General features: G+C 38.0%; 15 protein-coding genes across 38 annotated transcripts; 9 read left to right on the top strand and 6 right to left on the bottom strand.

Annotated features, from left to right (window-relative positions):
* Nucleotides 1–11932: 11932 nt before the first annotated feature.
* Nucleotides 11933–22833, bottom strand: cntn1b (contactin 1b). The gene is made up of 24 exons (XM_056244442.1): nt 22674–22833; nt 21222–21305; nt 20771–20812; nt 20495–20621; nt 20170–20351; nt 19963–20058; nt 19598–19804; nt 19380–19479; nt 18919–19100; nt 18063–18187; nt 17830–17947; nt 17531–17681; nt 17283–17410; nt 16602–16774; nt 16408–16531; nt 15461–15628; nt 15039–15188; nt 14806–14876; nt 14476–14707; nt 13902–14014; nt 13632–13821; nt 13413–13528; nt 12701–12857; nt 11933–12440 (listed from the first exon to the last, which is right to left on the bottom strand). The coding sequence occupies exons 2-24, from the start codon at nt 21274–21276 to the stop codon at nt 12358–12360; spliced, it is 3090 nt and encodes a 1029-aa protein (XP_056100417.1). The 5' UTR covers nt 21277–21305; nt 22674–22833; the 3' UTR covers nt 11933–12357.
* Nucleotides 22834–25477: 2644 nt separating this feature from the next.
* Nucleotides 25478–77504, bottom strand: nrcama (neuronal cell adhesion molecule a). 15 transcript variants are annotated; one of them, XM_056244461.1, is made up of 33 exons: nt 77356–77504; nt 60727–60792; nt 44559–44779; nt 42600–42617; nt 42087–42192; nt 41088–41281; nt 40858–40980; nt 40368–40538; nt 39946–40005; nt 38890–39001; nt 38548–38732; nt 38111–38242; nt 37439–37582; nt 37240–37351; nt 36952–37115; nt 36673–36820; nt 36078–36202; nt 35888–35917; nt 35161–35262; nt 34865–35062; nt 34704–34774; nt 34297–34519; nt 33392–33507; nt 33069–33273; nt 32835–32957; nt 32551–32727; nt 31632–31667; nt 30499–30567; nt 29740–29862; nt 28905–29060; nt 28255–28386; nt 27973–28051; nt 25478–26549 (listed from the first exon to the last, which is right to left on the bottom strand). In XM_056244461.1, exons 3-33 carry the CDS (start codon nt 44668–44670, stop codon nt 26315–26317), a joined length of 3981 nt encoding a protein of 1326 aa, XP_056100436.1. In that variant the 5' UTR covers nt 44671–44779; nt 60727–60792; nt 77356–77504; the 3' UTR covers nt 25478–26314. The 15 variants fall into 15 exon arrangements, with proteins under 15 accessions (XP_056100436.1, XP_056100437.1, XP_056100441.1 ...); XM_056244462.1 differs by lacking the exon at nt 77356–77504 and adding an exon at nt 62599–62736; XM_056244471.1 differs by lacking the exon at nt 25478–26549 and adding an exon at nt 27118–27847.
* Nucleotides 77505–79731: 2227 nt separating this feature from the next.
* Nucleotides 79732–92891, bottom strand: pnpla8 (patatin-like phospholipase domain containing 8). The gene is made up of 10 exons (XM_056244422.1): nt 92767–92891; nt 90173–91232; nt 89458–89607; nt 89196–89347; nt 88074–88168; nt 87809–87980; nt 87445–87502; nt 87166–87360; nt 83432–83630; nt 79732–81019 (listed from the first exon to the last, which is right to left on the bottom strand). Exons 2-10 carry the CDS (start codon nt 91049–91051, stop codon nt 80745–80747), a joined length of 2175 nt encoding a protein of 724 aa, XP_056100397.1. The 5' UTR covers nt 91052–91232; nt 92767–92891; the 3' UTR covers nt 79732–80744.
* Nucleotides 91816–92357, top strand: akap14 (A-kinase anchoring protein 14). Its single transcript, XM_056244423.1, has one exon. The coding sequence runs from the start codon at nt 91841–91843 to the stop codon at nt 92321–92323; it is 483 nt and encodes a 160-aa protein (XP_056100398.1). The 5' UTR covers nt 91816–91840; the 3' UTR covers nt 92324–92357.
* An 827-nt stretch (nt 92892–93718) lies between the features above and the next one.
* ccdc87 (coiled-coil domain containing 87) lies at nt 93719–100079 on the bottom strand. 3 transcript variants are annotated; one of them, XM_056244447.1, is made up of 19 exons: nt 99828–100077; nt 99582–99730; nt 98827–99077; nt 98526–98697; nt 98362–98455; nt 97238–97317; nt 96997–97151; nt 96764–96884; nt 96483–96674; nt 96221–96340; nt 95995–96110; nt 95777–95906; nt 95566–95675; nt 95223–95339; nt 95095–95122; nt 94612–94779; nt 94409–94523; nt 94109–94251; nt 93719–94020 (listed from the first exon to the last, which is right to left on the bottom strand). In XM_056244447.1, exons 1-19 carry the CDS (start codon nt 99967–99969, stop codon nt 93781–93783), a joined length of 2643 nt encoding a protein of 880 aa, XP_056100422.1. In that variant the 5' UTR covers nt 99970–100077; the 3' UTR covers nt 93719–93780. The 3 variants fall into 3 exon arrangements, 2 of the variants coding, with proteins under 2 accessions (XP_056100422.1, XP_056100421.1); XM_056244446.1 differs by having other exon boundaries at nt 95223–95342; nt 99828–100076; XR_008805970.1 differs by having other exon boundaries at nt 93919–94020; nt 94109–94270; nt 95223–95342; nt 99828–100079.
* Nucleotides 100080–101316: 1237 nt separating this feature from the next.
* irf5 (interferon regulatory factor 5) lies at nt 101317–109642 on the top strand. The gene is made up of 10 exons (XM_056244460.1): nt 101317–101500; nt 103133–103255; nt 104352–104474; nt 105986–106172; nt 106258–106283; nt 106417–106444; nt 106530–106961; nt 107740–108129; nt 108658–108776; nt 109242–109642. Exons 2-10 carry the CDS (start codon nt 103205–103207, stop codon nt 109428–109430), a joined length of 1545 nt encoding a protein of 514 aa, XP_056100435.1. The 5' UTR covers nt 101317–101500; nt 103133–103204; the 3' UTR covers nt 109431–109642.
* A 932-nt stretch (nt 109643–110574) lies between these two features.
* Nucleotides 110575–124476, bottom strand: tnpo3 (transportin 3). 2 transcript variants are annotated; one of them, XM_056244458.1, is made up of 23 exons: nt 124101–124476; nt 121785–121985; nt 121463–121536; nt 121092–121248; nt 120343–120486; nt 120084–120259; nt 118777–118915; nt 118552–118698; nt 117964–118071; nt 117712–117803; nt 116887–117026; nt 116600–116791; nt 115130–115221; nt 114973–115049; nt 113797–113869; nt 113578–113718; nt 113360–113476; nt 112890–112984; nt 112589–112745; nt 112329–112496; nt 111820–111932; nt 111213–111305; nt 110575–110976 (listed from the first exon to the last, which is right to left on the bottom strand). In XM_056244458.1, the coding sequence occupies exons 1-22, from the start codon at nt 124218–124220 to the stop codon at nt 111245–111247; spliced, it is 2784 nt and encodes a 927-aa protein (XP_056100433.1). In that variant the 5' UTR covers nt 124221–124476; the 3' UTR covers nt 110575–110976; nt 111213–111244. The 2 variants fall into 2 exon arrangements, with proteins under 2 accessions (XP_056100433.1, XP_056100434.1); XM_056244459.1 differs by having other exon boundaries at nt 113809–113869; nt 124101–124473.
* An 8737-nt stretch (nt 124477–133213) lies between these two features.
* On the top strand, nt 133214–135974 carry opn1sw1 (opsin 1 (cone pigments), short-wave-sensitive 1). Its single transcript, XM_056244424.1, has 5 exons — nt 133214–133629; nt 133711–133879; nt 133967–134132; nt 134685–134924; nt 135004–135974. Exons 1-5 carry the CDS (start codon nt 133290–133292, stop codon nt 135097–135099), a joined length of 1011 nt encoding a protein of 336 aa, XP_056100399.1. The 5' UTR covers nt 133214–133289; the 3' UTR covers nt 135100–135974.
* A 1583-nt stretch (nt 135975–137557) lies between these two features.
* On the bottom strand, nt 137558–142773 carry calua (calumenin a). Its single transcript, XM_056244440.1, has 7 exons — nt 142632–142773; nt 140970–141206; nt 140592–140785; nt 140038–140204; nt 139118–139178; nt 138790–138989; nt 137558–138701 (listed from the first exon to the last, which is right to left on the bottom strand). Exons 2-7 carry the CDS (start codon nt 141197–141199, stop codon nt 138597–138599), a joined length of 957 nt encoding a protein of 318 aa, XP_056100415.1. The 5' UTR covers nt 141200–141206; nt 142632–142773; the 3' UTR covers nt 137558–138596.
* A 987-nt stretch (nt 142774–143760) lies between these two features.
* Nucleotides 143761–155346, top strand: mdm1 (Mdm1 nuclear protein). 6 transcript variants are annotated; one of them, XM_056244434.1, is made up of 15 exons: nt 143761–143850; nt 144345–144450; nt 144613–144914; nt 145858–145992; nt 146443–146619; nt 147620–147750; nt 147998–148094; nt 148566–148598; nt 149991–150193; nt 151457–151693; nt 152228–152361; nt 152602–152738; nt 152815–153058; nt 154609–154677; nt 155014–155346. In XM_056244434.1, exons 1-15 carry the CDS (start codon nt 143833–143835, stop codon nt 155121–155123), a joined length of 2133 nt encoding a protein of 710 aa, XP_056100409.1. In that variant the 5' UTR covers nt 143761–143832; the 3' UTR covers nt 155124–155346. The 6 variants fall into 6 exon arrangements, with proteins under 6 accessions (XP_056100409.1, XP_056100410.1, XP_056100412.1 ...); XM_056244436.1 differs by lacking the exon at nt 143761–143850 and adding an exon at nt 143989–144118; XM_056244435.1 differs by lacking the exon at nt 148566–148598.
* An 895-nt stretch (nt 155347–156241) lies between these two features.
* il22 (interleukin 22) lies at nt 156242–158736 on the top strand. Its single transcript, XM_056244433.1, has 5 exons — nt 156242–157075; nt 157231–157296; nt 158018–158173; nt 158259–158324; nt 158411–158736. Exons 1-5 carry the CDS (start codon nt 156941–156943, stop codon nt 158495–158497), a joined length of 510 nt encoding a protein of 169 aa, XP_056100408.1. The 5' UTR covers nt 156242–156940; the 3' UTR covers nt 158498–158736.
* A 6592-nt stretch (nt 158737–165328) lies between these two features.
* il26 (interleukin 26) lies at nt 165329–168088 on the top strand. The gene is made up of 5 exons (XM_056244421.1): nt 165329–165553; nt 165635–165688; nt 166552–166701; nt 166860–166934; nt 167981–168088. Exons 1-5 carry the CDS (start codon nt 165407–165409, stop codon nt 168086–168088), a joined length of 534 nt encoding a protein of 177 aa, XP_056100396.1. The 5' UTR covers nt 165329–165406.
* A 15372-nt stretch (nt 168089–183460) lies between these two features.
* On the top strand, nt 183461–184776 carry ifng1r (interferon gamma related). The gene is made up of 4 exons (XM_056244444.1): nt 183461–183682; nt 183933–183995; nt 184096–184305; nt 184463–184776. The coding sequence occupies exons 1-4, from the start codon at nt 183542–183544 to the stop codon at nt 184544–184546; spliced, it is 498 nt and encodes a 165-aa protein (XP_056100419.1). The 5' UTR covers nt 183461–183541; the 3' UTR covers nt 184547–184776.
* Nucleotides 184777–191130: 6354 nt separating this feature from the next.
* ifng1 (interferon gamma 1) lies at nt 191131–193395 on the top strand. 2 transcript variants are annotated; one of them, XM_056244429.1, is made up of 4 exons: nt 191131–191491; nt 191939–192004; nt 192198–192401; nt 193046–193395. In XM_056244429.1, the coding sequence occupies exons 1-4, from the start codon at nt 191363–191365 to the stop codon at nt 193181–193183; spliced, it is 537 nt and encodes a 178-aa protein (XP_056100404.1). In that variant the 5' UTR covers nt 191131–191362; the 3' UTR covers nt 193184–193395. The 2 variants fall into 2 exon arrangements, with proteins under 2 accessions (XP_056100404.1, XP_056100403.1); XM_056244428.1 differs by having other exon boundaries at nt 191137–191491; nt 191939–192016.
* Nucleotides 193396–199282: 5887 nt separating this feature from the next.
* Nucleotides 199283–201664, top strand: si:ch211-266a5.12 (uncharacterized protein LOC557488 homolog). Its single transcript, XM_056244432.1, has 6 exons — nt 199283–199740; nt 199990–200052; nt 200491–200646; nt 200956–201003; nt 201098–201172; nt 201269–201664. The coding sequence occupies exons 1-6, from the start codon at nt 199582–199584 to the stop codon at nt 201377–201379; spliced, it is 612 nt and encodes a 203-aa protein (XP_056100407.1). The 5' UTR covers nt 199283–199581; the 3' UTR covers nt 201380–201664.
* The last annotated feature ends 30836 nt before the right edge of the window (nt 201665–232500 follow it).

Raw genomic sequence — 232500 nt, 5'->3', positions numbered from 1 at the left:
GAAGTACAGCTTTAACCACAAAAAACATTAACAATTAGGCTAAGGTTAAGGATAGACGGATGGGAAATCCATTCACATGCCTGAGACCACACTGAGCCTAAAGTCCTACAATAACATAAAATGGAAAGGAAACGGCAGGGCTGCTAATGTAATCAGATAATTAGCATAATTAGCATTGATAACAATAAATAGAATTACCCATACCAATACCAATTCATACACTGTATTTTAAATGAAAAGAAGTGAACATGCGCTGTAAACTGTAGACCAATCAGTGTAAGCTCGCGGAAAGGAGGGATTTAGAGAGATTTATCCATAGAGTCGTTTGAGAATCATTGAAAAATGTGGTCTGAGAAAATTAAAGTGTTTAAAAATGTAAACCTGTTGAAGGAGACTCCGATACAAAACCAGGAGCCTTTAAAAAAGCATAATAGGGGCACTTTAAGTTAAAACATACTATATTTAAGGCAAGTCACTGTACAAGCAAAACCTTTTTTTTTTTTTTTTACACTGGTCCATTTTGAGTTATTTGCTTCAATAGCATCTTACAAACCTCTTCCAAAATACACGGGCTTGTGGGTAATATTAAACTAAAGCTATGCTGGGGTATGCAGTACCACAAAGAGTGAACCACACTGGCACCTCTGACATTCTACATAGCCTGCTGTGATTCGAGATGCACCAATTCTTATCTGGTATACTACAGATGCATGTTAGGATACTGATTTAAACATTGAAGCTGTTTATGTGATGCAGACAAACTTATTATGACTATTTAGAATTGGTTTACTGCAGAAACAGCCATCAAATAAAGCATAAATTGCACTGAAATTATGGAAGGCCAGTATGACCTTTCATTCCTCTAGAGATATTTACTGTAATGGAGTGTTATGTTGCCTAAGCCAGAGACATCTGGTTTCATTAAACACACTGGGGCACTCAGCAATATCATTTCATACAAAGCAAACACAATTTCACCAAGACAGTGGAGTGTGTATGATGATTAAAGGTGGATACATGTGAGCAATTCTAATGAGAAAAAGTTCCTGAGGAAAAACTGATGATTCACCTTAAAATGGTATTTTGACCTTGTCATGGTCAGGGCTTCGGAATGCCATGGGTGGGACGGACCAGATGTTGATCGTCCTCTCTGGAACAGATTCAGCTTCACCCCTAAATCCCAACAGGGTTACTCTTGGGCCAGAGGTCATTGGATAATCCACACACAAAATCTGCCTATATTCATAGAGGTATGAGACTTGTAGGATGGGATATAAGGAATGGGACTTAGGCATCTGTTACCTGATATATATATATCTTTTAAAACAAGACCCGATAGCTATAAAACATGTATTTACATGCAATAAAGCTTTTTATTAACAGGCTCCTACCACATCCAAAGCTGAACCTTATGAATAAAATCAATTACATTATACACACACTCTATTACGAACAGTCCCATAGATCTCCAACGACTCACAGATAGGCATTATATTAAAGTGCGGGCACTGTAATGCATCATTGTCTGACATAATTAGCCTGACATGGACCTTGTGACCTCTACACAATGCTCTCAAATATCATGAGGTCACCAGCACCTGGTGTGTCCTATAGTGAAGCGGTAATAAGCAAAACATATTAAGACAAGGTGCAGTTGTACTATTTACATCCAACAGAAATTAACAATGCTTTGATACTTGTGTGAGTTTAAGAGTTGTGTAAAGCTAATTGCTAACACTGGTCCTTCTCACAACTCCCTTCCAAAGCCATAGAAGCAAACGTCGTTAGCATATCTAGCAAAACGACCCAAAGGTGTGGAGCAGCTGAGGGAATATATAATAATAAAAACTATTTGTTATCATTTCAGTTATTAGCACTTGACTAAATCACTCTTGAAATAGAAGAACTTTACACATAATCTCATAAGTGTGTTTATATGAGATTATAAAACATATTTGCTAGCCACCATCTAAAATAATACTGCAAGCTTTATATCGTCATAAAAATAGTTATGGCAGAGATATAGAGATAATACAAACATTATTTTTGAAGTTTAGAGGGGTGATAATTGTCCAGCTGATGCAGCCAGATACGTTTTAACCTGATTTATATATCAAATAAACCCGGACATCTATATGGTGCGTTTGCACTTTATAGAGTCAAGGCTCGCGTTTAATGGAAAGTGCTCGGCTCACATCCATGCACTCGCTCTCGCTCTCATTTTCTCTGAGTGATTAAGCTCAATTAACTCATCTCATTAAGGTTAATGATCTACTCCACCATTTTCCATTTCAAGCTCTTGGATGAAGGGGCAGCATAGACTGAAGTTGACATCCGTTATCTTCCAGTGAAAAGGGAACAAATCATTTTCTTTCAAATGATTACTGTATTGTTTTCCTATAATTATAGAATATAATTATTTGATTCTGCTGTCTCCATTGCTCCTTTATTGCAGAAGCATTGGTGGAAAATGTTGTGTTTTATTCAGCTGTGGCCATTTCAGTTAATGTAGCTTTTAAAAACCCAACGCTCGTTTATAGGCTATGTTTGGTACAGCAAAATTTGCATACCCAGTATAGAAGTATAGTGCTATTTTTGCTACTTGTGCTACGTTTCCAGGCCACAATATGCACATTTTCAGTATGCACAGAATGAGGGATAAGCTACTATATTTGGCACAAGGTGCAGTAATCCTACAGAATTAGAAAAGTGCAATGCGTTTGACTTGACCTTCCATTTCCAGTGTAAGGAATGAACCTGAAATGATTATTACATCTCCTTGACCCATTATTTGATTAGAATGACAAATATTAAGCCATTATATAGGGCTGATAAATGAATGAAGAATAAAGAAAATTGAGATGTACAGTAAAATTTTATATTTATTATATATGAACTTTTCCATTTTACATGGAAATTATACAATAATAATAATGTTATTTCTTATAAATATTATTATTATAGTCATTATAGTTTGTCTATATTATATTATATTAATCATATTGACACATTGTGCAGCCTTACAAACAAGCAGCAAACCTGGGGCTGGAAAAAAAGAAAGAAAAAACATTTTAAATCGCAATCAATTTTCCCCCAAATTCTTGCAGCCCTAGTCTATACTGAATAGTACACAGTAGCACTTCACTAATATTCCTTTCCGAACATAGCATTGCCCTTAGCAGAATCCACATATCCCAGCATGCACTTACGTATTCATCTCTATTCTACTGACGATCCTGAGCTGGAAAAATCACCTATGCAACCATGAATACTTGAAACGAATATCTAATGCTTTCTGCAGCCCGTGGCTAAAAATAAATGTTACAGATTGCAAAAAACATGAGTTATTAAGGAGCAGATTAGATTACTGCGCTTTCAAGGACATCGTTATTCTTCCCACAAGCAGAGCAGGTGTTTCTAAAATGCATCCTGCCTCAGATGCAGGGAGATTTGGGAGTTTTCTTCCTCTTTGTAGTGAAAAACGTGAGAATATTTCATTAATTGCTGGCAGGACCACTGGGAAAACGACATGTTAACGCTCATTAACAGGGCATAATGGTGTAGAGGGCAAGTCCTTTCTGTAGTAACCTGTGAGGTTGCGTATAACACACAGAAGAACCTATGACAGACATGAGCTGGAAAAAGCTCAGTGTTTTATTAGCTAATCCTGAACAACATACATCCTCCTCTATCTCTTCCCCAAGGTACCATCTTTCCACAGGGGTTGATTTCCTGCTATTATTGTGTTCTGTTTGAACCGAGGACATCCTTCATAAAGCTTCGCATTATCTCTGGAGACTCCTCTGGAGCTGTCAGTGAAAAATACACACTTTGTTGCCAGACAAAAGAGTGTTTCAGGGAGCATTTTTTCTCTCTGCTGGGGAGACAGTGAAATGGCGAGGAGATTGTTACCTCCAGCACTGTCATGCTCACTAAAAAGAAAGAGCGAGAAAGAGATAGGGAGAAAGGAAGAGAATGGGGGGGGCTGAATGTGAAACAATAGCTCAGTTCAACTAATACTGCACAATATCAAAGGTTCGATCCCAGAGTTAAGGCTTGAAGCCCCCAGAGAAAGTCAAAACAAAAGGCTGGATATTAAAAGTACACGTAGAAGCATCTATTTATCTTTCAGCTTGGAATTGTAACATTTCAGAACCACAAAAGTTAGTCAGGGCTCATTTTCATCTGCAGGTAAATAGACATTTTAAGGTAACGTAACCATAGCAACTGCAGACATGAGCACTTTTGTTAGGATCATTATCGGACAGTTCATCGACAAAACAAATACTGTCATTGCTTATTGTATTATTTATATATTTATAGATTTACATTTCACTCAATGGTAGTGTTTTGTTTAAAAAAGTTGTGTCCACAATTATACACTATGCACTTATATTATACACTAGGTATATTTGGGATTTTTTTGCATGAACGCACACTACTCACTTTTAATACTACAAAATGGCATAGAATAGTGCATAAGCACGTAAATTGGGATACACCTAAAATCTTTAGTTTTGGTTGATATGTGCTAACTAATTTGTGCCTTGAAAACTTTCCTTTCAAGAAGTAATTCTATAATTTGTTAGAATGTTAAATGTTAGAAATCATATTAGCACTTAAAATGGAGGAAACTCACCACACATACAATTAGCATTTCACATATGAGCAGCAGATTCAACTGACTCCAATACAATTTGATAATGGCATGTTGCTAAGCTAACAACACAATACTTAAGCATAGATACACACTGCTCACAAAAACATCAGGTAAAAATAATCCTTTTTATGAATTAAATTTCTCACATCCTCCTCCTTCGATGAAAACATGTCAATGAGCATATTTTACAAATGCATTTTTGGGATTACATCAGTGTAGGACACGTGCAAATCTGCCTTAGCATGTTGCTAAGATAACAAAGCAATGTTTTAACAAGCATAACGTATAGGCTACAGCTCATATTAAGTGAAATACTATTTCACTCCAAATTTAAATGGAATTTATAAATATTTAAGTATTCAATGGATTTATGAAAGAAATCTCCAACATCGTCCATCATGGATGAAAATTTTCAACAATCTCATTCACGACAATGCATTCTGGGATCTCCTAATCTGCAAAGAACACATGCACCAAAATGAAGAAACTTACAAGGCAGCATAAATAACAATATATATTCCTTAATTTTCAAAAACCTCTGTGACAAGAGCCTGTGATGCCTAAAATGCTAATTTACCTTCGATCTGAAAAGGTCTGGTTGATTAGGAACAAAGTCCTAATTGCAAAAACTGCTAATCGTAAGGCTTTAATCGTCTAATCTACCACATAACCTAATTTAAGCGACTCCAGACTGAGCGAGCAACTGGCGTAAAAGCTCTTAACCATTAGTAACAGAATGGACAAACAATACTGTTTTAATTGAATTTATGTGCTTCAGAGTCACATCACATTCTCCTAATCGAACCCCAGCCAGTCTTCGCCTTCAGAGCGTCTGCTTTTAAGAGACAGACAGCAAAGTCGAGACTAGAGCTAATTATACATCCCTGTATGAGGAATTCCTGCAGAATCAGGCGGGGGAGCATCTTCCCAGATGATTAATTAGGCACTAGTGTGTATGTGTGTGTGCGCGTGCGTGTGTGTGTGTGCGCGTGGATGAAATAGAAACTGATAAGATTCAAATCAAAGTCTGAATCTTTCTGACTGTAAAAGCAGATATGCTCATACATATACTGCATTTAGGTGTCTTGTCTTCAAACAAAGCATACCACAGAGATGACACACCCAGTATCGTTAGAAGGGGCTGATGGGATTGCAGAACGGTGAAGGTGGGTCTCGCCACAGCGGCGCTTATTAGTGCAGTCCACTATGTGGGTACATTTTAATGTCTTCTACAGCAGATGAGGTTCAATAAAGGCTGCATGGCCATTAAAAATGCATTAATCTCAATTAGGTGATGAGTTTGGTGATTTCCCACAGAATATCCATTATCCACTCAATTCACAACAATGGATACTCACACACATGCCTCACAGGTGTTCTGCGTGTGTGTTTTGGTGGGACAAGGTCTTCTCACATTAACTGATACACGTGTGAAAGCAATTCATAGCTAAACAAAGACTAAATACAGTGATGGTTAAAGTTGCAATGTAATTGAACAAGCATTAGAGCTTTTATTTGTCCGTGTCACGCATGTTATATGTACTTAATATAGTAATGCAAGTAAATTATGCATAACTCAATAAACCCTCAACCAAACCCTAACTCTATAGTAAGTAGCCTACATGTTGTTAATTATTACTCAGTACTTAAATATAAAATTACACAGTAACAAAGACACCTTAAAATAAAGTGTAACCGAGTTTTTCTTCCATATTGTGACATACATTCTAGTGCAACAGATTATTAAAAAAGAAAAAATGTAGGGTGGGGACATTGAATTGGTTGTTGATTGAATGGAGGCAGGATGGCTGAATTTGAGTTGGCCGTAAATTGTAAGAAATCGACTGGGTTTAAGCTGACTAAGGCCTGGTTTCAATAAGAGAAAATCATTACTGGAGTGCAGCTTGAGACAAAACAATGGCACTGACATATTTTAAGATATGTCAGTGCAAGTTAAATCAGCTCAAACATTTGAAAAAGTTTGAAAAAGTCTGGCATACGTCATCAAAGTCTGTGTTTTACCGGAAGATGAATCAATCACAATAAGATCAATTAGTTGCATATAGAAAACAGAGTGAATTTCATGCCAACTTTACAACAATTCTAGGTTTATTTCCATGTCCACGGAAGTTAAATTCATTTGACCGCATCGGTTACAGAAAATCATTTTGACTTAATTTTTTTCATCTACATCTATTATTCAAAAATACTAAACACTCAACAATGTGAATACACCTCTTATATAATAGCCATGATTTTCATTTCTGAACTTTGACATTTACGTTATGACCATAGAATGAATGACCCCTGAAGAACCTCATGACTATTCCAAAGTCTTTTAAAATATCAGATAATTTGACCTGACATGGAAGGTTAGTTCAGGTTATAAAATGTCACATGTGACAACCACCCTAAATGTTTTTTGTTTTACCATTTGAGGGAGGAGTGCATGGAAACCAACAGCATAGACTGTAGCTTAATTGTTATAAACCCATATAACTCCAAAGCACCACATAACTATCACTGTAACACACACTTCAGCTCATTTGGTGCGCAGTGATGAACACGAGTGACATCTCCACCGTCGATCTGTCTCCCTCACAAGCTGCTCTCAGATTGTCAGGCCTGTCATTTTGCTTCCTGTCACTGTAGGCGAGTGATGGCAATTCCTGTGCCTTGACTTTACAGTACACCCCCTTCTCGCCTCTCCTTCTCTGTGATGGAGGGGCTTTTAATAAGGTAAAATACTGCTGTAGACAAGACTGCAGGAATTATCTGACAGGAAACGCTCACATCGATCGAACACACAGTTTTGACATATTAGACAAATTCAAGCTCAGTAATTCCATCAGGGTGAGAAAAAAATGTACTTCATGCAAACCTCTCCAAGGAAGTTCACCCAAAAGGTTTGTTTATCTTCATGGAAGCACAAATAAAGGGACAAATGACTAAAATAATTTATATTTATACCTTAATACAATTATTGTGCCATGCTGCTCGTACAAATACATATCTGAGCCTTCTGGAATCAAAATCTGACCACAGAGTAAAAACAGACAGATTCACTTTAATGCTCCTAAGTCTATTCCCTGTCTTCGCAGTCTTCACAGTCTGTATCCATCCTCAAAACAAATTCTAGGGTTGGATTTTTGAGAACATCATTCTGTTCCCAGCATGACATGAACAGACCTGCACTGTGTTAGACCGGCCTCAGAGATGCATCTGAACACACACACGGCATTAGACAGATTGAGAGTGTGAGAGTGTTGGTGAGAGGTTACTAGATAAGAGGACAGTGACTCTCAACAATGACATACTGCACTCTTTCATTGTCTCTCTCTCTCTTTGTCTCTCATATTCACCCTTTCCACTTAATGGTGATGTTGATGCTCATATTAAGCCCAGTACATGAAAAAAGATGGTTGAGCCCAGTACAATAATTCAATTTTTATAATTATGTTCAAATGTTTAAAGTATATATTACTATACTGTATGTGTGTACCATTGTTATAATGAATAAATATGGCATAAATAAATATGAATAAATTCCTAATAATAATTATTTTTTTATTACTTTTTCCAGATGAATCAACCAAATGCCTTAGACAATACTGGTTGACATTTTGAGGGTAGAAGGTTTAAGAGACCGATGCAGAACCAGTTTTCTTCATGGAAATGGGACTGAGACAAATTGGGTTTCCTCAGCACTATGTTTGTGGGAAAAGGATAAAACATAAACATGAATTGAGGCTATCTTTGTCCATAACTATCACTGGCAAGTCAAAATGAAAAAAATTAAAACCAAATGCCATTTTGATGTGCCTTAACAGAGTATTAACTCAATCAAGTACAGCCGGTTATCTGTGCTTGGCTGTTGATGCTTTAGGCTGGATATAATCAGTGGTTCAGAACTCATTTCAGAATTCTGGGTAATCCTTAATTACGCTGGGAGATGATGGTGTTGATTGCCATTCTCCTTGCCAAGCTTCGTGCAGGAGTGGAAAATTGTGATTTGGTAGGAAGAGCCAATGGAGGTAAAGGGTCTCGCAGGAAGCGAATACAGGCAAAGTGCTGACAAGCCAGAGAAAAGATTTGAAGAGCAATATCAGACTGAGCACACAAAAAAAAAACTCAATATTTTCTCTAAAGGAGGTGAGCTTCAATTGTGGGCCGTAAAACGCAATCGATCACCTCTGTAGAGTCACGAGTTAAATGAATTTATACAACACATTTGGTTCACCGAAGGCTTCATTTTCAGATCTGCCTGTTCGTTGCATTAGGGGTGAGAAATGCTGTTAGATGATCCTAAACAAGATGTCACGAACAAGCAGATCAGCATGGGATATGTTGAAGTCGAGGCACAGAGGAACACGTAGCGCTTCTTTACTGTGCAAACAATCCAATAAAAACGTCGGCACAACCAGCAATTACGTACATATATGACACCCCCTGCCAAACCAATAAAACTACAGGGGGTTTGACAAGCGCCGTAACGCTTTGGTGTGTATTATGAATGACAATCCGCATCAAACCGGCCCAGGAGGGTTGTATAAGTCATATATGTCCTCACCGAGACCCCGCTGAACCCTGAGATTCAGCGGCCCACTTCTCGAAAAATGCTTGCCGCTGCACCGCAGGCCCTGCCACACACATATAGTGATTTATGATCGTCTGTCAGAGCTAATACGGCCTATTTTACATGCTCCCAACCAAGCAAAAGGAGAGCCAGACTCATCCGCCAGTGCTCTCATTCTGCTTTTCTGCCACAATGGCGTCCCTAAATAACAGACAATGCGCTGGCTGATGAAACATTGAACGCATGGTGCACAGATGCACACTAGATCTGCATAAAATGCATTTGTAGGCGGACACAGAACTGGAAGAGAAATGCCAGACATGCTTTAAATCACAACTCTTGAGTCTTCCTGGTTTGTGGCATCTCTATAACTCCTCTTTATTGGTGAGGCATGAAGTGTGGTGTTAAACATTCAAATGAGGTGTTTTTGTATAAAGGTAAGTTACAGTGCTGGGAATCTCACTAACTTTGAATTTTGTTCAGTGCAAGAAACTCAATCAAAAGTCTCAATGCTGTCTAGAAAAAACAACTGAGATATGAAAGAGATATATGCACCCAGCCAACACAATCAGCTCATATTAAACATCCACACAACTTACAGGACTTGCATTCTCAGGTAATGCACAAACACCTTACACATAGGCATTATATTCAAAAATGATTTCCACAACCAAAACAACAAAACCTCTGAATGATAAGACAGGATTAAACTAAACACACAGTATCCATCACACCACGGGAATAACATGGCCTTATTGCTGTGGTGTGATGGATACTGTGTGTTTAGTGGTGCTAAGTGTGGTGTTGGAGGAGTTGTGTAAATCTGTGCTCTGGATGTCACTGCCAGTGCTGCTTAATTAAGAGCCCTAATGATGAAGTTGAATTAGTGGTTTATGAAGGAAGATTTTGTATATGGACTATAAAGTGTGTACAGGCCTGCACACACTCATATGCACACAAAAACGAATATATCTCTGCAGATTAACTCTATTCTATACTTACAGACTATTACATGTCACCCTGTAGCCCAAGACTGGTTGCCCACTGAAGCAAAGCAGGGTTGAGCCTGGTTAGTACCTGGATGGGAGACTCCTGGGAAAACCAGGTTGCTGCTAGAAGAGGTGTTAGTGAGGCCAGCAGGGGGTACTCACTCTGGGGTATGTGTGGGTCCCAACACCCCAGTATAGTGACGGGGACACTGTACTGTCAAAGAGCACCGTCCTTCGGATGAGACGTTAAACCGAGGTCCTGACTCTCTGTGGTCATTAAAAATCCCAGGATGTCCTTCGGAAAAAGAGTAGGGGTGTAACCCCGGCAAACTTGCCCATTGGCCTCTGTCCATCATGGCCTCCTAATTATCCCCATACATACTGATTGGCTTCATCACTCTGTCTCCTCTCCACCAGTAAGCTGGTGTGTGGTGGGCGTTCTGGCGCAGTATGGTTGCGTCGCATCATCCAGGTGGATGCTGCACATTGATGGTGGTTGAGGAGATTCCCCCCTTCCATGTGTAGAACGCTTTGAGCACCTAGAAAAACGCTATATAAATGTAACAAATTAATTACAATCATCTCCACAAATATAGGCAAAATATGGCCCATTTTGAAGTACATTTCATATTTACACAATTGGGCTAGTAAGCATGTTTTATCATTCTAGACATTATAATACAATTTAATTGCATAAATAAGATGAATAAAATACCTACTACAGTAATACATGGAATAGGATTCATTGTTCTGGCTCTATTGTTCTACTGGTTATGTTATGCTGACATCTACTGGATGAATCCGAACATCAAGGCAGCGAGCCTTTTGATAAATGGCGGTAGCCTACATTTGAAATTATAAAATGAAAACATTGCAATGTTTCAACATTTAATAGGTGTAAATAAAACTTTTTTCCCAAAAAAGAATGTGAGATGAACAGAAAAACTCACTCGTTTCGCTTCCAATGTTGAGTTGCTTTTATGGACTTAAAAGATGTGATTGTTTGTCGAGTTTCAGTACATTTATATAGGACGAGAAGGTAAATATAGCACGTGAGCATGTGTTCAAGCGTCCTCAAAAATGCGGATGCTGTAGCCTACCACTAATGGCCAGTAGAGGACGTTTGTTAAATTAATTTAGACTGCTTGGATTTATACATAAATTGAAGTCTGTTGTTTTACCTTAAGAGACTAAATACGTTTTATACAAAATAAATTACACACATTTATTCCCAAACGTGAATAATTAAGAACTATCTCGCTAACAAGTTAGCAAGCTAAGGACTAAATAGCTACCACAAGGATGTGTGTTGTTATTTATGTGCTTGACTGTTCAGTTCAGTAGTAGCAATTTGCAATTTAACAAAGTGAAATTGGTTTGGGGTTTAAATGAACGAATAAACTTGAGACATTTGAAGTGTTTAAAACTAAATTCTAATTGTTAGATAGGCCTAATTTATACCGGTACATAATAGTTCTCACAACAAAAGATTTGTGTCTCTGATTTAAAAAAAACGTACCACTGAGAGTATGGTGTTTAGGCCAAAAAACAAACAAAATTGTAAGCATATCAGCATTATTCAAACATTCTTTGTTTTCAGATATAAACTTTAATGGTATGATTTTAACAGGGTTATGAAATATGGTAGTTTCAATCACATTTATGAGTTGAAAACTAGGAAGACAAAAGAAAAGCCATTTGTTTAATGTTTTCAATGTTTACTGACATACAGATGAAAATTGCAGTGTACTAAATGTTTAGCAAAATAGTAGCAAGATACTAAGAAAGTCACTTTAAGATCAAACAGTGACAAATGTAGTGCATGCTGACCTTGAAACAAATGACCAACAAAACATGTTCTGTAATTAATATGTCTTATGAATAACTAATGGAAAGTCATCAAAAAAATGACCATATCCTGATACTATATATTTATTTTACAACACCATTTCATTAGTTGATTGTGGGCATTTTGTAAGGCAAATCAAGAGGGTAAATACAAACATTTTTTTTATATTTTACACTCCCAAACAAACTTTATCTTCACCATGAAAAACATCCCTGTAAGGAAATGCACTCAGACCACATTAGGATTGTTTTTCAGAAGTCGATTTTGTTGTCTTGTTGTTTGCCTACAGGCCTAAATTCATCCAGCCCAGAGCCAACAGCAAGACAGAGGCAACACTGAGAGATTCAGCACCCAGAGCTGCTTTACCTGGACACAATACAAAACAATAATGAGAAAGACATGTATAACAGTTAGATCTGTGGAACTATGTCAGTCTGAAAATACTGAAAAGGATAAGACTACATGAGAGGAATTTCCGATCTTGAAGTGAAATACTTAAAATTATGTTGAACTTTTTGCCATCATCAACATTGGGGTAGGAAAATGATGAATGAGGTGAATCATTTTTTTTTTAATCATCCTTATCAGGACTTTGTCCTTATTGATTAGTGAAAGGAAGTATTCACCTTGTACTCTGATCTGTGATATGGGTCCATCACCTCCCTCACAGCGGGCTCGGACCTCTATGACATAATCGCCGGTCTCTGGCATGGGAAAGTCGATGTAGTGACTGCCAGTGGTGTAAAGCTTCCCATAACGCTCTCCTTCCTTTCGGAACAAAATCTGAAAGAAAGATACAAATGGTATTTACAATATTTTTAAAGTATCAATACACACAACAAAATCAGTGAAAATTAAATCAAATAAAACAAATTTAAAGGATAAACTAAAATTACGGCATTAAAATAAGGTTCCGGTAATAAAAAATGTATTTCAAAATTTTTATAAATGATAAATTGAAATAAGAGTATTAAAATAAGGTTCTAGTAAAAAAATAAATAAAACAAATTGAAATAAAGGCATTCAAATAAGGTTCCAGTAAAAAAGAAAAAAAAAAAGTATAAAGGATGAAATAAAATAAAATACATTAAAATAAAGGCATTAAAATAAGGTTCCAGGAATAAAATAGAACAAATATAAAATAGTATAAATGATGAATTAAAATAAAGGCAATAAAATAAGGTTCCAGGAAAACACAAAATAATGAATAAAATAAATGATGAATTGAAATAAAGGTATTAAAATAAGGTTCTAGTAATAAAATAAAACAAACATTAAGATTAACAAGACATTAATGAATGTGTCAACAGAATACTAGGTAAAATATAACTGACTCACCTTGTAACCCTCCACATAGGACTCATTCCAGTAGTTATAGATGTGATCCCAATACAGATAGAGCCATTTGCGTGTAAAGCTGACATATTTGTATACTCTCAAATTACGACTTGGAGCTGGAAAGACAATACACATATATTATCAGTATTTAAGCTCTCGTTTCAAATGTGAGGCCTGTATAAACCCATGGCCCAGTAATGTGAAGTGCAAATCTCTTACGGGGTCTCCTGGTGAACATTTCACAGTGCTCGCTGGGCGGTCCGAGCCCGGCTCCGTTGAACGCTCGTACCTCTATAAGGTAATGAGAGTCAGGCCGCATGTTCTCTAGGCGCGTTTGGTTAATCATTCTATGCACAATGACTCTCGAGGCAGCAGCCTCATTATCATCGTACTTTCTCCAGTAACGAATCTGGACACCAAATGAAGAGACATGAGGATCAAAAGTTCAAAACTTCATGATTATTTTCTATAAATCCAACTAGGACTCACCTGGTATCCGTCGACCCACTTTGGCGGTGCCTGGTAGACTGGTAACCACCAGACCAAAGCTTCTGTAGAGGTGACCTGGCGGGCGTAGACGTCTAATGGAGCTTCAGTCGGTGCTGAGAGAGATATTACATGTGTTAAAGGTGCAGTGTGTAAAATTTTTGAGGATCTATTGTCAGAAATGCATTATAATATACATAACTATGTTTTGAGTGGTGTATAAAGACCTTACAAAATGAACCGTTATGTTTTTATTACCTTAGAATGAGCCATTTCTATCTACATAAACCACGGGTCCCCTTACACGTTAAGTCGCCATTTTGAGCCGCCATGTTTCTACAGTAGCCCTAAACAGACAAACTTCTCTACAGAGCGCGTTGCTTGACTGGCTACTCTCTGCTGTCCCAGATGACAACATGTTTGTCCTGTTTTAGGCACCGTAGCTTATTCGAAAGGGTGGGGTGAGCGGTGGGCTACCACTAGATGCTGCTAAAATCTACACACTGCACCTTTAAAGCAAGGATACTTCAACTAATTTATGAGCAAATAAGAGGCGGATACCATCAAACCTTCTCACCTAGGCGTGGCGAGAAGACCACTGCTATAAGACTTGGGGGTCCTTCTCCTTTGCTGTTGAAGGTGCTCACTTTGACCTGTATCTCTGTGTCTGGGGTCATGCTCTCTTTGTAGACGTAGCGTCTCGTCTCAGGATCCTCCATGATTGACCATTTCCACTCTTTATCCTCATGCGGCTTGAACGCCACAGCGTAGCCAAATTTTTTACCAAAGAAGAACTGAGGTTTCACAGGCTGCAATGGAATCAAGAACATGAGGGACACATCAGAAATTTGCCACTAAACACTAATCAACATATATAGCATAAATACTGCAGCATATGAAAACGTACAGTCCAGGTCACGATTAGCTCTCCGGTTATTCCCACCTGACCAATGACGTCAGAAGGAGCTACTGTAGGTACTGAGATAAGAGAAAGCCTGGGTGAGTCTATGTGCCTCACAGAACTGATTTTACTAAAACACTTATATATCTATATTATATAAAAAAGTATTTTTTAAATAAATTATTGCAGATCAATTTTTATTAAATATTGAAGGCTGTACTCTTTCTAAATAAACTCACTGGCATCCCATGTCTTGATTTTAATGGACGGACGGCTGTTTTCCCCAGCTCCAAATTCATTGATGGCATAAACACGGAATTCATATTGCATCCAGGGGTAAAGGTCAACAACGGTTGCTGACTCTGTAGATCCATCCAAAAACACAGGAGCTGGGAAAACAACATTTGTTCACTCTTTGTTCTTATCAAGTTTAGAACATGATCACAAGAGCAAAACACACTAAGATCACATTAAGAATACATTACGGTCTTCACAAGATCTTCTCAAATGTGACAGAAAAAGTCAAATCGAATGAACTATATTGTAAAACAGAATGCAAATACTTACAAAAAACTTCCATTCTGTATTGTTTTACTGTTTTCTAAGAAAATTAGTCGGAAATGTTTATGATATGCGTTTTGTCTTCCTCTAGTGGACTCACAAGTGGATGCAGTTTTCCAGTCCTCTGGATCCAGGGCGTAAAAGTCTCGTGTTTGCACAACATGCTGGATGAGGAGACTGCCGTGGTCTGATCCCAGACACCATCGCAGTTTTACTGACGTGACTCCAATCTCTTCCACACGGATGCCACCCGGAGGACCAGGCAAACCTGAAGCCAAAACGGTCGATATTCGTCATGATGGTCTATTTGATGTAAATAATAATGCAATAATACAAACAGTTATTTGTTAAACAGATAAACATCACCTCATTGTTTTTAAAGAGGCCATATTTTATTCTTTTACAAAGTCTTGATTTTGTTTTTGGGGACTACTAGATTAGGTTTTCATGCTTGAATGTTTCTTCACATATTTGACATTATTGCAGCTCACTTCATGGTCTGCCAGTAATGCTCTGTTCAGTTCCTGTCTCTACGAAGCCCCTCTTTCTGAAAAGTGCAATGTGCTCTGATTGGTCGGCTGGATCAGTGTGTTGTGATTGGTCAAATGCTTCAAGGGTGTTTCAGAAATGTCACGCCCCTTACCATATTAACACTGGATGGGGTGTAAAAAACAACATCTCTTGGACATGGCGACAACACACTACTAACGCAACTCAACCAGGCCTCACCCCTTTTATTGTGCAAACCTTGGGCGGAAATTATTTAAATGAGGAATATTGTGACACGTACATTCCCGGAAAAAATCTCAAGACTACAAATCGAGGTGTTTCAGGGAGTTCAGAAACAGTGCACACATAATATAGAGAATAACTCCCTTTGGAATGGGCTTTGTGCTTTGTAACTTTGCAGACCTTTTCATGCTCAAACAGCAACATTACACACTAAAGAAAGTTGAAAATGTAGAAAAGAATAATAGGTCCTCTTTAACATTAATCTTCAAGTTTTTAATCATATGCACATATCATAAGCTAGTTGAAATCACCAACCTTTGACAATAACTTCAGCTTCCGCGGTGGCGTTGTCCACTATAGTCTGAGCTGTGCAGGTATAGTGTCCTGCATGCCTCACCTGAATATTCTTGATCAGCAGGTCTCCACTGTGCTCATGACCCTGCAAAAACACACACAAACAATGAATGTCCGCCTGCATTTCCCATCAACAGATTCTTGCCTCTACTCACCATGAGCTGCTCGTAGTGTTCAAAGTCTGTGTAGAAGTTGATGACGTAGGAATCGACAGTCCAGATGAAGGTGATGTCCAGGCTGGGGTCATATGATGCGGAGCACTGGAGAACTCTACTGTCACCAACAACTGCCTCAGTGTCTGATGGAGCCTCAGTAATCTTTGTGGCCTCTGAGAAAATTAAATAGACGCAAATGCATACACCTCATATTATGGAATATCGATAAAAGTGAAAAACATATAAAAGGAATATTTACAAAAGTGACCAGTCACAAAATCCTATGATAAATACTCATAGATTTTGAACCTAAAATCTTTATGTTGATAATAGAGTCAATAAAAATGCATCAACTATCTATATGCACTATTCAGCCCATAATAATTATATTTATAAGACAATCTAAATTAATTTCAGCAAATTATGTTAAAATTCTATCATTAATTAATTAATTAATTATGGTAAAAATAAAATTAAATAACTACACTCAAGACTACATTTAGGTGGGCATAGTTTTTCCTTAATTCATAAAATAAAACAATAAAATAAAATAATAAAATAAAATAAAATAGAATAATAAATAAAATAAAATAAAATAAAATAAAATAAAATAAAATAAAATAAAATAAAATAAAATAAAATAAAATAAAATAAAATAAATAAAATAATATTTTGTCTGACCGGTGATAGTGAGGGTCCCTGTGCTGTTGGATTTGCCACGGTCATTCTCAGCGTAACAAGTGTACGAGCCCTCATCACTTTTTGTTGCATTCAGAATCTCCAGACTTCCATCATCCCAAATTAACATCCTGAAAAATAAGGATGACAAGAGATGATGATGATCATAACTGTGGCTAAGCTTCTATCACCACCACAACACTATGATTTACCTGTAAGTAAATGCATGTATTTAACATGGACTGACTAACCTTGAAGAGTTGTTCAGTAACTCTGAGCCTCGTTTCCAGATGAACTTGGGTTTTGGAGCAGCACGGGGGTTGCACTCTATGACCACACGTCCATTTTCAGCCCCTAGCAGAACCTTCTTCACTGGATTATAAATGAATGTTGGTGCACAGGCTGTGAAGAGACCATTGGAGACACTCAACCTTAAGAAATAGTTATGTGCCTTTTTTAAATACACCTTCAGAAAAGTGCAGCTCTTTCTATTTTTCTTTCTATACTACTACTTCAGAAGCATGACAGTAAAGAAGTATTAAAAGCTCACAGACGACCCGAAGCTCTGCGCTGGCATAGATGGTCCCCCATTCATTCTCAGCAATGCACTGATACATGCCTGAATCCTCAAACGTGAGGCTGGAGAACTTCAGCTCCCCTTTGCCGTACTGGAGATTAGGGGAAAAAAATTAGCAGACCACACACGGATACCTGATATAAAACAAACTGAACAACTCGAAGTTCTCATATAGGTTTCCACAGCAAATAAAACAGGCTATTAACCGAATAGCCATCCTTCAGCCAGCGTATCCATGGTTGGGGCTTCCCCACAGCAACACATCTGAGAGTGAGCTCACTACCAACATCTTTCTCTGTGTCATTGATGTGCTCAGCCCACTCTGGAGCACCTGAGGAAACAAGATAATATAATATAATATAATATAATATAATATAATATAATATAATATAATATAATATAATATAATATAATATAATATAATATAATATAATATAATTAATTTAATTTAATATGTGTGTGTATATATATATATATATATATATATATATACTATATATATATATATATATATATACACACACACACACACACATACATATATATATTTATAGTTATATATTTACAAACTTGTAATTGCGATTAATCATTTTGACAGCACTAATATAATATAATATAATTTATAATTAGTGCTGTCAAATCAATTAATCACGATTAATCACATCTAACAAAAGTATATAACATATATAATATGTGTATATATATATATATATATATATATATATACACTTTACCTTTGTTAGATGCAATTAATCACAATTAATTGTTTAGACAGCACTTATATGATATAATATAAAATAATACAATATAATATACAAATCTATCTAATATAATGTGCGTTTGTTTATACTATATATACATACACACACACACACACACACACACACAAACACAACATATATAGTATATACAAATTTTTGTTAGATGCGATTAATCGATGTGACAGCACTTAATATATAATATAATTAAATGCTTTCTGTAATTCTATATAAAAAATGTTTATCCACCAAATACATACAACAGAACTAAACCAGAGTCTGATGAATTTTGAGTTTGTGTTACCCTCCACATAGAGCCACTGTCGATACCAGTCCATTCCCTTAACGTTGAGCGTCTCACACTCGTAGCTGCCCTCGTCCTCGTACTGAACATTAAGCAGGTGCAGTAACGCTCCATTCATGCTGACCTCATAGTTGGGCGGGAGATCAGCGTCTAACTTCCTCCAGCGGATATGTGGGAGAGGACTGAAACGTATAAAGATTGAGTTTATATGGTTAGAAACAACCCTAAAACGAGCGAAGAAACAAATCTAATGCTATTGTGCGAGTAACAATGCTTCATTAACAAAAAAGTACTATGGTATTACAATGTTTTTAGGACACGTACCATGATTATATAATGATTTTCTTTGAAATACTGTTAATACTATGGTGTATTCCTTCAGAACCATTGCAATGTAATATGAAAGTACCATGGTATCACCGTTCAGACTATATGAAGAGCATCCACATTTGTTGACTCACTTTCCAAGGGCAAAGCACTCCAGAGTGATGTTCTGTGCCACCAAAGCATAAGTCTTGGGAAATTTCACACGGATATCAGCAGGATATCGCTTCACCTCCTCTGTGTAAAGGGCAGAGATGAAAAGCTAGGTCATAATTGACCTTTAGAAACAACAGTGCTCTCAGTAAGGCAATTATGAGTCAAATCTTGGAATTGTGGGTAATGGGAAAGCACTCACTCTCTATTTGTGGAATCAGAGGAATCGGCATGCTGAAAACACTCTTGCCGATGGTGGGACTTGAAACAAAACAAGAATAATTCCCGACGTCTGATGCCTCGACTTTAGCGATGTACAGATTCCCAGTGGTCTGAGACACGAAACGCCTCTGGTCTGGGAGGATGAAGTTGGGGAAGTCGTTATAGATCCAGCGGAACATCACTTCACCTGGGAGACAAACAAAACAATTGACAGAAATGAGATTTGAGTTGCTGGTAGATTCACAAATATTTGTTGTTGTTGTTGTTGTTTTTACTGTATCATGGTGGTTGTATAAATCTACTAGGGAACTACTAAGAAGGGATCTGTATGGGATCAGGTCTTACTTGGATATCGAGAGGGAGGAGAACACAGCAGGACGGCCCCCTGTCCCTCCTTAACATTCACCGGCTCTCTCTCATCTGTAGGGAACTGGTTCAGGTCTGCGGCCCGAAAAATAAAAATAAATGAACTGAGGAGAGGATATGACAAAAGAGACATCTGGTAACAGTTCACAGCCTTTACAAACATAACAAGTCCAGTCCGTCACATACATCCAAATTTGACGGAGGCCTCTTTGCTGATGACGGTGCCGTAGACGTTCTTGGCCACACACACATATTTCCCAGCATGCTTGCTCTTTTCTGGGTTGGTGATGAGCAGGTTTCCTCCCACCAGGCTAAAGTGCTCATCAGGCTGTTCCATTAGTTTAATTTCCCAGTTGTTTAACCACCATCTGTGAAATACAGGCTTTCATTAATGACCTTTTTCCTCAAAGATTCTTCTTGCAAGTGATAAACACCTCTCTGCAATAGGGATTTTCCCATACAGACAGAGGTCATGACACACAAAGCTCGGGATCAGGAAAGAAAACATTACTTGATGATGGCCGGTGGGTTGGCCCGCACTCTGCAATTCATGGAGATTTTGCTCTCTGGTGAATCCTCTGCGTACACGGTGTCTAGAGGCTCCTCCTCAAATATAGGGCCAAAGCCTGTGGCCTCCTCTGATGGACATGACACGAGCAGGCATTATACTCAATCTACAAAAACCTAACCTAAACATAACTAACAACAATGTGGTAAAAACATCAAGACTTCATGCTATGTTTTTTCTAATGTTTGGCGGACTTGTAAGTGAAAGTTAAAGACTTACTGTCGAAAATTCTGGGTTCAAATATCCTGGGTTTAATTGCAGCTGGAGTGGGAAGAAAACAAATCAAACTGATTTTAATTCCACTTCATTTACTTGGACAGCAAGGGAGACTATCCATAGATGTAATTTTTACATAATTAATTTTGTACAAATTCAGGTGAATCACACAAACATACACACATAATTTATCATTTGGTATGTTTATTAATAAAAAAAACCTTGTTGATTTTACATAAAGATCATTCTCATGACTACGGACTAATCCTAACCGAAACTCTATAAGAAAACTTATTTTCTTTTAGATTTTCAGAGATAAGAATACACTTTATATCTTGTTTAATGTCATTTTCTACGTTTGAAGACATTCCTATAAATACATTTGGATCAATTATTGGGATAATTCTGTTGCTAAAAGTTTGCCAAGTAAACACGCACAAACAAAGTTCCTCACCGGCCATTAAGAAGAAGTAAGAGAGAACACACACAAACATGGCTGGGGTCACCATCTTGTCGATCTGACAGTTAAAAACCAGGCCTGATGAAGAGAAAGAGAAAAAGAGAGAGTGTGTGAGGAGGGTGAAGTGCTCTGTCTTGCTCTGATGTAGGCTATAGCAGATTGTGTCCAAAATGGAAATATACCCAATTTATCACAGCCTACCAACATAACAGTGAATCAGCAAACTGCCTCATCTATTTCACACATATGAACACATGAAGCAAAGGTAAGTCTGAGTCTTAGTATACAGACATGTTGTAATGCAGTTCTAAGAATGATAATGCAATCTCCTTGATAACACATGCAAGCATCCCTTTATCTGATGTTGCTGCACTTTTACACATTAGCCCTAGCAGAAGGTTAGAAAGGACATTTTTTGTCTGCCTTGTAAGACGTGTCCATATGCATCTCAAGAGCCAGAAACTCTCACACACATGCAATTTCATCCTTGAGCATGTTCTTCTCTGTCTGCATGTTTGGCCATCCAGCTCTCAAAATACTCGTAAAAGACTGTCCTTGTAGCAAGTTATGCACATGTTGTCTACTTCTATCCATGGTATTTTCACCAATCTCTTCTAATCTCATTGCATCCTCTGATCTGCTGTCTGCTCTTGTCCTGCACACTGGGATTTAGGTCAATGCACGCCTGTAAGCTCATTCTAAGGGAGTGGCAGTAAAAAAACTAGCAGCTGCCTGATTCCAAAATATCTTTAAACACAATTAAATACTTTACATTTTAATTTAACAGAGCAATACAAATCATGCATGATGTCACTGCCCCTTCCCTCACTATTTTCAGCAAAACTATTATGCAGTGAATTATGGATGAATGATAATGCCAACGTATTATTACATGTATATTCAAGCCCTAATAAATCTAATTCTGCGTCATGGATGATAACTGATGAGATATAATAAGCGCCGCCCTCCGACATAACACTGTCATTACAATCTATCTTTATTGTTACCAGGAAACCGAGGACTAACTTCTGTCCCGTTTAAACTTTACACAAGTAAATAATATGTAATTAACTCGCATCACAGCTTGTTTCAGCAGAACAATTAGAAAATGTATCAGTATTTTAAAAATACATTATTTTACAATAATGTGTATGAACCCGCACAATTTATTTATGAATTTAGTTTGTTTTCATTGGTAATTTAATTTTAATATTCTATTCTTATTTTATTATGTATTCTGTTTATTTATTTTATGTATTTTTAATGTTAAACGGATGACATCAACCGGACTCATCCACCCTGTTCTTCTGCATTGCGGTATTCCCAAACTGCGCGGAACACCTCCATCCAGACTTTAGCATGCAGAATAAACTCCTGAAGGTCACAGACAGATCATATTTTCACCAGAATTCCCTATACATATCATTATATCAGCAGCAAACTTACCGGAAGAATGTGTTAAATCCTTCGTCAAACCCACAGAGATGGATCAGAACCACCGCATCGTCCCGCAGCCCAGCGGGGAGACAGACAGACACATGGCCCGCGCGCGCCAGCCTGCTATTGGATGAGAGCGGAAACTGCGCATGCGCATGCCAGGACTGATGCTCTCGGAGTCCATGTGGTGCTGCAGTTAGTCTCAAACTGATGGTCAAGGTGATTTTAAGGCATTTGCAAATGATTCAGAATGTATGGACTAAGATATTTGGTGATTTAAGGTAATGAGAGGCTTATCCACACACATCTGTTCAAATCCACTGGATTAAATTCTTACACACAGGGGGAGGGAGAGAAATAGATTTTTGTAGTTTATAACAAACGCAGGGAGGAACGTTATGCCACTATACACACACACACACACACACACACACACACACACACACACACACACAGTATAAATTCAAATCCAAGAGAATCAATCCAATCGGATAAAGAGGCCAAAAGGCTTGAGGCTATTTTACTCTCCAGGGCAGACACATAAAACCTGAATGTGTACTGTAACATTTAGGGGACAGTGGGGTAAGTTGAGCTACTGTTTGCTTAAGTTGTCCTACTTACTAATGTACCTAATTATATATTGCAGCATTTTCTACTATATTGTTAGGCCATAGAAACATGAATGTTTTTCTCAGTCAGGTAATTGCGTTAGGTGGTAAGTTGGGTCATTAGAGGTTAATTTTCATTTTAAATAAAAATATGAACACAAATTAGCTTATACAAAAATGCATTATCCACATTTTGATGCACAATATTAAAACGGTAAAAAAACAAATATATATATATATATATATATATATATATATGAATAACATCTAATGAATAAATTAATAATAAAACACCCATGAGAAAGTTTAATATTATTTAAATTAAAAAATGTAAAAAATAATTGTTAAAAAAGTAAAGAATGTTTACAAACAAAATACAAAAAGAGAAAAGGCTTTAGCTTTGACTTTAAAAATCACTTCGCATGCAAAAAAACTTTTAGCGATTTTTTTTCTTTCTTATTTGTGAAGTCACTGTGAATAAATGTTCTTTGATTAAGATAATTATTGTGTACAAGGAATAAAATCATAAACAGACAGATGGTAGTGAAATCCGGAAACCAACATTTATTTTAATTCTTTTATATACAAAATATTTTTTTTGTTTTGCGATTATATTATAGAGTAAACCATATCACAGCCTTTCATGCTTTAATTTCATGTAGCTTTAACATTAACCAGAATATTATTTCACACTCTACGTTTCATCCGTCTTTGCCCCCTCCGACATAAACACATCAAAAGATTCTGCACCCACAGCAGTGCAATCCGGCCTCCTTCTTTGGGGATGCGTCCATTTCTTCTCTAATTTTTCCTACAGAAAAATGTCATAAGCTAGCTGGCCAAATAGAAAAGAAAACAACAGTGCCATTAAAAGAATAAGAGCTGATGCGTGTGTGTGAATTCAGGTGGAACACTGTGCGGTTTACTCCAGTGCTACCTTACAGTACATACACTCAATCATCGGTTGATCCCTGTTTTTCTGACTCATGGGGTTCAGGAAATGGGGGTGTCGTCACTTTTCAACTGGGTTCCTTTCTTCACCCAAAGTGGCTTACAGTACATACATTGCTGGGACAGTCCCTTTAGAGCATCCTGGGATTTTGCGTGATGGGCGTGATAGGATTTCTCAGCAGCTTTCCCCTGCATCCTTTTATGTGTCTAAAATCATTTTTGCTGGATATTTACAAAGCAAATGTCATATCTATACATTAAAAAGCAGACAATTCCAAACTAAAAAACTTGATGCAAGTTATGACAAGCTAAATCATGAAAATCTAGGGCCTTGCCAAAAAACAGAGGCTCGCCCCATATATACAGTGCACAGACATCCTCAAACACACATTCACAACCATCACACACACTCAAACGCACACATGTACATATGCATGCCTGCATAAACCGCACATACTCCAGCCATATTTGACGGCAGCACCACTGCTGACCGTGTGTTCAGTGAAGCCCTGATTTCACTACACTCGACAGCTTGTAATACTTCATAACATGCTATAACATGGTTTAAAAAACAGTTACATGTGAGAATGTGTATATTTCTGCCTACTGGTGTCGCATATGTTGAGATTTTTCCAAGGACAGGCTGCTGTAAATACCACAGTCGGATGTTTCCATCGCCTTTATGAGTTGCCGTCAATGTGTCAGATCTGACCAATCAACAGCAGTTCACTCATTACAGAAAAGTGGCAGTATTTTTAGCTGTCAATAAGGGGAATGAGATGCCCCTCACCCCAATTTGAGGTGATTTCTGTGGCAGCTGAGTATGTGACATAATTTCCTGTGGTCTTCAGTCAGCCCTGGACTTCGGTATCCCTTGCAGTACTGATATAAAAGGACTCAAAGCGATAAGAGGGACTCGTTTTTTGATTACAGAACAATGTTTTCTACCAAGGCACTAAGGAACCGTGCTGAGGGGCCTTCGTTGCATCCCATACTGTAAAACCACACCAAGGGCGGTGTGAATTACGGGTGGCTACATGGCTGACTGGGGGGCTTTCCTTCACAAAAACCGTCCTGGGTGAAGTGAACCGTAACTCCTTAAGTCGGTCACTGACTTTTCTTCAGGGATAAAACACCGAAAGAGGTTCGCTGTGAATAAATAAGGGTGCAAAATGAACCACAAAAGAACTGAAAAAGGACAAAACCACGTCTGCGTGCTTGTGTGTCAAAAACATGCTACCTCATCCCTGATAACCAGTTTTTAAATTCTGTGATTTTTTCGTTTATTCGAAACATCTGTCTGCCAAAAAGACGCCTAAGAACAGCTTTTACACGTATTACATACTTCACAACAATGCCCACAAAGACATTGGTGCCTGAAATGTGCATTATACCGATTTTAACACTGACGACAGAACGTAACAGGCATTAGCTGTGAAGCAAAAGTGGTATCAATACAGTCAGACGAGGTTCACTGTCTCCACAAAGCTGGCTAAAGGTGCGGTCACATTAGCGAAATTTTGGCGAAATTTCACATGCAAAAAGGTCCATTGAATATTGTTAGTGGCATGTGGCGAAATCCTCCTCCCTTGCGCAAAATTCCCAAATTCCTAGTGAAATGACTGGTTTTCACCTGTGAAAATTCAGTGAACAACAGTAAATGTGACCACACCTTAATGCTAATGATGTCAATAGCTGATTCCATGCGTGTCCAGGGTACAAGATGGTGTGATATAATGCCATCTGACAGTAAATAGGGCCTTGTTAATAAAATAGTTTCTTATATATATGTCAATTTATATATTCCTATACACATATATTAATATATATATGTATGCTTGCCATAAGATAATATGCTTATTACGTCTTAAAGTCATGTGATGTTCACTCTGACCAATCGCTGTGAAGCTAGGACTGGCCCTCTGCTTGCATTTAGCATAATTTCTCACTGTCTTACATTAGGGGAGTTTTATTTCTTTTTCTGTGTGATGTCAGGGGGTCACAGTGCAATAGAGAATGTTCTCCATAAGATGGTGTGACAAGGGGGAGGGGCTTTGCATGGGTCAAAGGTCACGAGGCATATCCAGGTAGTCACACAAAGGAGTTCATGGCATTGACCGGGGAAGGAGCCTCCGAACTCTCGTTGCCCTCCGCCGTGTCTTTTTCCTTCTTCCCGCTGTACTGTCCGATGAATGAGCCGTCCTCGTTGAACTGACCGTCTCCTCCCTCGCCGTAATCTACCAGGCTGTCGTCACTGTCGTCCTTCTTGACCGTGCCATTGGATGGGGTCCGGCTGCCCTTCAGGGGCTTGTGATCCTCCGTATCACTGATGTAAAGAGTAGAGACAAGGGGGAGGGGAGGATATTATAAACAGCACAATTTAAAACTAGATATTGGAGATTGTCCATTTCCAACATGCTGTTTAGTGCAGGTATTTTCACGACAGTCCATAAATGCGTCTCTCCTACATCCGGGAGGTAGTAGATGGTAATAACTGGTCATAACGTGCATTTGAAAGGGTAAGTTAGGGCACATTCATCATAATGCATAAACCACTTCTCTCAAAACAGAGAAAAAAAAAAAAAATGACCATTGAGGATTTCTAAACAAATGCAGTAAAATAATAATAGAAATAAAGTAAACAATCAAAAAGGCAATCAAAAAATACAAATAACTATGCACTTTTTTTTTTCAGACTTAACATTTTTGTAAAGGTTCAATTTGGCTTGTCCATGAGATTTACAGCTATTCGTTTAATGATCTACTGTAACTAAGAGATGAATAATGGGGGAATTTATGCATGCGAGATTTGCAAAGCCCCTCTTACCTTTCTAAAGACCTGAACTCCCCCCAATATCAAAACACACAAGAGGAACAAATGAGACAGACTGACATGTTTGACAATGAGGTTATTACTTTGCAATAAAGACAAACGTATGCAGTGACATTATACACAACAAATGATGGACTTCATGAAAAGGACATGGAATGTTAATACAAAGACAAAAAACAAACATGACTGATGACTTCAATTGCAATTCTGATTTGGCATATTCAGAAGCTGAAATTGAATTTTAATGATTTAAGGGTCAATTATATATCATTTAATTATTTAATATTTATTCATTAACATTTAATATATAATATTTATTTCAAATATTTGAATTCATGTCCTGAATTAGCTACTGTAAGCTGAGACCAATTCATCAGTCAGTTCCAATCATATCTACTGCATTGCAAAAGCAATACGACAATATGACCAGACATATTACTAAGAAATCCACACAAGTACAATATAATAAATAAAAAAGAATAATAAATATCATCAATGACAATACATATTAATGATGACATAAAACAAAATCACAGCAATAAATCCAGCATTAATGTAAATCAGGAAGGCAATTGATTTGACATTTAAAATGAGCTAAATAAATAAAAATGTAAAATGAAGAATTTAAATAAAAATGTGTAAAATAATTACAGTCATATAGTACACAGCTTTGGTTAAGGATTGTTATAACGTATAAAAAGGGTTGCTCCTGCTTTCCTCAAGCTGTTTGTGGAGGGGCCACAGATGTTTACATTCATCTCAGAGGAATGAAAAAATTACAGTCTGAATCCCTGAGCAAGAGAAGTAAGTTTGCTTTCAATGAGTCGTGAAACCACAACAAAATCACCAGTGCAATTTAAACATTTAGTTCTTATGATTTCTGTCTGATATAAATAACTGTAGTAGTTCTCCTCACCTATACTCCCCAAATGTCCCATCATCCTCTTTCATGGGCTGGATCTCTGGGTCTTGATGTGCATCTTCTTTTTCTTTCACTATGTGATTGGAAAATCAACAAGTTGCATGGCATTAAAGTTTGGATTTTCGTTCAAAATACTTCACGTTGTCAAAGCCACACATTTGCTTATTTGTCACTAGAATCTTGTCGCGTATTAGTGGTCTTAGAGGTTTTAGATTCAGCATTTGTACCACATGGATGCGCTTAAATATCTCACATCAATTTTGTACATTCACTTACCCGGATATTTGCCTCCTTTGTTCCTCTTTATGAAGCAAACGATGAGGAGCACCAGGATCAGTAAAGCAATGGCACACATCAGCCCGATAAACCAGCCCTGCGTGGCAATGTCAACCTGCTTGCTGGTCATGGCTGCATATGCACACACAAAAGAGACAGGAAGCAGATACAAAATGAACCAATTCTCAGTTTTCTTTCATTTGAAATGGTATGGTTAATTTATCTCTGAAATGTCATCCCTCCCCCCCCCAAAAAAATAGTGTTATCAACAGTAAAACAGAAATGAACATGGGTTGAACATCTAAATCACAGCAACAAAATCAGAAGTCTCATTTGTATGACGCTAACAAGAAATGACCACCATGGATTTGAGGAAGTGCATTGTGCATTTAAAATCCTCTGAAGACCTCTGTAGGATGTAAAAAAAAAAGGAAGGAAAGAAAGAAAGAAAGAAGGAAGGAAGAAAAGATGGACAATTCTGGCATGCATCTACATTTCCATAATCCTGCCTGGACTTAAATTAGCATGTGTAATTTGTTAATATTCAAACCAAAACTACAGGTGATGTCTGGAACTGAGACTGGGCGGGGCTTCACGGGTGAGTGACAGGTGAGGTGGATTCTGGCGGTCTACAGACATGCTCTCCTCACCTGGAACTGTAATCACCAGAGCCTCTGTACTGTGGACCGTTGCGTCTGAGTGGTCTTTGGCTACCAAGCGAACACTATAAGACATCCCCGCCTTTAGTCCTCTAATCTGATATGTCCGAGTGCCATTTACAAACTCTGTTTTCCAGGGTTCATTACCTGGAGAGAAGGACCGACGGCAGGGGAGACATTATTGCAAAACCAATTACTCCAAAAAAAGTGTATTTAATTAATTGAATGTTACAGTAGAATTTGTTCTTTAAAGGAATTGTTTAAAATCATGTTCTGTCATCATTTACTCACCCAAGTTGTTCCAAACCTATATGAATTTCTTTCTTCTGCTGAACACAAAAGAAGATATTTTGAAGAATATCGGTAACCAAACAGTTGATGGACCTCATTGACTTCCATAGTATAGAAAGAATTACTATGGAAGTCAACAGGGCCCATCAACTGCTTAGTTTCCGGCATTCTCCAAAATATCTTCTTTTGTGTTCAGCAGAAGACAGAAATTCAGACAGGTTTGGAACAACTTGAGGGTGAGTAAATAATGACAGAATTTTAATTTTTGGGTCAACTACTCTAAGTCACTTGTAATTTTAATCAGAAAAAGAAAATATGTTTCTTTATTTCTTTATTTTTATGTATTTATGTTGTTTTAAAGCATGATAAAATGTTGAGTTAATAAAAGTACAGGAATCTATCAAAACAATGTTTATTCTGATATTAGACAATAAATAGTAGAAAATAACTCGATCTATGAGCTTTGACTATGAATTATACTAAGGCTATATAGAAACGCACTGCAGTAGTGAAATTTTAAGGAGGAAAGTCTTACTGTTAGCAACAACATATTCCACATAAACATTTCTATCCGGCAAAGAGTTTTCCCAGCTTATTACAGCATGGCCCTCCTCCACCGAGGAGTTCACGCTCCCAAACATCCGAGCAGCAGGTGGCACTGATCAAACAAGGAAAAGTACAATTGATGTAAGAATTTAGAGATTATGAAGAAGTTGCCACAAAATTCCTATATATTTCGTTGTCTTGCGGCCCCAAAAAAGTGTGTGGACTTAATATAGAAGGTAGTTCTGATCTAATCTTTAGCATAATTTGCTTATATGCCACTAGTTTTGATATTTGATATCTAATACAATACAATTCACATTTTAAGTGTTCTTTTTGGGGCTACTAGACATAATTTCTTTCAATTACTCATTACTCGCACAATCGTTCAAAAGTTTGGGGTTGGTGAGATTTTTTATTTTTTATATAAGTAATGTTGTGAAATATGATTACAATTTAAAATAACTTTTCCATTTTAATGTTTTAATAAATGCCACTTTTGATTAATATAATATGTCCTTGATAGACTAAATAAATAAATAAACTGCAGACCCCAAACTTTTGAATCTACACTAGTCAAAGGGATAACTGTCATCACTTTCCTTTTTATTATAGATCATGAGTGAAACTGTATCCGACACCTTGTGAGGTATCAAACAGTATATTGTCAACAGTTTCCTGTTCAACACAGTATCATACAAGCATAACAATCGAGGAACGGGAGAAGGTGACGGGACAGGAGTGTTTGTACCCTTGTGAAACGGGGGCTGCAAAGATTGAGTGACAGAGGGGGTTGGTGGTGGAGAAGGGGGGGCTGATCCTGGAAGAATACAGAGAATAGTGAAACACACAACATGAAACAAAACATTAGAGAGAGAGAGAGAAAACAAGGCAGCGAAAGAGAAATGCAGATCTGAGTTAACAGCATGCAGGAGCGTGCAGTTTACTGGTGCAATGAGAGCTGCAGAGAGGACCCTGAGATCAAGGCAGCCAGATTTGGGTTTGTCTCCTCATCATACATTCAAACATTACTCTATACTGAAAAACATCTAAAGTCCTTGTCTAAACTAGTTAAAGGGATAGTTCAGCCAAAATGAGACTTATGGCATTTTTTCCTCAGCCTTTGATTTTAAAACGATTTTCTATTATGGAAATTGTGAAAAGTGATACGATACTGTAGATTTACTGTGACGAAAGGACCCAAAATTACATCAGTATTCACTGACAATCATCCCATACAGTGAGTTGTTAACAACCGAGTCAATAAGATGATTCAGTTCAATTTATGAATCATTTCAATTCATGAACTAATCATTTAGTCCAATTTGTGAACTTCATCATCATCATTGAAAAGGAGTGACTCAGAAGAACGATTGATTCACTGATCCGGTTCTCGAGTTCACCGGACTCACTGACTGATTCAGTCACAACAGTTCACTGGGCGGAAAGATGAATGAGTGAATAACAATTTAAATGTTTTTTGTTTGTTTTTTGGAGCTTAACAGACTTCCACAATTCTGTACAACTGTTGTCATATGGAAAAGAGCTTCATGAAGATTCATCAAAAATTATCCTTTTGTGTTCCACAGGAAGAAAAACAGGTGTTCAAGTATTAAAACTACAGCATTTATTTTTGAGTGAACTATTCCTTTAACAACAGATGTTCTAGCTAAGCCCTAATGAAAGCAGTGGGATGGAATTTGCATTTCTTGGTAACATGACTCTCCATGACATATGGAGCAGGCCAGGTCAGGTGTAAAGCTTTTTGGCCTGAGGAGGATCATGCATATGTATCTATCTCCTTTCAGTGCTACAGTGGCTTTCTAAGTCTCATAGCTGATGCTTGACCAGCATGCATTCTCATCAGCCTGATACTGGTGTTACCTTTACCCGCCTTTACTGCGGGATGCCGAATTAACGCTTCAAAGAAAAGAGAGAGACAGAGACAAAAGAAGACAAAAGTAGAGTGGATGTAAGTAGTGGCCACCTGACGACCAATCATTTAAAAATAGAATGTTTCCAAAAGTGTAAATCACAAAATATGATGCTGTTGAAGGGTACATTTTTATTCAATTCAAACGAACCCAAAAACAAAGAGGTTTTAATCATGGAACCCAACAGGCAAGATTTTTTGTTCACAGAACAAAATAGAGCAAAAATTGGAGAATTTTATATATATATATATATATATATGTGTGTGTGTGTGTATTAAAAATGTGTTTAATTAATGTTTAAACAGTTTAATAAATTAAACTTAATCTGCATTTTGTCTTCTTTTCCAGTGGTAATCTAAATATTTTTCAAACAAAACAGATATTGGCATAAGATATTGGAAGTAAGAATTAAGTTTGTTTTTCTTATCAAAGTAGCTAAAAAATGAATACAAATATTATATATTTAGCAAAGCTGTATGCTTAAAATAAGGCAAAACATGAAAGAACATGATCACAGACTAAAGTGAATAGCATTTAAAAAGTGGCTAATATTGCCTTGCAAGCAAACAAACAAACAAATAAATAAATAAGGCTAGGTGTTATGTTTGTGTATTAAATCTATTAATATACAACCCTAAAAGCACTGAAAGTGTTAACACTGTAGTCATGGAACATGGAATGACAACAAGATCACTCAGATTCAGGAATCTCAGGACTGGATTCCTCAGTTGAAACAAACCTTTGTATACGTTTTATTCTGCTTGCAATTTATACGAAGCCACTGATGAGAATAAAATACTGCCTCAGGATCCTTGCATCAAATGCTAAAAATATTATATTGTAAAATCAGTCACAAAGCTAGTCCTCACCTTCGTCCATGATCGTGACAGCCTCTTCTGTGACAGTGGGGCCAGAGCCCTTGACAGTCATGGCATTCAGATAGAACTTGTAGCGCGTGCTGTACTTGAGGTTGTCCAGAGTGATGCTGGTCTCGTTTGCTAGTAGAAGCAACTCGTTGAGAGGCCCAAGTTCATCAGTCGTATTGACTACAAGCAGAGAGTTAAAACAGAAAGGGTGAAAAATATAAGCAATCTGTATCTTTTCATAAATCAGCAACAGATTCCCATCCAACATGCTGTGATTTTAGACCTACTAGACTGGTATTTGAGCAAGTATCCAGTCAGGTGGCCGTTATCTTCCAGAGGTGGTGCCCATTCCACAATCAGTGAGTCCAGGTTCAGATTTTGGACTTTTAAATGTTTAGGAGGCCCGGGAACTAAAAAAAAAAACACAATTTATATAATTTACACTAATTTAAATGACAATAATATTCCATACTTTGACAAATGAGTACATATAGTATAAAAGTAAGTACACACTACTGTACCTCCCTCTGGTGTTTCAAATTGCTGTTCGGAGCTGGTGGGTCCGTCTCCTTTCCCATTGAAGGCTCTAATGTTGAGGGCGTACTGGCTGTATGGATTAAGGCCGGGCAGACGAACCTCTGTCTCGTTCCCGTTGAAGATGAGCACCTGTGGCCTTTCATGCTCAAAGTCTTGCTTATGTAAGCTTCTCATCTTCCAATAACTCACCTACAAAATGTACGACACATTAGACTGTTTGCAGCTCAAATGTCAACATATTTAGGTAGATGACCATAACTGGTATAGAATATTTAACGTAAATGTATTTTAAGTGTTCAGTAAGTACCTTATACCCCTTCAGTCGACCTTGGACTGTTGAAAGAGGAACAGCGTCCCAGCGAACTTCAGCAACTGTCCCATTCTGAACTGAAACTTGTACATTCTCTGGGGCCACAGTTGGTGCTGAGATGACAAAAGACATGTTGTACATACAAATATTGAATGCGGTTTTTTAAATTAAAATTTGGAATGGAACTACTTCTCAGTAATCAACATTTTCCAGACTCTGTCCGCCATCTCTGATGTAAACTTTCAGTGATTTTGTCGCAGTGCATTCTGGGACTGTATACATGTCATACTGTCATTGATTTTGGCCCACATTAGAATAACATTGCACAATAATATAATATAATATAATATAATATATCAAATAAATGCCAAGTTTGGGCATGAAACTCTAGATGGCGCAGGCTGATAGGTCCTTAACTCATTTGGTAGCGATCGCATCGTCATCTACATAGCGCAGCTGATTGGTTGCTGTTGCAAATACCAGTAGTGTTGCCATTAAGAGTCTGCAGCTCGCTTTCAGAAACCCTCCACCTTCCCCAGCTCCACCTATAGATCTGCTACGGGGGTTATTTCATGTATGTTACATGTGCAGCAGCAGCATGTCTTACATGCTCACAGCAATGTCTGTGAATGTATTGGCAGTATTAAGTCTCGGTACTTGCTCTGCAGCAGTGTAGCAGATCTATTCTGCCAAGACCAAATACAGTAATATTGGCATATCCATCACCATTACCATGCCAATCTCTCCGAGAGTTGTCATGACAGAACGTTATATATTTACATTTTGTAAATAGAAATGTTATACAAAATATTGTGTCATTACATTTATATAATAATATATTACATAATAATTAAAACAATATGAATGGAAATAAATTTGAGTGCTTTCTGCAGCTCACTCACAGTCCTCTCCTGAGTATCCAAGCACCACCTCTGGGCTGGGGCCAGACCCGTAGTCATTGACCGCCTGTACGGTGACTTCATAGAGTGCAAAAGTGGGCGTTCCTGTCACTATGTATTGCGAGACATTGGCCAGATCGAATGAAGTCCAGCGATCCGCATCTTTCATACTCCAGCTAACCTTGTATTTTAGGCCTGGACCGTTCGACTCCAGCCCGGTCAGCTCCTGCTCACCAGACATTAAAAAGAAAAACAGGTTTACCAAACGCTTTGACATTTCATCATCTATTCAACTACATCTTTAATATTGTCCAAATAGTTTTAGGAGTCATTATAAACTAGAAACTATATTAAAAAAAGATAAATTAGTAGGTACTGTATTAATTCAAATCACATCAAAAGAGTTTTACCGTCCAAGTTATTGTCATACTGTCAGGTGACGTTCCAATGACTTCAACGTCTGATGGATTCATGTCAGGCTCTGTGAGGATCATAATCAGACTTTGAGCCATACAAATATAAGGAAGTTTAAATATTTTAAAGCAATCTACTTCCTAATAAGGTCACTCACGTGCAGGGTTGGTCCGGTACTGACTGGACGGCGCGCTGGGTTCACTCAGATTCACGCCATTGAGTGCCAGAACCCTGAAAGAGTAATAAACATATGGGGACAGATCCAGTTGGGCTGTGGTGATGGTTCCAGGGACGCTGGTCATATTGTGCCATACTCCAGGCTTGTGGAGCGAATCTTCATATTGGATCAGGAACACTAACCAGGGAAAAATGGATCAGAAGCTGTGTATGTAATATATGCATCTCTATTTGATTTGACACAAGGAATCAAACAAAGTTCAGTTTTTAACTCACATTTAATAGGGCTATTGTGTTCATCGCCAGGGGTCCATGTAAGCCGAACACTGCGCTCTCGCTGGTCCGTCAGCTCCAGGTCTGTGGGCGGGTCCGGTTTCTCTGAAAAAACAGATATTATGAGACACAAAACTCGATCCAGCTGAAGTGCACCAGACATTAGAAACATGCAACACAAGCCAAAATAAAATAACAAAAAATGACCACAAAACTTTAAAAAATGCCACAGTCTGAAATCTCACATTCTGTTAAAGGCATGGCACAGGCACAGCCAAACAGATCTCACGAGAACACAAAACTATTTTACATTTTGGCAAATTCATAAGAATTTGTAAGATTTGAGTCATAAGAAATATATCTAATCATGATGGTCCACCCCTAAACCAAACCCTCAGTGGGACACAGTGGGAATGTATACAAATTCAGCACTAATTTGTGAAAATGTAAAATAGTCATGAATTGCCATGAGAGTTTGTAGGTAAAGCTGAAACCATGAAAGTTTTTTATTTTAAGTTTAGTGAGCTGCCTCATTTGTAAACAAGAAATCAAAAATCAAATTTGTCTTTAACAGTTTATTTATTAATGGGCAAAATCCACACAACACATTCATAAGCACATATTAGGGAGATGAAGAGGGATAAACAAACAAACCAAAAAAATAATAATAATACAAATGCGTAAAATGGGTTTGGGACCTGTTTGGAAACTTAAAAGAAGTTAGCTTTACCCAGTACTATAGATGGTGTTGGTGTGGCCTCTGACAAGGAAAGCAGTTTTGAGGAAGTCAAAAGTTAATTATAATTATACAAAAAAATACAATTTCAACTCTTCAACAGCACCCATATAATCTGTATTAACAAAAGGAAGCCAATTGTATATTGTACAGTTTTTAAAAGTGATGTATAAACTGAGCGTACCGACAACTGTGAGTGTGGCTCTGGCTGAATCTTGGTCCAAGGTGGTGTTTCTGATGCAGGTGTAGGTGCCCTCATCCTCCTCTGTCACGTCACGTATAGTCAGACTATCAGAGCCCACCTCAAATCTACACACATACACACCTTTTAGTCAAAAACTAGCAGATGCATGCCACCTTTCAAGGCATTTAAACACAACTTTCAGAACGTATAAGGTGTTCACTTTTCTCAAACTAAATTATGCTTTACATTATAGGTACATTACATTATATTATCATGTCAATATGGGCCAGAATCTCAGAGGAATGTTTCCAGCATCTTGATAAATCTATGCCATGAAGAATTAAGGTAGTTCTGAAGGCAAAATGGAGTCCAACCAAGGTGTGCTAGCAAGGAGTACCAAATAAACTGGCCAGAAAGTGTAAACTGTTAATGCTATAGAAACTGAAGTGGCAAAAAAGATATAAGATATAATAATAAAATATTTATAAAAATAAATCTCCCTTGCTCTTATCATGTGCAGTGCTTAAGATGCTGACCTCGGCTTTATTTGGTGCTTATATTAAACATCATTTGCAGCACTGATTGCAGGTCATACCGAGAATCGTCAGGAAGCTCTTTGTTGTCTTTAAGCCATATCATGGAGGGAAAGAGAGTGGGGTCATGTTTGACCTTACACTCAAACACAGCCATGCTGTTTCTTTGGACAACTTTATACCCAGGCTGTTTGAGGATCTGTGTAGGCTCTGTGGAAAGAGAGAAACAACATTTCACATCTTACTACTTCCTTTAGTCTAGTCTAGTATTCCTTCCTTCATTCAACATATTACAAATACGCTGATTTAAGCTGGACAAATTAAATTTAGCTTCCACTCACCTTTCACTTCCAGGTAAATGTGATTCTCTTTGTTTCCAAGATTGTTTGAGGCCATGCAGGTGTATTTGCCGCCGTTTAGTGACTGAGCCACACTGATCTCTAAGGTACCGTTTTTATGAATGATGTACGAGTCGCCATCCAGTATGCTCTGACTGTCTTTAAACCTGGGGATCACAGACACATAATCAGCATGCAGCATTAACTCACAGTAAACACTTTTCTGGACATTAAAGACAAGCCTAAAAAGAATGAAAATGAATGCTAAATAAAAAATAAAAAAAAACTCACCATGTGATCTTTGGGAGGGGCGAGCCAAACGAAGCACAGTCTAATAGAGCCCTTCTGTTAGTGATGACTGAGTACACATGATTTGGAGGAGTCAGCACCCTTGGAGGTTCAGCTGAAACATAATAGAATATATTCAACAAAACATTGAAAAATATAGAATAGAATAGAATAGGATAGAATAGAATAGACTTAAACTAACCCAGGACACTGACAAAGGCATTGGCCAGTAGGTAACCGTACTCATTGGAGGCGTTGCACTGGTAAACAGCACTTGAGCCTGTCTGAACATCACTGAGGATGATTTCGTCATCTTTGATTTTCCGACTGGGGTCCTTATGTGAGTCTATCAAGAAATAACATCATAATTTATAATCATAGTAAAACTATAATCAAGCCATTCTTTTCAAAAAAGCTATGCTACAAGCTACTAACAAAAAGTAGCTGACTACATCTGAAGGGAGAAATACCTTTTTGTCTGTATATTAGATGATTTAATTTATTATTTAATCAGAGCAATATTTTCCATTGGTACAAAAACAATAGAAGGAATTAGGGTGAAAGCATCAAACTTTAACAGATATAATACAAATGAAAATTTTTATTAAAAACGTATGTAAGCGATGGGGGTGAAAAGCAGCATTAAACAAAATATTATGCAAAAAAAAAGAATGCGCAACCGATGAACTTGACCATGTAATGCGCAGGTTCAGTTTTATTGAATGAGTTTATTTACATGTACAGTACTGTACGAACAAACAGATTAACCAGAATAAATCAGAACTTTTTAAATTTTGTTACACGTAGATACTGAAAAAGCTATACATTTTTGACAAAAGCTCACAGAAAGTGGTTATGTGAGTGGGTGACATACTTTCAATGGGAATTCCGTTGACAGACCATGTGACCTTGGGTTGAGGGTTGCCACCCACCCGGCAGGTGAGCATTCCGTTTTCTTTCGGGGCCAGGATGAGGTTCTGAGGGGCACTGATCCAAAAAGGAGCCGCTGTGCCGATGGAAGGAGAGAGTTCAAAATCAAATTGACAAAATTTTTACATTTTAATTTAGAATGTTATTTTCCTGTGCCACAGATTAGAATTAGTCAATCATATGTTACAAAACAAATAGTAACAAATATTTTTGGATATTTGGCAAACCAGGGGTTATTTTCTGAACAACAGGAAACACAAAGGGTCTTTTAAATAAGCTCAAGTCCATGAATGGTTCAGGATGGTGTCCAGGGGTCAGTGAATGATGTGACTAAACAGGATTTTTGAGATGTGACAGATGAAAAGACGTCCTGTGACAGACCTCTGACCACTACAGTGATGGTGTGATGGTTGCTTCCCAGGCGATTCTTGGCTAAACAGCGATAATCTCCCCCATCCGCTTCTGTCACCTCAGTTATCTTCAGAGTTTTCTGGAAACTGTGAAATGAAAAACGACTGCTTGGCAGGTCCCCGACCACCTTAGTCCAGGAGATGTCTGGCGTTGGACTGAAAAACACAAAAAAACTCAAAAACGTTAGGTCACATTTAAGCAAAACCTTTAATACAATCTGACCTCAATCAGAAGAACAAATGGACATGGAAGCAAAACATTAGCTACACTTCGACCCAAGATATACGCATTTATCCACTTCCTGTTACTTACAGGCCATCAGCGAGGCATTCCAGCTCCAGCGTGTCTCCTTTCAGGACCATGGCGGTACTGTGCGCTCCTGGTGGGTGCATGAAAGTGGGCGCTCTCTCCCCAGACGGAGTGTCTAGAATAGGGATTGGTCACAATCAGAAAGACAAGTCTTGTAACCAGCCAGTTATTACCCAGGACTTATGTGAGGGGAAAAGATTCTATTTTGGTATGTAAAACCACACATGAACAAGCCAGCTAAAACTGGAGGTGTACAAATTGCATTTTGCTGATCAAATTTGATGCTATATAATGAAAAAGTTTGAAAATACACTTATTTTGATACTCCGATAAGTTCCCTGAAAGCCTTGTGACTTAATCGCCCTGATGTCTTTGATCAAGTGAACCTCATATTGGAATGACAAGAATTTTATCCTTCCATTGCTTCTTTTGGATGGACATGCATGGCCTTTAAAAGAGAATGGAAGGATCCAAATGAAAATATAATAGGAATGAACAATGTTTTCGTGAGATATTTTTACAGAACTTTATATAGTGTTGTATAGAATGTACTATGCAACACTGATACATTTATTCAGTTCGATTCAAAGAAAGGAGAAAGTTTAGTGAACAACTGACCAGTAGAAGATACTGCAGACACTGCCTAAATGTTAATTAGACAATTAAAAACAAAGAAAAAGGACTGATTACCATTCATATACAGTCATCTTGGAAATGTTTGTTGCAATAAACAATGCAAAATGAACTGTTTCAAATTTCCAGTCATTCCCATGATAGTCAACTCCTGTAGTGTTGGCTTCAGTCCTTTTGTCAGTTAAATCGGACTAAATCAGTTTTCATTAAAAAAGATGAAATGAAATGAATATTAATGCCGGTACAGAGTGAGACCTTCATAGAGATTAGGTTGTTTGAGGTCAGGGTTGAGATTCTACAGAAGTGGGTTATATTTCTGGTTATAAGTGATCTATTAGGTAATGAGCTATTCCTGGTTAGGAACAAACACAAGTGATGGGAGGGATGAAGGCTGGGTTCACTTGGAGAAGTTCTGCTAGCACTCACCACCCCAAAAATCTGAGCCATTCAAAAAAGCTGCCAACACAGTGTCATTCATAGCTTCAACTGGAATACAACAGAAAATAATGAGCATGCAATGTTTTGACATTTATGGGTCTGGAAAAAGTATGAAAAAACTGAGGAGGCATTTAAAAATAAAATAAAATAAAATAAAATATCAAGGAATTATCTTCACTTCAGTGTTTTTCTTAGGGCAGTAGGTGCGAATTGAATTGGCACATTATATAATTAATGACATTTTTTCATAGATTTACAGCCCTAATAATAACAACATTATTGTGATTCTGTATATACAGTATGTAAAATCTGATACGGTGCATAAAAAGGCATAAAAAGGCAGTGTTGCTTCTATTACAAAACCTGATTTACATTGTTTGGAAGAGAAATCGGTGACAAAAAACACTTACTGTCCAGCACGTTGACTGTGATAGGCTGTTTCTGTTGGATAGTCTGAGTGTGTGGGAAGCGGGCATAGCAGATGTAGTCATTTCTGGAGTCTTCCATGAGCACATTGGAGAAATATAGGTCTCCGTTTAAAGCCTGGGACACACGACTGTTTTGGGGAAGTCTTTGGAAATCTGACAAAACGGAGTAGACAAATGTTGTTTGTATTTGATTTTTGGCCTTTTGCCACCCTTATCAAGTAGTATGAGAGCAGATAGAAGCATTTAAAGTAACTTTAAACACCATTTGCGAATAAAAGAATGACCATGAAATAACAACGAGCTAAAACTCCGAAACAGACCAGCGAATTTACATACTTGGGTTGCCATGTAAAGTATATGAAAACATAACCAAATGACATTTCAGTGGCTGCTTACACTAGGATGTGCTAGACAGCCGTGTGTGGTGTGCTATTGTCATAAAAGCATGTGAAAATAAGTGATATTGTCTTACTGTTATCCATCCAGAAGATGATTGGAGGAGGCAGGCCAGCTGGGGGTCTGCACTGCAGTACTAAAGACATTCCCCTCTGTACAATGATTGGTTCATTTTTCTCTTTTGACCACAAGGGGGACCCTAAGAAACAGAATTGGAGGCTCAATTAAAAAAAAGCTGACAGGAGACACTGAAAAATATTTTTTTAAAAAGCATTCCTGTTTCAATTTGATCTGTGCCTGTCTTACTTGACTGACGGATGACGATGTCATTGGACACGGCAGAGCCATGCTCGTTGCGGGCGATGCACTGATACACGCCCTCGTACGCCTCGGCCTTCTCTCCGCTGATGTCAATGACCAGAGTGCCTGAGCTGGGCTTCATAATAACTTTCGAATCCTTTTCCACATCGAAATGAGTGCCGTTACGTGTCCATGAAAAGCTAGAGTGAAAACAGAAAATCCATTAGGAGAACATGCACACAGTGACTTTACAATCAATATTTTTATTTATAACAACATTAATCGTTCCTCACTTTTCAATCAAGTTGTTTGCGTAAAGGAAAAGTTCACCCAAAAATGAAGAATTTTTTTCTAAAAGTTTCCACCCTCACAGATCTTCAGATCTTTATTATTATTATTTTCTATTTTACCGGAAACATAATAGGAGATATTTAGCTGAATGTCCAAGCTGCCTTTTTCCATAAAAAAAAAAACTTCATAGTGATTTACATTGTCAAGCTCAAGGAAAAAATTATAAATAAAGCATTATAAAAGAGGTCTATATGACCTTTGTGCAATATTTCAAGTTTCCTAAAGCCATAAGATAGCTTTGTGTGAGAAAGAGTCCAAAATTTAAGCTGTTATTCACTGATAATTGCAAATAACCAGTTATATTTCTGTCTATTTTTCACATTAAGCTACTGTATGACTTCAAAAGACTTGCACTTTAGCACACAAAAGTCACTGAAAGATAATTGTATGATGCTTTTGTATCCTTTAAGGTGTTTGGCAGTGTAAATCATCATCCACTTTTGGTTGTATGGAAAAGAGCAGCTTGGACTTTCAGTCTAATACTTCCTTAAAATAAATAAAATGACAAATAACTAAATGATGACAAAATGTCCTCCATTTAAAGACCTGCATAATGTTTAAAGAAGAGTTTAGTAGGTGTTAAGTATCAGGCATCAGTCCACAGCAGTGGAATCTGCAGTAGCGGTAACCATGGTGATTCAAAGTGACACCCACCTGGGATGAGGCTTTCCTTTCGCTTCGCAGTGGATAATGATGTTCTCCCGAGGGTCGATGATGTAATCCTTGGGGGACTGATGAGTTATTGTGGGAGGCTGAGGCACTGAAGCACAGAAACCAGTGTGAAGACAAGCATCTCTATTTCCCACACACACAACACACACACACACCTTGACAAACCAGCACAGACGCACCACCTTTGCAGAAACTGATTCTGCAAGAAAATATCTAAAAATATAAATGTGCCCAGCTTTAGTTTATCAATGTAACAGAACCCAGAGAGACAAACAACCAAAGAGCATGCAGCATGCAACACAAACTCTCATGAAAGTTCTTGTTGGCATGGCAGATCATAGCTATAATTTACATATAGCTTTATAGTTGTTTAATAAAAAAATACAAGTTAGTATGCATATTAAAATCATAAACACTTCAAGCGGAAGAAAGCAAAAGACATTTACAGTAGATCTAATTCACAACAAATTTCACAGCAAAAGTGCCCAGACTTACATCCCTCCAGAACTTTAGCTTTTTTGTCCAAAAGAATCAGGAAATACATAAGCAGAGAGTAAAAGAGTTCAAATTAGTGTAAGAGAAGAAGAGAGAAGAGAAGATCAAACAAAATTATGTTCCCTCAGAGAAACTTCCGGAGGTGTGTTGGGCACTCATTACCCATCATGCAACTTTCATGCCATTTCATTCTCCTAATGCAGTTCGGATGGATGCTGATTGTTTGTCGATGATTCATTGGCTTTACCACCCTGACAAGAGTGGTTCATGCATTAAAGACTGTAACGTTCTGTACTGAACAATGTGATGGAGTTGAAATCTGTAACGATAAACTACTTTATCATTAAAAAGATGCTTCACTCTTTACCTATGCAATCTTTTGTAACATTATACGTCTTTACTGTCACTTCTTGATCAATTTAATGCATCTTTGCTGAAAAAAAAAGCTCAAATCGTAGAAAAATCGTACTGACCCCAAACTTTTGAACGGTAGTGTATCTTATGCATTCATGTAGTTGATATCACAGCAACAGAGTGATAGAAATAGAAAGATGTAGGTAGAAAGAGTGACCAATGCTCTCTAAAAGTCCTTGTATATTCTGCTTACACAGTAGTGATGCTGACTTAACACACTGTCAGTATGAAAACGTGAAACGCATCTCTAGAGAGCAGCAGCTGAGAAAAGAGAAACACTGCGAGGACTCACAGTGACACACTCTGCTGCATTTCCATGGTTATAATGAGGGGTATTTTACTATTTTAGTGTGCTTGAATGAATCTGGATTGAAAATCTTTAAAGGGGTCATGACATGGATTTATTTATTATTATTTTAATATGTTCCTTGAGGTTCACTTATAACTTGAAAGTTTTTGGCACACAAAAACAAATGTATATGCAAAAAAAAAAAAGATTTCATTCTGACCCTCTGTCTGAAATGATCAGTTTTTAATGGTCAGCTCCTTAAGGGCTTGTCAGTAAACAGCCACTGTTATGATTGGCTAACGTCATTGCATAGAAAACAGTATCAACGCCCACTCGCTATTGCACGTGTGTAAGTGTTTTGAAAATATTATGCATATAAAACATTCATTTACAGACAAAGCTTTATGAAATCGCATTTCGTTATGCAGCGGCTGTCAGATCCAACAAAGCTAACCGCTTCATCTGTCAAAAAAAAGTTTATTTGCAAACTCTCCAACATTACACTGTACCTCGTTTATAAAACAAAATGCTCCTAACAAACATACGATCTGGGACGCCATTAAAATAAACCATCCACTTGTTTCTGATGTTGCGATCCTTCTGAAGTCTGTACAGAGAATCAGAAGAGCTATTTAAACTGGACATATTCAAACTCTTCCATTTGTCCTGTTGTCGAAAGTTTCAAGTGCATGTCAGAAACTGAATGCACATATGTATACTGTATCCAGTGTTGACAGCGTCAGTGATTATAATGGGTTTGATTTGTTTTTGACGTGACGCGATGCGATGCTCACATACAGTGTAGGCAAATGTCAGCTGTTAAACAACTGAATGCAAGTCTGGTCTATGATGTATAACTTTTCATCAATGTCTTGCTCTGGAGGCAGTCATATGCAAATGCATTTGACCATGTAACATCACACAATATTCAAACAAGCTGTTTTTGGAGCTGTACTTTGTTTATAATGAGTAGGACGTTTTAAGCTATGAAATTTACAGGATCTTTTAATGGTGAATTTGATTTCTCATGTCATGACTCCATTAATCTTATTTCTAATCTTGTCTAAAAATTTCTAAAAAGATCCATGACAGAAGATCTTCATGTCAATGGCACATCTTGACTTAGTGAACTAATTTTAAAATAGGTTAGGCAGCTTTTTTTGTGCACTGCTGTCAAATTAAATCTATATTAGTGGGAATTATTAAATTTTATTACATCACATCAGATTCAATTTTGGTCACTGCGCAATACTCACGATCTAGAGGCACTTCTAATCCAGTGGTCATGTGACCCAGCAGCAGCAGCAGCAGCATAACAGCTCCTTCGCAGAGCATGCAACTCCTCTTCCTATCCATGGCAGGGTGCATTACATGAAAATCCTTCCCCTCCAGGTCAAAGCAACTGGGCCTTGTGATTCGCACTCAATGTGACCATTCAAACATACAGTATAGGGGCATCCAAGACTAGCCAGCGACTCTGAAAGAGAAAATAGATATAAAAACAATGACCTTTTTATGCTACTAAAAGCACAAACAGATGGCAAGATCTTTATTAGGGAATCCGTGCTGGAGACAGACAGCTCGCGTGGACTCCGATCGTCCTGACATACACAGAGACATGTGAGGGCACTCAGCTGGAAGAGACTGGGACGCTGTGATGGCAGCACACCCTCAGCACTGGCATATGGATGTCAATACACATGGCTGAAGCACAAAATTACACAGCCTGCTGTCTGGTTCCTCAGAGGTGGGTAAAGAGACCCCCCAAAAAAGGACAAATACCTTTCCTGCTCCAGAAATCCTTTTGTTTTATCGTTCTGCTTTCTGCATGCACTGAATAGAAATTTATGAAGCACATTCTTTCAGATGGTTAAAAGTAGAATGGGGTTTAAAAGTATAATGCTCTTTAGAAAACAAAACAAAACCAAAAATAAAAAAAATTAAATGTGTGGATAGGAAAATAAAAATTTACATTTACAATCTAAACAAAACAAAATTGATCGAGACACTTACTAGCTATAACATCAATGATGTGTTTCCCAACCCTTTAACGTGGCATAAACATGCGTACACACATGTAAAACACATCATGATTATGGTGGATGAGTGACTGCTATGTTTTTGCGATATAAACCCAAGTAAAAAGTTTTCAGTGAGGATGGAGGAGTATAATGAGTCAGAGAAGTGAACTAGCATTGGTCGATCCTGCCGGTAGTAGTAGAGTGCTATCTGAGTGATTCTGCTGTGTAGCAGGCTGTGTCAGGGAAATGGGCTCTGCTTTGCATAATTCATGAGCTCAGAAACCTTGACGGAGTCATACAGCGAGAGAGAGAGAGAGAGAGAGAGAGAGAGAGAGAGAGAGAGAGAGAGAGAGAGAGAGAAAGAGCGCATGATTCTGTAGAGCAAAAAAATTATCTCAAGGTGAAGGTTTCAGACATTCAAGACAGAGACAGGTTCTTCTGGATATCACATGCACCGTGAGCATCAGTTATGCCACAATCTGGAATCTATCTATATCACATTTCTCTGTGATTCAGGACTGGTTACCTAGATACACTTGTGGTGATAAATCTACAATAGAGGCCAGTTGCTTGGACACGGATTAAAATATGGTTTAAAAATGTAATGCTCTTCAGGTTAAGACAAGTCTTTAGGAGACCCTGATTTAACAGTCTCATTTAGGCTAGTGACATTAGAAAAAAATATATGCATAGGAAAATAAAAAATATTAACTTAATTCATTTATAGTAATTCATGATCTAAAAGGCCTACAAAAACACTTTAAGATGCCATATGAGAAATCGAATTTTATTTACAAATCTATTGTTATTTATTGTTATCAAGTGTGGTGGGTCATGACCCAAAACAAAGCAAAACAAAACAAAAAAGTGTGGATAGGAAAGTATTTAAAAATGCAACCAGTGCTCACTGAATACAGTCAAAAACATAAATGACAGAAGTGAAGAAACTCAAAGGCCTTTAGCACTTTGTTTGGCTGAAAAAAAGGCAAGACTCCCTAGATTTAGCACATTTTCAGTATTTCAGACAATGTGCACAGCATGTCTGATGGCTGCTATGGTGACAGTATGTGCTCAAGCGCCCTTTGGAAAAACCTGAACCGGTCAATTGCAGTGGAGAGAGTGACAATGTCTTAAATGGAAACTGTCAATCACATTTCCTGTTGCCATGCAATCAGCTTGACCTTTAGCTATTCTCAAACATAAGAATCGGTGAAAAAAAAAAAAAAGTAAGCAATGTCATCTGTGCCTTTTAAAATGAGAGTATTATACCGTTTATACCAGGTATTAAGATGTGTCCGTTGATCGGACCACACCGAACGCAGTCAGTGCATGTTAGAAATCAGGAATAGTGAGAAAACATTGCTTGGTATGTTTTTTCGTCTTCAAAACAAACTTGAGTCTTCAGCCGACAAAGTTTAAATCCCGTCTGGCTAGTGCGCTACCCATAATGTTTTTTGTGGTTGCTAGAATGCATTCGACCACATGAGCGTTTATACCAGGGGTCACCAAACTTTTTTCTCTGGGGGCCACATTATGGTTCCTGACTGTGATGGGGGGGCCGGGGCCGGGTCAGCTATATAACATAGAATTGTATAACCCAGACCAAACTGACCACCAGCAGGCCTCATTGTGTAGTAGAGATTACTAGCCTGGCACAGCCATATTTGTTTATCTAGTTGTTTGCAAAAGTAGTAATCGAGTCTTTCCATGGGTACCTAGTAGGTGAGCTACCTTATAGCTAGCTCGGACAGCAGCCTGGTTGACCTGAGTTTGGCGAAGGAATACATTCTGTTGTGCAGCCAGTCCGACTTTCATCCTCCGAATCCTGTCTTCTCTTGCTTGCCCTCGCAAGCTAGCATACTCCTTGTGGCGGGTTTCGTGGTGACGACGCAAATTGTATTCTTTGAAAACTGCCACACTTTCTTTACATATAATACAAACTGCACTTCTTTACACTGAACAAAAAATAATCGTTGGTCCACTGTTCTTTGAAAACTCTGCACTCTCTATCAACTTTTCGTTTAACACTAGCCACACTGACAGTACTCTGTGCGTGCGTTGTTGTCTCTGCGCGATCTCGAGCATGTCGGGTGACGAAAATTCGTCAAATATAGTTAATTTTATAACTAAATATAAATTTTTAACTGAAAAAAATCAACAAAATACCAGATGCAGACATGTTATTATTTTCCAAAAAGCAATAAAAAAAAAAAATAGGCCATGACGTCTTTTGGGTATTGCCGGTTCAAGTATTGGGGGGCAGAGGGGTTGGGGGGCCAGTCAAAGGGGGGTGGCGGGCCTGATTCGGCCCGCGGGCCTTAGTTTGGTGACCCATGGTTTATACTATGAAAGCAGTTTGATCATTTTCGACTACTTCTGGAAGCGGTCGAAAGTGGACAAGCTCAACTCAGACCAATATGATTAGTGAGACTTCATGAAAAGTGAAAGGGTGAAGTTATTCAACATCGCAGACCCCGTTTACACCTGTATTTAGCGTCGTCCACTTGTGATCTGATCGACCAAAATGTATCTTAATACCAACTGTAAACAGGGCCATAGAGACAAAGTCTAGATTCATGTCTGTGTTGTCATATGGTAGAGATGTGCAGTCGTGTATATAGTCTGTCTGAATTACAAATTTGCATAGCACAAACAACATTGTTTCTAATCATTAAATGTTCAACACTTTTTCTCTGGCAATAATTCATGATTTATGTATGAATGAATTAACCAACAGATGTTGTTCCCGAATTCAGGCTATTAACACTCTGGTAAAATTAACTGAATCAAGACAAACTAATGAAAAATTCACTTACATCTCTTCATTTTTACATATATTTTCATAATAGCTCTCAGATTATTTTTAAGGTGGTGTGTGTGTGGGGGGGGGGGGGGGGGGGGGGGGGGATTCATGAGATAGACTGCAGCATATTAATAGTTTTTAATTATTTTAAATGGTGGCTTGTAGCCCTGGCCCTTTGGCATAATAGACTTTAAAATAGCTCAGAGGGATGCTTTGGGTAACATTGGGTCTCACAGAACAGAAAAAAAAACTGATTTAGATACTGTGCTGACTCATGCATTCATTCAGAATCAATAGAGATGGAGGAGAGATACAGCACAGGTAATCTGATCTAATCACTCTCTGATTGGCTGGATGAAGGACTAAAGGCACAGGCATCTGTCCTTCTGTCCTAAATGATGGATCTAAATCTAGGGCAGCAGGGCTTCTGAGGCCCCTTTTCTGGATCAACTTGGCTAATGGCTTCTTTATTGGACGAAGACCACCCTGGATGGGCAAAAAAGATAAACAAACTAAAGGGAATATGTGTCATATATGCTCTAAAAAGCCAGAGTCAATCTTTTTATCAACAATTTTCTATAAATGTCTAAATAAATATCTAAATATTTTATATTGCCATTCACATAACTTGAGTTATTATTATCTATGAGTCATTACGCAAATTCACTTTAAGCAAGAGAAATTTTGCCACAGGCTTTTCCAAAACCAGTCTATTTTAGTATTCATGTCAGCATAATCCCAGCATAAATTAAGAAGAATATATGCAAATGAATGACATAATTTACATATGAATGGCCTTCTACTGTAAAAAAGTGAACAGAGACCATACCGTACAGTCAAAAGGACTTAATTCATATGGGTTTGTTTTGACCACATCCTACTGCTGCCTTTTGTGGGTTTGGCTCACTTGTTGTTTGTGTTGACAAGTGGTTATTCTCTTTCACGAGGAGGGAGGTCAGAAGTCATTGTTGTCAAACTGTCTTTTTCGTATTTGAGTTTGTTTCTAGCTATTTAAACTACCTTTTAAACAAACCTTTGGTCCGTTACCATACCATAGTAAATAATGTTTGCTTTTTCTATTGAAATGTCTAGTTCGAAGTCAGAATACTGTAATTACATGAGTCCCTTTCATGAAACTTTCATCTATCCCGTGTACAAGGCTACAGAAGTGTGAGAACCATCGACAGAATGTCCATCTCATGTTGGGTAGGGTCTTTCAGACTGTTTGTACTGAGAAGGGCTGGCTATTACCATGAGAATGAGACACAAAATAAACTGAGACCAATATGATTAGTGAGACTTTATGAAAAGTGAAACTTATTCAACATTGCAGACATACTGCACATCTTTTAGCCCAATCCACACAAATACCATAAACTCTCTCAAATGTATATATTTTTTAACAATAATATTATTTTATGACCCCTAAAAAGCCTAAAGAAGCACTTTAGAAGACAAAATTAAAATTTGTCAAATTAATTATTTCTTTAACTTTAAAAATATAAAAACTGGATGGACTGACACTCAAAGTCAATGGTTCATCAAAGCAAAACAAAACAACGAAGCAAAGCACAAAAAATGAAAAAAAGAGTAAATACTATATAATATATAATGTTAGCTTTCTTATAATAGTCACTATTCAATTTATCAAATTAATAATTCCTGTTAACTTATAAACAATTTCGGTAATGTGTTGGGTGGTTGGGTCGCAATTTAAAGTATAACTTTGCAGATTTTCAACCCTCTCTGTATTGGTACAATGTCAGTAGTACATGTAAATGAACAATGTTTACTCGTTACCTGGACCGAGAAATTCACGTTTATTGGTCAACGAAAGTCGTGTAGTTTGTTTCCGTGAAAACTACAAATTACACTTCCGCATTTTTGTATCCCCGCCCACAGACAGTCGGATTGACAGAGGGTTAAATAACAAAACAGTTATTGTAAGGGTAGGTTTATCACTGTACATTGTATTGTACTTTGTCTACTCTTTAAACAGGATTATGGTAAACATGGAAGACTATGGCAAAAGCTTTACGCTTACACGACAGTGTTTTGCTTCATGCTGAACTGACAGAGTGGCAGTTTCTTTCAGTTTTCCCCCTCAGTTTGGCCTAAAACACGGTGTTCGTAGTCATCCACTTTGAAATGTTAACTACAAAACACAGGAGGTTTTTCAGATTTTCCATTGCAGCGTTCTCTCCATATTTACGATTATTTGCATCCTTTAGCCTCTGCCTACAGCACGCTGAATCCTTCAATGGAAGCCGAAAGTAATTCACTCCTGCTAAACATTTACTTTATGAATTCTTGCACACGTCGACACTATTATGACTAAAAGTTTCTTATGAAGTATTTCCTACTAAAGCAAGGCAGTCTTTGACTCTGGTCAAGCGTATCCATAGCAAACTGGTGGTGGCCTTGGACGGCAACATGCCCAGTGCATTATGGGTGTTGACGTTTTCCTACAGCCTTTTTTTTTGTTTTCTCTAGTCAGGTAGCACAGAATTTCCTAAATGTTTTTGACTTTCTACTGCATAGACAGCCAAGTTTTTTGAAAACCCATTTTGCCAGTGGTGAAGTAGGCTACCCCTTTAAAACTTTTCAGAACTCATAATTCAACTATCATAATAAGTTGACCTCAGGAAAAACATAAAATTGTATAAAAATTTTTTTTTCAAATCACCCTTTTAAAAGCAATTTAGTTGGCAAGGTTAAGTACTGTATTTGTAAGCTCTCTCTTTTTATTGTTCACAGCCATCCGGAGAATGCACTCTCAGAAAGAGTACATGGGAAAATGATTTCCTCTGATAGTACAAGTTCTTCTCAACAGCTCCTTCATTCTGAAGAAGACCTGAGTCAAGAGACCGAACCGGGCTGCTAATTTAACGATCACTCTGTGTCCACGGCAACACACTTATAACACACACATGCCTATTATAAGACACACAAAACGCAGCCAAACCCATCCATCTTTTTAATGTAAATCCAAGGAGAGGACACTACTGAGAGAAGCCCTCTCAACAGCTCTCCTCTGTCATTGGAGACTGAAAAGAATGAACCGCTCTTTACTTTAGCACAGGATGCCTTCAGGCCAAACGAGAGGGGACATGATTAAATGTCTCTTTTCACACCAGAGTCTGAAGCCCTTAAAGAGGGAATTAGATAAAACAGTGGAAAAACAGATGATACAGCAGCTTTATGCTAAAAGCTTTTGCCGTTTTTAAAGGGTTAAAGTTTGTTTACCAGCTCATGTGTGTTCTCTAGACAATAATTCTGTTTTGTTTTGCATTTTAATTCATAAAGTACCTCTGGGCCAATCAAACCCCTGTTTACTCAAACAGTTTATGAAAAACATTGCTTTGACTCATTTGCAAGAGCACAAATGAAGAAGAATCAATAACATTGTCCAAGAAAATTGATTCAATTATCTGTCTGAACAAACTGAGCTGGTTTCACAGCATGCATTTCATTTCAATGTTAACACTGTATGACACAACAAACAAATTTGTCTTTTAAAAGTCATAATTAGCCGTCAGCCGCACAGTAGGCTATATATAAGCTCACAAACGTTCAACTGGTCTTATTGAACTGCTCTGTTGGCAGTTTGTTTGCCGTTACCTTGTTGCTATGTCCAAAAACCAACAAATGACGTTTTCGGGAGCAATACAATGCTAAACCACAGCGCAGCGCAGCATTGTTTTAGTAGTTCACTGCCAGGGTTAAGCATAGCGTTACTATCTAAATAAATGAGCTAACTTCATTTAACAGTGGTGGTGTGAGGTTATCCACAGCTAAAGGGTCACTCGTTCTTGCAGTGTCAGCAGAACGCTAGAGCTTTCTTTCTCTCCTGAGCTTTGGGAAGTTGCTGATTGTCAGCAAGCTCCTGTCTGGCAACTCACGAACTGCATTGTTGCTTTATGCTGTTTATAGTTCAGTTAGGCTGAAAATACAGTGTGACCCGAACCACTCTGAGCAGAACTATTCACTTCAAATATAAAGAACACACTCTAAAATAACAATGGGAAAACTTGGGAAAATCTACGTAGATCTCAGATGTAAAGGTGCACGGGTTTCACGTTGCTTTTAACTCATACTTGTGATGTGTTACAGAGTAAAATACATAAAAAAGGTGCCTTTAAGTCATATTAATCATTTTGCATAAAATGTAAGCAGTTCTCACATTTTGAAGCCGAATTGACAGTGCATTTCACTCATAATTGTGATGTTTCAGAGTAAAATAATTAAAATGGCTGATTACAGATTTTGAAGTAGGATTCACAATGCATTTACAAAACCACATCTATTAGACCAAGGGCCACTTCAAATCAAAATCACAGGATTTCATGTGGGAAGTACACTGTAAAAAGTGCTACACCCGCAAAGTAGGTTTTATATATTTTAAATATTTGTAATCTAGTTTATTTTATTGGTTTTATACAAAAAGAGTATCAAAATACTTCCTCTTTACTTAAAATATATCAGTTTTTATATAACAATATATTTTAAATAAAACCCATGCAATTTATTTGAGTAGTTATTTGTATGTGGTTGTTGTGTACAATAAATGTTATAAAAGTGAGTTGACAATGCACAATTTATTTGAGCAGCTGTCGATGTGACAGGTGTGTTCATCAAACGTAAATATTTTAAATTTTATAAGTTGGCATTATCCCTTTTTCACTGGCGGGGACTGCAGGCAGATGCAATATCTTCCTCGGTACTTCAACTGTTTGGTCGCTGCAGCAGATCTGAATTTCAGGGTCTGATTAACACGGTAAGTTGAGCAAATTTAGCCGAATGACTGGTGATGTAAACTAAAGTCACGCAAAATCGCTTACTCCACTAGGGAGCTGAGTTTAGGTTTGCAAATTGTATAGCTAGCTATCCTGCACACATGGTAAGCTAAGATGGCTGCACAGTGTGGTCGATCGGCAGACAAACAGCAGCAGTGTTTAAAAACACATACAAGTTACGTATGTAATAATTAGTTGCACAAATGCCCTCGGTTATATTTTTAGATTGCACAGATTAAATTTCGGGATCATATGCGATCGAAACGGTCGCAAATTCGAGCCTTCAGGCAATAGTTGTGCGGGCAAATAAGGGAAAGTAAGATGTGGTGTTTTATGGACAACACTTTGTTTTGTGTGTTGTGTGTCTTTGACAGAACTCAGAGATTATGTTATTATACTTTTGCATTACTAAAGCAGATGCACAGATTAGACTGTAGAGATGTATGTTTAGTAGTCTGTCTGATTTTAGAGATTTGATCCACGATATTTTAATGCTGCATTGTCAATTAATGACAGATTTTTGGTCTAGATTTTTAAACTATTTCTAACCTATTACCTAAAGAAGTTTACAACTGATTTTTTTCTAACATCTAACATTTTCCTGGTCTTTAGATACCCAAGCACTTTTGTTACCTGGGGTCTTCGAGCTTCACATCCAGGTAAGACAAACTTCAGAATAGATTCAATTACAATTTGATCAGATTATACGTGTTCTGTAAGTCCAATAGACGTTCAGGGAACCTCCATACAAGGTTAAAAACTAGTTCAGATGTGGACATATTTTATGTAATTTAATGTCTCATTTAGACAATTTAAACTTTTTCTGGACCAAACACTTTCAGGATGCATTAAATTAAAACTCATGTTTATTTCAACGTAATTTCTAATTGCAAAGCAACTCTCAGACAGTGTGTGTTTGTCCAAAAATCATGAAATCATTACTGTCTACTTAGGGCAGGCAGCTTAAGGTCCCTGGTTCGAATCTGATTTCTCTCACGATCCAAATATGTATAAATGACAGATGCTAAACTGTCTAAAGGTGTCAGTGCGTGTTTGTCCAAAAATCATGAAAAGAAACTTCACTGTCTGTGAATTGCTTTGCAATTACACATGAAAATTACATTGAAATAAATGTGAGTTTTAATTTAATATATCCTGAGAGTGTTTATTTGGTCTAGAATAAGTATAAATTGTCCAAATGAGACCTTAAATGATGTTGAAAATTGTCCAGATTGTCCACATCTGAACTAGTTTTCAACCTTGAATGGAGCTTCCGTGAACGTTCATCACAGAACACCTCAAAAAAAGTCGTAAAAACTTTCATTCTGGCTCCTCAGTGGACGTCTTTTCAATGTACGTCTTTGTGACAAAGACGTTGAAAAGATGTCTTTTGGACATAATTTTGTCTGTAGCTTAATTAACAGTAATGTGATGACCAATCAGGTACAGGCAAGGACAATTGCATTTGTTTTATTGTAATGCATCCTTTGAACCAGAAAAATACAACACTCATGCTAGAGTAGATCATGATATTTTAGTACCCATGGCATTGTCATGGTAGACTTCACTCTGGTCACATGTTCTAGTCACAGTCTCCATCTTGTATCCACCACCTTTAGCAACAAAAGTACAATTTGGACTTTGTCTCTTATCTCTTCTACCTGTCTGCTAATATTCATCTCATTTCCTATGTGTCTGACCAAACTCTTGTTTCTTTTTTGTCTCCACCAATAGAGTCGGGCTGAAAAAGAGGTGCACGCTGAGCTTGGCAGTTGCCCACTGAAAATTTACATGTGCCATCACCCCGACACGATTGGGATTATCATATAAGGACAGCCCGTGGTCAGAGGTGTGCCAAACCTGTCGAAAGCATGCTGCCTCCTGTTGCTCCTCCTTACCTATGCTCTCGACCTCATGTATCCCTCAAAACTGGTGTATACTTGAGATATATCAGAGGCTTTTTGTAGGATTGGACCCTGTGCGTCCTAAACTATCATCATGTAATTTTTGACATTGCAGTTCCAGTGTGATACAATGTGATGTTATGGCTCACTTTACCTTGATCCAAACATTTCAGATTGGGCAGTTTGGATATTTCACTGTACTGTTCAGAACAGGTTGAAAATACACTTCTACAGTGTTTGTTTTATATTAGAGTGTACATGTGCGGCCACATTTATTTGCTGTTTTGTAGTCACTGTTAAAAGTGACACTGGTTGACATTGAATAAATTATATATTGTCTTCAATTTATCTTCTCATCTTTTTATTCTTCAATTGAATTTGTAATTGTTATTGACAATTAAAAAAATATATTAAAATGTTTATTCACATATGATTAAGTTAATTTTACTAAGAAAATAAAGTTCATAAAACCTAATTAAAATGAGTACAGGTTACTTGTAGCAACCCATAAATAAGTTACCTGTACCAAGAAAAGTAGGTTTATCCAACTGAGTAATACTAGTACTATTAGTTAACTCAACTTGATTTTTTTGCGTTTCTATAAAGTAATGTTAAAGTGTTTAATATACTTAAAAAAGGCTGCAAGTTGAATCAACATAAAACATCCAATGCAGCCACTTGCCTCACTTTTTATAAGTTAGATCTAGGTATTACTTTTTACAGTGTATAGTCTAGACTCCAGAGTAATACATGCTTCCTGTGAGGGCCTGTTTTTCAAGTTTCTCCTACAGGTAAACACAAATCACTTGCATTGTTATCACAAAGCTCAGGATAATGTGGAGCACACAACGTCTAAAATTACCTAACTAGGGTTAAATTACTCGCATAGGTTGCAAAAAAAAAAAACTCTCTATAATGTTAAAAAGAATGTCAGACTGAAATATACTGAAGACAGAGTACTTCTTTGTCAATCCTTCAGAAACTACTACAAAGCATTAATTATTTAAAAAGCAGCCGGGAATGTCCAAAAATGACTCAATGGTTCCTAAACGCTATGAGTCATAACTTCAGTCTACTGACTTCATTTCTGCAGTGCTTTTCCCTGAGCACATGTGTGACAGGGGGACGTTATGTTTTATTCAACACTTATTGTAAAGGAGCTCTCAAATGTCCCACAATCTGTTGATCAGACTATATAATCTGCCTCAGTGCTGTCCTCTTGTATAAAATCTATACTCTCTTTCCATCAGTGATGAAACACTGAGATGGTGGGTTGAGCATTTCATAAAAGACCTCTTCTAAGATAGGCCACATACTGTAAACCAGACTTATTTGTATTCTGGAAAAACACAATGGGCCCTATTTTAACGATATGAAACACAAGTATCAAACGCGAAACGGAAGTAACTTTGTGGGCGGATCTCGGGCGCTGTTGCTATTATACCGGCGGGATAAATGCCTCTTGCACCCGACGCAAATCTAAAATGGGTTGGTCTGAAGTAGCTACATTACTCATAGGTGTGGTTTGGGCGTAACGTGAAATAAACCAATCGGAGCGTCATCTCACATTCACTTTAAAAGCAGGTGCGCTTGTTCCATGGCGGATTGCTATTATAATGGCTGATTTGCCAGGCGCACACCAGGAGCGGTTCACAGCCGAGGAGACCGACATTCTCATCAGGGCCGTAAAAGACAGAGAAGTGACACTGTATGGGGATGGGAGAAACCCACCCAAATTAGCTTTGGTTAAACAGGCGTATAATAATTTGGGTAAATGTGTAAACTAGATTTATGTCTATTTATTCAGATCTTCATGGACACCACAATGATTTCCCTCGTGTGGTAATATTTTTCCTTGTATGTATGGTTTGCAAAAATGGGAACTGCTGTGTCTGTGTATGAGAGAAGCAAAGTGTATGCGCGTTGTGCACACGCTACATTATGGCCAAGCATGCGCCCTTAAAATTGCATCTGAATAATGCGCCACTGACTTTAGACTAGGTTTTTCCTGGTCTGTGGCGGAATTGTTTTCTGAAACTGCAAAATAGTACCAGGGAACTTTTGCGCCGGAACACGCCTCCTCTTTTCGCTGAACCATTTTGCTGAATTATTGTTGCTATGGTGGTTCAATTTAGAACTTAGTTTTATAAAATTAATATACTTTAAAAATAAGTTACCAAAATAGTATATTTTCTGTCTCTGTTTAAAATACATCATACCCAGGGGTGCACATAACTGATACGCATGCGTGGTAAAAATAAACAATGCGCAGCAGAAAACGCGGAGGGAAGCGCTTTTGAGCACCAACATTTCTGGGGACAGGGACACGTTTACTTACTGGAGTAGGATTTTTCTATATCTCTCGTAAGATAGCATTCATGATGATAAGTGTGTTCATAATTAGGGGTGCAACGGATCGCGTTTACTTGCACTTGAACGGACACATACACACAAAAATATGTCAAAATACCCATCTCTGCAAGAATTCTCTCTGTTATGTCATAAGTGAAAAGTTGAGAAAGAAAACGGTCAGTATATTAGGTCTGTGCATTCGGTCTTAAAGTGACAGCAGCCTAATATTCCTGCTGTTGTCTGTGTAATATAAAATACAGCGTTAACAAAGATAAACCTATATTTAATTTCTACAGTGATCAAATAGTGTTGTTTTCCATTTAGGCAGCTTGTAGGATATGTGTGCCGCCTAAAAGTGTGAGTAACAAACAGCATCTCCAGGTGCTCCCTTGATAACCAGACCAAAAACGTTATGTGCACACCTGATCATATCTTTATTTAAATAATAGGCCTACATTTATTATGAATGAATTAATGAATGAATTACAATTGTACAGATAAATAATGCATACATGTCTATGTGCTTTAAACTACTAATTTATTCAATGGAATGCATAACTAGGAAAGTTTATTAAATATATTTCCTATTTCAGAATACAGGAGGAAAGGACACAGAATAAGTTGTTATTAATTCATTTGTTTTAAGTACGAATTTAAAAATATGTTACCAATATAGTACCAATTCTGTTTTTGTTTATATTATATCATACTTTATTTTTGAATAATACATATTTATTATTAAAATTCATCCTTTATTTCATTCATTCATTCATTCATTCATTCATTCATTCATTCATTCATTCATTCATTCATTCATTCATTCATTCATTCATTCACTATTCTATTTCTACGCTATGTTCTATGATATCTCTTTTCACAGTTTATTTTAGAGAATACAGAAGGAAAGGATGGGTTGGCACACTGCTCTCTCTGTTCCATCTGTTCGGCGATCAGATAAACTGTGGTCATCTGTCCACATGCTGTATGTGGGTGAACAGGAGCTTTTACAGTGTGTGCCGATATCACTGCCATTACACAGTTCAAAATGTGCTATGATGTAATACTTGTCATGTCATCTAATCCTTTTGTGGAGCAGGAACATAATTCTCAGGCAATACATTTAGCTATAATTATAAAGTCAGAGTTCAAATCTGCATCGCAGGCAAATATTAAAGGGATAGTTCACAAATATATAGGCATATATATATATATATATATATATATATATATATAATACATGGAATATTCTGCACAAGACAAATTGACTCCTTTTATGAAGCTAAAGTTAGTTTTGATTGATTTATTCACTTCCGTTATTAACTTAGGGGACGCTAACAAGACACCGTTCTAACAGAAAACCCTCAACGCGCTCCGGCCGCCCATCGGCACAAAACAGTGCCTGGTGGCTCGAGAACGCAAACCCTGAAATAGGTTTCAAGGTGCAGGCCTTGAAAAAAAAAAAAAAAAAAAAGTTATCACTGTGCAAACCTCAAAAACGCACACCCGCGAAAACGCAGACGCCGTGCACATGCGCATCACTTATCATTTACTGGAAAAGAGCAGCATGCAAATTCTGCAAATTTTGCTTTTGTGTTCCAGTGAAGAAAGTAGGCCTACTGTAAGTCATTCAGGTTTCACATGACTTGAGGGTGCGAAAAATGACAGTATGTTAATTTTTGGGTCAACTATTATTTTTAAGTCAGATTGAAGAATCACCATGCAAATATATCATAAAATGTGTCTCAGTCCACACAAACAAACAAACAAACAAAAAAATGTTGACAGCATTATACGTTATAAAAACAACTGCCCAGCAGCATCATGCTCATGCACATGGCACGAGATCACTGTCTATTTCTATCTGCTCTTTTCTACAAAACACAGCTGAGCTCTAGAGAACACGTCTGTATATCCGCTCTAACGGGGCAAGACGCTCCCGGTAATGTCTAAACACAGCAGGGATCATCATTAGGGAAAGATCACATTCAAGTTCATTCATTTCAAGAAAAAAAACAGTTGTAATCATAGTATCAGTGTCTGGAGCATGTAAAATGCTCCACGTATTCAACCAATCGCAAGCAACTCCTTTGAACCACTATCAACTGCATTCCTAGCAAGAAGTCAAGCAGTGTGTGTTTTTAATACATTGGTCATGGCAGGAATATGAATGATTCTGGATAATTTCAACAGAACTCAATCAAATTATGGCATGTAAAAGTTTGCAATTTACACTGAGGTAAAGATGTGCTCATATTTGATTACAGATTTGTCATTATTTATTCCACAGATTCATCATGTTTCACTGAATTAAATCAGATTAGATTATATAAGGCTTAACTGATCCATTGGTTTTTTTGGCGGAAGTGTCTCACATTGTTGCCTAACACTGCTGACAGCCAGGTTTGTGCCCTCAGAGGCCAAATCGAACATTTGGATGACAGAGCAGCATATGCAGCTTCAGCACATTAATAGATCAGCACTTTCACGTTTTTTTTTTCCTACAATGTGTTTTTGTGTACTTCACACTTTTAGCTACTACCTTGCATCTGAATGTATTTATTATTTTGGTTTCAGATCCTTAAAAATGAAAGTTGAAAATAGTTCACACACACAAAAACAATGTTACCCCAAACGGAATCCATTTGACTTACTTTCTTCTGTGGAATGCAGATTACAACGAACTGGCACTGATACAAAATGACCCATAAACACCATAAAAATATTTTTAAAAGTAATCCATGACTGTGTTAAAACGGAGGAACAGATCAAAATTTATGTTGACTTGGCATCCATGCTAGCTTGGCAAGAAGTGATGCCTGATTCATAAACAAATAGTTATTTTCAGATCTTTTCAATCAACTGATCCAGCTCAAATGCTTGCCTGAATGATTTGTTCAAGAATGATTTGTTCCTTAGTTCAAATAACCGAATGATTTAGTTACAGTGGTTCAAGTTATCATACAGTATGAACTCAGAAGTTCACTTTTATGATACATATATGATTATTTTGTGTCCTTTTGAAGCTTTTAAAGAACCACTGCACATTCTTGTTATTGAGGGAAAACTGGCCAGCACATTCTTTATAACTTCAAATTTTTTGGATCAACATGATGACCGAATGTTCATTTTTGGGTGAACTATCCCTTTAAATAATTCATTTACAAAATCTGTTTTAGTGTAGCATAAAAAAAACATACTAAATGGCCTAAGATCAAGAACAAACAACAGAGTATGAGAGAGATCAGACACATTTCACAGCTTTCAACATGGTAAAAATCTGTCAGCACACAGCAGCGTGTGTAAGCGGTCAAAATATGCTTCTTTTGCTTTCAGTAACAGTTTTTAGTTGGTGAAGAGAGGAGGGATACATGTCATGAATCCAAACTTATCAATTCTTAATAATTCTTTTTCATCTTTTTCTTTTCATGTCTCTACTCTGTTTCTCTCTGTCTGGAAACAGCCACTGAATTACAAACAGTACATCAAAAAGTCAGTGAAAAATTTTATCGCATACAAATTAAAAAAGAATCCAGTGAGCCACATCTTACCCGTTTAGACTGTATAAAGAGTGGATCCTCTCGTTCCAACCAGACGACAACAGAATGGTGAGGACACTGTAAAAAAACAAACAAGAAGAACTGATATGACAAAGCAAATGATTGAGGAACGTGTCAAACGACTGAGGGACATTATGACTAAAGGACAAAAGACTTGCTGGATCACAGATGCACCAAAAAGTGAATAAAACAAACAAACAAAATGTGTTATTTCATGCCCCACTGGGATTTCTACACATTATTGCTTCTGTGCAAACACAAAGCCATGCTGTAGATCAGCAGAAAGACTGACAGAGAGACCTGCTTTCATCGACACCCCCCTTGGCACCTCTACATCACACGTGCTGGTTCATAGTCGTGCATACATTAGAGTTCTCCCTCGAGATGCACGCATTCTCAGCTGCTGTCTCACAGAGACCAGAAAGAGGGAGATTGAGAGAGAGAGAGAGAGAGAGAGAGAGAGAGAGAGAGAGAGAGAGAGAGAGAGAGAGAGAGAGAGAGAGAGAGAGAGAGAGAGAGAGAGAGAGAAAGAGAAACAGGCAATAAAACAACAACAAAAAAATTCACACTAACTACCTCCCACCTCTCAGAGCTGACCTGAGGTGTTGTCATGGAGACAGGCCGCATGCCGGCACGATAGGGCAAGAGAGAGAGAGAGAGAGAGAGAGAGAGAGAGAGAGAGAGAGAGAGAGAGAGAGAGAGAGAGAGAGAGAGAGAGAGAGAGAGAGAGAGAGAGAGAGAGAGAGAGAGAGAGAGAGAGAGAGAGAGAGAAGAGAGAGAGAGAGAGAGAGAGAGAGAGAGAGAGAGAGAGAGAGAGAGAGAGAGAGAGATCGAGAGCGAGAGAGAGAGATCGAGAGCGAGAGCGAGAGAGAGAAAGCAAGAGAGAGAGAGAGAGATGAAAGGGGTTCTGAGAGAATGCAATATCTATCTCATGTTGAGAGACAACTATAAAAATTTATCATTATTTGTATTATCAAAAACCTAGATCTATCGATATCATCTTTTATTTTTCATCCATCCATCCATCCATCCATCCATCCATCTATTTCTTTATTCAAACATCCATTTCTTTTTATCCACCCTTCTATTTATCCATTTCCCAAATTCCCATTCATTCATCCATCAATCCATTTATCCATCCAACCATTTATCAATCATCCATTCCTTTTTTCATCCATACATCTATTCATTCATTCATCCATCCATAAATATCCAATTCTTGATTTATCCATCCATCCATCTGTTTCTTTTTTCATCCATCCATCCGTTCAACCATTTATCCATCCATTTTTTCATCAATTCATCCACTTGTTAAAATATTTATACATCCATTCATCCACACATTTAAATATTTTTTATACTGATTGTTAAATATCTATCTATCTATCTATCTATCTATCTATCTATCTATCTATCTATCTATCTATCTATCTATCTATCTATCTATCATACCACAGACAGGTGCCTCCCATCATAAACATACACGCTGCCATAAAACCTTGCTTTTAGTTGTACATACTGACATCAGCACACACAATGACTTCAGAATAAACAAATCAGCAGCGCACACAGACAAATCTGACTGGTTTTCACAGGAAAGGTGATACCAGGTGTGTACTGTGCAATGGACAAAATGCTGTTTGTTCTAATGACTATAGTCACAGAACCTGAGTCAAAGAGTTGAAAGGAAATAGTTCACCCTGAAGGTATAACTTTGACCCACAGGGTGGGAGAAAATACCCTAATGAAAACTCTATAAAAACACACAATCAAATCACTGAAAACAAACCAAACAACAAACTAAAAAAGGGTTATTCCGGGTAAAAAAAAAAACACAAAACAAAACACTTTTAACAGCCAGACCTTGATACTGCAGCGAGACAACAGAAGTCCTTTCCTGGTAACGGTGTGTATCAAGTGTGTATCTCTCTAACCATTCTCGGTGGCTCGTGTAGCATGTGTGTGGCCGGTGAACGCTCTGACATCTACCTCACACACACACACACACACGGCTGCTCGACTCTCCCTGGCATCCACCCCCATGTGCCTGCCTCCTAACTCGGTGAGATTAACACACCCCTTTGTCACCGTACAAAGGGGGTTAAAGCATTTCCTGGAGCAAACCGAAAGCATCCGTAGGGACTGAGGGATGGAGAGGGGGAAAAAAGAGAGGCAGAGACAGAAAGATATGGAGAAAAAGATTTGTATTGCAGGTAAAGTGATATAAGAGGTCTCAATACACGTTAGGCTCATTCGGTAGGTCTGTTTGTTCTGTCAAGTGTTTGCTTGAACGTTTCCTTTAAAAGGAACAGAATCGCATATGTGCTGAAGATCCCAATTAACCCCTAATGGTGTGAAATGACTGTCAAATACAAAAGCTGTGCAGAGCTTCAACACTTAACCAACAAAAGCCTCGATCACTGACTGAGGAGCCTGTGGGGAAAGATTCAGCACTGATTTCAGATCAGCTTTTCTGAACTAACAGGAAACCAATCTCAATACTGGGATAAGATAAACACATTTAGACTTTATTGTCTACCATAGAAGTCACATTACAAATGCAGACCTCAATGGCAACCAAGACATTCATCCTAATATAGCTAGATATGATTTTACAGCCCTCTGAGCACATGAAACAGTCTTCAATGTTGACATAATGACACATATAATGGTAATTTTAAAGGTTCAGAGCATCGGTTTACATTAAGTCAACATGATTCTCATTCGCAACCCATACTTCTCCGTAATGTGACATATTTTCAAGCAACAGAAGAGAAAGAGCAAAGAGCAAAATTGTATGGCAGGGCTTTATTTTACCCATCAGGAATTGATTGAACAGTGAAAAGTGGCTATTGCAAATCATAATTAAAAATCATTTCAGAGGAAGTTTTGATTAAATAAAATTTTGATTAAATATTTTGAAGACTTTTTAGGTTTAAAATACCATGCACTGATAAATAGTGCACAATATATGAAAAGGAAAATGTACTAAGAAAGTAAATTGGAGTCAAATTCATTTTGATATTAAATTAGTAGCAGTAAACCTTGCTGCGACGGTCAAATATCTCTTTGGACCATATTCTTCAAGCCAGTTTCAGAACAATACCTACTTTGTAACAAAAAAATAAAATATACATCATATTCTGGGGTTAGCAAATGAAGATTTTCTTTAAAAAAAAATAACAATAGCTACAGATAACCTTTTATCATCAATAAGAGTAAATTGCAGTAATGACAAAAAGCAACCACGGTAATAAGATTTTAAAAAATACTTATAATAAACAATTATAATAAACAATTCTGCCAGCAAGGAATATAGTTTATTAGACTATAACTGTAGGCTGATAGTGGTTGCCAAACAACGTATAGCAACTCAAATCAGTTGATATGCAGTCACAAGTGTGTGTGTCTGTGTAGGCATTTAAATAAAGTTCATTCAATTCGATAACTGCATACAATATAGAAAAAAGTTATTATTTTAAACTGAATTAATGTATTTTTAAAAATCATTGGCCCTGAAAATATTTTAAAAATGTAAACTGAAGTGAAAAATACCAGATAGTACCAGTACTGTACCTCTCTGTGCTGTATATTTTTTCTGACAATTATACAATTATATCGCAGTAACCTAAAAGTAAGCTATCTTATCCAATAATGAAGGGTCAATGCTGCCATACTGTGGCTTTTAGAGTATCATATGAGTGAGGACATGTAGATACAGTCTAGAATAAATATGAACAGAGAGAAAAGCTCTGATTACTTTACCCAGCTCTCAGCTTTAATTTACCCTGTCTGAGTGTTAACATCAGTCAGACTGGGGTCCCTCACACACACACGGCCGAATAGACTGAGTGCTAGAGAGCTGCACAAAAGGGCATGGAGAGGCCTTTTCACAAAGCAGATTTAGCACACACCAGCTGGGCTTTCAGCACAGAGACGAGTCGCCACTGAACTCTGTCATTTCCACTTCAGCTCTGAGGACACAGTTATCCACACTAGCGGACAATACATGGACATAATTCCCACCAGACTCCCAACAGGACTAGAAAAGAAACAAAGTTCTAGTTCATAATCCACTTGATCTTGTCTAGGGCCATATATTTGCTTTATCTATTTTTATAATACATTTTATATTTTACATTAAAATAAAATAAAAATATTTATATAATAGTAATAGGAAACATTTATTATTATTATTATTATTATTATCATCATCAATGTTTAAAACAGTTGTGTACAAAAAAATTCTGTATTCTTTGATGAACAGAAAGTTTATCTGAAATATAAAGCATTGCATTGGCATTATGAGGGAGACAGAGAAACGAAAGAGAGATGGAGGAAGTGAACTAGAACTGTTGGCATGATGCCCCCCTGGAGAGGGGGGATCCACACAGTGCAATAAGACAGTGTTATTTGATTTTTATGTTAATGATGTGGTTTGAGCAAAGGCCACATGCCAAGAGAGAGATGGGACGGCGGTAGGGTTCCACTCACGGTCGTACACGGTCGTAAAATCTATTGGAATCATCTATATGCAACAAAAGCAGTGGTGCAACATTTCATTTTAAAGATAGGCTACAGTAATTTCTGAGCAACTAGCATCATTAAACTGATTTGGGAAGAAATAAAGATTTTTCATATACATATATATATATATATATATATACACCCACATAAACTCACACAAAATAATTATATGAATTATTTTTTTATTTCTATTTAATTTATTTTTATATTAATTTACACAAAATAGTATAGAGATTTCGCAATGGCTATTTATAAATTTTCGGCCACAACATTAAACTTATTTGAGCACTTTTTCAAGCCAGATGTCTTCCGTTTTAACCGCTTATTCGTGTGAATGGTGCATGAAAGCTCTCTCAATTCATTTTACCCGCTGATGGCTTATGTGCCTTCCATTTTATTGATCTGCCTGTTTATATAAAAGGCCATAGTTCTCAGTGAAACAGTCATTCAATAAAACGGCATTCAGCCCTCTCTGATAAGGTCAGCATGCATTAGCAATATTTTCCACACAAAGTGCTCATTACCACCCTGATCTTTATTTGTTCTGTAATCTAGATAACCCTTTATAAAACATGCAATGAACAATGATGCCAGGAATCAGCTCTTATCTCAGAACGGCCACATAACTCTTTTTCAAGCTCTTTTTCAAGCCACGCCGATCACACAACATCATCTCCATGGAAACCCACAGCAGCAACGAGGGCCCAGCGATGGCGGGGCAACCACAGCGACCCCGACCCACCAGACATTAAGCCGGCACTCCGGAGAGAAACTAATCTTGTGCAACATACAATGAGCGAGCACGGAAAGAACAAACCAAAGCAAAGAAGCAGACACAGAGGGAGAGTCGGCCGAGAGAAAGCTAATGAGAAACGTATTCTTAGTACGTATTCTTTAAAAGAACACGACAAGCTGGTGGTAATAAAAAAAGAGAGTGGGAGGGATAGGGAACTACGGGGCCGTATTTTACTCTGTGAAGAGCTATACATCTGATGGATGAGAGAGGAGAGGGTCAGGAAAGGCTTGTTTGATGGCTATTATTAGGCACACTAGAGGGAACAGATTTCCCCTTAAGCCAGAAACTCAGCTGATTGAGAAATATCCTCATAGTAACTCCCTGAGGCTCATGAATCACACCGGACACTCTCGCCCTGTGGGCTGCAGACTGAACAGTGGCAAAGTCAAGAGAAGATGTCAGCCGAGTGAAGAATTTGAACATATCCCTGTTCACTGAGCATCCAAAGTGACATTTCTTGTTTTTTAGTCAGCCAATAGTAGAGATTATTCAGTGGTCAAATGCGTTTTTGTAATGACCATTAATGTTTTTACCGATGCCGTTATAAAATAAAAAAAATTTTTAATAAAAATAAAAATCACCACTAAAGTTTATATTTGAACACTGTCCCTTTCAGAATATAAAACACAATATAATCAAATAATATAAATAATTAAAAATAACTACTAAAGCTTTTATTTAAACATTATACATAAAATAATACAATAATAAATAAAATAGAGTTATTTTATTCATAAAATTGAAATAACCCCTAAAGTTTATATTTGAACCTTGTCTCTTTCAGTATACATAATAACATAATACAATAAAATAATATAATATAAATAAATTATTGTATACTACTGTTGATATACATACAAATAAAAAAAAAACATTGAGAAAACCTCATCTTAATGCCAGTTTAACAAGAAACAAGAAACATCCCAAGGATGTATTTCAGAAAAGAAAACACTATAAATTTGCCTACAATTTACAAATGAAAACACATACAGTACTTTCAGAAATCCAATTTCGCCATATTCCCACCTGATTTCAAACTGACCAGTCGCATAACAGATCTTATACATTCCTATCCATCATGAAATAACTCTAATTCTGAAAATGTCATTGCATTTGTAATGTTTTAGCTCGAGTCCTGCAGCAAAATTCCCAAGAAGAGATTTCTCTATGAAGGCTGACAACTGACAATAAACATACCTTGACTCCACACTGTGAGAGTGTGGAGGTCCTGAATAATATGATGCACGCAGCAGAACCCCATTATTGCAGGATCACACATTCACACTGCTACCTGCCAGATAATTGAATAAAATCAAATGACAATGTTTCCTAGAAAAATGAGTTAAAACTGTGTGCTAAGCAGACAAACACATTAAGGTCACAGCATAAGCGCTATTAAAATAATCCTCCATATAGGTTTGCTTATAAAAAAACTATTTGAAACAGTCAGCTATATCTGGCCTCTACCTGACAAAATGACAAAAGCGATTGTCCACAACAGAGCGCATATTAGAGCCCTATTTGGCCTTATTTGTATCCAGTCAGGCTTGAGCAGGCAGAAATGTCATTTCCATGTGCACGTCTATGAATCTGAAGCCTCTGACAGCAACAGATGCATGTATGCAAAATTATTCTTGATTCCCATTTCACAAAGTGGTTTTATTAAACCATGAGTGACCTGCATTTAAATTCAAGTTTGTCATGTGGACAGTGTTATAAATCAAGTGCAGTGCAGTGCATTGTGGAGCAGCTCTAACATGCCTTCACACTGATTTCATGGACACAGACGAATAAGCCAAATAGTAAATATGCAATTTTCCTTCTAACTATGAATATTGGATTATCTTAATCTTTTAAAATGGTTAAAAAAAAAACTTGAAATGCATTCTGAAAGCAACACATTGGTGTATGATAAGGAAAAAAAACGCTAAATAAAACTTTTCATGTCTCCATATTTAGGGAAACTAGGAAAGTCTGTTTTTGTTAATGAGAAAAGTAATTGTGACTTTATTTACCGCAACTGCAACATTATGTCAATTGTGACTTTATTTCTCATAACTGTACCTATATACATAATTTCTCACAAATTCGACTTAATTTCTCATAACACTGTCAACAATTGCGATTAAAAAGTATTTCTTACATTTTCAAAATTCTACATAAAATATATATATATTTTACTCTGAGGCCAACACAGACTTTCATAAAAATAAAGTGAAAATTAAATCTTACAAAATCCTAAAAGTGAATGAAAGTGGTAACAAAAGTAATAGTTTAGCACTTACCCTCTCTAGGGACAGAAATTACATCAAACTAATGCTTCACAGTATTCCGACGAAAGACAAGGACTAGTCTTACTTTGTTAAAAAAAAGTGAATAAACAAACAGCAGACTGTTGACTTCTGCTCTGATGCTCTAGAGCCCTTGAAGGTCGTATGCATAACAGATTACAGGCTTGGCATGTGAAGTAGGAAGTGAAGTGCTATTCAAACTGAGAGCAAGACCAAGCCAAAGACTCAATTCAGGAACTTCAGAGTTGCCTAAAACTAGTTCTAGCACATTCTGTACCTGACTAATGAATTAAAAAGACTATGTAGCTGCCAGACAAAATTAGTAGTCTAAACTGTGATAAATTATTAAATGTTTATGCCACTGGCGTTGAACTGGCCTATTATCATCCAGAGTCACCAACATGGCCGTCTCATTGTGCCTTTTTTATCACTCTCTCTCCCTTTACCTTAATTACATAAATAAAAACAAAATCATAATCTGAGCTCGATGGAAAATATACCTATGATATGCATCAGCTTGACAAAACTTCTTTCAACTCCCCTTCAAGCCATGAAACTGGCTCCATTTATGAACAGACAAACAGCTACAGACAAACTACTTTAATGTTAAGTGTATCTAAATGAAACAGAATATTTAATGAGGGGAAAAGGGCAGAATTGGTCTGATCTGTTGAGAATGTAATGGTTCATGAAAAGTGTACATTTATACCAGAATGGAGCCAAACCGGAATGCAACTTTTTAATATCTTTGCAGTTATTTTTTATTTATTTTTATCCCTAGCTGGCATCTGGGGGAGGACGACCTCGCAACCAGTATGCTGCTGTGGGTGCCGCAGGATTTCGAACTCGTTCGATCACTTGTCTCCATGCTTTTCGTCCGGTGGCGACTACTCTTTCCTGCTGTGGGTCAAGCTGCTGGTTCTTCCGATCTTCTTCGATTTGCTTGATCCATGTTTTCTTGGGTGCAGTGCGCTGGATTCTCCACTGGGTTGGTCGTATCCTCCAGAGGAGTTGGTGTGGTATTCGATTTGTGTCGTTAGTGATGCGGTCGCGAATCGAAATTCCCAGGATCTGGCGTAGGCATCGCATTTGGAAAACTTCAAGTTTGGTCAAATCCACCTTGAGCAAGGTCCATGTTTCAGATCCAAAGAGAATAATTGGTAGGATCAGCGTTCGAAAGAGGCAAAACTCCGCCAAGGACGTTCCTAAGCCCTGATGCAAAAGGATGAAGGTGGCCACCCTGGCGAGGTGACCAGAACCAGGAAACTGGGGAAAGCAGCCAAGAAACCACATGGATTTCAAACCGAATTTGAGTTATAGCTGTTAACTTAAATGATAACCGATATTACATTACTGTATTAAATACTTGGAACATTTTAAAAAGATTGCACTAACAGTAGACTAAAACAATTATTAAATAGCTATTTGTTTGTTGGCTGACATTAACATGTTCATTAAGCCAAGCAGCATGGTGAAGATCCTTTGCTGTTGTGTTACAGTGTCCTGCACTTTGCCAAAAGCACAACATTTTGGAAGGATTCATAAAGATTTGTATGCTTCAAATGTTCCTCACAAACATATCTGAGCCCTAATACTGTCAGACCAAAAACATAAAAGCCAAAGAAATGTTACAGTCTGAAGTCAAATGAATTTTTTTGTCATACTGTACGTAGGAGGGCCCACATGCACGTGTTTTCGATATTTATACCTCATAAATCATATGTCAGGATTGACACTGTTATTCAATATAACTGTACTGCATTGATCGCCCGCACAGCGGTGAGTTCAGTCAATTCAAGCCTCTCTTTCTCCCAGCAAGTCTCCAGTCTTTCACCGCTCTATTCAAACGTTCATTCTGTTCTTCAGTCAGACTGAACACCCGCCAGACCCTGTCAATCTGGATTCAGTGGAAATAACAGGGAGCTCATAAAACACAATGTACACAAGGAACTGCCATTATTTATAGACTATAAACTGCAATTAATTTGGGGACATAAAATAAAAAGCAATTCAGTATTGTTTCAATATAGAAACTAAGCATAGAAGCAGCGTGTCTGTTTCTCAGTATTTAACTATGTACACTCACAGTCCCATCAGTCAGGCTCAATTAAATCTTAATTAATTAAAAATAAATTAGTTAAAGAGGAAAAGAGAAACAGAGAGAGGGAAAAAGGCTGAGTTGAAGGTATATGTATCAGTTTCAGTGTGAATGTGAATGAGGACAGACATGAAAATAAAGTCTGCTAAGAGTGATTTAAGTAAAGTTGTACAAGTTATAAACAAAGATCTTAATTTTTAGTCAAATCTACATTATGGTAGACATGATCAGAAATAATTAAGAATCTATTCATCTCGAATTCTGAATCCTCTAAAAACAAGGCAGTATCAGACACATGATGCAAGTAAGTTAAACTAGAATGTTCTTTCTTAGTCATTGTTGGTGGTTTGGTTTTCTCCAATAAAAGTGGGGCAAAACTGGGAGACACAAAATAATATATTTTTAAAGGTATGTTTTTACAAAATACAAATCCTACTTTCACCCGTTCAGATCATAAACCTTGCACCACTGAAAACACCAAAGACGGCTTATATGTTAAATTTAATCTATCCATATTTCCAAAACTCCAAATATCAATGCACTTACATAACTGGCAGAAAATAATCTCCTTCATTTGATATAACTCATGTGAATGACTTTTCTCAGTTGACAAGGGACTCAGATATGAAGCTCTAAACATCATTAAAGTCTGCAGAAGTCTGTCTGGAGTGAGTCTTGGGTGCACAGGGGAGTTTGAGGTCTTCAAAGCAGGAAGTTGGATTATTTTAGGCCTCCATTGTGATTCACAGACATGCTATAGACAGAAACCAGCTGCCAAGGCTTTTTGGAAAACTTTTAAAGGCAAAAACATGCTTGTGACTCACATTAGATCAACATTAAACCCCCATCAAAGCATACAGGAGTGTTTGGAGTGTGTTTTGGTACAAGGGAGAATACAGGGTTCAAGAAGGAGGCCAGGAGGACAAGAACAGAAACCTGTCCCACAGGAGCGAAATTTCACAGGGCTTGTGGGCGCCATGACCTCCGAGTTATTTACACCAAGTCATAAAATCAACACAGATCTCTCCAAAGCAGCAAGCAAACCGCAGACCACAGCTCTCAAATACCCATAAATCAGCAGGGTTAAAGCACAATGATTCCATGCCAATTTAAATATTTCACATTTCTCCGTGGTTAGGTTGGTCGGACGTTAGACGTTTTGCAACTAAACGCACGTTCTTGAGATGACACTGATCTGTTGATGCTAAAACACAAAGAACCAGTGTCTGAAAAGGTTTGCTACTTCTTACTGAAGTTGATATGACAACTACAACTTCTAAATATTTACATTATATAGTTACAATTTATATCAATGGTTAATTTAATGTATTTTAAAATGTAATTTATTACAGTTGTGGCTTTCAGCAGCCATTAATTCAGTTTTCAGTGTCACATGATCTTTCAGAAATAGTTCTCATATGAAATTATTTTTTTCTTAAGTTAAACTGTTTAAAATAAATACATAAATATTTATAAATATATAAATACATTTGGCCTACTGAGGTTCATAATACAACAAATGGTTGAAGGAAAAATATATTTCAATATATATATTTTTTATAGTTACATTTACAGATTTACACACACATTTACACACACAAATCATACTATTACCATGTGCTGATCAACATAATATTGTATTGCTAGGTCTATTCAGATTCCTACTCCTAATGATTACTACTGTAAAACCAAAGAATTACATCTTGAACTGTTGTGAAAAACTTACTGAGGCATAATTTAATTACCGACAGGCACAGACACTGAGACCCGTGGGAAAATAAGAGGAGTTCACTTCATCATAAATGGACCTGAAAACCATCTCAGGATAAAATGATCCACAATTCATTAGTTTTTTCCAATAACTCTATTATGTAAAGAGACACCCTTGGTGCAAGAGAGGACAGGGCGCTAATCAACCTAATCCTGAAAAATGACCAGCTTCTGCTTTCAGTCACTGCAGATGACATTATCAGCACTTCAGTATAGCCAGGCACAGAGAATAATGCCTCATCCAATCACTGGACTGAGAAAGCACTGCATTATGGGCAGAGAGCACATCAGTCCTCATGATGTAAGTGGGACAATTGTTACTCAACTTGCTAGGGACATTGTTGTCCAATTCATCTGTTCGCAATTTTTTAGCAATTCATAAATTCCTAGCATTTATAAGCAGATATGCCTTTTTTACCCCATAATGCACTTAGGCTGAACTCACTGTGTCCTTCATATCAGCTTCCATAATGGTTACACATAAAAGATAACATTCCTTTCCTATAAACAGTCCTAGATTTGAACTCTATAGCAAACCTCAAACGGAGCACATTTCCTCCTCTGCAAGAGCTTGTATTTGTGGTTAGTGTAAAAGTCAGTGGATTGAAAGAGGACAAATGAATTAAGGGTACGTTTACACGACAACAATGTACTAAAAACAGACAAGTATTCTTTTGCATTTTTTATGTAAAGATGACACCATTGTCAAAACGATCCCTGTTCCCACGGATCTGCGAAAACGGCTAAAACCTTTGTATTCTTCAGCCAGGCCAGTAGTTGGCGGTGTCACTTTGTAAAGAAACACTAAAGACTGAACACACAATATGCATGACGTCACCGTTTTCACAAATTCACGTTTTTGTAGGTTACACGCAGAAGATAACGGTATTGTTTTCAAAAACTTCCAATTTGACATCCGTTTTCAAAAGTTAGCATTTTCAGTTTTTAGTTGAAAACAGTGTTGTGTAAATGGCCCCTCAAATTAAGTTCATGAGATGACATGACATGACAGTTGAAACTGAGGAAAAGATGTAAAAATGTAACATCTTCATCTGATTATAAAAATAAAAAAATACACTTTATTTTAAGGTGTCCTTGTTACAGTGTAATTATACAATTAAGTACTGAGTAATAATAATGAACTATGATTAGGATTAGGTTTGGTTTAGGGTTAGTTGCATGTAATTATGCATAATTTATAGTAATTAAACTACATGTAACATGTGTAACAAGGACAATGTAAAATAAAGTGTTACCAAAAATAGTATAGTCTCACATTACATAAATATAGGTCAAATTTAAACATTTATCCAATGCATTTTTGCACTACATTTTTCTCAGCTCATACGTCATAAGAGATGTATCCAGACAGATGGAGCTGAAAAAGCTTATATTTTAATCAGCACAACATAGAAGTACTCCAATATAGGAGGCAAACGCATGCCACATATTACTTGTAGTTTTCACCATCCAAATTAAAATGCTTTTGCTTTATAATGCAATTCAATCAGAAGCATTCAGCTTCTGCATAGACTAAAATGGCACACATTTATCATACAGCACATGGAATAAATCACTTCTACTAAGAGAAAATAGTCAATAAGCAGTCTGTCATGTAATATTGCTGATCACAGCATTTATTTAGTTAGACCAACGATTCTGAGGGAGCAAAATCAGTCACAACCAATCAGAATCCAATAATTATTCCTTATAGAGAACATATTTAGGAAATAGTATTCATGCTCTGATAGGGTCCCATCAATAAGCTGTGTATTTACTAATTTTCTGCTTAATTTTTCAATCAAATACACTGCTAACAGTATTTTTCGAAGTAGTAAATAAAACAAACAATATAATTCATTTTACAAGAAAATACTATTTCAGTCTTTGCTTAAAAATGTCATGTATAATTCAACGTTTTAAGCCTACTTGTCATTTCTTTGTAATTATTTGCGAATTTCTGAAAATTGATTATTCAACACCTGTAAATCCTATACTAGAAGGTAAAAGATTTTTGCGCAACAGATTCAAGTTGTTCTCACAAATTTGCCGCTTGGTCCAACAGAAAGCTTGACCTCTTTGAGCTGTGCTTCATACATTGCTACACTATTAAACTGCAAAATTTCACCAAAATTTCGCTAATGTAAGCATCTTATAAACACAAATCACCAGCTGGATGAAAGAGAGAGGCACAATCACATGATGCCGAACATGTTGTCCATCTTCGGACATGTTTGACCTTAATCTCCACTAATCGTTTATCAACCACAAGGAAGCAATAGTTCAAAGTCAGTTTATGTTTTTTTTAAAGATAACAAATAAAGACAGGCATGTGAACAGAGATGTTACATGTGGCCATACTAAATAAATCTGTAATCCCAATGCTATATCATGCAAGACTGATCTGAAAGGAAATAGAGGCAAATGATACCTATAGCAAAACACCTGTTATATTTCCGCTGACAATCCCATGTCACAAAGACGATTGTTCACTAATCTACCACACTTAGTACGCAAGATAGAATTACACAAGTTCATTGCGTTTAAATCAGGCTCAGAATCTACAATGCATTAAAATCAGGACACAAGGTACATGTGGCATATTTGCAGAGCAATTATGAGCATGCAAATGTCTAGCCTGCCATGCCAGTGGCAGCTGGTGCAATGTGTCAATGTAAATATCCAGCATCTGAACTTACTGAGTCACAAACAAACACTCCAAAACCACAGCAAAAGCTATTCATTTCCCTCCCCTGTAATCCTCTCTTTGCATTATTGTCCAGTCATTCCATTCCAGATGGTGAGGCAAAGATGAGAGTGCATGAGAAGGCAAAGGTCCATGATGAAGCACAGCTGGCTTGGTGGCACGTACTTGGTGCCTGTTGTGCTTCATTAGCACTATTTATTCCCATCCAAAAAAACGTTTGATGTGGTTCCACCTGGACTCTGTGCAGAATACAATTTCATGGACTGAGCATAATTTAGATGCATCGACCGGACAAAGAAAAGGGCATTAGAATATGAAAGTTCATTTTTTTATAAAACTATCTGTAAAAATCCACCAAATTCAGATTTCCTATCTACTTCCAGAGCATTTCATGGAGCAATGACAAAGAGTGTAAATAATAATGAATTGCACCAAAACAATCAAGTCATGCCAAATTGACAATTTCAGAGCTAGTAAAGAATCATAAATTAAATTCAATTTAAAAATAATAAAAAATAATAATAAACAAAAAGAACCTGTCCTGCTCCACAAATGGCTTTCTGCTCCTGTCTTCAGCTCTGATATCTCTCTCAACTGCATTACCCGGGCATTCGCTCTCAGACAGACTCATTTCTGTCATTACAGTCCTATACAAATGCTAATTAAAAATCACTAAGAGACTCGTGGCTCGGGAGCACACAAAGTAACAGCTGTTATGCACACGTACATACTAATATCCCATTGCCAGGGACATGAAAGCAAATGTCCCATATTTTCTCATTCATTAATCATCATTCAGTTGTATCGATGTTAGACTGCCTGCAGATCACCTATGAAGCCATCAGATTATGTACCCAAACTGCAGAGTGAACGTCAAAAAGAAATAGCACCACAGTGACTTTAGCACACACAATGAAGAGGTTTTCGAAGTGTGAACGTCAAATATAGTCAATGTCCTGAAGAGTTATTTAAAAATAACTCTAAATCTTATCACCAATCCTAATTAAATCACGTTTGACATACAACAGCCTGTAACCTCATAAACACAACACACTACATTCTGGCAGGTTTAGCATAATGCTGCATTAATTTACACCTGAGGCCCAATAAAAACACCGACCAATGCAGTTGCCCTGTGTTTCCTCACTTGACAGAAAAGAACAAGTGTAGCCTTTTGCACTGTCCATTTGTGGGTTTTCAGTCTTTCAGTCTTTCTTCATGCTTAAATATATTTAAATACATTAAATATTCAGTATTTTTACAGCATGATGGGATGCCAAGAAAATATTTTCATTTCATCTTCTCAAAATGCTCAACCATTCGATTCAACCCTGATACCAAAGGTTTTGTAAGATCAGACAATAATATTTATTTAATTTATGGGAAACAGCTACCAACATTTGGTCCCAAACTAGGTGGATAATAGTTTAATTTTAGCTAAATGTTACAGCCATAGTTTATTTATTAATATTTTTTAAAAATATGTTCCTATTAAATTTAGATTTATTTAACTTTAGCTTAATTTATTTAATATAAAATGCACAACATTTTTATTTAGAGGTCCCAGATTTTGGTAACAGGTTTGCAAAAGTTACAAAACCCATATAAATGGAATAGAAATAAACAGCTTAAATAATATTTCGTTTGAAAACATTGAGGCTGACAATCAACATTTCCGTATTTCCGTAAGTATAGCCTTTTACAATTTGCTAAAATAAAAATAATTGTGTAAAATAAAAATAAAAACTATGTACATTTTTATAAGAGTTTAGGCCCCATTTGCTCCCTATTAATGGAAAGTGTCTATAAACGTTTAAAAAGCCTGGATTCTTTTATTTTTTTTAAGAAACAAAGACATGAAAGGAAGGTGCAATAACGAAAGAAAGAGCCTTGTTCCCGTTGTCTTTTGTGGGGTTTCCTATGGCTGTAAACGTTTTTTTTTTTTTTTTTTTTTTTTTTCATGCAATGACAGTCAGCATGACCATCTAGTTCTCAAATGAAAATGAATAAATACCCAATTCAAAGATTTACATTTCAGAAATGCGCCATTATGGACAAATATTGAGGGTGAAGCTTGAGAATGATGGGAACACCTGCTGGTTGCCGAGCAAGATTTCAATGAAACATATACTTTCATAATGGGCCGTTTCTCGTGTCAATACAACACGACACACAATGAAAGCTTCATTTTAAACACCGTTCGGATTAAACGGACAAGTTTCGTGTATTTCAAAGAAACGGGTCCTTTGCGAGCCCTGCCATATTGCCGTGAAAATCCGCATCATCATCGGTTGCCATGGTAGAAGCACGACTGGATGCTCCTCATCGACTCAAATACTGCACCTACTGCGCATTCTCCCAACGAAAAGCGTCTCGACAGAAACTCTGAGAAAATAACGCTGCATTCAAGACAATGAAACGTAAAACTCACCGACTGCAGCGATGAATCCTCGACCCGTCCGGTTTCATGGGATTGATGTAGGTTTGGTGTGTAGTGGGCGCGCGCCGCAGCTTCTCTTTCTCCTCGAGCGCTCCTGCTGCTGTCAAACGCGCAGCGCCGTCACGCGCACGCTCAGTGCAGGCGCAGCTGCAGCGACACGAGAGACTAATCAGCGGATCACACACAGATACACACACAAACACCACTACTAGACTCTGTAATACAGAGAGCACGCTCAGTATATTCTTAACGTAAAAAGAATGGTTCAAAAGTTTGTTTGTTTTTGAAAGAAACGCATAGCTACGTTTATTAATGACTGAGTGAATTGATCGAAATTTACAATAAAGGCTCCACAAACAAATTCATCCATTCACTCACTCACTCACACACACACAGTATGTTTTTTCATGTCATTAAAGGTACAGTCATGGAAAACAACCAATTCACAACCAATCTACACACACACACACACACACACACACACACACACACACACACACACACACCAAACATATGTTTGTGTGTTTTAACACTGTTTTTCCCCCCCATGTCATTAAAGTACAGTCATGGAAAACAACCTCAAATCTACAATTTTCAGTCTACACACAATTACATTACTTTGTCAAAGCCATATTTAAATTTGTGTTTTTGTGCAGATGGATAGAGTTGCTTTGTGATGTTTTTTCCCCTCAGTGCAGGACATCTGATTTATGATAGCTTAGTGGTTTGGCAATGCAAGTGAAAATGAGCATGTTAGTCGTCCCACTGAACAGCATCATGCCTGAAACCCATGCAGGCAGCCACGTCTTAAAACGTGAATAGATGTATCTACTTACTGTACACGAAACCGTTATTGTTCTCAAGAGTCCTGGCACATTTGTAATATCCGGGAACAAGGAATATTAAAGACTACAAAGACACAACAGATGACAAATGGTGACATAAGTGTAAAAAAAATATATGGAAGTAGTATGTTTACTGAACTAAAGAATAACCAAAATAGACTAGCATGTAGTGGGATTGAAAATAAAAGACACGGAAACTAAATTCTAACCAAAATTTTTAACAAGAAAGTATTTTTAAACAAGAACGTCTGTTCTGATAGGCTACCTAAAGAGCACTCTCAATACAATCGTAGCTCAAGTCTCTCTGAGGTAATGCAGACTGGCTTTGTTTATACGTCCCACTTCCTACATTGGTTTGCAGATGGCTTTGAAAACATATATCATCTAGAAATAATTGTACCAGAACCAACCGGTAGTTGCTTATACAGTCTGTTCTTTTTCCAGCAAGGGAATTTTTTGAGAGGCTGATCACTGCATAGCCAATGAGTGGAGCTTGACATCCAGCTCTCTCGCCCTAATCGGACAACACCCAAACCCTAAGCTTATCCCTAAACCTAATTGAGTTAAGCTCCACCTCTTAGATCAACAGAAAATAATAATATTGCACTCGAGTATATCATTGGAATAATTTTAGGGACATCTAGGTTACACTTGAGGTGCCAGAATGCTCTAGTCTGGTCTTCCATTGCCTGGCTGAGGGAATTCTGGGAGGAGTTGATGCAAGAGTTGAATCAGACATGGTCCTATCTGCTCTAAAGCTCCTCGATCGATGAAAGTAACAACCAGTGACATTCTCAGCTCTTGCATCTGTGAGTTTATGGATTACAACAAAAACTGCAGTGGTTGCGTAACAGTAAAAAAACCTGGACTGGAAACAATATAGATTAGAAACTGTTAAATAAAGAAGGCATTTCCAGTGCAGTCCGCTGTCTCACATGTACACGGCAGCTCCCAGTAGCACTGAAATGTGGATTTGAGAATATTTCCATCAAATATAGTCTCTCCTCACACTCACCTGTGGGATTTGACACATCATTGAACATTTCCATGGATAACATTCCTCACTTCAGGTTAGGCTACATAACTGAGGTCTTATGAGGAAATAACCAACCTCACTGACCTTTATTGTATAAAGGTGGCTCATTTTCAGAGGCTCATCAGTCTATAAATGTTCATATTTCTCACTGGGCTGTACAATTTTAAATATATAGAACATCTATGTGTTTGACTTCAGGCTTGACAGGCTGCTAAAATACCAGCTAATGTGCCAACAGTGTGGAACAACAGACAAACAGAAATCAATTTTGCAATTGGAAAAATCAATTAAATACTGCCAGATTAATTACAAATGGAATAAAATGCTTGTGGTTCAGATTTACATAGCTTCCACCTCAAGTATATGTTCGATTCCCAATGATCAGCACTCTTTATCAATATTAAGAGGAACAAAAAATAGTTATCTAAAATAATAAGATAACATAGGCTATCTTATCTGAGAAGGAAAAACTGAAACTGAAATAAATTGAGGTTTAAAAACCTTTATTTCTCTTCATAACCACGACGGAGTAATAGTTTAAAGGTGTTATTAGGAAAAATTGTATTTCTGAATCAAGCTGTTAAAATTGAATCTACAACACTGTCATAATTTTACTCAACACATTCAAGGATTAATGATATTTTCAATATTATACACTCAATCTGAACAGAACCAATAAATTATGTAAAATATTTTCCTGTCAAGTGCACACTGAAGCAAATAGAAATGTATTGTGAAAAGCAGCCGAGGCATTCAAACATAGTACACTAAATCACTGATCACTTCAATAGTGTTTCCACAATAACCAATGGAAGATTAAGAGCCATCTTCAGCAATAATACAACTGCATTGAGTGCTTTCAAAACATTCTGTGCAAACTTTTTAAAACATCAGACTGACAGTGCTGTTGGTTCCTTTTGCGGTCTGACATAAAGGTTGATAATTATGAACATTTCATTTTGAATAAAAAAATGAAAAGGTTTAGCTGAAAATGATTTGCACACACTTGGGTCCGTGCATCAGCAGCTCGCCTCATGCTAACTACAGTACTGTTAGTTCAGTCAACTCTACCTGCATTATTGTGCAGAATAAACAACTAAGGATTTTCTTGAGGAGACACTTAACAGTTTTATCCTATTGTAAATTAATTGAGATCAAAATGGCATTAGTACATCCCAACAAACAACAAGCAGCACATGCAAGTAATAGCTAGTCAGTGTTGCCGCTAACATTTCATGCCTGCAAGGCTCTTTGTTTCAAACAAGACCCACAACAGAGACAATAACTATCCTTACAGTAACTACAAAGACGTCAAATCAGACCTATAATGAACCTATGCATTCTTCTTATGTGCTCGATATGAGACAACATACCTGATTCCCTATTTTAATTTATATGGCAATGTAACACTTAATTCCATTGCAATGTACAATTGTCATTGTTATACATTAGAGAGACAACGGAAAAGGTCAGTGGTTGTGCAAGTTTGGTTTAGAGTTTCAGAGTTTGGAGCGAAAGGGAAATCCATCGTACATGTCAGCTTTGAGTTGTGCCCATTCTGCTAGCTTTTGAACGACGCCCTTTTCTTGAGTGAGAACACTAGCCACTTTCCTTAACTTATTCTCGTTACGCTCCAGGTAGATGCGACCCTCAGCCAGCATGAAGTCCAGCCTGTCCTCCCTGTTCTCATCCAACGGGACATCCTCACTCATGTAAGGGTTCAAGCGAAAGTAGGTGTTCGGGGGAAGGAGGGCGTCCAGCATCGTGTGGACCTCTACAATACAAAAAGAAGAGATCAATAGTAGTTTATGTAGTGAGTGACAAACAACTGTAACAATTGCAATGTTTCATCATTTAAAGAGAACATATTATGCTTTTTGACATTTTCAACTTTCTTTAGTGTGTAATGTTGCTGTTTGAGCATGAAAAGGTCTGCAAAGATACAATGATAAAGTCCACTTCAAAGGGAGTTATTCTCCATTTCAGTGCGCACTGTTTCCAAACTCCCTGAAGCGCCTTGATTGTAGTCAAATGCCAGCCTTTTAAATGACTATAGATCGGTAGCACTCACTTCCATTCCTGCTAAGTGTCTTGAGAGGCTGGTCATCACTCACATTAAAAGTGCAATACCATCATCACTTGATCCACACCAATTTGCATACAGGCGGAATCGGTCGACTGAGGACGCCATCGCCATCGTGCTTCACATGTTACTGGAACATCTTGAGCACAAGAACACCTACGCAAGACTCCTCTTCGTCGACTTTAGCTCTGCCTTTAATACAATCCGGCCGTTTAAACTCCGAGCCAAACTGCACCACCTTGGCTTCAACAACTCGCTGTGCAATTGGATTGTGGATTTTCTGACAGATCGAACACAGAGGGTTAGAGTAGGCAAGCACTTGTCCTCCACCCTATCAATCAACACCGGGGCCCCCCAAGGGTGTGTGCTTAGCCCTTTGCTCTACACTCTTTTTACACATGACTGCTCTGCTTCTCTCTGCTCCAACCTCATTGTTAAATTTGCAGATGATACAACAGTGCTGGGATTTATTAACAACAACAATGAGGCAGATTATCGGACTGAAGTGCAACATCTAGCGTCATGGTGTGTCAAGAATAATCTGTCCTTGAACATTAAAAAAACTAAGGAGATTATCGTGGATTTTCGCAAATGCAGACCCAATCACTCCCCTCTCTACATAGGCAATGAAGTGGTGGAGAGGGTGCCATTTTTCAAATTCCTGGGAGTAACGGTGACTGAGGACCTGTCCTGGGGAACCAACATCATCTCTGTGATAGGGAAGGCTCAGCAACGCCTCTACTATCTGAGGCAACTGAGGAATGCCAGGATTCCTAAACAGCTGATGGTAAACTTTTACAACTGTGCCATCAGCAGTGTTTTGACATATGGATTCTTAGTGTGGTATTCCAGCTGCACTAAGGCCCATCAGCAGGCACTCCAACGAGTGGTAAATACAGCTGGAAAAATCATTGGGACCACTCTCCCGAATATCAGTAACATCTATGATAGCCGTTGTTTGAAGAGAGTAAAGAGCATCTTGCGGGACCGGCATCACCCGGCCCATCATCTGTTCCATCTGCTGCCATCAGGAAGAAGGTACAGGTCTATTGGTGCCAGTAAAACCAGACTGGCTAACAGCCTGTACCCTTACGCAGTAAGGCTGCTTAATGATGCCCTTCCCTCTCTCTCCCTACCCTCCCCACTTCCTTCCAATGGACAGTAAACTATATCTCAGCGTAAAATAACTATGAACTGGACTTTGCATTGCTGCATTAACCATATCCATCCTGCTTAATTGATATTTTCCTCACTGCCCCCATCCCTCTCCCCCTCTCCTCCTCTCATGGACAGTAAATCATACCTCTCTGTGAAATATCTGTGAACTGAACTTTGCATTGCTGCATTACCTCATCCATATCCACCTCTGATCATACTCTCTGTTTTTGGTTGTCTCTTGTTTTGTAAACCTTTTGCTGCTATTATATGCTTTGATGGGTCATGTTTACACGGGGGGATATTTATCTATTTATTATTATTTATTTATTAGTGCACTTTAAGATACCATGTACGGTTGTTATATGCTCCGAACACAATTTCGTTGCTGTCCCTTGGGATAACAATGACAATAAACTGAAATTGAATTGAATTGAATATAGTTTTCTTCCGGGAACATACTCATCACAATATCCCTCATTTAAATAAGTCATAAGGCCTGGTTGAGGTGCGTTAGTAATGTGTTAATGTTAATGAGCGTTAGTAACTCACAGTTATGGTAAGGGACGTAACATTTATGAAACACACTCAAAATGGTTGACCGATCACAACACACTGGTCCAGCCGACCAATCAGACCACATTGTGCTTTTCGGAAAGAAGAGGCTTCATAGAGAAAGGAGCTGAACAGAGCGTTACAGACAGACTGGGAAAAGAGGTGCTGCAATAATGTCAAATAATAACAAAATAAAGACTTTGTAAAAGGGCATAATACAGTCTCTTCAATAAAGTCATATTACAGTTTTCATTACACTGTTGTATAGTTGTATAAACTGTTAAAATCAGACTGAGAGCTGCTAATTTTTTAACTTTGGGATCCTTCAGAGGGATTTACAGAGCCCTAGCACTGACAACAGACAAAATGTATCCCGGATCATGTGACCCTCACCTTCAGTGTCCGTGGCGCTGCTGATGACGTTGGTGAGTTTGGTCTTTAGGCTGGTGTAAGTGCTTGAGCTGGTCTTGGCGAGGGTTTCGTATCGGCCTGTTCCCAGAGACACCACACACTGCACAGGGGTGTTGGGCCACAAACACTTGCTCTCATGGATGGCCAGAGCAGTAGGGTTGTTGATCAAGAGACCACCGTCCTGGATAAAATCAAAAACATTAACCACATTTTATTCTATCACAATCAACTAACCATATTTGAAGCGAGAACTAAAATCTCAACTAAAATTGGAGAAACTAAATATACTATTTAACAGAAATTTTGAGGTTCTGCCAAAATAACTGCATCTATTCTTGTCCAAAAGCAAGGCTTCTTTGTGGAAATCTGGGTTATTCTTTGAAACACTAGAGGTACAACATAAAAGAGGTGAATTTGCATTTCCAGCTGATATGATTATGGGAATCATCACTGTTGAGTATAATGGATGAAGGGTCTCTCCTCTGAAGGAGACGTAGGTAGATGTGTTCATTTTACCTGAGGCATTTGAAATCCATTTACTTGGCATCATCCTTCTCTGTTTCAATGTCTCCTTTAAGGAGCACATCAGAGAAAACAAGATGAACGTCCTTTATTTCTCTAGTATGCCCTACATTTTAGTGACACGGATACTGATGCATATCAGTGAACTACACTCTGCTTTCCGAGTCCAAAGCTAACAAAGGATACATCAACAAATCAATCAATCAAAAGCTAATAAATGGGATATTTCACCCCAAAATGAAAAATGTCATTATTTACTTACCCTCATGTCTTTTAAAGCCTGTAGCCTTATGTGGAACACAAAAGAAGATGCTTGGCAAAATGTCTAAGCTGCTCTTTTCCATACATTGAAAGTGAATGGTGACCATGACTGTCAAGCTTAAGTTTCACTCTATTACTCTCAGAAAACTATCATATTGTTGTAGAAGACTTGGAATATAATGCATGGGTCATATGGACTACTTTTATGGTGCTTTTTGCAGATTGACAGCTGATGGTCACCATCCAGTTTGTTACAGGGTTATTATAGTTAACTAAACTATAACCATAAACTTTTTTGTTACTTGAAATAAAATAAATGTTAAAATATATAAAAAATAAAACTTCTCATTTTGTGTTCCACACGAAAAATAAAATCCTATTTCCTCAATGAGGGTGAGTAAATGATGGCAGAATTGTCATTTTTGGGTGAACTTTTCTTTTAATGAATGAATTGATGAATCAATCAAATGAAAAAGAAAAACAAACAAACAGTTGAGGACTGGCTTCTTGTTTGATGGTTGAAAGCCCTTGAGAAGAGTATGCATAACAGAGAACAGGCCTGGCATGTTGAGAAGAAACTGAAGTGCTATTCAGAGCAAGAGAGAGAGAGAGAGAGAGAGAGAGAGAGAGAGAGAGAGAGAGAGAGAGAGAGAGAGAGAGAGAGAGAGAGAGAGAGAGGCTTTTCCACTGGTGGCATTCGGAGTCCGGGCATCGAGTGCTCTGTTGGCAACAGGTTTTAGAGCCAAGAGCCTCTACTACATTTGCATTTTAATTAGAACACATTCATCCCACACTGCAAAAACATACATCAAAACACATCACGGCGGTTTTGAATGAGAAATCATGGGAAGATTGACATAATGAATGTGCATTAAGTGGGTTTGGTTGGCCCTCAGGCCAAAAATTGGAGTCATCTACACAGACTATTAGATGAAGATCTAAAAATAGTTCATTCTCATCTTGTTCGCCAATAAATTAGGCCTTACCTGAGGGCAATGTCACTCAAAATTTCTCTTCTATTGTTCCCCAAAGAACATTTGACCACAAAATGAGGATTATTTCTGATGGACGCATGAAAGCAACATGTGGGTCAATGGAGTGTAAGAGTGTCCATGATAAAGAAAAGGAAGAATCTTTTTAAATAATGGACAAAGAAAACATTTTAGCATTTCTGGTTGGACTTTGATTTGGTGATTATTTTTTTTTATTTTTTTAAATATTAATAAGAAGTTAAGAATACTTTGTTCAAATAGTATTATCTTTATATAAAATATTAATGATAAAATAGATTATATGAATAAAATGACAAAAGACTATGCCAAATGACTTTAATTTAACTATTTTAATAATGCTTTTTTCTTCCATTTTTAACTTCCCCTAAAAATGATTCAAATGAATATCAATTCAGAAATGAACAGAAATGAATGAATGTATTTTTTTAATAAATAAATAGATTAAAAATATTAAGGTATAAATCAACAGAAAAAATACCTATTAATGCCCATCAACAATATCTTAATTCAGAAATTAACTGTATTTTTGAATAACTAAATAGATTTTTTTTTTTTATGTAAAAGAAAAATCATGTAATTTACTCATGTGACATATCAGGACTTTTTAATATTTAAATGAATTATAATTCAGAAATTGACAATTTTAAATGTAATTTGAATAAATGAATAGATTAAAACCACCATTTCTATATACTAACAGGCTCATCTTCCTATTGACCACAGATCTCATCAGACTCTGAATGAATCTGGGCATTCATTTAGCTCTGTGACCAATAGCTTTACTGGCCTATTCGGGAACACAGGGACATTGTGAAAAGCAGTATGTGAACTTGGTGGGTGTCAATAGGCAGACGGACAGAATGACGCCTTCCTGATGGCGCAACAGGCCACGATTCAACATTAATGTCTGCCGCTTGGCTGAGACACTTTTAGGCTGATGAAACCCAGGCTGTGAGGGTGCGTTCAGTGTGGCAGCCGTGGCACCGTGCCAGTTTGAGCTGGATGAAGACAAGCAGACAGGCAAAAAGACCTGACAGCTCCACCAGTGTAGTGCAGAAACATATTCAGTTCATGAACTATTAAAAATAATACACTTTCCTGAGCAAATCCTACTTGTGCATCCCTTCAGTATTACAGTGTGTATCTTGATGCATATTGTAAATACGCAGCCCCATTCACATCCACATCAAGAACAATAACTTTAAAGATAACTATAACGGTAACTATATTAGTATCCACACCAACGCACGATATCGTTATGTTTATGATAAGTGTGCTGCAGTTTTGTCGCCTGCTGCTTTAAAGGCTCAAGCTCTTTAAAGCAGGACTGATTCTGATTAGATGTCAATGTTTTTATCATTCACTTTTAGAAAGATTTTGTTCCAGCCGATGATTCCAACGGTATCGTTCCTCTGTATCGTTATCTTTTTAGTTGTGGTGTGGACTCTGCTATACTTTTCAGTTTTTAACGATTTTTAAAACTCTATCTTTATTGTTATAGTTATCGTCCTTTGTGTGATGATTCAGAGAGAAGTGGATCAGAGAACTGAGGAGTCTAAACAAACCCTCTGACAGGAATCTCTTCAAACAACAATCTGAGAGCCACTTTAAGGCAGCCGAACTGAAGTGCCCTAAGTGACGGCACTCAAGAACACTAATGAGTCTGAATGTGCGGCACTGATGAGACAGAACAGGAAATAGTCCGAGTCCATGTACTGTATGTGCAGAGTTTGCTTTCACTCCTTCTTCTTGACAACAACCTTAAAAGGGTTTGTAATGATTTTCAATAGTGCAAGATGTCTGACCGAGGATAACGTCAACAGTCAGAGAACATGAACATGAAGATAATATAAGGATAAGTTGATACCAAGAGCAGATAGAGTGTAGTAGATGATGCAGACCAGACTTTGTGTGGTTTACCTGGTGGAGGTCATTTCCTAGCACACATTCCTGGAAGTAGCCTGGAGCAGCGGAGGAAGCTCGAATGGCCTGCCACATTTTATGCTGACAGCCACCCAGGTAGTGTGAGCGAACCCCAGGCAGGAAGTTATAATTCCTGAAGACATGCGCCTTCAGCGGCAGGCCTCTGTTCACTATGGTGCTCACTGCCGACACCTAGTGGAAGCATTGAGTGATTTATCTAAACAGTGAAAAGATGAGAATTGCATTTCTGTTACAAATATATATTTTGAAACCCACCTTGGGGCATTTAGGGTTCTTGGAAGTCTCTATCATTATCCCATGCCCCATTCTCTCTCTGTGGTGAATAAAAGGCAAAAAAAATAATAATAATACATTAAACGTAAACAGCAAATGAGATTGGCATTGTATTGTAATGAATTTAAGGATTTTATTTATTGCTATTTATTTTTGCTTTTATTTCAATGTAAGACAATGTTCAATGTCTCGTCTTTACCTCTATTATTTTGTTATTTCTATTTCAGCTTCAAAATATTGTTGGATAAAAAAATAATAATAAAAAATAATAATAATAAAAATAAAATAAATAAAATAAAAAATAAAATAAAATAAACAAACAGGCTTGTTCACTTCGTTGTCTTACTTGAGGATCTCCTCCCAAATCTGGCTGTCATAGTACGCGTGACTCCAGCCCATTTTCATTGTGCCCACAATCAGGTTTTGTTTAAAGACATCAGATCCCAACTTCCGATAGAGTTCCTCACACTCATCCAGAGGGATCTGAAACACACCCAGCATAAAGGCCAGAATGGCCCCTAAGAAAAATCATAGAAGATTTAGAAGACATAGAAGAAGATTGTTCACTCCTATACCTTGTAGACATTTTGCAAGTAATTTTAATAATATACCTGTACTAACTCCACATATGTAGTCAAAGAGCTGATAGATGGGCTTCCCTGTCAAACTCTCCAGCCGGTACAAAGCCTGTAATGCAACCAAACCCCTACAAAACAATGACATAAAATTACAGGCCAGCACTCGTCGCTGTAAATACAATATAAAAATGTTCATAAATCTTATAACATGAAACTAAAGGATCGATTCACCGAAGCAAATTAAAAGTTGATGAGTAGTTGACGGATAAAATCATGCACAATACATTTTTGTTTTTTACACTTTAGGATAAACATTTATAGGGAAATGTATGCAAATGTGTCCAGTGTTCAGTTATAGTTCAAAGTTGTATCACTACTTAATAATCAATTTAAATATTTCATAAGGTCTTTAATTGACAATTATATTGGTAACACTTTACATTAAGGTCTCATTTGTTAACATTAGTTATGTATGGGTCTCATTTGTTAACATTAGTTATGTATTAACTAATATGAACTAACAATGAGTAAATATATATTTTACAGCATTTATTAACCTTTATGTTACTTAAGAATGTTCATATTCCGGTTAGTTCACAGTGTTGACTAATGTTAAAATAAACAACTTATGATCTTAAAAATGTATTCATACATTTTTAGATTAACATTAGCTAAGATTAAACAAATGCTGTAGAATTAATAATTATAATAATAATTTGTTACATTTATATAACGCTTTTCTGGGTACTGCGCTTTACATGAATTGTTACGCAGTACATGTTAATTCATGAATGCAGAATTGTTAGTTCATGTAAACTAATGTATTTAACTAATGTTAACAATTACTGTAAAGTGTTACTATTATTAATTTATGTCTAGATCTATAATTATTTTTTATTTTTTTTACTTATTTTAGTTTTATTTATATTGTTTGTTTTATTTTTTTATTCTAGGTAAAATTGTGACAAATTTAAAACATGAAAATTAGCCTGGGATGACAGACAACATCTAAAGGGATTGTGTCAGTTCTATTTTTGGATGACCTGCTTTTAGGTACATTTGGGCTGACCTACTTTTATCTTAAAAGTCCTTTCACAATCTGTTAACTTTAAGTTAATCATTTCCCCTCCCCCCCAACTATCATCTGTCTGTCACCTGGTGCCTCCTCCGTCAATGGAGAGAACACGTATCCCTCTGCCTTTCACCGGGTCATTGTAGCCCACCAGGGCCAGAGCCTGTCTCACTGCAGCCTGCAGCTTGACATCTCGTGCCTGCCTCAAACGCAACAGACAAGGGATGATCTTCTCCTGAACACAGCGAGAGAAAGGAAGAAATGAAAAACAGAACGTTATTGATTGAGATTACAATGTCGAAAAATTAAGTAGTCCTCCTCACAGACGTGTTTGGACACACTTACAGAGACTGCCACTCCTCTGGTCTCAGGAAACTCCAGCAGGTGGAAGCTCAGTTCCTCCACCCTGCTGATGGTGATCTTCACATCAGTGACTCGCTGAAGACTCTTGACCAGTCCTCTGGTTCGGTTATCCACACTAACACGTGCTATAATCTACATACAACACACAGAACCAGTCACTTTTGATCTTTAAACATTATAATCAATGGGAAATTGATATATTTTGCATAGGCAACGGGCTTCGTTCATGAAACATGAGCAGAAGGAATTTGCGTGTAAACCAAAAAATCCATTCTTACTAAAACAGCATCCAATGTGACATTTTATAAAAGAATGAATTGCATACAGATACATTCTGCTCCTGTTGCAGGAATGTGGCACACATTTTTTTTTTTTTTTTGCATTTTATTTTACCTTTTTGCAAATTATTATTACCATTTTATGAGGTATATATACACACACTAACTATTTTGATAATATATGCTAATATACAGTATACATATATACATATATATTAGCATATATTACCAAAATTGTTAGTGGTTCTAAAAACAAGCTTAATTTATCTTATTAATATATCTTATTTTAGATAGATAGATTCAACCCCAAAACTATTCTGCTGACCACACTGAAACAAATGTATCAGTTTTTAGAAACTTAAAAAAAAAAAGAACTCAGTTAAGTCTATTGTAATATATTTACAGGGATAGTATTCTACCTTCTCCCTCTGAGACATCAGTTTCTGTTCTTTCTCCTCTGCCTCTTTCTTCTCCTTGCTTTCTGCACTCTTTGCATCCTGAGACACGGTCACTTCGATTCCAGAGGGTTTGTCCTTCTCTGCCGTGCCACCCTTTGAGTCCGCTCTAAACTTTGGAACGAGAGGAGTGATGTAATTACCTACAAAAGCCTGGACGCTTGGCCTAGGGTAGGACAGGTAATGACTGATGCCTTTCCTTGGCGATATGGGGATGGCTGAAACGCCCTCGTCCTGAGCTGGAGCAGAAGGGGCTTGTGGACTTGGGATGGAGCCATCCTTGTCAATGGCAGATGGACAAGAGGGCTTTTCGGGTGTGGATCTATGGGACACAGGTGCTCCCATAAGGATATGATCCTTGCTAACTTTGGGAAGAGCGCTAGGTTGGATCTGAGATGTCGAAGGTGTTGTGTCTCCTCTATCCAGTTGTGATCGTTTGTGATCTCGTGTGTCGCTTCCAAAGTAGGCATTGACATGTTCAGCCAGGTGACTGTACGTTTCATCCATGTTGGTTGTGAACGCAGCGGGCTGGAAGCGTTGCAGCGTTTGCTTTGCAACCCCGCTGGATGCGTTTCCTGTGCTGTTTGACAGATTACTAATAGATTTTGGTGCTTCTTTAGGAGGTTCCATGTCTTTTTTTACTTCAATCTCTCTGGGCGGATCAGGTGCCGCCACAGTCATGACAGCTCCAGCCTCTGGCTCGGCGCATTCCACTTTAACTTCTATAGCTTTGGCCTGGGTGGCACCGGGTTTGAGGCGTGTGATCCTGGAGAAGAGGTCGGTGTTCACCGTTCCGCTCACGGCCTTGGTAACGGTGTCCAGTGTGCTCCTGATGCGCGACATGCGGCGAGGTTACTAGAGGGAATTCTGGAATATTCCTTGAGAAAACACACTTGTGTGGATTTGGCATCAAAGCTACTGAGCCATGCAGAGCTCAATCAAAGCTTTAGCCATTTCACATCTGCTAGATAAGAGCTCCGTGCTTATTTATAAGAGTAGGAGCTTTCCACATTTTAAAGGCGACCTGTAAAGTGAAAGATTGTCATTTGTTATTCTTAAGTTAATAATGTCTAATATCATAAAAAAAAGTATGAAACCACACAGAACATCCTTGCAACTGAATAAAAATGTGCTAAAAAAACACAAACAATGGTTTGACTTGAAAACTAATTTTTGAAGTTTTAAAACTCTTTTAAAACTCATTTATTGTAACTACATGAAAAGAGTATCCAGTTCAATTTTTTTAAGTTACACTTTATTGTAAGGTGACGTAGTTACATTGTACTTACTCAAATTTATTAATTTATTTTTGGCTAGTAGATGTTCTGAATGGCTGGTAACATAAACATTTAGAAGCCAATTTGGCCAGTGAGTGAAAAAGTTAATTTCAAACCCTGCTTGTAAGTAATTATATACATAATTTACTGTTATTGCTATAGTAAGTGAATGTAGTAATGTGTAACTACGTCACCTTCAAATAAAGTGTTACCTTTTTTCCTACAGAAACCATACAGATTTGCAAAGCAAAAAAAAAAAAAAAAAAAAAAAAAAACGGTGAACTATGAAAATCATTTTAAAGCATTAGGCTACGTCGCACAGTTATGCAACACCCGTCCCCTGTCTGTCATCACCATGGAAACCGACGTCAACATGACAGAAACACTGACAGCTATCATGGAGATGGACAGCGAAAATATCGCACAATGTGAGCATAAAATCAAAAATATCGACTGGATCTCATGCAAAGACTTTACAATCGAGATCGGAGAGCAGCAGATCAGGCAATACATGGACACATGGGAGATACAGCAGCCCGGCTGGCTCTACAGCCTGAAGTTTCTGCAGGAAACAGAGCTGGAGTTTAAAAAGCAATACCAGTACGGAGCCAAATGGAGCATCCCGACCCGAAGTACCCCGATCCCCACAGCCACAGCAAGCGTGTATTTCATCATAGAAATCTCCAAAATTAAACCAGATACACTGCCTGTGGACGTTCACTTCCTCGTTGAAACCAACAGGTTCAAACATATTCCAGGACAAACGAGGTTCAGGGAAAAGTGGCTGATGGATGTCATTGAGAGCAATAGACTACTTATAGACACAGTTTACTTTTAAAACATCAAAAACTGTCATTATAACTCCGTAGTGCTGTTTACAAACTATATCTTTCAATTGAAATCAAATAAAATGATTTAACTGTTGTTTTATAAGCTGTAATACTGTATGCAACGTTACAGGTGTTTTGCATTATAGAAATTAGAAACCTCTCTAAAGTGCCTGATTTCAACCTTAATGATGTTTTTGCCAGTTTAGTCCTAATTATCTAAGCGCAAAATGTAATTTACTTTTATCATAGTAGTACATCGTTATCCTTATATGCATTTAATATGTTTATAGAGATAACAATTTATTGTTTACATATGTTTAAGTTACTATTTTTTAAGAGGTTGTTCATTGGACCATTGGTGTTGTTATGATCACCTAATACTGTAAAATAAATAACTCTGCTCTATTAAGAGGGAATTTGACATATTAAGCATACAAATAAAATTACATACCCGGCGAGTGCCTATTATTCGCTGTCATTTCGTTCAGAAATATTTTGAAAACAGAGAGATGTATGAATCCCAAATAGAAAATTCGACAGGAAACGTTTAGAAACAGAACACATGACGTGATGCGCACACAGCCAATCAGAGGGCCGCGAATCTCCTCTTCTTCTCAGGTGACAGGATCAACGCAAACAAAAGGGAAATAGCGCACTGCCAACTACTGGTAATACGTGAAACAACATACCATTCAAAAAAGTGAATATCATCCCCAGTTAATGAGAAACTTTATAAACATGTTTAGTTAGTCAGTTAGAATGTTTAGTTACGTAAAAGTGATTTTTGAATATTAAATAGCAAAATAGCACATGATATCTCTGTTACTATTCTGATGAGTTGCACGATAAAAGCAAGGGCAGCATATTTCCTCTGTCTAATGCATAACATATTCAACCAACAGGTTTGTCTGTTAAAATATGAACAAAATCATAATTAATGTAATGAATACCATCATTTGCCATTTTCTACACTACTTTTAATTATATATGCATGCAGTGTGTAGCAGAGTTATTATATTTAACTAAAATTAAAAAAAAAATTAAAAAAAATGTTTGTTATATGGCAATATATCTTCATTTTCAACTTAATGTACTAAAATAAATAAAAATGAAATCATTTAAAAAACATATTAAACAATTAATAAAAAGACAAAAACACAAACAAAATTACTAATACATTAAAACGAAAATGGAAAATATAAAAATGTTAAATATTAATAAAAACAATAACAGTATCTCAGAGATACTAAAATAACACTGTTGTGTAATTCATATAATATATAAAATAAATAATACATTTTTTAATGTAAAACTCTTAACCACACTCATTTTCAGAGTCTGAAATTTCTTCAGCAACTAACAAGAATATACTAAAAGCAATAATCAAAATAAAAACAGCTCTATAAAAACGAACAGATCTTGCTTTATTTGCCAGTATTTGGCTTACATGAGTATATATATATTTTTAAAATTCACAGTGTTGCAAAAATTGTCCATTTCTCTCGCAGTCTGATGGAGGTTGTTCGTGGAGAGTTTGATGGCTGCCTGAGTGAAGCTCCTGGCATTGGTTTAGAGGAGGAAGCCTAATAGGGAGAGCCGTCCGTCCCTCTACAAACATCTCCAGTGAATGGACCCTTCTCTCCTGCTGCAGCCAGTACAGCATCTCAGTCCGGTCCCAGCGCATCTTCTCCCTGTACGGCCGGCCCTGTGAGAACCAAATCAGCAACAAGGATGAACAACAGGACGGACAGTTTCTGCTGCAGATAACCAAAGGTGTGCCTTGATGCACTCACCTCATAGCTGATGCTGTCATTGAAACGGGTTGTGATGTGCCCTATAGTCTTGGACAGTTCTTGGTCTACAACTGAAATCTGAGAGTTGAGATTCTCCCTTTGACTTGCCTCCTCCATTCTAGCGATAGATGAACCATGATAACCTGTTTATTCGCAATGACTCTGTATTAGATCGGATCTGTATCAGATTAGATCATTCTTTTATAATAATTTCTAGAAATATAAAGCCATGCAGGCAATACACCATCCCAAAAGTAGATTTCAAGGGTCAAAATGTTTTATTCTGTGCCTCTGATGTACCTCGCTGGAAAAATCTGTTGGGGTCTGATGCCTCCCTCTCAAAGTCCTCCAACCTGGAGAGCAAGAGCTCCCTCTTCTGGATCAAACGAGCAGCCGCCTCCCATGCAGCAATTGCCTGATAGCACAAATAAATCCACGTGACAACATAAAAACCTTGATGATCATGATGGAAAGCCAGGAGAGTTTATTCTCATGATCTCTACCTCCTGCAGATGGTCCCTGTACTCATGGGAGCTGTATTTGATGGCCATGTCTAGTCGCTGACCTTCTGGCAGACGCAGGGCGTTCCAGACCCTTTCCAGCCTGACCTGCATCTGTTCTCCATCCAGCAGACCAGCAGCTGGACCTTCATCTTCCTCTCCTCCCACAGACTGAAGAACATCAATCAATCAATCTATCTATCTATCTATCTATCTATCTATCTATCTATCTATCTATCTATCTATCTATCTATCTATCTATCTATCTATCTATCTATCTATCTATCTATCTATCTATCAGCTTGTCTGTCTGTCTGTCTGTCTATCTATCTAACTCATTAAAAAAATGTGATTATTTGAGCTACAACTGTGCGTTTCAAAATTATTTTTGCTATACAGAAATCTGTCCTAAAAATCAACAGAAGTAGAAATCAGTGGAAAACAGAAGTGCAGCATTATATTATGAGGAAGAGAACAGGAACTCACTGCATCTTGTATTTCCTCTTCTGGATGTCTCTCTGAAACACAGATATATCGTCACTCATTCCTTTTTGGACACTAAATAATGCATGTTCATAAATGTACCAATATTTTTTTTTATAGAAAACAATAACATGCCATCCAGTTCTGGTTCCCTCCCCAGTCCTCCCATATTTATGGTGTTGATGTTCCAGAATCCAGGAACAAATTCCTGTTTCCGTCTCCTGAGTAAACTGATCCTTTCCTGCTGCCTCCTGGAAGAGATGACGGTCAGATCTACAGGCTAACTTTGATTTAATTATAGAAATAAAATAAATGGAACAGGCAAAACATTTGTGATTAGCCATTTTGCTGACAGTCACATTCCCAGTATTAGCAGTGTTGTCTCATGGACGAAACAACCGCAAGTCATCATGTGTCATTCTCAGAGAAAATGGAGGATTAACTAGAAATGAATCCCAGCTGTTAGTACAAGACCTTCTCCTCTTGTCTCTCTGCAGCTGAGCCAGCTTGTGTCTCTCTGCCTCTTCATCCTCTTCATCATCACTGTCATACAGGTGAAACAGCACTGACAGATAATCAGAGTCCTTCAAAACAACACAAGCACTGTTCAAGTCCACAATTGAGCCTGCATCCTGAATACATTTAGCATTTATCGCTCATAAACACACTGCTATTATAAACTTACCTGGTTGGAAATGTAGTTAAGATAATCATCCAGTGATAGTTGACACCTCCACCACTGAAACCAAGCTCTGTACGCTCGTGCAGTCGCATCCACAGGCCTCTTTCTGTTCTCAGACCTCTTTATTCTCTCTCTGCATTTATGCCGTTAAATTTAAGATTTGATAGCATTTCGGGGGACCAAATAACCACAAGCACTGATAATAAGGAAGAAGAGAACACCTGTGGGATATGCTGTATGGGCTGGGCTTCCTGAGTGATGGGTTGATTGATTCGCCATCCATTACTCTTTTTGAGCAGCATGTGGCATTGGTCAGAGCAGGCTCAATCCTGGGGTCCTAAGATAGAAAGCTGCTTTTAATATTCTCAACTTCGTGATATGAGGATGTTGTGATATGTCACCAACAAAATATCTACATTTGAGTCCACAAACTCTAACTCGGCTTACCTCATCAAAGTTGAAATACTTTGTTGAAATACTTTTGGATAACTCGTCATAGACTTTGCTTATTTCTATATTTTCTCCAACCAAGTTCCGATCCATCTGAGTAACCGATGCTGAATCGATCTAGAGGTTTAGAATGATTATACAGGTAAGTCCTATATAAGCCAAATTAGATGTCGTAGCTACAATGTAGGAGGGATATGTATACTGTATATATATATATATAAAATAGTAAAATAACACTGCTGTTATATCAGAGTAGCACCTCTTTATTGAGGTCATTGTAGACTGGTGGGTACAGTTTGATGGTCTCTGGGAGAACCCTATCGGACGCTCTGGCTGCTGCTGTGCGCACAATGGTGTGAGGTGAAACCGCCACTATGGCCACGTCTCCTTGTGTGTGTGAAGGTTTCTCCACAAGAACTTTGTGCTTTGTTTCCTCTTCTTCCTCCATTTTCTAGAAAGAAATGCCCATTAAATCACATTTGCAGATGGCTCACAGGTATACTGCACACGATTATGGCCGCAAGGAGTTTATTTCTGTACCTGTAGTCTTTGTTTGAGCCTTTGGAGTCTGCTAGAATTATAACAGATCCTGGCTTCTATAAGTGGGCACAGATCTGTCTCACAAACACTGTCATCCTTGTAATCGCTTTCTTTTAATAATCTAAAAAAAAAAAAAAAACACACATACGCACAAATGCAGTTTCAGTTCCGATTACTCATGCACATGGACACTCTGATTTATATGTTGTATGGGTATTTCGTAACAGCCCAACCTCCTCAGATCCTCCCCAGGACTGATGTGTTTCTCCAAGGTGGAGGGAGGATCTGTGGACAGTAGGGCCAATGGGGATGGAGGCCGATTCGGCAGCTTTATCTCCAGCTCCTCCAGCAGTGTCTCCCTCTGTAGGTCAGGCATGGAATGACATCCCTGAGAGAGTGAAAGGACAAATTGTGAAGCAGGCTACTCTTTGAAAAGTTGCAATATGCAATATGGACTTAAAAAGTCCTGGTCACCTTCATTCTGAACAACCGGTTTTGACTGGAACTCTGATCCTGCTCTTGTGTCGGTATACTGGCCATGCGGGCTGTGGAACCTGGACACATGCAAAGATACAGTGTCCTGATCTAATATCCTGAATTATAACTCTCTCACTCACATTTACCTATCTATCTATCTATCTATCTATCTATCTATCTATCTATCTATCTATCTATCTATCTATCTATCTATCTATCTATCTATCTATCTATCTATCTATCTATCTATCTATCTATATTACTCACTCACCTTTACATTATCTATCTATCTATCTATCTATCTATCTATCTATCTATCTATCTATCTATCTATCTATCTATCTATCTATCTATCTATCTATCTATCTATCTATCTATCTATCTATCTATCTATCTCACATTTACCTATCTATCTATCTATCTATCTATCTATCTATCTATCTATCTATCTATCTATCTATCTATCTATCTATCTATCTATATTACTCACTCACCTTTACATTACCTATCTATCTATCTATCTATCTATCTATCTATCTATCTATCTATCTATCTATCTATCTATCTATATTACTCACTCAAATTATTTTATCTATCTATCTATCTATCTATCTATCTATCTATCTATCTATCTATCTCACTCACTCACTCACTCACTCACTCACTCACTCACTCACTCACTCACTCACTCACTCACTCACTCACTCACTCACTCACTCACATTTATCTATCTATCTATCTATCTATCTATCTATATTACTCACTCACCTTTACATTATCTATCTATCTATCTATCTATCTATCTATCTATCTATCTATCTATCTATCTATCTATCTCACTCACTCACTCACATTTACCTATCTATCTATCTATCTATCTATCTATATTACTCACTCACCTTTACATTATCTATCTATCTATCTATCTATCTATCTATCTATCTATCTATCTATCTATCTATCTATCTATCTATCTATCTATCTATCTATCTATCTATCTATCTATCTATCTATCTATCTATGTCTGTCTGTCTGTCTGTCAACCAAAACAACATTGCAGGTTTGGAACAACATGAGAGTGAGTAAACTATCCCTAAATGTATCGGTGTATCTTGCCGTACACCGTGTGTCTGTCTTATAGAAGATTGGCTTCATGTGGCAGGGCAGGAGATCATACACATGTTGCAGATCCAGCTCCCCGATTTTCTCCTGAATCTGGACACATAGAAACGTATTAATATGACCTTACCGTCTCTCTTTACAACACACATGCACACAAACGCACCTCCTTGAGGTCATCCTCCACAGCTTTTTCCCATGGTGTGCCCATCATGGACCTCTCCATGCTATCAGAGCATGTTTGTAGTGTCTTCTTCTGTGTAACAGCACTTGTTCTGGCCTTCCGTGCAGCCTTGATTCCTGTGACAATCCTGCATCTTACGGATCGAACATTCAAGCTGTAAATAGAAACAGCCACAATCTACAGTGAATAAGCAATGCCACACTATATGGCATCAAATGGGCTATTTTATGGGATCAAAGCCTGTTAAAGTCTCTGTAATTTAGATAAAAAGAGTAGCTCTCACAGTCTGGTACAGTCCACAGCGAGCTGAGCTGCCACCCTTCTGCGATTAGCACAGTCACTGAAAACACCTCGCCTCTGTAGAGTTTTCGTCACCTGCAGGTAGTGAAGAAACAGCTGCTCACAGATGTGCAGCACTTCACTGAAGGTCTGGCAGTTCAGCTGCACTTTCTCTTCCTGGGACAGTGTGGTGTCCACAGATGGGGTTTTCAGGTTCTGCCAGATCAGACCCAGCTCAGAGGTCAACACTGCAGTCTGAAGGTCAAAAGCAAAAAGAAAAGAGATTTATTGTAAACTCATTTTAAAAAGAATTCATACTTCTGGGAGTATTTTAAGATTGAGATTGACTGCATAAACTCTAACTGTACAACTCAACATCTGTTTGTTTTGGCTTTATTTTCTCTATATATTTTATATGCACGAGAAATAATATAATTACAATCATAAAAACATAACATATCATACATCTAATAAAGAATAGCAATAAACATAATGAAAAAAGAGAGAGAGAGAAAAGAGGAATTAAGAGAACACGGAAATCAAATGCATGCACAAATGTATAATTTTGAACTAAACATGAAAAGTCCCTCTAATTCTCTATTTAATTGTCAAAAATAGCATGAGAACTTCTAGGCATATGATGCTTTTGGTGGATTAGGAGAATCCAATCTGATGATAAAATGTAATCTGCAATAGGGCCTACTGTACGGTGCAAAATACTTCATATTATGAATATATGAAAATCTGTTTGAGACTGACCAGAGACTCTCTGTCTTCATGGCAGATGGAGTAATGTTGTGATATCTGGATGATTCTCTCCTCCAGCTGTTCGCACAACTGAGTCAAAGAGGTTGGAATGCGTTTATCCTTCTTATAAGCTGAAGACTCTGATCTGACCTTAAACCTGTCTGAAGATGAATTTGTAAATCAGCAAAATACTGTAATATTGATGTCAAAACTTCAAGAATGAATTAACTAGTGAAAGCTTGTGGAGAAAGATCTAACCTGTCATCCTGTCACCATTGATGTGGCAGAGTAGTGAAAGAGGTCCCAGAAGGTTCTGAACCTCTTGACTGTGTACCATCATTTGGAGATCCAAACTTTTGTTGCTAGCAAACCTGTGTGTGCTTGTTATTTCCCCAGTCATTCTCAAAACAATGAAAAACAAATAAAAGGTCTAATTTAAAAACAAACTTTTCAGCATTCATTAAACAACATTTAGGGTGCAAAAAAAAAAAACTTTTCGGGTTTAAACCTGGTGCACATCAATGAATGTGACCTGATTTCTGTCACAACAACAATAAAAGTTTAAAATGACAATGCACCGGATTAAAAAACAGACGCATTAATTAGGTTATAGTCTACAATCGTTTTAAGATCAAAAGAAAAATTGTTAAAAAAAATATGTAAATATTTATTGAATGTAACAAAGCGACTGAATACTTCCACCGTTCCACCCTTCCACACTGCACGCCAGAGTCCAAACAAGTCACGTTCCCCTGGAAACGCAGGTCACGCACAACGTCATTGCGCAAACTCGGAACCTCCATTATGAATCACTTTTTAACTTTTTAACTTTTTTTTTCTTTCCTTTTTCCTTATTTCGTTTAAATACTCTTGGAATTAATTTAAAACCAGAATATTTGATGCAGTCTTTTCATTAACACGAACTCATGAAACTGCAAGCACATTAATAATAAAAAACGAATTAAAATGCTGTTTAGTCTTAATAAAAACAAAACAAAAAAGTATACCAAGCTCATATGGTACACTTCTATGCTAGTCTAATGCAGGTGTTTTTAATCTTTTCGATGCCACGGACCCATCTAAAAGGGTGTCTTTTGTAAACACCCAATTTATACACTGAAAAAAAATATATAGGCCTATGATTCCAAAATGTGTTTATATTAAGTTATAAAAATGATATACAGTATAATATATGAAATAAATACTGCAAGTAAAAAATTATTAATAAAAATAAATAAATAAATGAATAAATAAATAGCCTAAATAAAACAATAACAACCCTGCTGTCACTCCCTTTCGTTCCCCTTGGGGTCACATGACGTCTCAAAAAAGTCTCAACAGTCACAGAACCCACCTAGTGAACAAATAAACGCATTGCAGTTTAAAGTCTAAACAACACTTAATTTAGCCTTTAGAACAGTCTTATATTAAATTAGCATTTTTATTTTTCTGTAATTTGGCATATTTAGTGAATGTTTACAGTTAATAAAGTATGGACTAATGGGATACCGACTTTAAAAACAGCACTAACAGTCTAATAAAAATAGTATGTACCTCTCGTATTTTGCCTAATGATATGACCTATGGCACTTTCTTGTTGTCAAATGCTAAACACTACAACACAGGGTCACAGGGCATGTATGAAAAATGAAACACACACCACTTCCGTTTACATTAGCCCCTGCCATCCGGAAGGGTGGTACCTGTTCTACTTCTGCAAATACGTTTCTGTCGTCTCATGCTTGTAAAAAAACAACAACATGGATATGAGAGAGTACTGGAGAGCTGTGATCAGTCAGTCCACGGTCATTTGATCTGCTGGAGCCTAGAGGACGAACCGACGCGGATTTGAACCTCACCTGATCTATATGAGCCCGTCAGGTAAACGCTGAACTGAGCCCGATTCAAAGTTTGGATACTTTTCAGTGCAGGTAAGTGATTTTAGGTTTGTTTAACATTTGCAAAATTTACAGAGCATTGATTCTGGATGGTTTTGTCGTATAAAATGTGGTTTAAGAAGCTCTGGGCGCGTTTTTGGACAGGTGGGAATTAAATGGGCGTTTTGGCAACATTGTGGTTTCTTGAGTAATTGGCTATGTGTATCTTTTGTGTGTATTTGCATGTTACTAACTTTAAAAGCATGATATCAGTCAATATCTAACCCTTATATTTTGCTTGTACTTTGAAACCAAAACTATTTAAAGTTTTATTTGCATACATTTGACGTCATTCCTAAAATCTATAAACAGAAAATAGGCTATATAAACAATGATGTGAAAGAAATAAATGAAAAATAAACATATGTTTTAGGAATGAAAGGATGAGACAATAAAATAAAATAATAATGTTACATTTATTTTTAATTCAAATTAAAAAAGAAAGTGGGTGACTGAACATTTAATGTTAGAATTCTAAAAAATAAAATAGCTTTAACTGCTGACAGTGTCTAATAGAATTATCTCAATTTACTTTTAATGGTTTGCCTTAATTTAACTTAAATGTTGAGTAAATACTAAAAAAGGATGATAATAGTAATGGATGTGATACAACATAATCTAAATACAAATATGTCCTGTTTTTCCACTGACACACATTGTTGCTTTTAGCAAATTCTCATTACAAAAACAATTTATTTGACTCTAAATAGTTCCTTAATTTTTTTTATGCATGAAAAATAAATAAAAATAGGTTTTTGAGGGACATTATTAACCCTATTATATGCTCTAAAAGTGGAGAACTGGGTTTGTTACCCATAGAGATAAAGTTAAAGGAACTTAACTGGAGAACACTGAACAGATGAACCTCACCTACTTCTCTATCCTACACCAAATCAAAATTACTCTCTTAGCATTTGGTTAATAATTGTTCCTCAGCAATTCATAATGGATGAACTTAGTAGTATTTTGAACTTCCTTTATGGGAGTGCAATATCAATATCGTTTAACACTCATTGAAAAAGCTCACATGGCCAAGGTGCTGAATGCTGATCAGTTGCCGAACTGTCAGTGTGTTTAATAAGAAATGGCTTTGAAAGTTTCACAGCCTCTTTTTCATTTCTGCATAAGTCAGTTACACAGCTATTACATCAGCACCTTGGCATTTTCCCCCCTTATAAAAGCAGACTGCGCTAATGGTGGCGTTCGATCTTGGCTGTTATTGTGCTCAGTCATGTTGTCGTGTGTTTACAGAGGTAACATGACCTCCCCGCTACTGAGCTTTTAAAAAACTAAATACCACATCCCACATGCTTTCTGTTTTCCCACGAGCACCTGCTTTTATAGCAGCGGTTTGAGTACTTGGCAGAGGCCTGAAGGCTCACGTCTTGTCACATTTGTCATTGTGCAGCTTTTGTGCTAAATATTTATTCGACTTGTTGCCCTAAAATTGCCCTAATTTTGTTGTTATATAAGATTTTTTTCAGCTTGTCCATCTCAGCATCTCTTTGGTTGTGCCAACTTTGCAGATTCAACTTTTAATTATGTTCTTCTCTGATAGTTGCCGACTTCCAGACTAAATCATCTGTCAACAATGTAACTATTCCTTTTTTCTTTTTTTTGCCCCAGTGCTATAATTGCTGACCAAAATAAGTGTTCACATTACCACCACCTCCTCCGACCCCCTTGTTCTCCAGCACCATGAGTGGTCAACCACGGAGGATTCGACTGAAGCCATGGCTGCTGGCACAGGTGAATTGTGATCTATTAATCACATTGTAACCTTTTTGAAGATGGATTTTAAAGAGATTGTTCACCCAAAAATTATAATCCTGGCATCATTTACTTACCCTCGTGTCATTCCAAACCTGTATGACTTTCTTATGTGGAACATAAAAAGCAGATTCTCTTTTAATACAATTAAAGCGAATGATGACCAGGTAAAGCTCTGCACATGAACAAAAAGCACCATGCAAATAGTTGTAATGACTCTTATTATGCCATTTGCATTTATTCTCACGTCAGATGACCAGTCATGACACAGCATTTTTTAAATATATGTGCATACGCAAATGATACGAGTTCTACAGCAGAGGGTACGTTTTTTAAGTGGAAAATGACTTAAATTTCAGTCTTTTCCTCAGATGACATCAGAAACGGAATATAGCGCAAAAGTTGGATAGACTGCTTTTATGACACCTAAAATTTGTTTTGAAAGTGTGCATTTGCAGATTTATGAAATCCAGTAGAGTCAATAGAAATCCATGCAATTGGGATTTTCTCTTGAGGACTAAAGATTTCCCCACGCAGAGTTCGCAACACTCTGAATTCGCCGCATTGAACAACAACAAAAAAACTGCTTGATTTAAAAGTGACTTCTGTGTGAACAGTGCTTCCTGCATCGCTTCACTATTGGTGCTGTTTTTTGGCCTTTGAAAGTTCCTGAAATGTTGACCCCACCTAAATGGTGATTTTTGTCAACTTAAAAGTCTCTGGTCACTGTATGCTTTCCATGATATGCGAATTTGTGAGGTGTGTAAATGAAAATATTGGTCATAGAATAGTTTTAACCATATTTCCAAACCAACAAAGATATTCATAAAACCACACTGGGGATGTAACATACCCCTGTTTCAAACACTTGATATAATCTTTACCTCGTCATCGTCAATGCTTCAAACAGATTGGAAAGGTATCAGTGCCCGGCTACCACCTTGCTTTTTCACCCATCCAGTGCTTCCAGATATCAGCATCTAAAATGGAGGGAATAATAGAAGGAATATCATTTGAAATCTTGCATCCGGAGCAAGTTCTACATTAGAAAAGTAAACATTTCTCACTCCACCAGATTAACAGTGGGAAATACCCAGGACTGCACTGGCTCAATCAAGAGCGCAGACTGTTCCGGATCCCATGGAGACACGCCACCCGTCATATGCCTACCCTGGAAGAGGAGAACACTATTTTTAAGGTGAATCATATGGTTTTGGCATCACCCGTGCTGTTTATAACCCTTTTTGTGGATGTTGCAATAGTATTTACCCATAATATGAGCTCAGTTTCAACACCAACCCAAGATTGTCACCTGGATGCTGAGGTTACATTCTTTGTCACAACCCTTATTCTTTTCTAAAGTTAGGACTCAAATTTTGGGCTGCTTTAGAGTTTCAATATACTGAAATATCTAGTAGTTTCACTTTTCAGAATGTATTACTTGCAATAACAGAAAATGATTGAATTGTGAACCGCTGCCCTCGCATGCTTTTAAAAACAATGTCTATTGCAGAACATTGAACCATTAAATGTCTGTATTTACAAGTTCTAGTGATGTGTTCAAAGATAGGCTTTTCAGTACTTTTGAAACCACTCTTTTCGAGAACTAAAAATGGAGTTTCAATTCCACTTGACTTAACTGCAGCAAGATTTTAAGAGGAAGTCATGAAAAGTTTAGAACCTTGAGGTTAAAGACCTTGTGAAAGCAAAATTAGAGGGGTTTTTTTGGCGGTTTTGTTGCGTCTTTATGCATAGTGTATTAAAAAACTACACAATCAGCAGGGATATGCTTTAAAATCAACAAATTTAGTCTTTCTGGAAACAGACCAAAAATATTGTTGACTCATCCTGCACTATGCAGATTTTGCCCAATCAAAGGCTAGAATAGGAATTACACTCGAAATGGACTGTAACTTAACTTAAGACCCATGTGCCTGGTTTAACAGACAAGGTTTAAGCCTAGTCCCAGACTAAAATACAAGTTTGAGCTGTTTTAACTGAAAGCAGCTTGCCACCCGTGCTGAAGATTAGCCCTTGGTTAAATTAGGATATTTAAGTAGCTTTTATAAATGTGCCTTAAAAAATACATTACTGGTGTGCATCTTGAGACAAAACAGTGGCACTGACATATTTTAAAATAGGTCAGTGCCATTGTTTTGTCTCAAGATGCACACCAGTAATGTATTTAAGGCACATTTATAAAAGCTACTTAAAGGTGCTCTAAGCGATGTCACGCGTTTTTTAGGCCAAAACATTTTTTGTCATATACAGCAAACATCTCCTCACTAACCGCTGGCTGCCTGTCCCCTGAACACACTGTAAAGAAATGCGATCTCTGTAGACAGCCCAGGCTCCACAAACAGCAACAAAAACAAACTGGGCTAACCCGCTCCACGAAACATGACAAACAGTTCCAGCCCATCACCGACAAGAAGGACTTGGGGGCGGGGTTTGGGGGGTTAGTGCGTGGATGAGGAGGAGGGAGGGTCTAGGTCTAGCTAGCCTCCGTTTTGTTTGACAATACTTTAAACGTCAACAAGAAGTGACGTCACATCGCTTAGAGAACCTTTAAATATCCTAATTTAACCAAGGCCTAATCTAAGCCCTGTCTGTGAAACCAGGCCATTGTCTATTTAAAAAAAAAAAGGGACAGGACATGTCTAGACATTTCCCATAAGCATCCCTTCATTCACTCATTTTGCTATGCAGGCTTGGGCTCTGGAAACAGGCAAGTACCAGGAAGGAGTAGATGAGCCAGATCCAGCAAAATGGAAGGCTAACCTCCGCTGTGCACTTAACAAAAGCCGAGAGTTCGGACTCCACTATGATGGCACTAAGGACACCCCCGTCCAGCCTTATAAGATCTATGAGGTGTGCGACCAGTCAGTCAATGGAGGTAAAGACCTGGAACGCATGCCTAGTCAGTGAGGGATTCAAAAATGGATTAGCCAATAAATCATCTCTTCTTTTGTTGATTTTAGATGCTGGAGAGGATGAGGAAGAGGAGGTAAGTGCTGAAGAGCATGGAGCATGGAGGAATAGCTTGAATAACTGTTGAAATAAATAAATGGCAAAATCAACCTGATTTTTGCCACTTTCTTCATAGTAATTAAACGATTTTTTTTTCCATTTCATTTCAGCTGCAAAACTTTGTAAAACTCTCCATTGGTAAGATTTTTTCAAAGTAGATGTCATTTGGAAAAAAAATTGAAATAAGTCTATAACTAAAAAATATAATTATATTTTCCGATAGACCCTTCAAGCTACTCAGCATATCCTCCTAGAGTTGACGTTCCGTTCACATCTTCTATTGGCGATGGCTATAATACTGCCCACCACAACCCTCAAATGAACCTTTTAGGAGAAATTATCCATAATAACCCCAACGGAGGTGCTCCTATGACCACTCATCTTGCCCAGCCCGGCACAGGACCTCCTGAATTTTCCAGTCACAGTGCAATTAAAATTGAGCAGGGATCATATCCCATTCATGGTGGAGGACTCTCGAATGGTATGGAAATGGGGTCTGGAGTTATTCCGCCTCCTGCTCTTCAGGATGTAGTCTCTCATTCTGTTGGCCCTCCAACCATAGTGGACACCCCAATGCAAGAGGTGCCATCTCAAGCGGAGAACCAGGTTCATCCCTGCATCTCAGAGCTGCTGAGCAGTCCACACATGTTGCCCTGTAAGCCTCTAATGCCTTGTTATTCTAGATTAATGTTGCAATTTATGATGAAGACATACGTAAATCTCAGAAAAAGTCTAGTCCCACCCTCTTATATTGAGTAATGCTGATGTTAAATGACTTTGCAAGAGGTGTGCATAGCGGCACAACATATGGTGCACACCTTGGCTGTATTATCAAAATTGAATTTGTTAGACTGAGAATCTTTTATCTAAGAAATACTTCATCCAAAAATGAAAGGTCTGTCATCATACACCATCATGTCGTTCTAAAGACCACAAAAGGAGAATGTTAGTCTGGATGTCCATACTGCTCTTTTCCATACAATGTAAGTTAATGGTGACCAAAATTACAAAAAGTCAATGCTATTTAATTATGTGCATTTTCAATTTTGCCATATCATGATTGGTTACAATGATGTTTGGCATCATTGACATCTGGCATCATTGATGTCAAACCTGGCCTAACACTTGCAAACACCAGATACAAAAAGCCAAAAGGTTTGTTAAATTGGTGAGCTGTTAAGAAAATGATCAGTGATTAATGTAAAGTTTTATTTGTTTCTCACACAAACCTTACATATGGCTCCAGAAGACTTGGAAGTCATACGGACCACTTTCACAATTCCCTTTGTATTTTATTTTCTCTTTATTGCCATTAATTTTTATGTATGGAAAGAGCAGCATCAACATTCTTCTAAACACCTTTTGCATTCCACAAAAGAAAGAAAAACAAGAAGTGGATGCTGATAAAATGGTCTTCTCTTTTTCTCTTCTAGTAACTGATCTGGACATCAAGTTCCAGTACAGGGGTCGGACAGCTGGTTCTTTGACCGTCAGTAACCCTCAGGGTTGTAGACTTTACTACGGTAACCTGGCACCCACACCAGAGCAGGTGGAGCTGTTCGGTCCAGTCACTCTTCAGCAGGTACTGTTTCCAGGATCCGCTGAGATCCCGAACGAAAAGCAGAGGTTCTACACCGATCATCTGCTGGATGTGATGGACCGAGGGCTGATTTTGGAGATCAGGGGACAAGATATCTATGCCATCAGGTTGTGCCAGTGTAAAGTGTTCTGGTCTGGGCCAGGTGTGCCTGAGCAGGGGCCGCCCAATCCAATGGAAAGAGAGATGAAGATAAGGGTCTTCAGTCTGAACAACTTCCTTCAATGTAAGAGGAACCAGTTTTGGATTTCAATGATCATGATGTCAAATGTATTGTGACTGCATTACAGCAATATCAAACAATTGAGCATATATGAATTCCATCCCAATGTTACAATTGGCAACCTCTGGATTTTATTTGAGCCTCAAGTTTCAGAGTTTGGAGGAATCTTAGTGGAAGTAATTTTGATCAGAATAAATTAATAATTTTAAATATTGACACATTGTATGTACGGTTGATGAATAGCTATAAAACTTGATACATGTAACATTGAGGCGACAAAACATTTACATTCATTCTTCTGTGGCAGCACAAGATTGACAAAATATACAAACTGCCAATTCAACACCCTTTTCTCTTCATTTTGTAGCACTTGTGCTACAGAAGCTTCCTGTCTTTGGTGGGAAGTGAAAAAGAGAAAACACGAAATTGCCCAACTCCATTTTATTCACTATATGTAAAAATCACTTCCAAACTCATGCATGAATCATTTTGTTAATTTGATATGTGATAATTGTGTTTTTTTCCCCTCAGGTCTCATTTCTTATCAGAAAGGGGAGGCACCAACTCCACCACCCTTTGAGATCTACTTCTGCTTCGGTGAGGACTGGCCAGACAGAAAGCCCAAGGAGAAAAAGCTCATCATTGTCCAGGTGTGAAGATGAAATCCATGTTTGTTGGTTTCATTTGGAGTTTGAAGACGCTAGTCATTTATTTATGCAGGAAGGTGTACAAGGCCGTGCTGTATTGCCAAATTGAGTTGTTGGCAATGACGTATGGCATTGTATTTACAATATAGCATAGCTATAACTAGATAAACAGGTTGCACATCATATATGTTGTTATATAGTGTGTTGTGTAGTCAATTAGCATCCAGAACCAGAGCTGTTTTAGAATTATGCGTTCAAACCTAGCAAACCATGCTATATTGCTAAATTGTGTTGTATTCACTATTTAGCAAAGCTCTAACTAGGTGAACAGAAGTTTCGCATCATAGGTGTTTGTTTATATATATGCTGCATTTTACCCAATCACCATCCAGGACTGGAGCAGTGTTTTATAATTTAACATTCTTCAAACTTAGCAAACCATGATATATTGGTCATTTTCTTTCCTAGGTTGTTCCAGTTGTTGCAAGAATCCTTACCGAGATGTTTTCAGGCGAGCTTTCGTGGTCTACAGACAGTATTCGGTTGCAGATCTCCAACCCCGACTTGAAAGACCAGACGGTGGAGCAGTTCAAAGAGCTCCATAGACTGTTGCAGAGTCAAAACACACACCCCACCTGGACTCAGAACATCCACTAACTGAAAGAGGAACCCATGTTTCCATTACCTTCACCATCTTGTTCATTGCCTGCTGAAAATTGGAGGTCCTTTCAGCACTGGAGTATATAGGTGCCCTCACCATTGGACCAGACCTCGACATTTTTTTCCCCATATTTTTTGTTTTGTTCTTTTCTATGTCTTGGTTAACTTGTCTTTTAAAATGTTAGATTTCAATAAATACCATTGCAGTATTTTAAATGGTTGCTGGCATGATCAGGTTACCAGTGTATGATTCACCCAATGAACATTTGAGCGTCTACTCGACGTTAGTATAACTTGACTGTTAAACCCTTAAATAAGCTGTCACTCATAGATTTAAGACTCATATTTCATGCAAGTTCCTTGCAAACTTTACGAGAGCAGGCAGATAACATCTGCTGACCTCATCCTATTAGGTCTGTGCCAGTAACATGAACCTGTCGGACTTGAACGGATATGACTACATACGCTCATTCAGCAAATGGGACACAGGAGGAGTGACCTGAGGGTTTACACGTGCAGTTGTGAGCAACGCATGATTGTAGGGCCTTAGACAATAGAAGAGGGTTCAGTTTACTCTGTGACTCAGAAAACAGGACCTAAAGGACCAATGTAACTTTCTTAAAATTAAACCTGGTCAAACTGGTTCCTAGAGCTGCAGAAAGAGTGAAAATCAGTTCTCAAAACACACAAGTGCATCTGAAAAGATACGAGACAAAGATTAGTTTGTTCCTCACAATGTTGGATTTTATTTTGCCCAATCGGCCAGACACGCTCCTAAGATGATCTCAGAGTCTCTTGAGATATGCCAACATATTGAAAGAACAAAAAAAAAAAAAAAGCACCTGCCAGTCAGTCCCCTCCATAATTTACAGCATAACCTGTACGGATAAAATCCCAGCCAACTTTAAAAAGATCAAGGGTGACACCAACTCTCCCAAGATTCTCCCCTTTGCAAATGTCCCACAGGCGCAGGCTGCTGCTGTGACAATCTTTAGTTTGGTAATCATTTGTATGGCACTGGCAGCAAAGCCATGTCTTGATCTCTAAACACACGTCCATGAAAATAAATCTCCATTTTGTTTTTAAAAACGTACAAGTCTTTTTTTTAACGATGCATTATGATTTGCAACCAGGCACATCCTTATTTGTTTTTTTTTTGTTTTATGTTTTTTGATGGATCCCCAAAAATCCGACTGATGCAGACGTTGAAATGGGTGTATACGTTTCAATGTCCATTCGATGGCCCACCCCCTCTCAAGACGACGATGTCCCTTCCGAAACCCCCCTCTCTCGCTGCAGCTGGCATCGGTGTGCTTGGAGGGGAAAAAGGGAGGGATGGGGCTGCGGTCTTGAGACACCCACAAGGCAATTTGCTTTTCCTGAAACCCTGCCACTCCAAAGCTCCAATCCAATTGGTTGGCTTTCCCATGGTGCCAAGTCCCACAAATCCTTCATGCAAGAGTTCCCTTTAGTTTATCAACAGTGGTCATCATGGCTCCCTTTGCCACTTCCTCCAAATGTTAGCAAAACAAAAAAATCTGACCTGCAGAGGAAAAGAGAGAATTTTATAACCATTTTATAATTTACAGGATTCCCACAACTCTAACCAATGAATTTACAAGACTTTTCCAGTCTTTTGTGATGTAAGAGAATTGATTGGATTTGAGAGGAGAAATCCAGGCCTGAGTGTATACATGTTCATTTAAAATGTAAATGTTAAAATGTAAAAAAAACCTGTTGCACAATGGGACAAATTTTGTTTTAATATGATTCTCTCACCTGGTCTTGCAGCATCAGCAGGTAAAAGACAGCTATCGGTACAGCCTTGTAAACTCTCTTATCGCCCAACAAACCTGTTTACATTCCTCTGCACTGGGGTAGAGAGAACAAATTAGCATCAATTTCCAACAAACTACTTGAACAATAAGTTGGTCTATTATTACTAATCACAGTACAAACACCCCGACAGGATGGGCGAGCAACGCAACGACACTGCATCAGTCTGGCGTGGTTTGGACTTTCCATGAAAAGCTGTGACTCATTCTGCACTGTCAGAATATGTATTCGGCATCTGTGCATGACACCACGCTGGGAGGCTCCTCGTTTCTCAGGTCAAGACTTGCTGAAGTATGAGATTATGGGTACTTGTTAAGGCTTGCCATGCCGAGCTAATCGCAAGGAAAACTGAATGTGCACCAGCTTGCAATACCTCAAAAGACAAATGCTGCCTGTAATCTACACTGATGAGCACTATTACTTTTTATTGTGGACAAAAGCACTTTTTAATTAGGGAACAGGCCAATTGCTTTCGGGAGTGTAATGAAATTATCCTAATGGCAGTGCTGTTAACGAAGGCTCAGATGATGGCAGGCACAGACAAACTCACCTTGTGACCTGCTTATGGAAGTCTGTGAGCTGCTTGTGTGTGACTGATACAGCGCCTCCTGCTGTTTCTTTTGGAAGACCCTTCAGTGCGGTTTCCAGCCAGCGACAAAACGTCTAGACACAAATAAACGTTTAAAAAGTCTTTTTAAAAAGTAGAAAAACATCTTGTGGTTATCACAACATAAAATAACAATAAAATTGAAAAGGAAATTAAGGAATTAAAATAAGATGCTATTCAGCCACAAAGTTTATTCTGGGTGATGAGAAAAGCACTGATAAACTTAAAATTAGACTAAATAATAAAATCTAAATACATAAAAAAAGAAGAAGCTTATTTTAATAATAGTAATAATAATAAAAAATAACCATTTAAATACAAGACCTCCTGTCTGCTTGAATGCAATACAAGTCACTTTACATAAACGCATCTGCCAAATTAAATGTAAATATGAATCTGTATTTGAGCAATGTTCAAAAAGCGGTGCGTGTTCAAAAAGGTTGAAAACATACCGGCCGATCAAAGAGCATGATCTCCCAGAGTACCTCCGCCACATCAGGCAGAGTGTAAGGCGGCAGGCAGAAACAGCAGGTGTTGATCAGCTGAGTCACTAGCTGCAGCCCGTGCTGCTCCATCGCCTGGCCAATCAGACGCTTTCGCACCTCAAAGTCATCCTCATGCTGAAGGAGAGGAAAAACAGCTATGTGCAATGAATGAACAGGAACGACAACGTAATAAAAGGTCTTTCGATTGGTTCGACAGTGCCACTTACGTCATTGGAGACCCCTGTGTGAATAAGGTCTCTGATGAACTTCATAACGCTGCAGTTGGCATCTCGATGGTCCAGGGTGGTGGCAGCAATGGCACACTGGATGATGTGGATGATAATATTGCTGCTCAGCAACGTGACCGGACTACGCTGGACAAACCTGAAATAATGAGAGAAAATGGGTGCATATTTTAATGTACGTTATTTTGGTGTGACAAGTCACTTATTTTGGCCTTGCTTGATCATTTCAGGTTGCTTGTTTTTCTAACACTTCAGCAGAAGTACAAAAACACAAAACTGGTACCTTGTGGCGAGTCTAAAAAGATCATCCACTGTGTCCGGGTGATTGCGCAGTCCATTAGGCTGTTCTAACAGCTGGAAAGTCGGCATACAGAGAGCCTGCAAGGGTGAGAGATAGAGCCACTGATCAGTAACACTGAGTTCATCAACATCTCATCGCAGCACAAGACGTAAAATAAGAACAGCATTCTGTCTGTGCCGTCATGACTTCTTTGTCCCTTTCATCACTTTTGCTCTTATTATTGTGCACTGACTTGTTTGCTAAACTGAACAGCCAACCGATGGCGCGACGCTGATTCTACATGTTGAATCAACCAAAAAAAACTCTGACAATGTCCAACTAGAGCCAACGGTGCGGAACACACCGAAAAAACGAAGTCGGTCGACGCTCAGAAACAGCCCGACGGCCAACCGTCGGCTTGGTGTGTCCCTGGCTTATAGGTTGTTAGACTGGAGTATGTTTGTGTGCGTTACCTGTAGCATATCCAAAAGGCCTTGTCTACATCCTTCCTCCATGCCATACTCGTCCACTAGAATACTGCCCAGGTACAGGAAACAGGAGTGAGGGTACACCTGGTACACGCTCACCATCTAAAACAAACAAAAAAACCTCTTTAAGACCTACACCAGCTCTATATTCCAAAAACACAGATACAGATCAGAGGACATACATTTTTAGGGCACAAACACACCTGGGTAACGAGTGGCTGTAATAAAGAAGCAGAGCCTTTCCCAACGCAACGCACTGCAAATCTCAGGCAGCGGCAGCAGCGCTCCACTATCCGGTTATCACCCTGATGGGCGTTCAACGTCTCTGACAACACCGGCCAGATCTACAACAAAGAACAGAGATGAGGATCAGAAAGAAACTACTATAAAGACAGACGTAAATAATGTGTCAGTTAACGCACATGTAAGGGTACCTCTTGAATGACTTTCTGGCAGGGGTGTGTTTGTCCATTCTCTACAATGGGGTTTGTGTGTCTAATGGAAATGAAAAAAAAAAAAAAAAACGGCTTTCAAAACACATTTTACTTGTTTTCAGAGAGAAAAATAACATTTAAAGGGAAATAAAATGGATTTTTATTCATTAATGCTAATTAAAGACACTTTTCTTCACAATAACATCGATGCACGGAAAAATTGTGCAAATTAAGAGGAAGAAAATATTATGTAGAATTCAGATGCCATACCATTTAATATCTTTTGACATGTATACTTTATACATATATACCAATTATCTGCAACAAAGGCTAATTCTACGCTCGATTTTATCATTTTCTGAAGTCTCAAAGCCATGATACTAGGATTATTTTTGTTTGTTTTTAACACCATGCCAGCTTCTATGGCTTAATTTTTCATGGCAAAATCAAGGTTTAAATATTAAAATTAATATTAAAAATAAACTAATAAATAAACAAAAACAAGACAAACCAATCAAACAAATAATCATTCAATAACCAAACAAATAATACAAACAAATCTATGTATACCTAATTCCGTTTTTGTCAAACAGCGACCCCTAGAGTCGCTGTGGTGTACTTGTACTGTCATAAATAACGAGTGGAAATAAGGTGTGGTCCCTTTAAGAGCTGCACACGCTGGGTTATTTCTGTTTGATGATCAATCTTATCCTATTTTAAGTGAAAGCCTGACCGAGTGAGACTCGTCCGGTTCTCACGCGGTCAGTTTCTCGTTTTCTTTTCCTTGACTCTTCCGAGCCTGTGGTCACGTGACGGTCGTAAACCGATACGTTTTCCAGGTCACATGACCTGGCCAAAGACGGTGCGTCTTCTCCAAACGTACATAGGCGGTATTTCAAGAGGGCAGCCCCGCTCGGAGCATTGATAGTGTCAAGCGCTGTATATTGGCCTGAGGAATCGTTTAAAATAACTCGTATGCCTCAACTCTTTTGGCCAAAAGTTACACGGTGTGCCTTTAAAATAATTTTCAAGAGTGTTACATAATAATTTTCAGTAGGAAACAACGATTTTCTCAGAGGACTAGAAATAGTCACAATCCATTAAAACATTTCACAAACAGTGAGCTCTGGCATAAAGTGCATTGGTGGAGAGGTTGAGTCTAACCTGAAGATAACAGCCAGTCTGTCCAGCCACACGGTGGGGTCTGATGACTTCCCACTGCTGGAGTCCTGAGCCAGCAGCTGGACACAAAGACAACACATTACTTTATTGAGTTAAACACAGACAGTAAACATACAGACCAGTGTCACGAGCATCTAACCTTCTTCAGTGCCATGACCTGAACTGCACACAAATCGCTCAGACACTCCGCGATCTTCTCCAGGGGGAGTCGGGCCAACACCAGCGCCGTGCCTGAAGTAAACCAATCACACCACTTAAACAAAACCAGCCATACAACAAGGGCATGACTAAGACCAACAGAAAAGCGTAGAACGCTACTTAAATGTGAACCGTGTAGACCAGTAACCATCTTACAATCCATCAAGGAATAACACATAACTACAATTAACTAGGGGTGTGCAAAAAAATCGATTCACATTTGAATCGCGATTCAATCTTTACCGATTCATAGAATTCCAAAAATCGATTCATATATTTTTTTGCAGGGGCGGAGTGGCAATCGGGTGAGTCGGGACTTTTACCAGTGGTCCGGTAGTGTTTCGAGGCTGCGAGGGCCGGTCTGATAAATAGTTATACTGTTTAGCTAAACAGTATATAATAGCTAAACTGTGCAGCCTCTCTGCTCAACCCGTAAATAAATGCATCGATCCGCAGATCTTATGTTTGAGTTCTGTAGATCTTTTGCCAAGCGTGTCAAGACGTTACGGGTTCTAAACCGCATCTAACTTTTTTTAACCGCATCGTATATTTTTTTTCTCTCTCTCATCAAAACCGAATATGTTCATCACGTTTGTGTGCATTTTATTTTGTGATTTCACCGGAGTCTCCACAACGGCGATAGATTGAAGCGTGCGTCCGAGTGAAGACTGCTCGAGCCACAGAGAACACTGTATTTATGACACATAGCAGCGGACACGAGCGTGCAGCTTGATTTAAAAAACAACAGATCTCTTATTTAATAGCAAACTAAATGAATGCTCTGCTAGTTAACTGGAGATACCCGCAAATTACGCCTATGAACTACTTCACTGGATCTAAACAAATCAATCTAACCATATATGTTACCAGTAGCGGTGGCTTTTTTAAATTTATTTAAAATATTTTCGCAAGGGTTCTATGACATTAGTATATATTTTTAGGAAGTTCAATGTGCCCAGTCGAGTTCACATTTCAACAGTCAACCTGGTAGCTGAAGTAGTCCTTAAACCACATTTAGCATAATTGTTTGTTTGATCTGACTACAGCACTTTAAAGCTAAATGTAAAAGCTTTTTATTTAAGTTTTATTTTAAACTTGAATTAAATGTATTTGAAAGCTGGCCAAAGCTTGGCACTTTTTAGTTGCAAAAGTTTTTATTTTTGTATGAAGACATATAAAGTAATATCAAACTACATTTAATTTGTTGTGTTTTTTTTCTTTTAAATTATGTCTACTGCAATCAATCACATAGGAAAAAGTGAACTACATTTATATACTGCAAATCGTTTTTTGAATCGAAAATTGATTTTGAATCGAATCTTGAGACAAAAAAATCGGTATCGAATCGTGACATTTTCTGAACCGTGCACCCCTACAATTAACATCTTTGAAGTGTAAAAGGGCACCTCACCTTTCAGCAGGCCAACGGCAGCATCCGTCGACAGGGCAAAGGAGTCGAGAGAGCGGGCGATGTCCAGCAGGCCCTGGAAGTGCTGCGCCATGTGGTCTCGACACACCGAGCAGATGTTGTGAATGGCTTTAGCTGCCACAGAGGCCAAAGGCTTCTCCCGCAAACCCTTCATCAGGAAGTTCAAAACAGGATCTGCCAACCCAATACATACATACATGAACACAGAAACAGAGAGAAACAAAACATCCTGCAGGTGAAAATCAACCGGACTCTTTTGTGACAGTCACCTAACATGCAAGGGTTCCGGTCGATCACTTCGCTCATTTCTCCAACCAGCTCAATGCTGGTGTAGCGGACAGCAAGATGGACGGTCTCAGGAAGCAATACTATCTGCTCCAGCACCTCCGTTAGGGTGGGATTGTTTTCACTAGGAACGAGCAGAGGGAGACATTTTAGCGTCTCAAACACTCACATTAAGCGTCATGTACTACAGAATAACCAGTTTGAAAAAGTGTTTAGGACAAATGACTAGGGCTGGGTAAAAATACAGATTTCATGATTAACTGCAATCTTCATTTGAAAAATCCTGCAAATTAATGGCTTTCTAGTTAGTTGTCTTCAAGGGATGCACGCAAAAACAAACATTTAACTTAACAAGATTCACAAAAGATTCTTATGAGCCGGTTGATTGACAAATGATTCATGAACAAATGACTCATAAGGAACTGTTCTTTACAAATTCATCAAAAAAAACAGCACAACCAGTGTAGCCTGATTACTGAAACAAAAGACTGAGCAGATTTCTTTAGAAGAATACCTCAAAAAGACAACTTACTCATCTTCTTATCTTATCAAATAAAAATCAAATGGAGAGCTTGTGAATCAGGATCTAAATGAATCAGAAAATCTGTATCAATTCAATTCCCAGCCCTACAAATGACAAGATATTATTATGTAACTTCACTTATTGTCCTGTGTTTTAAAGCTAAAATGGTACTAAGATATTGAAATATATATAATCTGCCAATATGTTACTCAACGCTTGTGCTTTAAGGACTACACCAGTCGCAGGAAAATGAAGCTGCTGAGTCATGACTGAAAGTGATACTCACGGATCGACACTCTTAGCTATGGAAGCCATGATAAACAGAACAGCCTCGGTTACTTCCCATGGGGGGTTTCCCTCCCTCAGAGTCGAATACAGCTGACGAGAGGACACAAAGTGTTTATAAAAAGAATAGTTAACTTGCATTGAATATTCCCTCGTTTCTCAGGAAACCATGCTAAATTATACAATCACTTTGGGTTCTTTTCCTCAAAACATTTTCACTTCATGTTTCTATTCTTGAAACTATAAATTCTACCTGTGAGAAACACTCCATGGAGCCGACTAGGAAAATCACATCTTTCACAAGATCAGACACTCTCATCCTGAACTCCCCAAAATCATCAGTGTCCTCTGGGACTCCCTCCTGTACAGGAAACACAAAATAAGAAATTAAGTAAAAAAGCTGGAAATCGTGAACCATTCATTTTTTATTGCACATGCTAGAAGCCATCAACAGCCTTAGGTTAGCCTAAGTTTTAATGCGCCGTTGAACTACAAGTTCTTTAGGGGGAGCAACGGCACCAACGCGGATGCTGTATAGGCTAATTCAGTCATGTGAAACCACATTTATTTGCGTTAAAGCCCTTTTTCTCAACAAAAAGTGTTTCCAAATGAGTTTTTCACAACATTTGAAGTATCGACCTAGAATTGATGTGCTAAAGTTAAACGGAAAAAGATTGTCAACATTTGCAATAAATTACCGATAATTAGCATTTCTATCAGCTATATTGGTAAACATTTTGATGCACTAAACCTTTTTTTGGATGGAAACCTGGCTAATGAATGATTTGCGTCTTTCCTGTGAAGAAGCAAGCGAGACATGTGGAAAGAGAAGAATGCTCACATGGTCTGGGTCAAGTTGGCAGTGGCGGGCGAGACTGTGAAGTAGCCTCTGTATGAACGGCCTGAACACTCTGTGCAGTGCTGGATCGTTCATTTTGTAAAGATGCTCTCCCAGACGGTACCAGAAGTTGAACGAGATCTCAACCACCTGTTGAAGGACACATATACATGCTCACCTGTCATTATGGGTGCAGACGATTGAATACTTGTCAGCCTTCACACTCACCTCATACTGGGGATGTCCAGCACAAATAAGCAGCATCTCTAACGTGCGTAGATCTCCCATGCCCTGGCCAGGAGTCCTTACTGTCATCTCCAAAAACGTCTCGCACAATTCAGTAAAGATTCGGCAGTAATTTAGCACCCTGTGGTGGAAAAATGCAAGCAAGATCCAAAACCATCCCAAAATCTAGTGAGCTTCCTACTTCAGGAGCATGAATACGCTGCTTTTAATATTACATTATTTTGACCAAATTATAAGGCTTAGTGGGGTTTCAATCAATGAGAAGGAAAGCTAGTAATGCATTATGTTTAAATAAAAAAACATAGAAGAAGTGAGAGATATGTTTTTTTATTAATAGATTTCCTTAATACCAAATAATATTGATTTAAAAAAGTTGTACTTTTTCATACTAATTCACACAATATTTGTGCGCTATGTATTTTCATGTTTAGAGTATTGCGTAGTTTGAGCTTTTAGCATAGCAACATGCTAACATAAAACTACTGAAATCAACTGAGTTGAATCTCCCATTTAAGGAATTTAGCAATTTGAGATTTTAACGTATCAACCTGCTAACGTCAAACTATATATATATATAAAAATGTTTTTTTAAAATCAATAGTGAGTCAACTCTCCAGTTTAAAGTATTGCACAAATCTGAACTTTTAGCATAGCAACATGTTAATTTCAAACTATGTTCAAATCAATTCAGCAGAGTCCGTTTAGTGCACTGCGCAATTTAAGCTTTTAGCTTAAAGGCATGCCAACACCAAGCTCTACAGAAATGAACTGTTAGTCGAGTTTCCAGTTTAATTTAACACAATTTGAAATTTTAACATAGCAACTAGCAAAATCTATTGGAATCAACTGATTCGAGGCTCGCATCTTACGTATTGCACTATTGGAGCTTTTAGCTTAACATGCTAACATCAAACTATTGAAATCAATTTTGAGTCAACTCTCCAGTTTATTTCCAAGTATTTAGCTCATTTGAATATTTAGCATAGCAACATGTTAATGTCAAACTAAATTCAAATCAATTAAGTAGAGTCCTCCATTTAGTAACATGCTAACATCAACTATTGAAATCAATTGTGAGTCTCCAGTAGGCTTTGTGTGACAAGAGCTATTTGTTTTAGCTATTCATGTACACCGTTCAAATTGTCACTTATGATACCATGTGACTCAAAATGCTGCCTCATAAGACATCCATGTAGGCAGCATGCAGCTCACTGGGTATGGGAACAGTGCCATTGTATTAGAGGTCTGCATGAACTGCATACATGGATCATAAACAATGCCATACGTACTTGTCGAGGTCCTCTCGGGCTACGGCCATGTGGTAGGCCGTTTCTAGGGTAAGGACTCCCTGGAAGAGCTGCATGGCCAGGGGCATGTTTATGGCCACGTTCTCAATCGCGTACAGCGCTGAACACACGCAGTCTGACGCCGCCTCGTGCAGGTTTGTAGACGTCTCATCCCTCTGCTGCAATAAAGAGGGGGGGGATTTTTAAGTATAAGAGAAAGGGAGAAAGGAACTGAATATCGGATTCCATTTGCTGATCTCACCAGCACTTGGAAGAGAATCATCAGCAGTTGATTGTTGGCCATGAAGTTGTTGTCCAGCACTCCTAAATTAAACCAGCTCCCCAAACATCGGAATATCTTGATAAGCATCTTCTCATTATGTCCGGACTTCTCCGCACATGACACCTGATCATGGAAATGCAACAATATTAGCCAAGCTTAGTTTAGAATCAAAAATCATGCATTTAAATCAGGGGTGTCCAATCCTGCTCCTGGAGGGCCACTGTCCGGCAGAGTTTAGCTCCAACCCTAATTTAACACACCTGAACTAGAAAATCAAGGTCTTACTAGACATATTGGAAACTTCCAGGCTAAACTCTGCAGGACAGTGGCCCTCCAGGACCGAGTCTGGAAACCCCTGATTTAAATGCTTATGCAACATCTAAATCGTTAAAATGATTTGCATGGAGGGAATGATAGCACAGAACAACGGTTGGGCATTATTAAAGGATAATAAAGTAAAGGAGACATTAGAAGGGCCTATAGAAGAAGTGTTTGTATTCCCTGCAATTATATCACTGCTAACTTAAAAAAAAAAGTAAATAGTTGAGCCCAGCATTTTGCTAACAGCTAAACTGGAGGGATGATGACATAATATGATGGTGATTCACGTCTCTTGCATCAGCACCATTACCATTTGGCTATGAACAGACAGGTAAGGCATCTTGTTTAGGTTGGGAAGTGGACAATAAATGATAGAAACTGCTTTGTAGATAGAATAATGTCTGCACCAGAAGAGTGACCACTGTGGTAGAGTAGTAGGCCAGATCTTCAATGATCTCTGTCCGTCGATTAGCTCCGATCCTCAGAGAGCGGCTATGCACCTCCTCCGGCAGAACCGTGAGTATCTCAATCAGGAAAGGCATAGAGGACACATCATTATTGTACCTGGAGGGAGTAAAATCAAGCATTGGGTAGATGATAAAATTTCAAGGTGTGACAATGAACAACTATTTTAAACAATTCTTATTACAAGTTTATTGAGCTCATATTAACTGAGAGACCATTTGGATTATTTGTGCTTCAGGTGATTACAATCAGTGCTATTAAGTTACTTTTACAGCCAAGCAAACCTAATTCTGGCTCTGTAGAAGATTCTTACTTTTCTATGAGGGTGTGAACACAGCCTTTCCACGAGGCCATCTGAAGAGCCAGATCTGCGATTGCCAATGCAAGCTGGGAGAGAGAATGACATTAGAGTTCCAGCGTCACTTTCTTAACAGCTCTCAATATGTAACACTGCAGTGTGGTCGCGATCGACGCTCCCCATCAACACCTCACACTGCATGTTCAATATACAATCATTAACAGCAGATGTTTAAGGGCCTCTGCACTGACTTGCATTTTGATTCAGCAATCACAGGACACAAATCATGTATGTTTAGCAGACACGACCCCTGGACCGACAGACGCTGGGACGTTACCTGTGTGACGATGATGGGAGACAGGTCTTTGAGGTTCTGGATGTGAGACAGGAGTGAATCTCTCAGTGCGGTGTGGGTCTCTGGGGGAAGCTCGTAGAACGCCGTCTGGATCTTCATCTTCATCGTCTGGGCTGCGAAGTAACACGATTCCACGTCCTGCTTCAGCTGCAGGAGCTGATCCGAGATCTCCCACGCGTACATCTGAAAGGTTCAGCACAGAAAAACAACTTCAATGAGTAGGTGCCAATAACATCTGATGATTTGTCCATTATGAGACGATCACCACCCTCATCAATGCATAATTTCTGTTTTAGGATTTGTAATGACTAAATAGTGCTTGAAATTATTACTTTACATCAATAGCCTTGAATAACCTGTATTAACTCATTTTATATAATCAGCATTATATCAGCCTCTTGTTAGTAATATGACCACTGAGTATCAAGTCAGACCAGTTGTATTTTGCATAAACAAGTAAAAGCAAAACTTAAACATCAGATGCGTCACAACAAGATACACATTACTAATGCAAATAAATCGAAACATCAGGAACCAGGAACTCATTATGTGTAACCTCAAAATACACAACCTGAAGAGGAGCAGGACAATCAACTTAGTGAAAGTTTACCCAAAAATGTAAATTCTTTCTGTCATTAATTGCTCACCTTCATGTCGTTACAAACCCATAAGACTTTCGTACATCTTCGGAACACAAATTATCCTTTTGATGAAATCTGAGAGCTTTGTCCCTCCATTGACAGCTACTCAACTACCACTTTGACGCTTCAAAAAGTTCATAAAGAGATCATAAAACTAATCCATATCATATGATTTGATCGGTTTAGTCCAAATTTTCTGAAGAGAATGATAACTTTATATGATGAACAGATTGAATTTAGGCCTTTATTCACATATAAACATTCATTAACTTGTGGTCATGCATGTTCGCTTGACGTGCAGGAATCAATGAGGTTCATTCTTGTGTTTCGCAGCACATTTGAGCTTCCGCAAGAACCAATGAGGTTTGTTCTCGTGCATCAAGCAGGTTCGGTTGAGTTTCTGATTGTTCGCTTATCAAAGTGTGAATTAAATCTGTTTATCATATAAGACGATCAAGTCTCTTGAAATAAAATTGACTAACCACTCAATTCATATGAATTAGTTTTACGATCTCTTTATGAACTGTAGCTGTCAATGGAGGGACAGAAATCACTCACATTTCATTAAAAAAAAATCTTCATTTGTGTTCAGGAGATAAAGTCTTACGGGTTTGGAATGATATGAGGGCAAGTAATAATGACATAATTTTTTGGGGGGGTGAACTATCCCTCTAAGTGTCAAGGTGAAGCCATGCCATTCATACTATTGACATCATAATATTGTGCCACATATTGCAGGAGAAGCTGATTCTTACAGAATTAGCCTGTGAGGTAATTTAGTCTTGTGCCACTTTCTTCTGCAAAAAAGGAACATGTGTCTTGCAAAATCTCACTCACTGGTTTGTGGTTTGTAATTTTAACACCTTCCATATCATCGATATCGCAGTTTGCTGAGGCGGAACTAAGTTAAGAACCAGTAACCCAAAGCAGAAAGGGTGAAACGGCAAACTAATGGTGTTTAATGCTGCATAGAGGTGGCATAAATGCATATATAACGGAATTACAATCGCAATATTGATGTTATAACATTAATATTTAAACCAGCCTATGTCTTATGATGCACAGAAATGCTCTAGAATAGATAGCCAATTCAGTTTTAATTCAGCCTACCATGCCAGTAAACCGTGTTTTGGAACATGGTAACGTTAGCTGGTATTTAGCTGGCACAAGATTGTAAAGCATTTTGGACCAGCAAAAAGAAAGAAAAAACAAACTACTTGTTGGTCATTCCTGTTAATGAGGTGGTCAAGCTGGTTTCTAGAACATGGTCAACCAGCTAATGCCCAGCTACAAACTCGCTACCATGTTTCAAAACACAACTACCAGCTTTCTAACAGGGCAGTCTAGGTGATAAACTCGATTTCCGCAAGTTATTATGTTTAAAATAACTATTTCCGCAAAACTTGCTGCTTAAATCCACCCATAACTAGACCATCCAACCACAGACAAGCTAGATGGATTTAGCAATGGATACAAATAAACCCCCACAAGAGCCCAAACACATGTGACCACCTCCACTTCCCAATACAGCAAATGTTGATGTTTTAAAAAGCTTCATTACGGTCTAAATGAACACTGTTTCTAATGGATAGCATATTGTAAATGTTAATTAGTGAGTGAGGGTGCTGTGGCGCAGTAGGCCCGCTAATGAACGCACCGATCTCTGCAGCTCTCCCAGCCAGACCGAGGCGCGCTCCTTGCCGGCAGGGTCCGGGTCGTGATATAGCGCCTGTACGGCCTGGTAAACCAGCGGCAGGGTGGGTTTCCCGCCTTCCATGGCGCTCTTCTGTTTCTAGAGGATGTAGATATGGGATAAATGACACGGCTTGCGCTTCTCGGAAGGTTGTAGACGCGCAGGTTTACTGTTTATTCGGCCCTCGCGTTCTCCGATCTGGCCGCCATCTCAAGCAGACACAGGGCGCTCCTGTCAAACAAGTCCGTGTGGAAACCGAGGCACAGGAACTATTAATTAGTCCAGACCAGAGCGATTTTATAATAACAACACGCTCCTCGGACAGTTTTTTAAAAAATATCCACTTATGACGAATAATACCACAGGTTTGAATGTGTTTTAATGTTTGTGAATTTAGCGTATTACGAGGTATTCTTACTACGGAGATAATTTCATTGTAGACACACCCACTGTGAGTGTGACATTCATTCTCACGAAACAGTGACGGAGCAATAAATGTTCCAAATGGGAATCGTCAGGAATCGATTATGGTTAAATTGTGGGATTATTGTGGGATCGTTTCTGATTCCAACAGAACAGAACTAACACACCAGAATTTATTTCTGAAGATATGTTTAATTAGTATATATTGCATTAAATATAAAAAGGTAAGGTTTATATTTTAATTTATTCAGTAAAATACCAATGATTACCAATGATACCAATGATTACAACAACACCTTTACGGCACTTTATATGAAAAGCAGTCAGTGACTTCTCTGATTTAAGTCGAATAAGTCTTAAAAGGGATTGGACAATGAAACTGAAACAACATAATGTTGAACTTTGCACGCCAATTTATGGGTCATTATCCGAAAACGTGCCATTTCCCACTTTTAATGTTTGATAATCAAAGTACTGTTTTGAAAATCTTTAAGCCCCTTTTTGGATGAAGTAGATCCTTACCTGTCAGGAAAATATGCCGTGCCATCTCAGGCTATCTTATTTTTTTTACTTTTTTCATATAACCAACGTAAATGTGTGTGTTTGGTCAACCCTGTTACCGACATAATAATTACTTTTTGAAAAGGTTTTAAATACATAAATAGAACAAATCTGATATACCGTGAAAGATAAACCCCCCCTTGTTACATTAAGAGTGTTTGTGAATTGAGAATATTGAAAGTTTTATTTTTTTTAGTGGATGAATACGTTCATTTGCAAATGACACTCTCCCAGCATCTTCTGTTTTAAGAAAAATGTATGGAAACAAAAATAAAACACCTCAATTCAACTTTGAGTGGATTATTAGCCTCTCTTACTAAACATATACTATTAGTTGATTACATTTTTATTTTCATTTTTTAAATGAAATTAGAATATTATACAAGTAACAGGGTTGACACATCACTAACAGGGTTGACAAGAGTTACCGTATTGGTTCTACTGCTTGTTTGAGTTACAGTTATGGGTGTAATGGAGTCTTAATTGGACATTCATAAACCTTTAATTCAACATGACTAATCAGCATATTTTGGAGACAAATCTATTGAGAGATTTTAGCATAAAAATTATGCAAAATTATGATGATTCTGGGAATGTAAATGTAAACCAATTGTTTTATTAAAACATTAAAATTACATTGCAATTAAATGATCAATTGAACATGTTTGGCCTTAACAGAATAAGCAAAAACCACTAACGATCACTTACTAAAGGCCACTATAAAAAAGTATAAAAAAACAAAATGCAGATCATATAATGATTATGTAGCCATTTGGTGAGTGTGTTGTAAAATAGAGGAAGTAAACTGGTTAAAAATCTTATGTCTAGAGAAATTGGGTTTAAAGATTAGACACATTTCATAGGGGCCATTTCCTGCTTCTATCCTGAGGGTGAGTGGTGATGCAGCGATTTATTTTGTTAAAAGGTTAGTTCACCCCAAAATGAAAATTCTGTCAGTAATTACTCACCCTCATGTTGTTCCAGACCCGTAAGACTTTCGTTCATCTTCGGAACACAAATTAAGATATTTTTGATTAAATCTGAGAGCTGTCTCACTCCTCCATAGGCTTCTAAGGGATCGAAACTTGCCGGCCCAGAAAAGTTATGAAAGACATCGTTAAAATAGTCCAAGTGACTACAGTGGCTCAATCTTAAGTTTATCAAGCGATAAGAATACTTTTTGTGCGTAAAAAAACAAACAAAAATAAGGAATTTATTTAACTATTCATTTCCTTCTCTGTGGGCCTCGAGTGAGTTTACGTAGTGTAACAGCGCAGCGCTTCTGTGCTGCTGTAGTCACACGTAGGCTCACTATTGGCCGACGCTGGTCATGTGTGTGATGCGTGTGACGTTCAACCAGAAGCGCTGCGCTGTTACACTATGTGAACTGACTCAAGGCCCACAGAGATTTTACGGGGTTGGAACAACATGAGGGTGAGTAATTACTGACAGAATTTTCATTTTGGGGTGAACTAACCCTTTAACCATTCCCGCCCAGAGGACAGTCGTTAGTCCTCAACTACGTCCACAACAACGTTTTAAGTACTGGCGCTTAGGACCGGAGAAAAAGGACTCGGTAAAGGAAAAGCTAACTGTTGAAGATGTTTGGCCTTAACAGAATAAACAAAAGCCAATAATAATCACTTAATTTAACATTCCTGTCTGCCTAGCCAACAAGTTTTGACCAGATGTCTTTCCATATTTCTACGTGCCGTGCTGTCACATTAAGAGGAGCAGGAATCATTCTTAAAATTTCATCACCAGATGCAGTCCTCACGGGCTGGCCAGAAATATCTATTCGGGCTGCTTTTTCCCTGTGTCTCTGTCCTTTCTCCATTTTGCCCTCTCTTTTCCTAAATATGCTTATTGTCTCTCAGGATCAGCATCTCTACGTTGTCTGTATTTGCGCTGTTTCTCCAACCCGATCTCACGGCAATTCGTACGAATTTTACGAGGTGGCTAATTCGTAACAATGCGTACGACCTCACTCGTACGAATTAGTAAGATTTTTGCTAAATCGTACATATTTTACGAGTTGCCAAATTCGTACGAATGACCTACCCCTGACCCCGCCCCTAAACCTACCCATCACGTGAGGTCGTATGAATTCTTAAGAATTAGCCACCTTTTAATCACTCGTACAAATTCGTACGAATTGGTCGTCAGATAGCGTTGGTTTCTCAGCTGCAGAAAGAGGCATCCTAACAAAATCAAATCAAAAACTAAAACACTTTAACAGCAACCTTGTTCATTTATTGACTTCTCATAATAAAAATAATAATGACTTTTGGTTTATAAAGCACATTTATAAAACCCAATGCACTTGTGTGTATCAGTATAGATCAGTAACCTCAACACATTTTAGCCTACCTATCAGTAGAATAAATAAAAAACATGATTTTTAGGGATGAAAACTGTAAAAATATGTATATTATGTAAATACTATTAGTAAGAAAAGTACGTCTGTGAAAATTCTCAGTCATCCAGGTCATAGTTATCCAAGAAGGGTTGGCTCAGGGGTGACAACCCCACAGAGGTTCAAAAACCTGGCACTCCCCATCAGTCATTTAGAACTGAAGAAACCCCTTGGATGAGAGGCAAAATATCTTCAAATATGGAAGTACCCAGTCCAGTTGCCCTTGATTTAACCCGTCTTGGGTATACAACATGGGTAAGACACACAAAGCATATACTTTCGTCAACCCTGTTACCCTGGAATGGTAACAGGGTTGACGGTAACAGGGTTGACGGAAAATGTTATTGGCGGCCATTACTAGCCATGAGGTATAGGTAATAACACTACATTACGTGCCTTAATGAGAGGCTTAAATGTTGTTATATATGTACATTTTTAAATATGTACAAATAACGTTTTAACGTATGCTTTTCTGGTAACAGGGCTGACACAATGAGCGTGTCCCCATCTTTCAGACATTACATAAACTAAAAAAAAATCATTAAAAGAAGAGAACACTTACTTGTCTTCTACCATCAACTTCATGAAAGGCAGATGATGTCATTTCCTGGAACTGATGCAACTTTTGGAATAGTCCATTATCTTTAAAGAGGTGTTTTCATAAAAAAGTAACAGGGTTGACGCGAACCTAGGTACCCAACTAAATTGTGTTTTTTTTCTAAATTTGACACATGTTAAGAATAATATCCATTCATAACTAATGAACTGACACTTAAGGCTTTATATAAGTATGTGTTTTTTTTATAATAGTTTGACTTTTTTGGCCTTGATAGCAAGTAGAAGTAGAAAAATCATACTGAGGGACAGGCCATTTTCAACATTTCTGCAAGATGCTATGCACAAAAATGTGATTAAAATCCTTTAAAAACAAAAGAAACAGAAATTAATTTATTCTTATATTATGAGACATATTAAGGAAACTAAATTATACAATATTTTACCTGTTTTTTGGTTTATTAAGATTTACAGAGCTTTTTTTTCTGAGGGACACAAAATGGCACGTTTTCATATAATGACCCTTATACGTGGCCTCGTGGCCAATCTTCACTGATTTTACATTCCAATAGGAAGAGCAGAGTGTGCAGGTTGAATTAGCAGAGCAATAGCACAACTGTACATAAAATAGGCTACTGCAATCCACACAACATAGCCTAATGGGAGACATTCAAGAGTTCAAAAGTGGACAAATTGCATCTGTGACAGGACAGCAAGTCTTTGTGGTGTATCGAGGGCTATGGTATCCAGGGTAATGTCGACATACCACCACGTAGGAAGAACCATATCCAACAGAAGTACTGTCGAGGTATGAGGAAGCTGTCTGAAAGGGATGTGCAGGTAAACTAACCTGGATTGCATTCAAAAAACATAAAACCACCACTGCCCAACTCACTGCAGAATTAAATGCACACCTCGACTCTCCTGTTTCCACCAATACTGTTCGTCGGGAGCTCCAGTCAATATTCATGGTCGGGCTGCTATAGCCAAACCTTTGGTCACTTGTGCCAAAGCCAAATGTCGTTTCATTGGTGCCAACTGTGCAAATCTTGGGCTGTGGGCAATGTGAAACATGTATTGTTCCACCATGGGAGTTACGGTGTGGAGAAGCCCCAAAGAGGCTTAACACCCACAGACTGTTGCTGCCCAGAGTGAAGTACAGGGTGGATCATTGATGGTTGGCCTGCATCATAACATTCCCTACCTTGTTTGATAGGCGCATCACTGCCAAGGACTGCTGAACCATTCTGGAGGACCATGTGCACCTAATGGTTCAAACATTGTCCTTTTCCCTGAAGGAGGGGCCGTGTATCAGCATGATAATGCACCAATACACACAGCAAGACTTGTGAAAGGATGGTTTGAATAATGTGAAAGTGACGTTGAACATCTTCCATGGCCTGCGCCAGATCTAAATATTTTTGAGTCACTTTTTTTTTTAGAGGAGCAAGTCAGAAAACGTTTTCCTCCAGCAGCATCATATAGTGACCTAGCCACTGTTCTGGAAGAGGAATGGCTCAAAATCCCTCTGGCCATTGTGAAGGACTTGCATCTTTCATTCCCAAGATGTATTGATGCTGGTTGGCTGCAAAATGAGGCCCTAATGTGGTCTAAAACCAGGTGTTTCAGTTTCATTGTCCAACCTAACACCTTAGCAGCTCTTGGTTAATTTCAAGTCTCACATGATGACTAAATGAAATTACTTTCAGTTCAGTAGTTGAGTTGACACTGTTCGCACAGGATGTTGATTCACCAAAAAGAAACAACTTATAAAAGTCACTCATTCGTGTGTTGTATATAGTAATTTACACTTTATTAATTCAATTTGTTAATTGTTAAACAATAGTTTGATATTTTTGTAAGACTGCCTTTATTTACCTTACCGTTAGGCTACTTTTGTGCAAGTTGCACATAGTTTAAGAATCAGTCCTTGTAAAATGTATAGCATTTGCTGAACAAAAATAGGAATATTGGGGAGTAGAGGGGCACATCGCCTTATGGTGGACCTCAACAGCCCTGGCTGGTACTTTGAACCTGATCTCTTCAAAGTGAGCAGTAATCTCTGAATGGTATATGTTAAATTAATAAAAAATATTGAAAAAAAAATTAGGCACAAATTACCCTTTGCTTAAATAATATAATCTATAATTAATAATAATTATACTTTTTTACTGTGTGACGAGAAATCAATGATTTTCTTCTTCTTTTTTTTTGCTCGTTTTGTTCTGTTCTTTAAAGCTTAGGGTCTCTCTATGAGATAATGGAAAAGTTTAGCATTTACAAAAATAATACTCTACAATTAAATTTTACTACATTTATCACAGAGATTTAACATTTTACATTTAACACTTAACACTTTTACATTTCTGACATCATACATGTGTAATTTGACAAAAATAATAATCATAAGAATGTGATCATCTTTGCTTTCCAGACAAGTTTGAACTTCTTCAGCCAGCCAAGTCTTTCAGTCTTATCCTGTCTCTTTCTTCTCTATATTTCTCTTTTTCTCTCATACACATCTATCTCTCACAAGTTGGCGTAACAGACTAAAATGAAAAGATCTTCCAAACAGCACAATTCCATATTACTTCAAATACACATGAATTTATATTTCAGTTTTTAACAAATAAATCTTCCACTTTATTCACACACATCCAATGAATGTAAACATATCATCAGATTCCGTAATCATTTATTGATGCTATTGATAAAGGTGCATAAGTTCATCTCTGTAATGATGTCCATCACCGTCCTGTAACCCAGGTCGTATCATACCCATGCAACTCAGATACATAGCTTGGTTACAATACAACCCCGGGTCACTGGATGGCATCTGACTTTCGTGAATTGGATCATTTAATATTTAAGAGACTACAAAATCAACATACAGTACAAAATATCTAATACAAATCTAATACATGCAGTCTTATTTTGAATTTTAGAGGATATAAAAAGTAGCACAATACAATATAAACTGAATATAATTGTCAAACATGCAGGTTATTGATACTGTTATGTTTGTATGAACAGAATATATAAATATTAAGAATCTACATCTACATATATAAACAGAATACATATTTCTTCCAGACAGTTAAGAAATAAAGACCTGTAAATAATCAATTAAACATTAAAAAAGTAACTGCAAAATTTTGATTTTGATTACATCTGTGCAAGTAAAGAACTCAATTTAAACTAAAAAATCTAAAATAGGCATACTTCAGATTAATAAATTCTCAGGTTACATGCTGCATTTCGTTAGCTATTATGAATAATTAACAAAATTCACATTGTAAAAGGCTCCCAACCTATAAGACAATACTTACCTGCCAAAACCAGAGAAAAGAAATGGCAAAGAGAGGGGAAGAGAAGAGTCTCCAAGGAGAAATGAAGGAACTGAAGTGAGGTGTATAAAAAGAGGCCGGATTTACAGTTTAACTCTCTTTATCTCTCCCCAGATTATCAAAATTTACCCACAATTTAAGTCTCAGCTAATAAGATAAACTGCCAGTTTGGACGTAATCCCTCTGTGACATCAGTGCAGTTTGTGGGGATTTTTAGGGATTGGTTTAGGTAAATCTGGTTTCCAGATTACGGCTCATCCTTGTGATTGGGGACCTTAAGAGTTTGGTTTGCCTTTCGCCTGCTTATGCTGCTGCTCATGAAATAGAAGCCAAGCTAATAAGCTTGTTTGGCCTAAAAAAAAAACTAGGTCAAATACTTTAAGTTACCTGTTATATTACCTTCAATGTGATTTAGTGCCCCCAAATCAATCTATCAGGATCCAGTGATTTAGGACAGTGTTTTTAGTACTGAGAAAATGCTTCAAAACCATTTAGGGAAAGTGTCTTAAAATTAAGGGGCCAGTTAGGAAATATATACAACGCGTATAATCTTCACATTTCTCAACATGCCACAAACATAAAGCAACCTCAAAGTTAGCCAAGGCATATAGTACAGTATTTTATACTGTACCAGGATAATTTCAATTTAATTCAAGTCACACTTATTTGTAAAGCTGCTTTTCACAATACATATTGTTTCAAAGCTTTACAGAAAATGCATGTGTCTACTTTACAATTTAGAGTGATCTGTTATCAGAGGCGACTGTGTCCAAGTTATGTATTTCAGAAATGTACATATACAAATCACGCAGTTAGCTAATGTATTAGACAATGTCTAAATTTAAGGCAGAAACAAAAAGCTCATTGAAGTAATGAATACATGTTGTTAACAAATGATTCCTTTGATTCATTACAAACATGAAACCTCTAAAGATATTGGGAAGCAAAGTGCTTGTCAAATGTGGACCAATATGCGGTTTCATTTGGTTGTTGATGGCATATAGTGTGTTATACAATTTAGATTGTTTCACAGCAGATTAAGTATAATAAACGGAAATAACAGTGTAAATTTAGCAAAATTCATCAATTATGAAACAAATGAAGCAGCTCTAAAGAAGACAACATTATTCAGCTCAACTAAGTTAAATTTAAGTTTTGATTCAATTGAATTCAATAACAGTCAAAGCAAAGTTCATGAATTATGAAACAAACTCAAATCAACAATAAAGCAGCTCTACGGAAGACAATAATGTTCAGTTCAAGTCAGTTCACTGCTGATTCAATTTAGTTTAACAAGTTTAATTCAGCTATAAAGCAGCACTACAGAAGGCATTAGTGTCATTATTCAGCTCAAGCAAGTTCAATGTTGATTCAGTTCAGTTCAATAACAGTGTGGACGTTGTAAAGTTCATCAATTATGAAGCAAATTCAATTAAGCTTAGGCTAAAGCAGCTCTAAGACAACACTGTCATGTTCAGTCCAAGTTTATTGAAAGCTAGAATATTAATTGTCTTTTAGAATGTTCTTTATAGATGTTGAATACACGATACTACTGTTGTTTGTGCTGTAATTTAACCTAAAACATATATAGAACAACATCTGTTGCCTAATCATGTGCTTAGAGATTCCGGGAGAGTGTTGAGTGTAATTAGCATGGACAGGGCGGATTATCCCGGCAACATGTCCGGAAGATCACCCGGAGGATGATCTTCCTTTTCATCCCCAACTTTTCACACCAGGCAAGACTTTGAGGATTTTATAAAAGGCTATCCTGTCCGCATTCGTTCAGTCAGGCTGCTCATTGACTTCACCAGGACACCGTGCTAGAACAAGGCCTCTAACGGCGCAACCATGGACGCGTGGGGCGTTCAGTTCGGGAACCTTTCCAAAGTCAGCCCCTTCGAGGGCCCACAGTACCACCTAGCCCCCAAGTGGGCTTTCTACCTGCAGGCAGCTTTCATGGGCTTCGTGTTTTTCGTGGGCACCCCTCTGAACGCCGTCGTCCTCTTCGTTACAATGAAGTACAAGAAGCTTCGACAGCCTCTCAACTACATCCTGGTGAACATCTCCCTAGCAGGCTTCATTTTCGACACATTCTCTGTAAGCCAAGTATTCGTCTGCGCTCTTAGAGGTTATTACTTCCTCGGTTATACGTTATGCGCGTTGGAAGCAGCAATGGGAGCTATTGCGGGTAAGAGGCAGAGTCTATGAGTTTGAACAGCATAGACATTACGTTCAGATTGGTGTGCTGATGCTTGTCTTGTTCTCGCAGGTCTTGTGACGGGATGGTCCCTTGCTGTTCTGGCTTTCGAGAGATACGTGGTCATCTGCAAACCCTTCGGAGGCTTCAAGTTCGGACAAAGCCAGGCCGTCGGTGCCGTGGTGTTCACCTGGGTCATTGGCACCGCCTGTGCCACTCCTCCATTCTGGGGATGGAGCAGGTGAAGGACATTTTCTTGGTGAAATATTTGGAAACACACACACTCGTAGTTTTAAGGATTGATTTTAATTTACATTTGAATGTACAGATACATTCCCGAGGGTCTCGGCACCGCCTGCGGACCTGACTGGTACACAAAAAGCGAAGAGTTCAATTCAGAGAGCTACACTTACTTCCTCATCATCACCTGCTTCATCATGCCAATGACCATCATCATCTTCTCTTACTCACAGCTCCTGGGAGCCCTGCGTGCTGTGAGTGTTCCAACTCATTGCTTTTTATAAACTCTTGTAAACAGAAATAGATACAAATTTGTAGATTTTTATGATTTTAGTGAATATTAATTTTTTTATTGCATATATTCAGGCAATATTTATGGTTTATGTATGATTAATATATTAATAAGGATCTAATAATTATTTAATTAATTCATTTGCTTCTGATTTCAACTTCTGGCCATGCTTAAATCAGGCTCAATTACGTTCTTGCATGAAAGCAATGCAGAACAAAATAAATGTAATTTTTACAAACTGTCAGATTTTTCTACATGGAAATTTCAGTTCAATTAATTTCTTCAAAGCATTAGAAATTACAATGACCTTCCTATGAGCTATTAGGCATAACACTGAATTTCCCATGACTTTTCCAATCGGATATGGATTAAATATAAGGATATTATTTTGAATAATTTAATATATATATATAAATGTGTGTGTGTGTGTGTGTGTGTACTTCATCAAAATAAACATGGATATTTCAAAAGCTATACAATGAAATGCTGGAAATGTTTCAATATTTATCCACAGGTTGCAGCCCAGCAAGCTGAGTCAGCCTCTACCCAGAAGGCCGAGAAGGAAGTGTCCAGGATGGTTATTGTAATGGTTGGCTCTTTTGTGCTTTGCTATGCCCCCTATGCCGCAACTGCTATGTGGTTTGCCAATGCTGATGAATCAAACAAAGATTACCGTCTGGTAGCCATCCCAGCTTTCTTCTCAAAGAGCTCCTGCGTATACAATCCTCTAATCTACGCCTTCATGAACAAACAGGTGAGATGGACACCACACGTGTGTTGAATAATAACTGTGCACACGCAGACAAACACTAATCTTCCATTTTGTATTCCAGTTCAATGCCTGCATCATGGAGACGGTATTTGGCAAGAAGATTGATGAGGCCTCAGAGGTTTCCAGCAAGACCGAAACCTCTTCTGTGGCTGCATAAATTATTCCATACCCCATTTAAAATTTCTCAGGACCTGTTTTCCTGTTATACTCCCCCCGATTGTTCAAATCCCGTACCTTTACACATTGTCAAGGGCCAAGGGAGCCCCTTTGTCCCGAAGACGCAGCCCACTGGATGGCCAAACCGTGGGCGATGTCCAACTATCCTTTCTATCAGAACTGGTACATCTTCAACTACGTCTTTTCTTTATTTTTTTTGTAATGAAAAACATTGCTATTTCATGTTAAAACAATGCATTATGCATTGATGATGAAGTAGAATATTTAATTTATCAACTTGCAAAAGAAAATCTAAAAAAAAAATGATAATAATTGAGACATCCTCTTGTGTGAATGGACTCAGGCAAACTGAAAATGGAAATTCCTGATTTTGTCTTTAAAATGCTCTTTGACTGACCCATTAGGCACGATGCACTATAATGGCGTTTTTTATTCAATCACAATGAGAGCTGAAGGAAACTAAGCATTGAGAATATTCTAACACCCCATACCAATCAAAAGTGCTTGTTTCGACAAAAGAGCAGAATTTAACTAAGCGGTTTACTCTCCTCTCCTCTAAAGAACCTACTCAGAACCAGCTTTCTGGCTGGCTTAGCCAAGATAAATAAGATCACAAGGAATTATCCAAGTCCATCCGCTTGTTTGCAGCTGAGGAACCTTTCATTGGAAGTTTGCTGGTAACAAATAATGAGCGACAGCTCTTGTCCAATCACTGGCTTCATGACGTCGGATCTGTAATATCTGTATCTATATTACCTCTGTACATGTTCTGTTGTAATTAGACATGCGGTGTGCATGCATTTGTACATGTTCACTGTTTTTTAGAATTAATAAAGATTTATATTGTTTGATGCATTTTTTTCTCTCTACCTGTTGGTTTCTATTAATCAACTGAAATGGCCTTTATCGCATTGCCTGAAAGACTAAAATCAACAAATCAATTAAACAATTAAACATGTCGATATATAACATATTACTTTTATATTCTATTTCATCTATTAACTTACAATAAGTAGGTACAATAGGTTGAAAAAGATAAATGCATGAGCAAAATCCATTTTGCGTTGGAATATACACATATAGTGGCCAAAAGTGATATCCGACCTAGGGAAATGGGCTTCTTTGCACTTTATTCAAACTTTGTGCCTGGTAAAACTAACGTGCGTGTTGTCTGTTTCAATTGTATCATTTGTCATGACGCAATGAAACATACCGAATTGTGCGGACGTGATTTTTGACCAAGTGGTCAAACCAAGCTATATTAATAGCTTGGTATATTATAAGATGTTATTTTGTGGGTTTCAGTGAAAATGGCCGGATGGAAGGAGCTGTCTTCCGGAACCAAGAAAAGCACAGTGAGACCACTACCATGCAGAATGTAAAGTGCTGTGGCTGGTCAAGGAGGACTAGTGAGCATTTTGACTGGAGGATGAAAAATCACCTGAATGTAGGACCACTTTAAAACAGCTTCTAAAGACCTGGATGAGACTTCCAACCTCCAATTTCATCTTGAACTGGAAGCCAACAGCTACATGAGGCTGGAGGTTGTGTACCAGTAAAAAAAAAAAAAAAACATTTATTAGTTTTATCTGCAAAAAAAACACCCTGCATTTGCCAAAGAAAATAAGGACTGGTTTGTGGAAGATTGGAGCAGTGTTCTGCAGTCCAACAAGTCAAAATTTAACAACCTAGCATTGGATGGCGTCAGGTATGTTCGGAGACTATAGTGTTTTAATACCAAATGCATGTGTGGCATCAAGCATGGCAGGGGGAACATAATGGTATTGATGCAGCAGGTGTTGGAAGAATATACAAAGGCACTTTGAAAATGGACCAACACTTAGGAATCCTGCTGAACATGTAGCTTAGTATGGAGGATCTGTTTGGAGAGCAAATCTGTATTTTCCAACATGATATATGATCACGCAATAAGCGTTCATGCTCAGCATTTTGAAGTCTTCAAGTGGGCTACTCAGTCCTCTGACCTTCATGCCATTGAAAACGTTTGGGAAATTATAAAGCTGAATTGTGAGAAGTCATGCAGGTCTTCCAATGAAGCTCAACTTTGGGAAGAACTTAAGGAGGATTGGAAAAGAAGTTAAGCACGACATGCACAAAGTTTAGTGAGTAAATGCCCTGCAGAATGGCTGCTGTAATCAAAAACAAAGGAGATCCCACACAATATTTACTGATTGCATTGTATGTTTTGTTTCCATTATGCTTTTTGTTTTTCTATGCTTTGTCTGCATAATACAATAAAACCCATAAGGTCTTCAACCCAATATAACATACCCCTCATATTTTGCTTGTTTAATAGAATCTGAAGTGTCATTAAAAGTATTATTTTAATTTTCTTCTATTTTAAGATTTTAGATTTCTTCTATTATTTGGAATCTCAAACAAAACAATAGACAGAAAGTAATTACTGAAAAAAGATAATCAGTCATAATTCTTTATTGACAATTTGTTCTTTTCAAGATACAGTCTATTGAGTTAAAACAGCACCATTTGAAGGAAGTCACCTGAAAACCTTAGGTGCTAAAACATTTTATATAGGAAAGAAATGCATTAATGGACCACAAAGGATGCTGCTATGCTTGTCACATAGCAAATTTGTTACAAACATCATATAATTGATAGTGTATTTCAACTGATGAAATTGAAAGCAACTAACTATTCAGCAATGTGTTCGATTGGACCCTATGAACCAAAATTATTTGAAGTTTTAGACATATAGCTCAAACTGAAGATCCAAATCAAATAGAAAATTAGTGACAGGCACAATGAGAGATGAGTGTTGAGAATCTATAGGAGTCTTTAAGAATACACAAATCTAATATTGATAGAAATTCATGGGATGCGTGAATGAAGATTTTTTCCTAAATAAATATAGAAAGAAAACAGTATATTGCCTTTTGAGAGAAACGGAGAGGGTCCACATCAATCAATGTTTGTGCCAATACACACAGGAGAGAAATGTGAGATTATATGTATAAAGCTATAAACATATTCACATAAACGTGTAAATATATACATATATTTTATACCTATTTGTATAAACCCTCGAAAGAAACCAATCTGAGAGCTTTCAGTACAGTATCCTAATGAAAAGGACTGTGAACAGCAAGGGGAGCTGATCATAGATCAGTAACATGTATAAAACTGCCTTGAATTTAGTTCTGAATAAACAGCTTTGCATTATCAAATATAAACAGTATTGAAGTGATAAAAATGATGTACATGGACCACGATTCCAAAGACAGATCAAACAAACACTGATAACACACTTTACAGTAAAAACAAAAAACGAAATAAGAATGCATGTCGTGAATGCATTTCCATGTGCAAAAAGGGAAAACAAGTGAACTAAATCTGAGGATTTAGTGTAGTATTATGATGAAGCAATATAAAATAAATTATATACTTTTACCAAAACAAGTTCAAAAGTAATTTTCTATTATACTAGAAAAAAAAGAATTAAAACTCATCATGTCGAACTAACGCCTCCCCAAAGTCAGTCGCTTGACTTCCTACAAACAAATCGTACTTGTTGAGTACTTCCTCTTTGGTGAGTTTGCCATCCTGAAAAACAGTGTGACCAGCAACTCAGTTTAAATGATTTCAATGATAACTTTACAAAAGCTGACAAAATAAGCTATGGTGGGCTTACCTTGTCTGTGTCAGACTCGTACACCAGATGCTTTGCTTCGGCTTCTGCGTGGTCATAGTCGGCCGGCAAGATCCAGTCCATGGTTTCCTCTTGGTCCATCTTTCCATCCTTGTTCTTGTCTCTAAACTCTGAAAACTGCTCTCGCTCTGTCGCCACCCATTCTGGCTCGTCCATTTCATCCTCATGGTTGTACATGTCGCCTGAAATTCAAACAAATTCAACCGATTTTAAGCTATAACTACACATTTACTTCTTTATGCAATGTATAAAAACATATGAAAACTTTTAAAAAACACTTTCAGAGGAAAGTTTACTGTATTTCACTCACCAATATACTCCTCTAGGTCGATAAAACCATCACCATTCTTATCAATATCCTCCATAGTTTCCTGATGATAAATTTAAGGAGGAAGATCAGTGAAATAGGCTAGAGACAGGAAACATCCTAAGCAGATTCTATTAACTTCCTTCATACATGTGCTGATGGGCAAAATTCGTCAGTGCACATATTTAAAAAGAAAAAAAAAGTTTGTTGTTTTACTTTCTAATCAACATCACCAGTATTTTGATTTTTAAACCCCTACCAAAATACCAAGATCCATTCTGGAATGAAGCACCCACTTTCTATGATCCAATCAATTCCCAATGGATGAAATTATACCACTCTCGTATTTTCTCACTGAATTACACATTTCACTCAGAAATACACTACCATTCAAAGGTTTGGGGTTGGTATTTTTTGTACTTTTTAAAGAAATGGATACTTTTATTCAGCAATGGTGCTTAAAATTGATCAAAAGTGGCAGTGAAGACATTTAAAATGTCACAAAAGATTTCAAATTAAAGCTGTCCTTTTGTACGGATTCCCGGCGCATGAGATAAAATCAACAATTCGTTCCCATGACTTACTAATAAGTCAGCACATTCACAATTGTGTGCACGATATAATCATTTGTTTCCTCATTTTACTAAACCGTGTGCACAATATAATAATCCGTTCCCTCGTTTTACTAAATCATGCGCGCAATATAATACTTGTTCCCTTGTTTTACTAAATCGTGGGCATGTTGTAATAATTTGTTCCCTTGTTTTAGTTAAAGAAGGAAGGAATTTTGTCCGCAAGTGGCGTCAACTACAAACTTTTGAAGGGTAGTGTGTACGTCAAATTACAAAAGTAAAATGGGATGCGAACAGGTTTCACAATAATTTTAGCCTGGGAAAGAACTGACATAATAGAAACAGACCTACCAACACAACAATGTCCTTCATATGTTCATACTCCTCAGGGTGTAGGAAGGCAGTGAACTCCTCTTTGTTAGCGATGTGGTCTCCATTTCCATCAGCCATTTTAAAGCGCCGTTCATCTCTGGCCATCATCTGCTTGTAGTTGTAGCCGTCATCAGGTTCAGGATCATCTAGAAAAACACAGACGGCACAAATTATTATTAAAATACTAATTTGTGCAATTCTGCTTGACAATTCTGTCATTTACTCACTCATGTTGTTCCAAATCTGTATGACTGACTTTCTTCTCTGGAACACAAAATATGACATTTTGAAGAACTGTTTTTGTTCATAAAATGAAAGTCAGTGGGATCTAAAACAACATTGGATGCCACTGACTTTCATTATATGATAAAAAATAAAACACAGACATTTTTAAAAACATCTTTTGTGTTCCACATCAGAAAGAAATTCATTCAAGTTTGGAATTACATGCGGCTGAGTAAATGATGACAGAATTATACTTTTTGTGTGACCAATCCTTTAAGGTTGTTTATAAAAAGAGACTGCATTTTTACCAAGGTAGGTGCCGTATGTGATGTTCTTGTATTCATCCCAAGAGATCGTGCCATCATTATTCATGTCAAAATCCTTCCATTGCCTATCCACATTGTCATAGATGTACTTCTTTTGAGCCTTTTTGATCCATGCTTTCAGCTCAGCCTCTGTGACAAAACCATCCTCGTCTGCATCAATCTTATCCACAATTTTACTGAAAGCAAAAGAAGAAGAACAAAAAGAAAATTCACTATAAGAATGTCCTCTCTTAATTATTTTTTGCGCAGTCACATATGTTGCTGGAAACCACCAACTCTCAAAGAAAATAATGACTTCCACTCATTTTTGTTGCAGCAAATCACTGCTAAATGCCCCTTAACACTCAGCACAATCCTTACCCAAGCCTATTCTTGCTTTCCTCTGGGGTCAGGTCATCAAAAGACTTGGCTTCCTCCTCCCCAAGGAATGCATCGTGGTCATAATCAAAGTTTGCGCCATCGTCGTGCTCTTTGCTGCTGAGCTGCGCATCATGGTGGACACGGTCCTTCTTCTCTGTGGGTTTGCTGGTGGCATAAACCACACACAGAGCAAAGCACATCAACAGAGGCCTAATCTCCATCTTCATCATGTAAGCTCTGAGGAAAGAGAGAGCAAATATTAACATATATCCCAAATCCCTTTTAAACTGAAATAATACTGACCACAAGAATTTCTAGCGTGGCTATGTTTGAATAAACCACCGTGCAAACATAAGTGGATGAGTTAACAAGGTCTGTTTGAATCAGTGTATGTAAACATTGTGTGTGTTTGAGTAAGAATTGTGAAATACATGGCTACATTTATAGGGTCAAAAATACAGTAAACCTGTAAAATTGCTGAATATCATTCAAATTTAAATTGTAATTTATTCCTGTGATGGCAAAGCTGAATTTTCAGCATCATTACTTCAGTCTTCAGTGTCACGTGATCATTCAGAAATATTATGAATAGAAAGTTCAAAAGAACAGAATTGATTTGAAAAAGTAAAGACATTTATAATGCTACAAAGGATTTCTGTTACTTTTGGACAATTTCATTTGTCCTTGTTGAATGAAGGTGTTACATTCTTTCACAAATAAAAAAATACTGACCCTGAACCTTTGAACGGCAGTGTAAATGTGGTTAGCAGGGAAAAGAGAACCACCATGACTGACAAATTATCAGACAGAACCGTTGACAGGAAACTGTCAACATAGACAAAAAGGTGTTTCCAGAGAAAAAAAAAGAAAAGTGTAATGAAAATGATGAAACCGAGAAGTAGCACAGCCAAGACAAGCGTCCAAGACACATCAAGTAAAATTAGCACAAAACTGGTCTAAACTGGTGGGCATGGCACAAATTCTGATGGGACATTTTAGAAACACATTGCTACTTTAAAGTTATAATGCAATAATACATAGTAAAAATGCAATAATAATGTTATCACAGTGACCAGCATGCCTTTAAATAATTTCAGTCTCAATCAGAGATTAGTCACACCAGAAATAAATGACATATGTTGACTGCATTAGCAGTTTCATTGAGACTTTGGTAGGCACTAGGCACAGTAATATGAGAAACAGTTATGATTAGTCTAATACAAAAATAACACAAAAGCTTTTTACTACTGGTTAACATATACGTAAACAAAAACTAAGACAGATATGATCCAAAAGCACAAATAGAGGCCAACATGTTAACGTTACCTTTCGGCACATAAGATATTATGGCAGTCTCGGTCACCATTCACTTTTATTGTATGGAAAGAATGCAATGAACGCAAAAAATGGTGACTGGGGCCGTCTGTCCTCTAACATTCTAGTTTTGTTTTCCACAAATGAAAGAAAGACATTTATAACAACATTAGGGTGAGACAATGATAACAGAATTTTAATTTGGAGGTAAACTAACCCTTTAATTATCAATACTAACTGTCCCTTTAAGTGAGTCGTCATTAACGTTACAACGCACACGGTCAGGCAATGCAACGGTCAAACATATTTCTATAGTACAAACAAACACGTATAAAAATACAAACTTACCTAGATTTAGTACGAGGCCGAAAATCTCAGACACAATACTGGGGGTCTTTAGTTCAATCTGCAAACCCCTGTGCCACACCGTTTTTCGGACGAGAGCAACGATGCGATCCAATCACAGCGCGAATTGTGAAATCCGTCCACTGCCATTGGGCCACTTCAGCACTACAAACTCCGGATGTAACGGAAACCGTTGTTTAATAATGCGCTGACTCCGCGCACTCTCTTTTAATTGGCTACAGTCGAACGGAAAACCAATCAGCACAAGATACTACAAAATCGGTTGATGCGTCGCTCAAGGCCGTTGTTCACCTAGTGAATTGTCTTATTGGGTACGTCTTGCCACGTCCCCAAATTTGAGAGAGACCCGCAAATCCTCGCTGAAAGGTGCTACCATCCTGTGTAACTACATAAACCAAACAGAAATGGCGGTAGATATTTGTAAAAGCGATTAAAGTAGTATCGGCCTCGATTTTGAATGGTTGGGTTACCTAAAACTGATACCAGGGTTAGCAAATAAGTGTTTAGAAAGCAACTTTTGAGTTTAGCAACATGCTAACGTTACTCGTAAGTAAGTAGCAAGTCAAGTTACACATTTGAGTAGTAGTGAAGGAGAAGTTGCATGTATTATTCCTGGATGCTTTTTCTCACCGTTTACTACCATCTGGTGGTAAATAATCGGCGTGACATTTGAAAAACCGTCTATTGATAAATATATTTTTGAAGCAACAAAGGTATATATGAGTTTACATTTTAAGGGTACTTCTTTTATTTTATTTCTGAGCAAGAATTTTTTGCAATAAAGACCACATTTGTTTTACACTTTAGCTTCTCAAACAAATTGTTCCAAAAAGAAATCAAAGTGTAACTGAAATTCTTAAAAAGTTAAGATCTTATTTTATTTGAATGTTTGTTTTGGATTCCGAAAAACAACATTGACCACAAGGAGTATCACAATTAATTACACTACTACTACACAAACACGTGGTGCAGTAAAACGTCATAACCATGGTCATAACAAAGCGGCTTGCGCATGCGCGTTACGCGTATCGTGGGACGCTGCAGCCCTCACCAAGGTAACAGCTCGAGCCTGCAACCGAATCTAATCTCACACCACTAAGCGAGCAACAAAAAAACAAAAATAAAACACTTCTTTTGTTCACGGACCTCTTTGTGCACTAGTCGCCATTACCTCTGACTCAAAATGACTGTGCATTTTAAGGTGAGTTATTTAAATTATCCATTGGAAACGAATTCTGTTTTTAACACAGATTGAAGGTGCACGCGCTTGTGCGACGTCATTTGTTTAAGGAACATAGAGCGCGCGCTGCAGACATGCTTTCAGTTTTGATATTTAGTCTGGTTGTTTACTTTTAGGTAACCAAATATACATTGACATTCATATGAATTCTAGTAAACTATAGTTTACGCTTTGCCGAAAACAAAGATAAACTACGTGACTGTATTAAGAAACGTGTTAAACTTAAAAGGTAAACCCTTTATAACCTATTGTCGGGACTTCCTGTTATTTCTTGAAGTTTGTGCGCGGATTAAAAGGCAATGGCATCAAGATTATCCAATTGTCAGCTAAGAGCTAGTTAATCATGTTTTTTTCTAATAAATCAGATATGTAATTTATTATACCGCCCATTTAAATATACCGATTTATTTGTGCTATAAAGTGTACTTGTTTCTTGTATGCTCTTCTTCTAATAGGGAATCAGCGAGTATCGAAGTAAATACAAGAGTCGAACAACACGACCAAGAACCGATTCTCCACATCGCAGGATGCGACTGGCAGGACTGTCCTCTGACCAGTCAAGTATGTGATAGATAGATAGATAGATAGATAGATAGATAGATAGATAGATAGATAGATAGATAGATAGATACATACATACAAATATTCATAAAAATGAATAAGCTCATCACATTAATAACTTGGTTAATATTGAACTGATTGATCTTTTTCTATCATTTAAAGGAATTACTCGGGAACCCCAATTCATATCCAAAAGGAAATTTTATCCACCTCAGGTATCCAGTTCTTTCCACTGGGAAGGGCATGTTTCATCTCCACAGCGTCAGGAGAAGAGCAGGCCTGTCACACCTCCTGCTGTCACACCTGTGCTCAGAGCCTCTAGTGCAGAAAGAGAAAAGACCCCTCTAGCCCCTAGAGACCCCGTGCCACCAGAGGGCACCACTGCACCATCCCACCAATTAAAAGCAGAGGCTCAAGCAGCTCAGACATCCACCAGTGCTGCAGACCAGCTGAGACTAAATGGAGTGAGTCTGGTTATAAGTCAGTGTTAAAAAAGTATATCGGTGCAAAGTTGGGTTAATGGGGAATAGCAAGTTATTCCTCTTGAGGAGAAGATTCCTTTGTATTTCTATACCACAATTAATTTCACACACACATATATATATATATGTGATAGATAGATAGATAGATAGATAAAATGTATATAATTCATTACATTTCTCACCTATATATAATTCATTACATTTATATAGCGCTTTTCCCGGCACTCAAATCGCTTTACATAGAGGGGGGTATCTCCTCCACCACCATCCACTTGGATGATGCGACGGACGGTAGCCATGGTGCGCCAGAACGCCCACCACACACCAGCTTACTGGTGGAGAGGAGACAGAGTGATGAAGCCAATTGGTATATATGGGGATGATTAGGAGGCCATGATGGATAGAGGCCAATGGGCAAATTTGACCAGGATGCCAGGGTTACACCTCTACTCTTTCGAAAGACATCCTGGGATTTTTTGTAACCACAGAGAGTCAGGGCCTCAGTTTAACGTCTCATCTGAAGGACGGTGCTCTTTGATAGTATAGTGTCCCCATCACTATACTGGGGCGTTAGGACCCACACAGACCACAGGGTGAGCACCCCCTGCTGGCCTCACTAACATCTCTTCCAGCAGCAACCTGGTTTTCCCAGGAGTCTCCCATCCAGGTACTAACCAGGCTCAACCCTGCTTAGCTTCAGTGGGCAACCAATCTTGGGCTACAGGGTGATATGGCTGCTGGCCTATTTTATTTTATGGAAATATTTACACATTCAAAGGCCCAGTCTTAATATTTATTATAATATAGTTTTAAAAAAAAAAAAATTCAGACCAAAATTGGTGTATAACAATTTGAATTGTATTATTAACTAATAATACCACCATCAATGCAGTTAAAGTAATTCAGAGCTTGTATTGTCTATTAGATTAACCATGCACTGCGGAAAAAAGCAGGACTGAGGTCTGAGCAACAGAGAAATGGCCGTTTGAGCTCAGAGTACCAGCGACAGTTCATGTGGAAAACGCCTGTGGCCGATTCGCCCCTGCTTGCTGCACACGAGGTACTTCCTTGCAATTTTATCAGCACTGTCACAATTCAAAATAATTTTTATCATCACACATAGGCTTGCGTTCAGTCCCTGGCCAGATTAACTGTCATATTATTGGACAGAGCACTTTTGCTCACCTGAAGTGTTTTCTTATATTTTAAGATATGAATTATTGATGCGTATTTGAATGCCTTGATTGTTTTTGTGTGCATTTCTCACCTATAAAAACACTCTTCCAGTAGATGGCAGTACAGTTTTGCATGCCGCTATGTTTATTTTATACACACACACACACACACACACACACACATACACATACACACATATATATATATGTGTGTGTGTTATAATAATTATGTTATTATGAATTTTATTTATAATGAATGAAATTTTAATTATTCATCGAAAATACATTTCTCATTGGACCTTTTGGTGTTCTGGATAATTTCATGTCTGTTTTAGATGTTGTACAGTAACAACAGAGCCATCCCACCCTTCAAATCAAACCCTGTAATTATCGAGAGCGAGTACAAGAGAAATTTCAAAGGATCACCTCCTCCCAGACCACCACGCTTGAGGCGAGATGTTGAACAATATGAGATCCCTCTGCTTCATACAGAGAACACAACCCCAGAGAAGGTACATTGAAATATGCACCTTATTTTGAACGTAAGATTGGGTGGGGGCATTTGTAACTTGAAAGGCTTCCAGTGTCATTCGCTTCCAGTTAATTTAACAGTCCGTTATGCTGCTTGATATTGCAAATTGGTATTTGCTGTCATACTATTTTAAAGGTTCTCTAAGCGATCCTGGGTGACGTCACTTCTTGTTGACGTTCGAACTATTGTCAAACAAAACGGAGGCTAGCTAGACCCTCCCTCCTCCTCATCCGCACACTAACCCCCCAAACCACACCCCCAAACCCTTCTTGTCGGTCATTGGCTGGAACAGTTTGTTATGTTTTGGGGAGCGGGTCGCTGCAGTTTGTTTTTGGTGCTGTTTGTGAAGCATGGGCTGTCTACAGAGATCGCGTTTCTTTACAGTGTGTTCAGGGGACAGGCAGCCAGCGGATAGTGAGGAGATGTTTGCTGTATGTGACAAAAAATGTTTTGGCCTAAAAAACACATGACATCGCTTAGAGCACCTTTAATTATCATAATCATAAACAAACTCTTTGTAGTGCAAATAGATTTACCGTTTACTGCCCTTTGTTATTCTTCGAGTTATTTCCCTATAGTTGCTAATAAATGGGAAGTTGCACACATTCAAAGAAAATCGCTTAGTTCTGCGTCACAAATTTTGGTGGATATACATTCAGCTTAGTCACATACATCAAACTTTCCAAGTATGACAGCATAAGTATGGAGCCGGATAAACCAGTTTCACCAACCTATTGTTAGAGCACCTGTATGGGCCATTTGATCAAACCCTGACAGACAGTTGAATGCATGTGAGGGACAGTCACAATGTAAATGCATCCAACTATAGATAACTGAAATTCATATATCTTAATAAATGGTAATTTTCTTTACACATGCATTGCTGACCAATGTATAGTGAGGAAGTATGCATTTTAAAAAATGTTTGTACCTTTGACATGGTATTTCTTGTGCTTTTGCCTAAATGCCCACCATACCAGAGTAAGAGGAAGAAGAAGAAGGAGCGACAACACAGCAGGAAGTCAAGCCCCGAAGAGGAAGTCACCTATCTACAGAAACAGGAAATGAGGTCACCTTGTGCCCTGAGAGACCCTTCACCCAAGGCTATGAGGTGACTGTTGTCTTTTTAAAAATAATTTTATACAGGACTGGAAAAAAAAAACAGAAACAACACAGACAATTAATTTCATATGGCCGTTTCATGCATTTTGCTTAAGCAGCACATAACCACAACATATTTATTTTGACACCTGTATTTTATTCAACAGGTTACAATTATAAATTCTTCAAATTGTGTCTAATTTTTTTTTTAATTCCACAAGAGTATTTACCAGTCTCCCTCTTTTTCTGTTTGGCAGGAAGGTGAAAACTGAGTACAGATCCAACTTCCGTTCTCCCATCCAATACAGCTACAGAGATAAAGCGTGGGTGAAGGTCAGACCTGCAAAGGAGGAGGTGAGCTTCTGGAAAAAGAAAGCAAATCTATGGGAACAAAAGTACAGGCCTAAAATAAAAATAAAATTCAAGATTTAAAGAGTTAGTTCACCCAAAAATGGTCATCATTTACTCACCCTCATGTCGTTCCAAACCCATAAGACTTTGGTTCATCTTCGAAACACAAACGAAGATATTTTAAATGAATGTCTCTCCATTGAAGGTCCAGGCAACTGGACAAATTTCCAGCTTTAAAAAGTACTAATTTATTTTAAATCTTAAAGTATTTCTAGAACTTAGAAGTCACAAGGGTGACTTAAACACAGCAAATAAAAAATTACCAGAGGGTATGACGGCTACTATAGTAATTCAAGAGCAATTCTGACACCACATTACATGAAAGCTTGAGCTGTGGTGGATTAAAGTGGCAGAGCTATTAGGAAACAGATATATAATCTCTCTAATCACTGGTCTGTGTGATTAATCTTGCAGGAGTGTGATGGTTTTCACGAGTGGTATCATGAGGTAACTGTACCGCCTGTTACATCCATTCTCTAGCTGCTGCTGCTGTCTCAACAGATACCTTCATTTGCTTATGTGTATCTGTTCTGCCGCATCAAATGTATGACATCATTCAAACTTCGACTAAATGGTATCATCTCATATAGACCTAGACTCGAAGTTTCTGTGTGTGTGTTCGTTCAATCTGTGTATGTGTGCATGTGGGATCAGTCATCAAGATGTTATCTGTCAGCATACTTGGAACTTTGAAGTTGTCTGTGGTTTTGCTGTTTTTTTTTTTTGCTTTCAGGTGTAACCCTATATTGACTCTTGGCTCACTCGCTGATTATATAAAAGCATAGCTAAACGTTAAGGCACAGTTCATAACACTTAATTGTACTTTTATTTATTTACTTATTTGTTTATTAATTCATTATTCATTACAAATGAGGGTAGGAAGGAACAGAATAGATCTGAATCAATATTAGCATATTAGAGGAGCCAACATTATTGCCCAATTTCAAAAGTAAATCATAACAATACACAGCTGGAGTATAAATGAAATTGACAGAGGGGGACAAAAATAATATTTTTTTGTAAAAAGATGTATATTTAATATTTGTCATATTATATATTTTATCACTATTTCTCAATTTGTATGAGAGTGTCACACTATGACCTTTGCTGTTTGGTAAATTATTTGATCTGATTTCTTTGTTTTTTACATGGTCAGCATCTGTCATGATGATAAATTCAGTGCTTGAATTTTTATGGTTTTCGTATCATGCTGACCCTGTAAAAACAAAGTAACTTTTGTAAGACAGAAGTACTAGATTTTAGGTTATGGTGTCAAGTATGCTTCAATGCATCTCCAGCAAAACTTTTATGCAACTCTTGCCATATGGGACAGGGGTGTCTTTTTGAGTCAGCTCTTTAGGAGCGGAGCATGACTGCCTCCACTTTTACACGCATTCTCCACGGGTTTCGAAGCGGATCTGACAATGTTGCATGATGTGAATTTATAATGATTCATCAAATTTTTGTTAAGCATGTATAATTACAATATCAGGGCTCAACAATACATTTTCCCACCTCAGAAAATGTTGATTTTTACCAACATATTTTTATACATGTTTGAAAGAAATATATTTTCATGACAAAAAAGTTGACTACTTTTAAATTATAATTTTTATTATAATTAAATAATGATTTTTAAAACATTACGTCAACTGGCCCAAAATCTCACTCGGTCAGCTCGACATTCTTATTGTTGAGTCCTGAATATCTAAAGCAGTGTTTTGTCTGTGCTTGCTGTGAATTATCAGTCGTCTTGTCTACACATATTATCTGCAGCGTTGCCCTATTTTTCCAGGCTCTGATTTATGACAATTCTAAAGTTCTGCTGTTTTTCGACAGGTGCGGGAGCTACGTGAGAAGGCAGAGGCCTACAGGAAACGGGCATGGGGAACTCATTTTTCTCGGCAACACTTGAATCAGATCCTGTCAGATCACAACTGGATGTGGGAGCCTTCAAATGGCACCTCCTCATCCTCCATTGAATCTGAGACCTGCAGAAGCACCAGTAGCAGCCCTATCATTGAGGCTCTGGACCTGGCCAGGTGACCAGAGCTCAGGCATCATAGTTCTTATAGTCAGCTCAGAGCTTTCGTTTATTAATGACCTGGGGCCCTATTCACAAAGGCTAAAAGTAGCTCCTAACTGGCGAATTTAGGAGCAACTCCTAAAAATAATGGGCGTGTCACTCCTAACTTTAGGACTCCTAATTTTTTTCACTAAGAGTAATTCACGAAGCATTTTAGCCCTAAAAGTAGCACCTAAGTCTGGGACAGCTTAAAAGAAGTCGAGAGGACTCCTAACTCACTAAGACCTATTCACAAAGGATTGTAGCGCATACCACCGCCTCTCGCAGTCGTCCCATTTAGCACCAACTGAGCCAGCAGCAGTAATGGTGTGTTCACACCGAACGCGAATTTAATTATTTGCGCGAGTAGATTACATACAAAGTCAATGCAAAGACGCGAATAGACGCATCATTCGCGCCAGGCGTTGCGAATGACACGAATTGGGCGACGCGTTTGCCGCGAATGTCTTCCGCGCAAGTTGAAAAATTTGACCTTGAGTGAATGTTGAAGTGTCACTAGACGCGATAGACGCGTATTTGACACTCTATTCGCGTTCGGTGTGAACACACCATAACTGATCCTGCGTCCAGTTGGGCTTTCTTTTCCGTTTTGGCGAGTTCATAATCCACCGTCATTCAACTATTACATTACTACAATAGGAGCAACATTCCCTTGCTTTAAGTAGTCTATTTAGGCTAATAGGATGTCAATCAATGTGTTAATGCAAGTGTCGTTTTTTATTATTAGGCAAGTGGCTGTTTTCATTAGGGTATTAGGATACCTTGATTTAATTTAATTTAATTCACGACTTTTTTTCTCTCTCTCTGTCTTTTTAGAATTACACTTCACTGGGGCATGCACAAACATGATATGCATTTCGATGACATTACTATTATTATTTTGTGTAGGACACAGACATATTTAGATGTCGTAATTCCATGATTTGTTGCGTCTGTGTTATGTTCCGCATGAAGGCCCTGTCATCTAACAACCAATCACCGTGATCATTGCGAGGAAGCTCGTGCATGAGAATTGACGTCATTCATAGCAACGAAGACTCACTCTTAGTTTAGGAGTTGTCATTTTTCCTTACTAAGAGTAGGTCTGAAAGGCGTTGTGAAGAACTTTTAAGAGAAAACTCCTAGCTAAAATATTTTAGTGGGATTTAGGAGTACTCCTAGTGGTAAGATAAAATTCTTTGTGAATACGGACCCTGGTCTCTTTGGCATGTCTATTTAGGGCTGGCAGTACCAGGGCAAGCTCTAGCCCTGGACCTTCTGCTTCTGTGACAGCCAGCAGGAGAAGCTCTCTTGGAGAGGACCCAACCCTTCCTGTGCAGAGGAAGTTGGCCTGGGATGAAGAAGAGGGACATGGAGAGAGAAATGAGTCTGAGATTTCACAGGAAGAGTTCACAGTTGAAAAAAATCAGTGGAATCCAAAAGATGATCGTGGAAACATTAAGGAGAGAAATGACAGGTATGTGCTTGTTGTTTCTCTGAATTGTCACCTCACCTCAGTTGCATTTGAGATAAGAGAACCCGCCAACGCTAGAACCAACATGGACATGACGGTCTCATTGTTGGGCAAAAGTCAGATTTGAAGAATTTGAATTGAGTTGGCTGCAACACAGCAAGTTGAGCTGGAATTTGAAATGAAATGAAGAGGAAGTTAATGAATTACAATTCAAAGAAATGAACGCAGAGATACCAATAATATTAAAAAATGATTATTAATTACAAATGATTTAAAATAGTTTAGTTTAAGAATAATTCAAATGAAAAATAAAAGCTATTATAATTTTTTTATTTTATATTATATATGAATTGTATATATTATATGAAAATTTTATGCAAGAATAGTATTGGAATTTAGAAGTAATTTCCAGTTCAGTTCTGAAAGATGCAAAATGCTGGTTTACAGTGGGATTTTCATAGTTAAGTCCAGCGTGCAAAATGTTTCTGCCTATGCCGTTGCAGTTTTTCATTCAGACGTTTCTCATATCTGTTGTAGGTTGCAGCTATTGGAAACTGAGTCATCATTGGTGGTGGAGGGGTCTGGAGATGCGGGCAGATTACCAACCCCCAAACTGAAGACCATGCAGACTGTACAAAGAACGCATCACGATCGGACAACTCCAGCCACTGGTAACAAACATACTTAACAATACTTTCAAAAGTTTAGGCCACATCGACCTATTGAATAATGTTTTAGTTTACTTAACCTTTACTTTTGGCATCTCGCAACAGTTTCAATTTGATTTAATGGTTTGCAGTCAGAATGACTCCAAGCCTCTAGTTCGTTAGACATACTTTGTAATCAATTAAGGGGAAAAAAGGAGAATTAAAAAAAAAATATATATATATATTATTTATTAATTTTCTTAGGAGGAGCTTTGCTGGTCTCTCCTCCGAAGATCAAACATTCCTCCAGGAAAGTTAGGAGGAGTGAGCCACCTTTAGGAAAACCTCACTCTCCTTATAAACATATCATAGATGGCTCTCCACAGCAGCCACGCAGTAAGGTACATGATTCTTAAGTCAAATGCAATATTATGTCATACATTGTCTTCAGATTTCAATCTCCATTGTATTGCGAAGGCTGAGAATGGAAGCTTGCCACGTTCCCCACCGGCTGCTGGCCTGACCACCGTAGATCTACTTCCCATGCGTGAAGATGCTTGGCCTGAGGATAAGGAAGCGAAAGCGGCAGACTACACCCCCCATCCAAGACAACCCAAGCCAACACAAAAACAACTGACCAGCCACTGTCACAAAGCTGCTGTCTCTCCACTTCCCAACAGAATTCAGGGCATGATGAGAAACCCGGAGTTTCAGCATAATGGTATGCTTCCTTTCAGCATCCACTGATGTAGATCTAGTGTCAGCCATGGGAGTTTTATTATGAGAAGCCTACCGATCGCAGCTTTTATGAATTCACACTGAGCGTTAACAAGCTGTAGAGACATTTATGCACGTTAGAAGTGAACATTTTAGTTTGCGCTACAAAAATATGGCTTTATTTGATTGCGTGATCATCGATCCATACATGGGAAGAAAAACCGCCACTCTATAAGCACGCAATTGAAACGTGACTGAGTCATTTACCAGCAGAAGGAGTAGAGGGAGGTTAGGTTACCGCCAGCAATAGGGGGAGAATAATCTAGGTCAGTCTCCTATTGTCTTTTTTGTGTCTGTTTAGTTTTTTCCACTAACGTCAGTCGTCAGTGCATGATTTTGGTACCACTGTATTGTCCTCATGCTACAGGGTCAGATTTTCCCTGGTCCTCCTGGAGTCATTTATTCCAAAAGATTATTTAACTTCTATCAAGTGTAGTTAATGCACCTATTGATTGATGTATACTTGCGTATCTCCTAATTATGACAATTCAAGAGAACTATCATAATTTGAATTATTGCATTTATACCTCAAAGGCATTTGACATGAATTAGTTCTTTGAAAAGTCTCATTCAAAAAACGTATACACAAGTTTTTTTTAAACAGTCATATAATCACTAAAATGATAAAGATAATTAACTCATAATTAAAAAAAAAAAATAATAATAATAATATATATATATATATATATATATATATACACACACACTACTATTCAAAAGTATTTTTTTAAAGAAATATTTTTTTTCATCAATGACATTAAATTGATTAAAAGTGACTTTAAAGACACCTTCGCAAAAAATTTCTATTTCAAATCAAATTACACAAAAATATTAAGCTATACAACTGTTTAAAACTGTGATAATAATAAGAAAGCACCAAATCAGCATATTAAAATGATTTCTGATTATTAATATGACTGAAGAGTTATGGCTGCTGAAAATGCCTTTGCCATTGCAGGAATAAACTACATCAAATTTATAAAAATAGAAAACTTTTTTTTTTTTTTTTTTTTTTTTTAAATCACAATAAAATTTCACAATGTTAATATGTTTACTGTATTTTTTTTATAAAATAAATGCAGCCTTGGTGAGCATAAGAGACATTTAAAAAATGTACCAACCCCAAACATTTGATCAGTAGTACATTTGTAAAATCATTATAAACTACTGCCAAATTTGACTTTATTTCCCTGCCAGTATTGAGAATTATTCAGTGTTACATATATACAGCATAAGGTAATCAACTTTAAATGAAAAACTGTAAATGTCTGAAATTGTCAGTTGTTATATCTGACCATTGGTCTAACCTAATGTAGTTAAGTTGATTGAATCATATTAAACACGATATTGTTGACTTGTACGTCCAGTCAACCTTACAAAACATGTACAGTGTAGAAAGTGGAAATTACGTGATTAAGTTTCACTGCCTATGATGTTACGTTCATTTATGTAATCCACCCATACATTATTACAATATCCTCTTTGTGTCAATAGGTAACCTGGGAATTTTTCGGCCAGAGCTGTCTCTGTTTCCTGAATCTGATTCTGCTGTGTCAGAGAATGGTAAAATCATCTTCTTAATATTTGCAGATATGAGTAGCCATAAGCAGTTACAGACAGTTACTTCATGCTTTTATGACTGTCTAGCAGTTTTAGTTGGAACAGAAATTAGATCAACGTGTCTTTTGATGTGGTGCGCATATCAAGAACAGCTAATGCATTCATATCACTGGTTTCATTGATTGCATGTCTGCACGGTTTGTGCATATGTTGCCCTTAATTACTCATTTATGGAAACAGTAATATCTTAAAATGTCTTCTATAATTATGTTTAATAATATTATTCTTATATATTTCTCATTGAACATTTTTAAAATCTCTTTTTCATATTAAATCCAGATGATAAGATGTCCCAGATCTCATCTAGATCAGCAGCCTCATGCTCCGTGGCCTCTGAGCTCTTGGGCCGCGCTCAGAGAAGGAAGGAGGAATTCTGGGGAAAGCGCTAATGTGTCAAAGCCCATTCATCAGCTGTGCATTAACTGAAAAATAGCCATTTACTCCTCAGGATGTAAACAGGAAATTTCTTTCTCCCAGTTTTAAAAATCTGATTTGTTTTTGTGATAGTCTGGTATTTAAAAATGAAGAAAAGAGATTTGTTATATTTATTTTATTTACTTACAATTTTAATATGACTAGACTAGTTCAGTACAAATGATTTTGCTAATTAAACGCTATAACTCAGTCTGCAAAAAAGTAATAATTTTTTTTAATGATAGATACAAAGATGATGTATATTTCTCTTTGATACAAAATGAAATATTAATATTTAATAGCTCTAGGTTGAGCAATTCAACACAATAAAACCACAATAGCATTACATTCAGCCTCACCAACTACATCAGGGATTGCACAAAGTGCAAAGTGTGAGAATGGCGTCAGGTGTTCATGCCATGTCATAAACATGAAAAAATGAGTTCAAATTCAATTAACAAATTTGTTGTTGGCCGTATTTATTTACCGGTATTCTGTATTCACATATTTCTGTCAGAATGCATAGCATGTCACAGATCAGTATTTTCTTCACTATATTTTACATGCAGAACACGTGATTCACGAATAAGTAACTCTTATGAACCGGTTCTTGAAATAATCATTCTAAAACTTTAGCAGTTTGAGTTAGTCTAAACCTTTAATGAACTCAACAAATCCAGTGACTATTGAATCAACATATGACTGCTGTGCCACCAAAAAAGCAAAAATATTCTCTTTTTATCTGTCCACCTCACAGACATGCCTTTGTTGATATTAGGACAGAATAAAAAAATAAGAGTTACTTTTAGGGTTACATTTGATATACATATTGTGTCTGTGTGTGTGTGTGTGTGTGTGTGTGTGTGTGTGTACACATGCCTCATAGGGCCTAAATGTTCTTTTTAAATAACTTCAACCATTCACATCTTTTAAGTTTCGTTTTAATATATTTTTTGAATAATGTAATAAATCATAGAACCTTTCCATATAACTTTTATGAATGAAGAAGAGCTATGTAAAAAGAATTTCGCAAAGATAAGATCTTTGAGACTTAACGTCAGTAAATTACCAACCGGTAATAAATTCATAAATACACAGACTTTTTATGTTACTTTCGGCAATATGCATTGCACAGTTTGACGTAATGAATTCAATCAAATGCGCTGGTTCTTTTATTGCAGTGGTCCTTATTGTTCCTGTCACACGTTTGACAGCTTCCCCAAACATCCTGACAGGATTTTTAGCAACATTTGGCTTATGATGTAATACTTTCCCTGTCGCACTTGCATCTTTCAAACTCATAACATACTGATCAGGAAAGGGGTTATTTAAAGGTTACCTAGCAACATTAAGTGGAAATAACTGTATGTACCTACATAATAAAGATTTTATTTTTGTCGCGCACTTATTAATACTATTCGCCAGTGCGGGGAATTCACAGGAACTGTCCACTTCAGAATGCTTCCCCATTCTATGTCCTTATTGCAGCATAATTATTGGAAGATTTATTTCTGTCAGACGAATTTCCGATGCAATCATAACAGTCAGCGAATATGAAGCATGCGAGGTTTCTCAGAGATCCGTTTGACCTGATAAACTTCAGGTGCAGCAGAGGTTGGGGGATTACGCCAAAGGTAAAGAGACAATACCACAGTGACGTATGTGGTAATAACTGGGACAAATCTGGAGAATATAAAAGCTCTAGTCACAACATGCACTCCAAATCTCGTATGCGGGGAACATCAGTCTACACAAGAGGACATATCACTGAATCCACCCGTCTACCTGCAATATGAAGTTCCTAACTCTGCTTGCTGTGATGTGCTGGTGCTTTGTGCGAGGCCAGGCGATGCACCTCATGCGCCCGCGGCCCAAGCCTTTAGACAGCCCCGTCACCTGGAACGACCTCTATGTGATGACTGAACATGTACGTTTGAACGCCTCAGCTGCAATTTATATGCTATATACATCAAATATCTATCATGTTTTAACTAATTGAATTTTTATATAGTTATGTAATTATATAGATTTTTATTTATTTGAAAATACAATGTATAACATTATGCATATTAACCCTTGCAGGCACAAAAGGAAGACAAAGACCACGAAACACGACTGCTTCCAGTTTTCTCCGAGGTTATGCTAAATGTATGTGTGATAATTAACATTAAGTAATAATTGTGGTAATAATTATTTTACTAGTAGGCTAAGCAATCCAATTTTGACTGTTTGCTGCCACTGGATACTTTACTTTTTCTAATTGTGAATAATATCTGTTAGATTCTAAAACATATGATCAATAAGTTATGGCAACATGTTTTTACATTGCTTTAACTCATCAAAGTAAGTTATGCAATTTTCTATTTTTTAAGTTATACAAGATTCCGCTCGTTTTTTAAAGTCAGTTTAATGTAACTTTGCAACTACATGTCAGCTGGCAGTCATTGGAGTTTTAGTTGACTACTTAATATCTGCCAACAGACATTCTACATGCTCCACTAACCCTAACCCAGTCTACTAATCCTCTAATGCGAGTTAGTTGACATGTAGCTGCAAAGTTACTTTTAGTCTAAATTGGTTTAAAGTGTAACTGTATAGTATCTACTCAATTAGTCGTTACATACTAATACTTATTGCTAAAAAACACTATTCACTAGCTATTGTTGAGACTAATACATACTAATTGGAAGTGAATAGTTGAAATAAATTGAACAAAATGTTGCAATTAGTTACCAATAACAATGGAACAGATATTTCTTGCAATGGAATAAGTACTGTTGACTAATCAAATAAATTTCAGTGGATTTCTGTTAGATTTCTTACTAAACTATTATGGCATAACTAAACATTATGATAATATCTGTTCTAGGAAGAGGGCGCTTGTTGCATCAACACCATGATTCTGGATTACTATCTAAACCACATCTTGCATGCAGATGATCATAAGCACGTTGAGAAATACCCACAAATTCGTTTTGTGAGGTCTGATCTGCACAGGGTCGCACACATTTTGAAACCACACTGTGTGAGTGTTTGAAACGGTTTGATATTTTTGACCAGCTGACCAACTGTTATATGTGCTCTGTATCCTAAACATTCTGTTTTTACAGATCGACAGTGCAGAACATGTACAAGTCACGAAATACAAGGAAAGATTTAGTGCCTTTGGACGTAATGTAAGTTGATGTTTTTGTTCAGTGTTAAATCAGTGATAAATGTGGTCTTCTGCATGCCTTTAATATCCATTGTGTTTGTTCTTCAGAGTTTGACACTAGCTCGTAACAAAGCAATCGGAGAGACGATTATTCTCTTCCACTACCTGTTTGAATCCTGCTCTGCAAGAATGTGACTCTGAAACCCTCCTCGGCAGTATTGGAATTTTTATTTATTTTCAGTATTCAAAGAATTATTTATTATGGATGTAGGCTATTTATTTGAGATATTTATTGTATGTTATAAAGTTTTACAAACGGCATGGGAACTGTGCTTTCATGCTTTGGTTGTAAGGTCACATTTGTGGCTGCTGTTGTGACTGACTTGGGCTAAACATCCTAAGACAGTTCACTACAAAGTAAATGCATTGTAAAAGCATTTAAAATAAAAAGATTATTAATAGATTTTTTTTGCAATATATTAATTTATTTTTCTGCATACTGTATGAGATGTGTGTTTGTTTTTTAAATAAAATTTATATATTACTTCTCTTACTTGTTTCTGCTTATTTCACAGCATGCATATCCAAACTTTGTCTTAATATCAAAGTGTTAGTCAGAACAACAACCCCATCATTCTTTCCCATTTGTGTGTTAATTAAGAGGGATGCTGAAACACCCCCTAGTGAGCAAGACTAGATAATCATTTTAAGGAGATCAGCTATTTGATTTTGAAAGTAAATAAAATATTATTCAACAATTTATTGCAGTAACTTAACTTATGTGGGTGGCAAACCGTAATATCCTATACTTCAAAAGTTAGTTCAATGAATGAATAGTTCAAAAGATAACATCCATAATTTTTTTTTTTAAAGGTTTGAAAATGTTTAAATTTAAAGAAAAAAAATTATAGATTCACCATTTGTGATGTGGCAGCGAGCTATAACGCACATGCGTGTTATTTTTATGTGATTATTTATTCATACTTTGCACGTGACGTCACAAGTACTGGCTGGCGGGCAAGAACGTCGTTCTCCACTCCAGCAACGAAACCCAGTAAACTAATCAAGGATCTTGCCAGGACGTCGCCAGTTTTACTATACAAAAGTTGGTGTTTTGAGGTTTGTGATATCTATGGTTTTCAATGAGAACCAGAGATGACCCAACAGTAGAGCTAGATTATTTACGGAGGAATTATTACTGCTCGATTATCTTAAAAAACCTTATCTGCTTTACACAATTTAGCTACCTTGGAGTTAATCCTATTTCTAGTCCATAGTTATGCAGCTAGCTCGCTAACAGACTTGATAGATACTAAAAGACCCATAAGACCTGGAACTACAGGACTCTACGTTGAAAATACCCGTTTGTTGACCGCCAGGTATCCATGGTAGTCACGTGACTGCAAAGTATGAATTGAGGTTGAATTCATATCAAAATATGCCAAACTTCCCTTACTACTTCTGAATAGGATGCCTACTTCATAAATTGTATAAAAATAGTGGAAATAATGGTTCAGATCACTCAAAACATGATGGAGACATCCTTATATGGGCAGTAATGGAGTCTGGTTGTAGTGAAAAAGTTTGGTACTGCGCCCAAGGCAAGGCAAGGCAAGTTTATTTATATAGCACATTTCATACACAATGGTAATTCAAATTGCTTTACATAGAAGAAATAAAAAAAATAAAAAGAAATAACAATAATTAAAACAGTTTAGAATAAAGAAATTAAAATAATCAAAACAAATAAGAATAATTAAAACAGTTTAGAATAAAAAATGAAATAAAGTACAGTAAAAACAGTCGGACGAACAGTGGCACACTGCTCATTCAGTAAATGCACAGCTAAACAGATGTGTTTTGAGTCTGGATTTGAATGTGACTACTGTAGGAGCACATCGTTCCAGCTGCGGCTGGCACAGCTAAAAGCAGACTCTCCGTGCTTAGAGTGAACCCTTGGTATTTCTAGCTGATGTGATCCTAATGATCTGAGTGATCTGTTTGGTTTATATTCAGTGAGCATATCTGCAATGTATTTGGGTCCTAGGCTATTAAATGATTTATATACCAGTAATAATACTTTAAAATCAATCCTAAATGTAACTGGGAGCCAGTGTAAAGATCTGAGGACTGGTGTGATATGTTCATATTTTCTGGTCCTGCTCAGAATCCTGGCAGCAGCGTTCTGTATGAGCTGCAACTGTCTTATGGTCTTTTTAGGAAGGCCAGTGAGGAGTCCATTACAATAATCCACCCTGCTGGTGATGAAAGCATGCACAAGTTTCTCTAAGTCTCGACTTGAAACAAAGCATCTAATTCTTGCAATATTTTTCAGGTGATAGTATGCTGATTTAGTTATTGCTTTGACATGACTACTGAAACTAAGGTCTGACTGGGACACACCAAGATTCCTGACTTGATTTTTAGTTGTTAGACCCCTAGCGTCACGGTATGCATTCACCTTGAGAACTTCCTCTTTGCTTCCAAACGCAATGACTTCAGTTTTGTCTTTGTTTAACTGAAGAAAGTTTTGGCACATCCAACTGTTTACTTCATCAATGCATTGGCACAGGGAGTCAATGGGGCTGTAGTCGTTAGGCGATAGGGCTAAGTAGAGCTGTGTGTCGTCTGCATAGCTGTGGTAAGAGATTCGGTTCTTTCTCATTATTTGGCTCATTGGGACCATATACAGGTTGAACAGGAGTGGTGCAAGAATTGAGCCTTGAGGGACTCCGCATGTCATGGCCGTCCACTCAGACTTATGGTCTCCTATACTCACATAATAACCTCTCCCTTCTAAGTATGATCTGAACCATTTTAGGACTATCCCAGAAAGCCCCACCCAGTTTTCCAGAAGTATGGAGAAGTATGTCGTGATCGACAGTGTCAAATGCAGCACTGAGGTCGAGTAGTGCCAGTACTGATAATTTCCCTGTATCAGTATTTAAGCGAATATCGTTTATTATCTTTATGAGCGCTGTCTCTGTGCTGTGATGCGATCAAAAAAAAAAAAAAAAAAAAAATTAAGTATCTAGGGAGAATTCAGTTAAAGTGGGCCATTTAAGCTTGGTTGTACTTTGCACAATGGGTTTACACTTTCCAAGCATAACAATGGTCTTTAATTAAAGAGATTAAACTGTTTCTTTAAATGATGCAATCTGACACTGGTTGGTGTAGCCACACCTCAAAGGAGGACTTGTGAAAGGTAGAAAACCCTTTGACAAGATTTTAATTTCTAACTTATAAGATTACTCACTAAATATAAACACATATTATTGTAACAGTTCATGTTTTGTTTGTTACTACTGTTAACAGGGAATAAATTGCAAAGCATAACATTTTTAAAAGGTGTTTAGATAAAGTGTAAAGTGGCTGACCTTCAACCTTCAGTACTCAGATCCATTTAATAAATTCATTAATTGACAATTTCACTGTTTATTTTATAGTTCATTTAATTCTACCTCAACTTAGAATAACATTAAAACATTTATTTCTAACAGGCAAAATGCTCTCTCTATAATGTAAAAACAGAACAATGGTAGTTCTGTTGTCTTGACGAATAATGCTACCTATAAGATTCTGCTACCAACCACTATATTTGTATTGTTTTAAGGGTAGGTTTGGATGTTAATAAGGCTTCAAACCATGCATGGTAGCACAATCTGATCAGGTACTGTAGCACAAATCATCAGAACATGGTAAAAGTATACATACATGACAAAGAATGTGCCCAGAAAGCTGCGTCTCAGCTCATGAATACTGAATTGAATTCTCTTTCCCGTCTTCTTGCGCTTGAACTGACAAATTCGCAAAAAAATATTTCAAAATGCCCGTCTTGGTGAGTATCCTTGTAAACATAGTCTGTAATTTCTTAAGTGAAAGTAAACAGTAGAGAAAGACAACACATCAGTATATTGGATCCGAGCATTAGCTTTTAAAGTGACAGCAGCCTAATATTCCTGCTGCCGTCTGTTTTTAATGTTAATCAAACAACAAAAGACAACTCACTGCTCTTGACTGAATATCTTTTGTAACTTAAATACAGATTAATCTACATTTAATATATACAGTGAAGACTATGCAGTGTTTGTTTTACATTTGATTACTTTATTCAATTTATGTACCTGAAAACTAACATTTTCATTTGTATCTTTGTTATAGGCAGAGGGTAAACCAACTTTAGGGTAAGGCCATAAGGAGATGTGCTTCCTATCTGTAACAAGTTTTAATAGAATGTCATGAAATAGTTTCAAGTTACGTGTTGCCAAGCAACAACCACCCAGCACAAACTCTGTTTACTTAAATTTATATTAGTTGGGCTGGTAGTTTTAGCTCAAAATTAGAATAGAGAACTGTGATATTTCACTAGTATCTAAAAATTTGAACCACTGGCCCAAACTCAATCCAACTTTTTGGAGTTATTTTTTTTAACGAACTCAACCCAATATTTAAAAAATGTACAAATGTAAAAAAAAAATGCAGGTGTCGATATCAGCAAGTACGAAAAATCAAAGTCCTCACTGCCTTTGATATCCCACAATCCTGTGCTTTCCATTCCTTGACAGTAAAATAAAGATGGCGTCTGTAAGTTACGGTTGGTCGTCAGTTTGTGTGTTTTTGACCAACTTTTTCCACTTTTGATGTTTTTTCTAACAAGAACTATTATAGTAATTAAATATTTGCTTAATCACCGAAGCTCACTTTATATTGTTCATGATTTTGTATCATTTAACGCTGCCTCAGAATCCTGTCCAAGTGTTTCACAGGATGTGATTGGCTGTTCGCTACTGATGTCAAACTTTCATGTGCACATGCTCCATAGTTATAAACTCAGGATCAAAGCCTGAGTTGACAGAAAATGTTTTTGATCAGTGTCACACCAACAAAGCCTGAATGGATTGGTTTGGTTCTGTCAACTCGAAACTAATCCAGTAACCCATGTGTTGTTCAACTACCAGCCGGTTTGGTTTATCTTCGTTTGTGTTTTTTTATAGGCCTATAAACATTTCTGCAATTGAATCCTTGCGCGTTCTCTTCCATGCTGCTTAACATTGATGTAGATTTTTGGCAATTCTTTTTATAAATAATGTTTTGAGAACATTTTACAGACCAGATAACTTTGAACAATGTTCTATTACTGTAATGTTACTGAAAGGTTTGTTCATAAATTTGAGAGAACTTTGCCAGAAAGGTTTTAAAAATGTTCCCTAGCTGGGTATGCAAACACATTTTAATATTCATTTGTCTGAACAATTCTCTGATGCCCTCTTTGCACATGCACAATGTGTATGTCATAACTGCATCACCCAACAACAAAAAAAGATTTGCATGCATCCTATACGCTCCATTCTATAGGTATGAGGAATTGTGAAATTCCCAGGAAGTGCCTAACTGTTGGATACTTTACAAAACTTTCAAAACCTTTAAAATATTTCAAAACTTTAAAGTGACCAATTTGAAAGGCAAACATACAATAAAATGGCGTAATCCACAGGATAATGAAAGGCTTGGGAATTTACAGGCTCATATTTCCTCGTGTCTATTGTTTGACATGTGTAACATACGCACATTACGCAGACTGACAAAAGTGAAAGTTGTTCAATGAGCTGGGGTATTTTTTAGCTTTCACCTCTGATTTTATCAGATCTTGTGGTTGAAGTAGAGTAGTATTGCCACAGTGATATTGGGAAGCTTTTTTATCCCTTTCATTCATACTGAATCATGATTCAACTCAACTGAGCTGAGCAATTTAACTGAGACGGGCTAGTGGTCCGTCAATAAATGCATGTTTTTAACGTTTAACTTCCTCTTTCCCCCTCTGACTCAAATGTTCATTGTAACTGTTTGACTTTGGATGGTTTGATCGATATTTTTATACTGCGGCAGCTCTTGAGAATGCTTTCTGGGTCAGGTTAAGTTCTTTGCTGAGTCTTGTAGGTGCTGACCTGGTTTGAGAAGGTGGTTAAGCCCTCTGGAAGAGGGGGTTATACTTTGTCATGGTAAAACGTGTTTCGGTAAATGTCGACAATCACATAAGTTGTCACTAACCTCTGCCCCAAATTTGCTGGGGGACCTGAGAAAATACTTTTTTATATTTAGCCTTTTATTTGGGATGAATGCATGTCTGATATCATGGGGCCTAATTACATTGTTTTAAATTAGGAATGATATTTTGTGGCTTAAATCACAAACTTAAGTTTTATATATATATATATATATATTCACAAAAATATTTTAAAGGTTTTGTAAAGTATCCAACAGTTAGGCACTTCCTGGGAATTTCACAATTCCTCATACCTATAGAATGGAGCGTATAGTATGCATGCAAATCTTTTTTTGTTGTTGGGTGATGCAGTTATGACATACACATTGTGCATGTGCAAAGAGGGCATCAGAGAATTGTTCAGACAAATGAATATTAAAATGTGTTTGCATACCCAGCTAGGGAACATTTTTAAAACCTTTCTGGCAAAGTTCTCTCAAATTTATGAACAAACCTTTCAGTAATATATATATATATATATATATATACACACATATAACTTAAGTATAGGGTGAATTCAGGGTGAGTGCGACACTTTTTGCCATTGAGATGACTTGCAAAAAGTGTCGCAATCAACCTTAATTTACCCTATAAGAAACTAAGAATATATTATTCTACAACACTGACATCATAATTTTTGTGTTCTGTATGTTTCAAAAATTTTTCCAATAGCTAAACAGTTTCAAGACACAGTTCACACTATTCACATCAAAGGAAACACTGTAGGTTTGAATGCATCGCAACACATTTAACGCTCTTGCAACCTAGATTTCATCGTCCAGTAATCAATATGCGAGAGGCTTTCGTCACTAGAATACAAAACCACATAAGCCGGCAGGTGACTGAACCCACAAGGAAAAATGAGGGCTAAGCATGCAATCCAAAGCGTTTGAAAAAAATTTACAAAAAAAAATCTGATTTGTGATGAGTGTGGGAATTTTTTTGACAAAGGATGGAGCTATAAAAGCTATGAATGTCACTGGTTGTTGAAAGCACACTGAGCCACTGTACTGTACAGACTGTACAATACAATTTTCAGCCCTCTCTGAAACCGAACCAGAATGCGGATCGTAACCTTGCTCGCCCTCTGTGCTCTCCTGTGCTGCTCTCAAGGCCAGATGCAGGAAGAGTGCCTGAACAAGATTATCCCACTGCATATGATCAAAGAAATGATCAATGCTTCAAAATTCATCCAGGAACCTCTAGATGTAAGTATCCTAATTCATACAGTAACGATATGTGCATTTAAAAGGGTGACATGATTCACAAATGTTCTTTTGTTGTTGCAGAGGGACAATAAACCCTTCCATCGAATATTAGGACAACTTAAAAACTGCTACAAGGTAAGATAATAGTTGTACATTATTTACCTATACACATGAACCACTTCATAGCTATTTAAAAAAAAAAAAAGTATAAATAATAAAAGTATTTGTTTAGCTATTTCAAAATATATAAAAATGTGTGTGTTTATGTTTATATATATATATAAATATATATATATGTGTGTATGTATATACTTTTATATATACATGTTATATGTATATAATTTTATATATATATATATATATATATATGCATATAAATGCACACACATTTTATGTATATTTTTACATTATATATATATAGTGTGTAAATGCATAATTCTATAAATTATTGTACAGTGTATATATATGTGTGAGTGTGTGTGTGAGGGTGTGTGTGTGTGTGTGTGAGAGAGAGAGAGAGAGAGAGAGAGAGAGAGAGAGAGAGAGAGAGAGAGAGAGAGAGAGAGAGTGAGTGTGAGAGAGAGTGTGTGTAAGAGAGAGTGTGTGTGTGTGTGTGTGTGTGTTGTTAGTTTCTGTAAATTTATGCAAAAAGTGCGTCTTTGGGGGGCATGTTGTCACACAATATGAAGAAAGTCACAATAAAAACTCGCTGTTAGAAGTAACATTTAAACTCTTAAACAATTATGAAACAATGAATGAAAGTAAAAAAAATGATAAAGATACATATACATGTTAAAAATTCAAACAACAGCAGTCAATATTAATATTAATAAGTTAACAGTTAATAAATTGTATTACAAATCCACCAATTTGCCCCAACATCACTTTTAACTCTTTGTGCTCCTGTGACAACTAGCCCCGGTCTTCCCTATTCATTTGCCATTCAGAATAACAAAATATGTTGTGTAAAATAAAATAAACTGTTCTGCACACCCCAGAAACGGAAACTGAACGTCGCTGACTTAAAACGCATCCTGGAAATCTATGATGAACATGTGTTCCAAAAGTTGTGGAAGAATAAAACTCATCAGTCGACAAAAATGTTTATGGAATTTTTCAAAAGACTGAAGGGCAAGATTGAGTTCTGTGTAAGTAAGACATCACTAACATTTACCACTTGGTATAGTAAATATACTTGTTGAAAATTATTAAAACTAAAAGGCAATAACAGATGAATTATGTTGCCATAAACAAACAAACATTTTCATTAACATTTTTTTTCTGTTTTTTTCCCCCCTTGACACAGGAGACTGAAGGCAAACAAACTCTGTCATCCTGCGCAAGAGAGAAACTTAAAAAAATTGAGGACACGTTTATGATGGTAAGTGACATTACTTTATAATCTGTTTGCACCCTTCGCCTTATTAGAAGTTAACTTGTGCTTAGTTTATTTAGTGTGCTAAATGATCAAGTTTTTCAGTGGCCAATACCAATAACTTTAGTTGGGTGGCTGGATAATACAATTTAGTTAAAGCGATTAAGATTATAACACATATATTTACTTAAAATTCACATTCAAAATATTTGTAAACCAATTGTGCGTTAAACACAAATCGATTGTTGGTAGATCGGCCAAGTGGGCACAGTAATCAGCCAATGTCATGTATCTCAAAATGATCAAATATAAAATAGATGAAGAATATTGTGAGAGGGGCCAATGACGTAAATAATAATGTATTCAAAAATATTTAAAAAATGCAATTCGCACATTTAGTGACTTGATTACACCTCTTCTACTATGAGCAGGGTAATACAATTATTTTGATATCATAATCAAGAAAAAAAGTTTCATTAGGATGCTTAGCATTATCTTTTAATATTATTTCTTTAAAAAACATAATTTAACAAAACTGCTTCACTACTCATATAGGTTAATATATATGCGTAACCAACATGCAAAAAAATAAAAACATAAAACAGCATATGATATCATAGAGAGGACCCCTGCAGAACCTCATTATATATAATTTATAAGTCTCTTATAAATATCAGATAATTTGTAGTGCTGTCAGATCGATTAATCGCATCTAACATAAAAGTTTGTAAATATATATATGTGTGCGTTTGTGTGTGTATATATACACACAAATATATATATATATATACTTTTATGTTAGATGCAATTAATCGCGATTAATCGATCTGACAGCACTAATAATTTTACTTTTTTTTTGACAAGAAAAGTTTAGTTAAGGTTGTAAAATATCACGTAGAGTGACTCCTGAAAAATATAATATTTACTAATGAATAATTTATGATATTTGTTCACTTTTCTTTATTGTGGATACTCATCTCTGACCCAGGAGCTTATCTCTATGTCCATTGCATTGTGATTTATGAGTTCTCCTCTCTGTTTTTCATACACAGCCTGAGCCAGGAGTTCAGATTAAAGCAATGAGAGAGTTTCACAATGTTTTGGTCTGGATCAGTTTATCCATGGATAGAAGGAGAAGAACGCATAAGAAGATTCAGTAGTTCTCCGCACTGAGGAACTCAGGATGCAGTAGGAGTACGCGCACACTTTCACTATCCATACACACACCCTGCAGTGGAGGAACCAGGCTCAATTAACACACACACACACACACAAAACACAGTGGCTTGAGTCATTAAAAACATCACTCCTTCTATCAATTATCAACAGACGTTGTTTGACATCCCGTGAAAGTTTCACTGTTTCACTGAACAAGCCAAATTTTAGTTGAATCCAATACATCTCAGGGAAGCTATGACATTTTTTTTTACGTAGCAAAAAGACCCGATGCTTACATGCACTGGTTAGACAAGCCAAGGATACGGATATTTTGCATCAACATTTCGGTAACCTGGCATTATGAACAGCAATCTGTATGCTTATTAAAATTAAATGCATTATAGTTTAAAGAATACAGAATGATATAATTTAGAATAATTGAAGGCATATTTATAGTTTTTATGTGATTGTTAATTTTCAAATACATAATTTATTTGTGTGTTTTATTTGTTTGTATTTTTGTTTATTATTTGTAAAGTATTATTTGAGCAGTTTGGAATGTTATAGGGGAAATGAGAGATCTTATATATATCTTATAAAATATCTAATATTTATTTTATTAAGTTATGATCAGGCAGTAGGTGTAGGCCTTACATTCAACTGCCCTCTCAACTGCCAACTCAAATTCTTCTCCCAAAAGAGAAGTGAGTAGGTGTGAGTATTCTGTAAGTGTCATAAATGAACAAGGTTAGCTGTGTTATTCATTAATGTGCATTGCTGTTTGTGATGGGATATTGTTTGTGAACCTTGAAATTCAATAAAGTTTAAATCAGCTTGAGAGGTTCCGATTGTGCTTGTCTTGTTTCCATGACCAAAGCTTTTCAATGGCGCCCCGGCGTAGACTGTAAATTATATAGCTTTCGGACAGGTGGTGTTCGGTTGCCTCTAATTACTGTTCAAAGTGCTAAATGTAACTAACTTTACATGGTCAACACGGTATCAAAGCACTGCACATATAAGAACTGCACACTTGGCACACAAGAAGACAGAATCATACTGACACTGTATTATTCGCCCAGTCACTTTAGATTTTAGACTGCACTATTGGCTCCCTCTCGTGGCTCATATTTAGGTATTGCGCTCTCTGCTGAAGTAGAATATTTGCCAACTTTGGTAAGCATAGAAGGCTATGTGCAAGCAAAGCATTCACCCATAACATTTTAGTTCAATAATAATCAAATAATGATCAAAGGTTTACAATATATTCTTACTAAAAATAGGCTATTGCACAATAACCAAGACTATTTAGTCTGCAATCATGTTTAAAATACTTAAAATATATATATATATATATTACTAACGTTTTTCTTTTTCAAATAAATGCAACCAATCCTAAGGCAAACTCTACCATCACTGTCACTGTACACAGTTGCAGTTCCTGGAAGTTGTAGCACCATGAAGCGCGACCACAAACGTCTCTTTCGCATCGCCACCAAACAACCCAACTTATGCTCAGTTCTGGTGCAACGAAAGGGCGAGGGCATGCATATGCACACACACACAGAGAGAGAGAGAGAGAGAGAGAGAGAGAGAGAGAGAGAGAGAGAGAGAGAGAGAGAGAGAGAGAGAGAGAGAGAGAGAGAGAGAGAGAAAGAGATGCTCAAACATATAAAAATACACCGTTGTCTTTCTTAGACACAAAAGCTCCACTAAGAAACTGCTGCAAATGCTGGTTATCAAAACTGCAAGCTTGGAGTTTCAAGAGGTTGCCTAATGAAGTTTATACTCACAACAACCAGCCAAGTCCTTGTTTAGTTAGACACATTTACCTGTTAGAATCAATAATTAATATGTAGTTAACTTAAAAATTTCAACTTATCACTGTGAAACGAGATAGCGAGATAAAGAGATAGCTGTAAGAATGTCCAAGCTGCATACAAGTATAAAATGACATTACGGTGAGTAAATGACTTTTTTTTTTTCGTTTTTTGGGTGAACTACTGTATCTCTTTAAAGTGAAAATGAAATCATATTTTACTCACCCTGGTGTTGTTCTAATGCCGTAAACTCTTCTTTCTTTAATGGACCACAAAAGAAAAAAAGAAAGAAAAAAACATCTAGTTCGTACTCGTCCATATAATGGCAGTGAATAGCGACCAGCAATAAGATTTTAAAAAACAACGCAAAAGTGTCACAGAATGATCCCATGCGACACGTGCCATGTATACCAGTTTATGGGTGATAGGGTTTGGTAGAAAACAAACTGAGATAATGTATTCTTTAACGAAAATTCTGACCTTGGCCGTTGGCCTTCTATGCACGGCTATGTGACGTGTGCATACAGTACGTGAGACTATTAGCGCAGCAGTTCACTCCATCTCACCAAGAAAAAGCACACATGTTGTCAGAAATCAAGATTAATACAATCCATGTAACATGCACCTTCTTCTCTGAGGTGTTCGTCGTACCTAAGTTATCACGTTCACATCTGTCAACCGCCATCAGACAAACGGAGTTCCGGTCTGAGATATTTAACTCAGTGGAGAAAGTACACGGATACTTTTTTGGGGATTTCTATTCATGTAACGTAAGCTATTTATTAACCTTGATTTCTCACAACTTGTGTGCTTTTTCAGGGCCTCTCGGAGTGAACTGCGGCGAATGAAAAATTCTCCTTTTGTGAACCGAAAAAGGGCATACGGCATTAAAACAACACCAGGGTGAGTAAATGATGACTTCATTTTCATTTTAGGGTGAACTATCCCTTTGAGTTTTGATACATTTTCTTCAATACAATATCCACAAATGAGTCTGTAAGCTTTGTAGTGACTTAATAAAGAAATAAAATAAGTATTAAGAAATAAAGCGAAACAAAAACTATTATAAGACTCGTAAACGTCAAACCATTATCACACATTGATTTGATTAAAACTGCCTTATTTGAATGGGTATATTCTGCTCTCCCAGTAACTTTAGCATAAAACTCATTTCACCATAAATGCTTACTTAAATGTAAATTGTAAAATGCCACCTCAAATCATCCTAACAAAAGAGGAAAAAAGGGGTGAGTGACAGAAGTCGGATGAATTGTGACTCCAGTGCTCAGAAGCAGCAGTGCTAACCTGACCACAGCATGCTCACTGGAAACTCACAGTTAAGCTGCTACGCAGATGGAGAGTCTGCGGAGGAAGCAGTTAGGTCATTGACTCAGTGACTCAGTCTACTATACAGCTAAATCACTCTCTTTTCCAATAAGGAGTGGAGACTGGAGAGTCCTTGACTGCACTTTTTTAGCTCAGTTTCTCTATGGTTGTCCAATACTTAAGTTTTTAAAACGTATACTTTTCAGTCAATATAAATGAGCAGAATCACATCTGATAAAATTACATGGTTTAACCTCGCAGTGACACAGTTTCATTCTATCTTGACATGCGGATGGTAAATGTTGGGGTCGGATGTGTATTGTGTCTCACAGTCACAGAAATGCCCACTTGTTGAGACTATTTGAGGTCTGATTGGCTGGTGGTCTTAGTGATTATTGTTTAAAATTCCATAAAACTTTAGAATATTCTGTCATTAATGAATCATACACACAACAAATGAGTTGTGACGAACAAATGAGTTACACAATATTCATTACTAGTAATCATTACTTGTAGGTTAGCATGATCTTCACTTTAGAATGAATGATCCATTATTCACATTATTTTGAAACTGTATATAGTTTCTTCTCTGGTTAGTTGTTCTCTGGTAGACATGTTTTTTTTTTTAAGTTATTGATTAGCTAATAGTTGATCAAACTACTGCATTCTGCTTTGTGCTATTACTTACTAATTTGTTAATCATATAGTTTATACTTAGTTAATATATTTACTAGAATGTATATTGCATTACTCATTTGTTCATGTGAAGTTATTAATTAATTACTGAACAGTAATTATAAAGTGTTACTGAATTTTTAAACAATTATGATTACAACCACCAGCCAATCAGACCACAAAAAGTTTCCACTATTCCACTTAATAGTAGTTACTAGAATTCAACTCATGTGTTCCTGTGAAGTTGTTTATTAATGACGGAACAGTATTCTAAAGTGTTTCCCTTTTCATTGAACTTACATTACTTTTCTGAGCCATTTTCATACTCACATCCAGCTGCTCCCAAAGTGATTTCTACTAGTGGATGTATGTAAGTTCATTAAGCATAGTTCATCACATTTGCTGTATGAACATGATCCACAAATAGTTGACAATCAAAAAATGTCTTTTTTTGTCATTTTGAACAACTTATAATTTGTTTTATCATTTGAAACCTAAAATATTCCACTTGAACCAAATTCGTTTTTTAAAGGAAAGTCAGTTCATATGGCGGCCATATTTGCAACCCTTCCGGGCAGCTATTTGGGCATCCAAGACCAAGTCCTATCTACTTGAATGGGGGAAACCTGAAATCTCAAAAACTGCTCGCTAACTCACAATTAAATAACATATTTCAAATCAGCAACAAAATCTGCCTTGAACTGACCCAGAAATGTTGTTTCTTATTGTTAAAAAATCTTTTTTTCAGGCTGGACCAGCCAATGCGCATGTACAGTCTTCAGCACGGATCTCAGAAAAGGTATCTCACGTATCTTTATAGCAACTGGAGCTTCTAATGGCAGCTGCAGTGACGCAATAACTTCATCAATAAGGGACTGGAGCAACGTCCAAATTCGCGTACTGTCTGAGTAGGTAGCCCACATTTGAATTTGAATCCACTTTGTGACTGTTAAAAAGTACGCTCTATAATATAGTATATCTATTTATATAGTATGAATATGTGTAGTATGAATGAAATTCAGACCATGTTGTTACTGTCACGTGACCTACAGTTGCGTTGCTTCACTTCCATTCTTAAATCCCCTCCCGTGGCCTCATGGGATAGTAAAGTGTCCATCGAAAACACACTTCAGAATCTCGCCGGAAGTAGTTGGTCATCCGGGTACTTTTCACCTACTGTTTTATGAATACTGTAAATTCGGACATACTACTCTTTTGGCATACTGTTTTTTTGTATACTAAATAAGGGAAGTATTTGATTTCGCACGCAGTGTGGCTCTTTATTTAGAAGGCGGGACTTATTTTTCGCATTTTTTTCCCATTTCTTCAAACTATTTCTTTCAAATAAATGCCACTTGGTTTGATATTTTACGTTTAAAGATTTGCAGCTAAACATGTCTTTTTTTGTCCTCCAAATCTTAGGTTAAATGTTCTGCAGTGTATGTGGGTCTATAAATTATCATGCAAACAGATGAGCACAAAAAAGTTTCTAGTGAGACAACATCTGATCTCACCATCATTGAGTCCATCTGTGATACATGAAAGAAAAAACAGAAAAAAAACTTGAGACAGACTAAATGCAGAAGAACTGCGGAAACGTATCCAAGACGCTTGAATAAGATGGTGAGATGATACCAGATGTTGTCAGACTCCTTTTGCACACAAAAATCTTACTTATTACAGTTAATGGCAAAATTAATGTTTGGAAATGTAAACTGATATTTCCTACTGACACTATAGCAAAAGATAAACAACTGGCTTAGAAATATACTCACTCAAAAGTGGCATTTAGTTCGGAGTCACCCTACACTCTTCTATAAATGAGTTCCCTCTTTCGAGGAATGACTTTGCTACTACTTGCATTTTCAGTCCATCTGACAAATGTAACACATCCTGGACCCTTACATTAGTTTCATCTGCTTTTTAAATCTTAATTAGCCACTTTCACCCAGTGATGCCAATTAGTGATGCCAGATAGCATTTTCATTCTTTCCAATCCATTTATCCCATTTATTCACAGTGGTTTTAAGTGCAGAGACAGGCTCGTCAATGATTTCTGAGCTTCAGATTCAGAGAACTGACGTTGTCACACCACAGTACGTCTGAGGGAATTCCACTGAAAAAAAAAAAACTATGTGGCCACAGGCAGTAAAATGTAAATTAAGAAAATGTACATCACCATGAGATCAACCACCGATTCTCAAATGACAGGATTACATGCAGCACAATGCAATTTTACTTTTGTCAGACTCACACATTGCATTTAAGTTGAATATTTTATCCTTGAATCCTTAACCTTGGCCTTTTGAGTGCCATACATTGTTTGAGCTACAGAAACACCATAACATTTGCAAATGATTTAAAGTAGAAGTTTGAACTGACTTCAGATGGATGGGAAATCATAAAAATGTACCAAATGTGCCCATTGAATGGAAGAACCAGGTTTGAGTGGAAGGGAAAATCATGATTAGGACTTATAATTATGAGATAAAAATAATGAGATACTAAGTCATAATTATAAAAATAATTTTATTTGAATTTCGACTTATATATCATAATTATGACTTATGCATTATTCTGATTTAACAAAGCATTTTTTTTTATATATATGTTGCAGAAATGGGCTTCTTTACATCAATGGTATACTTTTATAACATAACAAACATGTTGGCCATTATTTATTAGATATAAAAACCACACCCACTAACATGTTTAATGTTCTAAAAGGATAAACAGAATGGGCCCTATTTAAACGATCTAAGCGCAAGGTCTAAAGTGCAGGGGACAAGTTCACTTAGGGCGTGTCCAAATCCAATTTTGCTAGTTTAACGACGGAAAAAATGGTCGGCACGCCAGGCGCATGGTCTTAAAGGGTTGTCCCTATTCTCTTAACGAGTAGGCCTAATGGGTGGGTTTTGGGATTTAAGTGCGTTAAACCAATCAGAGCCTCATCTCCCATTCCCTTTAAATGCTAGTTGCACTCACGCAATGGCGGATTCGCTATTTGCATGACGGAATTTGAAATTGGAAAGACCGAACACTTCTCCAGAGCGCAAACAGAACTGCTCGTGCGCGAGGTAAAAGTGCGCAAGCAGACCATCTACGGGACAAGCCGGATTCCACCATATATTTATGTACACAATAGTAATCTTTTACATTGTAATCCTTTTATTTGAAATATTTGGCATGTTTGTGTGCTGCTGTGTGTTTCATAAGCAGAGTGTACGAGCGTTGTGGACCCGCCTATAGGCGCACATTAATGTGCTCTTTAAACAACAAAAAGAAATATTGCTCCATTGACTTTAGACCAGGTTTTAGTTGGTCAATGGCGCAGTCTATTTATGTTGCCTCAAAATAGCAACGCGCCATCAATGTGCCTGAACACACCTCGTTTTCAGACCAGCACGCTCATGGGCACACAAATGGGCACAAATGCATTTCCTATTGCATTTGCAGGACGTGAAAATGATAACTGCGTCGGACTGAAACTAGCAAAAAACACTTGGCGCTGCATTGCGTCGGGTGTAAGATAGGGCCCAATATGTGACAATGATGCAAATTTCAGTTTGCTGAGTCATGGTTCACCTCAACCAGTTTCTAGAAGGTTTGTTGGGTGGCTTGCGACCATGGCAACATTCAATAAACACCATATGAATACCATATCATACATCCTTGTAATGCAAGCTTTATAGAAAATTAGCCAACAACAAACCCAAAAACCAAAAGGGCATCCCCTGCACCTGTCAATTATTTATCCCACTGGACTTAACAAAACTAATAAAATAAAATGTTCCCTTTCGAGAGGTTCCTCCTATTGCGTAATAGCTTTACGCTATGGGAAAACTCCTTTTCTCGAGAAATATTGAAGTCTTTATGTAAAACGCATTGCAGCTGCACAGCATACAGCAATGAGCGAGGCAGCTCGGTCATTGGCTGTGCTGCGGCAACTTGCACGAACCAATGACAGGGCGACTCTGAACCCGCTTCCAATGAGCGTGCTTCGCGCCCACGCGCGTCAGAGCCCGCCAAGATGGGCGTGGCCAAGGGCTATATATTGGGCGCCCCGTCGTCTGAGTTCTTTAGATTTAATCTCCTTTAGCAAAGAACCTTCTCTTCGCTGGATCCTCCGGATTTGTTGGAGTCTTTTCGCCGCCGCCGTCGACAAGCCTACAGCAGGACTGCTTCGAGGACGCCGGCGCCTTCAGCCGCCTTCGATCGCCCTTCTGCTAAGCCATCCGGCGCGCACCATCTATATCCTTTTACAAAGCTATCAGTGTTCGCCCCCGCGACACTTTTTCTAAAAGAGTCAAATTTCCAAGGCGTTGTTTCAAATGCCTTCCTGCGCCTCGTGTCGAGGCCCTCTTCAGGACGGGGATCGTCACATCATCTGCGCCCGCTGCTTGGGACCGGACCACGCAGAGGCTGCCCTTACTCGAGGCGGATGTCCCGAGTGTGACGCCCTGGGCCTCACCGAGCTGCACGCTCGCTTCGCCGTTTTCACCGCGAAAGAGCCCACCTCTTCCGTGCTGCCATCTCCTCTAGTCGAGCCGCGAAAGAAAAAACGCCGCTCACAGAGGCCGCCGGAGCACGCGGTTTGCAGTGATGTCACGCCGGGCCAATCCCCGCGTGCTTCACCACCACCCGAAGACTCCCCGCCGCCAGTCCAGTTCACACAGGCGGACCAGCACCCCTCCAGCGGAGCGATGGGGCTCGTCTCGTTTGGCGCGTCAGGGGATGACGATGATAAGGATGACAGTTTTTCCTGTGATGCTGCATCCGACGATTGGCCGGGCTCGTCCTTCGACCCCGCGCCATCGACATTAGCGGGCACGAGCGCGGGCTCCAGCATGGACTCTGAGATCGGCCGCATTCTCTCTAAGGCCGTGGAAGACCTCGGGCTCGATTGGTCTTCCCCGGAAGAACCCGCCCGCAGCCGACTGGACGAGTGGTTCCTGCAGGGGCGCCGACAGGCCCCTCGACAAAGACCCTCCCCCTTCTTCCCGGAAGTTCACGACGAACTCACGAAGTCGTGGAAAGCCCCGCACTCCGCTCGCCTGAAGCCTTCTTTTTCTTTGTCGCTCTCCTCTGTGGACGGCGCGAAAGAAAGAGGCTATGAGGGGACTCCGCCCCTCGAGGAAGCTGTGGCCAATCATCTGTGTCCACCCTCCAACGCTGGATGGAAAGCTAAAGCTTCTCATCCCTCGAAGCCTTGCCGATCTACTTCAGCTCTCGCCGGTCGCGCATACGCCGCCGCCGGCCAAGCTGCATCAGCGCTTCACTCTATGGCTGTCCTCCAGGTTTTTCAAGCCAAACTTCTCCGCAGTATGGACGAGTCTGGACCCGATCCTGAGGCATTTAAGGACCTACGCAGCGCCACTGACATAGCGCTGCGAGCTACAAAAGCCACCGCCCAATCCATCGGCCGTGCTATGGCTAACCTGACTGTCCTTGAGCGCCATCTGTGGCTGACGCTAACAGAAATGAAGGATGCAGATAAGGCGTCATTTCTCTACGCGCCTATCTCCCAAAGCGGCCTGTTTGGACCAGCGGTGAAGGAGTTCGCCGAGCGCTTCACCGAAGCCCGTAAGGACTCACAGGCTATGCGTCACTTCCTGCCCAAGCGATCTAGCTCGTCGCAGAGCCGCCAACGGCCGCCTCAGCAGCAGCGAGCTAAGACGGCGCCCCCCGTTTCTCAGCCCAAACCTGAAACGGATTTTCGACGCCGCTCGCGCTCCGCCAACAGGAAACAGCCGCCCGAGCGACGGGGACCTCGGCCCAGAATTGTGCTGAACCCAGAGCCTCGTAAGTCCTCCTAGCTACAGGGAGGAAAAGGGAGAGCGGGTGTCTCGCAAGAGCCGGACCGTTCTCTCCAAAACGTTTAAAGCATTACCCAGTCCCCTCACAGGCGGCTGGAAATGTCTATACAGCAGCCAATGTGCCAGCCACACAGCTCGCCCACCTGCAAACAAACGCCGTTTTTACGGCGACACACAGAAATCACATAAAGAGCTATTTTCTGCCTGTGTTATTAAAGGGTCACGTGTCCACACCAAAGTGCGCATTCCCACATATCAAAACTGTAAACTCAGTGCCAAATGTTTTCCCAGCTCAGGCTGGACGCCCCATAAATGTAGATTGTGTGCCAACTGTTACGTATGCACCACTACACACAAGCACTGTTCCCACAGTTATAAACACTTCCCCAGTAAAAGCGGGAAGTTGTATAAGAGTAGCGTGTGTGCCCGCTGTTATGCACGCACCCCAGCTCACAAACACTGTTTATATGGCCAAAAACCTCCCGCCACGAGCGGGAAGTTTTATGAAAGTGGCGCGCGTGCCTACCACAGTCTATGCACCCCCACCCATAAGCACTATACACACAGTGTTAAACATTTCCCCATCTCACTCTGTGAGCATTACAGCGAGCGTGCCTGTAATCTCACACGCACCCCTGCACTCGTCATTCAACAAAGCTGCTCAGCGCGCGCCCGCGCCGCTGACAGCTGTGAACTCGGTATTTACACAGAACGATTCGCTGGCGGGGGCCATACGTCACTGCGACACGCCCCCGGCCAGCATTCAGCCCATATCTGTGCGAGCGAAAGCTTGGGAAAATATCCCCGACATGCCGAAATGGGTTTTGAACATAATAAAACACGGTTACTCGCTCCAATTCGCTCGCAGACCGCCCCGCTTCACAGCAGTGGTAGAGACGAAAGTGAGAAAAGATGTTTCACATGTTCTACGCACCGAGATGCTCAAACTGATAGAGAAAGGCGCTATAGAAACAGTGCCCCCCTCTATGAGCGAGGCAGGTTTTTACAGCCGCTATTTTCTCGTCCCGAAAAAGGATGGCGGTCTCCGCCCCATCCTAGATCTCAGACATCTGAACAAAGCTTTAATGATTCGCTCGTTCAGAATGTTAACAACCAAGCATATCCTCGCGCAAGTTCGCCCGGGGGATTGGTTTCTGTCAGTGGATCTGAAAGACGCTTACTTTCACATTCCAATAGCGCCTCATCACAGGCCATTTCTGAGATTCGCTTTCGAGGGACAGTCATACCAGTACACAGTACTACCATTCGGCCTGTCACTGGCACCCCGTACATTTACGAAATGTATGGATGCAGCACTTTCCCCCCTGAGACAGCGGGGAGTGCGACTACTAAATTATCTCGACGATTGGCTAATACTAGCACAATCAGAGAGCCAGTTAGTGACACACAGGTCTTGGATTATCAGTCATCTAGAGTGCCTAGGTCTAAAAATCAATTTTGCAAAGAGCATGCTATCCCCCAGCCAGAATATTTCTTTTCTGGGAATAGTGCTAGACTCGGTGCAGATGACAGCACGCCTCTCATCAGAGCGCGCGCTCACTATTCGGCGCCTTGCAACATCGTTCAGAGCGGGTGCGCGCGCCCCCGTCAAGCGATTTCAGAGGATGCTCGGTCTCATGGCCTCAGCATCAGCTGTACTCCAGCTAGGATTGTTGCACATGCGTCCTCTCCAACGCTGGCTCAAGAGCCGTGTCCCCACTCACGCATGGCGCTCGGGCCACTTTTTAATCAGAGCAAATCACGGCTGCATAAAAGCCCTGACGCCCTGGAAAGCTGTCGACTGGTATCAGTCCGGCGTGAGTTTGGGCGTGAACACAAGGAGAAAAATGATCACGACAGATGCCTCCAAAATAGGTTGGGGGGCCCTTTACGAGGGCAGGCCTGTCTCCGGCTTGTGGTCAAACCCGGAGAAGCGCCTACATATAAACTGTCTGGAATTGAAAGCGGTCGCTTTGGCTCTCAGAGCCCTGCTCCCGTACCTGAAGGACGAGCACGTCCTAGTCCGAACGGACAACATGACGGTAGTCTCGCATATAAATCGTCAGGGTGGACTCAGATCGAGCTCCCTGCACTCGATGGCCAGGGAGCTCCTACTATGGTCCCAGCGCAACCTGCGCTCGCTGAGAGCGGCGCATGTGCCAGGTGTTCTGAACCAGGGAGCGGACATGCTGTCCAGAGACAAAGTTCTCCCAGGAGAATGGTCTCTCCACCCCCTGACGATTCAGTGGTTATGGCAAACCTTTGGCAGAGCAGAGGTCGACCTCTTTGCCTCCAAGGAAAATGCGCACTGCCCTCTCTTCTTTTCAAAGAGCACAGACGCGCTCGCCCAAGTCTGGCCGAGCCGACCGCTGTATGCCTTCCCTCCGGTCGCGATGCTACCTCAGGTCATCAGTCGGATCAGGGAGGAAAAACGTGCAGTGCTCCTGGTAGCCCCACTCTGGAAGAACCAGACGTGGTTTCCAGAACTGATGCAGATGACGCAATCTGCCCCATGGCCGATTCCACTGAGGCTAGATCTCCTCAGGCAGGCCAACGGGATGATCCTCCATCCCCGCCCCGATCTGTGGGCCCTCCATGCGTGGCCCCTCAACGGATTCCCGGGAACCTCCCCAGTGGAGTGTTGAGAACCATCACTGAGGCGCGAGCGCCCTCTACGAGGCGCTTATATGCCCAGAAATGGAAGGTGTTCAGTGACTGGTGTAAATCCAGGAACCTGAATCCTGAGACATGCGAAGTGCCGAGTGTGCTCGTTTTCTTACAAGAGCTGTTGGAGGCAGGCCGCACCCCCTCCACGCTCAAAGTATATGTGGCTGCCATAGCGGCATCACATGAACCGGTCGAAGGACGCACACTAGGGAAAAACTGCCTAGTTGATCGTTTCCTGAGGGGCGCCAGGAGGATGAATCCCCCACGCCCCCCCTCGGTGCCGATTTGGGACCTGGCCACGGTCCTGGACGCACTTAAGCGTGCCCCGTTCGAACCCCTCCAAACTGTGCACCTTAAACAGCTCTCGCTCAAAACTGCTCTCTTGCTGGCTCTCGCCTCGGTCAAGAGAGTGGGCGACCTGCACGCGCTGTCATCAAGCGCTAACTGCCTGGAGTTTGGACCTAACGACAGCAGGGTTGTCCTCAGGCCAAAACACGGGTATATTCCTAAGGTGCTCTCTACTCCTTTCAGAGCACAGGTGATATCTTTGGCCGCGCTATCGTCCCCAGCAGACGAAAGTGACGCTAATTTACTCTGCCCGGTCAGGGCACTCAGAGTATATTTGGAACGCTCTGCCCTGTTCAGACAGACAGAGCAGTTGTTCGTATGCTTTGGCGGCCGCACTAAAGGTCTGGCTGTGTCAAAGCAAAGAATATCGCGCTGGATAGTTGATGCTATAGCGCTGGCTTATGAAGCCAAGGGCCTTCAGTGCCCCTTGGGCATCAGAGCTCACTCTACGAGAGGCATGGCCTCCTCGTGGGCGTGGTCGAGTGGGATACCCATTCAAGATATTTGTGCGGCTGCAGGCTGGGCCTCACCGTCCACATTTATCAGGTTTTATAACCTACAGGTCCCCTCATTGCATTCTAACATACTGTCGGTCTAGCTATCATAGGCTGGGGTGTGTACATGCTAAGCATTGTCTCCTCCCTCATAGAATCACATCTTTGAAACTGATGTGGAGGATTTTTCATACATGACAGTACATGAAAATGTGCTTGTGTGTGTCTCTGGACGCCCATCGGGCCGTTCCACGTTGTCCTTTATAAAACCCGCCTTCGGCTGGCTCGTTGGATAATTACTTCGCTCAAAGGCTCAGGCTCCGGCCTCCGGCTTAATAGAAGCGAAGTCAGCACGCACGGCGTTTTACATGGCGTTCCCATAGCGTAAAGCTATTACGCAATAGGAGGAACCTCTCGAAAGGGAACGACTCGGTTACTAACGTAACCTCGGTTCCCTGAGAGGAGGGAACGAGTATTGCGTAATCTGCCGTGCTTGTGCTTGGTCAGTTTGCTTCAGTCGATTGAACCTAAAGAACTCAGACGACGGGGCGCCCAATATATAGCCCTTGGCCACGCCCATCTTGGCGGGCTCTGACGCGCGTGGGCGCGAAGCACGCTCATTGGAAGCGGGTTCAGAGTCGCCCCGTCATTGGTTCGTGCAAGTTGCCGCAGCACAGCCAATGACCGAGCTGCCTCGCTCATTGCTGTATGCTGTGCAGCTGCAATGCGTTTTACATAAAGACTTCAATATTTCTCGAGAAAAGGAGTTTTCCCATAGCGTAAAGCTATTACGCAATACTCGTTCCCTCCTCTCAGGGAACCGAGGTTACGTTAGTAACCGAGTCGTTTTCTATTAAATTATGTCTTGTGTAATCATAGTGAATTCAGGTTGATTAGGACACTTTTTGGCAATGGCACTCAATGGCAAAAAGTGTCCCAATCATCATGAATTCACCCCTATAAAAATGCAATGTCATTTAAAAGCTGGCTGGCTAAAATCTTGCATGAACAACTAGTATAAAAAGCATCCATAGAATTGTCAAATTAAATTCAAGCTAGCAATACCCATTAGAGATGAGAAACCTGGACATCAATACATAAAATAACCATTTGGAAGAGTGAGAGATTGGGAAACATCACTTTATAAGTCAGACTCAAACCTATATCACTCACACGGGCACCACGACTTCAATGTGCCAAGCATGTATGCATCTGCTGAACTGCTGAATGCTTTTTGCAGACACTTTTATCCCAAAAATCTACATTGCATTCAAGATATACATTTTATCAGTTTATGTCTTTCTATGGGAATCAAACCCACAACCGTAAAACTGTCAATACTGTCAAAACTTTTTGAGCTACAGGAACTCCCAGACTTAGGAGAAACAGTTCCGGAAACTTTCACTGTACTGCACTGTATGCACAATCCATACCACAGCATATACTATGCACAAATTCATTTCAAATCAACAGATTCAGAGAACTGATGTTTGTTGCTACACCACAGTATGTTTGAAGGGGAATTCAACTGAAAAACTATGTGGCCACAGGCAGTAAGTTGAAGCTTAAGCAACTTTACATTACCACAAATCAACCACCAATGCAAAGTAATGCATATGGGATAAAACATTTTATAGTGATAATTTAGCAATTGATTTATAGAATGTTTTTCAGTATGCATTTGCAGCATATGCACTTTCACACATGTAGACAAGCACTTGTGGTCAAAAATGCATATGCAACATATGCAGACTCATGCAGGTATATATGCACACATGCATTATTAAAAAAACAAACAAGGAGAAAAAAAAACAGATGCTATTGGATATAGTTGTTGGAAATAAACCCAGCTGATAACCACTGATAACAAGTTTCGATTTCACACAAAACAAATTTCTGCAACTTTCAACCTTATCTGATAATTAGCAAACTTTCGGTTTGCTATTGACTCATTGGGAGCGCATGTCAACAAACCCCCAACCTAGTTTCTCACAGTCCGAAAAGCGGTTGGCAACCATTGCTATTCTCAAAGGCCACTGCGACCTTGTGAATTGTTTGAGTTGCTCCTGGGGTACGGGGTTAGTGACGTCACTTGAGAGCATCTCATCTTTGATAGGAAACCTTCATAGAAAAGTAGCCCACAGAAACCCCAAAACCCCAAGCGCATCCACTGCCGCCTTCATACCGTTGCTCTTTTTAGGTTGTGCTCCTATATAAACCCCCCGCCACTTTCCGATCATCAACACTCACCTGCTGACTAGCATCAGTTCACAACCTCTTGTTTAAAGCCGCTTGAAACACGAACACAAAGAATGGATTCTTGGCTCAACATGGTGCTGATGTGTGGACTTCTGTTAATAGCATCTCTTCAGACAACCAACTCGTTCAGATTTAGACGGTCCGAGAAGATCAAATCACTTGAGACAAATATCCACCATCTGCAAAACGATTATGTAAGTGATATCTACTGTCATGAACTTCTGCAGCGGGTTTGAAAGCAATTCAGTCTGTGTATGCAAGATGAATCACTGATAATCCTACTCATATCTGTATGCTATAGTTAGGTCTTGCAGCTAATATTAGCAAGAAGAGACCTATTGCACAATAAACTTTGTGACACTTTGATCTTAGATTAGGGCTTACGATTCACAAGAGATGCACATTCATTCATAACTCTCGCTGTTCTATGCCCACTTTCTTTAGAACACACTTGGCACAGAATGGGTAGCAAAGTCTGTTTTTGCTTCTCATCTGGACCAGCTGAATGTAAGTTTTTACTATGCAAAATGCTAAAATATGAAAATGCTATTGAATGATATATATATGCCTCTGAATATTTCGTGCTAATGCTATTTGTTTCTCTTAGTCCAAGGCTTCCTGCACTTGTCAGGCGCTGTTCCTTGAAAGAATGCTGAACATCTATGAAGATATGTTCAAAGACATGATGAACAAGTCTGAGAAGAAAGAAGTGAAAAACAATCTAACAAATGTAATGAGTGAGGTGAAAAGGCTGAGACACATGTACCTTTCAGAAAATAAAGTATGGAAAGAGCTTCAGAACATTGACTTAGTCAAGGTAAACATAAAGAGAAAGTCTTTATAAGTCCTGTCTTCATTGTGAAATGTGTTCATTTTTAGTTGTTGATTTGCTGTTTATGATATAATATGATATCAGGCCATGTGATATCATATATATGATATGATATCTAATACCTATGTTTGTTCTCCCTCAGGTGAAAAATGGAACAATCCAAGGAGGAGCATTGAATGACTTTCTTATGGTGTTTAATCGGGCCTCTACAGAAAAACACCAATGAAAAGATCTAAAAGTCCTGTCTTTCATTCAGTATACTTGTGCTTTGTTATTGCATTAGCCTATTTATTTATAAATTATGTGGAAATAATTATTTATTTTTTACTTTATAATGTACTTTACTACACCATCCATAAATTAAAATCTAACTTATTCTCATTGCAAGTGTGTTTGCATCATTTACAGTGTACAGAAATGGTGAATCTAACTGGATTTGCTTGAAATATTTTGTGAGCTTCATTGGCTAAATGGTTAATTACAATAAAAATGATTTTGCATTAAATTTCGGCTCAGCTTGTTCAATAACAAACTTTACAATGTACGTTTAAATGACATTACACATGAACGCACACCAAATACAAAAATGTTCAAATAAAGGCTGGAATACACTCCATGGTTTTAGCACAGATTTTTGGCCGATTTGCTGTCTAAAAGAAGTTGAGGCTAGTTGCTGAGTCAGATATAGGATAAGTCAGAGCCAGTCTGTAAATATTGGTTAGTTCAGAGAAAATCATGTAGCGCATGTAGGAGGATATCAAACATGTTTGATATTTTGAGCTGGTTTTAGACCATTTTATTATTATTTTCATTTGTTATGCTACACCTAGCAATGTTTCTACATGTTATTGGGTTTGTAATGACTCAAACGTCTGGTAGTGATCTGATTTGTTTAGTGTATGATGTCCAGTTTTTCTCATTTACAAAGTCAGCAAGTGTATGATGCCTAGTGTTTCAGATTTTAAAAGTCATGTAGTGTATTCCCTCCTCAAGTACTTGACACGTTAAGGGGTGAATGTCATTCAAACAAGCTCTAAAATGTGAAAGAAAAATGTTTTTGATTGTTTGAACCGGAACCACAGACAAGTGTTCCTGTAGCTTAGACAGTAGAGCATGGCCTATAGCACAGGGGCATCAAAACCTGGGCTGTTCCTCAATACCAAGTCCCGGAGGGCCACTATCATGCAGTCCTGAGTTTAGCTCCAACCTTAATTGAACACACCTGAAGCAGCTAATCAAAGTCTTCAGACTCACTAGAAACAGAGATGAGCTGTGTTCGAAATCCCCCTATACCCTCATTCACTCTTCCCTACATTACTCAAAACCTATGTCACATTTTTAATAGGTCTGTTTTGAGTGGCACTTTTCCTGAGCTTTGGAAACAGTCAAAAATGATACCCCTTCTGAAAGATGCAAAAGTGGGCTTTAATGGATCAAATAGTAGACCAATCAGTTTACTTCCAGTGTTAAGCAAAATTTTGGAGAAGATCATCTTTAATCAAATAATGGATTATTTCAGTACAAATGAATTGATGACACATTTCCAACATGCATATAGACAAGGTTTTTCCACAAACACTGCTCTAGCACAAATGACAGAGGAGTGGCTAACATGTTTAGATGAAGGGAAACTAGTAGGAGCTGCGTTTTTGGATTTTACAGCAGCTTTTGATGTAATAGATCATAGTCTTCTCATAGCCAAACTCAAAGCATATGGTTTTTCACACTCAGCATTAACTTGGGTGGACAGTTATCTTTCTAATAGGACGCAACAGGTTTATTTTAATGGAAGTCTATCCAATTGCTTAATTACATCATGCGGCATAGCACAAGGAAGTTGCCTGGGTCCACTTTTTTTTTCAATATTTATAAATGATTTTCCATATGTTTTTAGAAAGGCTCGTGTAGTTATGTATGCTGATGATGTAACTTTATTCAATGCAGCATCAACATTGCCTGAACTCAATGAGAATCTTCAGCATGAGTTAAATAGCATGAGTCCTTCGGATGAGACGTTAAACCGAGGCCCTGACTCTCTGTGGTCATTAAAAATCCCATGGCACTTCTCGTAAAAGAGTAGGGGTGTAACCCCGGTGTCCTGGCCACATTTCCACCCATTGGCCCCTGCCAATCATGGCCTACTAATAATCCCCATCCACTGAATTGGCGCTATCACTCTCTCTCCTCTCCAACTATAGCTGGTGTGTGGTGAGCGCACTGGCACCGTTGTACTGTGGCTGCCGTCACATCATCCAAGTGGATGCTGCACACTGGTGCTGGTTGAGGAGAGAACCCCTGATATGATTGTAAAGCGCTTTGGGTGTACAGTAGTACATATGAAAGCGCTATATAAATGCCTCATTCATTCATTCATTCAAATACAGTAGTGGACTGGGTGAAAAAGAATAAATTAGTACTGAATATTTCTAAAACTAAATGTATGATATTTTGCAATAGATACATGTTACCAAGTATCACCCCACTTAATCTGCATATAGAGAACAATGTGGTCGAGCAGGTTACTAGATTCACACTGCTGGGTGTTAGACTTAGATAATTTATTATCTTGGTCAGACCAGATTGACCACATTGTCAGTAAGATGGGCAGGGGTATCGCTATGTCCAGAAAATGCTCTGTATATTGTCCAACTGCTATATTGAAAAACGTCGTCCAAAGTCTTGTTCTGTCTCACTTATATTATTGTCCAGTATAGTTTGGAGTAGCGCGGCCCAAAAATATCTAAGAAAACTTCAAGTTCAAATTGCACAGAATAGAGCAGCCAGAGTAGTTCTGCACTGTTCTTTTCGCGCTAGTGTGCGTGAGATGCATATTAGATTATCTTGGTTAACAGTAGAGGCAAAAGTAAAATATAATCTTTTGTTGCTTATGCACAAGGTCATGGCTAATGAAGCATATAACTTTATAAAAGAAAAAATATTGTTTAGTGGATATGGTCATGAGCATGTGACACTCTCAGTCAGCAACAGGATAATGATTACTCCCAGTCCAAGGTGTAATTTTATGAAGAAAACTATTGTATACAGAGGGGCTGTAGAGTGGAACTCACTTCCATCCAGTGTTAGGGAACTTAAAAGTAAATTTTATTTTAAGAAAATAATAAAACAGAGATTACAGGTGTGAAAGTATTACCTAGGTTATTTTATTTTCGCATGTTTGTTTTTGTTTTAAATTGTTTTGAATTACATGCTGAATAGATGTTGCTTTTGCATAACTGTATAATTCAAACTCATTTTAAATGTGTGTCATGGTAGCTAATATATTGTAAAGCTCTTATAGATCTTATTGATGTATTGATTAATTGAATTGTATTTTTGTAATGTGATTTCTGTGGACCCCAGGAAGACTAGCGACCACCATGGTGGGAGCTAATGGGGATCCAAATAAAACAATAAAACAACTAATATAGTCCACTTGATGGAGTGAATGAAAACGAGTAAGCGAATTTGGACTCTGAGTGCGCCGGAAGGGCTGCCACTTTTGCATACCGGTAGTTTGTGCTTGATGTTTAATAAATATTTGAAACTTAGCAAACTGGCGGATCCAGTAGTAATGAAAAGATTTTTCCTAAACTCTGTCATGGGAAACTAGCATGCATAAACCTTAATAAACCTTATTTACCTGTATGATATTACACTGTACCCACATTGGACTAGAGGTTTGGAAAATGAATGAATGGATGATTCCACTGCGGGCGCTATCTTCTGGCAAGATGCGGGAATTCATTCGGCACGACCTTCACAGCGCATTATGGGTATTCTCTAGCCGTTGAGTGTACATCCGTTGTACATTCTTTATTGCGGTGCATTATGGGATTGAATGAGTGCAATGGTTTCGGACACCACTATGGCTCTCCTCTCAAATAGGCCTAGTGCCCAATTTATGGGTATAGGGTATTTATTGGAAGATACAAGGGTGTGTGTCTCTACCATAGGAGAAAGAGTAATGGCTAACTTAGATCATGTGTGCCTTGATAACCAGTCACATTACAGCCTTGACGTCATTGAACTTCATTCAGAGTTGTGTGACAATCACTGTTTGTGGAGACCATATAAATGAATGAGAAGTGCCGTAAACATAATCATACCAGTTGTGCAATTGTCTGTGATTTTTTTTATAAAACAGCATTTTTTTCGGTGTAAACTCTGAAAATAGTTCTATCCAAAACTAGTTTAAGAGCAAACATGGTAACACTTTACAATACGGATGCACTGTGCAGTAATTCATGGTTAACTAATGCACAGATAATTACGTTTTAATGTGTGACTTGAATGGGTCAAAGCCATATATTTCAACCTCCAGTTGTCTGCTTTAATTAATCATTAGCTAATGATTTGCAAAGGTATAATTATGTTATGACTACTTGTTGAGGCACATGACTATTAACTAATTGTTAAGTAATATGTTCATTTGGTTTTGACACCCAAACTAAGCCATGGATTTCAATTTACAGCCCTCTACAACCGGGATTCCACTGCCGCATGCAGTAGCTTGTTGTTCATGACACAGGAATATGTCAGTTTAAGTTTGAGGTCTACGATTTAGAGGCGGAGCACTCTTGTGGCTGGGCACTGCTATTTCGTAACTCTAGACCAGACAAAGACAATAGAACCCATTATAATCAGTGATATACACTGGAAGCGGCGCGACACAACACAACAAAACCACAAACTGATGCCAAATTCTATTTCGGACGCACTACAAGCTCTTGTGCTACTTCTGTTGGGGAGGACAAATAGACTTGCAATGGTCTGTCATGTCGCGTAGACAGCTGGTCGCGTTTGTTCAGCGTAGTGAAGCCTCTCCTCCATTCACATCCATTAAAAAAACTGTGGTCTCCTGCGTACTGTAGTGTTAGCAGACAATACACTTGGCTTTAAGTGGCTTTGCTTTCCAGGTAAGTGTGTTGGAGCAGGTTGGAGCTAAACTCAGCAGGATGTTGGCCCTCCATGAGCGGGATTGGACACCCCTACACTAGCATAACTAGGTCATGGGTTTGATCCCCAGGGAATGCATAGTGATAAAGTAATGAAATGTATGTAATGTAATACAACCGGGGAACACTTCTATGGCATCTACGCTAATGTTAGTCTTTCCATTTATTCTGAGGTTTACTGAAGTCAGCCGGATCCGGGCCGTATCCAGATCAGACGGTGAACCTGCGCCTGGACACGACCACAACGCATCCCTGAAGTGCCAGCTTCATCAGCCCTGTGAAGGCCTCATGGACACCTCAACAAACTCGTCTCTATACCGATGTGATGACTCCGACCTCCAACCAGATGGAACTGGATAAATATTGTGAATGTTCTGATCCAATCGGACTTCTGACCTGTAATGTTGCCTGAATCATAATCATACACTGTTCGTTCGTTGGCCAGAGGAGAACTGCCCCCCCGACTGAGCCTGGGTTCTCCCAAGGTTTTTTTCTCCATTCTGTCACCTGATGGAGTTTTGGTTCCTTGCCACTGTTGCCTTGGTTTTTGGCTTGCTGGATTTTTTTTTTAGCTGATGATTAACAACAATGAAACCGTACAAAAATGACAAGTAAACGGTTCTTAGAAGGAATATCCTTTTAGGTTTCCACGTGGTCTGTATGGTGTATGATGAGGAGTCTGGGGTAACACCTCTCTACAACCACAGCCACGGAAAATCAACCACGCCGATGAAGCTGTACTGGAAAATTAGACATACCTCCAACATTGATATCCGGAGTGTCTGAGTGACGGCTGATAGGAGTTCAAGTCACACTTTTCCTACTTGTTATGACGTACACGTGAATGTGGGATTTTCTATCATTCACGTTTTTGGTTTAACCATAACGAAACTGTTTGGAGGAGATTAATTAGGACAAAAATAGCAATCTAAAATTAAGCCAAGTCAAGACACGCTTCTTCAGATTTCAGATGGCCTTCCTAGATACATATTCTTAGCTGTAGCATCACCTCAACTGACCTACTAGGAAAGTAGCTTCCCCTTTACGTAACCATACCTGTCTCGCACTACTCATCACTTTAGTCTGTCTTCCTCTCGTTCTCTTTCTCTGTCACTCTCTCTCTTTCTCTGCGTGTAAAGGCTGAGCTGATGAAGTGTTAAAACCTCAAACGCTGGTTGCATCTCCTTATGAGCAACAGAGGAACTCAGTTCTTCTGACATCAGAAAGCCAAAAAAGTCCTTCTTTATCTATATAATCTCTTCTCAGAGTCTTTGCCCTGTATGTGGCAGGTCACATGTGTGATTCTGAGGAACTTCTAGTGAATGTTTCAGCCCACTTTTGTTAATTTTTCCACCAGCTGCATCTAAGAGAGATAAAGCATCAAGGTTAATCACTATTATACTCAAAACATTGTCTTATTTAACTAAAATAACATAAACTTGTGTGATTAGCTGTCAAACTAGCTGTCAGATTGCACAGAAGAGCTGTGTGAACAGTTTATTGCATTTCAATGCATGTTGAAGAAAATGGAATAAGAGAAGATAATTACGCAAGTGGGTATAAGTTAAAAAGCTGCTAAATTTGGTGCAAGGCCATTATTCGAAACCCTAGGATAAGAAAAATACACTACTTCCTTCCCTATTGTCAGTCATTAATGCACACGCATCATTGGAGTGGCCATACCTGCATTACGTTTAGGCCCAGGAGGCCCGGACACCTTACTGAATCAACAAAAAGATTCCAGACCACAAAACCACCAACAGCCCCGCCCAGTGGCATCCACGGGATTCCAGCCGAGAAGATGAGTGGTGGGCTCAATGGTGCAGAGCAGTATCATGGTGCATTGTGATTTATAGGAAACATCGGCTGTAAAAGCCACACAACTTCACACCTAGATCACAGCTCGCTCGCTTGCTTGCTCTCACACATAACTATAAATACCCCATTCACTTGAACAGATGCATTCAGACCATCACCAGGACACAAGAACAGTCGGGTGTCGCGCAACAGGGTAAAAGGCAACTTCAACTTTTAAAAGAGAGGAATACAAGTCCAACTTCAGCGAACACCTGCAACTAACAAGGACTATGATTGCGCAACACATGATGGCCTTTGTCTGGGGAGTATGTTTGATGACTTTGGGATGGATGACATATGCCGAGGCCAGCGTCCCGGAGAACCTGGACAAGAACATTGATGAGCTGAAAGCGTACTATGTAAGTAGACCAGTTCGAATTTCCTTCAAATGTCACATAATAGGCAGGAAGTAAAAAAAAAAAAGCGTTCAAAAAGTTAACTAATAGGGATAGATAAAGGTGTACTGTTCCAGGATACGGCCTGCAAGATATTCAAAGATGGGCCGCAAACCGTTTTGAATAAGCTGGTTTTACAAACTAGTCAAGTTTTACTTAAATTGGGTGGTTAAGAGGTAGTATTATACAAAACAGGAATTATAGTCTACCATTCATACAGACTAAAACTCCTACATATAGGCCTTTCTTGCATGGTGGAAAATGTCTGGTCTGTAGGTTGAGTTTGGGTTTCAGATGCTAATAATAATAAACACATTCATCTGATTAAGTGAGAAGAGATAAGAGTTCAAAATGACATCTGAAGTCTAAAACAGTAACCAATATAAACGATGACCTTTTCATTTCTTCCAGATAAAAGATGACCGTGAGATACACAACGCACACCCTGTCTTCCTGCGGGTGCTGAAAGATTTAAAGGTGAATCTTGAGGTAAATAGCCTCTTTCAAAAAGGCAGAATGGCTTGCTATTTGCACCTTTGTGATCTAAAATATCGAAAAGATACCAGTGTAGCCTTTCTAAACCAAAGGGCATATTGTTTTGATACATCCTATATGGGATATCCTGTGTTGACTGCACATTGTGCTCATGTGTGTTGTTTTTGTGTGGCAGGAAAGTGAACAGAATCTACTGATGAGCATCATTATGGACACATACAGTAGGATATTCACTCGCATGCAGAACGAGAGCCTGGATGAAGCAACAAAAGACAGATTGGCACATGTTCAAGAGCATCTAAAAAAAATGCAAGAAAACTACTTCCCAGGCAAGAGTGCAGAGCTCAAGACATATGCAGAAACCTTATGGGCGATTAAGGTGAGATGGCAGTTTCAGATTCTGTGAAATCTAACTTGACACCAAGAAGCACTGAACACCAAAACTTCAGAGCTATATGTAGCGGTTGTTCCTCTGCGTTGATATAAAAGTATGTTTTTTTCACACCTGCCAATGGCCAGGTAACTGAGAAATTTTACTGGCCCTAAACGAACTGGTCATAAAACTATAACAAATATAAATTGTTGTATTGTATTATATATTGTTCCTTGAAATCTGGTGGGTAACATTTGATTTACTCACCAAAGCAGATTTTATATGCCTCAAAATATATATGAATATCTGCCTCATATTGCCACTACATTTTATCCATCACATTTGAAACATTTAATTCGAACTGATATTTCACAACATTTTGAATGTGACCTTGATTAAAATACCACCTTTGGTAACCACATGAAATGAGTCTTATTTCTAAAAGTGTGTAATCAAGGTTTGTGGGCCAGGCTTTTTGAAACTACGTTTGCCATTACAATGCACACTATATTTGCTAGATACTATACTTGATAAAATTCAAAAACATACAATTTAGAGTGTAAATTTCACTTTTTTACTTTGCGTCCACTCAGAATCAGTAAGATGCCATTATAAAGACATATCACTGATTAAATGCTTTGCAATTGCAGGAAAATGACCCAATCATCCAGCGCAAAGCCTTGTTTGAGCTCAAGCGTGTCTACAGAGAAGCAACACAGATGAGAAACCTGAAGAATAAAGACCGCAGGAGACGACAGGCCAAAAGCATCAGGAGGCAGAAGTCTTAGTAGATCTTGATCATCATTTAAAGAATGGTGGAAAATCAGTGTTATTTATTCTATTTATAAAGCTTATATTGTGCACACATTGTGCGCAAGAGATAATTGTTCAAACTGACAGTATTTATTTGTTCTTATTTATTTGAAAGAATCACTGTAAACCACTTGCTAGTTACATAGCAAAAGTTGTAAGGTGTATGACTAAATAAAATATTTTTAAAATAAATGCTTGTGCTGATTTATTTGACTTTATAAGATATGCCAGTCTACATGCCAAGACATGTTTCTATTTGACACAGTAATGTCTCGTGTCCTTCCCCAGGATTTGAAACTCTTTGTCATCAGTTTCTTTGATTGAAATTTGACTTAGCCCACACATGTCTCTGAATGTCACATTACAGACTAAAGTGCCACTGAAAGCAAAATAAATCATGACTTCCTCATCATATTACACGTTTGAAATCAGACACCAAAGTCAACACATATAGAGCCCATAAAGTACACTTATGTCGCACTTAAAGATGTAAGAATGTCATCGTATTAGATACAAATATCAAACCAAGTGCCATTTTTAAAGACAGCCGACCATGCACACTTTTCAAGTAAAAAAACAAAAAGAAAACTGATAAGTGAAGTAAATTTCGAGAAAAGAATAATTTGTTTGCAGATGCCATTTGATTTGACATTTTGTTTCTGAATACCTTTTAAGACTACTGTAACCCACTAGTGGTCATGTTAACATAGCACAATCTCTTCCTTCACTTATTTTATTTCTATTTAAAAGACTGTCAAGTGACCTACCTGCATGTGACATATAATACTACTCTTATACAATACTTATGGGAATTCCAGGCAAAAAAGAAACATGTCATTAAACAGGTTTGGGCCCTTCTGTTTATGCAAGCAAAGCTTGTCTTTCACATTGCAACTGCACACCACAAACAATAAATTCATTTAAAAAAAAAAAAGTAAAGTTGGAAATTTATACGTATTGTTTGACTGCCAGGAAAATAGAGGCCTTATTATGTCAAGCGGGTGGGGAAAGCGGCCGGCTTTTGTATATATTTCACAGACACTGTTCAAGTTAACAATTAGCATGTGACACAGTGAATTTCCTTGCTGCTTCAAGCTGGCTTATACTACTAATGGTTTGGTGCTGGTCTAACTGCTGGACCAGCATAGCCATGCACTTCACCAGCAAAACATTAAGCTGGTCAACCAGCATGGTCTTTTTGGTGAAGCTAGTTGACCAGTCTTGCTATTTAAGCTTAAATGCTGGGTGATGACACCAGCACCTTACACTGAGGACCAGCTTTCACTGTAGAAGAAATGATGATGCAAGTGTTATTTCTCAGCAAAGGGTTTTTAACTGTTGATGATGCATTCACCACAAACCAGCAGAATGAGAGTATAGATTACAGTCATACTCACACTTGAACAGCATCCATGATTTACTGCTGTCAAGAGATGTCCTTTGCACTTTGCACAGAAAATCTCATGGATCTAAGCATGATTATTATTATTTTTTTCCTTTTGCTTTAAGAGTCATGAAACTACCCATTTCAACACATGCCAGCTCTCACCACAGTTTCGAAAAACACTGCAGACTGTCTGCGGTCCAGCCAGTTTATTTCATTTTAATGAGGTTAACAGTATCAAAGGTTCTCACAGATGCACAAAACAAAATACATACTAAATATTATACAATGTCATTTTCATTTCCTTTTTAAAGTAATGGATACATACAGACCCATTTGCATGCATCTGTGTTGGAGCAATATATATATATGTTTGTCTGCATATAAAGGTGTTGCATAGCTTCCCCACAGTGCTATATGGCAACAGACTTTCCAGAATTTCTGAGAAATAGGGCAAGTTTCTTGGTTTATGCTGAAGGGTTCTATTTCAAAAGTAACTCATATGCATAATCTTATACTGTATGTATATGTGTATATATATATATATATATATATATATATATATATATATATATACATATACATATACATACAAGATTATATATACTTAAATAATTATATATAAGATTATGCATATGCAAATATATATTAAAAACTGCTATTCTGGGATGTTGATTTAAAAATGTGCACCCCTTAATTTTTTTTCAAATTCAATTGAACGGATATGGTTTAGAATAAGTACACACCACTCAATAAAAGGTCTAACAGCTTCTTCTTTATCTTTAACAGCTGAATATGCATATCAGAGCAAAAACCAAGCCATTATGTCAAAATAACTGCCTGTAGAGCTCATAGACAGGTTTGTGTTAAGACACAGAACTAGGGAAGACTACAAAAAAAATGGATGCATTGAAGGTTCACCGAAGCAAGTACCCTCCATAATCCTTAATGCAAGAAGTTTGGAACAACCAGGACTCTTCCTAGAGCGGGCCTCCTGACCAAATTGAGCAATCAATGGAGAAGACCTTGGTTAGAGAATCAAGAAGCTGATGGTCACTCTAGTTGAGCTCCATGATCATATACGGAGATGGGACAAACTTACAGAAGGACAACCATCACTGCAATACTCCACCGATCCGGACTTAATGGCAGAGTGGCCAGACTCAAGCCTCTCCTCAGTGAAGACACATGACAACCCACTTGGAATTTGCAAAAAAAGCACTCTCTCAGACTGTAAGAAACAATATTCTCTGATGAACCTCAGTTCCAAGCATCATGGAGGAAACCAAGCACTGCTTATCACCTGCACAATACCCTCCCAACAGTAAAGTGTGGTGGTAGCAGCATCATGCTCTGGGGGTGTTTTTCAGCGACAGGGATTGGGGGACTCGTCAGGGTAGAAGGAAAGCTCAACGCAGCAAAATATAGAGATCGTCTTAATAAAAACCTAGTCCACATCACTCAAAACCTTAGACATGGCAGAAGGTTCAACTTCCAACAGGAGAATGACCCTAACCACTTAGATAAGAGTAAAAAATGGAAGAGTGGCTTATGGACAACTCTGTGAATGTCCTTGAGCCAGGACTTGAACCCAATCGAACAGCTGTGGAGAAACTTGAAAATGTCTGTCTTCCAATGGTCCCCATCCAACCTGTTAATAGAAATATGGCAGAAAATGCAGATGTGCAAAGATTGTCACATAGCCTATAGCCTACCCCAAAATACTTGAGGCTGCAAAGTGCTTCAAATAAGTACTAAGTGCTGTAAGAATTATACAAATATTTATGCAATATGCTTATTTCCGTTTTTCTTGATTAATAAATGTACAAAGTTGTCACAGTGTTAACACCGTGTCATAACTACACGCGACGCGAAGCTGCGATACGCGATAAAATGTTTTCCATGCAATCAGAGTTGTTGTCCTAACCAGCCGCGACGCCGACACGCGACGATTCTATTTTAGAAACGGTTTCTATTTTTCTGCGACGTCGCGCTGGAACAACAAACACAAAGTGTGGCAATGCTAATCTCAGGTAGGCCTACTGTTTATGTGTTTTATTTAATGTTAAAAGCATGTAATGTTGAATATCATTTAGTACTCCCAGCTTTGTAGCTGTAAAAGCAATAATGGATAATTCACCTCAGACCTTGAAATTAAACAAATGTAAACGAGAACGTTCAAACTGTGAACAAACAAGTGTAGGCCTATTATTTGACAAAGATTGTTTTAGTAACTCAGTAGCCTATGTATTTGAATAATGTTTAAATGGTGTAATACTTGTGAATTTGATTATGTAGCCTAGTAGCCTATACTTATCCATTTTCTTTTTAAGATTACTCTCTGGTGCTGTGCACTTGACGCTATTGGCTATGGGTTTTGATTGATATTTACGCATCTCGCACTCGCGTCGCGTCTATGTGGACAGACAAATTATTTGTAGCTGGAATTTATCGCATCGCGTCTTGCAACATGACATCATGACTTTGCGTAAACATACACGCCACTTTCAATTCAAGTGGCGTGTTATCTATACGCATTTTGAGCTATCCGCGTGTAAGTCCACGCCGAAATCTTTTGCGTGTATGTCTACGCCATTAAATGTCCGAGTGATTCCGCGTGTATGTACGCCGTTAAATGTCCGAGCGAAACGAAGCAAAATCTATATCTACATCTGTGGAGCGATATTTCTTTTCCTAGGATGGTAGGAGAAGACTCATAAATGGTATTAACCCCAGTGACGGGTAGGTTTAGGGACGGGGTTGGGGTAGGTCATATATTTATATATACATAATACAGTAATATAACGTAAAGTCTGCGTCTGGTTAGGACACGGTGTAAAGTAGTGTGAAGTAATGTGTTAGAAATAGAACCCGTGGTGTCAACAGAATCCTAGAAACTTACTCTTAAAAAAATGTTGCCTGATGCCGTATAGCACAGAATTCGAAGCTATGCAACACCTTTATATTTGTTGCACCATCTAGGCAAACACGTGCAACCCTTGTTTCTGTATATTAATTCATAGTGTCTGCAGCATCTGTAATATGGAAAAGTCATGGTAGCAAGGTATGTTGTTATGGGAAGAAGGAGACGGTAACCGTCGAACGTTCAAAGTTTAATAATAAAATAAACAAATACAAAATGAAAGTAAAGGCGGCAGCCCCTCGCGGACGACTGCCGTGCACACACATAATAAAATATAAACAAACACAAAGTAAAATCCAGGCCTGGTCTTCTCTCGTCCTTCACTTCCGCTCCTCCGTGAGAGATACGAGACCAGTGCACCGTTCTCCCACGGCCCTCAACCTTGTCCTGCTCGCCACAGTCATTTGACAGAGAAGACAGGAAAAAATAGAAATATAATCCTGTCAAGAAGGCTTTTGTGACTTTCAGTCCATGTGTGCTAACTTTGAGGTCATGTATATGCTAGTGTACTTCTAAATGTTGACTAAAGATTGATAAATATACATGTTTATATTCCTTATAAACAGTCTTTCCCTTGTAGAAACTGACCAAAAAATATCGATGACTCATCCTGCACTACTCAGATTTTTGTCCAATCAAATGCTAGAATGAAAATTTCCCACCTGCATCTGACTATCAAATAGCAAATCATGGTTTATGGCTGGGATGTAACTAAAGTGAGCCTTGATTTATGATGTATGTTTACATTTTTAAATGGCCCAGTACATAAAGGAGATGTTGAGATTCCTTTCATTTTTAAGCAGCTCAAACTAATTCCTGTTTACATGTACCTACATTTCAAAGAAACAGGGTAAACGCTGATGAAGTGAGGATAAGACAAACACAATTTCTCTGGAAATCCCCTTCCCCTTCCCTCCCCAACCCTATATTCCTTTGTCTCTTCTCATTTAATATATGCTGAGTGCATGACAACAGAAGTTGGAAAGTCCTTGGGTGTGGGGATTGCACGCCACATTTTACAGTGTGCTGCTTTTTGGAAATTCATTTTTAAGGGCAAGTAGACATAATTGAAAGTTTAGTTGGAATTTGCTGTGTTAACCGAGGAAATAAGACTTAAATACATACAGAAATATTTATTTAATTTGTCCAGTAACATGTGGACCTACTTGCACCACTGGAGAATTAATTTTTCTGAAACATTTCCATAATAATATAATTTGCAAAAACATTTCAAATGATGTATTGTGTTTATTACATTTACGTAGTGGAAATGTTGCTGATTTTTAAAATAAAATAGCTGACGTCTTTGTCTTGCCAAGGCTAATTTCATAGCAATTTTTATAAATAAAATCAGTTATAACATTAAAAAGTAATAACCAAAGCCTCGTTTGACCTCAAAAACAAAAAAGATTGAGATGAGATGTTGGAAAGTGGCCTAGATTTCAATTCCCCCTAAGTTTCCGTTGGTGACCCCTTATCACCTTATCAGATGATCAGTCATCTCATTCCATTTCTGTTCAGAATTTTTTTTAGTCTAGCCTTAGCATCTCAAACCTGCAAATTCAATATTAAATTCTTTCTAATTGTCTTTAAGTATCATTATCATAGTGCCATTTATGTTGCCAATGAACTTTCCTTGACCAAGACTGTGGTTTGTGTAGATATTTAGAATCTGGGACATCCTCGAGCCGCATAAATGTCATGACCTCGTTTTAGAGTTGTATTACAATTTTGTGGTGACTTTCTTTTATTTAAGCTCCCTCGAAAAGCATGAAGCTGCCAGAAAACATTGCATTCTGCATTGACAATCTAAGCCCAGACATGATGCCCACTGGATACATAACCTAAAATGGATTACGTTACGGTTTCACAGCCTGACATCATCGTTTGATCTGAACGGACAAGGTAGAAAAGCAGGAAAGGACCATGCTGACGTCACCAGGAAACTAGAATAAATATAAAGGTGAGGACCAAAGCGAAGGCAAAAGAAGGAAGAAAAGAATGAGACAGGTGTATCAGCAGGACCTCCATTCAGAAACATTACTTTAGTCATTTGGGGACAGAATATGGCTAGTGCTTTGCAATATTTTGTTCTGATCCTAATTCTTGGCATTCCGATACATGAGTGCACGGTGGTTTTCCAAAATGAAAACTGCATCAAAGAGGGTCCTTGTTTTGATCTGAACTTGCTGGCGAATATAGCCGTGCATGTCAGCAAAGATGTGGTGAGTACTCTGATTCTACTATCAGTCTTGTGTTAGAACTCAAATTGCCAAATAACTGCATGCACATAACGAAATCAGTACAAAGCAAGAATGATATGGTCATGGAAATAATCTTGCGTGACAACAAAGGGCTGTAACTAGATAAGAAAAGGTGTTCATGTGAAGAATCAGTTTACTAACACGTTTTTTTGAAAATGCCCTGGAGACATTGAATATTTCAATATATGATGGTTTGAATATTCCTCTTAGGTAGCTGCAGATGGTGAGAAGATCCTCCTGAGGCACAATTCCTTTGACAAAATACGGAAAAGGGTAAGAGGCATTGTCTGAGTTCATATTATAAGTTATCGTATATCATACTCTCATATTCAGTGCATAAATCCAGTTACTGAATGAAAAAATCAAAATAAAAGTAATATGAATGTAATGAAATCAATCTGGGGCCGTGTTATGAGGTGGGGCTCAATCAGGTCCTATATGATACACAATTGTGCCTTAACTCAAGAAGCCCAACCCATACAAATGTTGTCTTGGGCCCCATGAATTTTAGCAATAATCTTGATAAACCTATAAAAAAAACTGATTTCTATGTCATATGTCACATATTTCAGTCTTTTAGCTTGACAATATATGACTTAATTCCAATACGTGGAAACCTTTATCTGCATACTATCATGCCATCTGCAATTCGGATGGCATCCGATTTCACACATTTCATGTAAACTAAACTGTATCTTTTTCATTTATCAGAAAAATCTTCACAGCTGTATCCTGCTGGAAATCATCGACCTATTTCAAAAGGTTCTCATTGAGACAGAGAGGACGTCACCTGTCCCTCACAAAGACATTAACTACCATCGTGAGCTTATACACATTTTGGATCAACTCAGAAACTGTGTTTATAAGGTCAGCACATTCTATTTTCAGAATAGATATTAAACCATGTCATGTTAAATCACTGTGCCTTTGGGCGATTATATCACATAGCTATATCTTAGAGGGAAAATAGAAAGCTGGAAAAAAATGGGTAATGGGTAACAGCATGTACGTAACTAGCAGAACTTCACCAGCTTTGACGTTCATTCTGGCCTCATGGGTTAGCAATATAGCATTTTACCTCATATGTTTTAGCTCTAAACAAAAGTCCAAAAGGGTATTCATTTAGGCCGGACTGAACAACTGACTAATTTCTTTACTCCCTCTTCCTTGTTTCAGATAAAATGTAATAAGCTATATGAAAAGGCTGCAACTTCCCCCATAAACGTAAATATTCTTGTACATGTTTTAAATAAATATATATTATTTATTATTAGTACATTTTACTCAGAAGGAATTCAAACACACTTCTTTTATCCAGATTCCGGAGAAAGAAATGAAACCAAAACAGCTTGCTATCTTACAGCTACAAAAACTGAAGAATGCCAATGAGAGGGTAAGTATTGAACTATTGAAAGACTGATTAAATTTGTCCGTGTGTGTGTGTGTGTGTGTGTGTGTGTGTTATAAACTCTATCTTCACAACTTACAGCTCAGTGATGTGCATATCCAGGAGAGCGTCATGGATGAGCTAAAAACCCTCCATCTCTACATGCGGGGAAAAGGCTTCCGGAAAAATACGAATGACTATGGAGAGGCATAGCGTTCCATGAATTGCAGCCAACAATGTGTTATGTAACATCTCTGCCCGTTCACTTTAAGACGTGACAGTTTAAGCAGGGACAGAATAACAAGCTATCTCTTCTAAATTAGACCACATTTTCCAAACCTTTTGTTTCTAATATGGAATTTTTGTTGTTAATGCTTTTAGTGCAAATACCTTTTTTGCTTTATTTTAAGTAATGAGTATTTAAACAGTATATGCATATTGCTTACGTACTTTCGGTGAAAGATTGAGTGTACTGCAGTAAACGCAGGTGAGAAAATAGACCAAGTATAGATATGTTTTGTTAACGAAAACACAAGATAAATGTTTTCCTTGTTTTCTATTCATTTTTCTATTCCTAAGTGAATATGCTTAAGTGTGTTTGTATCTATATCTATCTATCCATCTATCCATCTATCTATCTATCTATCTATCTATCTATCTATCTATCTATCTATCTATCTATCTATCTATCTATCTATCTATCTATCTATCTATCTATCTATCTATCTATCTATCTATCTATCTATCTATTTCCTTCTTTCTTTCAACTACAAGCTCTAACAGAACTGCAGTTTGTCTCCTGTGCATTTGACACTCATGCTCCTGCGACTGATGGGATGCATGCACAAAACTCATGCAAGTTAAAAGCAGAGCAAGTATGTGACACTCATTATTACTTAGTGATGGTGAGATAGTGGTTCTTTAACACAATGCCAAACCCATAACGCATATCTAATGTAATCTATGACATGCTAATTTTGTGTAATTTTGTAATAAATGTACTTTTTTTTTTTTTGAGAATGAGCATGGCATGCCATGCAACCCTTTTCATGCTGGCATCTGTCTAATTTGTAACTAAGTTTTTCTCAATCGCTTTGGCACATTTTTCTAAACATTCTTAACATTCTCTAAACTGTAAGCTTATTTGTCACAACTGTTTGCTTGAACTCTATTGCATGTCTGCAAAATGTAGTTACTCACCCAAAACATTTAATTCATGCTTCAAAACCTATTGTGTCAGTAAATTGGCCAATGCCACCAAAATAAAAAGTGTTTTTGTCTTCGTGTAAGCCACACTGGTTGAAATGTTTAGATGTTTTGGTAGCACGTTATTTTAGTCCTGTTACCTGTGCATATTATAGTTATTACAATAACTTGGTAATAACTAGGCACTAACTCTAAACTTACCCCTAAACCTAACCTCAACCTATATAGTTATAGTTACCAGTACTTTAGGTACACTGTAAGTACACATGTAAAATAAAGTGCAACCGATGAAAATATTTTTTATATACAAATTTCATGTGTAATACAAAAACGTCAGTTACATTTTGTGTATCACTGAGCTTATTAGATACAGATTTCAGCAGTAGTTAAAAATGTTCTAGTAAAAGTCAATAAAGTACACAAAAAGAAAATGGACATTTAGTCACACTTTATATTAGGTGTCCTTTACATACATCAAAGTACAGTGTACTTATTTTTTGTTCATATTGGATTGCAAAACACCTGTGCTGCTATTGAGGTGGGATGCAGGTATGGTTAGGTTTAGTGGTATGGGTGGTTTCATGGGTCAGGGAAGGGTCAACAGTGTCATTCTATATTTAATTACAGCTGTAATTACATGTAGATATTTTATAAATGTAAGTACAATGTAAAAACGTATGTACACAATAAGTGCATTGTATCAAATGATTAATTTACAGTAAATGTCAGTATAGTACATAGTAGGCTAAAGACACCTAAAGTGGGACCAAACATTTTTAACACATTTTATTTTTACAGAAATGTAAAATGGCCTGATGAAATTGTGTATCTTACCAATCAACCAATCAAGTTGCATGCAAACTGAAAATTCACAGTTGCTTCTTCATTTTGACATATTCTATTATGTCTTATACATGTAACTTGATTGGTTGATTGGTATTGTGATTCCTATTTCATTACAATGGCAGGCAATTTGCCAATTTAGCAGACATTACAAACATTCCATGTCAAATGTATTTATGGAATATACACTCTAAAAAATGCTGGGTTGTTTTAACCCAATTTTGGATAAAATATGAACAAACACAAATGTTGGGTTAAAAATTTAATTTAAAAATGTAATCCAGCGGCTGGGTTTGTCCTTATTTGCCCGGAAGTTGGGTTGAAACAACCCAGCAGTTTTTAGAGTGTACATGAATGTCCAACAGATTTTCATCATTGAATGGATCATTTTGCATGCGAAGGCTCACACGATGGAAGAATGTTTAGAAGTTGTGAAGAGTTTGACAGTTTCACTGAGAATCAACTCATCATTTTTGATCAACAAACCATGTGTATTATTGTGCAAATCGTAGACAATTGTACTTACTCTTTTGCATGCAGTGCCAAAACACATGCAATTTGCTTAAATCAATACGAAATTCAAATCCGATCATATGAACTTATTGTTTTGAGAGAAAAAAAGTGAGAAAAACTGTAACATCACAATATACCATAGAGTTTTAAACCTAAACTTGACATAAACTGCAAACTTGACCCTCAAATCTGATTGGTTAATTGGAATGTTGTTCCAGGATCAACAAAGATTTTGATCCAGGTACAATCACATTCACCATAGAGTTTGATAGGATGCACAACAACTAAAGATATTTTCCTTTTCGCCTCCCTATAAGGGCCTATTTGTATTTTGCTGTTCTAACTAAGCATGATTGTTACATTTTATAATTTTCATTAAGCATTATTTCACCCTCCTTTTTGAATCATCACCAATTATTCACTGGAATACATTATATTTAGTTAGCAGGTTAGATTATTTTTAAGTCAAACAAATGCTCCAGTAGTGATGTGCTTGTTCAAGTTAATTCAATTCTTAACATTTTTTGCTTGCTCATGTTGTCTTTCTAAAAAAATAAAGAAAAAAATTAGTAAAAGTTAAAAAAAAAAGAAAAAAAAAGAAAGAACTTAAAAGCGAAACTACACACCGTGACCAGGCAGGATATCATTGCTGCTAAGCTTTAAAACAACATTGACTTATAGGGTGCCAAAAGCTTCTCAGATCTTGATGTTATCTCATCTGAATCATGCTGAAAAACAGCTAGAGACAGACAAGACACAGCACCGCCCCCAACGGAAACTGTGACATGGCGAGGAAAGCGAATGTAAAGAAAATAAAGAAGGTAATTAATAAATTAAAGATCTATAAATCTTTGATCATCTTCTAGGACTAACAGGATGATTAAACACTTGTGATTGCTTCTCTACTTCATGAACGCATGGTTGCAACAGCCCTGTCTGGACGCTCTGCCTCGTCGCATAAAGTGATGTCACTGAGAAACCCCCCGTGTCCCGTCACTTCTGGTAAGCGAGAGCTTGTGAAGCTTACGATAAGTAGAGCAGAGCAGACCACAGACTCATCCTTCTACTGAAGGGTGGTGTACAACACAAATAGAGTGAGAGAGTACCTGGGTAAGATACAGTGACAGTCTGAAGAATTTGGTGAGAATCAATTAAGGTGCTTTTCACAGGAAAACATCGTTGCTGGCTGGCTTCTTAAAGGCGACAAATGAAAATAAATAAAATAAAACATGACAGTGTTACTATTTCCTATAAGAATAGCTGGATCTCCTTTCACCTGTTGCAATTCCTGTGAAAATTAAATATTTATGTTACCTGATCATGAGCCGTTTGAAAACAAGACCAGCAAACAGTCAGCAAGTTATCTGACAAGGCATTCAAGTTGAAAATAAAAGTATATCTATTTATATGTGTGCAAATATTGAAATATGAGTGGGTGTTCATCAGCACTTTCGTTTCACACTGCTGTGCATCCAAAATGCACCATGAGCATCTCTGCTCTACACACACGTTAATGACATCAGCTTTTAGAGGCTTTTTCCTTGAACCACTGAGAATTAAAGCTTATGTGGAATCAGCATTGAGGTGGAAGAAAAATAACTACAAATTATTTGGCATATATATATATATGTATAAACAACTCATTGTCAAAATTATGATATTGTTTTACAATTTTAATTAAGTTATACATGTATACATATATGAAAATATGTGCTATAGACACAAAATGTCAGTTCGATGCTTAAATGGCATACAGCTATAGTAATGAAATGAGGAAGATGAGAAAGAATTGATCAGGTCAGAACAAAAAGTCATGACTTTAGTTAATCGCAAACTTTGAAGTCATACAGTTCTCCTCACCGCATTACCCTCCGAAATCGAAATTCACCCACCTATCATTGAAATTCACCGCTGCTTAAAGTTTCGGGGAGAATGTTCAGGAACTGGCACATTGTGTAGGTTGAGGATTTCTAAAGGTTCCGCTGTCATACATGGGCTTCCATCAATCAAGGCCCTCGTGCTATATGTGCATTGAGACATGCTAAGAAGAAATGATCTTTTCGTAGTATGATTACAAAACACGAGACACATGTCTACGGACAATCACACACTATGTTTGGAAAGGTCAAGTGTAAAATCCTCATCAAGTAAAACACCTAAAAGTCTTGCAACATATCCATAGATAGCTACATTTAATTGAAATGTCACTGATGTTGACCCCGGTAACCCCCAATAGACTCAAGGTGACTGTATACTTTTCACAATTTGGAAGTATACCATACAAATAAAATCTGGACATTGAAACACAACTCATTCAAAATAATTCGACTCTCGTCAACATCCACATCTTGCAAGAGTCGTTCCGGAAGCCAGGTACAAAGTGGTTTGGAGATAAAGATCAGAAACTCAAATAGAAAATTATATTGATGCATAGCATGAAACCAAAACAGACACAAATGAGCTGAGACATCCTCTTTCAGAGTAATTCGACTGTAGATACATGTGTCAGGCTTGTAGCAGGTGCACTAAACCACAAACTATTGTCACTGATACTTGGGATCAAGATAAAGAAAAGCTAGACTCATTGATTTGTCGCTAGGGTGTTACTAAGCAATTTAGGGTGTTCTGGTTGGTTGATAGGGCACTGCTAGGCCGATGCTAAAGTGTTGTGGAAAGTTTTTAGGGCCTAGCAACTGGCTACTACTAAGAAGAACATTCAGTTGGCTATAATTGGCCAACATGCTTTCTTTTTAAAACAGGAACAACATCAAACTACGAAACATCTTGCATCAGTTATACCATTATTTACAACTGACTTTGGCCAAGTAGATGTTTGTGCATTGGTACGCATACATTCAACCTATATCTTAGCCCTTGCAGCACCTCATTTGCATATAGAAAAGCGCAGAAGCAATTTAGTTTCCATGAGTTGTCATTTCAGAATGTGTTACATTTCCTGTGCATGCTCAATTACTTTGCACAATGCGTGGTTGTAAACATGTAGGAGTGAAGAACAAACAGAAACACTCACAAAATGAATATTCATGCAGAATACTGTTCAATGCTCTGAATACAACGTTAGTGAGGGTTCAGTTACAAGTCACTGGCCTTTAAAGTACCACCGCTGCGCTGAAACATGGCTTGAGCACAAGAAAGTAGAGGATGAGTGCCATTTGTCCATTCACAGAGTGAAAAAAACACACTGATGTTTAAGGACTGTCCCTAACCAGAATGGTATAATCCAACAATCATTTCTGTTCCATAGGTGAGAAGGTCACATTAAGAAAAGGTGATTGGAAAATACGGATGAGTCAGGGTCCAACCACCCACACACATGCTCTCTCACACGTGTTGCCTCATGGATCGCAAGTATGAACGGCCTAGTTGAGCCGCCTTATGGCTGGTATAGGCCTATTGTACATATATCATTTAACTTTACTATACAATATACAAAGCTATGCACACTATAAATAAACAATATACATTTTTTAAAATTATAATATACATACACTATAAACAATAGCCAATTAATTAGGATAAGGGATTACTTTAGATAAATTCCAGAATTACTGACCCAGATAATAATCTAAGTTTAAAGAAGTCATTTTAAATGGATGATGTTACTAGTCAACATTTTCAGATTCCAAAATTTCCAGAACTTGCATCTGTATATTTGCAGAAACAACACTGTTAAACACCTCATGCAGCAAACATCAGGGATGGAAAATATTATTCAGAATTATCAAGTATAACTGTGGTTATTCTTTGAAGACACCATTTTTTTCTGGTTGTGGTTGGTCTGGACTACCTTGGGGTTAAGGTTAAAAAATGCACGAGGTGTAAAAATAAGTCTTTAAGTTAGCAAGCTCTCAGTGTCACCAGGCCATGGTTTAGTTGAAACAAGGATACTGAGCTGGGGAGGGGCTGAGGGTATTTCCAAATACACACTTTTCTCCTCAGTAAGGACTGGACTATTGACAAGAAAGAGTGCTCACGGAAAGTTGATATGCTACATGAATATAATGAAAAGAAGCCATTGTCATTTTAGGAATTAATGTGACAGGGTGCTTTGAACTTTTCATCTAAATTATGCAATATATACAATCTGTAATAACTAATTATATATATGAATAGAGACACATTAGATTATGTATGATTATTTCAAACTAGCAAAAAAAAGAAAAGAAAAGAAAAGTAATTAGGGACAGGAATAAGTAATGTATCCAATGGCAAAATACTCTTGGATACAGAGTGATCTACGGTGATATAGCGCCATCTAATGGAGAAATTCGAAAATAACTCTTAAAAAAGGGTGAGATGAACAAGTATGAACACTTGTAGTAAACACTTGTAGCTTACCAGTAAACCAACCGAACATAACTAAAAATATAGAAATAATAAAACAAAAATCCCTAACATAAATACACTGGAATTTAGGCTGTCTAGTTGCTAATCCCTAATGCATTGCTTTAATGAAGTAGGCGTATGATAATGTGTTGTAATATTAAGAGATTAAAGACATTAATGTACAATTTTATGGGAATAATCAAATAATTCCAAAATCGTAATTACTATCAAAATATGAATTTCAAGGAGAAAATTCGAGGACAAATAAATTATGCTGATAATGTGTAATAAGGGGCTCTGATCGACGTCTCTCTGTCTGAGCTGTATGGCAACACGATTACCCTGGCTTTATATTGTCTGTTGTATTGTTCAATATTTGTTGTTTAAAGCATAATACTTTTTTTTTTTAAATAAAAAAAAATACACTTAGGCCTACTTCGTTCGCGCCATGTCGTAATTACAAGCTCCTTATGCTTCTTATCGAACATTTTTTAAATCTGCATTGGTCAGGTGGTTGCCACGTGATACAAATCGTAGCTACACGTTGTAATTACAAGTTCTTAACAGTTTAGAATTGTTACAGTATTTATGGCGTGAACGCACTTACTATCAACAGCGGCCACGTGATACAAGTAGGACCTCTCACAGAAAATTACCAGCTTGGGGACGTACGTTGAATTACTTAATTACGGTAATTACAACATGGTGAACGCGCCTTGAATACATTCAAAATATCACTTAAGAAATTATTTTGCGGGTCACATGGCAACTTTGCAGCAAGGTTCCTTGGTAAATAATTGTAACTCATTTAAGGGGCAGTAATTTAGTTAATATCGATTCTACTATTGTTATTTTGTAATGTGACTTGGTGTAATTGTAATATTTCGAAGCCAGTATCAACTGCAAAAATAAATATCCTCTCACTCACTATGAAGCAGCTGTCTTAACATGGCGAAAATTCGCGCTCTTTTTTGAAGAGGCCTAGAATACTGCATGTAGGCCTATTGTTTATTCTATATTGATTACGACTGTTAGACTACTATTTTATAACTAATTTTGTAACATTTAATTTTTTTGGCAGTTTCTTGATTCCAGGAATAGGCTATAGGCCTACTGTACGATTTTATGAACGTCTCTGAGGAAGTGTTTGATTTATGAAAGAAAATGGTATGACTCAAAAAATATATTTTTCTAAAAACGAATTAGCTACTCGAGTGCCTTGGATTGTTTTTTCTTATGAGTGAAACCATCCCTACACCTAAAGAGCACCGAGATACGAAGTTACACCTCGTGCAGCACTTATTGCATTCCTTGTATTTACTCTTATGAGTCATTCTTAGTGAATCAACAGCATCCATCGCAATACTAGACCGATTCATGATGATTCTCATAAGGTAGTTCGTTTTATTGAATCAAAAGCACATTACAGTAAGTAGCCAGATTCACCAACAAATGACTCTTTTGGGCCGGAATTAGCCTGAAAAATATTGTAGTGTACACCATAAGGAAAATGTGTATGATTGCAGAAAATCTATATCTTTTTATTAATCACATTTATGGATATTGTGAATGGAAATAAACCATAAAAGTAGTTTGTTTAGTTTAAAAATCATAAAAATGTATTGGGTAGAAAGGGGAGCCTTTACTTCACACTTGGGATAAAAGGCTAATCAGCATGAGGCAAAAGGCCCCCAGTATAGACATTTACTTTAGCTAAAATAATATGTGTTGTATTGGCTAATATGTTATAAAAGGTTTATACTTGTACAGAACAATGACTTCGGCAAAGTTTGTACCAAAATGAAATGGGCTAATAGTCTATCAATTAAATGGAAACATGGAATTAGGAAAGTGTTGCGTTGAGTTTTTGTGCCATCTAGAGGAAATAAAAATCAAATGCACCTTTAGATATTCATAATTATACATTAATAATTATGTTCATAATATGCATAATTAATTTGTCGTGCAGTACAATATAGCTAATATTATAATATTTTGCAGGCATTTGAACCCCTCAAGGTGGAAGCTTGTTTTGAAAAAAACAGAGAAGTGAGATTCTTGAACTTCGGAAAATAGCTGGAGAACAAGGTAAGGGAGAGCCACAGACATAAAAATAAAGCAACTGTAGAGCCACATGAAATACTGAAATGTGGTAGTTTTGAATTCTCTATGTTGAGATCACTTGACCAGCAGTGTCTTGCAGTTTGACCAAGTTCAAAATAATTTTAATTTATCTGTAAAAATACACCTAAGCTGAACAGACAAGTAAATCAAGAAATATAACAACAAACACCATATTTTAGACACCATATATTAAAGACGCAACAGGAGTCTATAGGCACTTTATTCCTATGGGTGATGTCAAGCGACTTTAACGCGCCCGTAAAGCATCCCGGGAAGGCGGCGCTACATTTGGAAAAATGCTGCGCGTCAAAAAAGCTGGCCGATGACCAGCTTTATGCAAATTAATCCGTTGAACGCGACGGGTCCATCCAATAGAAGTAGAGCACATGGAGACTGGGGAAGTCTCTCGCGGGTCCCATTTGTTCTAGACGTCTGATTAAAAAAAGACTTCTCGACACCGCGCGACAGTCGTGTCGCAAAAGTGGATCCGTACCGTGAGGTTAGGCTCGACTCTCGAAATCTCACAAGGTTTACCTTTTTATATATAAAGTAATAGCAAGGTAATGTTAATAATGCTACACCCTGTTTACAACAGATGTGAGCGGGGCATCGCGACATGTCAAAAGCAAGAAACCATTAAAATCATGATTCTGTCTACACTGGATGTGGCGGGAAGAGACCGTAAACGGATTCTCTGTAGTATACCTGAGGCTAAGGTAATCCATACTGTTGCAAAGCTTCCAACAACTGAAATAATGATGATTTGATGCTTTCAGCTTCAAGCATCGACAGCTTCAAGCTGTTGCGCCTTGGCGCAACCCTACAACGGTCGCACCTGTTGTAGACAACAGTGTAATAAAATCACTCTAAATAATTAAAACAATGGAAATATGAGAAAGGTTGCTAGATTTATGTTGCAGTACGTCGTCACTGTGTGGATAGTGTTCATTGCATCAGCCAAATCCAGCAGTAAATAATCATACAAAATGTTTTTGCTATGAATATAAATTAAGCGATTATCCAAGTAGCGATTATCCAAGTAAACTAACAAACATAGATTTATTTGTAAAAAATAAGATTTTTTTTAATGTTACACCTGCCTTTTTATTAGGCAGGATCCTAACCATCATGCAATGATATGCATAGGCAGCGACTTTTTTTTTCTGATACGCAATTAGGGCATATAAATAACTAAAGAAATTGGGGATGCACAATATAAAAATTTTGGACTATATTGATAAGCCACTAATTTTTTTTGTCTGTAATGGCTGATAACCGGTAAATGGCTGATATTAAAATAATATTTTGCCGAAATAAATTTAAAACAAAACACTAAAATCTAAAAAACAAAAATTATTCATTTTAAATGCACAAATGGATTTAGATATCACAATGTTATAATGTGCAGTATGAACAAAGAATACATTTAAGTGAGGATTAAATGTCCACAAAAGTAATCTAATTGTAAAAATAGCAGAAAAAGACAATGCACAATTAAATGTAAATTTAAATACAATTTAAATTATATGTCTAATATTGACAGATGGCGATACATTAAAGAAAGTATAATATTATCTAATAGCTATTTGGTACCAATGTATGCAACCCTCAATACAATTATTACATTTTTTTAATTATACAGAACTATTTTAACAATGCAGTTCATTACTAAAAATAAGTTAATTTACAATCTACCTCATACACAGTCTTGGATTTTTCCCCCCTAAACTTGATACAATGTATTCTGGGATTTCTTTCTGAAAGACCGCCTGTTTCTGTTTCATAGCTCACAGACTGTTTGGGCATTTATCTGTTATTCCAAGTTTTCACACACTTTCTGGCTTAGTGATCTTTAATCTGATTACTAATAAGGGTTGCTTTGACAGGCAGTAGAGACAGACAGGCCACTCATCTATCACTGGATTAAGGCAATTTTAAATCAGTATGTTTTGAAAGAATCAAAACATGAAGAAATTGAGCTTCCACATTTTCTTTTAGGGACTTGTGCCTAGTAGATTGAGCAGCAAGAAGTAATGGTGTGGAATGATAAAGATGAAAGTGAGTTTCTGTTCTATACACATGGATCTTGAGTTCTTTAAGACTAGTTTTTATTACATTGCTTTATAAAAAAATTATTGACCATTTTGAAACCTGAAACTTGACTTCAGATCAAACCTAATGAAATCATAAATTTGATGCAATGGCCAGAAGTTCAATAAATAAAATCCATTATTTGTGAATACAATTTTATAAATAAATAAATACTTAATTATTGAACAAAATAAATACTTTTAGATAATACTTTAACATGTCCTAACTGTTGCTGTGCACACAAAAGTAAAATACACCCTAACAAGTGATACCTGTCATCTGATACAGCCTTTGTTTAACTCTTCTAGAGGACAGGAGGACTTTCTTTGTGTACCTATAACCTCACCTTGGCTGGAAAAGTTGTCCTAGCTTTCAGAAACTGTCTGATTCTTATGTAAACATGAGTGTTTACAAAAGTAGGGTGTCTCAGTATGGACACAACCTAAAGACTGGAACAGGTTAACAGTGTTCTATCTTTGTAGCTTTCATTGTAGCACATGTCTGTGTTCTACATGTCCCTTGAGCTCCACAACTGTATTGGCACTGGTTTCTTATTTCATTTTAAGCTTTTATTTTAAAGTAACACTATGTAGTTTTTCAACCTTCATAATATATTTCCAAGACCCTTGTGATGGTACATCGACTTAAAATAAGTTAAATGACACGTCTGCCATAGCCTGACGTGGTCTGTATCGCTTTTACTGGCACTATGTAACTTCGGGTTTCGGGTAGGAACCCGTGCACAAAAAGAACTACAAAATTCGACTGCTTTACGGCATACGTCACTTCCCCCACCACTTCCTCAAATTGTCTGTGGCCATTGCAGACATCCCAAGTCTCCCGGGAGTCTCCTGCGTCTCTCTGATGCCCGCAAATTAGTTCAGATCTGCCGGAATCTAGAGCGCGCATGCGAGACAGAACATACTGCGCGCATAACATACATAGCGCGAGCACGGCTGAGAGAGAGAGAGCGAGAGACCTTGCGAGTGTGCCTCACGAAAGCTAGTCAACCCGCCACCAGCCCCCATCCCCCCCCCCCCCCCCCCCCCCCCGTCAACAATCCAGTCACCAAGATATACCTCCCTGAAATGACTTCTTGCAGGTTGGGATGTCTGCCATTGTTGATTCCAAAGCCGGTGCTGGATAAACAGCGAGCGTGCGCGTGCGACAGTCGGCTGCGGAAGGCTAAATTATTTACGACAGCAGTAATGGACAATTCTGCTTCCAACCTGTAGGGCGACCGCTGAGGAAAAATCACATGGTGTTGCTTTAATCAGTGTGAGTCTTCACCTACTTATTAAAGTATTCGTCTATTTAACGTGCACTTGCCTAAAATTAGCTTTAGACCAAAGGATCTGCTGAGATCATAATCACAGTAGAGCAGCAATAGTGTACTTTTCTGCTATTAAACTACAGTATGCTGTTCATCAGGTACTGATTCACCTACCAGGTCTTCATTAATGCAGCTCGTTTGAACTTATACTTTAATTGTCCTGAAAGTTTCCTCGCCTTTTTGTTTAGCTGCTGGGAATATAATCAACCAATTCCACAATGGCACAAACCAGTTTCAGGCTGTGAGACTTGGAATCACTTTTGGCATTTGTATTTGTATTTAGTTCTGGCAGGTCATGTTAGTCAAGCTCACATCAGCTGTCTCTCAGCTGATTCACATCTGCCTATAGGGACACGATGCCTATCTGTCACGAAACAGGAGAGGAGACACAGAGGTAAAAGTAACAAAAGTAATAAAGTTCTTTATTAAAGGGTTGGTGGTGATCTGGAAGATCGGCCGACAGGTGAGTGATGTGCATAAGCAGTTCAAATGACAGGTGAGTAGAGTAGGATCTAGGATGTCGTTACATGGAACCCATGATCTCTCCTCGGGTCCATGCCCCTCCCAGTCCACAAGTTATTCAATGAGGTTGCCTCATTGCTGGGAGTCGAGGATGAAATGAACAGTGAGGAGGTACGTTGGCAGCACCAGGTCCTGTGGATGAAGGGAGAAGAGAGGCATGATAAGGTTTTAACAGTGACATGTGAAAACTGGGTGACATTCTGTACTGTGGAGGTAGGATGAGGCAGTATGTCACATCATTGATTTGGCGGTCAATGGTGAATGGGCCGATAAATCTGGGACTCAGCTTACGACAGGGCAGTCAGAGGTGGATGTCCCTGGTGGAGAGCCAGACCTTCTGTCCTAGATGGTAGGTGGGTGTATCAGCTCTTCTGGTGTCGGCCTGGCTCTTGTGCTTGTAGGACTCCCCCTTGTAGATGAACATGAGCTGAGTCCCACACCCTTTCGAAACCAATGCTTGACAGCTGTAACCTCGGATGGGTCACCTTACCAGGGAAACAGGGGCGGTTGGTAGCCGAGTATGCACTGAAAAGGGGTGAGTCCTGTGGTGTTCTGACAAAGAGAATTCTGTGCATACTCGGTACACGGTAGGAAGCGGTTCCAGCCATGTTGATGATGGTAGCAGTATGACCGCAGGTAACGTCCAATTTCTTGAATCTTGCATTCGGTTTGGCCGTTGATCTGGGGGTGATAGCCTGAAGACAAGCTCACTGATACTTCGAGAAGACGAAAGAAGGCTTTCCAGACATGAGAAGTGAATTGTGTGCCTCTATCTGACACAATGTCTTCTGGTTATCCAAAGTTACAGAAGATGTGATTAAAAAGGGCCTTGGCTGTTTCCATGGCAGTGGGTAGTTCTTTGAATGGGATTAGTTTGAAGGCTTTAGAGAAGCGGTCAACAGCTACTAGGATGCAGGTATTTTTGTTGGATGGAGGTAGGCCAGTGATTAAGTCTATTCCCAGGTGAGACCCTGGACGGTGACAAAGACAACAAAAAGACAAACTTGTCATCTGGTGACAGTTGCAGGGCAGAAGTACAAACAAACAAGTGTCTGTTTGGCTTCTTCACTCCACAATGGCATGTTATAAGTTACAAACGATGTCCCTCCTGTGTTGTCTTGCTAAATTGCCATGGATCTGTTTCGGAAACTGGATTGTGTGCAGAAGAAAATAATCAAAGATAACGTCTCATCAAATATAATGACACCACAGAGTCATCTAAATAATTCATTGTATTTCCTTTTTACATCTGTTTTGTAAGCTCCACAAGATCGAGGACTAATATTCCATTTGCAACAAAATACATGTTTAAAATATACGTCTCTTTTAAATAGACATGGCTTCAATTGCAGATTTTAGTTATCTAACCACAAAGCTTTGCATCAGCAAATATACAGAGTGAATCTAAACCAAGCAAGAAACTCAAGTACCATTTTAAGCATGGATAAGGCAATTATACTGTCCCCAGAAGGCAACTTAAAAACAAACATGTAAAGCACAGATTAGTGTGCACTGTCCAGTATCACATGTTCTTCAGATTCATACTACAAAATATGGTACTCTAAAGCTCCAAATACTCCAAAAAGGTCTGTTGCAGTACACAAAAAGTCTCAGCTATTTTCACCAGCTACATAAAGTAAAATCTCTGCTTTTATAAACACTTGTGGTAGTTGTTACAATCAATCATGTTGGCACTGATTCTGTTTTGTGTAAGTGAGAAGCTGAGAACCTTTTTTGCTGGCTACTTCTGTTTTCACATGCAAAGTTCTCTGCCTTAGGTCAGTTAATCAGCTGTGGGCAACACATATGAGATATGAATTATTCAGATAGAGCTTCTGTTCCTTTTCATGCTGGTCACTAGATGTCAGCAACAGAGACATCAAACAGTGCCTCACAGCATGGGAGAGGTTGTATGTATGTATGAATGTGTTCAATATAAAGTTGTGTTTGTGGGCAAGAATAAATAAAAGACATGAGCTAAAAAAATATATATTTTACAATACAATATATTATGATACTTTCAAGATATACATTTTATAAGTATACATTGTTTAGTTGGAATCAAGCCCATGCCTTTAGCTTTGTTAAGTGCCTTGCTACCAGTTATCTATAGGGAAACATAGTAATCAAATTAAAGATGAAAATAGTCAGAATGATAAAAAAATACTGTAATATCTAAACCCCAGAGGGATTCTTTTAATGTATAATTTCAGTGAAATAGTACTTTAAAATGTACCCCTCATCGACACTTCACAGTTATGGCAAATATATGTGTGGTTTCTTATTGTTTATTTTTAATGCAATATTGAACATTACATTTATACAGAATCTCTGTATTGTTTGTCTGATGGGGGCGAGGCCAGTTGCCGCACACAGGTGGCATAATCTGTGTATGGGAAAGAGCAGCATTGTTATCAAATCATCTTGCTTTAAGTTATAATTAATAACTAACACAGCACATTTTTACATGCTAAAGAACTTTTTATAGCTTGCATGTTACTTATCACTGCATTGATGCTACCATAGCTATGGCCCAATGAATAAAGCAACATGATAGTCTTAATATCGCCACCCACAACCTAACCACAATCTCTACTCTTCAGCACAGTGGTAACCACAAAAACATTCAACAGAATCTCTTTTAAATGTCCGACCTAACTGAACATTAAACACTAACAAGTCTTTCCCTTTTCTAAAAAACTCATAAAATAATCCAGTCCTATGCAAAGAAAGCCCGGAACTAGCCTAAATCCACTGCCTAGTTTCAGTTAATGCATCAAAAATGAATCATGTTTCCCAACACAAAAAATATTGTTATCTTTCATTGTACAAATTTAGGTGGATTGAGCATAATGAAATGAAGGGGAAATGACAATGAAACAAAATTGTATTGCTTCAGCTCATTTTAATTAAGTAAATTTAACAAGCAGCAAAAATAATTCTTTTGAGTGTGGACTAAAAATGCCACATCACATGTTACATGGAATGAGCCTATAGGAAGAAGGGTCTGTCTGCCAGATAAGTGGAGAACATGAGCCTTAATGAGCTTTGGCAGAGGCAAAGTCTGTTTATTGATGTACAGTTCCACTCTAAGTCTCTGACGTCTGCCAGCCCATGCAATCATTGAATCTTAAGTTGGGAGATAAAGGGGGTTGGACCATGTATTTAGCTGGGGTATACCCTCCATGAGGTGACCTGCTTAGAGCCAAGAGCTGAGCCTCTGCAACCGCAACCATGTGAGGACCACTGTCGAGCTTGCTGAAAAAACGGCATGCTGAAATACCATCCCATGGAAAGATGCTCTTTACTGAGGCTGTCAGTGAAAGGGCCTGCGGTTTCCCAGATGTAGCTTCAACCACAGGCTAGAATAGTAGCCATTACTGGAGCGCCACTCATGCGAAAAGCGCTCACCAGCTACTCGGATCAGTCTGCTGTCTGGCACTAAACACCATGGTAAATGGGATAGTTGGAGGATGAAATGATCTGTGATGAAACCAGATGATGTGTCCTGCTCAGTGTCATGGTAGCCCTGCATTCTGATTCGGTCAGCTTTCACAAGCACTCTGCTTTGAATCTCCTTGACTGTCACTCTATTCCGAGTGTGATCATCTGTTTCAAATGCATTCCTCTGGGTACCTTATCCATCCTGAGAATGATACAAGAGTTTCAAGTATGAAATTCTAAACTAAAATCTTTGGCCATATCTTATGCTAATCTTATTCCATCTTAACTTTTGCAAATAACTGTAGAGTTCATATGAACATCTAGCCTTCAGTCATTATTGGACCAGTGATCTATCAGACTTTTGTACCACCCTCTACCAACAATCCTTCAACGGCATTCATAACTTAATTTCCTTAAAATTATTTATAATATTTAAGAGAGGTTAAGTAAATGGACAGACATAATGTACAAAAGTGTGAATCTTTAGTCATATCACGTATATCTGGTCATAATTCTAAAAAGAAGAAAAAAACATATTTCCAACTTGACATGAATAAGCTAGACATTTCATTAAAGCTGCAGTCTGTAGCTTTTTTTGGGTTAAAAATTATCCAAAATACATATTTGAGAAAATACATAACCAGCCAGTGTTCAACGCTATCTGCTCGCCTTAGCTCGATTCAGAACGGTAAGCTTGTAATAATGTTTTTAATTCCAGTGGTACTGGTGGATTTCAGCGGGAGATTCGAGCATTTCTTTGCGTCATTACTTCACATCTGTACACATAAAGAAGGAGTCTCGGCTAGTAGGCTATATTGCATGTGAGGATGTTGGAGGTGGATATTTATAGCCTTTTCTCACAGCACTTGATATAATTAAACTTATCAATTTGATGGCGGATCCAGAAAGGTTCAAACGACAATCACCAGCGACAACTGAGATTCACCCACTGTAAAATGCAAAAGACTTCGTTTGGACTTCGGAGCGGCTACAGAAAAAAAGAGACTGCAACCGGCCCATGCGAAAACAAGGATACATATCGGAAGGACATTACATGTAGTCACGCAATGCTGACGTTGTTAACATTAACAATTTGAGAACAATTTGAGAAGTATAATTTGCACGGTTTTGCGTGATATGATAAGCGTTTATTAGATTTAATCAGCGCGATTTACTGCAATGTCAGAACCAGAACAAAAGTGGATGTTACTTACTTGTTCAGATGACATTTTCCGCTGAAAATTCTTATGTTGGTCATACTTCCAAAAAGAATAATCTGTGATTGTGAATGACAGTATCCACATCGGCGCGGTGACTGACAGCTGCACACTCTCCTCAAACATTGTGTTCATCCGCTCTGTGTCGTGTCGAAGTACAACTCACGTAAAGTTGATAATTCCGCGAATAACTGCAATTACAGATTTCAGATTTGCAGAGATGGCGACAAAGAGGAAAAACTGCAGACTGCAGCTTAATTTGTAAGACATGCTAATGCTTGAATGTTTTGTGAAAAGTTTTACAGCTATACGTTTGATGTCATCTTTAGAAGTGTGTATGAAGTCAGAAAATGCAGCAGATAAACTATGAAATAAAAGTCTGTTATTGTGGACAAAGCTGTTACTACTGTACATTCCTGCTATTTCGCAGGTCAAATGGGTCATTGGTTCCAGTGTCCTCAGCTTACTGTTGGAAGAAATATAAATGACATTGTTGCTTCTAAAAAGATAACTAAATGTTTTTTTAAGAGAATAAAAGGGTACTCCACTGCAGAGGGGCATTCTTGGAACTAGAGAGAAGTAACCGTTATGTGTAAAGAAAAAACTTGTTCACTCATGACTACCTGATAGACATTGATAGATTAACTGAAATATAAGTGTATATAGTTACTGATACTAATCTACATCTGACTGGGCTGTTAAAAATACCAATATGAATCTCTGAACTATATTAGGCCTACAATTCATGTAGCAATCCTCAACTGGAACCCATTGAAAATTATTTATATAACAAACTGTTCTATAAAGATAAAAAATTATTACAATACAGTTGAACGTTCTAGCAGCAAATGTTTCATATTCATGTTCGGTTCGATACGACACAGTGGTGTCACGGTTAGGTACGTTTCCGATACAGCGGAAAGAAAGAAATGCCAGAGAAATTCCCTTGATTTTTTATTATTATTTATTTAAATACTTTTTTTTTTTTTTAATAAGTGTGAGTTTTGAAGTGGAAAAAGATGTGTGACAACTTGAAGTCATTTTACTATTCCTGCCAAACTTTCATGGTTACAGTTAGTGTTACTATGGTAAATGGTAAATGGACTGCATTTATATAGCGCTTTCACAGACCCAATGGCCACCAAAGCGCTTTACAATTTGCCTCACATTCACCCATTCACTCACTCATTCATACACCGACGGGCGACGGCAGCCATGCAAGGCGCTATCCAGCTCGTCAGGAGCAGCTGGGGTTAGGTGTCTTGCTCATGGACACCTCGACACTTGGTCAGGTGGAACCGAGGATTGAACCACCAACCTTCCGGTTTGTAGACAACCCACATGAACCACTGAGCCACTGCCGCCCTACTACATTAAATCCATGGTGAATGTTGCTGATCTGTGGACTTAAAGCCTAAAATAGCCTAGTTCATTCATGGCACAATAGCCCCTTTCACACAGCGCTTTGAACCCGGCAAATTGCCGGCAAATTGCCAGAGTGCCTTCTGTGTGAACGCAAACACGACCCGGGATTGATGCCGGGATCGATGCCGGGTTGGGGACCTAGTAACATTGCCGTGTTCAGACCCGGAACGCGCGCTGTGTGAACAAAAGCCAGAACCAATGCCGTATAAGGGGTGTGTCGTAGTGAGGATTCACGAGCCTTTGCAATGACGTAGTTATCGTGCGGCTCAGTTACTCTAGAAGAAAGTTTGTGTTCGTCATCGATACAAGAAAGAACGAAAAAATGTCTGCAAACTGGACTGAAGTAGAGACCCGTCACATCCAACGTCACGCGTCTTTCCGGAACATACACGGGTTGTGTGTGAACGCGCTCTCTGATTCCGGCAAATCATTGGCAGTGTGAATGAAGCAAAATCAAACGAACCCGGGTCAAATCCCGGGTCACTTTATCTGTGTATTTTCCGGAATCTCTGTGTGAAAGGGGCTAATGTTTCTCCTGGTTTCCACGTCAGCGCTGTTTGATCCGTTAATAACGGAGAAACTTTAATGTTTTTCACTAGATCTCGCAGCGATGTTATTACTTCTGTGGCAAATTCAAATGCTTTCTTTACTGGATCTCTTAGCGCTGTGTAGTAACAGTGTAATCAAGATCGGCTCGCGCTGCACTGACATTGGTCCAAACTGAGTGTGAAGCACAAAATAATGAGTACCACAGTTTTCGTTACGCTTTCATTACGTTTGCCATTTGATGTTGGGCAACATTGTGGTGGTCGCACCATCTTTAACTTCGCAGTCCACTTACGAATCACGGTCGAATGGAACGCACCTTCAGTCAACATGATGTGGAGTGTGCAGTTCATGGTTGCATAGCATTGACAGACGCCACAGGAGCGCATGCACTTTGGAAAGAAGGAGACAGGCTTTCCACACGTTTTTAGACCCAATATGTGATCAATATGCTAAGATCTAAGGACGATGCGCGTGCATTTTAATGAAAATATTGAGCGTTATATTGAACATTTCTTTTTCCGTTACCGACAATGGTGTACCTTCGATATACACCAATACCGTTTTATCACCCAGCCCTAAGTTGAAGTACAACATGAAGTACAACACCGACTCAGATCTGCAGTTGGGGTTTAGTTTGTCACGTTCAAGTGAGCCGGCAGTCCAACAAAGTGCCGATAGACGATTGTAATTGAAACCTATAGGAATACTCCGAAACCCTAAAAGAGCTTGAGTAATGGAGAGCAAGAACAAGCTGCATATGTTCCAGTCGTGCACCAGAGGCCAACCTTTGATGGAAACATGTCTATTCCTGAGTAGGAACAGGGAACTGGCTTTATATTTAGAGAACCAGTGTCATGGAATCTTCCTACTGACATATGTGTGAAAAATGTTAAAAGGGGGTTAAAAGTTTCACAAGGTTACTAACAATAGCAAGCGGACAGTTAGAAGTTGATGGTCCATGTGTATAGCTATGGTATCACTAGCAATGGAGAGAGAGAAAAATAAAATAAATGTGAATCAGAGGTCATGGAATATCATATTTCTATATTATTTTCAAATACATATTTGTGCATTTAAATATTTGTTTTATTTAAAAGCCATCATTATTATTACTCCACAGTCATAAACACGGACTGGTGCAACCAGAGAGTATTTGGATGGGATGAAATAAGTGAGCGTACCACATGAGAGGCCTAAGACACAAATCCTGAAACAGAAGAACTCAACATTTTTCATTAAAAAAATTATCAGCGAATAAACTAAAGTGATAGAAATAAAGAGATAACATTACACATGCTGATGAGGCCAGACGGCAATCAGTTACTGCCAGCAGGGGACAATGGTTTATGCAGCCAATTGGGTCACTTGAAATTTAAGAGCTCTCACTTAACCAACCTGCCAAATCTAGGTCACAGGGTCTCTCATATCAGACCAAGGCCCACTTTTGTGTGTTTGCCCTCACTGACCAACCGCATAATGACTTATGAGCTCTATATCAACAATCAGGATAGAACCTATTTAGAAATGTTTTCACATAGATACATGACCAATTCTCAAAAATACATTTAATCACTAGGGCCTTTCCTTGATTTATTTTTAATTGTTGTATTTTGATATTATCTTATTTCTATTATGTCTATGTACAGTGCTGGTCAGAATTATTTGCCCCCTTGGTAAATATGATCAAAGATGAGTGAGTGGGCTGAACTGAAGAGAAGTGCCAACATGGATCTGGGAATCTGAAGGATCTGGAGAGATTCTGTATGGCGGAATGGTCTGAGATCTCTTGTCAGGTGTTCTACAAACTCATTAGGCATTATAGGAGAAGACTCAGAGCTGTTATCTTGGAAAAAGTATTTAATAAAAGTATTTAATCAAATAGTTGTTCCCAACGTGTTTTGGAGAAAAACATTTATTTCATAATGTGTCCCCCCACACTTAAAATTATTTTACTTCAATGAAAGGTTAGATTTTTGGATTTAAAAAAATATATATATATCAAAAGGATTAAAATTGAAGATTTTTTTAACAGTAATCTTTGATCATATTTACCAAGGGGGCAAATAATTCTGACCAGCACTGTATGTTTTTCTATTCTGTGAATGCACACGTATTTCTCTTCTGTAAAGCACTTTTGTAACCACTGTTTTTAAAAGGTGCAATGTAAATAAAGCTTTACCTCTTACTTATGCGTGATTTTAATCAAATTTTATTACATTTTGACTTTTGTTGTAATTTTGTAACATTTACTCACCCTCATGTTATTCCAAACCAATATGCATCTCTTTTTTTCTGTGGAATATAAAATAAGATATTTGTGGGATTTTTTGCACAACATTCTAAAAAATTCCATACTCTGCAGAAGTAAGTCACACAGGTTTCGAACAACGTGGGGGTGAGTAAATGACTACACAAATTATGTATGAACTTTTCATTTAAGAACAGCCAATATATGATTGTGCCTTATAACATACTCAGTGTGACAGCCAGTGAATAAACAAAGTCCTCAACAGACAACAGATCCCTCTGTTTTTCAAATTACACCCCAATGATATAGCGGGCAGAGTTTGTGAAGCAGGAATGTGGCCAGGCCCCATCGTGTAGTCAGAAATAGCCCTGCTCTAAAGATGTGCTTATTGATTCCTGCAAGCACAAGGGATCCAACCCTTTTGAAAAAAAGAAAGAAAAAAAATCACTCATCCCTGGCTAGTAACAGTCACTTGGGAACAGTGACACCTGTGTGACTGTGTGAAGCTGGGATTTGCTTTGTTGGGATTCTGAGTTATACTCAAATCCCTCAGATAGATCAGTAGTATCATATTACTGTTCCATTGAATGGGTGAATGTCCTGCCCTGGTCAGTTGGATGAACCTGTTGAACCCTTTTCACAGACATAGACATGAACCAGCAGTGGATCAAATTAAGATAGTGGACAGACTGACCCTGATCTTCGATGCTAAATGAAGGGCTCTGATATTCTTGGTCTTTGGTCTTCTTTAGAGCACTGCATTGTTTTTTTAGAGATTGGCCTTTTGTCAATACAGTATTTAAATCGGAGCTCCTTTACATTTAGGTCATCTTTAGACTGCCAACAAAAATCTGATATTTTGCATATCCAGATTTTATCTAGATAGTTTTAAAACCTGAGGGTCAACCTTGTTGCATATAAAGTGATCACCAACAGAATATTTTTTGGCAGGGATTAATTTAAACACAGATGTCTGATTTTTTGTCTGATTTTGATTTAAAAAAAAAAAAAATCAGGCAAAAAAAAAAAATCAGATATGGTCAAAAGATCAGATCTGTGCATTAAGACTTGCAGTGTAAATGCAGCCACTGTCTTTTGCGTTACTCTTATTGCGACACAACAATAACGTCAAAACTGAGACGGAAATGCCAGAAGTAGTAATATTGTGTCCAAATGGTATGTCAAAAGATTTCTGCATTTTCCTGTGCGACGGATGAGTACTGCTCTGCAACTCGACAGGGTGCTTATTTGTAGAGCAAGATGATGCAGCTCCATTTTTCCTGCCTCTGTTTCGAAAGCCTCGTCACATACGTGGGTATGCCTACGTCATTACCAAAGCAACCCTTATAAGATAGGTTAGTTATGTCTGGACACACACATCGTATTTGACCACATGGAAAATAATAGTGTGGAAAGTCTGCTGAAAAGATCTGATTTGAGAAAAATCCAATTTGCCTGAAGTCTGAACATAGACTTGGCTATAAGAAGAATTCAGAAACCCTTGTTATTAGAGACACTGGTGCACCAGTGAACTGCACCCAGCAACTTATTGCTCGTACTTGCACTCGTGCACACGTAACGTATAAGACTGAATGTGATTCAAGGCCCCAATCACGGCAAAATGCTTTTTTGTTCCTCACTTAGAAGTAAAACATTTTAAATACCTTTGCAGCGATACTGTCAACGAACATCTGACGCTGTCCACACTGCTGAGAGTGGCATTTAGATTAATATGTAAATATGTGCTGCATGCTTTCCTAGCAATAACAAAATAATCACACACAAAAAATTACATTGGTGAGAAAACAGCAGTTAAGAAAGCATCTGATCCTAACAATGTGGATATGTTTGCATATCATGCATTCACTGGCAATTCACTGGCATCATGTCAACAATAATTAAAAGTAATTAAAATTACAGTGTTATGATAGTTTGATTATAAAGTATTTTCAAGACTATAGACTATATAGATCTAGCAATGTGAGACTATAGTTTGAATTAAAACCTTTTCTTTGCATGACACATTGACATTACATAATGGCTTTTCGGACATTATCCTGAACATTGTATAAGCATTCATTTCATGTGCCATTGAATGGAAAATATGCTCTCTGGAGCATGCATAAACATCACATCCTTTTAATCCTTCTCATAAATATTAGTCTACAGGCTTTCATAGGCAACCTAGGAAGCTTTTTATTAACTAATGGATCATATGTTTAAGTAAAATCATTGGAAAACTGCCATGAATAACCACCTGAAAAAATACAAAAGGTCCAGCCTGTCACTCCATTCCGACATGAAAGACTCAAAGCGATTAGGCTCTATGCATGACTTTAAGATCAAATGCTGGCTCAACTGGTTTACAAGAGGGTAAACTTAAAGCTGTTTATGTGTCATGGAGAGTACTTGCAAGCTAAGAATGTTCAATGGAAAAAAGCAGAGGAAAACAAATAAGATGAGAGAGGGGTCTCAAATGTGCCCGGGTTGAAGTACTAGCTAGTATCTGTTTTCTCTTGCAGAATAGTTGTGCCACCCATATGTCTGGGTCAAGAAAACACAATAGATTAAAGGTGAAGTTGTATAAAATAACTTCTTCCATTAGCCTCAGCTGCATACCTGAAAAAAAGGTAGACTAAAAGGATTTCCATGCGTGCTACTATAATATTGTACCAGAATCTTGACACATACCTATCGAAAAAAGATATGAAATAAAAAAAACCCCTGTAAAATGCTCTTAACTTATTAAAAATATAGCAACTAGCCATATCTTCAGTTTAAGGGGCTATTTTATTATTGTCACCGAAGCGGACAGGTTAAATAATCTGTGTAAAATGGCTGTGCCTGGATGCAGAAACAATCACACACTCTTGGGACATTAGATCAGCGATGACTAATAGGCTTTACAATGCAACAGATTCTATTATGTAAAAAGACAAGAACAATGTCTTATAAGATGACAGGAAGAAATTGAAAACTCAATCAGTAGACTGCTTTTTTTTGGGAGTTCCCTGCTTTTCCAACACTTTGCTGTGTGGCCCTCACTTGGTGAGACTCTCACTGGGGGGCATCAGGGGGCAAAGGGCGGTCAGTGGACAGCAGACGTGGCATTATTCTGGCTACTCATCAAGCCTGCTAAATATAACCTCGCTGTGCTATCCTGGGAGGACAGATCTTTTTCTAGTAATCCCTGTGTTGAAACCTGATGCCATGTCAAGGATTGACAGTAGAGGTCTTGGTGTGCAAGGCTGACCCATGTGGGGCGAGGTCATTGCAGATATTGCCTTCAATGGCAATTTCACCTGAATTGCAGTTGAGTACTCACCTCCTTGCACTGTAGAGCAAGAGTGCAATGCAGTAAATTAGGAAGGAACTGGGGAGGTTTTGCTTGTTGTGTGTAGTCTGATTATTCAGTAAGTAGCACTTTACTTGTGTGTTGGTTCCTAAAATTGTATAGCTATACCTGTGCATAGACATGACATGCATCACTTTACACATGTTCTAAGCACCCCCTCATCATCCCTCATGACAAACAAAGAGATACCCAGGGTCAGCATGGTGCCTGCTTATCTAAATATAGACCATCATTTATTTGAGTGGACTAGGGCTAGTTGATGTTTAACATACTGTACAAAATGATGTATGCAATACATGTTCTGGCATGAACCAGGCATGGTTAATACAGGATGGACACTGAGATATGAGCTTATAGTATATCATTTTATCTGAGATAATCAAGTATTGAACACAAAAGTTCTAGGCATTCAAAGCGACCCAAGTTTAGACCACCATCTAGTCTCATTTACCTATCACTGGTCATGGTGGCTTGTGGAGCACTACACTTTTTTCTAATATTTATGATGCACTGGTTACTGGTTACTAAACAAAAGTTTTTAAATCATCTGCACATCTCTTTTATCATTTAACATTTATTCCTGAGGCTTTGGGCTTTGATGACAGAAGAACAATAGTAAAAATTGGAAAACCTATTATCTGATATAAGTTAAAAATAAAATGTGAATTAACTTACAAAAAAAACACAAAAAAAAACAGTTGAGTATACTTTGCATCCAGATTATGAAGGCGTCCACATTATCACCCAGTGCTGTGCCATCTGATCAGACCAAGACAAATGACCCCCTGTAGTAAATTGAAAATTCCAAGTATGCAAAATATTCTAATGAAAGCAATTCACATTTAAGGGCAAGTGATGACAAAACTGGATGATGGGCAATAACTATTACATTTCTGACAGTTACATGTCAAATAGACCTCAATTTTTTTTTTACCCTGCTCTTAATATATAAAGTCTGGATAGTACAGCATCAAAGATAAGATATTTGTCTAATTACATGCAAGAGCCCAGCTCATGCACAGATTGATGGCAAGTAGATGTCAGCTTTGGTGTCCCCCTTTCTGACAATTGAGTTGTTTGTTTAACATCAGACCTCAAAGGGAAAAAGACACCTTTAGAATGTTAACATGAAGGCAAGCAAGACTCTTGACAGGGAACTCAGGACAAATTAGATTAGACTTGGTCAAACTAGTTTTGTTTTATATAAATGACTACACAGGATACAGTCTTTGCCACAATATGAAGTATAAGTGACAACCTTTTTTTCCAAACAATTTATTTGCTGTTTATTGCCTCTGGGCGATATGACAAATGTCAAGTTGAGCTAGCAAGAACAGCCACACTACAGAGCAGTAAGCCGATCCCTTCTTACCCCCACCCCAACACATTTATTCTCCTAGATAGGACTTGTAAGGTGATCTGGGACAGATGCTACATGGATCACGTGCAAAACTTACATCCATCAACAGAATAATGATAACACCCTAATGTAGCTCAGTATTCATGGAAAGGCAAGAAAAAGCTAGAAACCTGAGGCATCAAGTTTTTAATCTATGAAATACAGGGATAAGAGATAGCAATCCCATGGCATACAGTTCCAAAGAATTCAGATCTCTCTAACTGCCTCGTGCTTTTCAACTACCAGACATGTACAAATGGTGAGGTTGTAGTGACTTTGACATACATCATTTCTTTTGCTTTGATGAAATATATACACTGACTGGACTGGACAGAAACTGCAATATTATTGATAGGCCAACTACCTTTACAATCTTTAGAAGCACAATGCTTTTTTTAAGCATGTATTATATGAAAACTACAACATCTTTAATAAATAACATTATAAATTACATATTAAATAGCATATTAACAATTACATGCCACAGGTACAATGTAAGCATCATCATTTCACATTACCTCTTACTTACACAAAATGCTGCATATTTTTGTTTGTAGTGTTTCAAATTATGCATGTTTCCATGACGCATCATTTCCAAAGTCTCCTGGGATCCTAGGACAGTGTTATCCTGTACCTGCTTATAGGCTAGCTAATCAGATTAGCTCAAGACGCAATACCTCACTTTGTTTTTGCAATTACACTGCTAAAAATCGCAGAGGATGAGGACATGACTTAAAGGATTAGTTCACCTCAAAATGAAAATTTCCTGATAATTTACTCACCCCAATGCCATCCAAGATGTTCATGTCTTTCTTTCTTCAGTGGAAAAGAAATTAATTTTTTGGGGGAAAACATTTCAGGATTCTTCTCCACACAATGGACTTCAAGCGCAACCAACATGTTGAAGTCCAAATCAATGCAGTTTCAAAGGGCTTTGACGTGCTTCAAAGGGCTGTGTACGTTCCCAGCTGAGGAATAGGGTCTTATCTAGCGAAACTATCGTTCATTTTCAAAAAAAAAAAAAAAAAACATTTATATACTTTTTAACCACAAAAGTTCATCTTGTGCTGGTCTGCCAGGGATTACGTCATAACGTTGGAAACGTCACGCGTCACGTCATCTATCTAAGTTATTTGTCTGTGTACTCCGGTTCAAAAAGGCAGGGAAGGGCGAAAAATTCCATCTCATTTTCTCCCGTTTTCTCCTCCAACTTCAAAATCGTCTGACATCTTTGTTTTAATTTATTATAAAAAAAAAAAAAAAAAAAAAAATTGGTGACGTTTCCAACGTGATGACGTAATGACTGGCGCGTCGCCGACCAGCACAAGATGAACAATTGAGGTTAAAAAGTATATGTTTATTTCTTTTAGAAAATGAACTATCGTTTCGCTAGATACGACCCTATTCCTCAGCTGAGAACGTGCACAGCCCTTTGAAGCACGTCAAAGCTCTTTGAAACTGCATTGATTTGGACTTCCAACGTGTTGGTTGCGCTTGAAGTCCCTTGTGTGGAGAAAAATCCTGAAATGTTTTCCTCAAAAAACTTAATTTCTTTTCCACTGAAGAAAGAAAGACATGAACATCTTAGATGGCATTGGGGTGAGTAAATTATCAGGAAATTTTCATTTTGAGGTGAACTAATCCTTTAAAGGGACATCTTTCGTCGTCTAGAGACAGACGTGCTTATTTAATCCAACACTCCAATACTTGAATGTTTCGTTGATATAGAGAAATGGCTTGCTGTGAATAGGGCTAGTGTTTATTAGCATAATTAAAGTTATCTGCCATTATTTACTCGCCCGCTCATTCACGAGAGAATTAGTGATGAACAAATCATTATTTTGCATCAAATCTTTTTAATAAAATGGTTGATCCATTTCACAAATTCACTATATACCTTCTGATTTCATACAACAGGTTTGTGTTAGCAACAGACCCAAATTTAAGTTGTATTTACTGGTAATCTTCCCCTCAAGTTTGATTTGTAAACTAATCATTCAGACTGTTTTGTGAAAGAAGGGCCATTACCATTGAATAATATAATTTGAAAAAAACACACTATATTAAGGTTGAATATACTTCACAGATGGTCAAATCGCTCTGACAAATCAAATGACCCTGTGAACTTTCACACATCGATACTGTACGCCAATATATGTGACCTTTCTGTGTTAGTATGACAGTCTTTATTCTGTCACTTGGCCCTATACGCTTTGACACAAACATACAATTTACTGCCCTGGTTCTAATTGTGTAATGGAGTCACATTTCTCCAGAGAACGGCGGGCTAGTAAAACGGTGCCAATAATATCCACACCCTCTAAAAGACAAGCTGCAATGAAAGACATATATTGTATGGGTGAAAAGTATGTGTGCCTCTCTAAGTACACTTGACCTGTGCATCCTCATAGGGCTTAAGTGTCCTGATCTATTAGCAGAAATACATCTCACAAAACAAAACTGCAGGTACACTAGTGCTACATGAAATGCCACAATGATGCAAACCTGATGGCACTGATAAAATCTAATGGCTTACTTTTGATTTCTGCCAGCAGGAAATTAACAACAGATCAAAGCAGTAAGGGTGTCACGATTTCGATTTTAAATCGAAATCGATCGAAATTAAGTCACAATCTCGAACTTCGAATTAAAAAATGGAATCGTCGATGCTGCCACGCCCCCATGCCACGGAAAAAAACACGCGTGAAGTACTGCGAGTCAACCTCCTCTAACTTAGCTTAGCTACAGCCAGTCAAAAGATAGCATGGCAACTGCAGATGCAGGAGACCCATCGACAGAACTTGAACCGTCTACTCTTTCATTGAAGTCACCGGTGTGGAAGTATTTTGGATTTCCAGTGAGTTATGTTGTCAACGTTCGCGTTCGCGCTTCAAAAAAGCCACAGTTTGCAAGCTCTGCTATGTGCGTGTACCATATTCTTCCACTGGCAGCACGACTAACATGGCAGGGCATCTCCACAAAAACATAGATTTATCTGTTAAATCAACAACTGTTTGTTTGTTTTGTTTGAATGTCGTCATCTGCCTGTTTGTGAGGCGGCTTTATGTATGTGTGCAAAGAAAACCATCTCTCAGAGAGCGCGCGCGTACTGAATAGTTTAAAATCGCTTGAATATTCAAACTGGTAAAACTTAAAAAGATGTGCAAATGGTAAACTTTAGTTACTCACGATGCAATGCTGGCCCGATTATGCAAGTGACAATTCCGTCATGTCACGACTCCCGAAACGTGAGAGCAGCGCGCTTGACGATTGCCTTGTGCAACCCATTTTGAGAGACAGAGAGAGAAACACTCACGCTGTTTGTGAATTTGCATTTCCCAGACAGATTAAAATGACTGATTTGATTTTATAATCTGCGTATGGCAGGTTATTTTGCTTAAGTTTCCAATTGACTAAATGTATTATATTATATTATAAGCACTTTATGCTGTTAATAAATGTTTTAAATTTGACAATTTAGTGCGGTACATTGCGAACAAAGGTCGGTATATTGCATAAAAGTATATTCTAAAAATGGCATAGCAACCTGTGCTTTAAAAAAAAAAAAAAAAGTAAAAACCGAGAATCGAATCGAACCGTGACCTTAGAATCGAAAATTCAATCGAATCGAAGATTTGGAGAATCGTGACACCCCTACAAAGCAATGATCTATCAGAGCTGTGGTGCAGTGGATTATTCATATGCTTTAAAGAGCTGTTTGCTCATAGAGACCCAGGTGTGAATCCAACCTGGGTCATGTCCGGATGACCATTCGCCCATACTTTCCTGCCTATACTTAAAAGGCAATAAATAAAAACCAAAAGAGAATTTATATAGTGACTTAGAGCAAGATAGTTTTCTGTATCAAATACTTGATGAAGATAGGTTGTTTTGTCTTCGGACGCAGTCGGGGTGTGGGATTGGCTCAGGACGTGGCAGTCTGGGATGAGTATGTCAGCTCACAGAGGAGGACGTTTCTTGGCAAGCTCATGGTTTGACAGGAAAAGCTTTCATCTCTATTTGACAGCTGCCTGTTATGAGACCTCAGCCCCCTCCAGTCCAACTATGTTCCCTGAGGGACCTGGGCAAAGACAAACAACGATGAGAGAACCAGTTGCATGAATAACCTGAGCATGAATGCCCCGAGCGAAGATTTATGGGTGACGAAATTCAAATTTCAAACTCTGCCAATGGCCTAAATAGGACCCATGAGCTACGGCCGAAGAAACTTGAACCAAAGGCTCCATGGTGCGTGCCATCTGCAAATATATCATAAAGTTCACTCCCCTATATAGACGCTGATAGCCAGGCCCAGGAACTAAAGGGCTATTTCAAAAGCTGTTAATTAACACTGACACCTGGGCCTCATTGGCCTCCTGGTGGCAAGCTGTGTGGCTAGTGAAGTCTACATCTTTCAAACACTCTGTGAGCATAGTAAGATAGAGAACGGCAACACATTACCATAAAACAGTACTGATAAATGTCTGTAATAGAAGTGGAGCTTACATTAAGTATAGGGTGCTAAAAAAAACTATACTGTAACATGCCATTATATAAACAGACTTGATAGATACTCACGTAAGACAACATGCACACTTTATATATTGTAATTTTTATTTATTTTTATCCTAGGGAATAACACTGTCACAAAATTATATTTTCATGAACTATGAGACTAATATTTACTGCAGTTTTGTAATGGAACTGCAAAGATGAGA

Source organism: Rhinichthys klamathensis, unplaced genomic scaffold, assembly GCF_029890125.1.
Source record: "Rhinichthys klamathensis goyatoka isolate OS25496 unplaced genomic scaffold, OSU_Roscu_1.1 h1tg000976l_1, whole genome shotgun sequence".
NCBI lineage: Eukaryota > Metazoa > Chordata > Actinopteri > Cypriniformes > Leuciscidae > Rhinichthys > Rhinichthys klamathensis.
This window is presented reverse-complemented; position numbering and strand designations above follow the sequence as displayed.

What these genes read in the sequence shown, in the direction of transcription:
- cntn1b (XM_056244442.1), bottom strand. Translation starts at nt 21,276, where the DNA reads ATGGTGACCCCAGCCATGTTTGTGTGTGTTCTCTCTTACTTCTTCTTA. An exon ending in AACCCACCGGCCATCATCAA is followed by an intron (nt 20,352 to 20,494) that starts GTAATGTTTTCT and finishes TGTATTTCACAG; the next exon opens with ATGGTGGTTAAACAACTGGG. An exon ending in AATCAAGACATGGGATGCCA is followed by an intron (nt 14,877 to 15,038) that starts GTGAGTTTATTT and finishes CTCTTATCTCAG; the next exon opens with TACCTACAGTAGCTCCTTCT.
- nrcama (XM_056244461.1), bottom strand. Translation starts at nt 44,670, where the DNA reads ATGCACCCTGCCATGGATAGGAAGAGGAGTTGCATGCTCTGCGAAGGA. An exon ending in CATCACTGTAGTGGTCAGAG is followed by an intron (nt 38,243 to 38,547) that starts GTCTGTCACAGG and finishes CCATCGGCACAG; the next exon opens with CGGCTCCTTTTTGGATCAGT. An exon ending in CGCAGTAAAGGCGGGTAAAG is followed by an intron (nt 30,568 to 31,631) that starts GTAACACCAGTA and finishes GTATTCTTCCAG; the next exon opens with GATCAGCCCCCCCTTCTCCA.
- pnpla8 (XM_056244422.1), bottom strand. Translation starts at nt 91,051, where the DNA reads ATGTCGCGCATCAGGAGCACACTGGACACCGTTACCAAGGCCGTGAGC. An exon ending in CATATGTGGAGTTAGTACAG is followed by an intron (nt 87,981 to 88,073) that starts GTATATTATTAA and finishes GATTTTTCTTAG; the next exon opens with GGGCCATTCTGGCCTTTATG. An exon ending in TAGGAAATGACCTCCACCAG is followed by an intron (nt 83,631 to 87,165) that starts GTAAACCACACA and finishes GATTTTATCCAG; the next exon opens with GACGGTGGTCTCTTGATCAA.
- akap14 (XM_056244423.1), top strand. Translation starts at nt 91,841, where the DNA reads ATGGAAACCGACGTCAACATGACAGAAACACTGACAGCTATCATGGAG.
- ccdc87 (XM_056244446.1), bottom strand. Translation starts at nt 99,969, where the DNA reads ATGACTGGGGAAATAACAAGCACACACAGGTTTGCTAGCAACAAAAGT. An exon ending in ATGAAGACAGAGAGTCTCTG is followed by an intron (nt 99,078 to 99,581) that starts GTCAGTCTCAAA and finishes TTTGACCTTCAG; the next exon opens with ACTGCAGTGTTGACCTCTGA. An exon ending in AAGAGGAAATACAAGATGCA is followed by an intron (nt 94,780 to 95,094) that starts GTGAGTTCCTGT and finishes GATGTTCTTCAG; the next exon opens with TCTGTGGGAGGAGAGGAAGA.
- irf5 (XM_056244460.1), top strand. Translation starts at nt 103,205, where the DNA reads ATGAGTGGTCAACCACGGAGGATTCGACTGAAGCCATGGCTGCTGGCA. An exon ending in AGCCATGGCTGCTGGCACAG is followed by an intron (nt 103,256 to 104,351) that starts GTGAATTGTGAT and finishes TCACTCCACCAG; the next exon opens with ATTAACAGTGGGAAATACCC. An exon ending in CTTTGTAAAACTCTCCATTG is followed by an intron (nt 106,445 to 106,529) that starts GTAAGATTTTTT and finishes ATTTTCCGATAG; the next exon opens with ACCCTTCAAGCTACTCAGCA.
- tnpo3 (XM_056244458.1), bottom strand. Translation starts at nt 124,220, where the DNA reads ATGGAAGGCGGGAAACCCACCCTGCCGCTGGTTTACCAGGCCGTACAG. An exon ending in TGATTCTCTTCCAAGTGCTG is followed by an intron (nt 120,260 to 120,342) that starts GTGAGATCAGCA and finishes TCTTTATTGCAG; the next exon opens with CAGAGGGATGAGACGTCTAC. An exon ending in TCATGCTCTTTGATCGGCCG is followed by an intron (nt 111,933 to 112,328) that starts GTATGTTTTCAA and finishes ATTTGTGTCTAG; the next exon opens with ACGTTTTGTCGCTGGCTGGA.
- opn1sw1 (XM_056244424.1), top strand. Translation starts at nt 133,290, where the DNA reads ATGGACGCGTGGGGCGTTCAGTTCGGGAACCTTTCCAAAGTCAGCCCC. An exon ending in AGCAATGGGAGCTATTGCGG is followed by an intron (nt 133,630 to 133,710) that starts GTAAGAGGCAGA and finishes TTGTTCTCGCAG; the next exon opens with GTCTTGTGACGGGATGGTCC. An exon ending in ACGCCTTCATGAACAAACAG is followed by an intron (nt 134,925 to 135,003) that starts GTGAGATGGACA and finishes TTTGTATTCCAG; the next exon opens with TTCAATGCCTGCATCATGGA.
- calua (XM_056244440.1), bottom strand. Translation starts at nt 141,199, where the DNA reads ATGATGAAGATGGAGATTAGGCCTCTGTTGATGTGCTTTGCTCTGTGT. An exon ending in GAAAGCAAGAATAGGCTTGG is followed by an intron (nt 140,786 to 140,969) that starts GTAAGGATTGTG and finishes TTTTGCTTTCAG; the next exon opens with TAAAATTGTGGATAAGATTG. An exon ending in TGAAGGACATTGTTGTGTTG is followed by an intron (nt 139,179 to 140,037) that starts GTAGGTCTGTTT and finishes ATTTATCATCAG; the next exon opens with GAAACTATGGAGGATATTGA.
- mdm1 (XM_056244434.1), top strand. An exon ending in TCAGACCTGCAAAGGAGGAG is followed by an intron (nt 148,095 to 148,565) that starts GTGAGCTTCTGG and finishes TTAATCTTGCAG; the next exon opens with GAGTGTGATGGTTTTCACGA. An exon ending in TCGGACAACTCCAGCCACTG is followed by an intron (nt 152,362 to 152,601) that starts GTAACAAACATA and finishes TAATTTTCTTAG; the next exon opens with GAGGAGCTTTGCTGGTCTCT.
- il22 (XM_056244433.1), top strand. Translation starts at nt 156,941, where the DNA reads ATGAAGTTCCTAACTCTGCTTGCTGTGATGTGCTGGTGCTTTGTGCGA. An exon ending in TCTATGTGATGACTGAACAT is followed by an intron (nt 157,076 to 157,230) that starts GTACGTTTGAAC and finishes TAACCCTTGCAG; the next exon opens with GCACAAAAGGAAGACAAAGA. An exon ending in TCTCCGAGGTTATGCTAAAT is followed by an intron (nt 157,297 to 158,017) that starts GTATGTGTGATA and finishes TATCTGTTCTAG; the next exon opens with GAAGAGGGCGCTTGTTGCAT.
- il26 (XM_056244421.1), top strand. Translation starts at nt 165,407, where the DNA reads ATGCGGATCGTAACCTTGCTCGCCCTCTGTGCTCTCCTGTGCTGCTCT. An exon ending in AACTTAAAAACTGCTACAAG is followed by an intron (nt 165,689 to 166,551) that starts GTAAGATAATAG and finishes TGCACACCCCAG; the next exon opens with AAACGGAAACTGAACGTCGC. An exon ending in TTGAGGACACGTTTATGATG is followed by an intron (nt 166,935 to 167,980) that starts GTAAGTGACATT and finishes TTTCATACACAG; the next exon opens with CCTGAGCCAGGAGTTCAGAT.
- ifng1r (XM_056244444.1), top strand. Translation starts at nt 183,542, where the DNA reads ATGGATTCTTGGCTCAACATGGTGCTGATGTGTGGACTTCTGTTAATA. An exon ending in CTCATCTGGACCAGCTGAAT is followed by an intron (nt 183,996 to 184,095) that starts GTAAGTTTTTAC and finishes TGTTTCTCTTAG; the next exon opens with TCCAAGGCTTCCTGCACTTG. An exon ending in AGAACATTGACTTAGTCAAG is followed by an intron (nt 184,306 to 184,462) that starts GTAAACATAAAG and finishes GTTCTCCCTCAG; the next exon opens with GTGAAAAATGGAACAATCCA.
- ifng1 (XM_056244428.1), top strand. Translation starts at nt 191,363, where the DNA reads ATGATTGCGCAACACATGATGGCCTTTGTCTGGGGAGTATGTTTGATG. An exon ending in ATTTAAAGGTGAATCTTGAG is followed by an intron (nt 192,017 to 192,197) that starts GTAAATAGCCTC and finishes TTTGTGTGGCAG; the next exon opens with GAAAGTGAACAGAATCTACT. An exon ending in AAACCTTATGGGCGATTAAG is followed by an intron (nt 192,402 to 193,045) that starts GTGAGATGGCAG and finishes TTGCAATTGCAG; the next exon opens with GAAAATGACCCAATCATCCA.
- si:ch211-266a5.12 (XM_056244432.1), top strand. Translation starts at nt 199,582, where the DNA reads ATGGCTAGTGCTTTGCAATATTTTGTTCTGATCCTAATTCTTGGCATT. An exon ending in TTGACAAAATACGGAAAAGG is followed by an intron (nt 200,053 to 200,490) that starts GTAAGAGGCATT and finishes TTCATTTATCAG; the next exon opens with AAAAATCTTCACAGCTGTAT. An exon ending in TGAAGAATGCCAATGAGAGG is followed by an intron (nt 201,173 to 201,268) that starts GTAAGTATTGAA and finishes CACAACTTACAG; the next exon opens with CTCAGTGATGTGCATATCCA.